General features: G+C 39.8%; 5 protein-coding genes, 1 long non-coding RNA gene and 1 pseudogene across 13 annotated transcripts; 3 read left to right on the top strand and 4 right to left on the bottom strand.

Moving 5' to 3' along the window:
* Positions 1-47,397: 47,397 nt before the first annotated feature.
* Positions 47,398-67,364, top strand: LOC127624419 (synaptotagmin-14-like; annotated as a pseudogene).
* Positions 67,365-69,763: 2,399 nt separating this feature from the next.
* LOC127624420 (potassium channel subfamily K member 5-like) lies at positions 69,764-91,992 on the bottom strand. Its single transcript, XM_052099238.1, has 5 exons — positions 91,735-91,992; positions 81,597-81,708; positions 80,516-80,682; positions 79,956-80,124; positions 69,764-72,733 (listed from the first exon to the last, which is right to left on the bottom strand). Exons 1-5 carry the CDS (start codon positions 91,918-91,920, stop codon positions 72,027-72,029), a joined length of 1,341 nt encoding a protein of 446 aa, XP_051955198.1. The 5' UTR covers positions 91,921-91,992; the 3' UTR covers positions 69,764-72,026.
* Positions 91,993-109,510: 17,518 nt separating this feature from the next.
* Positions 109,511-172,948, top strand: LOC127624166 (YLP motif-containing protein 1-like). Of its 4 annotated transcripts, none has more exons than XM_052098859.1 (21): positions 109,511-110,196; positions 111,640-111,852; positions 113,108-113,305; positions 121,389-121,939; positions 122,018-124,084; positions 124,198-124,324; positions 124,434-124,596; positions 124,672-124,764; positions 124,855-125,014; positions 131,460-131,608; positions 131,716-131,870; positions 131,962-132,024; positions 132,517-132,636; positions 132,713-132,889; positions 133,366-133,449; positions 133,606-133,689; positions 133,853-133,933; positions 142,186-142,237; positions 145,776-145,900; positions 146,161-146,345; positions 148,435-148,775. In XM_052098859.1, exons 1-20 carry the CDS (start codon positions 109,759-109,761, stop codon positions 146,305-146,307), a joined length of 5,247 nt encoding a protein of 1,748 aa, XP_051954819.1. In that variant the 5' UTR covers positions 109,511-109,758; the 3' UTR covers positions 146,308-146,345; positions 148,435-148,775. The 4 variants fall into 4 exon arrangements, with proteins under 4 accessions (XP_051954819.1, XP_051954818.1, XP_051954817.1 ...); XM_052098858.1 differs by having other exon boundaries at positions 109,511-110,259; positions 124,675-124,764; XM_052098857.1 differs by having other exon boundaries at positions 109,511-110,259.
* Positions 172,949-174,812: 1,864 nt separating this feature from the next.
* Positions 174,813-183,390, bottom strand: LOC127624208 (3'(2'),5'-bisphosphate nucleotidase 1-like). The gene is made up of 9 exons (XM_052098925.1): positions 183,317-183,390; positions 182,657-182,781; positions 182,289-182,393; positions 182,075-182,182; positions 180,721-180,769; positions 176,812-176,903; positions 176,526-176,723; positions 176,342-176,447; positions 174,813-175,888 (listed from the first exon to the last, which is right to left on the bottom strand). Exons 2-9 carry the CDS (start codon positions 182,774-182,776, stop codon positions 175,737-175,739), a joined length of 930 nt encoding a protein of 309 aa, XP_051954885.1. The 5' UTR covers positions 182,777-182,781; positions 183,317-183,390; the 3' UTR covers positions 174,813-175,736.
* Positions 183,391-184,733: 1,343 nt separating this feature from the next.
* LOC127624363 (SAYSvFN domain-containing protein 1-like) lies at positions 184,734-185,722 on the bottom strand. The gene is made up of 2 exons (XM_052099157.1): positions 185,419-185,722; positions 184,734-185,274 (listed from the first exon to the last, which is right to left on the bottom strand). The coding sequence occupies exons 1-2, from the start codon at positions 185,596-185,598 to the stop codon at positions 184,951-184,953; spliced, it is 504 nt and encodes a 167-aa protein (XP_051955117.1). The 5' UTR covers positions 185,599-185,722; the 3' UTR covers positions 184,734-184,950.
* Positions 185,723-186,148: 426 nt separating this feature from the next.
* LOC127624317 (protein C10-like) lies at positions 186,149-188,929 on the top strand. The gene is made up of 4 exons (XM_052099095.1): positions 186,149-186,301; positions 187,841-187,943; positions 188,027-188,203; positions 188,301-188,929. The coding sequence occupies exons 2-4, from the start codon at positions 187,892-187,894 to the stop codon at positions 188,438-188,440; spliced, it is 369 nt and encodes a 122-aa protein (XP_051955055.1). The 5' UTR covers positions 186,149-186,301; positions 187,841-187,891; the 3' UTR covers positions 188,441-188,929.
* A 24,881-nt stretch (positions 188,930-213,810) lies between these two features.
* LOC127624407 (uncharacterized) lies at positions 213,811-215,068 on the bottom strand. Of its 5 annotated transcripts, none has more exons than XR_007968155.1 (4): positions 214,828-215,049; positions 214,529-214,565; positions 213,961-214,490; positions 213,811-213,884 (listed from the first exon to the last, which is right to left on the bottom strand). It is a non-coding gene; the product is annotated as an uncharacterized LOC127624407 (long non-coding RNA). The 5 variants fall into 5 exon arrangements; XR_007968156.1 differs by lacking the exon at positions 214,828-215,049 and adding an exon at positions 214,716-214,772; XR_007968154.1 differs by lacking the exon at positions 214,529-214,565 and having other exon boundaries at positions 213,961-214,378; positions 215,013-215,068.
* Positions 215,069-249,943: the final 34,875 nt, after the last annotated feature.

Raw genomic sequence — 249,943 nt, 5'->3', positions numbered from 1 at the left:
ATAGCTGGCATTCATGATTTAGTTATTGCATCTAACTGCTGAAGCTAACCAACCAAACCTTGGTACTAGTAATTGTGTGTCCTCATTTCCTTTCCTTACTTCCTAGCTTCTCCCTCTGTCCTCGGTCCTCACCCCTCGCACCTTAGCATTTAGAACATTTGTACATCCTTCATGATGGCAGACTTTGATCGGTTTGTGGGTCACGGGGTTGAGGACTGAAGAGTGAGGAAACGAGGATGCACAATTTAAGAAACGAGAAGCACGCCCTTGACCATGTGGTTTGGACAAAAAGGTAGTCCCGCCCCTGTCTCATACCATTGGTTGAGTCAAATTGCTATGTGCACCTGCAGGTCAAACAAACAGCAATTTTTTTACGCATCACAAAATATCAGTCTTTACACTCTTTGAAAAATCAACCTTCAAATGACTTACAGTATATTTTCATCTGCATATTAATCTGTGATAGGATTATTTTTACAGGACACATTTTTACAATCGAAAAAAAAGACACATATCAATTTAATATCTAATTACTACTCAAATGTTTCCGAAAACGACACGCTCAGAATTTCACATCACTTCCATTCAAAGAAGTTAGTTCCAGATTCAGCCACTGGGGGCACTTTGCCCTTTCAGAAATAATATATTGAATTTAGCAGACGAAACTTTTCACCTCCTGTTGCCAATTTTTCCATGAGATCAGTCAGATGGCAGGCCTTGATTAATGGATTCAGAAAATTTGGTACTGATATGGTAATTTATGACATGAAGAGTCACCTACTATTATATGTGGGGTGTACCCATTAAACCAGGAAATTGAGTCAATCTTCAGAAATAAAGATCTGGCAAAGACTGGAAATCTCATTTTAAGACAAATGGCAAGAGAGCATTGCAAGTTTAATTTGACAAGCACACACTCTTTTCTCAGGCACATACAGACTTGTCTCTCTGCCCCCTCACTGCCCACCTTTTTTCAAGCAGTTGCTAAGGTGACGGAAATGACTGCATTTTAATCAGATAATAAATTAAGGCAATGATTTTTTTTCTGTTCTACAAATGAATGCTCTGCGAATTTAACAGGTAAACATGTTGAAGATACTTAAAAGTTAAAAGGTTTAAACAGGCAAGACAGATTTGAACATAAAGCAGATGCAGCATAATAAGACCTACAAATTGAGATCCCATGTTTTGAGGTTGAAAAGTGCTCAATCACACCAATTCAGCAAAGCTGAGATGATATAACTGCACATGTTTAGCTATGCTACAATTATGGAAAAACTACATTGATCCAGTCAGATGGCTGACACAGTATCTGATCCATACAGACTAATCAGAAACCTGTCTCCCTCTGCGCTGAATTAGATATTGATCTTATTATTCTTCACGCAAATCGTTTCTTCTGCTTAAAACTGTCAAGAAAAGAGCAGGGACCAACCCTGCCTCTCGTTTACACTTTAATTTACAACTATTGACCATTTTCTAAAATACACTGAGACCATAAGGGAAATAAGTTGAGTTGCAGGAAAGTGTAGCATGAGCGCCTGTGTTTTGGTGTAACATGGATAGTAAAGTGGTGTGGCCCAGTTCTACAGGAGTTCTGGCACGCTCATCATTGCAGAGCTCAGCGTGACTAAATGCTTGATTCAATAGCAATGCTTTCTGATACATTCATGAGTCAGGGACAGACTGCATTGTTTACTACTGCTACTGTTTGTTCTGTATTCTTAAAAACACATCCTACACAGCTACACCTTTATACCTCAAAATTTTCTTCTGAGATAGTTGTTATAAGAAAAAAGCTTTGTATTGCTTAGATGTTGCTCTTTCAAAGCTCATGAGACCCAACTGAGATCTCAGTTATGTTTCATGTAAGTATCAACAACTTGTCTGAGATTTATATCCTATAATATCTTAATTGTAATTGAAAACAAAAGTAAAGAGTGATCAAATTAATGTGGATATCATAGTTAAGATAATTTTGTCTTGGAAGAATGTAATGAGAAGTGTTTGAGTTCGCTTTGAAGTTATTGGTTGTAGACACTGAAATCTTGACAAATCTGAAAACAGTGCGAGACATTGTTGAGATCTCTTCTGAAACTCTAAAGGATATACTTGAGATTACTAGGGTCTTTTTCTCAGGAGAAACTTCTGGGAAGTATGAGACTCAATTTGTCTCCATATGCTCTCTCTTTAATATCTTTGCAGTTTAGGAGAAACAAATGAAAGATTCTTGAAATAAATAAAAAAATTTAATTTATATAGCTTACTATAAGTATGCAATGATTAAAATGCTGAAAAGACCAAAAAATCTACCATGTTGATGTCCCTTGGAAGGGAATCTGATCGGTAAGGGTTTCTCAAGATGGTTTCTTCCAGAAAGACCATTGGGCTGGAGGGTCTCATTCTCTGAATTGAGTCTGGATGACATTCTGAAGGAGTCTTAAGATCTCTTTTTTCTTTGTTCTCAAATATGAAGGCTGGCTCTTTCGTCATCTTAACTTCCTTGATTTCATCCTCCATTCGCACACAGTCGATGTCTGTCTCAAGGTAGGCCTTTCCTATGGCCTCTGGTGCACCTTGTTCTCCGTGCATCCCTTCCACTGAGTTGATGCTCTGCAACCGACCTGAACTCTGTGGAAAATCCATGTCTCCTGGCTGCTGTTGAGGGTCTAGTTTCCTGGAATTGCAAGTACTGTTGCCAGAGATGAAGGAGCTAGTCCTTGAGTTTTCAGTCTGCCTTGAGAACACAAACAGGTTGGTAGGATGAAGAACTTGGCTACTCACTTCATTGAGCAACTGTGAAAACTTCAGTTTGGCTTCGATTTTTAGCTCCAGCTGATGCTGTGATGCCGCTAAATCCAAAATGTACTGACCAGAGGTCACATTGACACCCTTACCGGAGCCCCTCCCTTTCTCCCAAGGGAGCAATGCCGCCCCCTGCTGGCAGCTCTCTGCTTTAGGCCTGACCCAAAGGTCTATATGGGAGCTGTGACCTCTTCGTTGGTCACAATGTTGCTCTTCTTTATGGCATCTGTTGGTGTTAAGCTGTAGGTAGGTGGTTGCCTCTGAACTCATACTATCCCAGCTAGAGGCACGTGGGCTACAGCTGTTACTGGTGCTCCTTCCGCTGGGGCTGGAGGTGAGACTATCTGAGTTCCTGTTGGAGGTGGGTCCAGCTGCAAGATCCCAACCTACAGATTCTCTGGAAAAATACAATATCTGATTGGAGGTGGATGAGTTGGAGGAGGTCGTGGAGCTGCATGATCTTCTCCTGGACTCGAGGTGGTGCTGAAGTTTGTAATCGGGATCCATTTGCCCATGAACATAAATGTGTTCCTGTTGGCCTCAGCAGAAGGTAGGAAATGTCAACTTGTTCTGAAGCCTAGGCAATGAATGAGAACAAAGCCCAGATTTGAAAGTGTTTAGCCCCAATCACTGCCCACTGTCTGCATTAGCAGCAGGGATAATCAATAATTCAATAATTAAGCCACATAATCATTCAATCCCTTACTTACCATGCATGCATAAAGTGCATGCTAATCACATTGATTAGGATTCAGTTCTGTTGTTGAATGTACCTACCAGCAATGCTGACTCAAACGATTATAATCAATGTAGTTATGAATATTGCAAATTTGTAGGGTTTCCTTTCATTTACTCTATAGACTCAAAAATTCAACTTCAATGGGCTTTGTACTTTACAAAAGCAAAAATAGCCTGAAGGCTATTTATGAAAGCTTGTCAACCACATGCAGATCGAATTAGCAAATTTTATAAAGAAAGTAGTTTGCCAGGTCATTAGAGAAATTGCTTTAGAAGTTTGGCCTTAATTAGGACATCTATTGATAGTGCACCAGACTCTGGTTGTTTTTACTCAGTTTTTTTTTACAGGTCAATGCTTTCTACTGATTGATCATAGATAACCAGACAGCACACAGAGACACACTTTTTTTGGTTGGCACAGTTTAGGCTTTTAATAAAAAATGTAAAGCATCTGCCTCACAAGATGCGAGTGTTTGATGTTTACAAGAGTAAATGTAAATTCATCATTGCCTGATAATATTGGCATTGAACAATATTGATTGTTCCTCCTTCCACTCTTTGCAAGACAACTGATGAGTCATTGATGTCTTGTTTTAATTAGGCTGCTTGTGTGGCTAATAAGTGTGCCAAAAGTTCAACACAATGAAAGATGGCCTGCTCTCATGCTACATCTGTGGAATTTATCATGCAAATACACCCCAGATGCAGTCTTTACAAATGATTTGAACAAACCTCCACCACCACTTCAGTGCCTCAGCAACTTTTATTAAAATCACAATACAAATAATTTTTACTGCTATGCCTCTTTACATACAGTAGACATAGACTTAAAGCGTATTAGTGGCCCAAAGTATTAACAAAAACAAAATACACTGTAAGCTAATATTCTCCTCAATCCACAATTTTCCTAAATCCTTGCAGGCGATGTGGGCAGAACTTATGGGTAAGTGTAAATAATCGTGATGTAATGTACTAATGCAGCATTAAATATCACAGAAACGTTAATCACAAATATAAACAGAATATCAGCAAGACCATATTAGTTTCCCCTGCCCTCTGTTATAGATAGCAGGTGTGAGGATGATGGCTAAATATAACACAGAAGCATTTTAGCTACGTTGTTTAGTCTTTGTGTAGTACGTTCCGAAGCCCATCAGTGCTTTCACATCTGTAAGTCTGAAGATCTGCAGATAATTAGGTTTGTTTAAAGCAGACATTGAGTCTAGTCAGAACCTGAAGAGTAAGTTCTACCGAGCTTATGTACTTACTACAAACACAGGGCAGGTCCAGTCAGAAGAATGCTCACACATTGCAGGGCTCAGAATTGATATGCTCATTTTGCTGTTATTGTTAAAATATAAATAAAACACAAATTGATTGCAGGAGCTTTATAATAATATATATATATATATATATATATATATATATATATATATATATATATATTTCTTTATAATGATTCTAGGCTGTCAAGTGTTCGAAGCATGAACAACACTGAAATCAATCCGATACTGTCTGAAGGGTAAACAAGACTGAAATGGATAAGATGGAAAATACTTTTTATGGTCCAGTTTCATTTGCCAAATGGAGGCTTACCTTTAGTTTCACTGCAAGTCCATCAGGCTTGCTTCTGGTGTCCTGCCGGCCATTTAAAACGGGCCGGTCCAACATCCAAACACCTACGCAGATGCGCCCATGATACCAGGAATAAACAAGGTCCCTAATCCTTCTAAGGGGGTGAAAAACTCATGTCCGGTACCTTATGTGGCTCTCTGGTGGGACATTGTGAAGATACTGAACATGAATGCACTGGAGCTGTGGCGGACTTTTCTCTCTCTCTACCAGGAAGCATCTACTGGAACATAGCAGTTTGCTGTTTCACAGCGCAGAATTTTTCCACCACAGACTGGACTGCATCACCGAACAGTCTGAATTTTGACACAGGGGTGTTTATTAGAAAGGCCTCGTCCTTGTCACGAATATCTGTGAGAGTAAGATGGCATTCTGTCGCCACGAGGCCCACCTTATTCTGAACAACAGCACAAGCAATACGTTTGGAAGCTTTTAGCGCCAAATCAGAAGCTCAGCACAGTTCCTTGACAGCCTCAGCATCCAGTCCAGCTCCCTTGTCTAAATCCCACATAAAGTGGGCCTGGTAGGCTTGCAAAACCACCAGCATGTGCAAAGTCGAAACTGCCTGGCCCGAAGCCCGGTAGGACTTGCTCAGCAAGGACAATGTAACTCTGCACAGCTTCAAGGGAAGAGTAGGCCTCGATTTCCATGTGGTCGCAGAAGAAGGATAGAGATGGGTAGCCAATGTCTCTTACATCTCCGGGACCGAAGTATCGAAGCTCGACACACTCGACACAGAAGCTCGACACACATTAGAAAACTCTGAGGCCAATTGATTTGTAATCCTGGCCGAATAAGGTTGATCCCAGGACTTTTAAATATTGCAATTGAGGTCCGGGGAAAAAGGGAGAAGCCTATGAGGTTTAGCTGCATGCTGGCCCACTAAAAAAAACAGGTGTCCAAGATCATTTACGATCCTCCGACTGCGCTTCAACCGGCCAATCCAGGTGCATTTTTACCACTGCATAATAACCTCCAGCAATTCCACGTAAGTTGCAGAAGGTCTGGAAAAACCAACCGCTAGCAGGCAATGCTTCAGCCTGGCTGCAGGTGAGATCCTCTGAATCCGATGCCCCTCATCCTCAGCGCCGAAGCAAAATGGAGTGAGGGCCTCAGGGCTAAGACGCAAATGCCCAGGTGTAAAGTCCACGGGAGAATGTTAAGCCAAATCCATGGAGAGTGACAGAGAGACCCGTAGATCGACCTGCTGCTCAACTCCCATCTCCTCGGCATCCACGCCAGTCTCCCACGAGTCAAATGTCTGTGTGGCACTGGCAGACACGGTCTGCACCAGCACACAGCTTGACCAAATTTCCAAAGGAAGCAAGCCTTTCACACTGTGGGCAATCCGAACCCTCCAATGCGGCCTCTGCATGGCGAAAACCCAGACAGGCAATACACATGTAGTTGGAATCTTCACTGATGATGAACCATGTGCACGTAAGTAAGCACTTCCTAAATTCCATCTTCTGGTGCCACTCAAAAGGGAGAATAATGATCCGTGCTTCTTCGTGAGTCGTTGGTACAACATGGGCCAGACAAGTTTGTGCACTGAAGAACAGAAAATCGGACTCGATGGGATGAAGTGACCACCTTTATGGAGCTTGTGACATAGCTTCCTAGGGGAAGTGCCATCAGCCAATAAATTGCCATGATTGTATAAGGGCTTCATACCACATGACACTTAGTGTGTGTCCCAATGCAATTATGCAGCTCGAGTTCTTATGAAAGGGAGCCCAGCGCGAGAGAGTCGTGGATAAATTACTCTTTTGAACTGGGTCTTTTTCATGAATCACCCAAAAAGAACTGAGGGTTTGAACTCAGGAGGTCAGGTTAGCAGTCTGAATCAGATTCACTTTCTCAGCAAATCAGTGAGCTCACAACTGGGAGCGCAGACATTTCAAAATAAGAATCCCATGTGTATTTCGGGCTTCTTTATAATTAAAAGTCCTGTATTGTGTACTACTTTTTTACACTCTTGTAGTCTCTGTGCCTGGGCCATCAAATAACAGTAAAGAAAGACCAAGGCAATATTTAAAACAAGTTAAAAAAAAACAACAGCGATGGAGTTTCGATTACATATGCTGAGAGTGTGACAGTAAATTTAGCGCCTTCTCCCATCTGTCTTAATCCACCACTCTCTATTTTGTTTTCCTTCTTGAAAGTCATTCAAATGTAATAGTGAAAACAATATTTGCTGTGGTCTCCCATTTACGTCCATGTTTCCAAAACCTGGAGTGTGAAAAAGGTCTATTAAGGGACTTGTACACAACTATTACAGGTGAAAACTTCCACTGATGCTGAAGAAGACAACACACTAATGCATACTATCTGTAATGCAGATTTTGAAGAGCAGTACTTTTTTATCTCATATTTATATACATTATGAAAGGGGTGTGAACATTTATGAGACAAAAGGGAATGCAAATTTGTCTTCTCAACAATATATACTGTTTATTAAACCTCCGATTAATGGGTTATTATGGTTGTTATTAATAAGTCTTACTTTTCTTCAGCTTTCTATCTTGTTTCTAAAAAACAATCTAAATCGAGCAATCCTGTGACTAAAACAGCCATTTGGCTGCTTAATGTTTCAGTTTAGGAGCCAGTGGCTCCTATGTCATATTTTTAGTCTGCAGCCCTGTCCCCGCAGAGTGCCCCATACCTTTCAGCTTTGCCTTTACCCAGGTATTTATTTCACAAGCAAGTGAAATTAAAATCACTTAACAGACAGGCTTTCCTAGATAGTTGAGCTGGGTATCTTTGATCACAGAGGAATGGTGGCCTTATTGGACCAGGCATGATATCTCCATAAATTATGCTGTTTTTGAAAATCATGAAGCGCTGTGACAGATTTAAATATAATTCACAGGAGAACTCACAGAGTGCTGGAAACTAGAGCTGTCAATCATGATTTTATGAATCTTTTAAACGTTTCACTGTAAATGACATGCTGTCATTTTGTTCTACTGACTATTTGTGCTGATTCCTGTTGACCTGGAAATCATTGTGCTCTGGGAGTCCCACAGGCAAGGCGAGGGTTGGTCTGACCTGAATGCATTACATTATGTTACATTACAGAATTATTTTTAGAATAAAAAGTCTAGTCTGCTCAATCTGTGGTTTTGGTTTACAGTGTAAACATACACATGTGCACGTGATTACTGATATAATTCTTATGATTGAGTCACTAAAACTTAAGAACTGTCCCAAAGACATTCTCCTCATCTTAAGTTTACTAACTCCATTTCGTTGAATTGTTGATAATCCAATGGACAAACCTAAAGTGCATAATTTTTTCCATGTTAAAATGCATTCTCTTTTACCATCTTAAAGGATCATGTTGATCCAAACCTGTATATTTTTTTTTATTATTTGTAAGACAAAAGGAGATGTCTTAATGAAAATCACGATCTGTCTTCTAAATTCAATGGCAGTTGATATGGTGCCTCACTTTAAAGCTTAAAAACATCCTCCAAAATAATCCTAAAACATTCTGACTCATGCATCATATTCCTTTTCTTCCCATTTGGAGAGAATAGGAAACTTGGACACCGGGTTCATTCTTGCATATATGTTGGGGACATTTATTTTGACACTGTAATACATGTTAATGATGATAATGGAATCTTGGTCAAATACATGCTATTTACTGTGTTCAAAATGTACAATATCAAATGTTTACTGATATATGTAAATGTATATGAGCAAAGTGATAAAGTAGCTGCGTGTAGAAAAAGGATCATTCACTATAGAAAGTTTACTCACCTCCGCCATGTTGAATGCTTTTCTCCTCCTAACTTAGAACCTTGGGTATCAAATTTATCTCTTGAGTATGCCAGTTGTAATAACAACTATTAGTCGTATTTGAGTTATTGACATGTAATGTTGTCCGAGGTTAAAAAATTTGAAATCTTTTAAAGTCTAGCTTAAAACACACGTCAAGTTGTAATGTAACCTTTGTGTCCAATTTGGTTTTATCCGTTAACATAATACTTTAAAAACGTAATATATGGTCAAACAAAGGAAAAGTTATTAAAGCACTTTACTTGCATCTTGAATAAATGAGTGTACACAAATTGAATTTGAAATTAATACAAAAAAAAAAACATTCCAATCACATTTTTAAGGTAAAAAATAAATAAAATAAAATTACTTTAAACAGACAACTTCAGGATTAAGGTTCATCACAGCTGAGAGACAAAACTGATTTATTACAGAACTCAAGGTGCTTACCTTTTATCTGAGTTTCCACATTGGATACATACTCTTTAAAATGGCAGAGGACATCACTGTTTCTATAGTGAATGACTCTTGCACACTGGTTACCACGAAATAGAGAGGAATATCCCCGCTTGGACATCTATTTTCCACTGAGAAAGCTGACCTTCAGAAAGCTGACAGCATCTCTGCTTCGGTGTGGCAACAGGTGATCGCACAAGCTCTCTCCCTCTCTCTGTCTCTCTCTCTCTCTCTCTCTCTCTCTCTGTCTCACAAACAGACACACAAAAGGAGAACAAGGTAAGTTAGCTAGAAACCAGCTTGCTTCAGCTTGTCATTTTTAAAACTAGGAAGACCACTAATCACAGCACCTAACTTAAGTTAGCTGTAGATAACGTGATGTATCCTCCAAACACCCATTTTCGTCATTAGGAAATAAAAATGACAAGCTGAAGCAAGCTGGTTTCTAGTTAACTTACCTTGTTCTCCTTTTGCCTGACGTCCATGGGCTGAAACATTGCTGTGCTTGATAACGTGGTGGAGCACGTTCTCTCCTGACTGGACCTGCAGTTGACAATGCAACGCTGCTACGCTGGCGGGAAGGGAAGAGCGACGCTAGGTGATCGTCCATCGACGTGTCCACACTTGGAGTTGCAACGGTCGGCTGCTGCCCGATTGTTGTGGCATTTGACAGTGTTCTGATGGTCTCCGCTGAAGCCAATATGGTGTTCAGCAAGCCCGCTAATGTTCTTTGCTGTTGTTGGGAAGACATTGGTGTAGCGCAATTGGTGGGCGAACTAACGGTCAGCAGTCGCTTATGTTGTGGAAGGCGCGGTTTTCTACTATTAGGCGATGGGCCGGACCTCGAAATTATGAATTTAATACTTACCTCACAGCTGTGTAAGTCTTTTTTGCTGAGGTCATGTAATAAAATCGTATAAGTACTACAGACATTGTTTCCAACTTTGTTGTTTGCACATTTGACTCAAAATGTCCTTACAAACTCTTACTTTTTTAAACCGGCAAATAAGCAGGAGTACTAATCATAACGTTAGAAAACCTCCCATTTCCTTGACAACCAATGTAAATAATGAACACAGATGACCAGGAAGCTGCGTTCTTGAAATTACAATTTTGCTGTAAATCATTAAAAATGTAAATTTAGTTCTGTAGTTCAGTAATACTGAGGTAAAAATTAGGTGTTTTATCCATTTAGCCTCAAATGTAAAAAGCCCTGTAACCCCCCTTTCCCAGACAAGTTGGGCAAAGATTGTTCAATGTACAAATTTATGGGTGAACCTGCAAACCACAGAGAGTACAGTAGCTGAAAAAGCCGTTGTAAAGCTTCCCACAAGAAGGAGGACAGGGAACAGGTGTTCAGCAACAGGTAAGCTTTTAATTCTCTTTTTACACTACACAATAGTGATCAAGCGCACTGAGTTGGCTTGTCATCTCCTCCCGACTGGAGGCTGCTTTTTGCTGCTTTTTGCTGCTTTTATCTGCTTTTATGCCGCTCTCCTCGTGCTCACTGGAATTAGAGACAGGTGTTAGGCATAATTTAGCTCAGGTGTAAGCGCCCTTACCGCTTTCCTCTCCCGGACGGGCGCTTGACCACGCCCCCGCTGCCACATACCCCCACCGCCCGACTCAGGCCGGGGCACCATCCGGCCTGCCCACCACTCCCCCCCCATTTCTGGAGAGAAAGTCGGCGACAGCCATCTGCACCCCCGGTCTGTGGACCACCTTGAATTTAAAGGGCTGGAGAGCCAGGTACCAACGGGTGATCCGGGCGTTAGTATCTTTCATGCGGTGGAGCCACTGGAGTGGGGCGTGATCCGAGCAGAGGGTGAAGGCCCGCCCCAGCAGGTAATACCGGAGGGTGAGGACCGCCCACTTGATGGCCAAACACTCCTCCACGGTGCTGTACTTAGTTTCCCTCAAAGAGAGCTTCCGGCTAATGTACAGCACTGGGCGCTCCTCCCCCTCCGCCACCTGTGAGAGTACGGCCCTCAGCCCTCTGTCTGAAGCGTCCGTCTGCAAAATAAAAGGGAGAGAGAAATCAGGTGCATGAAGAAGCGGCCCCCCACAAAGTGCGGCTTTAATCTGCATAAACGCCTGTTGACACTGCTCCGACCATTGAACCGGATCTGGAGCCCCCTTTTAGTGAGGTCAGTCAGCGGGCTGGTGACGTCCGAATAATTAGGCACAAACCTTCTATAATAGCCAGCCAGCCCCAGGAACTGCCTCACCCCCTTTTTGGTCTTAGGTCTAGGGCAAGTCGCAATCGCCGCGGTCTTATCAATTTGGGGACGCACCTGGCCATGACCCAAGTGGAACCCCAGATACCGTACCTCCACACGCCCAATCGCGCATTTCTTAGGGTTTGCCGTGAGCCCCGCCCGCCGCAGCGATCTCAGGACGGCCCTCAGATGTTGCATGTGCCGCTGCCAATCATTGCTATAAATGATAATATCATCTAAATAGGCAGCGGCGTACGCGGTGTGAGGTCTGAGGATCCGATCCATGAGTCGCTGAAACGTGGCCGGCGCCCCAAACAAACCGAAAGGAAGCGTCACAAATTGGTGTAATCCAAACGGCGTTGTGAAGGCTGTTTTCTCACGGGACATTGGTGTCAAGGGATCTGCCAATAACCCTTTGTTAAATCCAAGGTCGAATAAAATCGAGCAGTACCTAACCGATCGAGCAGTTCATCAACACGGGGCATTGGGTACGCGTCAAATTTAGACACCGCGTTGACTTTTCTGTAATCCACACAGAATCGAACAGACCCATCACTCTTGGGAACAAGAACAACCGGGCTGGACCAATCACTGTGGGATTCCTCTATTACGCCCATATCAAGCATCGCATCTAATTCCTCCCGTACTATTTTCTTTTTATGTTCGGGTAAGCGATAGGGGCGGCAACGCACCACCGAGCCCGGCTCGGTCTCGATGTGGTGGTGTATGATGTTTGTACGGCCCGGTAGAGGGGAAAACACATCCGCAAATTCCTTTTGTAATTCGGAAACCTCTGTGAGTTGCCGCGGTGAGAGTTGGTCTCCACAAGTAACCGGAGTGTTAAGATTGTAGTCTTTGTTTACCTCCGGTCCGAGCTCCGCCCTCTCCGGAACTACCATGGCCAACGTCACAGAGGCCGCCTCCTCCCTCCATAATTTCAGGAGGTTGAGGTGATAAATTTGACGTGCGCCCCCTCTATCGGTACGTTTAACTTCATAATCGAGATCCCCTACTCGTCGTGTAACCTCAAAGGGTCCTTGCCACTTGGCGAGTAATTTAGAGCTCGATGTTGGGAGTAATACGAGTACCTTATCTCCCGGTGCAAATTCCCGTAGCCGAGCACCCCTGTCATACAGCCGGCATTGGCGTTCTTGAGCTTGGAGCAAATTCTCCTGTGTTAATCGCCCCAGTGTGTGGAGTTTTGCTCTAAGATCGAGAACGAACTGAATTTCATTTTTGCTATTAGAAGGTCCCTCCTCTCACGCTTCGCGGATGACGTCAAGGACACCACGGGGGCGTCGCCCGTACAGCAGCTCAAACGGGGAGAACCCTGTGGAGGCTTGTGGGACCTCTCGTACTGCAAACAACAGGGGGTCTAGCCACTTATCCCAATTTCTAGCGTCATCGTGTACGAATTTACGAATCATGTTCTTGAGCGTTTTATTAAATCGTTCCACTAGGCCATCAGTCTGCGGATGGTAAACGCTAGTGCGAATCGATTTAATGCCCAAGAGCTCGTAAAGTTCGCGAAGTGTTCCTGACATAAAAGTCGTGCCTTGATCGGTGAGGATTTCTTTCGGAATCCCCACCCGGGAGATTATCTTGAAGAGTGCCCCCGCAACACTACGTGCGGAGATGTTGCTCAGAGGCACTGCTTCCGGATATCGCGTCGCATAATCCACTAGGACTAACACAAAGCGATGTCCGCGTGCTGACCGTTCTAATGGCCCGACGAGGTCCATCCCAATTCTTTCGAAGGGGACCTCGATTAATGGTAGAGGGCGCAATGGCGCTTTTGGGGTGGCCGGTGGGTTTACCAGCTGACATTCACGGCACGCCGCACACCACCTGCGGATGTCACCGCCAATGCCCGGCCAATAAAAACGGGCTATTAGACGGAGAAGTGTTTTCCGTTCCCCTAGGTGACCGGCCATAGGATTATAGTGAGCCGTCTGGAAAACCAATAATTGTGTTACTTCCTCCTTTGTTTCAGCATCCTGCGTCACTCTATATAACCGATCTCTAATCATGGCAAAATATGGGTATGAAATGGCGATGCCCGGCCGGAGCTGTTGACCATCAATTACTCTCACTTGGTCAAGAGCATGCTTAAGGGTTTCGTCCCGCGACTGCTCTAGAGGGAAGTCCCCCTCAGGGAATTCCCTGAGAGGAGGGGCAGCCACCTCGCCCCTTTCCTCGTCATCCTGAGCAGCCGAGGACGGCCCCGGCTCCGCCTCCCCTGCCAAAGCATCGCACACCGCACACCTCTTTATGCAGGACCCATCCACACAAATACCCTCTAAAATATCTTTAAAATTCGGCCAATCGGTACCCAAGATTAGCGGATGGGTGAGGCGGGGACTAACCGCTGCCTCCACACTATGTTTTTTTTCCCTGAATTTAATCACCAAAGTCACCATGGGATACTTGTGAACATCCCCATGCACACACCTCACCCTCACCAGTTTAGCTAAACCCAAAGCCCCGGGTTGAACCAAGCGTTGGTGGATGGTGGTCTGATTGCAGCCGGTATCCAGCAAAGCTTGGTAAATACCCCCTGATCCTTACCAGAATCCGGTATGCTCCAGCCCGATAGGGGCAGCCTGCGGGACGTCGGAGACCCGCACCACCGTCCCCACCTCCATCAGCGGACACTGATCCCGGAAGTGGTCCGGGTCTCCGCACCTCCAACAGGCCGGCCCAGGCGTTGCGGCCGCACTTGTGCTGGCGGGCGCCCCCACCTGAGGAGGAGAGCGGCTGAAAGACGGGGAGTGGGAGGGTACATTCTCCCAAGGCCGGGAAGCTGGTCTCTGGAACCCTCCACGCCTGCGCGGGGCAGGAACGGGCCCTGGGGAGAGAACAGAAGAAGAGACCAAAGGGGAGGGGGCGAGGGCAGTGGCAGACACAAGGGAAGGGGAGAGAGAGACGAAGAAGAGGGCTCGTCCGCCCTCGGGATCGCCGCCAGATGGTCCTCTGCGAGACGAACGGCTTCCTCCAGCGACGCCGGGCGGTGGCACTGGACCCACTCCACCGTACTTGGATGAACAATTCCCGGGTTTCGGCACCAGTGTAACGCTTCCCACAAGAAGGAGGACAGGGAACAGGTGTTCAGCAACAGGTAAGCTTTTAATTCTCTTTTTACACTACACAATAGTGATCAAGCGCACTGAGTTGGCTTGTCATCTCCTCCCGACTGGAGGCTCGGTGTCTGCTTTTATGCCGCTCTCCTCGTGCTCACTGGAATTAGAGACAGGTGTTAGGCATAATTTAGCTCAGGTGTAAGCGCCCTTACCGCTTTCCTCTCCCGGACGGGCGCTTGACCACGCCCCCGCTGCCACAGCCGTATTGGCATTTAACTTAAATTCCAAAGACGTCCAAGATGTGCCGGCTAATGTTGGATTTCACAGAGAATGCTACATGCTCTTCACCAACAAAGAACACATAAGAAGAGCACGTAAGAAGATAGAAAATGCAGCTAACAACAGTGAAGGTTTGTATCAAATGTATAATTTTTATATAAAACGTTTCATTTATATACGTTTAACCCCTTACTAGTCAGCCCCAATTTTGGCAAGTGATGCATTCATGACATCCCCAAAATAAAAAGGTTGCTGCTCAGAAGTCATTCTGAATATACACATAACCAACATATATTTAGAAAGCCAACCCTTGAGAGTTTACATTTCAAGACTCAAAATTAACCAGACTGTTATTAATATTGAGATATATAAGCTCAAACATAGAAACAAAAAAAAAAATATTAAGAATATATTTATAAAATGTATAAAAATATTATGTGAATTTAGGATTGCAACTTATAACCACAACTAAAACATGGGGATTTTTTTAAAGACAATCATCCCGCACATCCTATTCAATATTCTATAATAAAATCAACTAATCGAATATTCGAAAATCGTGACTCATCCCTAATTAATATAGTATTTCAGTGCAAGTGGATGACATGACAAGTAGCAAAAGGCAGTGCAATATGTGTGTAAGTGGGGTCAAATGTTCACAGCAAATTTAAAAATAAAAAAAATAAACCAATGTAGCAGCATCATAGTGTAAACTACCAGTGTATTTGTGCAAGAGTCAATCAGCTGCCCTTAGGTTATTGGAGGGTGGGGGTGGAAGGAAGAGGCTCTCTATGATTCCCCTATAGAAAGTTAAGGGGATGGATTTGTGGGAGATGAGCCTTCCTCAACTGTGGGAGGAAGTGCAGAGGTTTTTGGACTTTCTTGGCCAGGTTCTGTTGGTGGTGTCGATAGATCAAGATGGGTCATCTGTGATGTGGATACTAAGCAACTCCGTGATCTTGACCTGCTCCATTCATGGTGCTGTTGATGTGATGATTGTCAACGATCACCTCTGTAGTCATTTGGGTGTGGAGAGATATGATGTTGTCCTGTCCGTGTCTGTGTGTTAGATAAACAACTGAATTATATTCAGATAAATAAACACAGAAAGCACACATTACTAGATAATTTTAAATCACATAAGCTACCATGCACAGAATTGTGTCATTGTATAAACTGTGACGATCAACCATAAATGGCTTATATAACTCCATGACTACCACTATAAAGTTGATTTGAAATAATTTCTTTGTTTTGCTTTGCACTCTTTTTAGCTGATAATTAGTCTAGCTTACTTGTAGCCTAGGTAGCTTGCTATAAACCAATCCAACCTTGACATACCTGTCAAATTATTTCCTACTGTCTTCCCGTTTAAATATTTACCCGTAATTATCCCGTATTTGAATACTCTTTGCTTAGTTCATTGTGTATGTACCGAATGATTTGGATTAGCCTAAGCAACATACCGTTAGACCTAGCTTTACTGCTCCACTACCAACATTCTTTCGTGGCTACTGTTCTCATCAACGACAACGCATATATTCACGACGAAGTATAGCTTGCAGTCTTAAATACAACTTATATGAAAAGCATTAAGGTATAGGGGTGTATAATCATTGTAAAACAAATCTTACCTTGAAGTTGTCTTGCCGAGACACACCGGTCTCTCCAGGTTGGGTTGTAGACTCATTTGGCTTCAGACTGACGCGAGTCACGCGACGCCGGTTCAACGAATAACGTGATTGGCCAAATCAATTCAACAAGGTAACAACACAAGCGCTGATTGGATCTCACTCCGGCCAACGTTTGTGATCAGCTAGCGAAATTAAATCTATTTTTATACTTTAATGTGCAACAATTGGCGTTGGAAACAATCGGTAATCTTTTTGTGAATTATTCATACAGACAAATAAAAAAAAATGAGCCAGACAGCTGCTGGGTAACTATCAAATCAAAAACTAAACGAGATAGATGGACTCGGCCCACCGCCTATATGCTTTCTTTCAACAGCTTCTAGTTATTCGTCTTGAGGTGCACTACTGCCACCAACTGGAGTGGAGTGGGTACTTTAACCACCTTCCGTTTCAACTGAAATGTGCTTCCGTTTCAACTGAAATGCTTGCATACAACATACTGAAATGCTTGCATACAACATACTGAAATGCTTTTCAGTTGTGTGTGTGAGAGTGTAATCATTTTAGTTGTATGTATGAGAGCATTTCACTTGTGTGTGTGAGAGCGCGTTTCAGTTGTGTGTGTGAGTGCGTTTCAGTTGCGTGTGTGAGAGCATTTCAGTTGCGTGTGTGTGAGCATTTCAGTTGTGTGTGTGAGAGCATTTCAGTTGTGTGTGTGAGAGCATTTCAGTTGTGTGTGAGAGCATTTCAGTTGTGTGTGTGTGTGAGCATTTCAGTTGTGTGTGTGTGTGAGCATTTCAGTTGTGTGTGTGAGAGCATTTCAGTTGTGTGTGAGAGCATTTCAGTTGTGTGTGTGTGTGAGCATTTCAGTTGTGTGTGTGAGAGCATTTCAGTTGTGTGTGTGTGTGAGCATTTCAGTTGTGTGTGTGAGAGCATTTCAGTTGTGTGTGTGAGAGCATTTCAGTTGTGTGTGTGTGTGTGAGCATTTCAGTTGTGTGTGTGAGAGCATTTCAGTTGTGTGTGTGTGTGAGCATTTCAGTTGTGTGTGTGAGCGTAATATTTTCAGTTGTATGTATGAGAGCGTTTCAGTTGTGTTTGTAAAAGCATTTCACTTGTATGTGTGTGAGCATTTCACTATAGTATGTGAATGAATTTGGTTTCATATGTGTATGTGAGAGGAAAAGTACATGTATGTGCATGGTAATTCTGAATAATGTCCCTAGGGGCACCTCATACTCCCAAGCATGACTTTCGAATGCTATTACACCCACACGTGTCGCAGCCACACTTTTCCCAATACACAGCAGGCGCGAACTCGCACAAACACACAGCTCAGCTGCAGAAATATCACCTCTAAATGAAAGGATACCGTAATTCAGCCAGAACTGCGAGTCTATGTTTTCTGTTTTGTCCTTTTTCATGAACACTAATTATAGTGTATGTAAGGTTAAGCTTCTTTTGCGGGTGCATGGGGCACACAGTGACAGTAATCCATTGTCATTCATTATGTCTCAAACATACTGAGCCCACTCACTTCTGGAGTCAGTGCTGAAGTATCCATGGAAACTAGAGGACAGGCAGAGCTCACAAAGAGAGGCAGTCCGTTGCCCAACATCAAGAGAGTGGACAAATGTTTCAAAGAACTATGAAGTGACATTGGCCCCTTGTGGTTCCATTTTGGTCATATTAACTTTTGGGAATAGCTTTTACATTTTGGAATGAAACCGTTTCCAGCGAATCATACGTTTTTTTGTATTAAATGTACTCTTTGAAGAGGGATAGCGTGGTCCATGAGACAAATCAAGACATTTAGAAAAATGGCACAATCACACAGTATGTTAGTCTCGTAGCGCCCTCTTCTGATTATAACATACATTTTATGCAAGCAAAAAGATTTAAAGGAATAGTTCACCAAAAATGAAAATTCTGTCAATACTCACCCTCATTACGTTCCAAACCCATATAAATGTGTTCTTCCTCAGAACACAAAAGGAGATATTTTAAATCATGTTTGCACTGTTTTTTCCTACGTACGATGAATTAGATTTGAGAGCTACGATGGAAGTGAAGATTTTCAACAAACAACAATAAATGTAAAGCTATCGTATGGCTTAAAAAGACAGCGTTTGAGTCATATGGTCTATGGTACTTTATGTACTCTATGCTGCTTTTTTCTGTTTGGTGCTTTACAGCCCCTGATCACTATACCGTATTCATTTGTTGTATGGAAAAGAGAAGAATGATAATTTTTTAATTGTCATTCACATCTGCATTTGTGTTCCTCGAAGCAAAATTGTCCTTTGTGTTTGGAATGATCTTAAAGGGATAGTTAATTAAAACTCCATAATCATTTACTTACCTCATGCCATCCCAGATGTGTATGACTCTCTGTCTTCTGCAGAGCACTAATAAAGATTTTGAGAAGAATATTTTGGTCCATACTATGCAAGTGAGTGGTGTCCAGAACTTTTAAGCTCCGAAAATCACATAAAGGCAGTATAAAATTAATACATAAGACTCCAGTGGTTGAATCTATATTTTCAGAAGTGATATGATAAGTGTGGGTGAGAAACAGATCAAAATCAATATTTTAGTCTTTTTTCACTATAAATCTCCACTTTAACATTCTTTTTTTTTTTTTTTTTTTTTTTTTTTTGGTGATTTGCATTCTTTGTGCATTTTCCATACTGGGCAGGGCTGGTAAAAGTGGAGATTTACAGCAAAGGACTGAAATATTTATAATTTTCATACCCACACTTAACGTCAAATCGCTTCTGAAGATATGGATTTAACATCTGAAGTGGGTTACTTTTATGCTGCCTTTATGTGCTTTATTTATACTTTTAAACAACTCACACAAAAAGTGAGTTGTGTTTTTCATCTAAAAACTGTTATTACTGTTATTACAGTTTTTCTCCATTGGTTTGGCTCATTTCTTGAAACAGAAATGACATTCTCAAAACAACATGGACAAACCTCCAAACCACTTGGCAATTGTTCACAACAGAATTGTTCTCATTAATTTCATCAAATTGCAAATGTCTAAGTACATGTCTCAATGTCTCAGTACATCTTTGCAAATGATTAAGTACAGGTAGCCTACATTTAGCACAAGTCATCACATGCACAATAGTCTGTTCAATTGTCAAAATTAGTCAAGAACATAATACCATGAATACCATATATGAATCCCTTGATAAAGTTATTACAGCAATTGACAGTCAGGTGAAACTAGAACTTGATTAACGAAGGAGGAGTTTCACACATCTCAGATGACCAAGCACTGTAGGCTGCATATCATTTTCATAGTTTTTTGTTTGTGTGTTTATATTACAGTATATTATGCTGTATACATTTTCTTTTTACTCTGATGTATAGAAGTTACTTTATGTGTGTGAATGATAATGGTTACAATTTCCTTGGCAGCATGAGTGAAATGTGTGATGTCAAACCTTAGAGGCTACTCTTACCCTAAAATCCTATTTCTTTTTTTTTTTTCAGTTTTATACACAATTGTATTCTGTTAGCTAGACAAAAAACAGTACAGTAACCATTGTCAATGAAGGACTGGGCTAAGACTGAAAGGTGGACATGAGGGATATTTATATGTTTTGCCATAGTGACAAAACATCTAAACATTTTGACTTGCAGTGCTTACGCAATGCCAAAGGGACAAAGCATTTTGGGGGCACTGACTGTTTAAATGAGAAGGAAATTTAGTTTTGAAGCATGAGTGAACAGTTTTGGGAGAGATATGAGCTTTTGCATGAGCTATAGTGTTGTGCTGAACTGTAAGACTGTTTTGCCAAATGATCTTAGAGGTTTGAGAATGTAATTTCTGTTTCAAGAAATGAGCCAAACCAATGGAGAAAAACTGTAAGCCAAAGTACCACAATGGCCTGGGAAATATTTTTATTGCAATCTTTAAAAAACAAAAACCCTTTACTTATAATGGATAAAAAAAAAAGTGCTGTATGAAAGTCCTTTCATAGTGAAACTGCTTGATCATATCAGTAAACACAAATCAAACAAATGACATTTACAGCAGGGGTGTAAGAGTTTACATAGACAGCACAAAAGATAACACAGAACAGATCAAAAATTACATTAAATGGAATGAAGTGTAACTGTAATACAAATCAATAGTCTTTTTGATCGTATTGCTTTTGATACATACACAAATTGTCATTTGCCTGCAAAATACTAATATATGGAAAGCATAACCCTCAATATCATGGGCAGATAACCAATTGCACAGAAAATTGTAATGTTGATGATGAATGTCTCATTTGAACTTAAACTGGTTTACCCTATAGATCCCCCTCAGCGAAATTAGTGAAAATAAATACAGTACATTCAGAACAGCCCAATAATATCAGTATTCCTTATCATTAGTCTGAGTATGTTGACTGAATTCACATTCTGTAAACATGAAAACATTTCAAAATGACATTTGTACTTTCTAAACTTAAAAAAATTATTTATGCATGTATAAAGTGCATCTTGTTGTTATGCGCACCCACACAAAAAAAGTAAACTGTCTAAAATATTCCATATAAATACAGCATTACAGACAGACAGACAGACAGACAGACATACTGACTGACTGACAGACAAACAGATAGATAGACAGACAGACAGACAGACAGATAGACAGACAGACAGACTGACTGACAGACAAACAGATAGATAGACAGACAGACAGACAGACAGACAGACAGACAGACAGACAGACAGACAGACAGATAGATAGATAGATAGATAGATAGATAGATAGAGAAAAAGCATATTGTGAAACAAGTAATATAGGCTATAAGGCAAGTAAAATATAGTTGGCCTCATCTTAAAATACTTTAAATGCTATTTATATGTATGATAAACTATATAATAAACAGCATTTGTGATTGAGGCTAACCTACAACAGCTAAAGAGAGTAATCTCTTATTTTTCAGCTGCTCAATCAGCTTCCCTTTGTTTTATTTCTGTCCTATTCCATATGGCACATGGGCAGTGCTAGTGCCCATCTCCTTGGCACCCACAAAGTGGAACATCTGGTCATCATAGAAGATGTGTGGGTGTATCTTCTGCAGCAGGGGATCTTTGTGAGCCCCGGCTAGAAACAAAGCCTCATCAATCTCCAGGCCCTAGCTTTTGAGTGTCTTGAGGACACAGGCTCCAGAGCTGGACGCACTTTGGGCCGTCACCAAGAAAGTGCGATTAAGGCAGTGCAGTCGCTCATTCTTGGCATAGCATAACTTCTGGAGCTTTCCTAGAGCTTCAAGAAAGCACTTAAGGGGACCCTGTATAGCAGAGGTGAGCAGTCTGCCAGTCACTAGGACTGATCATTTAAATTTATCTATTATATGCCATTGCTCAAGCAACTACGACAGTTCACTTAAAGTACTAAAGTTAAAGAAGAGCCTAATAAGGAGATAACCATGTGGTGTTGTATAAATAGCAGGTAGCTGTTTTCATTAGCAAAGGCCCTTGCAAGTTATGTGAAGAATCTTCTACATCCCTATATACACCGATAGCCAAAACATTAAAACCACCTGCCTAATATTGTGTAGGTCCCCCTCGTGCCACAAAAACAGCACCAACCCATTATTCTTCTCACCACAAATGTACAGAGAGGTCATCTGAGTTGCTGTAGACTTTATCAGTTTGAACCAGTTCAACAAGGTGTTTCTGTCCACAGAACTGCCGCTCACTTGATGTCTTTTGTTTTTTGCACCATTCTGAGTAAATTCTAGAGACTGTTGTATGTGAAAATTCAATGAGATCAGCAGTTGCAGAAATACTCAAACCAGCCCGTCTGGCACCAACAATCATCAATGTGATGATCTAATTAGCCAATTGTGTGTACAGTGCATAAATTCATGCAGCTACAGGTCAGGAGCTTCAGTTAATGTTCACATCAGCCAACCGAAATCCTCCTTGTAGGCACCAACTCAAATTTGGCAAAAACTGACAGTTTTTCTGTGACTATCGATCAGTCCACTGCTTCTCCTCCTTCACAGGTTAAGAGTCTAGGTGTCATCCATGATAGTACCTTATCCTTTGAAGAGCATGTTAATAACATATCTCGCACTGCATACTTTAATTTACATAATATTAATCATCTTCCTCCCTCTCTCACATTGAACAGCACTGCCATTCTCATTCATGCACTGGTTAAATCACGTATTGAATACTGCAATGCTCTCCTCTCTGGTCTTCCTTCAAAACATCTTCATAAACTTCAGCTGGTCCAGAACTCAGCTGCACGAATAATTTCTAGAACCCCCTCTATTGAACAAATTGAATCTGTTCTTCAACATATTGTGACGTAATGAAGCTAGGAAGCAAGTTGCAAGTTGACAATTAGTTTATTGACAGTCAAATTGAGAAGATAGGGGAAAAGTCCGGGGTGATGGTCTAGTGGCGCAGAGTCTCCAATGGTCAGATGATCGTGGTGAGAAGAGTGAAGAGAAGTGTTGAACAGACACGGCGAATCCGGGTAACAGCAAACAGGACACGAAACAGGGACAACGAGGGAACTGGACTGGAACTCTGAAGAGCGAACAACACCGGACATCACAAACAACGATCTGACAAGGAGATGAGAGAGTGGTGAGAATTTAAAGGGAATGGGAATGAGTAACAGCTGGTGAGAGGAGTGATTGCGGCAGAGCGCTAATCATGGTACAAACAACACGCCCACACATTCACGCACCCACACAACACACACTAAGAACAAGGCACGAGACAAGGAAGAGACATAGGATTAAATACCGTGACAGTACCCCTCCCCCTAGGAACGCCTCCTGGCGTTCCCAGGCTCCCTTACCTGCCGATTGTAGTCATCGATAAGGGAGTGATCCAGAATGTCTCTGGCCGGTACCCAACCTCTCTCCTCCGGACCGTAACCTTCCCAGTCCACCAGGTACTGAAATCCGCGTCCCCTCCGTCTTGAGTCCAGAATACGGTTGACCGAATAAGTAGGTTCCCCGTCTACGAGTCGCGGCGGGGGGGAACCGGAACCGGCGGGTTAATGCGGGAATAAAAGACGGGTTTTATTTTGGATACATGAAATACGGGGTGAATTCTCCTGTACGCTGGAGGAAGGTTGAGGCGGACTGCCACCGGACTAACGATCTTGGTGACAGCGAACGGGCCAATAAATTTAGGTGCAAGTTTATTAGATACGGAACGTAGAGGAATGTTCTTAGTAGAAAGCCACACTTTTTGACCAACGACGTATACGGGAGGCCTAGACCGGTGGCGATCAGCTTTGGCCTTGGTGCGTGACCCCACTTGGAGTAGAGTCTCCCGGGCCCTAGTCCAAGTGCGGTGACACCTCTGGACGAAGGCGTGAGCGGAGGGGACCGCGACTTCGGATTCCAGACTAGGAAAAATAGGTGGCTGGTAACCTACACTACACTCAAACGGAGATAGGCCCGTGGATGATACTGGTAACGTGTTGTGGGCGTACTCAACAAAAGACAGTTGCTGACTCCATGAGGAAGGATTCTTGGATACCAAACATCGTAACGTTCTCTCCAGATCCTGGTTGGCTCGCTCAGATTGACCATTGCTCTGGGGATGAAACCCTGAGGACAGACTAACAGTCGCTCCCAGTAATTTACAAAATTCTCGCCAAAATTTGGACACAAATTGGGGTCCTCTGTCAGAGACCACATCTGTCGGGAGGCCATGTAGCCGAAAGACGTGGTCAATGACAATCACCGCTGTCTCCTTGGCAGAGGGTAATTTGGGCAAGGGAATGAAGTGGGCCGCCTTCGAGAACCGGTCCACCACGGTTAAAACTACCGTGTGTCCCTGTGAGGGTGGGAGGGCGGTGATAAAATCTAGAGCGATATGGGACCAGGGTCTCGATGGCACCGGCAGCGGTTGAAGTAACCCGTCTGGGGGTCGATTGGAACTCTTACCAGTGGCGCAGACTGAGCAAGCCAAAACAAAACTGTGAACGTCACGAACCATCAAAGGCCACCAGAATCGTTGCTTGACTAAAAACTTAGTTCGATTAACTCCTGGATGACAAGCCACATTAGAACAATGTCCCCACTGAATAACGCTGGACCGTAACCCCTCCGGCACAAACAAACGGTTCGGTGGGCACCGAGCCGGGGGCGTTACCCCTTCTAAGGCCGTCTTGACCTTCGATTCGATCTCCCATGTGAGTGTAGAGATGAATAGAGTCTCTGGTAAAATGCACTCGGGAGTAGACGGGCGTTCGGAGTGATCAAAAATACGTGATAAAGAATCGGGTTTGATGTTCTTGGAACCCGGGCGGTACGAGAGAGTAAAATCAAAACGACCGAAAAAAAGAGCCCACCGAGCCTGCCTGGAGTTTAATCTTTTAGCTGTGCGAATATATTCCAAATTCTTGTGATCGGTCCAGACGATAAAAGGTACCCCCGAACCCTCCAACCAGTGGCGCCATTCCTCCAAAGCTAACTTGACTGCCAACAACTCTCTGTTACCAATGTCATAATTACGTTCGGCCGAGGACAAGCGATGAGAAAAAAACGCGCAAGGGTGTATCTTGTCGTCTGAAGGAGAACGCTGGGATAGCACTGCGCCTACCCCCACCTCTGATGCATCGACCTCCACCACGAACTGACGTGATGGATCAGGGGTTATCAGGATGGGGGCTGAAACAAAGCAACCTTTCAGTTTGGCAAACGCAGCCTCAGCTGCGTCTGACCACCTGAACGTTGTTCTGGGGGAGGTCAGGGCGGTCAGAGGTGTGGCTAGTTGACTGAAATTGCGAATGAAACGCCGGTAGAAATTGGCGAACCCCAGGAATCTCAGTAGGGCCTTACGAGACTCTGGACTTGGCCAATCTACCACAGCCTTGATCTTCTCAGGATCCATGCGCATTCCCTCAACCGACACGATGTACCCTAAGAAAGGAACAGACTGTGCATGAAAAGCGCATTTCTCCGCCTTGACAAAAAGCCCATTCTCTAGCAATCTCTGAAGCACTAGCCGGACGTGCTGCACATGTTCCTGGAGAGAAGAAGAAAAAATCAATATGTCATCCAGGTAAACATATATGAACTGATCAACCATGTCTCGCAGCACGTCATTGACGAGTGCCTGGAAGACCGCTGGGGAGTTGGACAAGCCGAACGGCATGACCAAGTATTCAAAGTGCCCCCTGGGGGTGTTAAAAGCGGTTTTCCATTCATCCCCCTCCCTGATGCGGACCAAATGATAAGCATTACGTAAATCCAATTTCGTGAAGATGGATGCTCCCTGCAACCTCTCAAAAGCTGAAGACATCAACGGTAGAGGATAAGTATTCTTTACCGTGATGTTGTTCAGCCCCCGGTAATCAATGCAAGGTCGCAGAGATCCATCCTTCTTCCCCACAAAAAGAATCCCGCCCCCGCTGGAGAAGAGGAAGGGCGGATGAATCCATTAGCTAGAGAATCAGAAATATATTTCTCCATAGCCTCCCTCTCTGGAATCGAGAGTGAATATAACTTGCCCTTAGGCGGAGATGTACCTGGCAATAACTCTATGGCACAGTCATAGGGACGATGTGGAGGGAGAGAAGCCGCCCGAGACTTACTGAACACCTCCTTCAGGTCCAGGTACTCCGCGGGCACGTTAGATAAATCCACCGCCTCTTCCTGAAAAACAGGGACAAAAACAGACGAACAGGCAGAAACAAGACAAGACTTATGACATTGAGTGCTCCACGCTGACACAGACTTAGACTGCCAGTCCACTTTAGGGTTGTGATGGGTGAGCCAGGGATGACCAAGGACGATGGGGGCAAGAGGAGTGTCCAGTATGTAGAAGGAGATGGTCTCGGTGTGATTGCCTGACGTGACGAGAGTGATGTCTTCAGTGGCTAGGGAAATGGTGGGAAGTTTCTGGCCATTGAGGGCGTGAACAGCGATCCGGTGAGTGAGAGACTTGAGGGGGACTTGGTGGTTGAGTGCAAAAGTGTAGTCCATGAAATTTCCTTCGGCCCCAGAATCCAGAAGTGCTCGACAGTCGTGACGGTGATTAGACCATTGAAGACTTACCGGAAGGAGGGTAGATGTGGATGAGGTCTTCTCGGCGGAGATCCCACCCGATAGTAGCCTCATACTTGCTATCGGGCGGATCCTTTTAAAGGACAGTTGTAGGCAAAATGTCCAGCACCACCACAGTACAAACACAGTCCCTGGGATCTCCGCCTTTCCTTCTCCTCCCGGGAAAGCCGGGCTCGACCCACCTGCATGGGCTCGGGATCACAGACGGGGCTGAACGCGTCCCCGCCTCCAGAACATTGACCGCCTAATCCTCTCAAGGGGCGGTTGGTTTGTACTCGCTGTTCCATTCTGGATAACCTTGCGTCCACTCTAAGCGCCAAGGCGATCAAATCGTTTAGCTTGGTGGGGAGATCCATGGCGTATATCTCCTTTTGGACGCGATCAGCCAGCCCATGCAGGAACATGTCCCACTGCGCCTCCTCGTTCCATTGGCTCTCCGCCGCTAGCGTCCGGAACTCGATAGAAAAGTCTGATACAGATCTCTCCCCCTGACGCAAGTCGGCCAGCACTCTGGCTGCCTCTCTACCGGAGACAGCACGGTCGAAAACTCGCTTCATCTCCGCGGAGAGTGCTTGAAAAGAGGTGCAGCATTCATCTTGATTCTCCCACACCGCCGTTCCCCAAAGGGCCGCTCTCCCAGAAAGTAGCGTCAGGACAAAAGCGACCTTGGTTCTTTCATCACAGAATGTTCTGGGTTGTAAAGAAAAATGCATTGAGCATCGTGTTAGAAAAGCTCGGCAAAAATTAGGTTCACCTGAATATAGCTCTGGAACCGGTAGGCGGGGCTCCGACTGGGAGGGGAGCGCTGGTGGTGGTTGAGGAATCAGCGGTGCGGGTGGCGCAGTGGGAGCTCGCAGAAGTTGAATTTGCTGGGTGAGTCCGGACACCTGCGCCACTAGAGCCTGGACAGCGCGAGCCGTGTCATTGAGATTCTTCTCCTGGTTCTCCATACGAAGTCTGCTGTTCATCACGAATTCTTCTAGGCTGTCTGAATTGTTACTCGCTGCTTCCATCTTGTGGTCAGATCGTTCTGTGACGTAATGAAGCTAGGAAGCAAGTTGCAAGTTGACAATTAGTTTATTGACAGTCAAATTGAGAAGATAGGGGAAAAGTCCGGGGTGATGGTCTAGTGGCGCAGAGTCTCCAATGGTCAGATGATCGTGGTGAGAAGAGTGAAGAGAAGTGTTGAACAGACACGGCGAATCCGGGTAACAGCAAACAGGACACGAAACAGGGACAACGAGGGAACTGGACTGGAACTCTGAAGAGCGAACAACACCGGACATCACAAACAACGATCTGACAAGGAGATGAGAGAGTGGTGAGAATTTAAAGGGAATGGGAATGAGTAACAGCTGGTGAGAGGAGTGATTGCGGCAGAGCGCTAATCATAGTACAAACAACACGCCCACACATTCACGCACCCACACAACACACACTAAGAACAAGGCACGAGACAAGGAAGAGACATAGGATTAAATACCGTGACACATATGCATTGGCTTCTGGTTAAGTACCAAATTTATTTAAAAATCTTGCTTCTTACCTACAAGGCCTTAAATAATCTTACTATTTCATACCTCTATGATATTTTTCAAATCTATACACCTACTTATACCCTCAGATCTTCCTAGTCAACTCTTCTAGTTATACCACTTATTCGTCTGAACACTATGGGGTCTTGAGCCTTTAGTTATACTGCCCTCACTTATGGAATTTACCTTCCTCTGGATATTCGTAATAGTGATAGTCTTCATACTTTTAAATCTCGTCTTAAAACTCACCTATTTAAACAGGCCTTTTTATGACATTGTGCATGCATTGAGTTCATAGTTTATATCTTCCAATGTCTTATTTTATATCATAGTATTGTTTGCTTAATGTTGTTCTTGTTGATGATTTCAAGGATGACTTTTTTGTGTTCTGTTTGTAAGGTGACCTTGAGTGCCATGAAAGGCGCCAATAAATAACATTTATTTTTATTATTATTATTATTATTATTATTATTATTATTAAGGTGCAGAGATAGCAACCTATTTCTTGGTTGAGGCATTCCATCTGGCCATTATCTACCACTACCATGATGGTTGTGTTCCCCTGAGACACAGGTAAGTCAGTGAGGAAATCTATGGCAATGTGAGACCAGGGACATTGTGGAACGGGTAAGGGATCGAGGAGTCCTGCTAGATGAAGTCTGGAAGATTTAGCTTAAGCACAGATAGGACAACCCTTTACGTGCTGAGCAACATCTCACGACAAGAAAGGCCACCAGAATTTATTCTGAACCAATTGTGTTGTGCGGTTCTCACCTGGGTGAACGGAGCTCAAGGAGGTATGGAACCACTGCATGGCTTGAGGATGGAGCTTGGTGGGAACGTAGACATGGTCTCTTGGGCAACCGGGCGAGGTCGTTCAGTCAGAGTGGCCAAGATGTTCCACTGGACAGGAGCAGCAATAATTGATTCGGGCAGCATGGTCAGAGTAGACTCAGGAGATTCAGGGGATTAAATCCAAGACAGAGCATCAGCCTTACTGTTTATTGACCCAGGACGATACGTCACAGAGAAGTTGAATCTGGCAAAGAATAAAGCCCATCGAGCTGGTCTTGTTTTAAGGCATTTGGCAGAGCATAAATACTCCAGATTGTGATGGTCAGTGAGGATGGGGAATGGGTGCTGTGAGCCCTCCAAACTATGATGCCATAATGCATTTTTCATGGTCAGAACCTCACGGTTCCCCACATCATAGTTTTGTTCTGCTGAATTGAGTTTGTGAGAGAAAAAAGCACAGGGATACATCTTGGCAGGGTTACCGTGTTGTTGGGAGAGAATGGCTCCGATCCCAATGTTTGAGGTGTCCACCTCCACGATGAAAGACTGGGAAGGATCAGGATGATGAAATACAGGTGCATTGGTGAATCTTACTTTAAGATCCTGGAAGGCCCTTATGGCCAGAGAAGTCCACTGGAGGGTTTTAGGTTTACCTTTGAGGAGAGAAGTGAGAAGGGCTGCAATGGTGCTGAAGTTGCGAATTAATCACCTGTTGAAGTTAGCAAAGCCCAGGAAGCGTTGGAGTTCCTTGGTTGAACCCAGACAAGGCCAGTTCTTGAAGGCATCTACTTTGAGACTGTCAATGTGACCACATAACCCAGAAAGGTTGTGGTGGAGACAGCTTTTCAAAGAGGTGATTTTCCTGGAGGCGTTGGAGAACTTGGCATACGTGCAGGATATAAGCTTCAAGGGAGGGTGAGAAAAGCAGTATGTCGTCGATATAGTCTATGAAGCATCGGTGCCTAAGGTCGCAAAAGATCTCATTCATGAAGGTTTGGAAGATGTAAGGTGAATTGGCAAGGCCATAAGGTATTCGTAGTGACCCGAATGGGTGATGAAGGTGGTCTTCCACTAGTCCCCCTCCTTGATGCAAATGAGGTTTGTAAACATTGCACAAATGGAGTTTGGTAAAGACCTTGGCATCTCGGAGTTGTTCGAGTGCTGCTGGCACAAGAGGAAGAGGTTAAGGAAATTTGATGGTGATGGCGTTCAAGCCTCTATAGTCAATGAAAGGATAGAGTCTGCCATCATTCGTTTCTACAAAAAAGAAGCCAGCTACCTCTGGAGATGTGGAGGGTTGGATGAAACCCATCTGTAGTGCTTCCTCGATGTAATCCTCCATGGCTTGTATTTCCGGAATCGACAGGGGATAGATACGGCTCTTAGGAGGTTGAGTGCCCGGAAGGAGGTCGATAGCACAGGTAATTGAGGTAATTACCTTAGTCTTACTAAACATGGGCAGGAAGTCCTGGTAGACCACGGGGATGGAAGGTTGCACAGAGGCTTCAGCAGGTTTGATATGAGTGGTCTGGAGGGAAACGGGTAGCACGTACTGTAGGCAGGATGTAAAGCAAGAAGTGCCCCACTGAATAATCTCTCTGTCAGTCCTGGAAATTTGAGGGTTGTGTTTAGTGAGCCAAGGGTAACCAAGGATTAAGGGGTTCTTGGGAGTGTTGGTGACAAAAAGCTGTAGCGTTTCATGATGAAGAGCTCCCACCTGCATAGAGATGGGTTGAGTAATACGAAGTTCTGTGCCAGCGTGAAGAGGACAACCATCTAGCACTGCAACAAAGAGAGCGGGCACTCAAGGAGCATTATCCAGAGATAACAGATCACAGACATCAGAGTCAATAAAATTGCCTGCAGCACAACAGTCGCTAAGAGGTTTGACAGAATGAAGAAACTACTTTTTCCCCTCTGTAAATATGTTCAGAAAACAATATATGGATTCAGAATATTTGAACATACTTAAAGAAAGATTCATTCATGTGATGTGTAGTTTTCTGTCACGTGAGAGTACGCTGTGCGGTTTGGCTGCGCTTCTCACGGACAAGTTTGTTTTGTTTCTGTTTTACATTGTTTCTGCTATAGTTCGTTATAGATGTTTAATCTGTCTTTGTTCCTTGACTTGTCTGCTGTTTGACAATATTTGCTACACTTGGATTCTATTGGATGGTACTAGGAATTACCTTATTATCAACCATTAGGATTGGACCTTTACCTAGTACTACCAATTTCACCTGGCTGCTCACCTGGAATCCGATTCGTCATACTAATCGCACTCCACGTGCCCACTTCCCGAAGCAACCCTCACCTCTCATTGTAGCCAGTTAGATAATTTTCACTGTTTACTTGGTTGTGAAGAGTGTTTTTGCTGGCTGGAATTGCCTTCTCTCCTGTCATTAACCTGATGGTGTGTGGCCACAGGGTTTGTCTAACATGGTGCGTTAGGTTGCTTGGTGAATCTTGCTGTTGGCTTGCTGTAACATTTTGCAATCACATGGCTATGTTTGCAGCACTTTGCATATGGCTGGATGTTGGCTTAGTAATCATTTTCGCTCAGGGTTTATTGGCCTATTCCATGACTATCATCATGGCAATTGAGTACTCGGCACCTCAACTACGTCACATGAACTATCATCCCCGTCTAGACTCTGTCGTATATGAAAATTGCAAAGCTCTCTGGATTCTTGCTGCCGTTATATCATCATTCCACAAGACGGTGCTGGGATATACACGGTTCTGTCATTCCAGTTATATGGTCTTTCAAAACGCCCGTCACAATTTTATTCATAACTTTGTGGCATAAACTACAGCTCTCTAAAACATCTTCCCAGGGATAAATTGTACAGTGGGATTGAAACACTGCACACAATATAACAGATATGCTTTACTGAACTCTCACTCGCTGACTAATAAAGGCTTATTACTGAGAGATATCATCAACAATAAATTAGAGATGTTTTTCATCAAACGAAACTTGGCAGACTCATTACGACTTTATGGATTTAAACCTATTGACTCCTCCTGGATATACATTTCTGTCGAAACCCATCTTACAGGGAGGGGTGGAGGACTGTCTGCTGTTTTTCATCTAAACTTGAAAGCTTTCACTGTACATTTTATTGAAGTAACATCTTTTGGCTATCTATCCTTTAAAATCTTTGGCGCCACCCATCTCCTTAACTTGATTGGCTTTTAGGAGGTCATTAGATTAACATATAATGACCTCCTAAAAGCCAATCAAGCTTTCTTTCTGATTTGAGTGAATTACCTTGGCATGTGCTATGCATCCCTTTGTTTTATTGCTCTGTGATTTTAACATTCATGTGGATACCATCTCTCCCTTTGCCATTGATTTTTTGTCTGTTCTTGACTGCTTTAATTTCAATCAATAGGTGAATTTCCCAACACACTCTCGTGGTCATACACTTGATCTTATTTGTTACTCTGGGTTTGGTGACGTCTCTATTTTGGGTTCTGTTGGCAGATTCTTAGACCATATGTTAATTGAATTAATTCTCCTCAAGTAAAATGGAGGAACAAAAGAAAGATATCAAAACCTGAAATCTATTAATCTCATCTATTGCTGACTCTATTTGTACCTCCTCTCTTCCATCCTCTCTTACACTGTCCAGCCCAGATGAAATTCTCTCCATGCACACGCTGGCTGCAGTCCTAGATAAATATGCTCCAGTTAAAACTAGGTGTGTACCATCATCTCTTTCTTCCCCTTGGTTTACTTCGGAACTTTTTCCTTGAAAGCTAACGGTTGGCGTCTTGAGAGACTTAAGAAAACTGTCTTAGTGTGCATTCCTTGGCCCTTGCTGACCATCGCTCACTTTAAAAGGCTGCCCTGAACACTGCTCTTTCTACATGACTTCCATCATCTCTAAATCAATTTGTATGCCTAGAACAATATTTAATTCCATTAAAATTTCACACAGCGTCCAGACAAATTTTTTTTCAGGCTCTGATGCTTTATGAGAATATTTTCTCCAATCTTTAACAATAAAATGTAATCAATCTACCAATTATTTGACTCTAATCAGATCTTTGAATATTCTCCAGCTCACCTAGTCACACCTTTCACAACTTCGACCACCCCCACCACTATTGCTGAGTTGATTAGCAAATCAAATTCTTAGACATGCCAGCTCAATCCTATCCCCAAAACCTTTCTCAGAAGCTGTTTCCATCTTTTCACTTCACCTATTTCTCACCTAATTAATAGCTTTCTTACATCTGTGTTCTGTGCCTGCTGCCTTTAAAGTGGCTGCTGTCAAATCCATACTCAAATAGCCTGGCCTGGATACGTCAGATTTACAAAACTATAGACCCATCTCAAATATTCAGTTTGTGGCCAAAATGTTGGAGAAAGTTGTAGCTGCCCAGTTACAAGCTCACTCTTCCACAGCTCCTGTATCACGTGGTGTTCTTCAGGGTTTAGTGCTTGGTCCGCTCCTTTTTATAATTTACATGATCCCAATGGGGCAAATTATGAGACAACATGGGCTTAGCTTTCACAGCTATGCTGACGACACACAAATTTATATCAGCTATCGTTCCTCATCACATTCTCCACCACCATCACATTCTGCATTTACTGAAGATGTCCGATACTGGTTGGACTCCAACTTTCAGAAACTCAATGCTGAAAAAAAATGAAATATTACTAGTTGGCCCCAAAACCATTATTTCCTCTGAACACAACCTTAGCTTGCACATAGATGGTGTTGCCATTCAGCCCTCTCCCACTGTTTGTAATCTAGAGGTGATATTTGACCCTTCGCTGACTTTTGAAATTCATATGAATTATGTCACAAAAGCACAATTTTTCCAACTACTCAATATTGCCCATCTGCCATCTTCGGCCTCTGTTAAGCAAGAAAGCTGCTGAAACTGTTATTCATGCATTCAAACCCATTAGGCTAGATTATTGTAATACACTTCTTTTTGGTCTTCCTTCTAAAACTCTCAAACGACTTCAAATCTCGGCTGCCAGGGTCCTCACACATATGAAGAAATCTGACCATATCACTTCCATACTACGTCAGCTTCACTGGCTTCCAGTATCCTATTGCATAAATTAAAAATTCGAATTATAACCTAGGACCTTATTTTTATATGGACTTGATCCGCTTTATCTTTCTAAATTACTATCTTCTTACTCACCTACTCTACGGTCCTCTGGAGCTAATCTTCTCACCATCCCTAAGTTCAGGTTGTCTTCTATGGATGGCAGGTCTTTTTCATTAGTTGCCCCTCACCTTCAGAATTCTCTTTCATCTTTCATATATATATATATATATATATATATATATATATATATATATATATATATATATTTGTTTATTTGTTTTTTTTTTATTATTATAGCATGGGTTGCGTTTGTAGGTCTAATTTGCTACAATTCTTGAAACCCCACCCCAGACCTCAAGAATGGGGTGGGGTTAACCCTGGTTATGGCCCTGTTCTTGTCGGTAATTGAGAGGCTCAGGACCCAAGCGCAGAGTTTTAAAAAATAAATAATTTATTAACACAAAAACAAACCAAAACTCCTACAACGGGGAAAAACAAACATAAACTACCCTGTAGGGGAAAAAGGTAATCTAGGTGTAATGAATTAGGGAAGTCAGGGGAAGGTAGACGGGAGGTGAGGATCCAGATGCGGCATTATTCTCAAGTAAATAATAACAATGCAACACAGGAACAAAATAAAAGGTCCACAATGGGAAAAAGGAAACTAAAACACGGGAGAACAGAGAGGGGCAAAAACATCCACAAGGACAAGGAAACCTCGAACGAACAAGAGGATGACAGGAGCAGCGAACATGAACAAAACATCAACATTCAACAACGATCGACAAAGACTTAACAAAGAACCAGGTTTAAATACGGGAGGGAACAAACAAGGGAATGAGGGACACCTGGAGGAAACAATCAGGGAAAGATAAACAATCAGGGGAACACCAATGATACAAAGAAACTACAGAGGACTACAAAAACCAAACAGGAAACAGGAACTAAACTAAACTTCAAAATAACAGTACAAAAACAAAAGACAACAGGGAACATGACAGAATAAAAGAAACTACAAAGGACTACAAAAACCAAAACAGGAAACAGGAACTAAACTAAACTTCAAAATAACAGTACAAAAACAAAAGACAACAGTGAACGAGACACTAGGGCTGGGGCAGAAGGTAGCGGGGAACAGGAACGTCTGGACTGGGTAGAGATGAACAGGACAGGAAACTAGACCGACTGACAGCAATAAACATACAAATGCACAGGATTGACTGGAAAGCATGACTGGAAACAAGAAGAACTGGCACTGGACAGCAAACACAAGGCGACTAAAATAGGGAGAGAAATCAACAGGTTAACAAGACAGGGCGGGTGTGATTAATAAACTAATAATGGACAAGCGGTCATGATGACACCCCATGGCAGACGTCTTTGTTTGCTCCTCTCGGAAACGATCCCTTGATGGAGTTTACAAAATATCAATTTAATTGTGCAAAAAAGCACAGATGACAATAAAGCTCTTGAAACTTGACGCAAGATACACGGCGATACAGAAACAAAACAATGCAAGGCAAACGCTATGCGATGCACGCAACAGGTGATCAAAACGAGACAGGACACCTGTACGAGAGTTCGGCCACTCACAAACCCGAAAACTCAGACCGAAGTGACCGAACCTCAGCACAACGTGAAGACAGCTTGTGACCCATGCATACAGCGCCAGAGGTTTTAGTAACACACTACATTTACTCCATTACATTTACTTGAGTAACATTTTTATTTTATTTTTACTTTTAATGTAGGTTTAAAAGTGGGTATTTTTTACTCACACTCAAGTACATTTTTTTTTTTACTTCTTTACAATGGCCGGCGTTCCTGTCGTTACATTACTGGATTTAATTTTAGTTTCATTTATTGAGAGATTATTGAATGGGACTTTTATAAGTGTGGAAGTTCACACAGCTGTTCAAAGTGAAACACTTTCTTCGAAATATATCAGTTCGCTTTGCCTGCATGTCATGATGTCATGTATTTACCCATTTACTGGAAACTATTGCAGCTACTTCGGGCAGATTAACTGTATAAATCCATGTAAACATCAAACTTAAGTGTAAATGCCTTTTGCACTGCCGGTTGCGTGATCGACAACTGGAGCGCATAAAAACAGCATTTCTGCATGTTCACAGCGAGGGGCATGTGACTCGAGTGAGAGATGTGCTGGCACGAGGCGATCGTATGGCGAAGAGAGTGGCTGTGTCAGAAATCGTTCACTCATTCACTAATTCCTATTTAGTGAATGGCAGTTAGTGCACTACATCTCAGTGTGAGTGAACTAAATATGTGAGAGAATTCAGATGCTGACGTATACACTGATTGTCGAATCTCTGGGGCTGACGCAGAAACAACATCACACATGAACTTTTAAAGTACTTGGGCCTTACATGTTATTCTTATTAATTTATATATTAATACAATAAATCTTCATTCTGTTTGTCATTTTTAATATATCCTGTGTGTTAATATAAAGAGTAATTTAATAAAGAGTACATTTTAAAATGGATCTGTATGTTTTGCCTCTCTATATGTTATTTTAATCAAGTAATGATTTTTCAAAGTTATTTAATACATTCAGCATGAAAGAAAACATTGCAGGAGTAAAGGAAGCAGTAAACTCTCAGCTGGTACGTCTTCCCCGTGGTCAAATGTACACTCGAAATTAGAGTGCATTGTGGGTAACAATGGGTGAACAAAAGTAGGGAACGAGTGGCTCAATTTGAATTCAGACACTCCTACAAAATGGTGGACACCCAAAATAGTGCCCTATATAGTGGATAGGGGGCGGTTTCAGACACAACAAGTGTTCCAGGGGTTGGTGCCCTACACACTAGTCTGCATCCACTGCATTTAGACAGTGGCGGTACTGCTGCACAGAACTAATGATCAAAATTATTTCGACACAGAAAACTGTAACTACACTGACATAAGAATCCACACAGGATTTTAAAAGCTATGAAATAGTGAAAGTAGGCATTCATAAAGCATAATCTTGCTTTGGTTTATATTTCAGCATTATATATAATGTCCTTGTGGGACATTTTCATGTTTTTACTGTAATAATTACTAGAAATGTTTCCAAACCTCTCTTCTTGTATCCCGCACAAGAAGAGACAGTCACAATGTCGAATTCAAACAGCTTTATTCGATCATAAAGCGTGCAAATTACACAAAAAAGGGCAAATCCAGTGAAGAGTAGTCAAAGGGAGTGTGAGGTCGAAGCCGGGGAATCAGTAGATGAAAATGTCGAGACTAGTGGGAGCAAAAGACAGGGGAACAAGGGGAGCTGGCAAGCTAAGAGGAAGACAAGAGGAGTTCAAAACTAGACGAGACTAGCGGGGGGCAAAGACACGGGAAACTAAATACAATAACCAACAGGAGTGAGACGAAGGGGTTGTGATATATATAGGGGCGAGTGCAGGTGTAAACAATGATAGGTGATGAGACGAGTGCAGGTGAATACAATGAACAGGAGTGCAGATGACGCGAGTGCAGGTGTACATAATGTTCTGGCCATTGGGAGCGGGCATGTGAGCCCGAGGGGGGAGATAGTGTACGAGCAAGAGAGCTCGTAGGAGCAAAACGAGCGTGGAAGCTCGAGGGAACAAAACGAGCGTGCGAGCTCGAGGGAGCAAAAACGAGCATGCGAGCGGGTGGTCGGGAGATCTAGGGGGCAGCCATAGGGCAGAGACTGGGTCAGGGGGTCTGGAAGGCGACTGGAGGACAGGGACTGGGTCCGGGGGTCTGGAAGGTGACCACCGGACAGGAATAGGGTCCGGAGGCCAGGGAAGAGGCCACAGGACAGGAAGGGGGTCAGGAAGTCCGGGCTGAGCCGTGAAAGGCGGTGCCATCAGAGGCGGCACTGTAGGCGGCTCTGGAGGTGGGGTTCTGGAAGGCTCTGGAGGTGGAGCCGAAGGAGGCTTTAGGGGCAAAGGCCTGGAAGGCTCTGGAGGTGGAGCCGAAGGAGGCTTTAGGAGCAAAGGCCTGGAAGGCTCTGGAGGTGGAGCCAAGGGAGGCTTTAGTGGGGTAGGTCTGGAAGGCTCTGGAGGTGGAGGCCTGGAAGGCTCTGGAGGTGGAGCCGAAGGAGGCTTTAGGGGTGAAGGCCTGGAAGGCTCAGGAGGTGGAGCCAATGACGGTGGCGCCGTGGGAGGCTCTAGCGAGGTAGGCCTGGAAGGCTCTGGAGGTGGAGCCAAGGGAGGTGGCGCCGTGGGAGGTAACCGAGGTGACGACCTGGCAGGCTCTGTAGTCTCGGGGGGTAGAGCCATAGGAGGCCCGAGAGGCGGAGCCATAGGAGGCTCGAGAGGCGGAGCCATAGAAAGCGCTGGAGTCTTTGGGAGCAGAGCCGTGAGAGGCTCAGGAGGTGGAGCCGTGGGGGGCTCTGGAGGGGGAGCCGTAGGAGGCCCGAGAGGCGGAGCCGTAGGAGGCTCTAGTGGCAGAGTCCTGGAAGGCTCGAGAGGCTTGGGGGGCAGAGCCCTGAGAGGCTCGAGAGGAGGAGGAGCCCTGAGAGACTCGAGAGACGAAGCCGTGAGAGGCTTGAGGGGTCGAGCCATGAAAGACTCGAGGGGCGGAGCCCTGAGAGGCTCGAGGGGAGGAGGAGCCCTGAAAGACTCGAGAGGGGAAGCCCTGAGAGGCTTGAGGGGTGGAGCCCTGAAAGACTCGAGAGGAGAAGCCCTGAGAGGCTTGAGGGGTGGAGCCATGAAAGACTCGAGGGACGGAGCCCTGAGAGGCTCGAGGGTTAGAGCTCTGGGAGGCTTGTGAGACTTGAAAGACAGAACCCTGGGGGACTTGGGAGGTAGAGCTCTGGGAGGCTCGAGAGGAGGAGCCCTGGGAGGCTTGGGAGGAGGAGCCTTGGGAGGCTCGTGAGGCGGAGGCCGCGAGGGCTCTGAGGGGCGAGCAGAGGCTGGCAGAGCCGTGGAAGACTCTGAGGGCAGAGCAGAACCCGGCAGAGTCGTGGAAGACTCTGAGGGCGGAGCAGAACCCGGCAGAGCCGTGGAAGACTCTGAGGGCGGAGCAGAACCCGGCAGAGCCGTGGAAGACTCTGAGGGCAGAGCATTACCCGGCAGAGCCGTGGAAGACTCTGAGGGCGGAGCAGAGGTCGGTAGAGCTGTGGAAGACTCTGAGGGAACCTCTGCGGTCTTGAGCACAAGACGAGACTGGGGAGAAGGGGCCCTCTTCCTTCTCTTACGTCTTCGGCCAACAGGGGACGTGGCCATGGGGACGGTCGAGGCTACAGGCTCTGGCTCGCTGACCGTGGCAGACATGGGCACTGGCTCGCCGGCCGTGGCGGGCATGGGCGCTGGCTCGTTGGCCGTGGCGGGCATGGGCGCTGGCTCGTTGGCCGTGGCAGGCATGGGCGCTGGCTCAAGATGGGGGCCGTGGTAGGTGTCAAGACGGGGGCCATGGTAGGCTTCAAGACAGGGGCCGTGGTAGGCTTCAAGACGGGGGCTGTGGTAGGCTTCAAGACGGGGGCCGTGGTAGGCTTCGAGACGGGGGCCGAGGTGTGGAGCGCTGGTTCAGTGTCTGCCTCCCCCACAGTAAACGAGGAACCAGCGTACAGTAGGGCGAGGTCAATAAACTGAGCCAGGTTGAGAGAGCAGCGACCACCAGGCATGAATGATGAGGCTGGCTCATTCAGTCCATATTGAAAAATGTCTTTTAGAGCCACCTCATCAAAATTCTGGGGGCACAAAAGTCAACCACATAAGCCTCCAAGGGTTGACTCCCCTGATGCAAACCCAAGAGTTGGGCCGCTGGGTCCATAATGTTAAGGGCACGGTTTAAAGTTCTACAACCGCTGCCCTGCATAAACAACCCTTGGCAAGCGCCCGAAGAGCCATCAAACCTCTCAGGAGGTTGAAGGCTTACGGCGCTCAGGGATGTGTTGGGAGCATAACCGGGCTCAGGGACAGACACAGGCAGAACAGGGTGAAACAAATCAAAAATCGCACGTACCTGCTGTCCCTGGGCCGTGAGCGCTCGGTCATGCCTCCAAACCGTAGCTCCTCGCGCTGAATGTGACGTGTACCTCCGCTCTAGTGAGCTGCGTGAATCCTCAGCGCGGGACATTGTGACTGTCTTCGGTAAGGTTGGTTATTCTGTAACCCGCACAAGAAGAGACAGTCACAATGTCGAATTCAAACAGCTTTATTCGATCACAAAGCGTGCAATGTACACAAAAAAGGGCAAATCCAGTGAAGAGTAGTCAAAGGGAGCGTGAGGTCGAAGCCGGGGAATCAGTAGATGAAAATGACGAGACTAGTAGGAGCAAAAGACAGGGGAACAAGGGGAGCTGGCAAGCTAAGAGGAAGACAAGAGGAGTTCAAAACTAGACGAGACTAACGGGGGGCAAAGACACGGGAAACTAAATACAATAACCAACAGGAGTGAGACGAACGGGTTGTGATATATATAGGGGCGAGTGCAGGTGTAAACAATGATAGGTGATGAGACGAGTGCAGGTGAATACAATGAAAAGGAGTGCAGATGACGCGAGTGCAGGTGTACATAATGTTCTGGCCATTGGGAGTGGGCATGTGAGCCCGAGGGGGGAGATAGTGTACGAGCAAGAGAGCTCGTAGGAGCAAAACGAGCGTGGAAGCTCGAGGGAGCAAAACGAGCGTGGAAGCTCGAGGGAGCAAAACGAGCGTGCGAGCTCGAGGGAGCAAAACGAGCGTGTGAGCTCGAGGGGGCAAAACGAGCGTGCAAGCTCGAGGGGGGCGGAACGAGCGAGCGGGGTTCGTGACACTTCTTATTAACAAATTAATCCAGGTCTGACCAGAGCCCTTAAAGGGATAGTTACACCAAACATTTGAATTCTCATTATTTACTCACCCTCATACCAACCAAGATGTGTATGACTTTCTTTCCATCTGTAAGAATTTCTCAGCTCTGTACGTCCATACAATGCAGGTGAATGGGTGGCAACATTTTAAAGCTAAACAAAATCACCCAAGTAAGCATAAAAGTAATCCATAAGACTCTAGTTGTTAAATCAGTGTCTTCAGAAGCGATGTGATATGTGGATGAGAAACATATCACCTTCACATTCTCTGTATATCATCCCCTGCTGGGCAGGGAGAAGAATGTCTACAAAAAAATTATAAATATTGATCTGTTTCTCACCCACACCTATTATATCACTTCTGAAGATATATATTTAACTGCTGGGGTCTTATTGATTACTTTTATGCTGCCTTTATGTGCTTTTGGAGTATCAAAAGTTTGTCCTACAGAGCTGAAATATTCTTCTAAAAATCTTAATTTGTGTTCTGCAGAAGAAAGGAAGTCATGCACATCTTGGATGGCATGAGGATGAGTAAATAATGAGAGCATTATAATTTTTGGGTGAACAATCCCTTTCAAGTGATAGCTCAGCCATATTTTAATATTCTGTCATAATTCCCTTACCCTCATGTTGTTCCAAGCCCATGTGACATTCTGTATTATGTGGAACACAAAATATGTTATACAGAATGCTAGGGACTGACAGTCTTGGTCACCATTCACATTCAAATTAGTTAGTAAAAAAACTGAAAGTAAATGGTGACTCAGGCAAACATTCTGTCTAATATCTCCTTATTGTGTTGCATGGAAGAAAGTCATACGGGTTTGGAACAACATGATGGTGAATGATGACAGAATTTCCATTAATAATAATTATGTAATACATGATAAATATGTATTATGTATTGGAATATAACCGAGTTAACATCTATTATGTAATTTGTGGAAGTAACTTTTAAAAGAGTTACTCACTACTTGAGTTTTAATTGGATACTTTCTCTTACTTAACACCCGGTCCCTTATCAGGCTAATTAAGCCTCCGAGAGGGATAAAGGCCGATGACAGATGGTGGTGCGAGGAGAGAGAGATAGTTTACGGACATGTCCGTCATGTGTGTGTTTGTCTTTTAAGTTTATCATTAAAACTATTATTTATATTGACAAGCCAGTTCTCGCCTCCTCCTTGCCCATCTTAACCCCCTTACATTGGTGCTGAAACCCGGGAAGGAGGAGGGATGCCCGTCGCAGAGTCCTCGACACGGCCTTCCACCCAGGGGAGCGCCGCTGCCATCTGCCGGGTGACGGAGTAGCCCGACCGCCCGGACGCGGGGAACTGCCGCCGTCCGCGGGGCGCGTGGGGACTGGATTCCCCGACCGCCTGGAGCGAGGGAGCCACTGCCGGGGGCGGATGAGTGCCCTGCCGTCCGCAGAGACGTGGAGGGGTCGAGGGAAGACCGCCATTCCCGAGGGGAGGAGGGAAGCAACTCCCCGACCACCTGGAGCAGTAGGGCCACTGCCAGGGGCGGAGGAGTGTCCCCATTTGCTGCCAGAAAAGCGGAGAAGGGTTCTGTCCGCTGGGGGTCGGAGGTTTGACTCCGGTTCGCCCGGAGAGGAGCGGCTGGAGTGTGGAGGAGTGTTCGAGGACCACGAAATGGTACATCAGAGAACCGGTGAGTGAGCTTTTTCTCTCGCTCCTTTCTCTCTCTCTCTTTCGCACCATGTTGGTCTTTTCCCTCGCCTATTTTGTTTTTTTTTGTTGTCGTTTTCCCCTCCTGTCTCCTCCCAGGTCGAGGAAGGCGGGGATGACCTGACGGGGCGCAAAGCACGCCTCTCCCCAGGGAAAGGGGGGGGGGGTGTATGTCATGCATGGGGTGGCACTCCAGCCTGAGGTAACGCCGGGAGGAGTGTGGAGCGGAGGGGGGCGGGGCCGGGCTGGAATGTCGCACGCCCAGTCCCCAATCGGCGCGAGGGATAAAGGCAGTTGGTGACACCAGTTCAAGAGAGAGAGAGAATTACGGGTATGTCCGTCATGTGTGTGTTTATGTTTGTGTGTTTTGGTTTAAGTTTTCATTAAATCATTATTTATATTGACAAGCCGGTTCTCGCCTCCTCCTTGCCCATCTTAACCCCCTTACAGGCTGTTAAACACATCAAAAAGTATAATCGCCAATATGATCATGCTTTCCAAAAACAAAAATTATATCAAATATGAGCATATAGGTTTGCTGAACTTGTATACAGTACTTACAGGACTCAGTTCCTTTGATTTCAAGTTTTCATAGTGTGCTTTAACTGCTGCCCAGTCGATTAAATTCACCGAAGCATCCTTTTCATTCGTTGAGGACACACCTTGTGGTTTTGTTTAGCTCATTGTATATTATTAAAACACCCAATAATGTAACTCTGTGTGCTGAACTTCCTATGTTGAATCAAGGCTGATGTCAGACATCACGGAAATGTGAAGGGGTTGGATGCTTAAAAGGAGGCGTTCCGTTTGACGCTGGACGCTTGTACTTTCACTCACTGTCATTCAAGTGAATCTTGAGTCAGTAGACCATCTTTTCTTTACATGTCCCATTACTTCAAAATTTTGGGTTGATTTCACTAAATATTTTACCTTAAAAACTGGAAAGAAATTTGCTTTAACACTATGTGATGTAACTGTGATTATAACATAGAATATAGCTAATGTTATTGACAAATTATTTTATTCATAAATGCAAATTGTCAGATATACCCACGTTTGAGATTTTTATGAATGGCTTTAACTTGATGTTGGCCTTAAGAATACTGAACATCAAAAATGTGTCAAAACTGTCAAAATGTATGACGAATTATTACAGTAAACACATCTTAATGTGTTTTTTTTTAGAATTATTTCCTTTCTTCGCTGTGTTGAAATTGTGGAGATAAATAAATAAAAAAAATTATTAAAAAAAGTAATTCTGAGACACATGTAATTTTGTCCACTGTAGTGGATGTGTGCATTTAATCATGTGTATGTGGTTTACGAGGACAATTTTTTTAGGTTACAAACTGGTAATTACAAGGGTTTTGTGCTATAAATGTGGTTTATGAGGACATTTCTAGTGTCCCCATAATGTAAATAGCTTAAAAAAAAACAGATTAAACAATGTTTTATTGAAAATGTAAAAATGCAGAAAGTTTTCTGTCAGGGTTAGGTTTAAGTCAAGTCAATTTTATTTGTATAGCGCCTTTCACAACACACATCGTTTCAAAGCAGCTTTACAGAAGATCAGCATTAACAGACGATAAAACGAATGTCTATAATGTCAATGAATCATCATTGTGTAATTAGTTAAAATACGATTGTTTATTGTGTTTAAAAATAAGTAATTCAATAGTAATTGTATTAATAACCCCAGTGAGCATGCTGAAAGTGACTGTGGCAAGGAACACAAAACTCCATAAGATGTTGATTATTGGAGGAAAAATAACCTTGGGAGAAACCAGACTCACTGTGGGAGCCAGTTCCCCTCTGTCTAACATCATGAATATAATGTAAATATTACTTATGTATAGTTAAAGTCATGGTTTAAAACTATTAAACTAAGTAAGTATTAAGGGTCAGTGTTTAAACATCGATTTCGTATGAACTGTAAGATTAATGACCAATGTCTTTGAAGTCCATCCTGGATTAACTTCAGAAGTTCACATAGGTGCAATTGTCCTTGTTAATTGGCTGATGAAGGCTTTTGTTGCCAATTGTTAGTCTATGTACTCCATTTCAAGATCATAGTCCATCAATAGTCCGAGGTGATGCAGGCAGAGATCAGGGATGTGAAACGCAGGTGAGGTTTGGTGTGGTCCATCCTAAATCCAAGGTTCAGACAATGGCATATGAAGTATCCCATGTCTTATGGTTGGAGTTGGCATCAGTTCGTCCTCTGAAGTCCATCATAATAGACTGAAGTGATGTTTGGCTGGCACCGGCTGCATTTATTCTTCATCATTCAGCAACACGTAGCAGTGGAGTCCAACACGAAGCATGAATGGTGCTGGATCCAGCCGTTTCTGGTGACCTCAAGATAGGAGTCCCGAGGTTGAGACAGGGAAACAAATAAAATAATATTAGCATAAATGCTATTGCAGAGTTATAAATTATGATCAAATTTTCTGGTTTCTGGTTCTGGCAGACCTAACTAAAACAGCCTATTTGTGGGTTGGTGGTGTATATTAGGTGTTTGCCTGGCTAAATAGATGAGTCTTTAGTCTAGACTTAAACTGAGGGAGTGTACCTGCATCTCGAACAGTGTTAGGGATACTCTTCCATAGTTTAGGAGCCAAATATGAAAAGGATCTACCTCCTTTTGTTTATTTTGATATTCTAGGAACTATTAACAGGCCAGAATTTTTTGATCATAATGAACGTGATGGAATATAGCATGGTAGAAGGTTGCTTAAGTACTGCGGAGCTAGACCATTCAAAGCTTTGTACGTAGTTAACATAATTTTAAAATTAATACAGAATTTAACAGGTAGCCAATGTAACGATGATAAAATGGGGCTAATTTGATCATATTTCTTGGTTCTCGTTAGCACTCTGGCTGCTGCATTTTGAACCAATTGAAGTTTATTTATTGATCTTGCTGGACATCCTCCCAGTAATGCATTACAATAATCTAGTCTTGAGGTCATGAACGCATGAATTTGTTTTTCGACATCAGTAACAGAGAGCATATGCCTTAATTTAGCAATATTTCTTAGGTGGAAGAATGCTGTTCTACAAACATTGGTAATTTGAATTTCAAAGGACAGATTGGTATCAAATATAACACCTAAGTTCTTCGCTGTTGAAGATGATGTAACAGTATATCCATCGAGAATCAAATTATATTGTAGTGGCTTATTTTTAGAGTTTTTCGGTCCAATAATTAGTACCTCTGTTTTGTCAGAATTGAGTAGAAGGAAATTTCTGGCCATCCAATCTTTTATTTCATTGATACACTTAGCTAATTTCGAGAATTGTGAAATATAAAGTTGTGTATCGTCAAAAAAGCAGTGGAAACTTATTCCACATTTGATAACTGCCATTTAAAAGTTTCTTGGGACATGTCCTAAGCATAGCGAGGAGTTAATAATATTAAGAAGAGGTTCTGAGATGACAGGGGATACCTCTTTTAAGAGCTTAGTTGGTATAGGATCTAACAAACATGTTGTGGCTTTTGATGTTTCGATAGGTTTTGTAAGCTCTTCATGACTTTTGACAGAGAAGGATTGAAGTTGCACGTGAGGAAAATTATTAGACACTGTTTTCTGAGGTGCTATGACAGATGATTGCATAATTCCAATTTTATTTCTGATTATTTCAATTTTATCTGTAAAGAAATTCATGAAGTCATTACTCTTGTTCTGCGACATCATATCTGGTTCTGTTGAGGCTTTATTCCTAACCAATTTAGCCACAGTACCGAATAAACATCTAGGATTGTTGTGGTTATTTTCTATGAGTTTACTAAAATATGCTGACCTGGCAGCTTTTAGTGCCTGTCTGTATCTACAGACACTATCCTTCCATGCACCACGAAATACTTCTAATTTTGCATTTTTCCACATGCGCTCCATTTTCCGAGCTGCTCTCTTGAGAGCATGAGTGTGATCATTGTACCATGGTGCAGGGCTTATTTCTTTCATTTTCTTTAATCGAAGTGGGGCAACAATAGCAAGAGTGCTAAAGAAGACTGCATTTATATTTTTTGTTATTTCATCAAGTTCTTCTGGGCTTTGGGGTTTATTGAGTGGATGAGATAGATCTGGAAGATTATTAGTGAAGCTATCTTTAGTGGTCGAAAGAATAGTTCTACCTGAACGATAGCGTGGTGTAGATAGAGTAACATTAGCTGATTGCAGCATACAAGAGATGAGGTAATGATCCGATATGTCATCGCCCTGCTGCAGAATTTCTATATTATCAACATCGAATGACAGAATTAAATCTAGCGTATGATTATGGCGATGTGTTGGTCCTGTTACATTTTGTCTGACTCCAAGAGAGTTGAGAATATCGATAAATGCTAATCCCAATGTATCATTTTCATTATCTATGTGAATGTTGAAGTCACCAACAAGATCTGATAAAAATTTGCAAATTCACCAAGGAAATCAGAATAAGGCCCTGGTGATCTATATATACTGTAGCAAGGACAAAAGACGACAGAGATTTTTTATTTATATCTGACCGTGTCACATTAAGCATTATTAGTTCAAAAGACTTTCATTTATATCCTGTTCTCTGAGAAACACCAAAAACATCACTGTAAATTGTAGCAACACCTCCTCCTCGACCCTTCAGACATGGCTCATGTTTATAACAATAACCTGGGGGAGTAGATTCACTCTTGTTTGGTTTAGGGGATATAATATACATGTTTATGGAAAGTCCTCATAATAATAGGTAGACCAACGCGCGCGTGTGTGTGTGTGTGTGTTGCACTCTGCAGCGCACCGTCCCAGTACATTCTCCCCTCCCTCTTTCTCACACCATGGAAACAATCTCTCCCACTTATCTCGGTCACTTCCCGCACAGAATCATGGCGTTTGAGGGTGAGTATCATAACTGACCCCACCGAGTACGCCATGATCTTTTATCGCGGGCAAGATCATACACGGTCGATATGGTCGTGCTTCTTCATAGTGTATTAATGTTAAACGTGAGGATTTTTTTTGTAAGTGATTTTTGACGCTGGTTACGTGCCGCTGCATTAATGCGGACGATATGTGTTCCTGAAAAGATATCAACAACATTGAAAACAACAGTGTTTATTTTAAACGCACGTAAAGGTATTGGGGATTGAAACTGAGCAGTAATGGAGACACATTCATTCATAGTATATAGTTCTGGACTGTTTGGTTTATGATAATATTGCGTCACGTAATGTCGCCAGTGTTTCTGTCAACACAATGCAGGTGAGGGACTCGATGCTTCCATCTGTTTCTCAGGGGGTCCCATCTTATGAAAAGTTAGAGTAATACTACAAGGCGTATTCACTTATACATTGTACTCTGTTGCAACTTCAAACACATTTTTTATTTATTTTTTTAACATAGGCTAAACACTTTTGACACTTTTGACGTTTAGGAAACACGCAGATAGCACACATCCCAGAGAGCACGTACATACATCTCTGAGATGTCTTTTTAAGATATTTTCATCTGCTAAACATCATACAAAGATCAGATTTACAAACAATCTACTGTAAATCAGAAGCATCTCAAACACATCTGCTGACATCCGAGAGGAAACGTCATGTACACAGGGTTTCCGCGGGTCTTAAAAATGTTTTAAATCGGAGCAACAAGTCTTAAATTCACAAGGTCATTCATCTTGTTGCATTTAAGTAGGGTGACCAGACACGTTTTAAAGAGGTGTGTCCCGGTGTCCCGGTTTCAGCTGGTAAGCTCACTTATTTTTTATAATTACATTTAATATACAAATGTTCTTTCTCGCTAGTGTCTTTGGTATTGTTTGCAGAGAAGAGAAGAAATTCCGATGCGTCGCATGTTGATTTGACACGGTAGGCCTACTGTCGTCTAGGCAAATCTGTTGAAATGTAACTGGTTACCATGCCAATGAAGTCATGCGCGTGGCGCGCGCTTTTTGTCGTCCTGTCAGTCATGAAAAGTAATTTAATATTTACACATTCAATTTGACTAATGGATAGGATAGGCTACATGGAATTTGTACATTAAAAAAGCTAAAATGTGGTTAAATCTTATAATAATAATAAAAAATATATATATATACATTTTCTCAAAATATATAGCCTACAGATGTTTGCATACCCCTTTCAGATGAATACAAATAGACTATAAGAGATAAAATATGTTTTTTTTATGTAGTACTACCCTTCAAAAACTACATATCACAAAATGTACTCTTATTTACACAAATCATCCTGTTCAAGCGTTTTCACATCTTGTGTTGCCTTCTTGAGCATCAGTAATTGTTTGCAACTTTTGTAATAGTTGTGTCCCAAGTGTCAAAAGCTGGATCTCATTATGTAGCCACTGAAGAACTCAAATGTGCAGAAGATGCAGAGAAACCAAATAATTGCTCAGTAGTTGTGTGTTTTGTTTTTGTTTTTTTTTTTGTTAAGAAAACCGGACATCGTCACTGCTCAGGACAAAGCAGTGACTCTTGAACAATTATTACACAGACAGTCATTGATCATCGAGAAAGCAACACACCATATAAAAACCAATGGGAATGTAAACTTCTGAACAGGATCATGTGTATAAAATCAGTTACTATTTTGTCTTGTGGAATATTTGTGAGGATCTGTTATGTCAAATAGCTTCTTCAGGACAGTACTAAATAAAAACATAATGCAGAGTGAAGAGTAAAGACTAGGCCACAAGGCTAACAACAGATCACTAAAGATTAATTGAACAGTATACCGTATAGGTGGGTATGTGCTGCTTCATCTGTCAGTAAGTGACACTGCAATGTTGTAGAGGAATACAGCTGATACAATGGAACTTATCATAAATTAAAAGTTATTTCCACATTCTGTTGGTTGAGAACAGAGGTATTCAAGCCTTCAGACTTTTTGTCAAATGAGTTCAAAAGTAATGGAGATCTGTTGAAAGTTGCATTTTTAAACTTTGAAGTGTTGCTATAAATATGACTCTTCATGTAATCCGTAGACATTTTTCATTTAGAAACATACTGATGTATTGTGTTCCCTTCAACTGATTCCATATATTTTCTTTAGTTGGTCTTAAAAAGTCTTAATTTTAGCTTTAGCAACCTGTATACAGTAGATGTATCGCAAATGAGCAAACTACCTAAAAAAATATGACTTCCAGACGTAAACACACATCAAATAGACATCTGGGTGACATACGTGTGCTATCAGAGATCAATTTAAGATGTTTAGCAGATGTTAATTAGATTGCAATGCTTTCCAGATGAAATTATCTAAAACAGACTATCTTAGAATATGATAGTCTCTAAAAAAATATTAGGTTGATAAAACACCATTTAAAATTTAGAGCTGAAAACACATACATCTCTCAAATAACTTGAATAGCTTAAGAAACATAAAGTGAGTTTGCTTGTAAGAGGGTATCAAACATGTGTGCTATTGTTTCAACTAAGCAAATGTCATTGTGAAAAAACCCATTGACCATTCCCTTTTGAGCCTGTGACTGGATTAATTGGAAGAAAATGGAAGAGCCAGAGCCAGAATGGTGTTATGCCCCACCAGCCAGACAGTTGCCTGTAGATGAACACTGTGTCCAAAACGATGCTCTATACGAGAAGGCAGTGATTAAGAATGAGCTTGTGTGTGTGTGTGTGTGTGTGTGTGAGAGAGAGAGAGAGAGAGAGAGAGCGAGAGAGAGAGCGAGAGAGAGAGAGAGGGTGTAAGATAGAGGGGTTTTAGGGATGCTTCATTAATCTGAACGTCACTGGCAACATTTTAACAGTTATTTATTGTAAAAGAGTAAAGATGTTCCTGTAGTGTGCATGTAGAATATGAATTGCATTGATCCAATAATATAAACACAAGCTATTATGTAGGTACTCACGTGATACTGTAGCAAGTTCTTTATAAATGCAGTTTTCTGTCTGCAGGTGTGGGGCGGAGCTGTGGTGTTCACGAACTCATCTGTGCTAGAAGAGGTGAGTGCAACTTCCTTTTACAAATGCATCATCCTATTCCTCAATACCATGCATGGATTGTGACTGTAATTTAATGAAAGAACTATAAGCAAATGTTCATACTCTTTCACCTCCCTTGTCCCATCCTCTTATAAATTATGAATGAGATATCAAGTAAGGTGAACAAAAACAAGAGTCATTATTTATAATTGTTTTTGTATTGTCATTAAGGTTTTTTGAGTCTCTTGCATCTGGCTGCATGTGTTTAAGTGTCAAATGTCAAAATTAAGCTGACTTAAAGGGCTAGTTAACCCAAAAGTGAAAATTATGTTATCATGTAGGTTACTAACTTTCTTTCTTCCATGCTTCACAAAAGTAGATATTAAGCTAAAGGTTAGCCTCAGTCCCCATTCACTTTCGTTGTTTGGTTTGAAGCAACATGACAACAACCTGAGGGTGAGTAAATTCTGACAGAATTTTCATTCTTGGGTGAACTATGAGCCGATCAAGGGGATGACCAGGAGACCAAGGGGACCAAAGCAGATCAAGCAGAGGACTAGGAGACCAAGGTGACCTGAGCAGATACGGGGGACGGCCAGGAGACCAAGGGGATGACCTCAAGGTGGGGACTGGGTCAGGAGGCCTGGGAGGCAGACACAGGACAGGGACTGGGTCAGGAGGCCTGGAAGGTGGCCACAGCACAGGTAGTGGGTCAGGAGGCGGCCACAGGACAGGGACTGGGTCAGGCGATGGAGCCGCTGTAGGAGGAGTCACTAGAAAGGCGGATGGAACCGCTGATTGAGGAGGCTCTGGGGGCTTGGGTGGAGCCACGGGAGGAGCAGTCTCTGGGGGAGCGGGTGGAGCCGCGGAGGAAATAGTCTCTGGGGAAGCGGACGGACCCGCTTGAGGAATAGTCTCTGGTGGAGCGGGCGGAGCCGCGGGAGGAATAGTCTCTGGTGGAGCGGGCGGAGCCGTGGAAGGCTCAGGGGGTGGAGGTGTGGAAGGAATAGTCTCTGGGGACGGAGCCATGGAAGGAATAGTCTCTGGGGCGGAGTTGTGGAAGGCAGAGCCATGGAAGGCTCTGTGGGTGGAGCCGTGGAAGGTGGAGCCGTGGTAGACTCTGAGGGCAAAGCCGTGGAAGTCAGAGCCGTGGAAGGCGGAGCCGTGGAAGTCTCTGTGGCGGAGCCGTGGAAGGCTCTGGGGGTGGAGATGTGGAAGGCTCTGGAGACGGAGATGTGGAAGGCGAAGCCATGGAAAACTCTGAGGGCGGAGCCGTGGAAGGCTCTGAGGGCAGAGCCATGGAAGGTGGAGCCGTGGAAGGCTCTGGGGATGGAGCCGTGGGAGAGAGTACTGGTAGAAACTGGGGAACAGAAGCATTTCCTCTTTTCCTCCTCCTCCAAATGGCCAAAATTGGCAACGCTGGCTCTGGGACGGACGAGGCTTGTAACGCTGGCTCTGGGACGAACAAGGCTTCCAGCTCAGTGGCTGTGGCAGGCATGGGCGTTGACTCGTTGGCCGTGGAAAGCGTGGGCATTGACTCTTTAAGAGGATTCCCAGAAGCAAACATCTCTAAAATTAAATCCACGTACTCTTCCCACATGTAGTCACCGGTCTCCGGCAATTCCTTCCATTCATGAGCAAGGAGGCCGATCTGGTACAGGGACTTCAAGTGGGCATCCGCAAATCCAATGCATCTGGCAATGGTGCTGAACAGACGAGAGTATTCAATTATAGGGAGGTTCGCTCGGCTCAGTCGGATGAAGACCGCTGCTAGATCCATCTTTGGTTAGTTCTTCTGTGACGAAGCAGGCAAAGAATGAAGATCTAAGTGCAGCTTTAATGCAAATAAAAGATGAACAAAGTAACACAGAATATAACAAAATGCAGGAAACCGAGCACAGAACATGACAAAACATGCAAGAACTGACAAACTAACCGGGGAAACAAGGGCTTGAATATAGAAGGGAACAAATAAGGGAACGAGGAACACCTGTGGAACCAATCAGGGGATAACCAATCATACAATGAAACTACAAAGGACTACAAAAACTAACAGGAAACAGGAACTAAACAATAATTTCAACATAAAAGCACAAAAACAAAAGACAACAGGGAATATGTGACAATAGTAATGTGCTATAAACCACTTAGAACACCTTAGCAACCAAATAGCAATGCTTTGTCAACCACCATGGCATCATGGCAGTGAGTTTTGGCCAACCTGATCTCATTACCATTACATGACCATTGCAAAATTTTTGCAAAATGAAATTATAGGTTTCATTACACGTTTCGCTGCAGTTTCCCTGTGAAATCTCCAGCGGGGAGTGAAATGGTGTCGTAATCTGATGAGATTATACTTTTTTTTCTTATTCATTACGCGTCATAGTAATTGTTTCGTATCATTACAAAGCAGTTTGTGAATAGTAGTGCGAATAATAAGTGTTTATAATGTCATAATCCTTTGTTCGTGATTTGTGTGCAAGTGAATAAAATGCACAGTTGTTGTTGCGCCTCTAGTGTTAATTTCACCAGAAAACTGCAGCGAAAAGTAGAATGCGGCAGTTTGAACGAATTCAGTTAGAGTAACATTCATTCTATGAGACCAGGTTAGTTTAGGCCAAACACCAATCGTATTTATTTTTTCAATAAATTTCAAAATCTAGATTTTTATTTTATTTTCATGCAAGATTCTATGAACTCTACAATACTTATGCTATGCCTTTTTTAGTCTATATCATGAACGTCTGTCCAAGGAAAAGTTGGCACGAAGGAAATGGTGTGTTTACCCTTTGTATGCTGGTCAATCCAATTTCAAGTTAAGAGTTGGTTACAATGGAAGGTCCAGTTTGTGCACACAAGTGTGGAGGGGCATCCAATTACCTTAGAATAGTAAATTATTCAGAGCTCGGAGAGATAGATTGAGGACGAGTGCTGTAGAGTCACTCACTGCAGGACCTGGAAGGCAAAAACGTTTTAATATCATGGCCCGACTGATTAGGGGAATAAAGAACCTTGACAGAAGAGATATAAAGGTATTGTACTCCACAAACTGACTGAACAAAGAGATCATAGGATCTGAGACATCGATGGACTCCTGTTACCTGCAGATTGTGGTAATATTTGCTGAACTGTTGAGTGCTTATAGAGTTTTTGAGGCTGAATATAGGAGTTATAAACTGTGCCTAATGTCTATTTCAAGGTGATTAAAGATGCAGAGAAAGTATATATATTTTATTTTTTCTAATTGCTTTACTCTTTGCTTTAATGTTCACTAAATTTAAAACCTAAATCTTAGCCTTAGATACCTTGATCCATGAAATATCTACACACAAACATCATATACAGTAAGTGTGAAATTACTGTCTAATGTAGTGTTTCTCAAATTATTGGGTCATGGACAGAAAGGGAAAAAAAGGATACCAAATGCAAATAATAAAATGCAACAATCCATAAAAACTAACCGTGCATATTACAATAGCAAAATAAATAGGCATGTCAACTTTTAAAAGGGAGGTGAAGACACTTCTGATATCTTTTGTTGTTGACGTCAAAGGTTGTGTGTTGTGCATCAAATGCGACCCAAACTACTGTACATTACTGTAAATACAAGTTTAGTTGCTAAGATAATTACAATGTTGGGTGGCCACTTGATGTCCATTTGTAAAATCTGGGTCCCTAAAAAACCAGTTGAGAACCACTGATCTATTGTATTGTTTGATTTCTATTGGAAAGAATGCAGGTAACTAACTGAATTAGTTTAAGTGGTATAACTTACTCTTAATTATCTTCAGTTGTTCTGTTGGTATCTCAACAAATGCAATATATGGAGAACAGAAAATCTGTGATACTTAAGAAATGAAGGTAATAGTATAACAACAGAGTGATTTGTGCCCTATTGACATACTGTTCAAAAATTTTAGGCAGTTCTACAAAATGTTTTTTTATGTACTTTTTTATAATGCCATGAACAATTTATACGTATTTATAAATCAACTTCATAAAAAGCGCAGTAAACATACAAAACTAAAATATTTCTGTGATCACCCTGTACCTTTAAAACAGCACCAATTCTCGTAGGTGCACTTAGGGTTGCCACCCATACCATAAAATACAGGATTGTCCCGTATTTAAAGATGAAATTATGCATCCCATATAGAATCAATACGGGACGCGATTTGTCACATATTTAAGGTGGTCCGATGGCATCATGGCAAAATCGTTGAAAGTGGCAACTCTAGGTGCACTTGTGCACAGTTTTTCATGGTTTTTGGTTGATAAGTTGTTCCAAGCAACTTGGAGTGCTTGCCACAGTTCTATGAATTTAGGCTGTCTCAATTTTTTCTTTTTCTGTAATCCCATGACTCAATGATGTTCATATCCAGGCCATGCCATCAAGGCAGGACACCTTGGTCTACTTCAATTCTATTCTATTTGCAAAAGGCATTTTTGGAAATCTAAAATTGATATTTCCTGCTGATACACTAAAGCAGAAGATATACAGTAAAATAACAATTTTAAGAGAAATGCTTGTTGCAATGCCTGCGGAACTCATTCCCATGTCCATTGCTTGTCTGTTATCTAAGTAGATCATGTTCTCGGCTCTCAACCTTTTAATTTATTCAGCTTTTATCCTACTTTCTCTTTCTCTGTCTCTCTTTCCTCAGTATCTCCTGAACTGCTAGGCATCCTGTCCTCCATTGCTGTCTTCATGGGCATGATCGCTTTCTTTTTTCTTTACCTCAGCAGCAAGCTGTCAGTGGAGAGCCCAAGCAGTGATCTGTATAGTTTTGAAGGTTTTAACAAGGGTTTGCAAGGTAAATATGGGGATTTCATTGAATGTTGTGCAGTATTGATGCAGTAATTAATGTATATGGCTGTGTCTCAAATCCTAGTGAGTCTTCCTTAGAAGGGGCTGACAGCATGCCACTGGTGATTGTTAGACTTATGAATGGTTAGCTTAGCAACATGCTAACATCAGAATCACCTGTGAGCTAGGCAAGTGATTTTTGTGTTTCATGATAATCATTAGTAAAGTGGCTGTTATCAAAGATTCTGCAGATAAAGAACATTTAAAGTCAGTTACTATTAAGCTTTCATTGTAATTAGAATGCTATTTATGTTATGGTTGCCAATTGTAAAGGATGTTTCACCGTCTGACTGGAAGCATCTCATGGTTAATATACTGCCAAAATTTGGGACGTCACAGGCACAGCTAATATTGGAACAGTTGGAAACCCTAGTTTACCCTTACCAAAAATCTAAACTAGCCACAAATTTGCTGCTCATTATTTACAAATGCAAATGAGCTTTTGATTCGGTGCAAAGGTTTGCCAGAATTGTGCAAATCTTTGCCGGTAGTGGTGAGATTCTGGCAAACCTTTGGCAACAATAGACAATTTGCCTAAAGTTTGCCGCAAAGCTTATTTGCATGTGAAAATTATCAGTGGTGAATTTGCAGCAAGTTTGTGGCAAATTTGCCATGAACTCTTGATTTTTGTAAGGGTATGTAGAAATGTAGGTAGTACACACCATGTAAACTAACTAGATTTTGAAGCACAGCCTCTATTTTTTTGCCTGCAGTACGTTTTATAAAAAAATTTGAGAGCGCTAAATCTAAGTGCAATTTTTATGAAGGCGCAACACACAACTGAGGGTGGGTGGGAATGCTTACACCATCTGTGTGTGTATATGTGCAAACTGTAGGCGTATACTGTATATGGGAGGTCAATGAAAATGAAGCATGTGCAACTGATTTGCTCTTTTTGTGAGACATAAGTAATTGCGCTTTAGACGTCTGAGAACCTCAATGCAAAAGTTTAGTCTCAGTGCAAACACTTATTAGCTGTTTGGGGATTACACCAGGTGCTATCAAATTTTCACACTCTAGACTTGCAATGGCACTTAAAATGATATTCCTGACAATCGCTGTAATTACTAGCCATGATTTGTGTGGCAGTAGATCAATTAGATCAATTATACGTACATATGTATCAATAATTTTAAGGAGTCTTTATCCAATTAATCATGACAAGCACCACATTTTTATTGCTTATTTAAGGAGCGTTTCACTGTCAGAGAAATATGCCTGACATTCAACAAGGATGCAGTTAATGCATACAGCCCATTTAAACTTCCAAATTCGTATGAATCGGCTGTCTATATTTATATTTACGTTGCTTGACAGAGAATGGAGTATATAATATGATGCAGACAGTTTAATAACCAGCGAAGGACCTCAGAATTAAGTTGCTCTCAATCAAACCCATTCACAGTTTGTGCACGCTATTTCACCAACCCACTAACACCTTAGACTAAGCACATGATTTTACGAAAGTACCAACATTTCATGTACTTGCCCAATTACTTTGTGCCTATGATGTATCGCATAGTGCAGTGATTAAGATGTAAAGGTCTTAAAATAGTGCCCTATATGTCATTTGTGCAACAGGATATGCTTAACAAAATGTGATAAAAAAAAACTTAATTTTAACGTGAGACCTGACTCTTTAACAGAATTTGCGGTCAGTTAGCCAACACGCCAAAGGCACAAAGCAATGGCGTTCTTCAAGAGCTTCCAACAGAGCCTCCCGTCAGTCAGTTCCCTCCTGGACTCTGTCTCAAACACTGTCTCTACTGCCGTAGATGATTTGTCCACAGCTGTGAGTGACGTCACCTACACAGTTACTGACCAACTAACAGAGCAGGTCAATACAATCATCAACAAAGTGCAGACCGAAGAGGATGATAAATCCAGGAAAGAGGAGACAGAAGGTGATGAAGTCCAAAAAGAGAGGAAAAACAGCAAGCTGAAGCATCAGGAGACAGAAGCGTATGACCAAGGCACTGACAGAGAAGGTCGAAAGAGCCGAAAGACAAAGAAGAACTCTATGTGGACTATGGATATTGATGAAAAGGAATTACAGAAAGAGAAAGAAAGGCAAGAGGAGGCTAGAAGAAGTGAGGAGGAGGAGTGGGAGTGGTGTTATGCCCCCTCAAAAGGTTGGTATCGTAAAAAGAAGGACCCAAACCATCCACAAAGCGCATCTCAGTTGTCAGACAACCAGAAAGGCAATGGTGACCAAGCATCCAAAGAGGCAGAGCTTGTCACTCAGGAAGAGAAGCACAAGAATGAAGGTGACAACCATAATGGAAATGTTAATGGGATGCACCCAAGTAATGGTCAGGAAGTGCAGGACTCTCACAACATTTCTGGTGGTCCAGATACTTCAAAAGCGAAGTGTGAAAAGAATGGAGAGTATATCAGTGCTGATGAAGATGACACCCAAGCTACAGGCAGGAGAAAAAATGGAATCAAAGAAGATGAGGATGAAGCATCATATAAAGAAGGTAAAAGATCAACGTCTTCACCAAAAAAAGACAAAGAAGATGATGGGTGCTCATCAAGAGCCAAACTAAAGAAGAAGAAAGGGAAAGTTGACAGTGATGAAGATCAGGAGGACACTCAGGAAAAGGACTCAAAGTCAAAGTCAAAATCAAAAGCAAAGAAGGGCAAAGAAGGTAAAGGTGAGACTGTGTGCTGGATTTGCTGTGCTGTTCTGAAGGGCTTTCTTTGGTTTCGTTGCTCCTTCAGTTCCACTTTCAATCAAAAATGAAACCTCAGACCACAAATGGACTGTTTCTTCCCATAAATTCCTCCCTCAATAATACTTGCTGTTTTACTCCTGACTGATGTTTTAATTGTTTTAAAGATGAAATGTGTCATTTTCTCAATTGTTAAACTACTTTTCTTGATATCTTTTCCCAGTTTAATGTTCAGAGACAATTAAAAGTGAGTGATTTGTAGGCTGACTTCAAAAAGAATGTAAAATATAAAAAAAAACTATTGCTTTTATTGTTTGTGCAGCCTGACATGTCAATGTCATGAGGTTGTGACAGGACCATCTGTTTGTCCAAAATAATGATAATTTTTTTTTAAATGGCAGTGTTAACAGGGAACTTTTGTTTTTAGGAAACAACTATTATTTTTGCAATTCTATGTTGTGAAATTGGCACACTTCACTTTTAAGATCTACAAACAGTTTGCAGTAGGCCAGTTGCATTTCTGATTAGTTTTTTGGTAACACTTAACATAAGTTTTTTCAACAAAACATAACTGCATTAGTTAACAATGTAAAAATGAATGTGTTTACAGAATTTATGAATATATTGTCAATTGATAGTTCATGATATCTAATGCATTTTCTACGGTTAACTGTAATGAGTCTTACTGTAATGTATTAACATTTTGTTTTTTATTACATTAATCTGCTCTTTCTTTTGTTAGATGATGGTTGTCCACAGAGAGGATCATCTGAGAGTGAGGATGATGCACCAAAAAGACAAAAAGATTCATCCTCCCAACAGCAGAGAAGCGGGTGGAAAAACAGAGATGCTGAGGAGGATTGCAGCAGTGAGGCCTCAGCCGATCAGGGTGAGATAGAAGTACCTTACACACTTTACACATTCTGACAGTCATGGGGTAGGATATATTAGGCAGCAAGTGAACAGTCAGTTCTTCACTTTCATGTGTTGAAAGCAGGAAAAATTAGGAAATGTAAGGATCTGAGTGACTTTGACAAGGGCTTTGTGATGGCTTTACGACTTTGTCAGAGCATCTCCAAATGGCAGGTCTTGTGGGGTGTTCCCAGTATGCAGTGGTTAGTATCTACCAATAGTGGTCCAAGGAAGGACAACCGGTGAACCGGCGATAGTGTCATGGGCGACCAAGTCTCATTGATGCGTGTGGGTAGTGAAGGTAAGCCTGTCTGTTCTGATCCCACAGAAGAGCTTCTGTAGCACAAATTGCTTAAAAATTTAATGCTGGCCATGAAAGAAAGGTGTCAGAACGCACAGTGCATCCAGCTTGATGCTTATGGTGCTGTGTAGCCGCAGACCGATCAGAGTGCCAATGCTGACCTCTGCCCACTGCCGAAATCGCCTACAATTGGCACGTGAGTATCAGACCTGGACCATGGAGCAATGGAAGAAGGTGACCAGGTCTGATGAATCACATTTCTTTTAGATCATATGGACGGCCGGTGTGTAGTTTACCTGGGGAAGAGATGGCAGCAGGATGCACTATAGGAAGAAGGCAGGCTTGCAGAGGCAGTGTGATGCTCTGGGCAATGTGCTGATGGGAAACATATTCATGGCATCAGTATTTCCTGATGGCAGTGGCCTCTTTCAGCTGGATAATGTGCCCTGCCACACTGCAAAAATGGTTCAGAAATAGTTTGAGGAACATGACAGAGTGTTCAAGGTGTTGACTTGGCCTCCAAATTCCCCAGATCTCAATCCGATTGAGTAACTATGGGATGTGCTGGACCAATAAGTCTGATCCATGGAGGCCCCACCTTGCAACTTACAGGACTTAAAAGATCTGCTGCTAACGTCTTGGTGCCAGATACCACAGTACACCATCAGAGGTCTTGTGAAGTCCATGCCTGGATGGGTCAGAACTGTTTTGGCAACACGAGGGGAACCTACATGATATTAGGCAGGTGGTTTTAATGTTGTGGCTGATCGGTGTATAAACTTGAGTATACATAAAAGGTATAACATTTTTATTGTTTCACATGTTCTTATTCAGAAAAACAAGTAGTAAAAGTTTGCTTTTTAGAAAATGCTACTCTGGCAGTGCAGATTCAGAGGGGAAGTACAGTATAATTCAACGTTAGAATTCAGTCAGATGGGCAAAGTAAATTCAATTTGCAATATTCAAGTAGTGTTTTTAACAGTCGAATACCGCGTGCAGAATGAGTACTCGATTAATCAATTACTTGTGCATTTCCCTGGTAAATGTTTGAGTTGAAAATAAAGTAGGAAACAGGTTATTTTCCTATGTAATTGTTGCTGAAGTTTACTCAAGCTCACAGGTGATTGGTCCGTGCTTTCTGTACATCATTTAGAATGTTCACTTCGACATGTCAAGTGTAGACAGCCTCACGCCCGTTGTGTCAACAGATCTGCCTGGTATAGACAGGGTGTTAAAGGAGCCACTTTGCAAAGCCTGCATTAGATTGTGACACATTCACAAAACAATCTGTGCACAAACTATTAAAACTTAACTTTGTTCTTACTTTGGGATCCTTTGGAAAGATATACCTGTCTTTAAATACATGCAAACTGAAATAATCCTATGTTCCTCTTCTGGTGTTTTGTAAAAATTGGATTTCTCCTACTTCATCTTGATTACTTCACTGTGATGAAACTTCTTCAGTTTTTCATGATAAAATATGTTACAAACAGGATGTAATCACATTGCATTTCTCTCACTATTCAGTGAAAAAGAAAAAAGGTTCAAGTTCCCTTAATGAGCTTCAGCCTCCACCATACCAGGACAAAGACGATTTAAAACATGGTTCAGGGAACCGCAGTGACTCGGCAGAGGGCAGTGGCAGCGAGGACAGTGAAGACCCTGAAGACTCAGAGAGTTACCTGAATAAGGACTATGAGGAGGACGCACCCAGTGACAGCACTGCTGTTTTGGGCCCGGAGGTGAGCGCCTCCCCCCGCCGTTTCCCCCGATGTGTTCTTCTGTGAGAATGACGACCCCCTGCACTCAGACGCTTATATTCACCAATGAAGCTAATGAAATCCATGCAAAGTGTTGTTATTTCTCAAGAAGAACTGCTTGTTTCAGGTTGACAACTGTTATTGTGACAAATATTTGCAAATGTTGTAGACATGGAAACAAATATGTTGTTTTTTTTAGTCAAAGTGTGGTTATCATCCAAAGTAATTCTTTCCCATGGCCAAATTGATAATCTAAGACGCATTTGAATTTAAATCATTCAGTTCTCCTTGCTTTTGTTTTGTTTGTTTTTGTCTGTCTTTTTTAAATACACAATCTCCTTTAGACATTTGTTAACTAATATTTTCAGTTGTTTTGAAATATCATTTCATTGTGACATGAATGAGTCATATCACTGATGGTTTGATTATGAGGAGCATGGAGGACAGGTCATGGATTCACAGGCTGGGGTTTGGTCCATTCTGGCCACATTTGGTAAGTTTGCCTTTGAGTTTGCCTGTGAGTGATTGGTGATTTCATAAAACGTTCACCATAATTTCTGCACTAAAGGTTTGCACAGAATTGCAAATATCTTTATGAATACGACCCGTTTACTGTAGATCGAAGAAACAACCACCCCAACTCACACATTTTTTGAGCTAATGTTGTTGTGTAGGGCTAGAAGGGTCATTCAAAATAAACAGAAGAATTTATATAGCGCCATAGGGGCACAGTGTTTACAGTTTTCAAGAAAATTAACCTATGAATGGCTTACTTATAGGTGTCTCTACATATTAAGCTGGGATTGGATAAAGTATTTTTACAGCCAAAAACTTGAAAAGTATTTTAGACTGATTCATTAATAATAATTTGGAATATTTATGCAGAAAAACACTGGAAGGGACTAAAAACGAAATGTTTTTCATTTCGGTTCTGAGCAAAAACTGTATTTTTTCATTCCAGTTCCAGCATTCCGCTGCCTCTATTCAATTAGGTAACCAATTTGAACTATATTAAAGAACGGCTAAAAACGTTATTTTTTTTTAAATGACAGGAGGGTGATATACCAGTTGCAGTGTTACCAGATCTCTAATGAAAAAAGGGACATGGTCAGGAAAATCATGTTCAAAATAAGGGACTTGTCTCAACCAAAATAAGTGATAATAAGCAAAACAAAATGTCCCCATTTGGGTGCATTATCAGCATAGAAGTCAAAACAAGCTAAGTATACAGTAGCCTATATAAAATAATGTCATTTCAGTAAATGTATTCAGAATATTAAATATATCCCCAAATATATTTCAAAAATACTGTACACCTCAAATTAATTAATAGCCAAAATCTCTCTCTCCTTCATGCATGCACACAGACTAAACATCATCATGCGGGCCTAATTATTTTATTTTAATATTTTTTTTAATTACAGATCTGCTTAGAAACCGGCAGCATCAAATCTTTATGAATGCATCATATCTAACAATAATTAGGTGAAGACTTGGAACCAACTGGGAAATGAGCATGTAGGTAGTAATTATATATAGTTGTCTAAAAGGTCTTCAGGATGTCACGGAAGGCTACGGAAGGTAAAGAAATGTGTGATGCAGCAGTTTCCTTCAGAATCAATGCACATGCTGCTTCATTTTTGGTGCAACGGGAAGAAGTGTTATTCCAAACATTTGCAGTAAAAAACTATTTAGACTTTGGTCTCATGAAAACATTATTGGAATAAAATTAAATGGTTACCAACATATTAAGATAACGTATTCACTCTGGAACAATTGAAAGGGACTTGTTTCCCATTTTCAGTTAAGTTCTGCAATATAAGTTGTTCATTTTCGGTTTTCGTTTCTTGGAACATTTTCAGTCCCTGGTTTTAAAAACACTCATTGCACGAGATGCATCGCAACCAGGGCCATCTCGAGTAAAGTTTATATAATGTTTTTCTGTATTCTATAAAAAACTGCCTCTAGTAGTATTTTAATACAGCGTTCTGTCCGCAAAGGCAGAATAATGTGGCCATTCAGCAACCGAACATGCCGAAAATATTTAGTTCTAGTATTTTTGAAAAAAATGGAACCGGTTCTGAAAAGAACTGATACCAGTTCTTGATTCTCAACCCTACTTGTCACCAATACAGGCAACCTCAAGGAATTTCAGCTGTTCATATGTTACATGCCCATCCATAAATTAAAATTTCTGAAAAGCACCACTCTTCTTTTTCTCGCCTGTCCCCATCCTTTTCTCCAACAGGACAGTTTAATCCCACCCCTTGCAGAAACGTATGAACCAGAGGTATTGGGAAAATATGGTACGCTGGATGTGGCATTCGAGTATGACCCTAGTGAACAGCGGCTTGCTGTAATGGTGACCGCCGCCACCGATATTCCAACCCTCAAGAGCACAGGGAACATTTCCTGGCAGGTGCACCTGGTTCTGCTGCCCACCAAGAAGCAGAGGGCTAAGACAGGTGTGCAGAGGGGACCCTGTCCTGTCTTCACAGAAACCTTCCGCTTCTCGTGTATAGAACAGGAGTCCCTGGGCGATTACGCCATCCGATTCCGTCTCTACAGTGTGCGGCGTATGAAGAAGGAGAAGGTTCTAGGGGAGAAGGTGTTCTACCTCACCAAACTGAACCTGCAGGGGAAGCTGGCTCTTCCTATCACACTGGAGCCTGGAACTGGTGTCCCGGTGAGCTGAGTCTGTGTGTGTACGTGTGTGTCTGTGTGTGTGCGGACTAATCAGTGAATTCGGCAACAGTTGGTCGAACCTTCTCCAGCTGAAATCGGTCTGCGCTTATCAAAATACGAACCACTACCACCAGTGGCCGAAGCTGGAAGTGTTGTTGACCCTTATTGGGGGAAATCCACAGGATGAGTTCGACTTTTAGTTGTAAATGGCACTACTCTAACACTGAATTATACCTTTTGGATGTCTACTTTTTCTAACACACCTGATTCTACTAATTAGCTAATTAGTAGTATGCTCCATGAGGGAGACATATAAAATGTGTAGTGTTAGTGTCCTCCAAAGTATTGAGAAGCACTGTGCCTCAGCTTGCTGTACTTGGCTGAATGAAGTGGAACCCGACGTGGACGTCTGCTGTTGTAGCCCATCCACCTCAAGGTTCGACTTGTTGTGCATTCTAAGATGCTTTTCTGTTCACTACAAGGGGTAGTATAGAGGGTTTATCTGAGTCACCGTAGCCTTTCTGTCAGCTCGAACTAGTCTGGCCATTCTCCGTTGACCTCTCTCATCAACAAGACATTTCCGTCCACAGAACTGCCTTTCACTGGATGTTTTTGGCACCATTCTGAGTAAATTCTAGAGACTGTTGTGTGTGAAAATCCCAGGAGATCGGCAGTTACAGAAATACTCAAACCAGCCCATCTGGCACCAACAAGCATGCCACGGTCGAAATTACTGAGAGCAAATGTTTCCCCTTTCTGATGGTTAATGTGAACATTAACTGAAGCTCCTGACATCGTATCTGCTTGATTTTATGCACTGCATTGCTGCCACATGATTGGTTGATTAGATAATCGCATGAATAATTAGGCTTAGAGGTGTACGTATTAAAGTGGTCACTGTGTGTATATGCAGTACGTAAACATATACAATACATACATGTACAAAAGTAATTTAAGCATATACCTTAATCTATAATCTTAAAAATGTGTAATGCTGGTCCTAATTTACTCGCCCTCATGTTACAAACATACTGCACATTGAGTCAGGTATGTCAAAAGTTTTCATTTGTACCATATTAGTAATCAGTAATGTCACTGTTCTGCAGGGCTGTGGGTCAATAGTGAGTGTGTCTCATAGTGCAGGAGCTATATCGTACCACTCCACTGGTGAATCCTCCACACCAGAACTCCTGCTGGGTCTCCTCTACAACTCCACCACAGGCAGACTCTCTGCCGAGGTTATTAAGGGCTCCCATTTTAAAAACTCTGCAACAGATAAACTGCCCAGTAAGAGCTCCACCAGTCCACCTGCAAAATCCTCTACCTTAAAACCTTTTTCATGCATGTGTGTTTTCCTTTTTCTGTGTTCAGCTTGTAATTGAACAGCTCTGTTTTTATCTTCCACTTTATTATATTGCTTTTTCTCTGTGTGTGTCCTGTAGTTGGCCTATTTTGTTGTATAAAACACTTCATTAGTGGGCAACTGTATTTCATGAGAGGTAAGTTTACTGTCATTACATATGTGTAAAACTACCTACTTGAATAGACTTCCTCTTTACCTGCTTTACTTAACCTACTATACATTTTACTTCCATTGTGCTTTATATAATAGGGTCCTATACAGTATTTGTGAGATAAACAGAGATATATTCTGTACAGTGGGATCCAAAAGTCTGAGACCACAAGTGCAAATGCTTCTTTTTTTTCATTTTTATAATTTTATAAAAACTTCAAATTATATTATTATCATAATTTGAGTGAAAAGTGTACATGAATTTCAGAATTTCTTAGTATTTTGTAGTTCCCCCTTTTGATTTAAAGGAATATTCCGGGTTCAATACAAGTTAAGCTCAATCGACAGCATTTGTGTTATAATGTGTTATAAAGGAGTCATGCAATTGAAAAATACATTTTCCTTAATATTTAGATATTTAAGAGGAAACTGTAGTATAAAAACATTGTTAGTTTCATAACTCAGAACTTCCTCCCCAGTCTAAAAAGAGGATTTACAGTTCCCACCTTTCTGAAACATCTCATTTTGAAAACTGTGTTTGTGACGTCACAATACATTGCTCAATTGTATTTACATGCCCTAGAACATGTGTCATTGAACCCTTGGATCCTCCCACTGGTACTCAGTTCGTATCGTAAACAGAGAGGGAGAGAGACAGGCCTAGTGTGACCAACTATTTTTGAACACCAAATGGGACCCATCTGGACAATACTGTTATTTTTATTTGCATACAGTATTCATTAGACAGACGTCTTTGACCGTTGTCATGTTTATCGCGCCACATTTAATAGACGCATAGTTACATCTCGGAAAAGAGATGCCATTCAGTTTCATTCAGCTGCTTTGCTTGCTGTACTTGGGTCCATTTGTGCTATTTTTAATTGTTGGTGTATGTAAACAAGCACTAACTTTTTTTTTTAAAACCTTTAAAAAATCCAAAATCTGGTTTCCAGTGAGGCACTTACAATGGAAGTGAATGGGGCCAATCCGTAAACAGTAAAATACTTACGGTTTCAAAAGTATAGCAAGAAGACGTAAACAATATGTGTTAACATGACTGTAGTTTGATAAAATCACTTTCTAACCTTTTCTATGTAAAGTTACATACAATTTTACAACTTTAAGTAATGTAAAGAAACCTAAAATTACTGTAAAAATGATGCTTTACACAACTTCACAGCTCAAAAAATACACAAGTTCTAACATAAGAATTAATGTAAGTGCTTTTATAAAATTATAAAACTTCACATTTCTGCCTTTAAACCCTCCAAAAATGGCCCCATTCACTTCCAATGTAAGTGCCTCACTGTAACCTCAATTTTAGGGATGAGTCAAAATATTTTTTTGTGGTAATCAACATTATCCCACAAATGCTGTCGATTGAACTTAACTTGAATTAAACCCGGAATATTCCTTTATCGACAGAATGGACAAAATTGGATGATCATGTTAACAGCATAATCGGAGAATGTTCCAATAAACATCTTGTGTGCTTCAGTAGAAGCAATGAAATCTGACCTTTATGCTATGCCAACAAATTAAAACTTAAAAAATGTCCAGGCTGAAATTAAATGTTGAATTCCCGATTTTCATTGTGGTCTTCGACCTTCGGACCCCACTGTGTGCTCTAATCTGGCATACTATATAGTACGGGTAGTATGTAAATTGAGATTCACCCCAAATCTTCATGGCCATGTTTGGAGTGGAATACTTGCTGACTGAATATTAAGCAGTTTAATTAGGTGGTGCTAACTCACTCTTTACTTTCTCTCATTCAATCAGATACCTATGTGAAGTTGACAATGCAGGATTCCAAAGGGAGGAGATGTCCAAGTGTAAAACCTCAGTATGCCGTGGTCAGCCCAACCCTACCTACAAAGAGACGTTTGTCTTCCAGGTAGCACTGTTCCAGCTTTCTGAGGTGACCCTACAGGTGTCAGTGTACAGCCGACGGAGCAGCATGAAAAGGAGAGAACGGGTGGGCTGGGTCACTTTGGGCCTCAACAGCACCGCTGAGGAACAAGTGGAACATTGGACGCAAATGAAAGAATCAGAGGGACAGCAGGTTTGCCAGTGGCACACGCTCCTCGCCTCATGAGTTGGAGCAGTGAGGACTCTGCTAAAAAGATCAGCTTAGACCAGTATGAATTTCCAGGCTGGTTTATGCTGGTTAGTGCTTGTTAGCATTTCAATGGGAAACTGCAGCGAAAGGTGTAATTAAGCACATCCTTTCATTTAGCAAAAATTGTTACCATGGTCACGTAAATTTCAAGAGATCAGGCTGTAATTTATACTGCAGAGGAATCCTTCATGTTGGAGGAGATGGAAAACTCTACGAGATCATTGGATGTTCTTCAGGACAGCAGTAGTGAACCTGCTGCTGTAATTGCAAAGTTAAAAACGAGTTACGGGGAATGAATATGAAAGATGGCTTAGACTGCCATACAGAATATTTAATTGACCTACTGCCACTGGACCAGCCATCAGTACTGTTTGCCCTCATCAAAGCATAATTACAGTGCTTGCAAAGCAGAACTATATTGATATTCTTCAAACATTCTAGTTAGTTTAGCTTTTTCTTTTTAAATCTATAACCCTACTACAAGTGTTAAGCTTAAGCTAGAGTATGTTCAGCCGTGTAGACTTTTTGTAGATACTTTTTAAGAAACGTAAGATTAACTTAATCTACATAAACTACATTGATAGAATGTTGACAACAATGCAATCATCGTTATACTGTATTTGCACACTAGGAATTGCTTTTGGTCTTCTGTTACACCTTTTTGCAAACTGAATTGTGACTGGTCTTGTCGAGTCCTATGCATGTGCAGAATCCTGTAGTATTCCAAAGATTTGTGTTCTACTCATTCCCTGCCACATGCATCTAAATTTGACTCATTTTTTTATGCCATTAGGTCTCATTAAGTACACCAAGTTCCATTTAGCACATTTTATGTGTAAATCCATTTGGCAGATTTTTCCTCTAAAATCAGCGCAGAAAATATATAAAAAAGGGTTACACTTTACATAAATGTGCCCTTTATTAAGGGTTTATAAACATGTTCATTAATGTAATAAGTAATTTACAAATGCATTATAACTCATTAATATGCAGTTATAACAACATTAATAAAACTGGCAATTTTCAGGCAATCCTTGCCAAATAGTGAGCATTTTAACTTAAATGTTATAAATGCTTAGTAAATATGCTTTTTCATACTTATTAATCAAAATACAGCAAAATAGATAAGGGATTGTGTAATTTTGCTACAGTCTGGTTTGTATTTATATATTTATAACTATAATGTCTTGACTGACTTGTGTTGTCACGTTGATGTCAATATTGCTACTCAGAGTGGTGTACCAACTTACCCAGTCCGAGTTACTTAAAGTCCACTACAAAAAATAAAAACTTTCAGGTCTTCATTATCATTCACAGCATATAGAATAAAATAACACCTGATTAACATTGAACTATATTGATATTTATGTGCATATAGTCTACAAATGTTAATAAATAAGTGTTATGAAGCATATATGAAATGTGAGGTAAAATAGATTATTTGGCAAGTATTGCATGAAAGTCACCCTTTTTAAGCATGCTGTTAGATCCACTTATCAATTATTTATAATGTATTTGTAAACATATTATTAGTCATTAATGAACCCCCTTTGTAAACCCTTAACAAAGGAAATGGAAAAATGTCACTGAAAACAGTCAGCGGATTCTATTTTTTCCTTGCTTATATTAAACCATTTATAACTGTGGCACAGTGTTAGTTGTTGTGTACTGCTGACAGAAAACAAAGACGCAATGAGCATCATGACATAAGCAAACGCAGAATTTAATTTACACTGAACCAAAGCCTAAAAACGTAGCTTTAACACTGTTCTGCTGCTGGTTTGCAAGCACTGGTATTTCCTTCAGCAAATGCAAATCAAGTTGCAACTGTATTGCTGTTTGCAGTTGCACGAGTTTTCAGTTAGACAAATATGCACTGCATGGTAACAGCTAAAGCATCAAATTAAACTTACAGAATAAGCTAAATAAGTATAATATAAGTATAGGACCAAGCCCAAGATCACATGCATAATTTTGTTTTATGAAGGAAAATAGTGACTGAATCATACCAGCAATTCTGCAAAATATAATGAATAAGGAATATGTAAAAGAGAAATTAGGGCTGATGCAGGCTGTCATGGGAACAGTGGCCTGGTCTAAATGTAGATTCACAGGATTACTGATGCAAGTAGAAGTTTATGAAGATTAAGTAAACTTGTGATTTTTGTCTTCCATGTTTTAAAGCTAAATTTGCTTCACTATGCATATATGTAAGCTGATCCAGGTTAATTTCTAATCTTTGAAATATTCAAACATTTAAGAAACATACGTGTTTTTAAATATTGTAAATGTATATTTTTCGTGGTAGACAAAATTGTTTTAAAAATTTGTGTAGAAGTGACTCAAAAGAGAGAACTTAAAGAGTGCACAGTTATGTTTAATAAAACCATGTTGTGGTTTGATTCTTAACTTGTTTCAGCAATTCTGCCAACAGACAGGATGTGGTTTATCAACTCAAAAGTTTGGAAACAGCTGATGGAGATGTGGAAAAATACTTTTTAACATCAAGTGGCATTAAAAAAATAGTTATAGAAGTTATAAAAAGGACATCAAATACGATGGCAAAAAATTCTTGAGCAAAAGCATAATCAGTCAGATGGAAAAATTACGTCTCATAACAGAACATCCATAATCAAATCTTCCACAAGGTGGCAATTTTGGGGGAACGTTGAGAAGATGCATCCTCAGTATGCTAAAATGCTTCCCAAATGCACATTGAGCCAACTAAAGGACAGCCTTAAAACTGTCAGCATCTGACCGAAGTATACTTTGGGCTTTAGATAACAGTATTTTGTCCATTTATGTCAAATAACTCAATTCAAATGATTAAACCTCAAACTTTAGAAGTCAAGTATAGAATCTTATGAAATGTATAAAATATTTAAGAAATATTCCATGTTCAAATGAAGTTCAACATTAATATTTGTGGCATAATGTTTATTGCCTCAAAAAATTATTTAATCTCATCCCTATTTTACTTTATATAAATGATTTTGTTAAATAAAAATCGGCACTTGCAATGGAAGTAAAGGGGGACAGTTTTCAGAGGGTTTAAAAGCAGAATTGCAAAGCTTATAATTTTCTAAAAAGCACAAATGAATTATGCAGTAAAAATGTATATTTTGAGCTGTTGTTTAAATTGCCATTTTTATATTCATGAAGGGTGCAGATTTGGCTTGAACATTGCAGTGTGAAGCACTGGGTAGCACTGGTGTTTATATTGATCATGGTATAAATAATGGGGGGGGGTACTTGCATGTTTTCATGGGGTTGGGCAGCGACCTAGGGTTTATTGTGTGGCGTCTTTATTGCAAAAAAGTAGTACTATAGTAGGCTTTAACTTTTCACAGAAAAAGTTAGTAAGTGATTTTATCGCACTAAAATCATTTTAGCACCCATAATGTTTACATCTTGTGGCTGTATTCTCGAACATTAAGTATTTTAATGTTTACGGATTGGCCCCATTCATTTCCATTTTAAGTGCATCACTGTAACCCATGTTTTGTTATTAATAAAAGGAGTGACATGTTTAAATACATTTGTTGTAATCAACATTATACCACAAATGCTGTCGATTGAGCTTAACTTGTATTGAACCTGGAATATTCCTTTAAACCGTGCAACATACTGTAACATTTTACTTTCAAAACGCATTAATTTTGTTATGCTACTCCTCTCATCCCGACTAAAACGGCGTTTTTCCTCCAAATAAAATGGAGCAATTGGAAAATCGAAAACATTTTAAATATCTTGACTATTTGTTTGCCCTGAACGCTGGTTAATTGCTGGCCCTGACCTGGAATACATGGATGCTTACTACATTTGACAAAACGTTCCGTATAAAATATATACAAAGTACACTGTATAGACCAGTGATTTTGTATACCAAAACACACTTCTCTAATGCAATTCACTCTTCTCTGCCTTCAATTCCTATTATGATAGATCTACTAATAGTCATATAAATGATTTGAATGACCAATAAATAATTTTTTACATTGCTCTTATTTGATCTGATCAAAGAAGACATTGTTACACAACAGTAGATTGAAAACGCAATATAATCATATTTACATCAGAGATGAAACCTGGACCATTTCAATGTACATACACTGTAGTGAGGTCATGGGAAAATAATGTAACTTACTAATGTTTTAACACTTCAGTCAACATTTTGTTTCACATACTTGTACGCTAGTATTCCATTCCTAGCATTGGTAGATTTTGTTCAAGCAGACATTTTGGTAACAATAATCCAGAGTAAGAAAAACTTATCAAAAGCACAGCTGAAGTTTCCAATGTCATCTGTGAAGGTCCAGACGTGGCGGGAAATCGGTTTAATTTCCTCTGCCAACCCTCCCACATCCATGTCTCAATAACAGATTCATCGTAATACCCTGTGCGTTACCGTAATTGTTTTTAGTACTGTAACCAGAAATAATCACTTGAGTGTCATAAAACTGCAGCCATATTTGGCATCTTCATTAGGAAGAGCATATACCTGTCAGCATGTCTTCCTTTTAAGAGTTAATCTTCTTAGTTCCTTAAGTGCTACTGATAGCATCAGCTTTATCCTTTTCCGCTCTTCAGCTCATCGTAATCTTCACAATTACCAAATGAATAAAAGCAGAGCATAATAACTTGGATAGGGCCATTTTAGACCGTGTAGATTAATGTAATCTTCAACCAATGCTTTTTCTCTTTCCTAAAAATTTGTCTTCTGATTTTTTGGAAACTGAAAACCTTGATTCACTATTATTGATGGTAATAGTGGGGCTTTGGTCGGGGCTCCGGAATAGTGATGGATAGGATCTTCCAGAGTCCCATGCACTGTGCCCAGGTTTCTCAACAAGCTTCGGTTCCTGAGGATCTCTGTGGTGCTCTTTTAGTAGTGTCTGTCCCTCTTGGCTGTTTGTGAGACATTCTGTTGACTCTCCAGATATGACCAATAGGTTGGTGCTGATGCTGAATCGCCGTTTCAGATGAGGAGAATGTTCAAGTGGGATCACCAGGCCGTGCAGAAGGTCACTGCAGCTCTTAGACCGTGCCAGATCCTCCTCCTGCTGCTTTTTCTGGTGCCTCTTGTCCGTTCCAATGGATCGGATGACGTCGCTGTAGTCCTCAACCTTCTCAGACATGAACTGAAAGATGTCGATGACGCCAGTGAGAGGTGGTGGCTTTGGGGCTTTTTTAATTTCTTTTGTTATTGGTATGTCATCGATAGAGAGCTTGTGACGTCTCAGCCTCCTTTTCTTCAGGACTTTATGGGCTTTGACCACCATATGCACATTCCAGCTGAAGAACAAAGACAACCAGGCCAGACCCAGGCAGATCCACAGCTGCACAAAGAATCTGTAGAGTGATGGGTAGTCTATTTCTGGGTTCACACCTGTACGGAAAACACAATGTTTGTGAAGCTTTTCCACGATTTTATTTCTCAAAACTGTCACATTGTGGTGAAGGCATCATTATTACTATTGTTCATGCTAATGTTTAGGACTTTGTCCTAGCGATGCTACTAACAGTAGTTCAGCTATTTTCACAACAGTATAGCTTCTCCAGTATCAAGTTACATTTTCCAATCGGGTTGTGGATGGTAACCATTTTAAACATTTAGTAACCGTGAGGTTTCACAAGCGGTTAATTGGTTTTTAGTTGAGAAGCAGGAATAAAGTTTATTGCAATATAATTTCCTAAAACACTACGTAAAGTATATAATTCCTGAGCCACTAGTGCCACCAAACAAAATTGCAAAACAAATCAAAATAGCTTCTGAATATGCCCCCCCACACCCTGTCTGCTGTTGGTCAAACAAAGAGTTAGTCCCCCCACCACCTCACACCATTGGTTGAGTCAATGTTAATGTGTTTGTACAGACAGGCAACTCAAAATGAACAGAGGAATTTTAAAGAGTGCTAAGGAGACATAGTGCTTATATCTTTTTTTTTATTATTAACCCAAGAATGACTTACTTGTAGTTGTCTCTGCATAATAAGCTTAGATAGGATATTTTACCAGAGAAAAAGTTCAAGGGTTAGTTCACCGAAAAATTCAAATTCTCTCATCATGTACTCACCCTCATGCCATCCTAGATGTGTATGACTTTCTTTCATTTGCAGAACTCAAACAGAGATTTTTAGAAGAATATCTTAACTCTTTTGGTCCATACACTGCAAGTGAATGGGTGCCAAAATCTTGAAGCTCTAAAATCCACATAAGGGCAAAATAAAAGTACTCCGGACGATTCTAGTGGTTAAATCCATATCTTCTGAAGTGATATGATAGTTGTGAGTGAGAAACAGATTAATATTTAAATAATTTTTCTTTCACTTTTTCCTTCTGTTTTTGGTGATACACATTATCACCCCCTACTGAGCAGGGAGAAGAATGACAAATTGTTTTTTTACTTATATATTGATTTGTTTCTTACCCACACATATCAAATAATGTCTGAACACATGGTTTTATTCACTATAGTCATTACTTTTATGCTTCCTTTATTTGGAGTTTGGAGCTTCTAAATTTTGGCACCCATTCACTTGCATTGTGAGGATCTACAGAGATGAGATATTATTCTAAAATTCTTCATTTGTGTTCTGCAGTAAACAGAAAGTCATACACATCGGGGATGCCAGGAGGGTGAGTAAATCATGAGAGATTTTTCATTTTTGGATGAACTATCCCTTTCAGCTTAAAAACAGAAGCATATAATTTGCACAGTGAGCTATGAGCCTAAATGGAATTTTTTAAATAAAATATCACATTAAAGTCAAAACTACTCAAAACGGTCACCGCTTGTATGTGTTCTACTCATGCAGGTTTACATTTCTGTGAGGCAGCGAACTTCAGTATTGTCATGTGCGTGGAGTCGATTAAACAGATTAAACAGTCTCTTCACGGTTTATCAACTGCTCAAACTTTGCTTGGTGAAAAACAACCTGGAAGCATGTTTAATGGTGTAAAAGTTATCTTTTCAACCTGAACTTCTTCAGAACATAACACAATGAACGAGAAACAGTGCAGGCATTTGTCAAAATTAAAGTTCTTTTTAACTTTACTTGGTGTCTAAAAATCCGGTGATCCAGTGTGAGATGCTGAAAGAAAAATTGTGAGATTCAGAAAGCAGGTAAAGATGTAGGTTGGAGATCTTAAAGTGGGGGCATTATCTCCGAAATAGGGTGTGGTTTCTCCAAAAGGGGGCAGGGTTACATAAAAGGGGGGCGACATTAGGGAAAAGGACTCCCTAGATCTTTGCTGGCGGTTTTGAGCTCCCACCCTTTTTTGGAGCTCTGTCTGCAACTATACTCTTCTCGTTTGATGCACCACTATTCCAATACCAAAATTACTATTTGGTTATACTAAATGTGCAATAGAATTCTTCAACCCGACCACGACGAGTTTTGACAAACCGTTGGGTTTTTGAGTTGGAGTTTTTAAAAGTCTACAGTGCTGTGAAATAGTATTTGCCCCCATCCTGATTTCCTCTGTTAATGTATACACCAATCACCCACAACATTAAAATCACCTGCCTAATATTTTATAGGTCCCCCTCGTGCCGCCAAAACAGCGCCAAACCTATTCTTCTCACCACAACTCTATGGAGCGGTTATCTGTTTTGCCATAGACTTTGTCTGTTCGAACCAGTCTGGCCATTCTCTGTTGACCTCTCTCATCAACAAGGCATTTCCATCCACAGAACTGCCACTCACTAAATGTTTTTGGCACCATTCAGAGTCAATTCTAAAGACTGTTGGGCATGAAAATCCCAGAAGATCAGCAGTTACAGAAATTGTGGAACTGTTTGGAAGACAGGGGTCCCGTTACATATGGTGTAAATCAAACAAGACTTCAGAAAATACATTGTTGACTCATCCTTGGTCTGGTTCATCCTTGGGAGCAATTTCCAAAAGCCTGAAGGCACCACATTCATCTTTACAAACAATAGTATTAAGTATAAACACCATGGAACCGAGCAGCTATCATACCACTCAGGAAGGAGATGCATTCTTTCTCCTAGAGATGAAAGTACTTTGGGGTGAAAAGTGCAAATCAATCCCAGAACAACAGCAAAGGACCTTGAGAAAATGGTGGCGGAAATAAGTAGACGAGTATCAATATCCACAGTAAAACGATTCCAATATCGACATAACCTAAAAGGCTGCTCAGCAAGGAAGAAGCCACTGCTCCAAAAGTGCACGTGGGGACAAAGATCTTACATTTTGGAGAAATGTATTTTGGACTAATGAAACAAAAAAATGTAACATCTTGGCCATAATGACCATTGTTATGCTTGGAGAAAAAAGCGTGAGGCTTGAACGTTGAAGAACACCATCCCAACCAGAAAGCATGGGGGTGGCAGCATCACATTGTGGGGGTGCTTTGCTGCAGGAGGGACTGGTGCACTTCACAAAATAGATGGCATCATGAGGAAGGAATATTATCAAGTCAAGTGGTTTTTATTGGATATGGATATGTTGAAGACATCAGCCAGGAAGTTAAAGCTCATTCGCAAATGGGTCTTCCAAATGGACAATTAACCAAAGCATACCTCCAGAGTTGTGGCAAAATGGCTTAAGGGCAACAAAGTCAAGGTGTGGGAGTGGCCATCACAAAGCTCTGACCTCTATCTGATAGAAAATGTGTGGGCAGAACTGAAAAAGCGTGTACAAGCAAGGAGGCCTACAAACCTGACACAGTTACACCAATTCTGTCTGGAGGAATGGGCCAAAATTCCAGCACCTTATTGTGAGAAACTTGTGGAAGGCTACCCAAAATGTTTGACCGAAGTTAAACAATTTAAAGGCAATCCTACCAAATACTAACAAATTGTATTCAAACACAAGTGATGAAAGAAATAGAAGCTGAAATAAATAATGATCTACTATTATTCTGACATTTCACATTCTTGAAATAAAGTAGTGATCCTAACTGAACTACGACAGGGAAATTAATCCATATATAAATGTCAAGAATAATGAAAAATAGATTTGATATGTATTTGGCTAAGGTGTATGTAAACTTCTGACTTCAACTTTGTGTGTGCAATATATATATATATATATATATATATATATATATATATATATATATATACACACTCACCTAAAGGATTATTAGGAACACCTGTTCAATTTCTCATTAATGCAATTATCTAATCAACCAATCACATGGCAGTTGCTTCAATGCATTTAGGGGTGTGGTCCTGGTCAAGACAATCTCCTGAACTCCAAACTGAATGTCTGAATGGGAAAGAAAGGTGATTTAAGCAATTTTGAGCATGGCATGGTTGTTGGTGCCAGACGGGCCGGTCTGAGTATTTCACAATCTGCTCAGTTACTGGGATTTTCACGCATAACCATTTCTAGGGTTTACAAAGAATGGTGTGAAAAGGGAAAAACATCCAGTATGCGGCAGTCCTGTGGGCGAAAATGCCTTGTTGATGCTAGAGGTCAGAGGAGAATGGGCCGACTGATTCAAGCTGATAGAAGAGCAACTTTGCCTGAAATAACCACTCGTTACAACCGAGGTATGCAGCAAAGCATTTGTGAAGCCACTACACGCACAACCTTGAGGCGGATGGGCTACAACAGCAGAAGACCCCACCGGGTACCACTCATCTCCACTACAAATAGGAAAATGAGGCTACAATTTGCAAGAGTTCACCAAAATTGGACAGTTGAAGACTGGAAAAATGTTGCCTGGTCTGATGAGTCTCGATTTCTGTTGAGACATTCAGATGGTAGAGTCAGAATTTGGCGTAAACAGAATGAGAACATGGATCCATCATGCCTTGTTACCACTGTGCAGGCGGTGGTGGTGGTGTAATGGTGTGGGGGATGTTTTCTTGGCACACTTTAGGCCCCTTACTGCCAATTGGGCATCGTTTAAATGCCACGGCCTACCTGAGCATTGTTTCTGACCATGTCCATCCCTTTATGACCACCATGTACCCATCCTCTGATGGCTACTTCCAGCAGGATAATGCACCATGTCACAAAGCTCGAATCATTTCAAATTGGTTTCTTGAACATGACAATGAGTTCACTGTACTAAAATGGCCCCCACAGTCACCAGATCTCAACCCAATAGAGCATCTTTGGGATGTGGTGGAACGGGAGCTTCGTGCCCTGGATGTGCATCCCACAAATCTCCATCAACTGCAAGATGCTATCCTATCAATATGGGCCAACATTTCTAAAGAATGCTTTCAGCACCTTGTTGAATCAATGCCACGTAGAATTAAGGCAGTTCTGAAGGCGAAAGGGGGTCAAACACAGTATTAGTATGGTGTTCCTAATAATCCTTTAGGTGAGTGTATATTAGGGCTGTCGATTAACGCGTTAATTCAGTGCGATTAATTTTATAAAAAATAACGTGGTAAAAATATTAACACAATTAATCCGAAAGCCCCCGGACCATAATAAGTAAGATTCCTGAGAAATGCAAGCTTGTAGTACCACCTGTTTAGTCCAGAGGGCAGTAATTGAAATTTCAGCTGTATGACAATGCGCAGTTTCTACAGTGAACAAAACAACCTTTCAGCAGGCAGCAGAACACAAACATGCGTTACGTTCTTGCGCTCAAAACACTTGGAGCCCAAATCTGAACTAAGGGATCTCAAGATGTGTTCTAAGTATTAAACTATATTTAACTTAACACAGTGACCTAAACATTTTATGTTTATGATGCAATCTGAGACGCTATACAAGCATTAGTCTGATGCAGGTGTAAATTGATGGGTCCTAAAACAAGCCCTCATAATATATCTCGAACTGATTGAAAAATTCACTTGTGAAATGGATTGCTGTGATCTGTATGCCAATGATTGGCTTATGTTCAATAATATGGTAGTAAACAATACATTTTATATATATATATATATATACACACACACACACACACACACACACACATATATAATTTTTCAATATTTAAAAATAACCATGTATAATTATTTCATCATTATATATTGAATTATTGTTATATGAGGGGCTTTCTCAGCAAATATTTGTATATGCGATTCGGGACACCATGAAATTAAGTTGATTAAAAAGTTTTAATCGATTGACAGCCCTAATATATATATATGCATCAACGTGGGTGGGATTATAGACTGATCGTCATAGTTGTGCTGCCTCATCTTAAACATGACACAAACTGGCCAAAACAATAACACAACCGCTAGCTGTTAGCTACTAGCTCATTGTGCTGCATAAAGCAGTTTTTGCATGGTGATTTTACACAAATGTAACAGTTAAATTGGCCTGGTTGTTTTAGAAGCAAGCTTCCAGTAGCTGGCCAACTAAAAGTGAAACTTTCAAGCAGAGTACAGTTAACGTAACAAAACATATCATCCTCCATCGTGGCTGAGTCCAGGGCGCTCTCCCTCCCATTGGTCACTGGTTTAGATAGCGTCCATTTGGTTGAACTACTTCCACTTTTCCTTGATGTTTCTTTAGTCACTTAAGTTTTTTGTTTTACTTTTTTCCTACACTGTTGGTAGGTCTGTTGCTAGCCGTGTGCAGCCAACAGCGGAGACAATTCTTGAAAGACTTTTTCATTTCGCTCATCGCTAACGAGTGGACCGTCTGCAACTTGTTTATGGACCACGGCGTGGTTTTGCACACAGCCATTTCTTCTTTCACATTTCGAAAGTCGCGTGAACAAATGATACAGCTATCGCTGTTACTAACTTTAAAACTAGTGGGGAAATCAGGAAGCGGCAAATACTTTTTCACAGCACTGTTAGGGACTGTTCAAACATGCTTTTGTGTGCATCTGTGAGTTTTTCTATGCACCGTTAATGTGCTGGATGGACGTCTTTGACTGTTGCGCTGAATCTGAGAAGGGTATAGCTGCCGACAGAGATCCAAAAAGGGGCGGGAGCTCCAAACTGCCAGCAAAGATATAGGAAGTCCCTTACCTAAAAATTTCCATACGATGCATGTGAATGGTAACCAGAACTCAGAAGGTCCAAAAAGGAAAAAGGCAGCATAAAATATTATTCAATACTCTAGTGGTTTAAACCATGTCTTCAGAATGTGTTTGTGAGAAACAGATCAATATTTATGTCCTTTTTTACTGTAAATCTACACTTCCATCTTCTCTTCAACATTCCGTTGTAGAATTAACTTTCACATTCAGCCACCTACTGGTTGGGTCTGGTCAAAGGTAGAAATGTATAGTAAAAAAGGACTTAAAAATGAAATATTGATCTGTTTCTCACCCCCAACCTTCTGAAGACATAGATTAATGGACACCATTTACCATTAGTTTTATTATACCTTAATGTGCTTTTTGGAGCATCAAAATTTTGGCAGCCATTCACTTTGCATTGAATGGCCCTACAGAGCTGAAATATTCTTCTACTAATCTTCATTTAGAAGAAAGAAAGTCATCCACATCTGGGATGGCATATCACTACAACCTACATTTATTTATACTGTAACTATTAGGTGATATTATCCAATTCTGCAATCAGAACCGCTTCAGTGCAGTTTGGGATAGGTTAGGTAACATTGTGACATACATTTTTCATTGGCTAAGACAACTCACACTTTCTTCAGAAAATATTATTATTATTTTGTAATTGCTTGCAATTGAATAGTTACCTGTTACATAGTCTCCAAAACCAACAGTTGTCATGGTGGTAAAGGAGAAGTAGAGGCCTTCTAAGTATGTCCACTTCTCAAAGACCATGAACACAAAGGATGGGATGATGAGGTGAACAAGAAATCCCCATAAAAGGAATACAGCAGTACAGATGAACTGAACTTTTTTCTATAGTGGATGAGAAACAGTGACTTGTAATTGTGTACTCTGCAAATAAAACAACCATACTCAAGATCCAAAATGTACATTTACTCACCCTAATGTCGTTCCAAACCCATATGACTTTCAAAAGGAGATGTTAGGCAGAATGACTTAGTTGCGTTTACACCTTTTTTCCATACAATGAAAGTGAATAGTGATTCAGTCTTTCTGTCTAGCATCTCCTGTCTCAAGGAGGAGGAAAAAATAAAAGTAATTAAGGTTTGAAACAACATGAGGGTGAGTAAACAATGACTGGATTTTCATTTTTGGTATAACTACCCCTTTAACAATATTGATGCAATGCAAACAGCATTGATCAGTGTTTGTTTTAGAAGGGTGAATTCTCTGTTATTCTTACCACAGTGAGACCTTTATGGAGGAGCACCTGACTCAGGCGCTTTGCTCTGCCACCAAAGAACGTACCAAGCTCACTTATCCATGTGAGGCACAGTGGAATACCACAAAGCCCGTACAGGATACAGAACACACGGCCGCCGCCTGTCTTTGGAGCGACATTACCATAACCTAAAATCATTAAAATCATTGTTAATATATTTCCAACTTACATTATATGAAATTACATTATTTTACTGTCATCTACAATGCACTACAATGGTCTATTGAAATTGCTGTAATACTGTATATTTCTGATGTTAGCCATTTTTGTGTATACAGTGTACAGTATATAAATTAAATATTTTCACAGCATACACTGAAAATAATCTACTATGATCCTATGCCTGTAAATACATGAAAATTGACCATTTTCACAGACTGTAATGACACATTTCTGTCTTTTTTTCAATGTTAATCTAGCAAACTTTTCAAATTCAAGCTTGAAGTACCACCTTCATATTTTTGCAAAATATTGACTTCTAAAGTAATTTTTTGTATTGTCTTTTCAATGCTTTCCTGGTATGTCTTGAATAATCAGAATTATTCAAGACATACCAAAATCATTATTTGGTTGCCAATTTCAGCAAATATTTATATATGCAATTACTTCAATTAATTCATCAGCATATAATGCAATTAATTTGATTGCAATTTTCATATTTTAACAGCCCTAGCACATTTATAACATTATTCTTTTTTAATATATTCTGCTTAAAAAAATAGTCACCACTACTGCAATTGGGCTTCAAAAACAGCTGGTGATGGAGTGATGGTAAATTCAGCATCTTTCTCTCTTATGTCTGCCATAATCAATTGTCTTTTTTTCCCTCTTTTAAAAAGGAAACGTAATAGGGGATTTATTCTTTTGCTGTTTTTGTATGAAAAATTGTATTTTAAGGAGGTGATCATGGGAGATCTATTGGGTATGATTTGGATCCTGGATCTTCTAACATTGTGCTGAATATCTACTGCATGAAAGTTTGTAGTCTGACAGTATTTCTTGAAACATTACTTAAACTATATTTATCTCTGTGAATTTCTACCTATGGTAGTGATAACCGTGGCTGCGAAAATAATAGCATTCTCCCATTTCCAATTGTTGAATTCTTTATTTCCTGTGATGGCCACACCTCTTCCAGCCGCTTCAGCCACAACCTGATGGTGAAACATACAACAATGTATTAGCTATACCTGCGACCCTACATAGGATGTGTGTATATAGAGAATAGAGATGGATATAACTATAGATAAACAAAGACTGATGAACTTACCATCAACGGAGAATGAAATGTTTGTTTACATGCACGTTCTTACACCGATTATGCTTAATAAGCCAACAACATAAGTCAAGTCAAGTGGTTTTTATTGTCGTTTCAACCATATACAGTTAGTACAGTACACAGCAAAACGAGACAACGTTCCTCCAGAACCATGAAACCATAAAACAGCTACATAAAAACAACAAAGGACCAACATAGGACCACATGAGACAACACAACGAAATAAAATACCTATATAAAAAACCTATATATACCTATATAAAGTGCACGTGCAAACATGTGCAAAAAGTACAGGACAGTACAACAAATTTCTGACAATGAACAGGACAATAGACAGTGCAGCGCCGACCAGTACTCAGTAGTGCAAAAAGATGACAGTTTCTAAAAATGTAAACATAACATACTATGAGATAGTGTTCTATGCACATAGCAGTTACTGAGGTAGCAGCCAGTTATAAAGTGACAGTAATTAAAGTACAACTCAGGACACGTGTGTGTCAAACCAGTCTCTGAGTATTGAGAAGTCTGATGGCTTGGGGGAAGAAGCTGTTACACAGTCTGGCCGTGAGGGCCCGAATGCTTCGGTACCTCTTGCCAGACGGGAGGAGGGTAAAGAGTTTGTGTGAGGGGTGTGTGGGGTCGTCCACAATGCTGGTTGCTTTGTGGATACAGTGTTTTTTGTAAATGTCTTTGATGGAGGGAAGAGAGACCCCAATGATCTTCTCAGCTGTCCTCACTATCCTCTGCAGGGCTTTGCGGTCCGAAATGGTGCAAGTCCCAAACCAGGCAGTGATGCAGCTGCTCAGGATGCTCTCAATTGGCTAGTTGATTTTACGAACGTTCCATGATTGTCAGACGTCACTGGTGGGCGATGGTATTTCCGGTCTAACGCTACGTTAGGTTCATCGACGACGCCGGTAACTGTCAGGTAAGACTAGGACCAGATAAACATGGCTTTCTACACCAGATCCCTTCAACATCTGCCAAGGATAACGATAAATGACGTACACCGAATAATTCAAGCGTCATCATCGGCTCCCAAGAGCAAGAGGGAAAAGGGTTTCAAGATATACGTCTCTTCATTCATTGACAATTATGAAGGTAAGTTATGCTATGTCTTTAGCTAGCTGTAGCCCTAACGTTAGCGATGATGCTAGGTGACGTTAGGCTAGAAAGTAACCTTTACAAAATACTTATTAAACGACTAATTTTAGTTGTTGGTCACATGTGGTTTATTATATGTTCATTTTACTATCTGACATTGAATAAATGTATGGGCGTTTCTTCAACAAGGGGCACTTTTAGGCTTGTGAAGTTGAATAAAAAAACTTGTTCAAAAGTCACGTAACACAGTCTCATAAGTTTAAATAATTTGTCTAGTTTTAAGGTCTGTAAGAGGACAAACTTAGATTACAAGAGAAGTTATGAGACTGTGTTAGTCTCATAACTAAGAAGTTATGAGTTATTCTGTTTTTAGATAACAGCAGTGAAATGTCATTTCCACCACATCTCAATGCTTTTATTTAAAAACAGAATAACTTATGTCAGTCAAGAATTGTCTAGGATCATTTTTGTAACTAGTTTTATCAGTTTTTCCACAATGTACAATAATTATACATTTGTCAATGAGATAAATTAACTGCCCTAAGGACCAAACGGTGAACAGTACACCTGTCACACTCTGAAATGTAATACTGGTTTGGGCAAGAGCTTATTAGAACATAAATGACTTGCATTTTTATATTAAGTAGAGCATGATCTCGTCAATTGTGGATACATTTTTAATGTGTGATGAGAACTTATTAAATATTTTTTAAAAATGTGGGTGGAGATGGAAATTACAATGAATTAACGTGAATGTAGAGAAACAGTGGAGATGTTTATTAGAAAAACAATTAAACTCATCACACTCAGTAAACTCAATTCACAAAGCCATTAAACATAACCACAACTGTTTTAGTGTAGTGCTGAGTTTGATGTATACAACTGATTTGTCTCACAGATGAACGGTTACAGTGCGTGTAAATAACTGACACAACTTATGGCAAGGCAAAAATATAAGCAATAAATGATGCAACAAAATTGATTTTTAATTCATCTAAATGAAATCAATTAATATAAAAGTATAATTTAGAAATAAAAATAATATTATAATCCAAATATAAAAAGTATTGTAATGTATTATAATATAAAAAGTATTACACAAATCTACTCTTGCAATCCATATCAATTGTACTTTGGTCATATTTTTAAAAAATGACATTTTTGGTTACAAAGTACATAAAGGTGCCCATAGTCTAAGAATCACCCATATACTAATGACTTGTGTTGTTCAGTTACATGTATTGACAGTATTTGGTTATCCCCAGTATCAAGTAAAGACAGACAGGAAGAGTCAGCATCTGTGCTACCTGTCATAGATCTTTGAGGAAACATGAGAAACCTCACACCATCAGAGTAGGATGAAAGACAGTTCAGTTGTTTGTCTGATCCAACCAGTTCTGTTCTGGGGCTTCAATTTGGCAATGATGGGTTAAACTGGCAAACAAATGTATAATTACCTAAACAAGTTGAACATCTTAGACAACTATCTAGCTAGCCAAACGTTTGAAGTAGGTAACACTATGATGACACGTGCCTGCCCTATTAGTGTTCTAGTAGACCTACCATTCCTATATGAAACCCCAGAAGCTGGTTGTTGAGACAGTTGCTTTGCTGTTTATATTGTGTTGTGTTTAACTTACTTACTTTCTTACTAACCCTAAAGTAACCTCATTCTCTAACTCATAGTAGCTAACTTGAAAAATAATGCAAAATGCACTTTTGACTTTGAGATATGATCAGTTTGTGATCTCTGCTGATTATAACACACTTTTTTGTTTTTTAAAAGATTGTCCTAGAAGACTCCACTCCTGTTCAGCTCTATGAGGTTGAGTGCTCCTGTGTGGCTGGCAGAGCCTTAATCATAATGTTGCATTACTGTATCAGACTGTACAAAACATGTGTTTGTGTGAAAATCAATGTAAATAGTTCTCTTTAAGAAATGCACATGTACATAAACAACAAACCTATACAAGGTACCTTTTGTTATTATGAATTCAGTGTTAGTAGTTATTAGATTACATTAAATTTTATTGTCATTTAGCAGAGTACAGGTACAGAGCCAATGAAATGCAGTTGACATCCAACCAGAAGTGCAAAGAAGCATTAAAGTACTGTATTATGTGCAGTTATGTGGACTAGTTATCTACTAACTCATACAAAATGTCAAACGTTGCATCACAATGTTACAATTATAGGAGCCATGTTATTGCTGAGTGTAGTATGACAGCTTGTGTCTTTGTATAATAAATGTCTGAATTAACTCATGTATTTGTGTTCCTCCTGGCAGTGTAAAAGACAATAAATGACATGTAAACATTGTCAATATTTCAGACAATTTTCTGAAAGGTATATCACAAGATACAAAAAAACAAACAGCATAGTAAATTACAAAATATATAAGCAGTATATGGAAGCTCATAGAGAAAAATACAGTCCTTGGCGCTGGTAAACAAAAATTGTTCCACTCAAAAGACATGGCACAGCTCCTTGAACAAGTTTTCAAGGTCCTGTGGTTATGATGAAATCTTCTAGCTTAAAATGTCGACCGCATACCCGGTGTTATCGGTAGGAGTGAAGTTCTTGCGTCTTATCTTGACTAGCCACTGAGCTCGTACCTCAGGCTGATGCGGAAAACGATGAAAACTTCAGAATTATACCTCGATGAAACGGCACATCGAGGAACACAACAATGTAATTTAGAGTTGCCAATTTGATACTGATATGTAAGACGTTTCTTATTTACTGTTAACATTTTATATACGGTACTCACTGATAGCTTGCCACTCACTCTTCCACAACATCTACATCGGAAATACCGGTAGTAACCTAAACCGGAAGTCCCCCCGCCCACCACGCAGATTTCGAACGTTCGTCGCGTCACCTGTGCACATAGCGAATAGTCCCTCTATAGAATGTAGTGAGGATGGGGGTTGGGAGATGTGCTTTCCTCAGCCTTCGAAGAAAGTAGAGACGCTGCTGGGCTTTCTTGGTGATAGAGCTGGTGTTGAGGGACCAGGTGAGGTTCTCCGCCAAGTGAACACCAAGGAATTTGGTGCTTTTGACGATCTCCACAGAGGAGCCGTCGATGTTCAGCGGAGTGTGTTCACCTTGTGCTCTCCTAAAGTCAACAACCATCTCTTTTGTTTTGTCGACATATAGGGACAGGTTGTTGGCTCTACACCAGTTCGTCAGCCGCTGCACCTCCTCTCTGTATGCTGACTCGTCGTTCTTGCTGATGAGACCCACCACGGTCGTGTCATCGGCGAACTTGATGATGTGATTCGAGCTGTGCATTGCTGCACAGTCGTGAGTCAGCAGAGTGAACAGCAGTGGACTGAGCACACAGCCCTGGGGGGCCCCAGTGCTCAGTGTGGTGGTGGTGGAGATGCTGTTCCCGATCCGGAGTGACTGAGGTCTCCCAGTCAGAAAGTCCAGGATCCAGTTGCAGAGGGAGGTGTCCAGGCCCAGCAGGTTCAGCTTTCCAATCAGGTGCTGGGGAATGATTGTGTTGAATGCTGAGCTGAAATCTATGAACAGCATTCGAATGTATGAGTCCTTATTGTCTAGGTGGAAGAGGGCCAGATGGAGGGTTGTGGTGAAGGCATCGTCCGTTGAACGGTTTGAACGATACGCAAACTGCAGTGGGTCTAGTGAGGGGGGCAGCTGGGTCTTAATCTGCCTCATGACGAGCCTCTCGAAGCACTTCATGATGATGGGTGTAAGTGCGACGGGACAGTAGTTGTTGAGGCAGGACACTGAAGACTTCTTTGGCATGGGGATGATGGTGGTGGCCTTGAAGCACGTTGGAACGACGGCGCTGCTCAGAGAGATGTTGAAGATGTCGGTAAGAACATCTGCTAGCTGGTCTGCACATCCTCTGAGCACTCTGCCAGGAATGTTGTCTGGTCCAGCAGCCTTCCGTGGGTTGACTCTACGTAGAGTTTTCCTCACATCTGCCGTGGTAAGACAGAGCACCTGGTCGTTGGGAGGAGGGGTGGACTTCCTCGCCATCACGTCGTTCTGCACTTCAAACCGAGCGTAGAAGTCGTTCAGCGCATCTGGAAGGGAGGCATCTTCCAGATGCCTGGAAGATGTGGTCATGTAAACGCAAATGGCTTTCTTTTATTGGTGTAAGTTCCTAAACGACTTAAGGATGAGTGTGTGTAGTTGAAAATGTAATTTTCATGTGGCTCAGTTGGTAGAGCGGGTTGGCCACTAATCACTGGATTGGTGGTTCGAATCACGGCCCACATGACTCCACATGCCGAAGTGTCTTTGGGCAAGACACTGAACCCCAAGTTGCTCCCAATGGCTGGCTAGCACCTTCAATGGCAGCTCTGCCGCCATTGGTGTATGAATGGGTGAATGTGTCACAGTGTAAAGCGCTTTGAATACCGTTAAGGTTAAAAAGGCACTATATAAGTGCAGACCATTTACCATGGTCAAAAAAACATTTAGGCTACCAAACAGGCACCGTTTGCAGACATCACTCGACACAAGTGCTGTATACTGATAATTTACGCATTACGATTAAAACACTCAAGCCGCATCACAACATCCCTTGTGTCCATTTTAATAGCAAAGTTCCTTCTATATTGATGCAAAACTTCCGAATATTAAATAGCATATATGTGCAGTAGAGTTTGAAATGACTTTTTTGTCGAGGCATGTAGTCCAAAAGTGCAGCTATTAAGTTAAATGTTGATTTATTAATTAGAAAAAGGTTTTTTTAGTTAAAGACCTAGCGAAAAATAACCATTATTTTACCATAGTAACATTGTAGTAACCATGACTGCGGTCACTGGTTTTCTTTGCAGGAATCATGGTTTTGATTCAATTAACCATGGTTTTACAACAGTAATACTCTCAGTATTACACTCTATATTGTGTATATACACATGTATATACTAACCATGTTGATATTGTGGTTGATATGTTTTCACTACAAATACCATAGTTAAACTAAGGTTACTGTAAAACAATTATATTTATTCAAGGCAAACCTTGAGCGTTTGAAAAAAAAAGCGTTTGTTACCAAATAGAGTATTCTTACTTTGGATTTGGCAGTAATATATAAATATATTTTTTCTGTACATTGCAATACTTAACTGTAACAAAACAGTGACCCAAAAACAGTGATACAAACCAAACCGTGAGAAATGTGAATAATTACACCCCTAATGTTTACTGTATATTAATCACCAGGTTCATTGAGGAATAAGGTTTATTATTAATAACAAGATATGAAGTTAGAGACACCATGTTTGTGCTGACGGGGCACGTTTCCAGATAGTCGCATTTTTCTTTTGATGCCTTCAATTAAGAACACAATTAGGACCTATCTAATAAAAATAACAAAATATGCATTGAAGAGAGGATCTGCAGCTATCGGCATAGATTTCGTCCTATAACCGATAGCAACTATCGGCACTGATTAATCGGTAAAACTGACATATCTGTCTGTCTCTAACAAATATGACACAACTTTTTCTCCCCAATTTGGAATTTGTTTCAAAGACAACTGCTGTCCCAAATAACACACATACTGATGTAAGGCTGGCACCAGAATGTCTACGCATAAAAGGCACTATTTCCGAACTATTTCCGAACTTCAGAACTCTGTGAGAACCTACGTCATAGAACTCTCACACAGAAGATCATTTCCACCTGAGGCAACACATCCTTTGATTAAGGACCATAAAATGCATATCTCACTCACATCTGTCCCCTCTTATATACCTCACCTCAAGTCATCAAGTTATGAAAAAGCGGTAAAAGGTTTTCTGATCATACATGTTTGGCATCATTCAAGAGGTCTCAGTGCAACTGGTAAAACAGTCTCATTCCCTTTCAATGAGGTCAAATCACAAGGAAGATTTAAGAACTTAGTAAAATACTATATTCTATCAGGGGCATGACCACTCCCAGATGCTGTATGCAGGTGCATTCTTTGCAAACCTCAAATGACATAATCACAAGTTTCAAAGGTCTACTCACAATTCCCTAAATTGAAAACCACATCAAACATACACATCTGAAATAACAATAGAATAATTTGGTATTTAAGGAAGGATGGCAGAGGAGCTCGGGGAATCTGTATTCAGATCTCCCACACAATTGCCGTGTAGTTTCTCTACCAGGAATGCAAATCTTATTTCTTATGTTTTGATAAAAAAAATTCTAAATGTAACTTATTATTGTCTAATTGGAATTGATGATGTATTATTTTACTATTGTTTAATGTATTGTTTAATCTGATTTAACTACTTTCTTTAGTAGATTACGTTAAATCCATTTTTACACAAATCTATGACCAGGTTCAGTTCTGAGTGGAGCATGGGGCACACCGACTGAAGACTTTAAAGCTCCGACTAACAAATTGGCATTATTTCTAGTGTACTTGTGTGTACAGGCTCGATATGGAATTTCCATTTAGGACAACATGAAGTTGTCAAGCAAACCTAAATAGGGTGAAGTCAAAACCTCTGGTTATTGTAATATTTTCTAGCTAAGTGTTAATAGGAAACAATGGCATGATTATATAAAGTTATTTTAACTTGGGTATTGTTGGTCAATCTTTGTCAATTTAGTGGTCATGACCTCTGGGTAGAAATAATGTTACTCTAAGTGTTACTATCTAAGGGGACTAAACAAAATACTTTGATAAAAGGGCAAGCGTGAGCAGCCATCTAATTAGTATTAAGTCAATTACTGTTTTAAATTACCAATACGGGCGTATTTGTGACCATGAGATCCGCGTACATGGCCGGCGTGAGACTCTCTAACCGACAGGAATCCGAATTAATGAGTACAATATCAAATAATTAATTTTAAGTTAAATATGATGATTAAATGTTAAATCAAATTTAATAATAATAATAATAACTAAGATTAGAAAATTATATATATCCTTGAAATCTTTTATAATTGGAGTTATAATTGAAAATAAACGGGGATCATAAAACGAATTATATAGTTATTTAATTGGAACGAAAAAACTTAAACTGAACGCGCATGATAGGAAAGAAAGCGCAGGAGACCTTCAAATCTGATCTTAAGATGTTTATCAGATGTAAATTAAATTGTATGTAATGCTATGCATGTAATGTAAATAATGCTGAGTTTCCAGATTAAAAGATCTATGAGACATCTTGGAGATCCATGTGTGCTATCTGGGTGGTATGCGAGTCATAACAACAGAAAATCAGTTCTAATGTTTTGTGTTTGTGAAAGTATCAGCACACTTGAAGTTATTCACCCCCTTCTTTGTGTACACTTTCAGCATGGCTGAAGTCAGACTATCTCTAACGACATAGCTTTATAAATGCCTAAATTGTTGGCCAAGTTAACCAAACAAAAACACACCCAACCAGAGTAAACAATCCTACAGTCTTTTCAGTCTTTTCACACAACTAAACTTTTCATACCATTTTGAACAGCAAAAATTCTTCTGTAGAGCTTCTATCAGCTCATTCTAGCAAAAAATATTTGCCTACACGCCCGCAATAACATCTTATGAAATCCTGAAGAACAGGCTTTCTTTGTCACGTGTTAGGGAAGGGCGACACCACTTATTTTCTATTCGATATGATACAAAGTACTTTTTGGCCAGTATCGCGATATCGATACATCTAATAAATGTATTCTTTACTAATTCTTTGGATAGATTTAGTAACTTAAATTATTACTTATTTTATTTATATATAGCCTATATAGGCTATGTATATTTATAGGCCTAAGCAGAAAATAATTAGGCTGCTTTGTTTACCTTTTAAAAATTAGTAAGTAGGCCTATAAGCAACATAAAAAAAAAAAACAAAATTAACCACAGATATTAATATATAGTTACTATTATTAAAAACAAGTTGCAATATTGATACTACATTACTACTGTAGCAAAACCATGGTTTTGGAGTATCAAAGCCTTTGCTAATGCTTAAAAAAATACAAATAAAACCTGAAAGGGTGAGCTGTCTGTATGCTGGTGTATTTCAGCATTTCTGCGCATCAAGATGAGCGGAAGAAAAAATAGTTCCGTTGTCATGCAACAATTCGTTAATATAATTTTTTTTCCACTTCGAAGCTTATGAGATGCATTAATATTCATGTTATCTAAATAATAACATAAGTTAAAAAAAATTTCATAATCAATATTTTTATGTGAGGATCGATATTCTTGATAACACATCAGTTTCGTTAGTATCGATCCGCCCATCCCTGCATCGTGTTGCATTTCGCTCAATTAACACAACTAATGTGGCATTTCAACGTTCGCGTGCTCTGTTGTCAGATTCAATACATAAGCACGTGGACGCACTTTCTCACAGTCAGCAAAGAAATCCTGTCTGCATTCATGTAGAGTGAAATCTACATGGCACAAAATAAACACTGGAAAATACATCCTCATTCCTGAGGATGACTTCGCCACTTTTACTGCTATTAGGGGGGAAAAGTCCACAAACATAGAACAATTGCGTCTCTGATTAACATTTCCCTCGGAGGACCATGAACCTTTTTCGATAAGTTTGAACAAGGTTTCTTTTTGTTTCGCTTGTGTATTTGTGAAAGAGGAAGGTAATCCACGGAAAGCGTCTCGGGTTACAGAAATTATGTTAAAAGTGTTGTTCAAAAATGTAATTTCAGTCAAACTTTTCTCAGTAGTCGATGTTTTGCCTCATGAACACTCAAAACGTAACTTCTGCCACATCAAGAGCTTCTGGAATTCTTTGTAGGCTACAACAAAATTGCGCCAAAGTTTTGTCTACACACAATTTTGACTTCAAATACTATAGCCTACCTCTATGACTTTCTTCAAATCCTCCTCATTTAAACAGGGATATTTCTTTAAAATATTGTCCGTTTGGTTTTTATAATCGTCCAGGGCTGATTTCCAATGCGGCTCCTCGAGGATCTGAAATATCGCGGCTCCGATGGACAAGTAGAAAATGATGACTGAAGTTAGGAGTGGTCCTTTCTCTGCCATAATGCTGGCAACGGTTATCCTGCAGTCACAAACACTGCTGAAGTTTGTAAAAGTTTGTGGAGAAGTGTGCCTTCCGACGTAACGATGACGGCTGTGCGGAGGAGGAAGTGGGATCAGGAGTCACGCCTGTAGGTGTGAACACGAAAAGGAGTTTCTGTAAACCTTCTGAACCGATCGACCTTAAGTTAGTGTTGGAACAAGTCATGATTTTGCTGGACATTTTTTCATCCCTTTTGTGTTGTGTCATTGATGTACATCATTTTTTTGTGCTTTTTAACTTTGAATTTCCAAAGGATGAATGAAGTGTTGATGTGATTGGGCAGTAGTTTGAACAATGAAGTCAGTCTACTGGAAAAACTGGTCTATTCTCATTTTTTTCCTTTACAGTTTAAACATGTTTTGTCAGATCGCTAAACAAGATTATGTGTTAACATAAACAATCTGGTTTTATAAAGGGGTTAAAGTTAGAAATTGCATTTATTCTGATTAAATCAACACTGAAAATAGACTAACAAGACAGCATGTACATCTCAGTCTGTTTTAGATCTTTTCATCTGGAAAGCATCACAATCTAATTAACATCTGAAAAACATCTTTAAAAGAGCATCCTTTTAAATCACAAATATCTCAAAGACATCTGTTGAATGCCTTATTGACATCAGGGAGGAAAGATCTTATAGACGAACTGCAGATTAGCAAACAACTTTATATAAAAATAAATAAACATCTTCCAGATGCACACACATCAAATAGACGTCTGGGTGAAATACATGTGCTATCAGTGTTGTAAGACTTACTTAAGTTTTATTTTGCAAGTTTTTGCACAGTTTTTCCAAGTACTGAATTTAAATGATATAAAAAGTCAAATCTACGGTACTCAACTTCATGACATAATATTGATTCAAATGAGCAAGTACATTTTAAAAATATATATTTTAGTTAATACAGTAGCTTTTACTTACAAATCTGATGTACACAGTACTTAAATGTAAAAAGTTTTTTAAAATAAAATTGTATTTTTTTATTTGATTTGTAGTTTTATTTACCTGTGAAATTGACTTAAATTAGCAAATAAATTTGACAAGGTTTTCTACTTAGGATTGAGACATGATGATGCATTGTAAAGATAACAGACAATCTTTTGTTTTTGTTTACAAAAAGTGTCTTGTCTGGAAAACATCATTTTTCCACTCTTCATGGAACTCCAGTGAACCTGACAAGTTAGGTTACACCAACAAAAGTCATTTTTTCATGTGTTAGATAAAGTAGAAATCAATCTTTGAGGTTACAATTGCAGGTTACACTTAAATGAATAGTTCACCCAAAATATGAAAATTCTGGCATTATTTATTCACCCTCATGTTGTAAGACTTTTTAAGTGGAACATAAAAAGAGGAATTTTGAAAAATGATGATGCTGATGTGGTATACTGAAATTTTTTTTAATTATTGTGCATTCAAAGGTATTTACAGAGGCAAATAATTACATAATATTTGCGAATTATAAAGGTTTTTACAGTTTTCAGAAATAAATGGAGACAGACAAGAGTAATAAAACAAACAATTTATTTGCAGATTAAAATAGAGATACAGTAATTCATGTTATTAGGTTTAAACAGTTTTCTTTGGTAATTCAAATCATAGATATCATTTTGTTTTATTGCATTTATACATACAGAGAGACAAACAAGAAATTTACTACAGTAAAGAAAATTACAGACATATTGAGGAAAAAGAAAATAGAGAATACATAAATAAGTAAATAAGAGAGAACAAAAGGAGAGGTAAACACAAGAGATTGATAAGTACAAATAAAGAACAGCGATATATGTGCAGCAAATAAATAGATATCTTTCAAAAGATAAGAGGGGAAAAAGGTAAGAGAGTAACCGTGAATAAAGATTAATATATATATATATATATATATATATATATATATATATATATATATATATATGTGTGTGTATATGCACGTGTACACACACACACACACACACACACACACATACACATATATATATATATATATATATACACACAAATTGATGACTTGGACCGAATAATTAAGAAAAGCAGCCAATAAGTGCCCAACATAGATGGGAACTCCTTCAATACTGTTTAAAAAGCATCCCAGGGTGATACCTCAAGAAGTTGGTCGAGAAAATGGCAAGTGTACATTTCTGCAAATTCTAGGCAAAGGGTGACTACTTTGAAGATGCTAAAATATAACACAGTTTTGATCTATTTTGGATTTTGTTTAGTCACAAGATAATTCCCATAGTTCCATTTATGTTACACCATAGTTTTGATGACTTTACTATTTTTCTAAAATAATATAAAATAAAACTGCAACCAGTGTGGTCAGCACCATCGCCACCTGGAGAGTTAATTTATATTGTCCAGGTGTTGCAAGGCTTGTGTTTACAGGATGGGAACATAATAATAGGGCAGGTCCACTGTTCTATAATATATATATATATATATATATATATATATATATATATATATATATATATTCAGTGTGGAGGCCATTTACTAATGGCAGATTTAGGTTATTTCAATATTTAAGATTCCACACAATTTCGTGATCAGTAATCAAATAAGCAAATTTGTGACATTAACTGTGTAAAGCCATTTTGTACAAAAGGATTCTTTCATTAAAGCACTTTCACAAGATGCTCTGTGAAAATTCACATGCAGGATCATGATTATTTCATAATCATCAGGTTTTGCACAAATATTTCACTCAAACTGTTATGCTGATAATATAATTTGTAATTAAAAATAAACGATTAAATTAGAAACATTTTTACAAGTGGACTCAAACTCATTGAACAAGTGATGAGACAGAATTAAAAAAATGGACAAAGTTATGTGTGTAAAGGACTTTTGCACAGAACTGTTAAGTATGCCTTCCCTGGCATAAATAAAAACAAAAACAGACCTTCAGTAATCCTATGACAGCTGAGGATCCAAATTAATATCTGGTGAAAACGATGAAAGCACTTGTGAACATACCCAAGCACACAATTGTGCAGATTCAGTGTCAAGTCAAAGTGCCTTACATGAAACAGGACAGTGTTCTTCTGTTTGAGCCGCATGTAAACACACAGTACCCGATGGTCTTGAACCTCTTGAAACCCTCCTGATTCTAAAAAAAGGAAGCCAACCATTGGTCAAGATCAGTGTGTTAAACATCACAGACCATAACATCATGCATGCAGGGAAAACTGAGCTTGACCACATCCAGTATCAGTGAGTTTCCAAAAGTGCTGATGGAAATAGCAGTGAAGATTTGTGGGACCCACATGTTGACGTAAGCCATTTAACACTGCATCAACAATAGAAAGTTTAACTAATTCTGCGGGAGGAGTGTCAATCTTTCTCAAAATCAGACAATGACATTGGATGCAAGGGTCTAGAGCAAAGTATCACTTAGCTATGACTGACAGTACGCCTGTTGTCCGCTTCAGTTCCTAAGCCACTTTATCTTGGAGTACTTGCACAACTTGTTTGCCCAAGGCTGGGTTGACAAATCCCATTCCCATTACTCTTCGCCAATTTTATGTGTCTGTAAGAAAGATGATAACCTTATGTTGTGTATCGACTATAGAGACCTCAATAGGAAGACACTGTCTGACCCCAGAGTACAGGACATTCTGGACAGCCTATGAGGTAACACATGGCTTTCCTTGCTAGATTAGGGAAAGGTGTACGTCAAGGCTTTGTGTACCCATAGAGTAGGCCACTCACAGCATTAAGTACACCGTGGGGCTTATATGAATGGATTTGTATTCCCTTCAGCCTTATGAATGCACCTGCTGCATTTCGGCATTTCATGGAGGAATGCCTGGAAGGACTCTGAGATTACTCCATTCAGTAAGCCAATTGAGTGGACAGAGCATCAAGTAATATTGTCAAAACTGATTGATTACCTGGTTCAGCCTCCAGTGTTGGGATTCCCAGCCTTTTCACAATCGTTTGTGCTCCATACAGATCTGTTCAACCAAGGTCTGGGAGCTGTCTTGAATCAGAACCAGAATGGCAAGCTAAGAGTAATAGCCTATCGCTCAAGAAGCTTGATGGCAGCAGAGAAAAATTACAATCTGCACAGCGGGAAGTTGGAGATTCTAGCCCTAAAATGGGCTATCACAGAAAAGTTTTGAGATTACCTCTATTATGCACCAAACTTAACTGTGTTCAGTGATAACAATCCCCTCACTTACGTGCTGTCCTCTGCAAAGTTTAATGCCACTGGGTGCCGATGGGTATCTGAGCTTGCAGACTTTCAATTTACCATTCAATATCGCCCAGGTAAAGATAAAATGTGCTTAGGAGCTCTCATCAGACTCAGTTGGAGCCACGATACAAGCAGCGGAAGTCGAGAATGACTCAGACTTAACATGGTCCTTTGCTGAAGCTTGTCAGAGTGTACCAGCATGTGTAGAGACCAGCAAAACATCCATCAAACCCTTGTCAAAAGAAAAGATCAGACAAGCTCAGAGGGAGGATAAAGACATAGAGTTGGTAATTAGCTAGGAAGTGGCAGTCAGCGAGTGAAATATCCAAAGGCGAAAATGGGATAATCTGATGCTGGATAAGCATAACATTTTACACAGTAAAAGCATCTCAGAAGATACAGCTTTTATTGGCTGCAAAATGTAAGAAAACTGTTCAAAAGGAACTGCATGACGAGCTTGGACATCAGGGTGTTGACCACACCACAAGCCTGATCAGAGATTGCTTCTTCTGGCCTTACATTTACTGCTCCTGCATTAAACAAAAGAAACCATGCCGAGAGACAAGAGAACCCCTAAAGACCATTACAACAACCTGCCCATTTGAACTTGTGTCAGTCGATTTTATTCACTTGGACAAATGTAAGGGAGGATATGAATATATACGTGTCATCATTGACCACTTCACAAGATTCACCCAGGCCTAGGCAACAATCTCAAAATCTGAAAAAACAGTGGCTGACTGACTCTTCAATGATTTCACACTGAAGTTCGGGTTCCCAACCAGAATACACCATGACCAAGGTGGTGAATTTGAAAATCAACTCTTCATGGAACTCCAAATGTTTGGTGGCATCACCGGTTCAAGGACCACTCCCTACCACCCTCAAGGAAATGGGCAGATGGAAAGATTTAACCGAACATTGTTGCAAATACAGAAAACCCTGACAGAGAAACAGAAATCAAACTGGAAAGAGTCACTGAACAAGATAATATATGCCTATAACTGTACCAAGTGTGAAGTTACCGGTTTCTCAACTTTCCACCTCTTGTAAGACTCTCCATCGTTGCACTCTTTGGGCTCAACTCAAAGTCAAAGTGAATACATGTAAAAGTGGAAAAAAGAATGCAAGAGGCCCAAGATATCGCCAAAGAACATGCAAAAAAGTCCAGTGAAAGAAACAAAAGTAATTATGACAACATGGTAATATGAACTGATCTAAATCCAGGATGCAGAGTCCTTGTAAGAACCTGACCCCAAGAGGAGGACCTGGAAAACTCAGGAATAATTGTGAAGACCAAGTCCACATCGTTGCTGATGATGTTCCAATTTATGAAGTGAAGTCTGAGCAGGGTAAAGGAAGATCAAGAGTGTTGCATCATAACCTTCTCTTACCATGTGATCTCTTACCTCTTATATTTTGATTCCCCCCAAGCAACTAAACCAAAGCAAATGTACCGATAAAGAACACCACGCCATCTGCTGAGAGGGGGGAAGAAAGTGTGTCAGAGAATTACAGTGAGTGTTAAAAATGAATACTATTTCCAAGTAGAGTCCTACCAGTTGAGTATACAGCCAGATGGTCATAACCAGAGTGAAGAGGAAACCCTACCACAACAGTCACCTCCTCTTGAGGATTCATCAGATCCTTCTGAACCCATGCATGAGTGGACAACACTGCCATCTTTTGCTGAATTAGGACAAGATGTACCAGCACCTGTCTATTCTCCTGCAAAAGAAAATATGCCTGACCTTCTTGAAAACAAATGGATAAAAGAACCAGTGAACTTAACAGATGAAGAACAAAACTTACCTATAGAGGAACCATTCCAAGCACTGGAATCAGGTACCAGGACCAAGCAGGGATAGAGAAGCTATTAGTTCTCTGCAATACAACGACAGTCACCAAATAGGTTTACTTATGATAACCTTGGAAGTCCTTCATGCTATAATGTGCAAATAGCAAGTGAAGAGTGCTACCCACACTTTGAACTTACATGGACATCAACTGTGACTTCTTGGGTGTCAATGCAGCTTTACTATCCTCAGCCCTCACCTGTCTGTTATTCACTGTGAACTGAAATCCCAGAAAAACTTCTAAATTAACTGATCACATATGGCGTTGTAAGGACTGTAATTTTATGAATAGCCATCATGCAGAACAATTCAAACATACACCATTTAATTTGTTGATGGCAAAAACTTTTGCTGATACAAAGGACTGTTATTTTAAAAAAAAGTATATGGACTGTTTTTCAAAATGAACATGAACACTAGTCCATTGCACTTGAGCCAAATAATGCTGTTAATCAGCCAACAAGGACTGTCTTTAAAAAGTGAACATAAAGTGTAATTATTTAAAAAGTGTTTGTTTTAGTAATGTGAAATGTGTGATGCAGCCTAGTGTTTGTGACATGTTACTGTTCTACAAATGTAAAGTGAATTTAAAAGGGTTAAGTGATTTAACTAAAGGTAATGGTGATTTATACTAATGTGCCTTGATGTCAGGACGACATATTATTTTGTGGAGGAGAGTGTTGTATACTGAAAATAAATAATTCTTGTGCATTCAAAGGTATTTACCGAGGCAAATAATTAATTAGGAAGCAGTACACTGTCATGAGATGAATGGAGACAGACAAGAGTTATAGAACTATCACTTTATTTGTAGATTAAAATAGAGATACAGTAATTCAAGTTATTGAGTTTATACAGTTTTCTTTGGCAATTCAAATTATAACCATTAGATGCTATAAGTTGTTATATTCATTGTTCATAGGAGTGTATGTTTTACATAATGTTCTGTTATGTGTGCGTAATTTGATGTTCCATTACGCACCTGCATGCTCGTGTCGCTGTGTGTGAGAGAACACTCGTGATGCTTTTCATTTCAGATAAAGCTCCATTGGTGAAGCATTGCATCCAAGTTGTTAATTCTCTCATTATTCTCCTTTTTCAGGAGTACTACACTGCCATGTTGAATAGTGTTTTGTGCTTTTGTCACTATTTGCTTTCATTGTATGGAAAGGGGGGGGACTATTCCTTTAAGATGTAACATAGTTCTTATGTAACATAGTAGATGTGCAAGTAGAGATCCTATTAACTGATTGAGTAACATATCAAATCTGTAAATGTCATTAAAGCGAAATGTGAGTTAACTCCGTGTGAACACAGGATACAATTCTTCCTCCATTACACCTGAAGAATTCTTCACAATATCCTGTGGACTTTAAATAGAAAAAGTAAGGGCCACTGTGAAGTCCCAAAACAGGAACTCATGCACACAGCAGACTGGATATCCTCCTCCTCTTCATGGTTTCCATGCATGCTTGAGCAATGCCACTCCTTTGCAGATGTCAAAACAGCCCAAATTCATTGCATGCTATGTGTTCATTGCATGATGTATCTTGTGATATGTGGATTAAGCTTAAACCTACACCCTCTACACGTACAGAATCCTCAACTGTTTAAATCTTGAAACAAATGTAAATTTCACCTCAATATTGCACCATGTCATTTGTTTATAATGCTTTTGTTTTCAGATTAACATTTTTATTGGTTGATTTTCAAACATCACACATAACAAAGCAAAATATACATGCACAGAGTCAAACATTATCCCCCCTAAACCCTGTTATTTCCCTACCCCTCCCAATCCCCAACCCCACCCTGACCCTCAACAAGTATCCCTGTGGTCAAAGCCTGAGTATACACGCAGAACAAAAAATAAATAAATAGATATATGTATATACATATATAAATAATCACACACATTTATCACAACAGATCTCTCTCCACTGCCCCTTCCTAAGAGCCTTCTAAAAAGGCTAAATAGCTGCCTAATGTTTTATTGAATAAACCCAGGTTGCCTAGCCTTCTATATGACATTTCTTCAAATGCTGTTACCCTCCCATCTCTGTATACCACTCTTGAAATTCCCCTATATTAATGACTGCCCCATTGCCTATAGGCAGTATTTTTCTGTGGCAAAATTAAATTTGAGTGCCCAATATGTCACACACAAACTCTGAACCCTCAACCAAAATTCTTGGATCTTTACACACCACCAAAATATATGGGTTGTGTCCCCATCTTCTGATTGGCATCGCCAGCAGGGGGGTGTGTAGGAGTCCAATAGAATCGCACAAGGTGCACCCTTGCATCTCTAGATGTAGACTTGACGTTTTTTTAAATCCTAGCCCACACTCTCCTTACCCCAGACTCTGAATTAGCAGGGAGTGTTTATAATGTATTTTTAAGTAATACCATTTTAGTTCAAATCCTATGTTCATGGACTATTTGATATATAATCAAGTCCTAATCCTTGATTTTGTAAATGTGCCATAACCAGATGCGAAGAGGATGCGACTCTCAATATTTAGATTAGTGGTCGACCAATTTTTTTTTTTCAATGGATAAAGCATATACCTTTGGTCCCCTCAAAACATATTAACACAGGAAATAGCAAATTGCATCCAAATGTTCATGTTCCCTGAAATCGAACCCATCATACTGAATAAATGATAAGGGACATATTCCATTAGACATTTTTGCATCATTTCAAATATAATGATTGACCTTTCCTTTGAGCACTACTGGTATAGGGTCTGATCCCATGGATGCCAGGAAGTGATTTCATTCAAAACAATGGTGAGCACATTCATCATTCATTGCGAAACACACTCACATCTTTCCTTCTTGATGATTGCGGTGATGGGAGCATGGTTGTGTGTATGTTTGCGGGAGAGAGAGAGTGGTGTGGCTCGTAAAGCTGGTTGACATAATTTCTAACAGCTGATTCTCATTACAGTGATAATGGAGAGAGTGTTTCAACTCCTGCTCCAGGCCCAAGCGGAGGACCAACAGGCCTTCCGGAGCCTGATCAGACGAGGGGGTTGCTGCGGTGGACCCGGAGCTCACCTTGACTGTCCAGCCAGTCAAACTTGTGAAAATAGGGCCGGCCGATGATCCAGAAACCTACCTCAACCTCTTCGAGAAAACGGCCGAGGTGTGGGAATGGCCGCCTTACCAGTGAGTGGCCTGACTGTTGCCTTTACTCTCTGGGGAAGTGCAGCTTGCAGCCCAACAGCTCCCCACAGCCAACCTCCTCGGTTATGCTGATTTGAAATGAGCCATTCTGCAACAGGCTGGCTGGACCCTCGAACAGAGCCAACAGCAATTCCACACCCTGAAGCTGGAAAAACAAGGCCACCTGTTCACCTTCGCACAGCAGCTCCGGGACGCCTGCCAGAAATGGTTGCTGGTGAGGGAACCCCATGGCTCCCAGGACATCATGGACAAGCTGATACTGGAGCAGTTTATCGCCCATTGTGGGTTTCCCAGGTTTCCTCCCTGATTAGGGGGTCTTATTTCTAGTGGATTATGCAATGCGATATCTGGAATCAGTGCCCCTGCACAACATCGCAGATGCACTCTTCAGAATTATCTCTCGAGTGGAGATTCCAAAAGAAATCCTCACTGTTCAAGGCACTACATTTATGTCACAAACACTACGTGAACTATACAAATTATTAGGTATTAAAGGGGTCATGACATGAGAAACCAAATTTGCCTTGATCTTTTGGTATATAAGAGGTCTTTGTATCATTAAAACATCCTGCAAGTTTAATATTTTAAGACGTCCTCCCCATTCTAAACGAATCATTTATTTAATCAAGCTCAAAATACAGCTCGTTCTGGATTCATGGTTAGAAGTGACGTGACGGTTAGAAGTGACGTACCAGCGTTTGCATATGACCGCCTCCAGCACAAGATAACTACGCTTTAAGCGCCAAGACAACTACGCTCATTTCAGTATCGCCGTCGCCTCACAAGTGTTCAGTCGATGGACAGCGAGCTCTGACAGAGACTACTTGTGCACAGGAAAATTACGATGCCACACAGATGTGCTGTTCCTGGCTGTGGTCAAACAAAACCTCTGAATAAGCTGCCGAAAGATCCAGGCGTCAGGGAAAAATGGATGCAGTTTATTTTTTGCGGGCGTCCCAGTCACGGCAGTGTTAACTTAAGCGTTTGTTCTGTACATTTTAAGGATGACTGTTTTGAGAACAAATCTCAATATGATGCTGGCTTTGCCAGAAAACTGTTGCTCAAAGATAAGTCCGTGCCGACTATTCTGGGAACAACGACGGCGCTAAACTGTAAGTGATCTATTTTAAACTTTAAACTACTTTTTAAAGCGCAATTTCATTCATTATGAATAATCACAGTGTTTTTACTTAGTTTACTTGCATATTGTTCTGGCTGGGAGCGTCAATAATTGATACATAGGCACTGACGTTAGCCAATCATAACAGTGAGCGTTAACACTGAAGTCTTAAATGGAAAACGCCCCCAAAACAGACTGTTTGAATCAGAGGATGAGAAACAGGGTGGGAAAAGGTCATAAATCACTAGATTTTAAAAGTTTTTCTTTAAAAAAAATATATTAATATTATAATTGCACCTAAGGGAACATAATAATACAATAAAAAAACCCATGTCATGACCCCTTTAAATCGATTCGCACAAGCGTTTACCACCCACAGACAGATGGGTTGGTGGAACGATTTAATAAAACCCAGAAAAATATGATTCGTAAGTTTGTACATGAGAATGCTAGAAATTGGGATAAGTGTCTTGAACCCCTATTATTTGCAGTTCGAGAGGTCCCACAAGCCTCCACAGGGTTTTCCCTAGTCGAGCTGCTGCATTGGACGTCATATTTGAAGCTTGGGAGGAGGGGCCTTCAAACAGAAAGAATTTAATTCAGTAGGTTCTTGATCTTAGAGAAAAACTCCACACTTTGTGTCAACTCACACGGGAATTTGCTCCAAGCTCAGGAACATTAAAGCCAACTGTATTACAGGGGCACTTGACTACTGGTATTTGCAGATAAAGTTTTTCAAAGATTTAAAAAGATTTAAGAGTGGGTTATTGGTAGATCCCCTTAACTCATATATCCCGAGAGAAAACACTGTTCGGCTTACACCAATTTGTGACTTTTCCGTTTGGTTTGTTCGGGGCCCCTGCCATGTTCTAGCGGCTCATGGATAAAGTTATCAGGCCAAATACGGAATATGCCGCCACCCATTTGGAAGATATCATTATTTATAGTAATGATTGGCAGCAGCAGATGCAACATCTGAGAGCTGTCCTGAGGTTGCTGCAGCGGGTGGGGCTTACGGCCAAACCTGTAAAACTGCACAACTGGGCGGGTTGAAGTTCCGTATCTGGGGTTCCACTTGGGTCATGGGCAAGTGCGTCCCCAAATTAACGAAAATGCAGCAATTGTGGCCTGCCCAAGGCCCAAGACCTAAAAGGAGCTGAGAGAGTTTTTGGGGTGTTCCAGCTGGCTGAGGACCAGGTGGGCTGTGTGTTTGGGAGCCGACAAGTTTTGTTTCTTCTCCTTTCTCTCCTCTATCTCTTTCACTCTCTCTTTCTCTTGCTTCTCTCTCCCCCTCTCCTTCCCCTAGAGCTGTTCCTGTTTCCCGGAGGTGGGGAAAACCATCCGGCGCTGGGTTGGCCGAAAGGGCAGTAGTTCCTCTTCAGAAATGGGGGGGGGGGGGTGTAAGGCACAGGCCGGAGAGCTCCCCAGCCTGACTAAGTTGATGGGTGATGTTGCGAGCAGTGCGGGGCCAAGCGATGATGGTGCGGAGCGAGGCTGGGATGGACACCTGGGGAGAATTATCTCGCCCAGCTGTTGGTGATTGCGGTGTTGGTGGGCGAGTGATAAAGCCTCAAACAGAGCTGCAGTTGGGAGAGACAGAGAGAGAGAGATAGAGAGAGAGAAATGCGCAACTAAGTTGTGTGTGTGTGTGTGTGGTTGAGAGCTGCTGCTGAAAAGCAGAGCGACTGTGTGGTGAGCTGAAAAGCCAATGAATTAACCACGTTTGAGTGGTTAATTCATTTGGCCTGTTTAACCAGAAACTGATCTGAAATGGTTGCTTGCTGGTTATGTCCTTTATCTGTTGTTTTTTTATTATTACATTTTATGCAAATTTGGTATTTAAAACTATTTATAATGGTTAAACAACTTGTATACTGTGTAGCCCAGCTACTTATCTTCATTCAGTTTTTATGTATCATACTCAAACATTAGTGCCTGAGAAAGATGAAGGTTTCCAGCATAGATACCAAGATCCAAAACCTGGCAGATGAAATTTTCTTTCTCTAAATTAACAAACAAACAAGGCACCACCAGTTTTATTTTTGGAGCTTTAAAACACTATTGCTGCAAGGGCAGTCTGTCTAAGCTTGGTTATGCAGTGGTTTTAAAATGACCCCATCCAAAGTGACCTGAGCATGAAAGACACACTGATGGAAGTCCCACTTGTGGAAATGTAACAAAAACTGAAATTCAGGAACATTTTACAGAGGGACTGCAGCCTAGTTAGGAGGGAGAAGTAAACCAAACATAAACAACAACTCTCTTCATCATGCTAAATGAAGCATAAAAATGTTGACTCCATGGAATTTTTTTAAACAGGGGCCTCATCAGTCCATCTGATTGGCCAGATCTCCAGAGGAAAGTTTTTCTAGTAAAGACTGTCTGAGGCAGTGGTATCCAGAACATTTCAGTATTGGCTGACCTCAGAGGCTGGTAAAGTCAAGGATGGTCAATGTGCATGTCAAATTCAGGTATGTCTAGACACTGTGTAAAAGACACTTTCTGTTGGAAGAAACTTTTATGTGACTGTTTGTTCTTGTTTTGATGGCTGCAGTTTGGTTCTTTGGTGCTAGAGATGCTAGTTAGAGACAGAGATGTAGAATACATCAAACAAATCTTTTTTATTATTATTATTTCTCCAGCAGTGAACAAATGGAATATTAATAATGAACAGTACAAATATCTAAAGGCCTGGGGGTTAAGAAAGAAAGAAATGAGAAAAAATAACACATAGCAATAAATGATCAATATCAACTAACAATCTTGAAATAAGCACAAAAACAAGTGATTTTCTAGCTTTTTTTCAGATGCAGGGAGTGTTTTAAAGTACTGTTTAATTAGTTGACAAATGCCATAAACTGTGGTTTGTGATTGGATAATTAACATGAATATGAAACTTTCCCAAAATTAATGAAAGGTTAATAACATAAAACAATTTTCAAGTTTCTTCACAATTATCCAAGCTAAACAACACATAGTAATGAAACTTGAGAATACAAATGAAAAGTACATCATTTTGCCAAAATAATTTGTTAACAAATCACAGTGCCAAAATACATTTACAACAGTCTCGTCTTTCAAAATGCGTCAGTGTCAGATTTCAATTTTTTTTTAGGGAACTTTTTTTTTTAGGATCAGTGGAATAATTCGAAAGACACTTCTCAAAAGATGTCTTTACACAGTCAAGTAAAGCCTGCTTTATAATTGTGTGTAAAGACGCAAAAGCCAGACTAAATATTGCCTGCCCGGACCTACCTCAGCCCCAGTATTAAAGGCATTTCCGATGCTACTTTTGCTGTGTTTCTGTTTAAATTAAATACAGCATCAGAGCAGCCTTAATATTTGTTGTTGTCATGATTGAACATATATATAATGATTTAATTTCATATTTAAAAGCATAATTTCAAATTTTATAAAATGTCATATTTTTATATTCATAATTTTATATTTTAAATATTTTCATAACAGTCATATAGTATATTTAAATATAATCTCCTAACATTATTTATGCATCTGTAGCTGCTGTGGAAATGCATTTATACCTGCTAAGCAACAGGTGCATTCAGTAACTTTTTGCTTGTGTCATATTGGACTTAGTGACATCTAGTGGTGTGGATGCAGCATCATTCATAATCAATGTTTCTGTTACAGATGCCATTGTAGAAATTCACTATTCACAATCAGACATGATTAATTTAATCCAAGAGTGAAAGTGTTACTGAGTGCACCTTTGAGGAGTCTGTGTAATAGGGCTGCAACTAACGATTATTTTGATAATCGATTAATCTAACAATTATTAAAACGACTTCTAGACAATTCTGCGATTATTGCAACGATTAATCACTAGCTTTTAACAGACTATTCAGCTTGTGACCCGACTTAAAAGGTTGTATTAAACATGCTCACTAACAATAAAGAGGAAAAAAACATCTTTTAAAAAGACCTCTAAATGACATTCACTGAATTAAATATATATATATATTTTTTAAGTTTAATTAAGTAAAGAAATTTACTGCAAAATATCCTATTCTTATCAAGTGTTTTTGGCTTGTTTCCATTTAAAATTGTATTTTAAAAGTGTATTTTATTTTGGCGAGTGCAGTAAAGACAAAATATACTTACATTCAAGATATATTCTCGAAAAGCAAGTCTAAATATCTTATATGCAGCTTCTCAGGTGAATGCATATTTTTTTTTAAGGATTTTTTGATATTTTTATTTTATATTCAATATTCTCAGATAAAAAAAAATTCTTCTGCAGTATAGTTTTAGACTAAGGAGTTTAGCTCCTTTAGTTTAAGGAGTTTTAGATATTTATATTGGAAAACAAGACAAATCAAAAACATATATTGTTGCAGTGTATAATGGGGCGAAGACTACCCTCTCTCACTTTTCTGTTCACTTCAATCCATCTTTTACTAAAAAAAAAAAAAAACAATCTCTTATTAATAAAGCTGTGTATTGCCAATTTTTTTCATGATAAGAAACACACAGTGACACAAACATTATGATTCAACAAGTCATGAGCAATCATGATATAATACAGCTGCTTTAAGTGTGCATGCTCGAGGATCAAGCGTCCCCGCAGCCGGGAGCAGTTTCAATCTCTCCCCCTTAGATTGGGACATTCGTGCAACTCATAGAAGAGGCGCTGACCGCACAGAGAAATGCCAGTTTTGGACTTTGCAGTTATTTACATGATCTGCTTCTGTATTATTTGAACTTTAATAAAGCTATAACGCATGTAAGATGTAATGTTGGGGTGTTTACTTTAAAGAGCTCTGACTCCACTTATTCCACAAGAGTGCTTCTGTTTACTTATTTTGTATTTCTGCATTATAATTCCCTCATATTTTGTTTGGAAAGTTTAGAGTGCATCTGGAGTTCATTCTTCCTCTCCTCATTCAGGCGTGCAGTGCTGCTCTCACGTGTGTCATCATTAGAGTTTAATGTGAACTCGTTTTATGTTAAATGAGATCAAATGACTATTCGACAACGAAAATTTTCATCGACTTTGTCGATAACGTCAACTAATCGTTTTAGCCCTTCTGTGTAAATATAACTATTGCAACTTCAGATGCAGTTTCTGTGCCACCTTTGCAGTGTAAAGATCAGAGGTTATATTGGGCCGGATCGCACCGGAGCGCAGCTCCGCCTCCTCAGGTCCACAACACACCCTGACGGAGCTCAGCTCCGTCTCCTTCAGCACCAAATATTGTTATTCCACTTGAATTATTTTTCATCTCCTGACTCCTGGCAAATACATGGCATATGAGACTGAATAATTAGCAAGACTACACAGAGACACCCAGGCTACATGGAATTATCAGACGTCATAAATGCATTAATCGCTGATTCAGCACCCCGCCCACAGCCATCAAGGGAAAACTGTCACAATTCTAAGCGTAACAGCGACGTTACCATGGAAACCCGCTAACGGCTAGAGCGATAGAATATATCCGAATATGCTCCTGTCTGTAACTTTATCTCAGCGCTTCTCAACTGGTTTTGCTTTCAGGACAGATTTTACATTGGAAATCAAGTGTCGACCTGCCATAGATTAAACATAACCTGTGTTTAATGTATCCTGGGTCGCATTTCCTTTTATGTTTCATAGATTTGTTCATGGTTATCCAGTACAAGGACATGCATCAAATGACATTATTTTTGTTGTTGATGTCAAAATCTACAGAAACTGTACTTATATGGGCCCATTATTATCTCATTTATTACATAATATTACATATTTATACACATATTACACAGAAGGAAAGGCTCCTCATTACCATGGTTAGGTCAGTGTGCTAGTCTTAAATAATAGTAATAATAATAATAAATTAATGTATTTATGAAAAATAAATACAAGCTGAAACACATCTTGAAACTTTAAACGGCCACTGTTGATGTCTAATAATAATTCTAATAATTCTACCTTTAGATTATTTCATATGAAACTGAAACATTTTACTTTTACTTGTGTAAAATCCTGAAACAAATGTGTAAAGGTGATGTGTGTAATTATTAATATTTTTAACTATTTTGGTAAAGGGGCCACATCGGGCTTTAAGTAGTGCATGGGGGCACATTGTATTACTTTTGAGATACAATGTTCTGCATTGATTTGGTTTTTGTAACTTTTAAGGCCAGAAATAGTTGTGTATTAAATTTTCTGAAGTGTATCTGTGACTAATGGGACTATTCTGCAATTGCCTAAAGTATTATAGCTATTGCTCTCAAAGATAGATACTTTTCTATCAGGCATTACAAAACTCAATAAAGGCGGAGATTATACATTTATTTTGCCAACTCTACTTCCCTGTTAATTTATTATTCAGTTTTAATAATAATAAAAAAAAATGTATAGAACGACTAACGTTTGTCGCAAAGCGGACGAGTTTACTCTTTTTTTTTTCTTTCTAAAACTTGTCATGATGCGTTTCTCCTCGATGGTTTTTCAACACTCAACAGAATAACACAGGCAGCATGAATATGATAAATAATTACTGCAAGAGTTACATTAACATACAGGTGCGAAGGGACTTCAACGTTTCTAAATTGCACAAATAAAAAATACATTTACATATTCGTCTCTTGCAATATTTTCAAATATGTTCATTTCATAAATTTTCCGAGGGTGAAATCCATTGCCTGCCTGTTAACATTCAAGATAAAAAATTATAATAAAATAAGTGAATTGTAAAGTATTTGTCTTTGTTTGAATAACTATTCGTCTACCTTACACATTAATACTTCAAAAAGAGCTCCTTTGGTGTAAAAACACATTAAGTCATTTTACGGCGGGATTTTGAATGAGGACCATTCACAGTAAATAAGGGCTCCCCCTCCCTACAAAAGCCAATTTAACCACTGGTAAAGATGGCTTCACTTTGATCACAATAAGGTATTTATGAGCAACAACAACCAGACTCTTTTCCAATTTACATCATTTATGAAGCGACTCCAATAAGCAATTGCGTTGAAAGACAACATTTAAATGAAAGACAGCATGAAACTAACAGTTTACGTCTCGAGTGCGAAACTAGACAATGCAGCTTGTAGGCTCCAAACCATTACAACAGGTGTCAGTAACGCGCCACAAACGTTCAACGTCCTTCACGAGGAAGAGGAAAGAAAACGCGCTGACGTAGTACGCGCTACGTAGAAGAGCGTCATCACGCTATAACGCAGGCACAATCAGGCAAATGCACGAATTCGGCGAGGATACGGCATTCAGACAAAGATGAATTTGGATGATCAGTTTCTAGCACATCTGTAAACATCAAATATAGTTTATATATTTATATAATACTTAGAGTCCGTGTAATAATCGTGCCCATATTTGCGCATAGTTGTAGTTATAGACAAAAAGTAACCGGCTTTATGCGATCAGGTGGCTAGGCCTTGCCTGGCCCGCAGTGTCTCGGCACGATCATGCATCCCTCCTGGGGTGGTTACGGAGGAGGACACCAGCCTCCTCCACACTTCGGCCCGCGGCCGCATCAGTTCAGGGGAGCTCAGCCTCCACCAACGGCAGCAGCAGCAGGAGGAGTCGGAGGTTATGGGGGATATGGAGCCCCAACCATTACAGCGTCATCCAATTTCTCTAGTTTGCAAGAGCAGCATTTGCAACAGATGCAACAGTTGCAGCAGCTGCATCAGAAGCAGCTCCAGTCTGTGCTGCACCACTCCGGCGGCAGCGGCGCTGGTGCTGCTCCATACTGGCAGACAGGTAATGCCGCCGCGCAGTCCAACAAATTTCAAGATCCATCAGCCACAAGAGGCCCATCTCAGCCCCCGCCTCCAGAAGTGAAGCCCCCACCCCCCGAGCCTTCATCACCTGCAGCGAAGACCCCCGCTCCAGCTCCAAAGGTTAGCGAAGCCAGTACGTCGGAGGCGCATGAAAAGCCCGACTTTTCGTCGATGTCTCAGCAGGCAAGATTCTGTGGCATGTTTTCATTGTAACGACGTAGATGTCTTCACAACCTAGACGTCATCAAAACCCTCACCAGTGCACATTATGATGATGCATTGATGCTCTTTACAACATAACAATGAAACGCCATAGTACATATATGTATCATTTATACATATTGTTTTAGTATTACCATACTATACAAAGAAAACCATGGCGGCATGTCTAAAAAACATGGTAGAATATTACAATGAATATTATGAGTATTTGCTGGGTTCTCATGGTCACAGAATGTTCCGGATTCTATAAATTGAGCTCAATCGATAGCATTTGTGTCATTGTTAACTACCTCAATTTGAGGCACTTACAATGGAAGCGAATAGGGCCAGTCCGTAAACGTTAAAATGCTCGTTGTTTCAGAAGTAGTGACAAAACATAAACATTATTCATATTAACATGATCTGCCTAATGATAAATCAAGTTTGACAACTTCGTTGTCATGACGACATGATGCAGGCATGCCCTGTAATCTGATAAACGCTGTAACGGCGGTTAATTCCTGATTTATCACCCTAAAGTCATGCTAATATGCATGTCTGTCTTGTGGCTTTGAAATAACGTCTATTTTAGTGTTCATGAACTGGTCTATTCACTTCCATTGTTAGTGTGTAACTGCAACCATGATTTTTGCATCTTTTCTTATAAGCCAGGGTCGAGGTTAAAAGTGCACTCGGTAAGTTTTTGCTCCTGTCATATTGGACTTAGTGACATCTAGTGGTGTGGATGCAGCATAATTCATAATCAATGTTTCTGTTACAGATGCCATTGTAGAAATTCACTATTCACAATCAGCCATGATTAATTTAATACAAGAGTGAAAGTGTCCAATAACAAGATGGTTACTGAGATTAAGCGTGTAGTATTCAGATGGTCATTTGATGCTAAAATGGCAGCCCCCATGAGGGCGCCCCTCCCCCGTGTAGAATAAACCAGCTTTTATAAGGTTACTAATACATCTAGAGTCCTTATCTCATGTGAGTGCTCATGAATTTATACATGTGTTTCAAAATTACAATAAATTTCTTTAGGAGAATAAAAAAATAATGGGGGAAAAAAATTACTGAGTGCACCTTTAAATAATTATTCTGTGTTAATCAACATTATGCCACAAATGTTGTCGATTGAGCTTGACTTGTATTGAACACGGACCATTCTTTTAAGGACATTTTTATTGTGGATGATATTTATTTTCCTAGTTATGCTCAGCTCCTGATTATCTTACTGTATGTTGTACTTTTGTTGTATATTGTGATTTTTTTTTTTTCTTTCATGGCTCCGGTTAGGGGCTGTCAAATGCTGGAAAAAATATTTGTAGTTACAGCTGTAATTACTGTGTTCAGGAGCAGCAGGACTATTGGTACCAGCAGCACCTTCAAAATTTGCAGAAGCTAAAAAATGAAAAGGGGAAGCAGAATCAGATTTCAGATAACTCGTCTAATGGAAACTGCCAGGCTCCTGCTCCACCACCTCCAACTGAGCCCCCCAAGAGCACCCCTCCACCCCCACCTCCCAAAGATGAGCCGCCTCCTCCCCCACCACCTGAGGAAACAAAAGTATGATGCTGTTCATATTATTTGGTTGTACGCTTGCCTTGTGCATTTTTTATGTTGTCCTTTAGATGCGTAGTTGTTTGTAGTGCCATTTCTGTGATGAATTAAGTAATTAACAAAAGCTGAATATTTAAAGAATGTCCTGGCTACTATTTTCCCCATATAATGAACGAGATAGAGACTGAAGCTGTAAACCTTTAAAATGACAAAATGTAATGGAAGTGATCAATATAACTCGAGCGCTACATTCCAAGTCTTTTGATAACATACAGTAGCTATACGTGACACTGAAATGTAAGTCGTTATTCACGTTATTTTGTCATTTTGGAGCTTGTCGCAAGGGAGATTTAATGGAGACAAATTTTGTATAACTTTTTGTTTAAATGGCCAAATGAAACATATAATGCTGTGTTTTATACTCACTGCCACTGTGCGACATTCACTTTGGCCTACATCAGGTATGAGCCACTTCAAAGGGGGCGAACCCATTTACCCCCTTTACTCAAGTTTCCTCATTCTTGAGGGTAATCTATTCACAACTAATGCAGTTCTTTTAAAAATGTTGTTACTTATAATAACATTTTTATTAAACAATATTTATAAAATTGAATATAATTACACATATAGAAATTCATGCTCAATTGGCAAAAATCTTAATATTATCATCAATAACAATACTGGATACAAGAACATAACATTTCAGTGCATTAATACAAAACGCTTCAGCACCACAACGTACACGCACAGGCCAAACATTCCCATGTGTCAGAGAACATTCTCTCTATTCAACAATCAGTCAGGCATCTCAATCGCGCATTTCTTCAAAGTTTCTCCCCCTTATAACAACTTTTTCGTTTTTCACAAGCACGAGCGAAACGGCATTAGATGTCTTTGGTGATTCCCGCACTGTCACTTATTTCGTAAAAACTTTTGATGCCTTTTACCCTTGTAGTTTATTTTCCCTTTACATCTGTGAGGAGAGCAGCGCTGGTGTATGTATCTCTTATACTGTATGCCTCTTATCACTTGATCAAAGTTGAATTAGCTAATCAAATTAAATTCTTTAATGATCACCTGCATATATCAACCGCCAGTTGCCCATCCCTGGCCTACATGAAATAGCCACCTATTACCGCATCAAATGCTTTGTTTCAGATCTCTGTGGAACCTTGGTTCCCTGAGTAAATGCATTTTTGCAGTGTAACCAAATTATAATTTAAGTTGACTTATCAGCATTTTGATTTAATATCCACCACAGCCCAGTAGCATCAGTGATACAGGAGACCCAGCAGAAGCAGCACGTCTTCAACAGCTGCAAGCAGCAGCTGCCCACTGGCAACAGGTGCAGCATCAGAGGGCCAGCTTTCAGTACCAGGCACTGATGCAAGAACATGCTCAACTACAGCAGATCCTGCAACAGTACCAACAAGTTATTCAACAGCCAGCGCATCTCCAGGTATGATCTTGTTTTACTCCTGTTTCTCAGTTTTTTGTTGTTGCTGAGCTGCATCAAATGAAGTAAATTTGATGTAGGCTCTCAATTGGAAAAAAAAAAAAATATATATATATATACAGTATATTATAATGTGTTTAAAACATTTTGACCAGTTGTGTGTGTGTGTGTATACACACACACACACACACACACACACACACACAGTACCTTGCAAAAGTATTCAGACCCTTGACCAATTCTCTCATATTATCAAATACAAATTTTATTCTAATTGATGTATTTTTTTAAAACATTGAAACTCAAAATCAATTATTGTAAGGTTACTGTTTTTTTTGTTGGGAAATATTTTCATGAAAAATAAAAACAAAAATATCTTGCTTGCATAAGTATTCAACCCCACACATGAATATGTGGTTGAGCCGCCTTTTGCTGCAATAACTGCTTTTAAGTCTTTTGGGGTATATATATATGTACCAGCTATGCACAAAGTGACAAAGTGATTTTGGCCCATTCTTCTCAGCAGATTTGCTCCAGGTTGTTCAGGTTGGTTGGGTGATGCTTGTGAACTGCACTTTTCAAATAGTGCCACAGATTCTCAATAGGATTGAGATCAGGACATTGACTGGGCCACTGTAGGACATTTATCTTTTTGTTCTTGAGCCACTTCAATGTTGCATTGGCCTTGTGCTTGGGTTCATTGTCATGCTTAAAGGGGAATTTCCTCCAAGCTTCAGTTTTTTTAGCAGACTGTAGCAGGTTCTCTTGCAGTATTTCCTTATATATTGCTCCTTCCAATCTTCATTAAATTCTAACAAGATGCCCAGTCCCTGCTGATCAGAAGCATCCCCACAGCATGATGGTGCCATCAACATACTTCACTTTAGGGATGGTGTGACTTGAGGCATAGGAAGTGTTAGGTTTGCGCCACACATAGTGCTTTGAGTTTTGGCCAGAAAGCTCTGCCTTTGTCTCATCTGACTACAAAACCTTCTCCCACATCTCAGTTGGGTCACTCACATGCTTTCTGGGAAACTCCAGACGTGCTTTCAGATGGTACTTTTTGAGTAACAGCTTCTTTCTTGCCACCCTCCCATACAGGCCAGCGATATGCAGAGCTCTTGATATGATTGAATGGTGCACCAGTACTCCACTCCCAGCCACTGAATTCTGTAGCTCCTTCAAAGTGACTGTTGGTCTCTCTGTGGCTTCTCTCACAAGTCTCCTTTTTGTTAGAGTGCTGAGTTTTGAGGGATGGCCTTTTCTTGGCAGTGCCTGGGTGGTGTGGTGGAGCTTCCACTTCCTGATTATTGATCAAATTTTGCTCACTGGGATATCCAAACATTTGGATATTATTTTGTACTCTTTCCCTAATCTATGCATTTTTATTACTTTATCTCTAACTTCTGTGGAATGCTCTTTGGTCTACATTTTCTTTCAGATTCACAGCCTGATTAATGATCCTGCAACAATGGGTTTTTTATTCAGAAAATATGATTGCAACTTTAATGATTCACTGGTGGATGCCAATGGCAAAGTAACTGTGTCCTCGTTTGGGCAATTTCTTTCATCTGTGTAACCTGGCAGCTTCCACAGCACAGGGGTTGAATATTATTTATATATATATATATATATAAGAGATTTTTATTTTTATGTTTTTTTATTTTATATTTCCCAACATATACCCAATGTCACCTAACATTTAATTGATCTTGAGTTCCAGTGTTTTAAAATACAACATCAAACAGAATGATATATCATTGCACCTTTTGTATTTCAGTAATATGAATATAAATTGGTCAGGGGTCTAAATAATTTTGCAAGGCACTGTGTGTGTGTATGTGTGTGTGTGTGTGTGTGTGTGTGTGTGTATATATATATATATATATATACACATACATACATACATACAGTCAGGTCCATAAATATTGGGACATTGACACAATTCTAATCTTTTTGGCTCTATACACCACCACAATGGATTTGAAATGAAACAAACAAGATGTGCTTTAACTGCAGACTTTCAGCTTTAATTTGAGGGTATTTACATCCAAATCAGGTGAACGGTGTAGGAATTACAACAGTTTGTATATGTGCCTCCCACTTTTTAAGGGACCAAAAGTAATGGGACAATTGGCTGCTCAGCTGTTCCATGGCCAGGTGTGTGTTATTCCCTCATTATCCCATTTACAAGGAGCAGATAAAAGGTCCAGAGTTCATTTCAAGTGTGCTATTTGCATTTGGAATCTGTTGCTGTCAACTCTCAATATGAGATCCAAAGAGCTGTCACTATCAGTGAAGCAAGCCATCATTAGGCTGAAAAATCAAAACAAACCCATCAGAGAGATAGCAAAAACATTAGGTGTGGCCAAATCAACTGTTTGGAACATTCTTAAAAAGAAAGAACGCACCGGTGAGCTCAGCAACACCAAAAGACCCGGAAGACCACGGAAAACAACTGTGGTGGATGAATAATTATTTCCCTGGTGAAGAAAACACCCTTCACAACAGTTGGCCAGATCAAGAACACTCTCAAGGAGGTAGGTGTATGTGTGTCAAAGTCAACGATCAAGAGAAGACTTCACCAGAGTGAATACAGAGGGTTCACCACAAGATGTAAACCATTGGTGAGCCTCAAAAACAGGAAGGCCAGATTAGAGTTTGTCTAAAAAAGCCTTCACAGTTCTGGAACAACATCCTATGGACAGATGAGACAAAGATCAACTTGTACCAGAGTGATGGGAAGAGAAGAGTATGAAGAAGGAAAGGAACTGCTCATGATCCAAAGCATATCACCTCATCAGTGAAGCATGGTGGTGGTAGTGTCATGGTGTGGGCATGTATGGCTGCCAATGGAACTGGTTCTCTTGTATTTATTGATGATGTGACTGCTGACAAAAGCAGCAGGATGAATTCTGAAGTGTTTCGGGCAATATTGTCTGCTCCTATTCAGCCAAATACTTCAGAACTCATTGGACGGCTCGTCACAGTACAGATGGACAATGACCCAAAACATACTGCGAAAGCAACCAAAGAGTTTTTTTAAGGGAAAGAAGTGGAATGTTATGCAATGGCCAAGTCAATCACCTGACCTGAATCTGATTGAGCATGTATTTCACTTGCTGAAGACAAAACTGAAGGGAAAATGCCCCAAGAACAAGCAGGAACTGAAGACAGTTGCAGTAGAGGCCTGGCAGAGCATCACCAGATGCTGGGTTTCATCCCTGGTGATGTCTATGCGTTCCAGACTTCAGGCTGTAATTGACTGCAAAGGATTTGCAACCAAGTATTAAAAAGTGAAAGTTTGATTTATGATTGTTAATCTGTCCCATTACTTTTGGTCCCTTAAAAAGTGGGAGGCACATATACAAACTGTTGTAATTCCTACACCGTTCACCTGATTTGGATGTACCCTCAATACCCTCAAATTAAAGCTGAAAGTCTGCAGTTAAAGCACATCTTGTTCGTTTCATTTCAAATCCATTGTGGTGGTATAGAGCCAAAAAGATTAGAATTGTGTCGATGTCCCAATATTTATGGACCTGACTAATATATATATATATATATATATATTAGGGATGCACTGATACCACTTTTTCTCTTCCAATATCGGAAATCTCAATATCAGGCGATCCCGATCCAATACCAGTGTTGTTTTTTTCATAATCAGTTTAGATTATCTTTACATTATTTTGTGGAACTAATTGGGTGTACTCTTTAATATGTAAAGAAACACAAACCTGTAACTACACATTATTTCAATATAAATGTACAGCTTATTAAGAAAAACATTATTGTTAACTAGTATACTGGATGATGAAGCAGCAAAATTAACAGTAATTCCAGTATAAGTCATCAGTAGAGAAGACATTTTCTGACATTTTTTGAAACTTGATGACATTTTCATCAAGTTTTTTCAACTGGTATTTGGACTTTTAAAGGATTCAGATCTCTTTATTGTTCAATTTAGTTGTAAGATATCAGCTCACTTTACATTCACACAGTTATTTTTTGGGAACCCATTCAACTTAAATATTATCTTTTGTAAATGAATAATAATACATTATAATATAAATATATCTCAATCATGCACCTTTAACTTTTAAACCCTCACGCTTTTATTTTGACATTCTGAACTCTCCAGGACGTCCTGTCAGTGTGTCTGTTTGTAGGCAAGTTCACAGCAGTTTAATTCGCTTCTTAAAGTTCTGGTAAAAATGCACCTCCGGTGCCATTCTAAATGCATATTATAAGTGAACAGGACTATTGAGCATCTACATCTTAGATGTTGTTCATGAGTAGTGCTTAAATGTGCGCATTGAGTGAATCCTAAAAATAGCCAAGCGTGTGTGTGTGTGTGTGTGTGTGTGTGTGTGAAAACAGAGCAGTGGCATTCAATAATGCACTGGCGCTGCACGTGCATATTATATATTTACTTATAAAACACAGACTTTTGTGATTCACAGAGCTATCGCACATCTTCAAGTGACTTTGAATAAAATGCATGAGTCATATGAACTACTTTAATGGTGTTTTAATGGTTCTTTTATGTAATTGTTTGTGCTTGTCACAGTAACTAAAAAGACTAATACACCGTATCGGATTTGGATCGGGCTCGTCGGACCGAGACCCGATCCGTCCAAAAGCTTCAGTATTGGAGACGATACCGATCCAGGTATCTGATCGCTGCATCCCTAATAAATAAATAAATAAATAAATAAATAAATAAATAAATAAATATGCCTGGATCTCTTGGGAACTTGCAAGTGCCTTGGTGGAATAGTGGGGTAACATCTCACAGCAAGGACTGGCAAATCTGGTGCAGTTTATGAGGAGGAGATGCACTGCTGTACTTAATGGGGCAGTGGTGGCTCAGCGGTTAAGGCTCTGGGTTACTGATCAGAAGGTCGTGGGTTCAAGCCCCAACACCACCAAGACACCACTGTTGGGCCCTTGAGCAAGGCCCTTGAACCTATCTGCTCCAGGGGCGCCGTATCATGGCTGACCCTGCACTCTGACCCCAGCTTAGCTGGGATATGTGAAAAATAAATAATTTCACCATGTATATGCAGAAATGTATGTATAATGTGTGACAATTGGTCAAATTAAATTAAATTATTAAATTAAATTAAATTAAATTAAATGCAGCTGGTGGCCACACCAGATATTGACTGTTTTGATTTTGACCCCCCTTTTGTTCAAGGACATGTTATTCCATTAATATATAACACATTATTCCAACAATATTCTGTTTGTCACATGTCTGTGAAACTTGTTCAGTGTATGTCTTAATTGTTGAATCTTTTTATGTTTATACAAATATTTACACATGTTAATTTCGCTGATTATTTTTTTAACTTGGTCTCAAAGAACTTGCTTTAAATAAATTAATTATTCAGTTTCTTACAGATAATTAAATAATTCAGTTTCTTACAGATAGTTAATGTGTAGACACATTTTTACAGGTATTAATCATGGATACAAGAAAATGTCTACAAGCCATAAACATGCTGCAATTAAATGTCGGGTGCAATAAAATTGGCAGATTCAATTCGGATCAAATTTTATGGACCTAACCACACCTGGAGTCAGAAGTCGAATCCAGGGTGTACTATGTGACTCCAGTCAAGCTTGCTAGGGTGGGTAGAGTCACGTTGGGTTCTCTCTCTCGGTGGGGCTTGTGGTGAGTTGTGTGTGGATGCCACAGAGAGGAGCGTGAGCCTCCACATGTGCCATGTCTCCACGGTAACATGCTCAACAGGCCACATGATAAGATGTGTGGATTGACTGTCTCAGACGCGAAGGCAACTCCACCACCAGTAGTCACTACGCCACCATGACGACCTAGAGCGCATTGGGAATTGGGGCAAAAAGGGGAGAATTTCTTTTTTAATTATGTGTACATTGCCAGTGCTTTATTTGACACTATACATACGGACCCCGTTCACACCTGTTATTAAGATGCGTCTAGGGCGATTCGATCTCCAGGGTTGGGTTGTAATGGAATACATATAACAGCGTTACATATTAACTGTGTATTCAGAATACAGTTACTTTATAACATTTTGGTTGATAACGTATCTCATAATCTCTCCTATATTCTTTAAACAAAAATTATTGTCAATCAAGTGTGAAACTTGATTGTTTTTCTGAATGGCACAAATGCGTATTTTAGCTCTCATCTCCAGATCAGCAGCAGCGTGTAACTGCAGTGTTGCCAGGGTTTCATGCATAATTAGGCTAATTTAAAAACACAATCGCAGGTTAAAATCAAAGAATTACAGGTTGTGTTTTTGGGATACTTTAAAATGGACCATGGTAACCAAAAGGTCTGATAGTAGGCACTAAAGAATAGAAATACAACAAATGTTTCATGTATAATGATTCCTGGATTCAATATGTGGCAACCACACCGGCTCATCTTAACAATTAGAACGCTGTCAGCTGTGCAGCAGTATAACTACAGTCGGCAACGTTATTTCCACAAATATAACATTTGCACGCATGATATGTTGTTTCCACCGTTGTTGCTGTGTAAATACATTTATGCAGCATTCTGTAAATACGGACGGCACATGATAAGCATTTGGAGTCACAACCACATCAGAAACTTACAGAAATGTTGAGAAATTGCAATTATTAATGACAATAATATTATTAGGTAAAATATGGAAGTAGCCTAATGCAAATACTGAAAGAGGGAAACAGACGTGAAGTAGATCTGAGTCCAAGCGTCAAGAGAAAAACCATGTAAATAACTACTGTAAAATGTGTGACTTATAGACATGAGTAAAAGACTCAAAAGCACACAAAATAAAAGTGTTGGTAATAAATAATGGAAATATTAATAAATATGGAAACATGCAAGCAAGCCTAGTTAAAACTAATTAATATACTACTTGTTGTTACATGATGTCACCACTTTATGGCATCCAGTTATCTCGAAAGTAAATACAGTTTATTTGCATTTCTTATCTAATTTTGTGTCAAAAATGTATTATTCTTTGTCAGTCCAATCTAATAATGGGTTAAGAAAGATGGGAAAAGCATGAAAAAATGGTGCAATATTTCTCCCAGATGCAGCTGAAATGTAGCACAAAAGCAACATTTAGAGTACAATTGTCCGTTATTTTAGTGGATTACTTGTTTTAGCCTGAGCTGCAGATGTTTGTGCTTCTCATAAGTGTCCATGCATGTTGATTTCAAACACACTGAAGAAGATCCATTAAGTTGTCATGTTTGTGTTTGTATCAGCATTTTAAAATGTTCCAATCGGACGGTTGTTTCCTTTTAAAGCCGCTCATAACAGGTAGCGCAGCGGTTGATTGACAGGCGAGGGTTGGTGCTTCACTGCTGTCCGAGATGCATTTAGGACAGATTAGCATTACACCTCAAATGCAACAAGGTCACATGTTTATTATTTTTTTTTTTACCACTTTTCTATGTGGTTTTTGTCATCTGATCACAAAACGTTTTTGACCCCGTTTAGACCTGCTATCGGTCTCTCTCTCTCCCGCACGACACCCTGCAGTCGACCTTTATACCTCGGAGGCTTGATTAGCCTAATACGGGACCGGGTGCGTAGGATCACGACCCGGCCCCGCCCTCCGCCCTGCCACACTGTATTTAGCGCTGACCTCATGTAATCAGATCACCAAAAATCACAACTTAATACCAGGTGTAAACGGGATATAATACAAACTGAATTCTTTAAATTGCTAAAGTTTGTAAATTTACTACATTGTGATATAATATTTTGGTCCTATCACCCACCCCTACCGTACAGTAAATCTACTTCTGTGTTTATTATATCTGGGACATGCTTAAACAGTCAACTATTATTCACAGAAATGAACACTATACAATTTCCAGTAATAACATTTTTTATTTTAATAAATAAGATAAACTATTAAAAACTTAACACTGTAATGACGTTCTAACTTTTTATCAAAGTTTCTTTTTAACCACAGTTTATCTAAAGCTTTATCAAAGTTCATCACACACAAAATAATGCAATCAGAAATTACAAAATAGTGTTCTGGTGTTATTTAATTGAATTAAGATTCTTTAATTATATCCCCTGCAGACAATGCCCTTGGACATGCAGTTGCAACACTATGAAATGCAACAACAACGGTTTGCTCCATTGTTCCAAGAATGGGACAAGCACTTTAATTTGTGGTTGGAACAGTTTCAGTCTTACCCACACAAAGACCAGCTACAGGATTATGAAGCCCAGTGGAGGCAATGGCAAGAGCAAATGAATTCAACTTCAACTCATTTGCAAGAGAGAGTCACAACTCTTAGAGCCATGCAGCATCAGTATGGTACTGGCCCTTCTTATGGAGGAATGATGGGACAATATGGGCAGCATAGACTCCATGGACCAGATAGAAACATGCATTTAACCAGTCCAGGGGTTCCATCTATGCCTCCGCCAGTTAACATGAATGCCATATCGGAACCTTCTCCACAAGTTCCTCCACCTTCTGGACCAGGTATTCCACAAAGGCCATCATCTTCAAATGCTGCGGAAACCTACCCAGCTTCTGGTCCAGATTCTGTCTCTGAGAAATGCAAAACTGCTGGACCAACCGGACCAGGAGTTAGACCTTGCGGAAGATTTGATGGCCCAAGGTAACACTTTAAAAATAAGGATTATTCAGGTAACTCATCTCTCTAGAGCTAGATTACTGTATTTATTTATTTTTTCAGGTTTGATGGTCCCAGAGGCCCACGCTTTGAACAGCCACCACAGCAACATTTTAGTGGACCACCTAGATTTGACAATAGCCAACGATTTTGCCGACCTCCCAGAGGTAATCCTCTGCAACCAGGTGCTCCAGCAAGACTTGAGAATCCCCCTTTGCAGAATCCACCCCCATGCTTCGAAAGATCCCCTGCTCCACCACAAAAACCAGGGTTTGGCCCGCAATCCAGTCTTGGCACTGGCAGTCAAACATCTAAACCTGTTGCACCACTGGATCCTCCATCTCAAACAGGTTCAGAAAAAAACAAAATGCCCCAAGATCAAATCAACAAAAAAGACTGTGATTCTACTGCCCACTTACTGACAGATGACATATTGGACTCAGAGGATGGATTTTTTCTTCAGAATGGACCCATTCCTCAAACGAAAGATAAGAAACCTGATAATGCCTCTGCAGAGATTGCTAAGCAGAAGATCACAGCAGATTCAAGTAAAACATCCTTACCTGTGGAAATTCCGAAAAGCACCAACAAAAATTCGCAGAATTCTGTCTCGCAGCCTTCTAAAAGTGGTCAACCGACTAATGGGCCACCACAACAAACAAAGCCTCCTCAGTGTGATCAGTTTAAACCTGATACACCTAAAGAGCTTCCTAGGGGCCCACAGGTGAATCAGATGGGGACGCCGCATGCCACACTAGGGAGGGGAAGAGGCCAAGGGCCAGTGCCTCTCAGAGGCAGGGGGCGTGGACGTGCTCGAGGACAGTTTGGAGGGCCAATGGGCGATCCCACCTGCCAACGAGAAATTATGGAGGATGTTTTCTATGACAAGCCAGCACCAGATGACATTAGTCACGTAGTGGACCACGATTTGGCCTGGAGAGATCCCTCTCTAGATGAGTCTGGAGAAATGGATGACCAGGGAACCCCTGATGAGATGTGGCATCCAGAGGAGCACCACTTCCCAGAAGAGCACTATGAAAAACCTGGAACTCGAAGACCTCCAATGGGTCACAGGGAGCACCCACAGAGTGCCCATCTGGAAGAACACTGGGAAGAACCACAGGATTACTGGGAGGAAGAAGATCCCTACTGGGCAGAGAGACCTCTCATGCACGATAAACCACCTTTTCCTCCAGATGGCCCCAGAAGACCCCCTTTCCATCCTCGATTTATGCCTCATGGTCCAAGACGCCCACCTCCTCCTGGGAGTATGAACCCACATGGTCCTCCACACATGGTTCGTGGGGGTATGGGACCACGATTCAGGCGTGGTGGCCCATGGGGACCACCACCACGTCATGAAATGAGACTCCCACCTCCCCCACACGAAATCTTGGATAGGGAACCAGGCTATGAAGATGAAATGGACAGAGAACCTGAATGGCCACATCACCATGGGAGAGAACTTAGACATCCTCCTTTACCTCCCCATGAAATAACAGAGAGAGAGATAAGAAGACCACCAATGAGGCCACCAATTCCAAGTGACCAGTGTCATAGACCGCCACCCCATGAAGAAGGAATGTATGAAGAGGAATACCCATATGGTCCAGAGGATGATGGATACAGAAGGCCAGCTCATGAATATCATCCAGATTATGAACAAGATGATGAATATTACCATTCTCGCAAAGAATGGGGCAGGGAGCATCCTGATGTAGACTATCCACCACACGCCCCACCAGAGCACATTAGAGCGGATCGTTGGGTTGAGGAAAGAGAAAGATCATTTGTATATGAGGATAGATATAGAGAGGAGCGAAGAGGACCTGGTTACCCTGATAGTCCACCTTATCGAGAACGAGATAGGGAGCCTCCATACCACTCTCGTTCTGATTGGGAAAGGCCACCACCTCCACCCCTACCAGAGAGAGGTTACTCTCATCGAGGTGGTGAAACTGAGTCCCATTATGAAAGGAACCCAGAGTCCTTTCCTGGCCTGGTACCACCTCAAGGACCAGATGCCCCACTTGAGCATTCTTCACCCGATGCGTCTAAAACTGTACTTGCTCTTTCTCAAAGGCAACATGAGATCATCCTCAAAGCTGCCCAGGAGCTGAAAATGATAAGGTAATTGGATTTTCTCAACTGTGTTTAAATGTTATAACATCATGCTGCAGTTGGCTGAGATTTTATAAAATGACACGTAAACATGGATGATATAATGGCATATTTGCTCATAGAGAGTTGCAGGAAAGCAAAAAGGCTTTGGGAGAAGCAGCCATCCCAGAGTCAGCTGGGCTGCCTCCAGAACTTCCCCATGGTATTCTTGGATTGGAAATTCCACCTGAGGTTAAAAGTGCTCTTCAGGTATGCCAACCATGGGTTTATAATTACGATCCTTGAATCAGATGCAGATGTTCAATAGTGCAGTAGAATATTGTGAAAAAGCTATTGACTTCACCATTTCTCCCTAAAGGCTACCAATTTATTGTCAGAAACGGGACAGAGTCTTCCTTCTCAACTTTTGGAAGCTGGTTTGCCCCATTCAAATCAAACTTCAGACTTCCTTCATACGTCCTCAACACCTGCCCCTAAACCCTCATTCATTGCTAAGACAGTGGACTATGGACATGGTCGTGGTAAGTATATTCTGCCTCTCAGGTGACGTTATTAGAAATGTATCTAGTCAGACTACATTTTGTTTTTATATTTAGCAGATGGAGGCACAACAGTGGAAAGGATTTCCTATGGAGAGAGAATAGTGTTGAGGCCTGGACCCGTGCCATCTGAGCGACCTTATGAGAAAGGTTGGTTCTCTTCCATGAAATGAAATAATTTTGTTTTAGTTTATCTATTTTTTTCTTTATGTCTGATGAGCTTCTCTCCTCCTTTGTTAGAGCTGCTTGGCCGAGACCCATACTATGAAAGAAAAAATGACCCATATGCAATACCCAGAGACTATGACAGGGAATGGGAAAGAGATCCATACAGGGAGAAGTCACCCCTGGATTATGAAAGAGAGAGATATGAAAGAGACCGTTACCTTCGAGATGAACGGTATGTACAACTGCTGCTGCACCCATTTGTCACTGTTACTTTAAATGACAGTTAATTTAAATTCACATAATTTCATTAAGTTCATTACTAACAAGAAAGTAGAGCTCGACCGAAAATGGAATTCACTAACATTCAGGGAACATACACCATAACCGTGTGTACACACAATTTTGTGTGTATAATCCTTTTCATGCACAATGTTTGATTTATCAAGTTTGCACTACAATTTATTTCAAATTTGTAATACATTTGAAACCAACAAAAACCACTTGTATGCAAAAAACATTTCAGAAATAATTTCTGTCTTCAGAGTAACAAAAATTAGAATCAGAATCAGAAAAAGCTTTGCCAAGTATGTTTTTTTTTACGCATACAAGGAATTTGTTTTGGTGTTGTAGGCGCGTGTCACACATTCTCTAAATATAAAAACAAGTATTAAAATGTAAGCAATATAAATATGTCCACACAGTATATATTAAAAGTAAGAATAAAAATAAACGAGCAGCAGAGTAAGTACAGTGGCATGTAGAGCCAGAGGTGGAGTGTGGAGAGTGTCAGGGTGGGTACCGGGCCTTGTTGATAAGGCAAGTGGCAGATGGGAAGAAATTGTTCTTGTGGCGTGATGTTTTTGTCCTGATGGACCTCAGCCTTCTGCCAGAGGGGAGTGTCTCAAAGAGATTGTGGCCGGGGTGGGAGAGATCAGCCACAATCTTTCCAGCACGCTTCAGGGTCCTGGAGGCGTACAGGTCCTGGAGCGGCGGCAGATTGCAGCCAATCACCTTCTCTGCAGACCGGATGACACGCTGCAGTCTGCCCTTGTCCTTGGCAGTAGTAGCAGCATACCAGATAGTGATGGAGGATGTGAGGATGACTCGATGATGGCTGTGTAGAAGTAACAAAAATTCTGTGTTTTAGCTCAAGTAGGGATTAGTTCTGTCCATGTGTGCTCCTTGAACAGTGCACAAAAAGCTTAATTCTTCATGGTTTTAGCATGTTGTGCGCTCTCTACGATCCATTGAAAGTCAGCCTCCGATCATATCTGTCAGCTGCAGCGGTGGCAAGCTGGGTGTACCTCTCACACTTACTGTATCAGACCCAAAACTATCCAGGTTTTGCCAACATGGTTTGCCTTGTGACTCATTAGAATGTCTGCCCTACCAAATTTCGAAGATATTTTAGGTGCCAACCATAATGACCACGGGTAGCGGGAATCGGGGTTCAATTATGGAGAGCCTGATAAAGGGCTGCCACATCCAAGGAATGCAGCAGTCATGCTAATAATTTTTTTCTGTACAGATTATTACATCTGTACCTGACGAAGAGGCACTGATAAATGCTACTACACACACAGCACTCCAAGCACACTTTCATTTGATCCATTTATAATTGATTTGCTGTACTGCAGTAGTCATAGGGGACATGAACCCCCAGTTCTGCCATGAATGCCAGTGCTTTGTAGAGATCATCGGTCCTTTCACATCTTCAGAATGATTGTCAGAGAATGGTCTCCTCCTGTGAGTACAACGACCTCTGCAGCGGGAATAACTTCTTCCAGCATAAGTCCATCCATAAGAAGACATGGCGCTCACTGGACGGATGCACTCAACGAGATCGACCACATGTGCATTAGCCGGCAGGGGAGGACGTTCCTGCAGGACGTCAGAGTATTCCGAGTGGACGATGTGGGGTCGGACCACTACCTGGTCCGGATAAACCTTAAGCTCAAGCTGCGGCCCCATGGAAGAAGACCCGAGACCATCCGACCGCTCATGATAAGCTTAAAAACCAGGACATTGCAGCTGCCTTTGCCCTTCAGCTTCGAAACCAGTTCGAGGCCCTGGCTGATACAGCAGAGGTTGAGTCACAATGGTATGGCTTCAAGGAGGGTGACAGCCTGCGCACAGGAAGTGATCGTTTGGCGTGATCAGGCTAAGAACATGTTCTGCGACATGGCAGCGACGGCACGGGTATATGCTGAACTAGAAATGAAAACATTTCTTGTTAAGGTTTGGATTTTGTGTGCCCAGTAAGCAAAATACATGTCCTTTGCCAGTCACATGCCTGTTTAATTGATGAACTGCACTACTTGTGGTTGTTTTCAGAGATGGTAACAGACATTTTATACTTGTGCTACAATTGTGTGGCCTGTGCTACAAAACCTTTCAACCTTTGTAGCACCAGTGCTATGTGCAAAAAAAGTTAAAGTACTGCTCTGTTTTTGGAGAAATATCCTCTGGTCTGATGAAACAAAAATTAATCTGTTTGCAGGAAATCAGGTGAGGCTTGCAAGCTGAATAACACCAGGCCTAAAGACCTGAATCATTTACACCAGTTCTGTCTGGAGGAATGGGCAAAAATTCCAGCAACTTATTGTGAGAAGCTTGTGGAATGCTACCCAAAACATTTGACCCAAGTTAAACAATTTAAATGCAATGCTACCAATTGCAAACAAAGTTCTGAACCACTGGGAATGTGATGAAAGAAATAAAAGCTGGAATAAATAATGATCTCTACTATTATTGTAACTGTCTACAATTAAATGTCAGGAATTGTGAAAAACTGAGTTTAAAGGGGCCCTATTGGGATTTTACATTTCCTTTAGTGTGTAACATAGCTCTTTGTGCATGTAAAAGACTGCAAAGTTACAAAGCACAAAGTCCAAGCAAAAAGGAGTTATTCTCTCCCACAGAAAATGCTGCTCAAGAACTACATGAAACAGCTGGTTTGTAATAATTTCTTCCGTAAAGTATCTACATCAATATGTAACACATTTGCATAATGCCCGCCTAAGGGCTACTTTGGCCGGCCCTCAAACTAACTTGGTTATAGCAGAGACCAGGATGAGTTGGGTTAGTGTTGTCGCCATGTCGAGAAAATGCAGTTTTCACTGCAAAAGCAAAACCTCCAAAGGCAGACGAACTGAAGTATCAGTGGTTAAAATTTATTTTTACCACAATTCCTCAGCAGTACATCCACAACCAATTCCGGATTTTCAAGTCGGTTACCCCTGAATCATGGTGCAGTTCCCACTTTGTTGGGGCAATATGGTGCTTCAGGATCACAACCTGTATGTATGCTTGATTATTTGTGGATTTATCTGCTACCGAGAGTTCAAATGCAGAGTTTGTGTTGTAGTGTACACCCAGTGCACAGCTGTAGGCCTCTGCTAACCTGCTAGCTAATGTTATTGTGTTGAAATAGTTTTACTTATCAGCTGCGGGCCCACTTTTACCTACGATTGTGTAGAATTATGCAGGTTGTCGTCGTTCTTAATATCATGAATGGTGATCAAGTGTGGAGCTGGATTTATTTTTACAAACTGTCATTTTACATCTGCAATCCGCGTTAGTGCTCGGCAAACTTGCAGTGTAATGTTATTGTTTTGGTAAGTGTTAACTATTCAGCTGTGGGCTGGCTTTTACCTAAAACCGTAACAAAATGGTCAACCTCAAGAGTATTATATAATGTATAATTACAGGCTGTAATGTTATGGCCGCTATCGGGTAGTCCACGGCAAACCTGCTCACTAACAGGGAGTAAGCCTCTGTTCTCCGTTCATATCTTGGGCAAAATTGTTTTGGCTACACCCATTCAAGCAAAAGATGACTAAATTAGATGCACTACATGTCTTTTACTTGAAGCTTTGTTAGGTTCACAATAATCAACAGTGTACTTGTAAGAAAGCTACTAAATTAAAACTTACCTCTGTGAAACGTGATATTTGAAGACCAAATTCCGTATGCACCTTATTGATGACGCATACTTTATAAAGGTAGGCAGATGAGCCCATAATCTGAACGCAATGTGCAAAGTTACACACTAAGCATTTTCCCCACATATCAAACTGTCAAAAAGAAAACACTTTCTGTGACTTAATGTACTAAGATTTCGTTCGTATTCTGGGCTTTGTGGGTGTAACAGTTAAAAGATGTGTGGGAACAGGCTGAACAGTAAACGTAAGGTTTAATGATATATACACTGGTGGCCAGAAGTTTGGAATAGTCTACAGATTTTGCTTTTATGGAAAGAAAATGGTGCTTTTATTCACCAAAGTGGCATTCAACTGATCACAATGTATAGTCAGGACATTAATAATGTGAAACATTACTATTACTTGTATTTCAAAGAGTTCTCATGAAAAAAATCCTCCATGTGCAGCAATGAAAACTTGGCAGATTGTTGGAATTCTAGCTGTCAGTTTGTCCAGATACTCGGGCAACATTTCACCCCAGCACTTGCCATTGATGTGGCTGTATTTTCGGGCACTTCTCATGCACCTTACAGTCTAGCTGATCCCACAAAAGCTCAATGGGGTTAAGATCCATAACACTCTTTTCCAATTATCTGTTGTCCAATGTCTGTGTTTCTTTGCCCACTCTAACATTTTCTTTTTGTTTTTCTGTTTCAAAAGTGGCTTTTTCTTCGCAATTCTTCCCATAAGGCCTGCACCCCTGAGTCCTCTCTTTACTGTTGTACATTAAACTGGTGTTCAGTGGATAGAATTCAATGAAGCTGTCAACTGAGGACATGTGAGGTGTTTATTTCTCAAACTAGAGACTCTGATGTACTTGTCCTCTTGTTTAGTTGTACATCTGGCCTTCCACATCTCTTTCTGTTCTTGTTAGAGCCAGTTGTCCTTTGTCTTTGAAGACTGTAGTGTACACTGTTGTATGAAATCTTCATTTCTTTTGGCATTTTCAAGCATTGTACAGCCTGCATTCCTCAAAACAATGATTGACTGATGAGTTTCAGGAGAAAACTGTTTCTTTTTTGCCATTTTTGACATGTAATATTGACCTTAAGACACGTCAGTCTATTGCATACTGTGGCAACTCAAAAACAGACAATATTGCTTCATTTAACAAACCAAATAGCTTTCAACTGTGTTTGATATAATGGCAAGGGATTTTTCTTGTACCAAATTAGCAATTTAGTGTCATTACTCAAGGATATGGAGTGATGGTGTTTTTTTACATCAGTATTGTCCTGACTATACTTTGACCATTTTGTTGAATTAAAGCACCAATTTCCTTCCGAAAGAGCAAAATCTGTACATTTATTCCAAAAATTTGGTCACCAGTGTAACTCAACATAAAACACTGTATCTCTCTCTCTCCCCCGAACTGGCAACTCCAGCTCCCCTTATCTTGCTGATCAGCTGATTCAGTGCTGGCCGTACACCCTATCGGCTCTCCATGCCCCCCTCCTCATCACAGTGAATTTTGGGTTGTGCATATAAGCTGACATACTTTCTGTAACAGCTTTGGCTTTTTTTTTAAGTCTGTGGTTTTGACTGCACCCAGCAGCTAAACAAATTTTCATAAATACATTTGAGCGCATAAGACGCAAAAAAGACGCTGAAAAGCAAACCCTTTGGTTGTGACACTGAAATGTGTTTTATAGTTAATAAAATGTCTGTGTGTTGTCAAGCCGGTCCCACCTTCCTCCTTTCCCATCCTTAAATAGTTAGCAATAGTAGGTTAGTCCGGATGGCGCCCCGGCCTGAATCGGGAGGGGGAGGATTATGACGAGGAGGAGGGTGTGGCCGGGCCGAGTCAACTGATCAACGGGAGAGCGAGATAAATGGGACCAAAAGATGCCAGTTCGAGAGAGAGATACACGTGGCCGCTGTATGTGTCTTATTTTGTATGTTGTTTTAAGCTGAGTTTGTCATTAAAAGTTTTGTTGACTGCTCAGCCAGTTCCCACCTCCTCCTTGCCCATCCCTACCCATTACAAAATGGTTTTGCTGAATGGAAATACATGCCTGATTTTGAATTCATAACATGTATACATTACAAAACAAAGGAAATAGCAATCAAATGTAAGTTATGCGCTGGAGCGAAACAATTCTTAAGCGCATGGAACAGCACAAGCCCTTTTTCAGTGCACCTGATGCAGAAACCGCTTCACTATAAACTGTATGCTTATTTTTATCTTCTTTGAAGTGTTTATTAAGTGCTCTCGTGTGCCGGACATCTTGTCTTTTTCAAACAAGTTATGTAACACTTTCTTACCGGTCTGTAAAGTCACTTACGGACCTTCGTGCTAATATCCAACTAATTGATAATGAAATTCTTTGGTAATATGATAATGAAATCGATTTTTCGTTATCGATAATAATCTATTTTATTGATTAGTTGTTGCTGCACTAGTTAAGAACAAAGTCATATGTGTGTTCACCGTTTGCAAATCTGGTGGAAAATCTTCGTGAGAAGTTTTCCTGTGCGAATAAGTATGGAAAATCGATGAGTTGTCACAACAAGCATCCACAAGGAGTAATTTTTAATTGACCTCTAAAGAGGTCGTGGGTGCACTATTGAACCTTTCAGCATCTTGTATATTCATAAATAAGATGTATAGAATGTATGTGAATTTATGTATATGTTGTTGTATATAATTATTGTTAGTTATCGTTTTAAGTCTTATTTAATGTCTGTTTGCAGCCCTCCAGTTGGGCCTCGTCCAGGATACAGGGATAGAGAAAGAGATCACCCAAGCCGCACAAGCAGGGATCGAGAGATTTACAGCCGACAAGGCTATGATAGGTCTTCATATGAACGGAGTCTTGACCATGGATCCTCAAGCTATGGCAGTATGCAAATTCTAAGAGAATATATTTGTTCACTTTTAAATTGGGCCACATGGTCAATGGTTTTTAAAAAATGTAGACCTGTTTAAAAGACCTCTTATCTTACGCAGGTGATCGTAGAAGCTATCCAGATGAGCGTCCGCCTCCACCTGCATCACTGCCCCCTCCTGCTCCTGTTGCCCCACCACGGGTGGAGAAGAAACCAGAGATAAAGAATGCAGAGGACATCCTCAAACCCCCAGGACGAGCAACTCGACCTGACCGGGTATGCCATCATTTGTTTCTTATTTGGATTTTTATTTTGTTGTTATTATTTTACTGTGCTTTTGAATATTACTGTCTTTTTTCCTCTTCAGATTGTGGTCATTATGCGTGGATTACCCGGAAGTGGCAAAAGTCATGTCGCAAAACTTATTAGGGTAAAACTATTTCTTTTTACCACCACATTTGCATCTGAACTTAACATTTCAACATGTAGTATTTAAGTACTCAGTCTTGAAGTCCTCAAAAGTCAGTAAAAAGGAACCCAAACTCTGGACAAATTTGTTTTAAGCACACATTCCCACTCTTGCATTGCTCTGGTAGAAACAAACCTTAAACCATTAAATAAAATGTGTTATTCAGGTAGCTTGCTTGAAACGTATCAGCTTTAACTGACCGCTAGATTCTCTTCAAACTGTTGCTGCACCATAATTGCAGTTTAATTGAAAGGGAAAACTGACCGTAGAAGACGGTTTATGCTTATGTTCACTGTAGTGCCCCTTGCTGCAATGCTGGGAATGCAACGCATATTGCATTGCATTATTAATTCCAATCTGATACATTTTGGAGCAAAAAGATATTTGCATTCACATACTTTCCACATTTGCTGCTCTGTCTTTTAACAAGTAAATATGCTTTTGCTCCTATAGGATAAAGAGGTTGAAAGTGGTGGTGCACCGCCTAGAGTTCTTGGTCTGGATGATTATTTCATGACTGAAGTGGAAAAAGTCGAGAAGGACCCTGATACTGGGAAGCGCGTCAAGAACAAGGTTTGAACTTGCTCTACCATTTCAAACGAACAACCTCAACTAATTTTCTCCAACTGATTATGCAAATCTTCATCAGGTGCTTGAATATGAATATGAACCTGAGATGGAAGATACATATCGAAGCAGCATGTTGAAAACCTTCAAGAAAACACTGGATGATGGATTTTTCCCATTCATAATCCTGGATGCCATCAATGATAGAGTAAAATACTTTGACCAGTTCTGGAGCGCTGCCAAGACAAAAGGTTTTGAGGTGAGCTGTTTGTTATTTTATTTACATTTAACTTCTATGGTTGCTAGGACACCTTTCAGCCCTGATTTTCCATGCAGCTTATAGCACACTTATTGCACGGCTTGCTAGCACCCTTAAACAACCTCCAGTGTAAAGCGCATTTAAGCCCAAATATATACTTCGCTTTTGGCACGAAAGGTTAGCATCTCCGTATAGTCGAACGCAAGCCTTTCAAAGTATACTCCATTTGACTGTGCGCACATACACGGGTTAAGTGTAATAGCCTTTCTTCGTAAAGTCGCTTGACCAGTAGCCCCATACAGTCACATTTGACACATGCGCACTTCAAATGCTATGTGATTCCTCTTTAGTACAATCAACATCAGACACACACAGATGACACACTTGTACAGGTACGCGAGGCTACAAAAACTGGGCTGCATGTCATAGACTGTTGAGATACACTGGAACTTTTATTTATTTACATTTTTTTTCAGGTGTACTTGGCTGAAATTACTGCTGATCATCAAACATGTGCAAAGAGAAACATACATGGGCGGACACTGAAGGATATTACAAAGGTATAACGTGATCAGTTTTATATTTTTTAAATAAAATGTTTTAGTGTTTTGAGAGCCCGTTATTTTTAGGATTAATCCATATTCAGTTTATCACTTGCAGATATGTATTACCTTGCTCTTCATAAACCTGACAAATAATATTCGGTTTGTCCACAGCTGGCCAATGGCTGGGAGTCTGCGCCACCCCATATGGTCCGGCTAGATATCCGGTCCCTACTGCAGGATGCTGCTATTGAAGATGTAAGTGTCCCGATGAAGACTTGTGTAACTTGTAAATATTTTTTATTCAATGACATGAACATTTTTATCATGCCAAGGAGATGCCATGTGTGACATCAATTTCTGCCCTTTGTTTAAATGAATTGTAAACATGTGTTTTACATCATCTTGATTTTTGTGATAGGTGGAGATGGAAGACTTCAACCCAACTGAGGAAGAACTGAAAGCTGAATTGAAAAGGGAGGAGGAGGATGAGACAGATCTGGTAGGACCTCTCTTTTCATGCATGCTTTCTATATCCAATCATAGAAACTGCGACGTTATAGATACTTTTAACTTGAATTTTGACCCAATGTTTCACCAAAATAAGGTAAGTACTCTTATGTATCATTAGGGATGCTCCGATCAACCATCCATTGATCGGTATCAGCCGATATTCACGTTCTAAGACTCGATCGGTAATTTAGCAGATCACATAAACCGATCACTCATGTTGCTAAAGACACGTGGCTCCTTTAAGACTTCAGCGGTACTGTAATGGCATCACAGGACTCTTGAGTGTGGGAAATACTGGCATAGTTCTGTAAGACAACAAACTTGATTCAGCAGTTAAGAACAATACTGTAGGAGATGTATGGCTAATATGAAAAGTTTGAAAAAAAACATACATTTAAGAACATATATTTAACATATCAATTAACACAAATGAATTAAACGACTAAATGACATTAACAAAAGTAGCACCTGTAGAGTCCAGAAACATGCGCGCTTTCTCCGCTTTCCTTTCATCTCTTGCCCTCATGAGAGAGCTCGTGTTCAAAAGCAGCAAATATTAACTATTAAAATTAACTTTTACTACAATCATCCAATTAAATGAAAAGGTAGGGAAGGTATTTATGAATATAATAATTCTTTATACAATAGTAGTAAAATGTATTAAATATAATACAATAATAAAATAAGGAACAATAAGAATTATATGAAATAATGACAATGAATTAATAACCAAAACAGATCACATTAAGTTTAATTCCACCTACTGTATAAGTTATCTGTATGTCTTCAGTTTGACACCAAGTTTCTTTTATAGGGCTATCTATCTTTAATATAGAGAATATTTTATTACACTACAGGGCTCGACTATAAGGACTGCCCGATGGCCCGAGGCCAGTGTGAGAGAGCTTTGGGCCAGTTGCTAGAACTATAACTTGCCCGTTCGGGCCAGTGCTCTCTCCTAGCACTGTCCTCGCTCTTTTCCAGCTATTACCAATGTGTAGAAAATAGAAGGAAAAAAACCCACTTAATGAATTTCGTAGCGGGATTGTAACGTCTTTGGCAACATTTTAAGTATCATTCCGTGTTCACAATGCATGAAATCCCCACATTTTTACATGTTGGTGAAAATGAGTAATCCACACATTGGAACACAAGAAATCAACAGTTTCTTTCTATAGGACTGAAAATCCATGTCTCTTCATGCATAATGTCTCATTGTCTCCGTGCAGTGTAGACTATTTAACGTGCATGTGCTCACGTAAAGGGACAGAGAGCTAGTTTTATTCTGTAAAAAAAAACACATTTTCTCATTATTTCGCCTTTAGACCTGAAGTGCCAAATTAGACGTAATAAACTTTTGTTAAACCCCAGTTATACATGTGTCTGGAAATCACAAGCTGCTCAATATCCAAAATGTAAGTATACATTTAATTAGGTAATATTTCAATATGTAATCATTAATTTGACATGATAATGGCGTTTGATATGAAAAGCAAGATCACTATGGATATTAGGATATTATTATCAGAGTTGTTCAGCTGCAGAGTGAAGATGAATATTTGAAACCGTCTACTTCATATCATCCTCATAAAACACCCGTTACATTTCTCATTTCTGGACCGTACTGGTGTTTTTGTGCTTTGTGCATCAGGCTGTGTTGGTGTTTATGTTGTCTGATTTCATGTTATATACACATTCTTAATTCACAGATTAGGCCTAATATCTCCCTAATGTATATTACACGTCACAAACGATTTGGAAGTCTCTTCTCAGGGATTCATATGTTTATTTCATTCAGCCAATAATCCCAACTTTAACTCAGTGATTCAATCTTTGATCCTGTGTGTGAAAACGCAACACATGGCCAAAGTTGCATGACTAAACAATGGAGACTAGATTTTATTGCAATTCATTCTTTGTTGCATACATTTTACTCTCAGTCTGGAGCCCTGTATTATAACCTTATTAACCTTATGTTTTTGTTTAGTTTTTTTTCTTCTTTTTTTAATCCAACTTGCAAACATTGTTTGCTTTGATGTTCAAGTGTGTTTGGAACATTCACAATCTTTTACCAGAGTGCATATTTATATCTTACACTTTGCCTTGATTGGTTGCAACACTGAAGTTTGTGTGTTTATGTGTTGGCCGTTTTATGACATAATATTAGATGTTATTGCAGTTATAAAAATGGCTAAAATCACACTGACATTTAGTTCATTCTTCCAGGTTTAAAGCCATAATAATTGATAGGAAAGATCTTTTTTTACTTAAAGCAGCATGTGGTCTATAGTTTATTGTGGTTGAAATTTCTGGTTGTAAAAACTGTTAATAAAGCATTCTATATGACCAATAGAAAATGCATTACATGACAAAATTCTGTAATGTGAAATGTGTACATTAGATTCATTAATTAAATTGATGTAGCTGTAGCACTATAATTTGAAGGCACCCAATTCGGTGAGCATCGTTTTTAGGTCCATGTTTCTCAATCTAAAACATCCAAATATGCAGTGGTGGAGTTCTCCAGGTGCTAAGTGATTCATAAAAAAATAAAGATTTTGTTTTGTAAGTTCTCTTAAATAATCATGTCAAACCAAAAACCATCCCATTTATTTAAGGAGACAATTATAAGCAAACCATTTGCATGAAAAAATAATAATAATGATGGAAAACCCATCATCTGCACAACAGAACTCTTTGCTTAAAAACACGTGTAAATGGCAGGACGGCTGAGGTTAATATGATGTATTTCTGAATTTATATCTGTAAAGTGCTTATATGGGATTTCATAAGGCATAAATCATATCTTACAAATTATAAATGAGATTCAGTTTGGGGGGACATTGGTTTAAAAACATAATATACTGTATGTAAAAAAATGAATGATCTTTGGACACATTTTTAAAGCCATGATGGTAAAAACAGCTATTTATCATTTTTGTTTTGGGGCCAGTGAAAATATTGGCAGAGCCAGTAAAAATCTGTAGCACTGGCCCTACTGGGCCAGTAGAAAAAATAATTAACGTTGAACCCTGTCCTATACTTGTTTTTATGTCTTATTAAAAAAAGCTTTATTAATAAGCTTTTTAAAATTATTATTATTATTATTATTATTTTTTGTCAGCAAAAACAAAGCAAAGTGATATAACTGGGAAGAGGAAAATTCAATTATTAGTGGCAGTGTGCAGAAAGCTTACATATAGCCAGTTATGACCGAGATCCCGAGAAAAGGTGAAATGATCAGGATCGGTATCGGCCGATCAGGCGACAAGAAGATCGGCTGTAAAAATCCTGATCGGAGCATCCCTGTCTATCATGCAAGTTTCAGAATACTTTTCCAATCGAAGTTGACAAAGATGAAAAGAAAAAGAAAATAACAGTTTTCCTGAGGTGGGGGTTTGAGTGTCATGCTCTAGTTAATCTTTGTCATTAATGCACTTTGTACATGTTGGTATTATTGCGAACGTCTTGATTTGCATTATGTTTTACACTCCATTAATATGGATCTTTAAATTATAGAAGCAAATATACTGGCAACAGCAAATGTTACTTAACGTTATCTAACTTATTAGAGTTTACACAATTTTCCTCTGAAATGCTTCATGTGAACAGTATAATTGTGTCTGTACACTGTAAAAAAAAAAAAAAAAGTAAATAAAAAAAACAAATCTGTCAAATGTACAGTACAATACCAGCAGGCAGCTGTGGTTGCCAGAAATGTTCAGTAAAAACTACGATGACCATCTTTCAGGATTTACAGGATGTAATTTTGATGCTTGTATATTTTAATGTCCTCTACAGTATGATATAACTTGATCCTCCATAACCAATTTTAATGTATCCATTTTTTTATTATTATTTATTTTTCTATTCTTATACCGGAACTGTACAGTGTAAGGAAGAATTCTCTCTCTACATTTATTCTACCAAACCATTTCGATTTTATCTCATATGTGGTTCAATAACATTTTAGCTAATTATTAAAATAAGTAATTTAAGAGTAATTTACCATTTAGAAATCTGCATCTCTTTCACAATAGAATTGTTGAAATATGCAGGCTATAATGGTTCAAATTTAAAGGGTATGGACCTCTTTAATCTTAATTTAATTTATACATGATACGTTAAAAAAAAAACTTTTGAGATCTCTGTTTACAATTCAAGCAGCACTATGGCTGCACCTCATTGTAGCTTTCAGTATTTAAGTGAAATAGAAATCAGACAGTAAAATCTGACAGCAGTTTTTGTTCTCTGATTGCATGCAGATGCAACGGTGTCCCTTGCTGTGACTGGCTGATCTTAATCTCACTTTATATATTCTAAATATTAAATGGCCTCACTAATAGTGAGACATTAGTTCGGTCTATTCACATCTAAAGAAACACCTTTACAGTATGTCTTAATTGACAAGTGTGTTTGTTGGATTCCTAATGACTTGTGCAGCACATCAAGGGTTTTGAAGTTCAGACTTGTAATTCAGCATTAATTAATTTAACAGACAATTGTTTCTGTTTTAATCAGACTCTAAATGAGAGCACCTCAGTTTTGTCTTTTAGGAAGTTCTACACTGAACATTTCTGTATATGTGGCTTCAATTAAAATAGGTCTTTGAGCCTTGAGTGTTTGTCGCATGAAGTTTAGCTATGCTACTTAAAAAGTATTTTGAAGACGTGTATTGATCAAAACCAGTTAACGACTGATAATAACTATAAAAATCATTGATGCAGTTTATTTTTTGATGACATTACATACAAGAAGACTTTCTGGCCAAGATGTTTGATATTTCTCTTTAGTCTTAAAGGCATTAAAAATGTTGAACCATGAAAGATTGTGGGGATGAAGAATAGTTGATCTGAACAATGGCCATCCTCATTTTTTTCCATCAGAAAAAATGTGATTTAAAATAGACTTCTCTAAATGTTGTTATTTTGACTCTTTTACACAGCATGCCTCATGAATCAACATATTTGCTTGTAAAAGTGACAGATTCTTTCAGTTTAACATGGTTTGGGCTGACATTGTTTGCACCCAAGCGTTGCAGCAAGAAGTTTACACACACTGGAGGGTTTTCACAATATCAACATTTCAGTAGTCCGTACAAATAAACCAGTGACGTTTTATGATTCTTGAATGCCAATTTTGATACCACAGCAAAACCTTATACTAACAATTTTTTGTTTGTAGTTTGTTAAGTTCTTCCTCAAATTCTTTTACAACACTTTCTTATGCATCATAAAGTTCAACATTTGGTATGATTGAAAAATGAACTAAAGCCAAAGCGCAGAGTAACTTTTTTTTTTTTTGCTGCTGCCAAAGGCTGTCATTCTTGTCATTCCAACTTAAAACAAAGAGTATGTGAATTCAATAGCATTCAATGGAATAATGACAATAATGTTAATTATTAAGCTATCCACTAATAAGTCACTAAGGACATTATAATGTATTCTTCTTCTTGAACAGCCTGTTCAATACCTTTTTGCAAATTATTTCCTCTTTATTGGCATCAGTAGATGTTTTGCAAAGCATTAATGAATGCTTTGTGGAAAAGTGTGTCAGTACCATTTTCACTGCCCCTTGTCTTCCTCAGCTACACTATTTTAATGCATTGTAGAAATTCACAGATATCTAATGAACACCTGGGATGTTAAGACACTTCAGATCTTTGTAAAGCACTAGATCTCTAACAACCTGGAGGTTCATTCACAGACCTCAGTGCACTGACAAAATGCAAAAAAATCTCGAAGAGCAGTATTTTTTTTCTTTTTCAATATTAGCAGCATATATGGTAATGGTATTTTTCTATTTGTTGATGAAATTATATATTTGTTTATATTCAGTTGAGCGATTGATACTATTACAGGGCACCAGACAAAAAAAAAACAATAAAAATGAAAAAATTACAACGGAGACATTGGCCCCTAAAATTAAAAGTGTTTTTAGTTTCTAAATTACAGAATTGCTCATTTGAGTTGTTTAGTATCTAGATAGAAAACCAAAGAAAAAAGACAGCTGATACCAGACAACATTGATATTATTTTATAGATATACTGTATGTTTATGTGAATGTAAAAGTGCTAGTCTTGCTGTGAATTAGACCACCAGCGATCGCAAGTTATGAAGGTTCAGTATTCCAGTATGGCTGATTCACTGTATGAATCACTGAAAAAATTACTGACCAAGTTCAAACTCCATTCATGAATCTTTTTGGCTGATTCGTTCAAAAAGCCATTTGTCTGAATTCGGACATAATGGCTCGTGCTGTATTTGTTGTTGATTGCAGCGAGCTCATATCAACACATAAAAGCCAAAACATACTCTACGAACAGGTACGTGGATGTGAGCGATTTGCCACAGCATTGCCATTGCGTGGTTTGGTTGAACTTGCTTAAAGTGAGTTTTTGGCGTTACCATGGCAGCAACATACTTCAATTCTCAAGGGGGCGACAGAGTTACCTATAAACATCTGTGCCAATGAACTGGATGTTATGCTAGTAAGTTACTATAAATGTATTGACTTAACCATAGAGGCTTGGCAATATTCTCTTCAAACTTTTGCCCCGCTTAAAAGAGAACTCACTTTAGAAGTAGACAGTTCCCACTAATCTCACTATAGCACCCTTTGCAGTAACGCTGAGAATACAAAGCGTTCTTGCGTTTGGGTTATGAATTACGCCTGGACACATTGTAGAATGCAACGATGTGAAATCAAGCTTACGTTGCAAGATGTGTCTGGATTCAGGTACTTGCATAGAATATGTTTCTGCTTTAAGATACACTGATACACACTCTAAAGATATAATTCGATAACTCACAAGATCAAATCTGACAGTGTTCACGACTGTCAACAATGGAGACTAGATTTTATTGCAATTCATTTTTTTTGTTGCATACATTTTACTCTCAGTCTGGAGCCCTGTATTATAACCTTATTAACCTTATGTTTTTGTTTAGTTTTTTTCTTTTTTTTAATCCAACTTGCAAACATTGTTTGCTTTGATGTTCAAGTGTGTTTGGAACATTCACAATCTTTTACCAGAGTGCATATTTATAGCTTACACTTTGCCTTGATTGGTTGCAACACTGAAGTTTGTGTGTTTATGTGTTGGCTGTTTTATGACATAATATTAGACGTTATTGCAGTTATAAAAATGGCTAAAATCACACTGACATTTAGTTCATTCTTCCAGGTTTAAAGCCATAATAATTGATAGGAAAGATCTTTTTTACTTAAAGCAGCATGTGGTCTATAGTTTATTGTGGTTGAAATTTCTGGTTGTAAAACTGTTAATAAAGCATTCTATATGACCAATAGAAAATGCATTACATGACAAAATTCTATAATGTGAAATGTGTACATTAGATTCATTAATTAAACTGATGTAGCTGTAGCACTATAATTTGAAGGCACCCAATTCGGTGAGCATCGTTTTTAGGTCCATGTTTCTCAATCTAAAACATCCAAATATGCAGTGGTGGAGTTCTCCAGGTGCTAAGTGATTCATAAAAAAATAAAGATTTTGTTTTGTAAGTTCTCTTAAATAATCATGTCAAACCAAAAACCATCCCATTTATTTAAGGAGACAATTATAAGCAAACCATTTGCATGAAAAAATGATAATAATTTTATATTTATTCATTCATTTACATTTACGCATTTGGCAGACGCTTTTATCCAAAGCGACTTACAGTGCACTAATTACAGGGACAATCCCCCCGGAGCAACCTGGAGTTAAGTGCCTTGCTCAAGGACACAATGGTGGTGGCTGTGGGGATCGAACCAATATAATATATTTATATTAAAATTGGATTCCTTGTCACATATATCCTGTGTGTTCCATTCTTGGCTTCTTGGTTTTATCTTATAGTAACGTAACAGATCTCTGCATCAACAATATGTTGTGGCTTTGTGATTTATAGTAAAAGGAATGCATAAAGCAGTCAAAAATGTACAAGTTGCTCTCAGTAGGGTATTCAAATCTGCATGCTATGTCATTCTATACCCAAAAGACAGTGTCATGTAGAGGACCGTTTATCAGTCGAGTTTCTGTGAGCTCACTGTTGCCTTGTTGTGATTTATTAATTGTCTCTTTTCAAGCTATTCTCTTATCATCCAAAGCATCATCATTGCTCCCCAGCCCCTATTCTGTACCTGTTCTCTCTCTGTCGCTCTGTCACACTGTCTGTCCCCTCTGTCCCTCATCACCTGAGGATTAACAGCCGGAGTGTCTCTCTGTAATATAGGGATACCTTCCGAAAAGCAAATGGGAGATGGACACTTCAGAAGCAAAACTCGGTAGGTATTTCTTTCTTTTGTTATATTTACTTTACCGTTTATTTGGTTTCATTTTTTTAAGGATACTTTTTCACGAAATATCAACAACATTATCTATTTGACCTGCAAATTTTGTATTGTCTTTATTTTATATACACACAGTGACCAATTTATTAGGTACACCTGTACACCACCTTATTCATGTGATTATCTAATCAGCAAATCTTGTGGCAGCAGTTCAGAGCATAAAATTGTGCAGACACTGGTCAGTTAATGTTCACATCACATGGATCTCAGTGATTTAGACTGTGGCATTATTGTTGGTGCCAGATGGGCTGCTTTGAGTATTTTGTAACCGCTAATCTCCTGGGATTTTCACATGCAACAGTCTATAGAATTTACTCAGAATGTTGCCAAAAACCAATATCATCCTGTGAGTGAAAGGCTACGGTAAATCTGATAACCCCTCTGTACAATTGTAGTGAGCTCAATAGCATCTCAGAATGCACAACATGTCGCACCTTGAGGTGGATGGGCTACAACAGCAGAAGACCATGTCTGTTTCCACTTCTGTCAGCCAGGAACAGAAAGCTGAGGCTGCAGTGAGCCTACTGTCTTTGTACCCCTGCCTGGTTTGATGAATCTCGATGTCTGCTTTGTTTTTCCAGTCTTAATCTACTGTTGTAGCCCATTTGCTCCTGACCTGTATCTGCATAGTTTTATGCATTACACTGCTGCCATACTATTGGCTGATTAGATAATCGCATGAATAAGTAGGTGTGCAAGTGTACCTAATGAAGTGGTAACTGGGTGTACATACTGTTTATAATATATATGTGTGTGTGTGTGTGTGTGTGTATTATATACACTGGTGGCCAAAAGTTTGGAATAATGTACAGATTTTGCTGTTTTGGTAGGAAGTTCTTACTTTAATTCACCAAAGTGTCATTCAACTGATCACAAAGTATAATCAGGACAATACTGATGTAAAAAACATTTAAAAAAAAAAGTAATTTTCAGCCCCATTTCCTGCAGCCATCAATCCAACACCTTATACTTGAGTAATTATGCTAAATTGCTAATTTGGTACTAGAAATAAATCACTTGCCATTATATTAAACACCGTTGAAAGCTATTTGGTTCATTAAATGAAGCTTATCATTGTCTTTGTATTTGTTTTTGAGTTGCCACACTATGTAATAGACTGGCATGTCTTAAGGACAATATAAGGTAAAAAATGACAAAAAAGAAACCGCTTTCTGTCAGTCAATCATTGTTTTGAGGAATGAAGGCTATACAATGCTTGAAATTGTCAGAACAACTGAAGGTTTCATACAAAGGTGTACACTAGTCTTCAAAGACAAAAGACAACTGGCTCTAACAAGGACAGAAAGAGATGTGGAAGGCCAGATGTACAACTAAACAAGAGGATAAGTGCATCAGTGTCACTAGTTTGAGAAATAGATGCCTCACATGACCTCAGCTGACAGCTTCATTGAATTCTACCCGCTCAACACCAGTTTCATGTACAACAGTAAAGAGAAGATTCAGGGGTCCAGGCCTTATGCAAAGAATTGCAAAGAAAAAGCCACTTTTGAAACAGAAAAACAAAAAGAAAATGTTAGAGTGGGCAAAGAAACACAGACATTGGACAACAGATAATTGGAAAAGAGTGTTATGGATCTTAAACCAATTGAGCTTTTGTGGGATCAGCTAGACTGTAAGGTGCGTGAGAAGTGCCCAGAAATACAGCCACATCTATGGCAAGTGCTACAGGAAGTGTGGGGTGAAATGTCACATGAGTATCTGGACAAACCGACAGCTAGAGTGCCAAGGATCTGCAAAGCTGTCATTTTTCAGGTTATTAATGTCCTGACTATACATTGTGATCAGTTAAATGCCACTTTGGTGAATACAAGTAACAATTTATTTCCATAAGAGCAAAATCTGTACATTATTCCAAAGCTTTGGCCACCAGTGTATGTATATATGGAGTATATACACTGCCTGGCCAAAAAAAAGTATGTTTGGATTTAAATAAGTTATTTTCATTGGTCAGATCTAGGCACAGCAGTGTTATGCGGCAAGAAAAGGAAGTCAGTTGAGTACCTGAATGTATTGAATGACCAGGTTATCCCATGAATGGATTTTTTCTTCCCTGACATTACGGGCATTATCCAGGACGACAATGCCAAGATTCATCATGCTCAAGTTGTGAAAGAGTGGTTCAGGGTGCATGAGGAATCATTTTATACACAAACTGGCCACCACAGAGTCCTGGCCTTAACCCAATTGGAAGTCTTTGGGATGTGCCGGAGAAGACTTTACAGAGTGGTTCGACTCTCTCATCTTTAATACTTCGATCTTGGCCTAAAATGAATGCAGCTCTGGTCGGAAATACATTTTGTGACGTTGCATAAGTTTGTCGAAACAATGCAATGACAAATGCGCACTGTAATCAAAGCTAAATGCGGTATTGATGACTGGACAGACGAACCACTCTGTAATGTCTTCACCAGCACATCCCAAAGACTTTCAATGGGGTTAAGGCAAGGACTCTGTGGTTGCCAATTCTTGCTTTAAAATTATTCCTCATGCTCCCTGAACCACTCTTTCGCAATTTGAGCTTTATTAATCTTGGCATTGCCAACCTGGAATATGCCCATTCTGTCAGGGAAGAAAAAATTATTTGGGACAACCTGGTCATTCAGGTAGTCAGCTGACCTCATTTTATTGCTACATGACATTGCTAAGCCTAGACCTGACCAATTAAAGCAATCCCAGATCATGACAATTATTTAAAGCCAAACGGGGGCTTTCTTTTTGTTGATCAGGCAGTGTATATTTGTTTACTGTATAATACTGTGTGTAAACTAGACTTTCACTCAGAAATGAATGTTAGCCAAAAACATATAGATTACAAAATTACTACCTAATGTTGTTTAAATCTCATGCTGTAATTTTTTTTCAGTTTAATACTTGTTTTTGGCTAATCAATGCATAAATACGTTGTTTAAAGTATCTTTTATGTGGCTTTGAAACGGTTGAAAGAAGATGAATTTCATTTGCTCTATGTTAGTAAACTTTTTGTGATACACAGCTCATTGGACACCTATCAATCATAACAATATTAAAGCTGACCAAATATAACCTGTTTTCAAAACAGCTTTCTGAATACGCCCCTCATCTGCTCTTAATCGAACAAACAAAAAGCCCCACCCACAGCTTTTTTTATAATTTTGTTGGGCAGGTCCAAGCGGGTCGCTCTAAACAATTTTTATATCGTTTTTATAGAATTTTTAGTGCCACAGAGACTCATTGTTTACAGTTTTCGAGAAAATTAACCTTGATAGCTTACTTGTCTCTGCATATTGAGCTAGAAGAGGAGAAAGCGTTTTAGAACAGAAAAAGTTCATACTTCAGCTTTAACTACTACCAATGCTTAATCAGACTAGCATGTAGGTTAGCAGGCATGAGCAGATAGTGAGCTACAAATGTTTGTGAACATTCCTCTGATTTGGAATTGGTGATGACTTGAGATGCTGCTTTGTCCTTCCAGACAAACTGGATGGTTTGGCAGGTGGAGGCAAGAGAAAGCGAGGCACTGATGTGTCCGGCATGGAGGACTTTCTTCAGCTGCCTGACGACTATGCCAGTCGCATGTCTGAACCTGGCAAAAAGAGGGTAATGTTCTGCACTGTGCCATATTGTTTGATTTATGTTACTCTAAATTGGATTTCAGATTAGTTGTTCAGTTATCTTTACAATGACCATTGCAGATTGAAGCACCTATTGAAAAGGATTGAATTGTAGGTCTGGTTGGTGACGATCTGTTTTAAGTTATACTTTTGTTTTTTTTCTTGTCTAAGTGCTGGGGGAATGTTATGATTAGTGTGCATACTACAAAGCAAACCCACTCTCATCATAACTCACTGATGTTCTAGGTGCGCTGGGCTGATCTGGAGGAGCAGAAGGACGCAGACAGAAAGCGTGCAATTGGTTTTGTCGTCGGTCAAACCGACTGGGAGAAAATCACAGATGAGAGTGGCCAGATTGCTCAGAGAGCTCTCAACCGCACAAAGTATTTTTAGGAGATTTTGTCGAGACGTTGTTTGTACAGCATTTAAAGGTGAGTTTCCAGTTTCTTAACATTCTGAGTTGCCTAAGTCAGTGAAGACTATTATAGATATTCTTTTTATGGATAGACAGAGAAATTGACAGTGTACTTTCGTACGAGCATTTTTCAAAATTTTAGAACATAAATTGTATCAGCATGCTCCTGTACACAGACCTGAAATAATGCGTTAGATTGAGAACACATTGTGTAGCTTGTGTCATGTTGGGAGCAGAATCTAATAAAAACAGCTATTGCAGTTATTTCTGAAGAAAGAAAAAAAAAAACTGCTTGTTTATGTATTTCAAATTAATGAATTATTTTACAATATTTATTGATCTTCGTTATATTAATGTGGAATTATTATATTTATTGCTAGTTCATGACCTAATGTTAAAAAGTACACTTTTTAAATATTACAAATGTATTAGTATATGTGTATATACACACACACACACACACACACACAGTACCCAGTATAAATGCGTATACCCCAACAGATTTCTCAGAAAATCATGTCACTTTCTATGGGATCCTATAGAATAAAATATTCCAGCAACTCTTGTTTATTGGTTGCAAATGAGATTTGTCAGTACAAAAAAGAAAATTGAATTGACCCTTGTGCAAAAATGAGTACACCGGGGAATTGCACTTTATTGATGGCATCATGAATTCAGAGATGTACTGCAAAATACTGAAAGAGAAGATGCTACCATCTCTCCGCACACTGGGTCGCCGAGCACTCTTTCAACATGATAATGACCCAAAGCATACATCCATGGCCACTGCTACATTTCTGAGGAAGAACAGGGTAAAAGTGATTCAGTGGCCAAGCATGTCACCCGACCTCAACCCAATAGAACATCTGTGGGGAGTTCTGGAAAGACAGGTCGAGCATCATTCTCAATCCAGCATCCAAGCTCTGAAATAGCTCATTCTCCAAGAATGGAGAAAAATGGACGTGGCAGTATGTCGCCAACTTGTTCACTCTATGCTTCGAAGATAGCTGCTGTTCTGAAAAATCATGGAAGCCATACAAAATATTAGATTTGGTGGAATTTGTGTAGGGTGTATTCATTTTTGCAATACCTCATTTGAATTAAATGTATTCTTTTGTTATCCTAAAGGGGTTGATGACCAACCTTTAATGTACATAATAAAACAAAAGTTTAATTAAACTCAGTTTTGTCAAAATTCCGCTAATTGTTCTGGTGTTCACTGAGAATTAGATGATAAAAATCGTAATTTTCAAAGGGGATGTACTCATTAATGCCAAGTATGTGGGTGTGTGTATGTATATGCGTGTGTGTGTATGATAGATATATATATATATATAAACCAAAAACATTTTTTGGATACATTGCCTGGCCAAAAAAAAGTTGCTGTTTGGATTTAAGGCAGTGTTGTGATGTGGAGTTGCTTTAATTTGTCAGGTCTACACTCATCAATGTTATACGGCAATTAAATGAAGTCAGCCGACTACCTGAATGTACTGAATGACCAGGTTAATGACCATCGATGGATTTTTTTTTTTTTTTCTTCCTTGACGGCATGGGCATATTCCAGAATGACAATGCCAAGATTCATCGGGCTCAAATTTTGAAAGAGTGGTTCAGGAAGCATTTTCACACATTAATTGGCCACCAGAGTCCTTGCCTTAACCCTATTGAAAGTCTTTGGGATGTGCTGGAAAAGACTTCATGTAGTGGTTCCACTCTCCCGTCAGCGATACAAGATCTCGGCCAAAAATGAATGCAAATCTGATGGAAATAAATGTTGCAACGTTGCATACAATTGTCCAAACAATGCCACGTCGAATGCGAGCCATAATCAAAGCTAAAGTTGGTCCAACAAAATATTAAATTATGCAACTTTTTTGGGTTCAGGCAGTGTACTATATACATCATACAGTATGCGTGCATGTGTGTATGTATGTATGTATGTGCGTGTGTGTGTGTATGTATATATGTGTATATATATATGTATGTATATATATATATATATATTTCATTTTAGACTATTATACAAGATGTTAAGAGTAAATAATTGTTTAAAAAAAAAAAACTCCTTTCATGTCTTTCAACCAGTCTTTTTCTTGTTGCAGATCACCAGTCCATGAAATTCTTGATGTCTAAATTGTACTGCTTGCCGAAGAAACAGTTTTGCACCTCATGCTCCGATACAGAAGCGTTGTGAAGATCCACTCTATAGTACATGTAATGGCCTTTGTGTAATATCTTGGATAACCCTTTGTTTTATCCACAATCTTATTTTAATAGGTTAAGCAGTCTGTGAAGTTTTGTGACAGTGATACATTTGCTTGTAGATGATTTCCTTCACTTTTTTTATTTTTATTCCATAGATCTGATGTATTCAGCTATAAACTGTAATGTAGTTCACATACACACACACATCTAATAAATGTTACAAAACAGCCTCATAAAAACTTTTATACAATAACTTTTCAGTCTTTATTCATGTTGCTATTACAAAACTCTCTCTTTCTCTTTAATTGTGATACTTCTCAATCGGCTATAATTCAAACGTGATTCAAAAAAGCTGTTGGGATTAATGCCGTATACTTCACCAGTAAGCTTGACTTTCAAAGCGGTTTGCTGACTTCTCATGTGGCTACAAAAGTTGACTGACAGCTCTGCTTCTGCTGTTGTGATATTGGCGTGCTGTCATTTGGTTAGCCACATAGAATGCCAGGAAATATTTACAGGAATTTTGCAAGTACTTGTACAGATTTTGGCTGGGCCAAAACTCTGTATTAGAACCTCCTATAATCGTAATGATTTATAGATTTGTTTATGATTATATTGTAATATGCCACGTATGTAGCCCTGAGAGGTTTCATACTAAATATTGCAATGCTACATTTCAAACAAACTCCCTGCATGGTTTTTAACACAAAGACATAATCTGGCATTGTCACACAAATAGGTTTGCAATAAATGTAGGGTTATTGCTCTGATTAATGTTCGAAGAATAAGCATTGTTGTTAGTACGTTTCTACGGTAACAGTGGTGCTGATTCTCATAGTATTATATTTTGTACTTAATAGAATGTTTCTCACTTTGGCGGAATGTACTTTTAATGTATTTACTTTATTATGATTGGTAGTACTAATATATTTTTGGCTAATCAAATATATGAATGCACACTGGGCATTAGAACACTTGTATTGTCAAGTGGTCCACCCAACAGTGATGTTCATTAAATCCTCTTTATATTAAAACATTTATTTTTTATAAGATAAAAATATCTCCACAGATAAATATTGCAATATAAAAGGGAACAGGATGACACTAAAGGTAAGTGCAAAGAGACAGCTGATCAATCTGTTATAAATGTACATTGTGAATCTAACTTATACCAGTTATTAATGTTTTATCAGTAAATATTGTGTGCATCTATAATTCAATTGGTGTATAACAGTTACATTGCAATTAACTTTTTATTTAGTGCCCTTTTCTTTAAGGCCCTTTTGTGTGTCTGATACGGAGAGCCTTCACTTGTGTTGCTCCCAACTCATATTTATTTATTTTTGTGCAATATGAGGGCCCTAAGCGAAATCCTACTTTGAGGGGGCCCTCTATGACTGTGTAATTGAGCCATAAGAGTCTTAATCGCAGCTTTTAGTATATTTAAAAAATAAAAACTATTCCTTGCTTTGCAGGGTACCCTGGTGACTTAAGTGGCCCTAAGTTGCCACCTCTACCACTCATAGCTTGAAACGGCTAAAACTATGTTTGTAAAAAAAACTTCCTTTTTTGGAGATGACCCTCGTTAGAAAAGAGCAGCCTGGACATTCTGCTCAATATCTCCTTTTGTGTTACATAAAGTATAAAAGCAATGTATAAAATCAGCTATGATGAAGATTTTCAGTTTTGGGTGAACTATTCATTTAATGCACAATGATGGTTCAGTTGCACCCTCTAGAGTCTATAGACGTAACATTTATCCAGTGGGTCCTTACGCTGAAAAGAAATAAAGAGTTAGCCATATAGACTAATATATGCATATATTTCTGGATATGATGAATGGTTGGAGTGCATTTGGTATAATTGTATAGAGTTTTAGCGGGGGAAGTGTTAAGCAATACTTTAAATGTATGTGCATAAACATCTCTTTTCTGAGGAACATTTCTTGTCACATTCAGAACCACTGTTTAGTGAACAACATAAAAACTCACTAACACCAACTCTGTGTACTGTTACTAAAAACCCTGACCTTGACACTTGTGGCAATTGATATTAGTGTCATCATCGAAATGTGACATATGACTCATTACTAAACAAACGTATTAAGAATATACAATAACAAATCAAATACTTAGTTTTATAGGTTTTCTTTGGTAATAAAATGGAGTAATCTTGATTTTCTTATTTGAATTCCACTTTTATTTTGTGGCAATTGAACCTCTTTCCTGAAACTAGTTGGTTAGGTTCACATGTGGACTGTCACCTTAACATATTCTCTTGGTATGATTTTAGCTGTACTAATATATTTTTGTACCAGATACTCATAACTGCTCAGTAGAATAGTAGTTTTGTTTGCTGGCACAAAAACAAAACTTATTCATGTATACTCTGTAATCTATACAGTTTGCTATAATTTATATAAAATTATGTATGTTTTATCTATGACATTTCATATATTGTTAACACTTTACAATAATGTCCCATTTGATAATTGACTAACAACATAAACTAACAATGAACAGTATTTACACTGCCTTGCCAAAAAAAAAAAAAGGTGCATACTCTAATATTTGATTTGACCGGCTATAGCTTTGATTATGGCACACATTCGTTGTGGCATTATTTTGAAAACCTTATGCAAAGTCACAACATTTATTTCCGTCCAGAGTTGCATACATTTTTGGCCGAGATCTTGTATTGATGACGGGAGAGTGGAAGTCTTCTCCGGCACATCCCAAAGACTTTCAGTGGGGTTAAGGTAAGGACTCTGTGGTGGCCAATTCATGTGTGAATATGATTCCTCGTGCACCCTGAACCACTCTTACAAACTTTGAGCTCAATGAATCTTGGCCTTGTTATCCTGGAATATGCCTATGCCGTCAGGGAATTACGTACAGGTAGTCAGCTGATTTCATTTTGCTGCTGCGTAACATTGCTGAGCCTAGACCTTACCAACTGAAGCAACCCCAGATCATAACACTGCCTCCAGAGGCTTGTACAGTGGACAATATGCATGATGAGTGCATCGCTTCATGCACTTCCCTTCTTACCCTGATGCGCCCATCATTTAGGAATAGGGTAAATCTGGCTCATCAGGCCACATTACCTTTTTCCATTGCTCCACAGTCCAATCTTTATGCTCACTAGCAAATTGAAGTTTTATTATTTCCAATTAGCCTCATTAACAAGTGGCTTCCTTGTGGCCACACAGGTGTTTAGTCCCAATCCTGTAAGTTCTCATCACATTGTGCATGTGGAAATGCTTTCACTATTAAACATAGCCGTGAGTTTTACTGTTAATTTTTAAGGATGTGACTTCAAACATTTCAACATCCCCGATCACAATCATTCAAGATTTTTTTCCGCAAAGCTGACGGTTCACCACTATCCTTCCAGTTTTTATTAATATGTTGGACAGTTCTTAACTAAATTCCAGTGATTTCAGCAATCCCCTTAGTTGTTTTATTTGCTTGATGAAGGCCAATATGGCCAATCTGAAACACAGTAACATCTTTTCCACGACTACGGGATACATTTTCCAACATGGTGGTTTGAGTATTTCTGTAACTGCTGATCTTCTGGGATTGTCACACTCTACATTCTCTAGAATTTACTCCGAATGGTGGCAAAAAACATCCAGTGAGTGACATTTCTGTGGATGGAAATGCCTTGTTGATAAGAGGTCAACCAAGAATGGCCAGACTGGTTCAAACTGATAAAGTCTATGGCAACTCGGATGACCACTCTGTACAATTGTGGTGAGAAGAATATCATCTCAGAATGCTATTCTGAGATGCAGGTTGGTGCTGTTTTGGTGGCACGAGGGAGACCTATACAATATTAGGCAGGTGGTTTTAAAGTTGTGGCTGATCGGTGTGTGTGTGTGTGACTATATATATATATATATATATATATATATATGTATATGTGTGTGTGTGTGTGTATATGTATATATATATATATATATATATATATATATATATATATATATATATATATATATATATATATATATATATATATATATACAGTGAGGAAAATAAGTATTTGAACACCCTGCTATTTTGCAAGTTCTCCCACTTAGAAATCATGGAGGGGTCTGAAATTGTCATCGTGAGGTGCATGTCCACTGTGAGAAACATAATCTAAAAAAAAATCCAGAAATCACAATGTATGATTTTTTAACTATTTATTTGTATGATACAGCTGCAAATAAGTATTTGAACACCTGAGAAAATCAGTGTTAATATTTGGTACAGTAGCCTTTGTTTGCAATTACAGAGGTCAAACGTTTCCTGTAGTTTTTCACCAGGTTTGCACACACTGCAGGAGGGATTTTGGCCCACTCCTCCACACAGATCTTCTCTAGATCAGTCAGGTTTCTGGGCTGTCGCTGAGAAACACGGAGTTTGAGCTCCCTCCAAAGATTCTCTATTGGGTTTAGGTCTGGAGACTGGCTAGGCCACGCCAGAACCTTGATATGCTTCATACAGAGCCACTCCTTGGTTATCCTGGCTGTGTGCTTCGGGTCATTGTCATGTTGGAAGACCCAGCCTCGACCCATCTTCAATGCTCTAACTGAGGGAAGGAGGTTGTTCCCCAAAATCTCGCAATACATGGCCCCGGTCATCCTCTCCTTAATACAATGCAGTCAGCCCTGTCCCATGTGCAGAAAAACACCCCCAAAGCATGATGCTACCACCCCCATGCTTCACAGTAGGGATGGTGTTCTTGGGATGGTACTCATCATTCTTCTTCCTCCAAACACGGTTAGTGGAATTATGACCAAAATGTTCTATTTTGGTCTCATCTGACCACATGACTTTCTCCCATGACTCCTCTGGATCATCCAAATGGTCATTGGCAAACTTAAGACGGGCCTTGACATGTGCTGGTTTAAGCAGGGGAACCTTCCGTGCCATGCATGATTTCAAACCATGACGCCTTAGTGTATTACCAACAGTAACCTTGGAAACGGTGGTCCCAGCTCTTTTCAGGTCATTGACCAGCTCCTCCCGTGTAGTTCTGGGCTGATTTCTCACCTTTCTTAGGATCATTGAGACCCCACGAGGTGAGATCTTGCATGGAGCCCCAGTCCGAGGGAGAATGACAGTCATGTTTAGCTTCTTCCATTTTCTAATGATTGCTCCAACAGTGGACCTTTTTTCACCAAGCTGATTGGCAATTTCCCCGTAGCCCTTTCCAGCCTTCTGGAGGTGTACAATTTTGTCTCTAGTGTCTTTGAACAGCTCTTTGGTCTTGGCCATGTTAGTAGTTGGATTCTTACTGATTGTATGGGGTGGACAGGTGTCTTTATGCAGCTAACAACCTCAAACAGGTGCATCTAATTTAGGATAATAAATGGAGTGGAGGTGGACATTTTAAAGGCAGACTAACAGGTCTTTGAGGGTCAGAATTCTAGCTGATAGACAGGTGTTCAAATACTTATTTGCAGCTGTATCATACAAATAAATATTTAAAAAATCATACATTGTGATTTTTGGAGTTTTCTTTTTAGATTATGTCTCTCACAGTGGACATGCACCTACGATGACAATTTCAGACCCCTCCATGATTTCCAAGTGGGAGAACTTGCAAAATAGCAGGGTGTTCAAATACTTATTTTCCTCACTGTATATATATATATATATGTATGTGTGTGTGTGTGTGTATATATATATATGTGTGTGTGTATATACAGTGCATCCGGAAAGTATTCACAGCGCTTCACTTTTTCCACATTTTGTTGTGTTACAGCCTTATTCCAAAATTGATTAAATTAATTATTTTTCTCAAAATTCTACAAACAATACCCCATAATGACATTGTGAAAGTAGTTTGTTTAAAATCAAATATATTAAAAAATGAAAAAAAAATCACAAGTATTCACAGCCTTTGCTCAATACTTTGTTGAAGCACCTTTGGCACCAATTACAGCCTCAAGTCTTTTTGTGTATGATGCTACAAGCTTGGCACACCTTTTTCTGGGCAGTTTCTCCCATTCTTCTTTGCAGGACCTCTCAAGCTTCATCAGGTTGGATGGGGAGCGTCGGTGCACAGCCATTTTCAAATCTCTCTAGAGATGTTCAATCGGGTTCAAGTCTGGGCTCTGGTTGGGCCACTCAAGGACATTCACAGAGTTGTCCCGTAGCCACTCCTTTATTATTTTGGCTGTGTGCTTCGGGTCGTTGTCCTGTTGGAAAATGAACCTTCGCCCCAGTCTGAGGTCCAGAGCACTCTGGAGCAGGTTTTCATCAAGGATGTCTCTGTACATTGCTGCATTCATCTTTCTCTCGATCCTGACTAGTCTCCCAGTTCCTGCCACTGAAAAACATCCCCAGGTAATGAGCGGTGCCTGGTTTCCTCCAGACATGACGTTTGCCATTCAGGCCAAAGAGTTCAATCTTTGTTTCATCAGACCAGAGAATTTTGGAGCTCTGTCAGAGTGACCATCGGGTTCTTGGTCACCTCCCCGACTAAGGCCCTTCTCCACCGTCAGTTTGGCTGTGCGGACAGCTCTAGGAAGTGTCCTGGTGGTTCCAAACATCTTCCATTTACGGATGATGGAGGTCACTGTGCTCATTGGGACCTTCAATGCTGCAGAAATTTTTCTGTACCCTTCCCCAGATCTGTGCCTCGATACAATCCTGTCTCTGAGGTCTACAGACAATTCCTTGGACTTAGTGGCATGGTTTGTGCTCTCACATGCAGTGTTAACTGTGGGACCTTAAATAGACAGGTGTGTGCCTTTCCAAATCATGTCCAATCAACTGAATTTACCACAGTTGAGAACATCTGTTGTAGAAACATCTCAAGGATGATCAGTGGAAACATAATGCACCTGAGCTCAATTTTGAGTGTCATGGCAAAGGCTGTGAATACTTACAATATGTACATGTGATTTTTTTTATTTATTTCTTTCTCTTATTTTTTGCATTTTTTATTTTTAATACATTTGCAATGATTTCAAACAAACTTCTTTCATGTTGTCATTATGGGGTATTGTTTGTAGAATTTTGAGGAAAATAATGAATTTAATCCATTTTGGAAAAAGTGAAGCGCTGTGAATACGTTCCGGATGCACCATCCGCTTAAAGCTTTGACGTGTTCACTACAATTGAACAGAGGGGTTACCTTTCTGTCAGCTCAATCCAATCTGGGTATTCTCTGTTGACCTCTCATCAACATGTAATTCCACATCTAGTGAGTGGCAGTTCTGCAGAACTGCCACTCACTAGATGGATTTTGTTTTTGGTACCATTACTCTAAAGACTGATGTGTGTGAAAATCCCAGGATATCAGCAGCTACAGAAATACTCAAACCAGCCCGTTTGGCACCAAAAATCATGCCACGGTTAATCAAATTTGTTTCCCCATTCTGATGGTTGATGTGAACATTAACTGAAGCTCCTGACCAGTATCTGCATGATACTGCATTGCACAGCCAATATGATTGGCTGATTTGTTAATCGCATGAATAAGTTGGTGTTCAGGTGTTCCCAATAAAGTGCTCAGTGAAAGAATTTTTTTTTTTATATATATATATATCAGCTCGATCAGCCACAACATTAAAGCCACCTGCCTAATATTGTGTAGGTCCCCCTCATGCTGACAAAATAGCTCTGACCCATTGAGGCATGGACTCTGAAGGTGTTCCGTTTTATCTGGCAACAAGACATTGCATCAGATCCTTTAAGTTCTGTAAGTTGCGAGGTGGGGCCTCCATGGATCAGACTTGTTGGTCAAGCACATCCCATAGATCTCAATTGGATTGAGATCTGGGGAATTTGGAGGCCAAGTCAACACCTTGAACTCTGTCATGTTCCTCAAACTATTCCTGAACTTTTTGCAGTGTGGCAGGGCACATTATCCTGCTGAAAGAGGCCACTGCCATCAGGAAATACCGTTGCCATGAAGGGGTGTACGTGGTCTCTTTAAGGTTTTTACAATCTTTTAAGTAGGTTGTTGGTGTCAAAGTAACATCCACATGAATGCCAGAACATAATGTTTCCCAGCAGAACATTGCCCAAAGCATCACTCTGCCTTCGTCCCATGTAAACGACTGTTCTCATGAAAATGTGATTCATCAGACCTGGCCACCTTCCTCCGTTGCTCCATGGTCCAGTTCTGATACTCATGTGCCCATTGTAGGCACTTTCTGCGGTGGACAGGGGTCAAAGTTTTTCTGCAATTTGTGCTACATAGCTCTTCTGTGGGATCCGACCAGACGGGCTTGCCTTCGCTCCCCACATGCATCAATGAGACTTGAGTGCCCATGACCCTGTCACTGGTTCACCGGTTGTCCTTCCTTGGACCACTTTTTTGTAGGTGCTAACCACTGCATACCAGGTACACCCAAGACCTGCCGTTTTGGAGATGCTCTGACCCAGTCATCTGGCCATCACAATTTTGCCCTTGTCAAAGTCACTCAGATACTTAGGCTTGCTCATTTTTCCTGCTTCCAACACATGAACTGACTGTTCATTTGCTGCCTAATATATCCCACCCTTTGACATGTGCCATTGTAATGAGATAATACATGTTATTCACTTCACCTATCAATGGTTTTAATGGTATGGCTGGTCAGTGTAATATAAATATATATATAATACACACACGTTCTTCATAAAAAATTTTTTTTCACATTTTAGAATAATAAAGTCATCAAATCTATGGAATAACATAAATGGAACTATGAGAATTATGTTGTGACTAAATAAAACTGTGTTATATTTTAGCATCTTCAAAGTAGTCACCCTTTGCCTAGAATTTGCAGACACGTACTCTTTACATTTTCTCAAACAACTTCTTGAGGTATCACCCTGGGATGCTTTTCAAATGGTATTGAAGGAGTTCTCATCTATGTTGGGCACTTATTGGCTGCTTTTCTTTATTATTTGGTCCAAGTCATCAATTTAAAAAAACGTTTTTTTTTTAATTACATTTTAGTTTTATAACTAAATAAATTAATATGGTGGCACAATTATATTTTTGTCTACAAAACTAATTTCAAACGTTTAAGCATGCGCCTCCAGATCAAAAGATTAAGATCATGAGAAACATTTCAGTCAAGCGTCACAGTGACCGTGTGTGTGTGTGTAGTCTTTTATAAGTAGTCTTCTTTAAAAGTGACACTTTATGTGCATTATAGCTGGAGCTGGGATAAGTTCTGCCCGTAAATGCTCCATGTAAGAGCACACAAACGGCATACTATGCCACTGGATATGCTTGGATGCAGTTGGTGGAATGTTCCTACACAGCCTGGAAATTGTTTGGCAGATGATTTATGCATGTTGTGTACTACACAATATCGCAATGGAATAGAATGTTTCTTTACCTTTTGGCAGTGCTCGAAGAGTTACATTTCGTGTCACAGTACTGGCAGCGATTCTAACTCTTATAAGGTGCCAGGACAGCTTCGTGTTTGAGAAACGGTCAGGCAAATGGAACTGCCATGAATTTCTTTCCACTTGAGAACTGCCTTATGGACCACACGCTCGGTCTGAACCTGTGTATGATGAAGCACAGATAAATGCTCCTGCACAAGCAGCACTCCAACATACCTTCAGTTGATCCAATGTCTACAGTGGTACATATTATAAAATCATTCTAAATTGTGATGCTGCACCACTCTGTTTTAGTGTGGTGTTTTCTGAACTATACAGGGGCTCTAACACTGAAAACGTATCGGTTACCTAACGTAACCTCGGTTCTCTCTAGATGAGGGAACGAGTATTGCGTAAGCTAGCTTACGCTACGGGAAAGATTCATCTTTTCTGAGATATTGAAGCCAAAAAATTATCCTTAATTTTGTATCCATTGTCAACGCAGTGTGGCAGCTGCAGACCTTGAGCGGGCTAGCTAGCGAGCTCATTGGTTGCTCTGCGGCAACTGCTGCAGCCTATAGACGAGCTTGGGCTGAACTCGCATCCAATGAGAGGCGCCCGCGCTCACTGCATCAAAACCCGCCAAAAAGGGCGTGACTAGAGTGCATATAAGCGTAGTTCGTAGGCTGGAACCCTGGTTTTCATTGACTGAAGCGTAAAAGTCGCCGTGGCGCGAAGCACGCCGGCTACGCAATACTCGTTCCCTCATCTAGAGAGAACCGAGGTTACGTTAGGTAACCGATACGTTCTCTTACGAGAGGTTCTCTCAGTATTATGTAGCTAGCTTACGCTCACGGAACCCATTGTCAACGCCGTCGCGCCAAGCATCCACTGTATGAGCCCCAGGGAATTAAGGGGAACCCGGGAGCCCTTATGAGTGGGGAAATAAGATTTGGCCGGCAAGAATGCGGGTCAGTGTTTGTGTAATATATAAGCACATAGTGGGAAGGGAACGACAGAGCGGCAGTGCTGGTCTGTGTGGAATGTGTCCCATCAGTGCAGCTCACCAGGGGAGCTGTAGCGTATTAAACCGCTAGTAGTTTTGCCTGCAGAGCGGGCACTTCCATATTGTAAAATCTGACAAATGTGGAGGGGGAGGTCCATCCCGCTGCCACACATATGTCGTGAATGGGAATCCCGCTGGACCATGCCCACGAGGATGCCATGCCTCTAGTGGAGTGAGCCCTAATGCCCAACGGGCATGGCAGGTCTTTTGACGCGTATGCAGCAGCAATAGCGTCCACTATCCATCTAGATAGTGTCTGTTTCGAGGCGGCGAGACCTTTGGTGCGCCCTCGAACTAAACGAAAAGCTGCTCAGAGCGTCTGAAAGCGGCGGAGCGCGCGGTATACAATCTCAGTGCTCTGACTGGGCAAAGGAGATTGGCGTCGCGTTCGCTATCGGATGCTGGTAGCGCCGATAGGGAAATGACCTGTGCTCTGAAAGGAGTACCGATCACCTTGGGAACATAGCCGTGTCTAGGTTTTAAAATGACCTTGGAGTCACTTGGTCCAAACTCAAGACACGCAGCGCTGACAGACACGTTTGACTGATGACAGGGCAGTCAGAAAAACGGTTTTGAGTGAAAGGTATTTCAAATCCACGGATTGAAGTGGTTCGAAAGGGGGGGCTTTCATAGTTTCGAGAACTATAGAAAGATCCCAGATAGGAACCGATGGGGGGCGCGGGAGTTTCATCCTTCTAGCTCCCCTAAGGAAGCGGATGACCAGCTCGTTTTTTCCCCATGACTGGCCGTGCAGGGGTTCAGCGAACGCCGCAACGGCTGCCACATACACTTTGAGCGTGGATGGGGATCTGCCCTTATCCAGCAGCTCTTGTAGAAATACGAGCAGCGATCGACACCCCAAATGTCCGCGGGTCCAGGTCTCTGTCGGTGCACCATTTTGAGAACACAGACCATTTTGACGCATAGAGTCTTCTTGTGGAAGGGGCTCTAGCGTGTATAATGGTATTTTACTCCTGGCAGAGCGACGGGTAGTCGTTGATCACCCACGCATGCAGCGCCCAGCGCTCTGGGTGGGGATGCCAGATTGTGCCGCGAGCTTGAGAGAGGAGATCAGCTCTCACTGGGATGGGCCACGGCGCTGTCAGTGACAGCTGCGTAAGCTCCGGGAACCATGTCTGATTCTCCCAACGCGGGGCTATGAGGAGCACAGAGTGACGCGTTTCCCTGATCCTCTGCATTACCTGTGGCAATAGCGAGACGGGGGGAAGGCGTAAAGCGGGCGCCTGGGCCAGTCCTGGGCCAGCTCGTCCTCGCTTTTCGAGAAAAATATCGGGCAGTAAGTTCTCTTCTGATGCAAAGACGTCTATCTCTGCTCTGCCGAATAGGTGCCATAACGTCTGGACTGTTTGAGCGTGCAGGGACCATTCCCCTGGGGGAATATTGTCTCTGGACAGTCTGTCCGGGCCGTCGTTCAGGTGGCCTGGCACGTGCGTCGCCCTCAGCGAGCGCAGGTAGCACTGGGACCAACTCAGTATGCGTTCCGTCAGATGGAAAAGGTTCCTGGATCTGACACCGCCCTGACGGTTTAGGTAGGATACCACAGATCTGTTGTCCGAACGGTCCATCACCTTGATGGACTGGCGGCCTGTGGCCCAAGCCCGGCGAGACGCGCGGGTGCTTAGCCAATGCTGAAGCGGGCGCATGTGCAGTAAACCCAGCTGAAGTACTGCTGCGGCTGAGGCCATGTAACCTAGCACTCTCTGGAATTTCTTCAGAGGCGTGAGGCTGTTCATCTGAAAAGATGCAGCTAGTCGCTGAACACGGCGCCGCTGTGTAGATAAGCTGAGCCGCCATTGCCACGGAGTCTAGTTCTATCCCAAGGAAGGAAATTGTCTGACTGGGCTGTAGTGAGCTCTTGGTCCAATTGACTGCAAGACCCAAACTGTTCAGATGGCTGAGGAGAACTGCTCTGTGAGACAGAAGCTCCATATGTGACTGAGCCATAATCAGCCAGTTGTCCAAATAGTTCAGAATTCGCAAACCCTGACTCACGCAGGGGTGCGAGCCCGCATCCATGCAATTCGTGAAAGTACGGGTGCTAAGGACAGGCCGAACGGAAGGATGGTGTATTGATAAACCTGGCCGTCGAGGCGAATCTCAAGAATGGCCTGTGACGGGATTTATCTGAATCTGAAAGTATGCATCTTTCAGATCGAGAGAAATAAACCAGTCCCCTGGCGCATCATGCGCGAGGAGTTTCCTGATTGTAAGCATTTTGAACGGTCTTTTGCAAGCACCTTGTTCAAAACCCTGAGATCTAATATGGGTCTGAGGCCGCCGTCTTTCTTGGGAACAAGAAAATAACGGCTGTAAAGCCCCGACTCGCTCAGAGAGGGTGGCACTTTCTCTATGGCCCTTTTGCACAGAAGGCTTGCTATTTCTGAACGAAGCATGCACGCTGCTTCCGTGTTCACAGTGGTTTCGAGCCGCGCTCTGAAGCGAGGAGGGCGGCGATCGAACTGTAGCAAATAGCCCTGTTGTATTGTGCTTAACATCCACTTGGATATCCCTGGAATAGCTTCACATGCTTTGAAGCGTAACGCTAGAGGGTGAATGGCCAATTCGGTCTGATTGCCACACACAGAGCGCTGAACAAAATGTGTGAGCGCATTTAGTGTGTTTATGCATGATTGCTCGCAGACAGCATGAACAGGCTGTTTTGTGAGTGACTTCCCGATTGGAATGAATGGGGAAAGAGTCACATCTGTTACGTGATGCGCAAGCATAGTCATGGGCACGGGACTTACACACAGAGGAATGTTTGCTGGCCGTGTAACAGAGCGGGCAGAGAATGGGCGCCGCGACGTATTCGTGGGCGCATTTATTGACTCTAGCGCTCGAGCGGTTCGTGAATCGCTTTATGTGAGCGTGCTCTGGTGGGGACACGAGACATGCAGTGCTTGTGTGCAGAAGTGAACACTGGATTGTGGGCACGCTTTCTACACATAGGGCTGGTCGTGTGACAGAGCTGCCAGAGAATGGGCGCACGACGCATTTGTGGGCGCCTTCATTGACTCTGACACTCGAGCGGTTCAGTAATCGCTTTATGAGAGCATGCTCTGATAGGGGCACGGGATGTGTTATGCTTGTGTGTAGGGGCGAACACAGGGTTGTTGGCACATTTTCTACACATAAGACATGTTTGCTCTTTACAAGATTTATTTGGGTCGCCGTGAAAACGGCGTTTGAGTGCAGGCAAGCGGGCAGTGTCACCGGCTTGTTGGCTGCTAAATTCACCACTGCAGTAGCCTGAGAGAAGGGGACTGACAGGGGCGAAGCTTTGACGGTGGTCCGCCGCGGCGGGACTGAGCCGTCGCTTGTTCAACAAAGCTAGGAGGACTTCGGTTGTTCAGGTTTCAGCGCAATCTTAGGCCGAGGCCCGCGGGGGCGGTGGTCTACGGCGGCTGTCTGAGCGCGATCTGGGGCGGCCGCCCTGTCGGCGCTGGGAAGTCTGGCTTTGTTGAGCTGGGCGCTGTGAAGATGCTCGTGCAGGAGGCTGGTTACATGGGCGGCCTGCGGAGGAGCTAGTGCGGCGAGGCAGGAAGAGATTCATGGCTTGGGTGGCTTTCTGGACTTCGAAAACGGTCAACAATGCCACTTACCGCGGAACCGAAGAGACCGGACAGAGAGAGCGGCGCGTTGAGGAACGTGGAGCGCTCAGTTTCTCCCATGTCGGCTAGCGTTAGCCACAGGTGTCTCTCGGTTACAGTCAGCGAGGCCATGCACTTCCCTATAGCTTGGGCTGCAGCTTTGGTGGCGCGAAGGGTGAGGTCCGTCGCGCTCCTTAGATCTGTAACAGCCTCTGGGTGCCTGCCTCTCTCATCCCACTCCAGGAGAAGGTCCGCTTGGAGGATCTGCAAGACGGCCATGGAATGCAGAGCAGATGTGGCTTGGCCGGTGGCGGAATAGGCGCGGCCAACACAGGCGGAAGTAGTTCTGCAGGCCTTAGACGGGAGCACTGGTTTAGACCGCCATCTCGCGGAGGTCGGGCAAAGGTGTGCTGCTACCGAATCCTCGACCGGGGGGATGGAAGAGTAGCCCTTCTCGGCGGCGCCGTCCACTGAAGCGAGAGCGGTGGAGACGTGGGATCGAAGTCCTGGCCGAGAGGCGCTGCTCCACGATTTAGAGAGCTCGGCGTGGAGTTCCGGCAGGAAGGGAGCGTCCGGCGCATGGCGCCAGCGGTGACAGCTTTGAAGAAAACAGCCGCCGAAGTCTGTTGGGAGCCTGCTCACTGGGCGGTGACCACTCGAGCCCGAGGCAGTCGACGGCCTGTGTGAGGAGGCGTATCAGTTCCCCTTCGACTCCGGCGCGGGTCCTGCTGGATTCCTGGGCCGTTGAGGAGGCTTGTGACCACTCCTCGCTGTCCGAAGCATGATGGAACAGCAGCCTTTGTCCTCCGCCTCGCTCTCCGAGGTGGCAGCAGTGCGGCCGCTCGGCGGCAACTGCGCATCCCGGGGGGGGGCGGGGAGGGTGAACGCGATGCTCGAGGGAGGGGGTCTGGCGAGACAGAAGATCGCTTTTAAAACCGGTTCCGGCAGCCTTTGGGAGCGGCGCTTCTTCCGGTGCGGGCGAAACAGAAGGCGGCGCGGCAGCTCCGGTTTTGCATACTTCGAGTCGAGCCCGCAGGGTCGACATCGGAAGCTCCCGCAGAGGTCGCATCCTCCGTCAGCGAGGGCGAGCTCTGCATGCCCAAGTCCCAGGCAGAGAGCGCAGATGATGTGTCGGTCTCCGGCGCTGAGAGGAGCGCGGCATGAGCCGCAGGAAGTGCGAGGCATCTTTAAAAAGATGCTCGATACTCTTTTGTGAAGTTCGCTGAGGAACTTAGCTTGCTCTAAAAAAGGATATGTCGCCGGATGGCGCAGCTCGCAGGATGGCTGAAGGTGGCGAAGACGGCCGGCTTCTTCGAGCGTTGTCCACGCTTGCTAGATGCCCCTCGAACGGCGACGCGGCTTCCAGTTCAGAGATGCGAAGAGCTTCGCTGAAGAGATGAAAATCAGGGTTCCAGCCTACGAACTACGCTTATATGCACTCTAGTCACGCCTTTTTGGCGGGCTTTGATGCAGTGAGCGCTGGACGCCTTCCATTGGATGCGAGTTCGCCCAAGCTCGTCTATAGGCTGCAGCAGTTGCCGCAGAGCAACCAATGAGCTCGCTAGCTAGCCCGCTCAAGGTCTGCAGCTGCCGCACTGCGTTGACAATGGATACAAAATTAAGGATAATTTTTTGGCTTCAATATCTCAGAAAAGATTAATCTTTCCCGTAGCGTAAGCTAGCTTACGCAATACGAGAGAACCTCTCGTAAGAGAACACTTATATAGAACGTTTTCATTAACATTAGAAGGAGGGTAAGAACAAATTCTTGTGTGGACCCACCTGTTGTAAATCTGATGGAATTTCTATTTAATTTTGAAGTTGTCCTGTGTGTTCAAGTATGCAAAATCCTAGCCATTATTAGTGAATGATACCCATTGAATTTCGGCTTCCCTGTACCCTATACATAATATAAAATTATTTAAACCAACTGTCCTCAAATCAGAAGAAGCTTTCATTTGAGTTAAATTATTAAAGCCTGGAGTCACATGACGTGATGACATGACATGAGTAAAGAAGATGGTGGCAATTTCAGTGAAATGCTTCTAGACTAAGCAAAGGTGTGTCTGGTAAGAAACTTCATTAAGTTTTAACATTAAAATGTTTTATGTTTAAAGAGTAGTGTCTTTGGTTTCAGCTGATATGCCGATTTAAAAATTGATTGTCAGTGATTTGTCAATCACAAATTTGTTAATCACTTTGGCCTCGGATAAGACCCAGTGCAACAAACTATTATGTTTATGTGCAGACTCTCTTTATTTTGTTATAATTTAGCCACAGCCAAATCCCAGAAAAACACTCGGTTACTCAATCATATACACACACTTTTTGTGCTTTGTGTTTGCTGAGAAAATATTGTCTGAATCGGATCTAAACAGGACAAGGGTCTATCAGCTCTTCAGCATGAGAAGCTCACCAGTCAACCACCAAGGCCAAAAGAGTCCAACACACCAATTGTTAGCTATCATTTCGAACATGAATTAAATTTGAGTTAGCAAGGCAAAAACTGCATGAGTTGAGTTTCTGCAGCTGTTAATGGCCACCTGCCGATAGACATGGTCATGCACACAGACTCCCTCTGATTTTCAAATGACCATGTACATGAAGCTTACAACTGAAATGATTCACTTGAGATTGACTTTGTTTGCATAAAGATGCACTGCTTGCACTCGAACAGCTTATGTGGTGGAAGAGAGATGAAGCTGCACACAAACTTTGGTTTTCATATGGATTGTCAACCTGCCAGGTTTGAACATGAATGTTTTAAACTTCTAGGGCAGTCTACGTGTGGCACACACTTTCAGATGATCAATGTTACAAATCACAAATTTGCATTTAAAATACTAAATTACTCAACATGAGGTTTAATAAAAAAATCCTCCACTTGCAGCAATGACAGCTGGGAATTCTAGTATATTTGATTTGTCTTTTCGGCCACTTCTCACAGACCCTACAATCTAACTGTTCAATCAAAAGCTCTCTTTGAACTTAGATTTATTCACCCATAACACACTTCTAATCTAATCTTTTGCTCTTTGTACCCTTTTATATTTATTTGCCATTTTCAGATGTGACTTTTAATTTGTATCTCTTCCTAAAAGGCTTGCTTCTCAGAGTTTGTTGTTGAAGAAACAGCTGATATATGGTGTATACTTGACATCAAAGCTACAGGTTTAGAACCTGTCCCTCACAAGTCATTAACTGTTGGCTCAAGTCTTTTTCCTCAAACTAGATAATCTAATGTTCTTAATCTTTTGTTGTTGTGCGTCTGAGTGGTCTCACTTTGTCCTTGTTTAATACACTTTTTCTTCAAGACTTACTGAAGAAGCTGTTGGCCATGTATAGAGTTCTTGAAAGAACTAGGAGTAAAGGCTGACGATTGTAACAAAGATCTTAGCCCCAATTTGCAGTTGTGCCAAGTTTAGGCTTGTTGGAATGGAAATCCATTGAACATGGCAACGAAGCTCAAGAAATGGAGGTGCTGAACAAGCAAAGTGGAACTTAACTTTTATGCATTTTTAACACACTTGGCCCATTACTCTTGGAACCTAGAAACAGACAGCCAGCTCATGTGCGATACATCCATGTTTTTTACATCTGTCATGTGTCTTCTAGAAAGGTAGGGTGTGTGTTTCATTTGAATTAGTGATTGGACAGTCGGGAATTGTGTGATCCTCAGTCATTTGGAGTGTGATGGCCAGGTTCCTGCCCAGTCTGACAAACCGACATTGGATGAACCAATGGTTTGAGGCGGGATTATGAGTTGTTTGATCAATGGAAGACAGGAGAGTATTGTGAAAAGTGGTTTGAATTATTTTAATTTTTTTTAATGGACTACTTGCACTTCCACTTTTAAATAGTGCGGCCTATTAGTATCCGGTTAAATGTGTTTAAATGTGCCATAGTTGCCTATTCTCGAAACGCCCCTTAAAATGTTCTAAACAAATTTTCAAAAGAGGATTTTAAAGAACGGATCTTTTACCATGTACAGCTTCTTTAAAATTCAGTGGAAGAACAGTTTTCAGAGCTTTAATTCAGCCCGAGCAATCTAAGAAAGCAATGACTGGTATATACTCCAATCCAAGCGCATTTATCCATTGAAATAAAGTCACACGGAGGTTGGTAGCAGACATGGTGTCAGCACCTGCGGTGCTCTTTGAATCAAACAACTACGTGCTTCATTCACTCACTGCTATTTTCCATAAGAGAGAGGGTGAGAGATGCGATAAACTCACCTGTTTTTATTAAATGTATGTTTTTATCATTATTTTGTGTCACTGTTTCACTGATAAGTACTGTATATTGATAACTGTTGAAATGCAAATACATGAGCTGCTAAAGATAATGAGTTATAACATTTGAAATAGATTAAATATACACTGCTGGCCAAAAGTTTGGAATAATGTACAAATTTTGGTCTTATGGAAAGAAATTGGTACTTTTATTCACCAAAGTGGCATTCTACTGATCACAGTGTGTAGTCAGGACATTAATAACGTGGAAAATTACAATTACAATTTGAAAAAAATTCAGAACTTCTTAAACTACTTCAAAGTGTCAAAAATCTAAAAATTCCTCCATGTGCAGCAATGACAGCTTTGCAGATCCTTGTCATTCTAGCTGTCAATTTGTCCAGATACTTGTGTGACATTTCACCCCATACTTCCTGTAGCACTTGCCATAGATGTGGCTGTATTGTCGGGCACTTCTCACGCACCTTACAGTCTAGCTGATCCCACAAAAGCTCGATAAGGTTAAGATCCATAACACTCTTTTCCAATTATCTGTTGTCCAGTGTCTGTTTCTTTGCCCACTCTAACCTTTTTCTTTGCAATTCTTCCCATAAAGCCTGCACCCCTGAGACTTTTTATTTACTGTTGTACTTAACTGGTGTTGAGCAAGTAGAATTCAAAGAAGCTGTCAGCTGAGGACATGTGAGGCATCTATTTCTCAAACTAGTGACTCTGATGTACTTATCCTCTTGTTTAGTTGTACATTTGGCCTTCCACATCTCTTTCTGTCCTTGTTAGAGACAGTTGTCCTTTGTCTTTGAAGACTGTATTGTACACATTTGTATGAAATCTTCAGTTCTTTTTTGGCAATTTCAAGCATTGTATAGCCTTCATTCCTCAAAACAATGATTGACTGATGGGTTTCTAGAGAAAACGGTTTCTTTTTTGCCATTTGTTTACTTAATATTGACCTTAAGACGTGCCGGTCTATTACATACTGTGGCAACTCAAAAACAAACACAAAGACAAAGTTAAGCTTCATTTAATGAACCAAATAGCTTTCAACTGTGTTTGATATGTTGGCAAATTATTTTCTAGTACCAAGTTAGTAATTTAGCATGATTACTCAAGGACAAGGTGTTGGAGTGATGGCTGCTGGAAATGGAGCCTGTCTAGATTTGATCAAAAATTACTTTTTTACTTTGATCAGTTGATACACGGTAGGTCAGTGGTTAGCACTAGGGCTGGGACAATGCGGCGAAATATGCGCGTCGATTCGTCGGACCCAAAACAAAGATGGCGGCGCCAGCGAGTAGTAGCAACACGAGTGGCTCCTCAGACTATCAGAAGTGCAAGGCGGCATGCACGCGTTCCTCTAAAGTATGGGAATTCTTTCATTTAAAAGGAAACAATTCCGTGATATGTCGTCTTTGCAAAATGGAGATGGCCTTCCATTCTAGCACCACGGCAATGCACCAGCATCTGAAGAGCCGCCACCCGGGAGCAGCTGCAGATGACAGAGCACCATAAGTTTTTTTCAACTCCCCACTTTGCACTTGATGTTGGAGTAGGCTATAATACGTTGTCGACACCTAAAGTTTTCATTTATAGCGATTAATAATGCGCGTATAGCTATGAATGTCGTGAAAAATACATAGAGGACACTGACAACGCGCTGACAGACAGGACCAAGCAGGTAACATTTAATAAAGTCTCAACATTCAAATTTGGTCATTCAAAGAAAATTAAACCATAAATAGGCCTACTATTTTGTGGCTCTTTAATGTGTCGTGACAGATTGCCTCCGTTAAAGCTGCTCGTGAACCGATCATCTTTTCCTTGGTTAATTTATAGTATCAAATAGGCTAAACATGAATGTAGCCTACATCAGAAGGACTGTTGTTTTAACCGCGGAAAGATGTCAGTACAGTAGCCTACAATCCATTATTCAAATTCAAATCCACCGACGTGAATCTTCTCTCTCCTGACTACTTTGTCTGACAAAAATGCGTATTATGATTGATTGATCAGATCGCCAGTCAATCAAACTCCCGGCAAATGTTTTTTTTTTTTTTACATTTTATACACCCCCACCCCCGATGAAACCGGTATTACCGGTGTTGTCACAAGTCGATTAATCGAATCGAAATCGAATCGGCCTGAAAAAATTAATCGTTAGATTAATCGATGCATCGGAAAAAATAAATCGCTAGATTAATCGTTTAAAAAATAATCGTTTATCCCAGCCCTAGTTAGCACTGTCGCCTCACAGCAATAAGGTCCCTGGTTCGAGGCCCTGCCTGGGCCTTTCTGTGTGGAGTTTGCATGTTCTCCCTGTGTTTCCTCTGGGTGTTATGATTTTCCCCCACAAGTCCAAAAACATGCAGGTTAAGTGGTGACTCTAAATTGCCCCATAGGTGTGAGTGAGAGTCACCTAGCCACTGGGGTTGCATCAGGAAGGGCATCCAGCGTAAAACCTGTGCCAAGTCAAATATGCAGATCACGGATGGTCCGCTGTGGTGACCCCTAAAGGGAGCAGCCGAAAAAAGAATGAGGTTAAATATATTTTAGCCCAGTTATTTATTTTTTGTTTGATAATACAATGGCTTCATTCTGTTCGGAGTGATTTTAAAGCATGGTCAGAGAAAGATAACCGCTAATGTATTTATAAATAAATAAATAATATAAATATAAACAAATGGGACATTTATCCAAAGAAAAGTTATTTTCAATCGTATAGTGGAATATATAATTTAATCTCAACTGGTATGAAATATCATCAATGAGTGAAACGTGTTTGATAAGATTGCAGTTTTGCAAGTAGTACATTCATTTGGTTACGTTAGTGGCACAGAAATTACACCCTTCATCTTTAAGAGCAGAAGATTTGAGTGCATTTTTTATTTATTCCCTATTCATGGAATAAATAATTTTTTTTTTTATTCCCTATGGATTAAAGTTTGAAAAAAATATCCTTTCCTGGCTGTGAGGTCTCACCTCGTATTCAGGCATCTCATACATAAACAACAATGTACATGTGTGAAATTACTCGCATATCTTTAATGTTTAGCATTATTATCATGTCTGACAACACACCTAATCTTTGTAATTGACTCTCTGGTCACTCCTTTCTCTCGGGTGCTGAGAGTCTAAAAACTGATAAAGGTTGTCTTAACATATTTATATTCAAGAATTTTTTGTTCATACTCCAACTCAACTTTACTGCCAGACACTACATACAACATGTTTCATACTGTAATTCTGTATACTGTCATGTGCCCTGTATGGCGTTATATTTGTGTCTTATACCACGGGCTGTTTAAATACTTGATTCTGATTGGCTGGAAGGTGTGCAGTAAAACCGTTTAATGCACAGGTAGTTCCAGTCAGTTTGATTACAGTTCGAAATTAATCCGCTACTATAATCATTGGTAACCATAGTACCAAAATTACACTTGCAAACAGAGTGAGAGAAACATATGAAAACGTTTATTTAGGTAGGCTAAATGGATGATTTTTGCATATAGTTTAATTTGTATGGTGAATATGGCAATTTTGAGAAATGGGCCCAGGCACAAGACGAAATAGAAGACTTGGAGAAGACGTTGAATGACAAAAAGCGGCACAAAGAATTAACACCGACAGAGCTAGATAAGATCGAAGACGACAAAGATGAGGTCAATACGAAAAAGACAACTAAATGGGCAGTTAACACTTTCAGTGACTTTTTGCGCCAAAGACAGAAAAATTTTGATTTCGAGACCTACTCTGCTTCTCTTTTAAATGAGACATTGCGGGAATTTTATGCCTCTGTTCAGTCTACCGCTGGACGCGAATACAGTGTTGCAAGTTTGATGTGTCTCAGAGCAGGTATAAACCGTCACATTACAAAATACAACATCATAAGTGATAAAGACTTCAAGTCAAGCAATGCCATCTTTAAATCAGTTTTAAAGCGCTACAGGAAAAATGGAAAAGACACCAGCGTTCATCATCCGCGTATTACTGAGTCTGACTTGGAGAAAATTAGAAATGCACCTGCACTCTCCCCTTTCACACCCACAGGACTTGTAAGAAAAGTTTGGTTTGACATACAGCTGTGTTTTGCACGGAGGGGAAGAGAACGAAACCGTAACCTAACAAAAGAGTCTTTCGTTCTCCGGCAAGACGAGAATGGGAAAGAGTACCTGACACTGGCGCATAACCCAGAGACAAAAAACCACAAGGATCCCACCGCATCGGATAGAGAAAATTTACGAGGATTTATGTTTGCGAGCCCCGGCGACCCACTTTGTCCCGTGGACAGCTTTAAAAAATATCTGTCAAAGTGTCCAGAAAATATCGGAGCGCTCTATTTGCATCCGAGACGCATCCCTCTGTGCAAACACGAGAGCACCGAAATGTGGTTCACCAGGGAGCCGATGGGGCTCAACTACCTTGGCAATATGCTAAAAAGTATTTGTGAAGAGGTTGGTAATAGATATTTCGTTTTTGCCCATAAATTTAAACTGTGTTTATATTATTTTCCAAATCTAAATTGTATACTTTAAATTCTTGTTGTTCAGGTGGAAGGTATCTCACAAATGTACACAAACCATAGTTTGCGTAGCACTGCCGTTGGACGACTCTCTGATGCAGGACTAGAAAGTCGCCAGATCATGTCAGTGACAGGCCACCGATGCGAGGCGAGTTTGCGGTCATATTGGGCCCCATCTTTGTCAGAGAGGAGGGAATGGAGTGACATCTAGAACTTCAACAAGCAAAGCGAAACATAATTTCACCTCCAAGCCTAAAACTGAAATAACCCTACCCTTTTCCATGTCTAACTTCACGATAAATGGAAATGTGGAGTTTAACATCAATTAGTATAATGATGAGTAAAACAATCCCCTATCGAAATTTCCAACTGTTTGATTTTTTTGTTTTCATTTAATTTAATGCATTTCAATAAATGTAATGTGTCTTTATATAGTAGCCTAATCGTGGTTAGAGACACCGGTTTTATTTCACACTCTACATAATTCATTTAAATAAATGACATGATTAGTTCAAATAAAGATTGCCTTGTCACTGTCAGTGTTGCCTGTCATTCATAAGTAATTTTAATAAATCCATTAAATAATCATTAAGTTAGATATATGCTTAAGCAACGAGGGGACTCTTTCAGTTCTTTGTCTCTCTCTTTTAATAATGAATTTAAATAAATGTGATAATTCATTCAAATAAAAGCAATCCGATGGCTCTACTTTATTTAAAGTGGACGGAGTGCTAGAACTAACGAGCCGTAACTTAAGAAAATAACCGTCATTTTTACACGTCTGTTAAAAAATTACATTATTATTACAAAATTAACATCAGTTACAGCTTTAACTTATTTTTAACTTGGCAAATATCCGTGGTATAAGCGGGATAATCCACGGCTAGCCATGCATTAAAGGATTTTAATGCACGACGTAGAGGCTTCGCGTCGGGTGGTTCTTCGCCTCTACGTCGTGCATAGTGGTTACCTGAGTTACCGTAGCCTTTCTGTCAGCTCAAACCAATTGAAGCCATTCTCCGTTGACCTCTCTCTTCAAGAATGAGTTTCTGTCCGCAGAACTGCCGCCCGCTCACTGGATGTTTTTTTGTTTTTCGCTCCATATACACTCTAGAGACTGTTGTGTGTGAATATCCCAGGAGATCAGCAGTTACACTAATACAAAAGCAAGCCCATCTGGCACCAGCAATCATGCCATGGTCTAAATTACTGAGATCACATTTTTCCCCATTCTGATGGTTGATATGAACATTAACTGAAGCACCTGACTCGTATCTGCATGATTTTATACATCGCACTGCTGCCACATGATTGGCTAATTAGGTAATCACATGAATAAATAGGTGCACAGGTGTTCTTAATAAAGTAGCTTGTGAGTGTGTATTGCTCCTAATATAATTGTTTTATCTTCTTATTTAAAGGGTAAAGTGATAAGTGAATTAACAGGATGCCAGGGAAGTCCAGATGCAGTGTCTCAAGTTGAAGGAGGTGCATTGTCCTGGCTAAATGCTATATGACTAAAGTAGTGTTTGTGCTTTATCTGACCTGCCGAAAAGATCATCTGTGTTTGTTCTGACAAGGCCCACAAGATGAATCTGTGGATCACAGATGTCAATAACTTTCTGACAGCATAAGACCACAGGTAAGCATTTGTCATATTGTGTACTAATACAATTATATAAATAAAACTTACATTTCATTACAATTTTCAAAGTGTTTTTGGACATTTGTGAAATGAATATGTATAATTTTTATATAAAGATTATTTATAATCTAACTTTTGGTCTTTGTTTTCTATAACACTGAGAATGAATCGATCTAGTGATATTCTTATCTTTTACATAAAATACTGCAACCATAGCATCCCATCTGAAAAGCAGCAACAGTTTGATCAAATAATCATATGGCACCATATACTCTGTGCATTCACATAATGCATACAGTAGAATACAAAAAATATTCTCAGTCCAAACTACAGCTGAGTCCTTGCATCGATAATTCTTTGGTACACATGTACAGTTGAAGACAATATGATTAGCCCGCCTATGAAATTTCAAATCTTTTTCAAATATTTCCCAAGTGATGTTTAACAGAGCAAGGGGATTTTAACATCTTATTATATTTTTCCTCTGGAGAAAGCCTTATTTATTTCAATTTACCTGGAATAAAATAATTATTTAAAAAAAAAATTAACTGCTACGGTCAATATTATAAGCTCCCTTAAGAAATTATCAGTTTGATTGGCTACGGAACCAACCACTGATATCCAATGACTAGCCCAATTAATCCTCCAAGCCATTAATCCCCTGAAGTTGCACTTCAAACTGTATCTTGCAAAACAACTAGTGAAGTAATATAAAAGTGTCATCATTAGTCTTTAGAAAAATAATTGTTAATGCTCTCAAAGCAGGAGAAGGATATACACGTTTATCAAAGCGTTTTCAGGTGTCAAGAACTGCCGTGAGAAGTATTATCAAGAAGTTTGAAGAGACCCACACTGTGGAGAACAAGACTGGCAGAGGCAGGAAGCAAAAGATTTCAAAAACCTTGGAAAGAAAACTGGTGAGAGATTTTTCTAAAGACCCAAGAACAACTGCCAAAACACTAGTGAATGATTCAGCCAAGTCTGGGATTGATGTCTCAATGAAGACAGTCACTAGAGCCCTGCACAGGAATGGACTGCGAGGTTGCAGACCAAGAAAAACTCCACTTCTGAAGAAGAGACACCTCCAAGCTAGACTGAAGTTTGCCAAGGACAACCTAGAGAAAAAGGATGCATACTGGAAATGTGTCCTTTAGTCAGATGAGACAAAACTAGAGCTCTTTGGCCATAGAGATGTTGCCTATGTTTGGAGAAAGAAGGGAGAGGGGCTCAACCGTTCACCGTTCCCACAGTGAAACATGGCGGTGGGAGTATAACGCTGTGGAGATGTTTCAGTGCGTCTGGAACTGGGAATCTCATCAGGGTCAAAGGAATCATGAAAAAGGAAGACCACGAGAAGATTTTGAAAGACAACCTCAGGCAATCTGCAACAAAACTTGGTTTGGGTCGACATTTCGTCTACCAGCATGATAACGACCCAAAGCATACCTCACTTCTGGGGAAGAATTCCTCCAAACGAGCAAAGTGAACGTCCTTGACTGGCCTGCACAAAGCCCAGACTTGAATCTCAAAGAAAATCTGTGGGCTACACTGAAGACTAGAGTCAATGCCATGAGACTAACAAATCTGGAGGAGCTTGAGAGATTTGCTAAGGAGGAATGGGCTGCGGCGACTCAGGGGAAATGCCTAAAACTTGAGAACTACAACAAACGACTAAAGGCTGTTATCAAGCAAAAGGGATACACTTTTGACTATTAACATCAGAGGGCTAATCATTTTGACCTGTAGATTTTTTTATTCTTGGTTATAATTTTGTTTCCATTTGTATTATAAACACTCTTAAGTTGCCTAAATAAACTATTATTTTTAGAAATGCTATGTTGAATAAAATCTTTGCTCCATTAAACAGCACTTGGGAATTATTTGAAAAATAACAAAATATTTCATAGGCGGCTAATAATTTTGTCTTCAACTGTATGTACAGTATATGTCAATTGAGATGCCATCCAACACACCCTATTTTAATATTAATAATCAAGACTGAATGTTGCCATAAAATAGCGCACTAGATGACAGTATTGATATTCATGTCTGCACTGTTACTGTTTTCCCTTCTACTCAAGTGCATTAGAGGGCACATATTCTTTACAAGTCTTTAAAAAAGTATTCTATAATGTGGCTATATCATTAAAGCACCAATTAATACGTCATTTTAACGTTTTGGTTATGGTTTAAGATACAGAACTGTCAAGTAGCATAACAAATACAGGATTTCACAGCACCAGTGCGGGACAGACTTTTCTGAAACGACTTTCAATGCAACGACAACAAATATAATTTTAATCATGATACCTTTTTGTTAGCTTGGTATTTCAAACAACACTGGTGATCTTGGTAATTGTCCAGATTATGGACACCTATTTTAAACTTACATTATTATGTATAATGTCAGGGGGAAACAAACTGCATCCAAAACCATCATACCATCATATAGACGTTAAGATGTGTACAGTATATATAAATATTCAACATGTTGATTATATGCTTTATATATTATATCAAGTAATGGAAACAGAAATGTAAAACATACAGTATATATATATTTGATCCTGTAATGTATATCAAAACATGTTGTAGTTGTAATAATTAAACAAAAAACCCTCTTATTAATTTTAAGTGTGGGAAATGTAAGCAATATTAAAAGAATTACAAAGTTTAGGAATTTATATTTCATCTTTCTTGTTAGATCAATCATCATTTTATGACAAGAACACATTGCATTAAGGCACAAAGTTCACAGTAGAAATCCAAATCCTGGAATTCCTCAATCAGAGGAAAGAGCTTCTCGTACAGCCTGTGGCACTCTGCTTAAATAATACTGATGATCCCTTAGCGTCGCCAGCACCCCAGCAGAATTCATGTGCTTCACATCTGCATTATATCTATATGCATTACCATGCATGTCTGTGAGTTTACCTGTAGGTGAATAAGAACAGCTTTACACTGATACACACTACCAGTTAAATGAATACATACAGCCCATACTATGCACACTTTACAAAACATTTATTTATTTATGTTTTGTTTTTTTAATGGATGAGTTGGACCACTAGTGAAGCAAAAGCAGCCAAAAATTGTCCAGCATAGAACTCCCTCAATACTGTTTAAAAAACATCCCAGGAGAATACTTTATGAAGTTGGTTGTGAGAGTGCCCAAAGTGTTCAGAACTCTAGACAAAGCATGTCTACTTTGAAGAAGCTAAAATAAAAAAGTTTAGATTTTCTTAACAATTCTTTGTTACTTTCACTTGTGTTATTTCTTTACTTTCATTCTAAAACATGGAGAACGTTTGACTTGTAGTGTATTTAGCTTTTACTCATTTTTAGGAACATTTTTAAGAAAGGGGATGTGTTAGAAATGACGGTCACCTCCAACTGCATGCAGAATTGCCTCAGGTGCACATGTGTCCCACTTCTTACAGCCCGGACTGGCGAAGACATAAGCAGAGGCCTTTCCTTCCACCAACTGGATAATCTGCCAGAAAGAGGGTGTGATTGGTTCCATTATTATCACAATATTGACTCATTGAATGAAGGTATATGACTCCCTCACCTTATTCCCAGCTCCTCCCACTCTGATGACATCATGAGGCTCCATAGCTTGGATTGTGTCAGTGACTAGTTTATTGCTATGGGACCGTGTAGTGGTGATGATTCTTTTACCATCTGGGACCTCCTGGAGTTGGAACCCAAATGCGCCCAAACCCAATACTCCCCATAATGTTCTGCCCAAAGAAGCACCAGCCCCCAACTGAGAAAGCACAAAAAAATAGGAGGTTAAACAAACCCAGCCTCTTCCACATACACTGATGCATGTGTGATTGAAAGACAAGATGGACCTGGTAGTTGTAGAAGGGTTGATTGATGACTCCAGCAATGGCTGTCCCACCATAAGCAATGCCTATTAGCACTGTCACATGGTCCAGGAGACCTATGATAAAACACCCATTCAAATTACATACATACATTTTTTTTTTTTTTTTATGTTTATTAGTCAACCCCAACATTAACACATCGACCACGTTTGCATGCATTTATGAAAACTGTTTATTCCAGGGTTTTTGCGGAAAGTGGCTTTCTGAAACATCTTGTAAACGAGAATGCCGATTTCATTATCCTGCTTAAGGGATTAAGAGAGAGCAGTTTCACACACCTGGGTTTCTCCAGGAGAATGCGGCTTATTTTGACCATGTAAACGCATAAGCGCCGTTCTGATGGGTGTTTAAAGCGTGCGCATGCTGTGGAGAAAGCTGAAGGAGCCACGTGTATATGGGAGTAATGAGAAAGCTGCTAGCACAGCTCATGTAAACGCACATACTGATTTCAAACGGCATATTGGTGTTCATGTAAATGTAGTCATAAGCAGCAGTGCAAATTGCATGGCATCATCTTAAATTTATTTTAAAGATAATTGTATAATGTGTCCATTATACAAGGAAAAAGTACATATTCTTTTTATTAAATTGTATTATTATTAAGGTATGTTGCGTAAAAGCAATTTAATCAATCTCATTTGCTATGCGTAGGGCTAGCCCTTCATTTATTTCCCTGCTAAACGTAAATATTTATATGTATACACGTTTAAATTGAACTGCAATTAAACTGTGAAATACTGCATGTTATTGCACCCCTGCTGGTTTTGATGCTCTTTTTTTGTGTGCCTTTTTCTCGTGATATCAGATCATTTCAATTTATTTTTCTAAGTGGGAAAACACTTTGTTTTAAGCCCACCCACAGAACAGACGGCTAGCAGACTGTGAGGAGATATTTGCAGAATTTGACAAAGTGTATTGGATTAGAATTCTTGAGTCCACCTTTAATGTGAACATTACTACACTCATATTAGCTACAATGCAGTTTGCAAAACAGTTTATTGCATCTTATTTAAACTAAGTTATGAGTGTATTCGTTAGAGTAATAATAAAGTATTACCAATTTTCATAGTAGCCTAATAAGAGGAATATTAATGACACCTATTAATTTAAATACATGTTTAACATCAAGTTAACATACCATTGTTCTTAGCAGTGTACTGTACACCATGCCAGCAAGAGACTTACCCTGAAATACATTTTGTAAGTTCATGTGGGACTATAATTACAACAGTATATTTTGTGTATGTACTGTCTCTTCAGACACAACTACACCACTGGTTTTAAAAGCCAATTGTTTTCTAATGTGCTGCTGGTTGGATTAGTTTCAGTGCATAGCTCATCATTTCAGTGAATTGTATGCCATTGCGTTGAGGTGTTGTGTTGTTGATGCATTAGCTTGTATTAGATATCAATGACTGCTAAACATCGGGATTTTGTCATTTTGATTAGTTTTGTTATGCTGTTCATTCAAGTTACTGAGGTAATATGCACACCCTTTGACGATTTGCCTATTTGTGATTTACTTTCACAGTCACTTAAGCTTTTTGACGTGGATGTGCACGTCTTAGTGGTGTTTTGCGCTAAGATTAAATTATTTGGGATGTTTGTGTGCATCATGTTCAGAGGTTGCGCTAGAAAAATGTCTTTATTTGTCACTGTCTGTAAAATATCTGTCATGGTGTATTTTCGTACTTGTTTTCATTTTAGAAGTGCTAGGGTATTGAGGGACGTTGCATCCATTATAATAGCATGTACATGACATCCCTTGTTTGAGTCCGGTGAAATCAATGAGTTCTAGTGTGAAACTTCAACCTGTCAATCAACCTCTGCGCTTATACAAGGTTTTTAAACTTTGCCGGTTTAAGTGCATACACACATGCACAAGTTCACAGAACCTCATAGACCCTGATGTGAACATAACATGTAACATGAGAAGCAAATCTGTGAAGCTCAGTTAATACAGTTACTCCACAAAAATAACGGACAATTCTGCTCTAAACGTGATATTTGAACTTATTAAATGCATGCAGCATTGGCTGAAATGATGCACTGCTTTTTTTGTTTTTTAATTTTTTATTATGCAGTTTGCATTTTATTATCATACATTAACACACTAAAGTAATGACTGCTGTATGCAGTCATGAAATCAGATACCAGGTGTAAATTATGATGGTGCCAGTTAATGTGCATATTTATACCAGGGAATAAACAGTGCACATGTGCAGCAGTAATGTGACGGACAAAGACTGAAATCAAAACTGATGCACTGGGCTAAAATGTTTTTCTTGTTCTGTCAAAATGACAGACAGAAATTTTAATTATTTGTCAATGTTATAATTGATTATTAAGTGATTGTTTTAGCCCCACACTAAATAATGACCCTGAGTCACCACAATAATAATTACAAATAATTTTTAATGCAAAATATTGTATAATAGACAGACTTTGTGTTTTTTCATGGTGTGTGAGCACTTTAACTGAATGTGTATATTAATTTCAACCCACAATCAGAAAGTGCAAGCAATTGTATGACCCGTGGATCATTTTGTAAATACTCGAATGCAGTTAATGGGAAAAAGTTTCCCCACCCCTACCTTAAAAAGCATAACCGGTGGAAGATTGTGCATGAAAATGTGCATGACAACCAACAAAAATGGATGAAAGGGAATTTCATAACATTGGATTACTTATTAAATAGATTCATATAAAAGATTATATCAGAAATATTTATTTAAATGTTTTGCCTTAGCTTGCTTAGATTGCTTGTTGACTGCAAGAGGATGTTTTTTTTTTGATTGACTGCCTAATAAATGACTAACAGAACATGTCCACTGACGCGTGGTGAGCGGAGATGAGCGAGCGTTCTCAGTTCACTCCTATGCAGTGTACTCGCACAATAACATTCGGCAGTTCGTGAGATTTTGCTTAAAAACATAGTAAAGATGTATTAATGTTGTATTCTTAAGTTGTACTTCGTTGAAAAAGAATATTTGGTTTAATAGATTAAAATATAAATTCAAAGAAATATTGATACAAAAATATGTCTTCACATGTATCACACTGGATTTGATGTAGTTAATGTATATTTTGAAATGTCAAATCATTTTAACATTTTATTATTTTTTTTTTAAAAATGGCATATTTCGGCAACTCTCTGGCATGGTGAACGGGGTTGAGTGGATTTTTCCCGCGCCAGTGGACAAGTGCCATTATCTAGTCAAGGTTCTAGGCAAGGCACTCGATATCTCAAACTAGCCTAACATGAAAGACATCAAAACACACATTAACAACATAAAATCACCATACGAGTAGGGGTTCTGTGGAGACGCACTGGCTTCTGTATGTAAACTGGGTGGTACAAAATCCTTGCAACTATAGCAGAGACAGGAGAGGAAAGGAAGTGAGAAAGAGACGGAGACGGAGAGAGCAGATCACTGTATGACAGCACCAGATGTGTTGGGCAAATAGACGTCAGATTGATGAAAGATTTATCATTGTGCTGTTGCGGTGGGCATGCATGAAACACATTGTCCCTAAGGAAGCATGAAAAGTTTCAAGCATCAGGTAATTTGTTCTGTCCTCAATGAAAGTGAAATGCTACGTAAGTGACAAAAATCACAGCCAATCAGAAGCCAGTGTTTACAGGAGAGCTATGTCTAATGTGTATGATTTTGGACTATTGTGATTCCACTATGGGTGGGACTACCTGGTGTGACGTCACGAAAACTGATCAAATGTCACGTGTGAAACCCTTGATGTTTACGGCTGATTAGGACAAAAACTAGGTTAAAGAATCTACATACAAGATTGGAACATTTTTAGGACACGTGATGGGAGAGTAATGGTGATGAGCTGAAAGCTTTGTCTGCTCACCTTCAGTATATTCTTTAGTGCCATCGAGAGGGTCCACCCACACAACCAGCTGAGAAATGAAGATGAAACATTAGTCAAATGCCATATTGAGCTACTTTTATGTTCCTGGTAGGAACTTTAACAAAACACCTTTCCGAAGCACTATCTGTGCAGATCTATTGGGGGGGGGGGGGATGTATGAAAACCTCTACATTGCACATATATTGCACACTTTTTTGTTTTTTTTAATTAGGGCTACCAAAATGAATACTTTTACTGATATTAATTACATTTCCCTAACTAACACATTTTACACATTTACCTTGTTTCACATTAAAAACACTGGTAGGGACAGCAAGAACCTTTGTCTTCTTAATGTCAACTACATATATGACTTTTCTTTAAAAGTGTTTCCATAGCTCAAACGGTAGCACAGTACTAGTAATGTCAAGGTCATTGGTTCAATTTCTAATATATACTGATAAAATATCTTGAATTGCAATAAGTATCTTTGGATGAAGGCATCAGCCAAATGAGTAAAAGTAAAATCATTTGCAGTCTTAGATAAAACTGAATTATGATTGAAGCTCAACAAGTTTGAAATATCACCTATGAGGAAAATACACTGCATGACTGCAACGGCAGGTTAGCTGCAAAATATTTGTTACATCTTATTTTGTTTACTTTGGGTTATTTCTCCAAAAATGTACCACAGAGATATATGCACACAAACCAGAAAACTAAACTTACAAAACATGTCTGAACAGTTTGAAGTCGAAATTGGAGAGGCATTAGTTACTATTTCACTTGAACGCCCCTCACTAGCGGGTGCATCGTAACTGCTGCTCATGAGCGAGCACATGGGAGCAACGTTTGGTCTAGATTTTCACTACATGTTAAATTAGTTTCAGTTTGTTTCTCACCAAACAGTTTGTATGCCTTCAGAACAAGGCATGAGTCACTTATGAGATAATTTATTAGACTTCTGCATTATAATTTTGCATCCTTTTGAAGCTTGCAGAGGTGGTCAACATAAAGCGCCATTGTATGACATCACTGAGCAGAATATTTTTTCGAAATTTCTCAATTTGTGTACCAAAATGGCAAGGAAGTCATATTGGATTATAACAAGATGAGGGTGAGTAAATAATGAATTAATTAAAATGTTTGGGTGAACTATCCCTTTGAGGCTAAAAAGGCACTAAGTTACAAAAGAGGGGAAACATTGCAATTTCAACTATATGCTAAATTGTAAATGAACTAGAAACAAAAAATCATAAAATGTATTGTGATCAATCATTGTAATCTAACAACAGTCCTGCAGCTTTAATATAATTTAAACACATGATTGTTCTATTTCCTGTTCATCTTTTACCTCCTCCTCCTTCAGGCTTGCATACTGATTCGGACAGGACTTTTGTAGGATTACACTGTTCTTCCCGCTCTCTATCAGGTTCTCTTCAACAGCCTCAACCGGTAAATCCTGCCCAAAGAAAAAATGTTATGTTCTGCTGTATGGACGAAGAAAACGAGGCAACATTTTTTTCCACATGAGCGAGTATGATAACAAGAACAAGCTCAAAACTTACCTCTTCTCCAATAATTGTGACTTTAGGGAAGCTTCTCGACAGAGATGCACATATACTCTTCTGAACAAGCCTGTCAGCCAGAGTCTGTAGATCATTGACTCCTGTCTGTTATAAAAGCAGCACACTTAGAAACGTGACTAAACAACGTGACTAAACAACGGCAAATGCAAGCCAGCTTCTTACCAGCTTCCGAAAGTGCAATTCGGAATCACTACATTTAACAACAATAATGTGTTATTCCTGACCACTGCCTCTGAGGTGTCAGATACAAACTGTAAAATTACAACTGAGTAAATGAAATTGGGGGGGGGGGGGGTTCCAGGACCAATAAATGCTGGTCTGGGAACATGTCCTACTACCTTCCTTACCTTCTCCACAATCCCGAGCTCTCCGCTCTGTAGCACATTCCTGACGATAGATCCAGCCTGCTCTGCCACAGCATAGGATGAAGCCACCAGCTGCATCAACACTGCAGAGCTGCTCGCCATCACTGCTGCAGAGGCACAAATCACACTTTGATACAGTGCAAAAATACACACCCTGTGTGTAACTAGGGCACAAGTCAGAGAACAATAGAAATATTGCACAGTCACCATTACCTGTTCAAAATAATATTGAATATAATGACATTATAGCTATATAAGCTTGATTAAAATATTACTTAATTTGAATATAATAATGACATTATAGCCACATAAGCTTGATTCAAATATTACTTAATTTTATACACTTAGGTGTTTGATCACATAACACACTGAGAAGCACCTTGATTCTACTTAAGAATGGACCATAATTACGGGTTACTGATTAATTCTGCCCCAAACTCACAACACTTGTTCTTGTTATCATACTCGCTCAAACTCTCACCCACCCAAAACGTAATGAATTCAAAATTATCTGTGGGATAATAGTCTATATGTGTAAGCACCGCACTTATTAACTATAAATTCCTGAGCGCTATGGTTTTTGAATGCATTGCTGTGGAGCAGACAGAAGTTCTGCAGGAGTTCTGTATTTCAGAACCGTACTCTATTTGCTTTCCGTGCACTGCGTTTCCATGTCCACCGGGCTAGAGTCCAGAGTTTGGGTTCGCACCGGTAGTTTCCTATCGGTCAGACTAAACTATAGGACTAGACAGATAAGATAGATTTAGGATACCGCGGTCTTAGCGCCCGTTGTGTTTCTTTCTTATCTTTCATTTTTTATTTTATTTAAGTCCACAGTTTTCCTGAGCAACCACTGGGCCGCCATTATGATTCTAATTGTTTTCTTTTTCTGGTCTCGAGACGCAATGTAAAAACTAGCAAAACGAGAAATCCAGATGGAGATAAACAACCATCCATTAACAGTTATTTAATAAAAATGAGTTTAGGCTCAAATTGTGAGGCACTGTCAAAAATTTAAGAAATGAGAAGCACCCATGGGTTCCCTTTAAAGGTCTGAAACCCGAACCGGTTTCGGGCCGGGTTCGGGTCAGTTTTACCGAATTTGTTTCGCGCATGCGCACACTCACTCACAGACACGCGCGAACGTTAAGGGCCGTTCACACCGAACGTGTTTTTGCACTTGTCTGTTCGTTTTTCACATTGTTTTCTCATGTAAACACATGCTGGGTGCATGTCTTTACCATTTGTACTGCGTCTCGCTTTTTCTTCAGCGTCTTGCGCTGGACTGGCACATTTTCACCATGTCAAGTTAAAAAATTGTTTGCATGTTGAGAAACCTGTGCTCTGTTTCATACTTTGCGCTGCGTCTAGATTGTTTTTAAACTTCTGAACAAGTACAGACTGTATAGAGTGAACTGTTGCAGTGTTTCATTTTATTCCAAATTGTTCATCAAGTGAATTTTCAGGAAATAAACGATATGGCAATGCTTTTTCTATTGGACCTACAGAGCTGATATATTGTTCTAAAAACCTTTGTGTTCAGCAGAAGGAAAAGTCAAACACATCTGGGATGTTATAAGGGTGAATAAATCATGAGAGAATTTAAATTTTTGGGTGAACTATCCCTTTAATTAGTTATCTTTTCTTAACTTTTGAGAAAAGTTCATTTAATCCGTTAATGCTCCCTAAAAGTGTCTCAATTAGGCCTCACATTGTTATTCCAATTTAATAAACCTATTTGTGTGTTAGTAATAGCAAAATACACATTTGAGCAATTTTCTAATAAATTAATGGATATTATAATGTCAAATTAAGAGCATGAAATACATCACACACAATGTGATGTTTTTGTACTTGAAATGTAAACTTTTTACCCCTTAGAAACTTTTTAGATAAATTAAGTTAAAATGCTGACATCAATATGTCAACCTGCATATCAACCCCACAGCATATAAATGAAAATTAAAACTAATCAAATAAAAATTCATAAATCAATATTTTTCCACTGAATTCATTTTAGATCAAAAAGGTTTTTGAAGACCACGAGAAACAGTCAGCCAAATATGTCGAAGTTTTTGACATATACATCATTTATTATCCAACAACAGCATTCACACTGATTCCCTTACATTTCACTTTAGTAAAGTAACCAAATTGTATAATTTAAGAATAAGCCATTGAAAGACACATTTCGGTTGACCACTAATCCAAATATTGTGGCAGCACTAAGGTATGTCCTGCATTACGGCCTAGCCTTTCATACAGTACATGTTCAGTTATCTGTTGGCCATCGGCCTGAATCCCATCTCTCCCTCCAGCTGTTCGGCAGTCAAAGTTCCCAGGATAGGCTGACAGTCAGGGTTAAACACAGAGTAGGCACTCATTTCACCGGGTTGTCGTGCCTTTGGGCTTCGAAGACCCTCATAGAGCCAGTAGAATAAAGATATGAGGAAAAATGGTAGGCCAAACTCAAGTTCTGAAAAAAGACCCAGCAGTACCAGCCATAGCAGTACTTTAAATAGGGTAAGATGGGTAAGAGCCAAACGCTGAAACCAATGACCAGAAGTCCTGTCCAGCAAGCCGTCACTGGCACTTCCAACCTAAAAGCAGAGCAAAATGTTAGATGAGGTTTATTAGTTACTGTATTAACATGTTTGTATGAATGCATTGTTTAATCTAAAAACAATGTATAGCAACTTAAATAATTCTGCGTACATAAGCATACATAAAGGGTATGTTTACACCTCTGTGTGTGGTGTTTGAGGGCAGGTGATGATGGGCTTCAGCTCTGGTTTGTCATCAGACACAGCTGGAGAATGATCGCCTGTGACTTTCATCTCGCTCTCGATCTCTGAATCGGCAGGTTTCTTCGCTTCAGTCTGGGCTTTCTTTCGGGCTCTGAATTCTGCCAGTTTACTCTCCATATTTCATACCCGAAAATAATAATAATAATTAGAATGAAATTGTAATTAAATCGCCACGTTCACATGTCATGACTTCCGTCTTTGCTTCCCACTGTAACTAAACGCATCCGCCGCCTTTTGAACACAACTGTTGTCCTCTAGGAGGCGCTTGACGGCTCAGAAAGCCGAATCCTCCATTGAGCCGCATACACATTTCTGGGCGTTTTAGGCTCACTGGAAACATTTATAAAAAAAAAAAAAGGATGCTTTTTAAATTTATTAATTAAAAATATTGTTACCTGAAATACAAATTGGACCCCGACCAACGAATCACTTTTATATTATTTTAATAAACTTATTTTACCGTAATCACATTTCTCTGTGATTAGTCCAGCATAGACTGCGATGAGAAATGTAACATGTATCACATGATAAATCCGTTCACGTTCACATAAGCAACGATGTTGATAATAACAATTGATAAACTTTAAAGCCATTGGATTTAACATAGGCTACACAGTGAAGAGTATGAGAAATATTATATTGAACGCAAAGGCCTGCCCATTTTATGACATTTAGGTGATTTGTCATTTATGTGCGCTTATTCTAATTCTATGTTTTTGTTTCTTACGGTCACTTTTATGGCTGCACCGGCCGGAAGTTTTTGTGTGTCACAGGAGAGGCTGTGAATAGGCACTGTCCCGACAGGCACTGGGAAAACGACGTAAGTGCATAAAAAAAAATATTTAGGTGTACAATATATTTGCCTCTTAAGGTTTGAGAGAACGATTAACCGTGTGCGTCACGCTGAACGGAACAAACGTTTCATGAACATGACAGTTAAACCAGCAAAGCTCTTATTGTCATACATACGAATATAATACACATATTCAGTGATGCGCATTGTTTGCGGTTCAATGCAATCAATGAATTCTGGAAGTGCCTAGCTATTTTATTTTATACTCTCCTCTTTGTTTTTTATTTTTCTTATATACGCTTTTTTCTTTACTCTAGAATCAATAACAAAGGTGGTCGCATAAACGTAATGTTTATTTTAAATATCACGAATACACAAGGCCACAGATTATCAACATTTATAAATATTTTGAGGGTTTTGAAAATTCTAATTTACTAACCTTCATGCCATCCCAGATGTGTATTACTTTCTTTAATCTGCAGAACACGAATTAAGATTTTTAGAAGAATATTTCAGCTCTGTAGGTCCATACAATGCATGTGAATAGGGATTATTAAACTATGAATCTTCAAAAAGCACATAATGGCAGCATAAATGTAACCCTTAAGACTCCAGTAGTTTAATATATTTACATGCATTTGGCAGACGCTTTTATCCAAAGCGACTTACAGAGACCTTATTACAGGGACAATCCCCCTGGAGCAACCTGGAGTTAAGTGCCTTGCTCAAGGACACAATGTTGGTGGCTGTGGGGCTCGAACTAGCGTCCTTCTAATTACCAGATTACCAGTTATGTGCTTAGACCACTACACCACCACTCCCACTCCCACTCCATATGTCTTTTGAAGCAGTCCAATTGGTTTTGGGTTAGAAGAGATCAATATGTAACTCTTGCCATTGCAGTCTCTAGACACAATCATGATTTCAAGCTCAATTACTCTTCCTAGTGCTTTACGCATGCGCAGAGCACTAGATGGTGCTAGAAAGTGTAATCGAGCTTCAAATCATTATTGCCAAGGAGACTGCTGATGTCAAGGTTTGTAGTGAAAATGGAGTTACATTTTGGTCTGTTCTCTCCCAAAACTAAATGGATTGCTGCAGAAGACACTGATTAAACCACTGGAGTCGTATGGATTACTTTATGCTGCCTTTATGTGATTTTTGGAGCTTCAAAGTTTTGGTCACTATTCACTTACATTGTATGGACCTACAGAGCTGAAATATTCTTCTAAAAACCTTAATTTGTGTTCTCCTGAAGAAAGAAAGTCATACACATCTGGGATGGCATAAGGGTGAGTAAATGATGAGACACTTTTCATTTTTGGGTGAACTATCCCTTTAATATGTATTGCAAAGTGTTGTTTGGCATTTTTTGGTGGTGACACCAACTCACAAAATTGCAAAGTTGTCTGTTGCCTGGTACCAGTGGTAAACAACTACCAGTAGTTCTCATGTTGGGGATGTTGGGGAATCAAACTCAGGTTGTGGTCTTCGTTGATCAGAGTAGGCCTATCAAGCATAAATCATCCTATAGAATGTCACATCAGCGTTGTTTTTACCCCTCAGAATTGCTATCACAGACATCGGTTGTAAATCTCCACCGTGGCATGAGCAAGCATGGCCTCTGCCCCAGCACAGCAGCCCACTCTCACTGTAGAGCAAGCGCGAGGTGAGATATCCATCCTTACTGTATACGATCAGTGGTCATGGCACAACTTGGACTCATCCAATCCATTTTATCATTCATTGCAGTTGTTCTGAGTGAGGTGATCCAGGCGTTCTCTGTGCCTGAGAATGCAGCCCGCATGGAGGAAGCCAGAGAGAGCGCCTGCAACGACATGGGCAAGATGCTGCAGCTAGTGCTGCCTGTGGCCACCCAAATCCAGCAGGAAGTCATCAAAGCATATGGCTTTAACAATGAGGGAGAGGGTGAGTAGGAATATGCAATCCACCACTGTAATTAATGGCATTTACATTTTTTTTTTTTATAAAATAACCGTTCCAACTGATGTGTTTGGGCTCTCAGGAGTTCTCAGATTTGCCCGAGTAGTGAAGATGTATGAAACTCAGGACCCAGAGATTGCAGCCATGTCAGTGAAACTCAAGAGTCTTCTTCTGCCACCTCTCTCCACTCCTCCCATTGGAAGTGGAATCCCAACTTCATAGAACTAGTTCCAATTTCAAACATTTTCAACCATAATTAGTTCATAGAACAAATACAGTCAGTTATATACAAATATTATCTCTAAGAGTTTAGATCTTGGGAGTCAGTTTTAACACGTTTCCTCTCAAGTGACTTAAACTGAGCTTAATTATACATTGCTTGGGATACAACGTTTCAATAAAAAGTAAACATCTACATTCCCACTCACTTTCAGTTAAATAACTAGAATTCAAAAGATGTATTTTTTTCCCCTCATATTTATTATTTTTCATTTTCATCTCTTATCCAATGTTCAATGTGCATATATTTATCAAGCATAACACTAATTTGTTAAGGCCTTTTGAAGGTCTGGTTTCATTGTAAAGCTTTTTATACATTTTCCATTTATTAATTTCTTACTGGTTGCTCATAATAGTGACACTGTTCTTATGATCATTGCTGTTTGCAAAACTATTATCAGATGTGTTTATCCAATAAAGAGACTTTTTTTTACTGAGTTTAATGACCTTTCCTTTCATGAAATGTCTGTGTCCTTTAGTGAATGTGAATACTGTGAAATATTAAGCAGTATTTCACTTTTAATAATATTACTCAAATTACATATTATCCAAATATTTGTTAAATATTATGATTAGATAGAAATGTTGTTTATTAGAAATAATGAGAAAATTAAAATTTTAATAACTGATTATTATTTCACATCCATTAAATTTCCACAAGATGTAGAAAAATGCAGAATGCACACTGCCTTATCATTATGAATTTCATTGTCTATTTCATTTTTAGAAAGAGTTAGCCAAACATCCAATCATACTCAGAATGCCAAGTACTGGTGTGAAACTCAAGCATTATTATGTCTCACCTTTATTTTCTTCAGCAACAATTGCTGCAAATGGGTATTTTAGCATTTAAATACTCTATACTGCTATGTGAATTTATTTTTTCATGTATGTGTAGACATACATTATTTTAGCTTGTGACAGAGCAGCACTTAATATATACAGTATACTGTATACTTTTATTACAATAACTTGAATAACTAAGTTAAGCACTTGGATTTTCTTACACCCTTCTTGGAAGTGATGCATACTTAGGAGGGCATACTACCATTAGAGGCATGAGTATGCTGCTATTGTTCATTAAATATGGACATCACTGGACCCTTTCTAGATCCCCTTTAATTTGCTTATCGAGCAAACAGGTCTGTGGAGGATGCAGTCAACATGGGATTGCATCCATGTCCTGCAACATCTGGACAGGCCGGGGACATATGCAAGGATCCTTTTTGTGGACTTCAGCTCGGCTTTCAACAGCATCATCCCAGCTATTCTCCGGACTAAGTAAAACCAACTCCCTGTTCCCATGTCTATCTGTCAGTGGATCACCAGCTTTCTGACGGACAGGCAGCAGCTTGTGAGGCAGGGAAAATTCACTTCCACCACCTGTACAATCAGCACTGGTGCCCCCCAGGTATGTGTGCTCTCCCCATTACTCTTCTCCCTCTACACCAATGACTGCACCACCAAGGACCCCTCTGTCAAGCTACTGAAGTTTGCAGACTACACCACTGTCATCGGCCTCATCCGAGATGACGATGAGTCTGCCAATAGAAAGGAGGTTGAACGACTGGCTCACTGGTGCAGTCAAAACAACCTGGAGCTGAACATGCTCAAAACAATGGAGATGATAGTGGACTTTAGGAGGAACACCCCAACATTGTCCCCCCTCATCGTTCTAAACAGCACTGTGGCAGCAGTGGAGTCATTCAGGTTCATGGGCACTACCATCTCACAGGACCTGAAGACTACAGAGGACAGTTCGGACTGCTGAGAGGATTATTATTATAGGTGTGCTCAAGTGAGTGGTGTTGGGCCATTACAGGATTTTACTGATCGCCCCAAAATGACCAAGGTGACACTGGTTCCCATTCAACACTGCGTGCTGCAGTCATGGAAGCCAGCAAACTAACTGGATCAGAGATAACAGGTTCCACCTGACCTAAAAAGCCTCGCCATCCATCTAAAAACCACCATGACAAGAGGTGTAGTAAAACAATTATAAATATTGGAGATGCCTTTGGAAGATGGAGACAGCTTAAAGCCCAGAAATCCTTTAAAACGGATGCGGAGTTGGCTAATTGGGGGCAGGAATTATCCACATGAGCTTCGAGCTTTTTGAGCTTCCCAATATTTTGAATTTGGACTGCAGTACCCATTTGAAACGCTTGTTGTCAATCTTCATATAGCACCTTTAAATGATGAATGTAGTTACACATACTTAGACAATACATAACAGACTGTGCATGTGCGAGAAGATGACGAAAGAGGGATCCCATCTATACATTACCTTGAATTACCAGATTTTAACCACTGATAATTTGGAGGCGAATTTGCAAAGTGAGATATAATGGACTGAATATTAGCTGTTGAATAATAAAAATGAAATGTGTGTTTATATATATGTATATGTATATACACTCACCTAAAGGATTATTAGGAACACCTGTTCAGTTTTTCATTAATGCAATTATCTAATCAACCAATCACATGGCAGTTGCTTCAATGCATTTAGGGGTGTGGTCCTGGTCAAGACAATCTCCTGAACTCCAAACTGAATGTCAGAATGGGAAAGAAAGGTGATGTAAGCAATTTTGAGCGTGGCATGGTTGTTGGTGCCAGACGGGCCGGTCTGAGTATTTCACAATCTGCTCAGTTACTGGGATTTTCACGCACAACCATTTCTAGGGTTTACAAAGAATGGTGTGAAAAGGGAAAAACATCCAGTATGCGGCAGTCCTGTGGGCTGAAAATGCCTTGTTGATGCTAGAGGTCAGAGGAGAATGGGCCGACTGATTCAAGCTGATAGAAGAGCAACTTTGCCTGAAATAACCACTGCTACAACCGAGGTATGCAGCAAAGCATTTGTGAAGCCACAACACGCACAACCTTGAGGCGGATGGGCTACAACAGCAGAAGACCCCACCGGTACCACTCATCTCCACTACAAATAGGAAAAAGAGGCTACAATTTGCAAGAGCTCACCAAACTTGGACAGTTGAAGACTGGAAAAATGTTGCCTGGTCTGATGAGTCTCGATTTCTGTTGAGACATTCAGATGGTAGAGTCAGAATTTGGCGTAAACAGAATGAGAACATGGATCCATCATGCCTTGTTACCACTGTGCAGGCTGGTGGTGGTGGTGTAATGGTGTGGGGGATGTTTTCTTTGCACACTTTAGGCCCCTTAGTGCCAATTGGGCATCGCTTAAATGCCACGGCCTACCTGAGCATTGTTTCTGACCATGTCCATCCCTTTATGGCCACCATGTACCCATCCTCTGATGGCTACTTCCAGCAGGATAATGCACCATGTCACAAAGCTCGAATCATTTCAAATTGGTTTTTGAACATGACAATGAGGTCACTGTACTAAAATGGCCCCCACAGTCACCAGATCTCAACCCAATAGAGCATCTTTGGGATGTGGTGGAACGGGAGCTTCGTGCCCTGGATGTGCATCCCACAAATCTCCATCAACTGCAAGATGCTATCCTATCAATATGGGCCAACATTTCTAAAGAATGCTTTCAGCACCTTGTTGAATCAATGCCACGTAGAATTAAGGCAGTTCTGAAGGCGAAAGGGGGTCAAACACAGTATTAGTATGGTGTTCCTAATAATCCTTTAGGTGAGTGTATATATATATATATATATTTATATATTAGTATTTTTTGGAACTGAATTTGGAAGGTGAATATTTGATGATTTGATGATGATTTTTTTTGTCAAAATATTTTCAATGTTTTTTCTCATCTTAAATATAAAACCATATGAAATTACATCCCCCAAAAATGCAAGAAATGTTAATGCAATGCATTTATTATACAGTTAGTGCAGTTTAGTGTGCTTTTTGTTTTAAACACATTTGTCCTTAATTTACTCATATTTAGATCTATCTATCTATCTATCTATCTATCTATCTATCTATCTATCTATCTATCTATCTATCTATCTATCTATCTATCTATCTATCTATCTATCTATCTATCTATCTGTCCACTGGCTCCCTCTAGTGGACGAAACGCTTTAAAAGTTGTCAAATTATTGGTTGTACTATGCTACTTTATTTGAATGCCTCTGCACCCGCTCATCAAGGTTTCTTTCTTTAAAGCTTAATGTCTTACCCCTAATCATATGAAGAATTTAATTAATATATGCCATAACTCAAGGAGCCCTATAGGCTATGTAATTACTAAAGCTGTGTCTTAAAGCAAGCGGAGCGTCCGGCTGTGCGCATCATACGGCAGGTCTCCTGCGGTTTTGTTGATACGAACGCTCTGCAGCGATGCACATATGTGTACATTAAAACCATGGAATACTAAAACATTTGTCTGACCCTGTGTGCCGCTGACAAACACCATCCTCATTTAGATCAAGGACTGAAGCGATGCGACAAGCCTCTGGAGAATGTCCGCTTTGAAAAAGGTATGGCAGCGGGCGTTGACGGGAATAATAATAATAATAATAATAGTGTTCATTGAGGCATAGTCGTGTTATAATAATCGAATCGAGATAACCAGTCGATTGCACCGGGCCTCTTCATTTTATCATACTGTTTGGAAATGATTCTCGTGTGAGCCAAACGACTAGACGTGTATTCTTATGTCATAAATAGTCATAATGAGATTTTGAACCCACTTGCTGTTGGTAGTACTTAAAGAATGATGACGTCACGTAGTTCACACATCATACATATGAATCCAATAGACTGATAGAGCCTTTATGCTATGTAAAATTGTTAGAATAAGTGTATGCCTTCTTTAAAAAACATACTGAGGGTGTTGTACAGTAAAGCAGTGTTAAAGATCATCGGTCTGTGTAATGCACTGGTGGATTGTGGAGGAGAATTGATCTGATTCAGCTGCTACATGCATCACATGCAATGTCAAATGTTTGATGTGACCATTAACTTCAGTTAGCGTGGTCCCTGTCTCAGTGAAATGGTTTATCTCATCTGTTCATCCTTTTCCCTCCACGCTCACTTATTGTCTCATTCTTTGTTTGTCAAATTTACTCCATTACTATTTCCATCTTCATTTTTCCATCTGCCACAGGTGTTACCATGGATACTGCAGACACATTGCTGCCTTTTCCTTGACAAGAGTTCAGGTAAGAGATAGGATTGGATATTTAGGACTTATTTTCCCCTAATCTCAACTCCAGGCCAAGAGAGTTGCATGTGATTGTGGATTTAAAGGTATATTTCACCCAAAATTATACTTCTATCTTTATTTAATCACCCTCATGATGTTGTTCCAAACCCTTCTTTCATTGAACACAAAAGGAGATGTTAGGCAGAAGGTTAAGGTCTGACATTTTCGAGTGACTTAAAAAAAGGTGAACTGGCCTATTTGATTTTCATTTGGTTTGGGTTAGTTTGAAAAGTTCTTTGAAAAGCCCAAACGAATGATTTACTCAAACCATGATTTAATGTCATTCTGTTCCACTGGTGCATTCTCCATGTCAGTGACATTTTGCTGAATTATTCATTGTACAGTTAAACTGTGATAATTGTCTTGTGTGGGGCAGTGGACGTCTTACCACTGTGTATCGATAAACACGTAAGGTTTTTCTTACATTTGAAGCCGGACTTTTTCTAAAGAAGTAGTTTTTGTACTATTATTCCCTTCTTCACACCTAGTTGATGTACTGTGTGTTCTTTTTTGGATCTCGACCCGAAGTAGTTTTATTTTCGAGCCTGTGATTGTTGCACTATGGCCAAAAGATTGTGGACGCCTGTACACCAACATTCATATGTGCTTGTTGAACACTGAATTTCAAAACCATAGGGATTAATCCCACTCTTTGCTTCTATAACGCCTTCCAATCTTCTGGAAAGGCTTTCTATTTTTTCTTCTCTTTTGTAATTGTTTTTCTATGTAATAATGTAAGACAGAGGTCTTTGACTGTTGCACCGTGTCTTGCTGGATCTCCGCATTATTTAGAATCTAAATAATGAATCTCAAACTTTTTTTGATGAACGCTACTATAGTAAATTCAAGGGTGGTGATGCAGAAGTCTGTGCCGAATTCAAATAGTTTCTGCTTCTAGTGCCTTGCTTCTCACGGATTCTTGCAAAGCTGCAAGTTTAAGAGCTCGAGGTTTAAGAGACTTGCTCTCACACTGCTCTGTCCATGATTGAGCCATATCCATCTACAGAGCTATACAGGTGCATTAGCCAAGGTTGTGTCTCTGCCTATGTATTTGACACTGCTAAACCAGCCGCTAGACTTCAAAATCAGATGAACTGCGGTACAAATGTGTACCAACCCATATAATTGAGATCCAACTGATATAATGTACTCCAAGTCTAGATAAATGTTTTAATGCAAAGAGGAACTTGACAAAAGATTTGATTATTATGACTGATAAATTTGTAACCTAACTCCCTCCTCTCTATTAATTTGCTCTCTGCGCCCCCTGGCAACCTTTGAACGCCCCTGTTGAGAACCCCTGAACTTTAGATGTTGTGTCAAGTTAAAATTAACTTCTTTAATTAACTGTTAAAAGCATGTTTGGAAATACCTGTGATACACCACAAGACACCACTTAAAGCTGCACAAAGTAAGTTTTTGCTTAATAAAAATGTTTTATACATAAAGAAATACGCACAATTGATGAAGACTCCAGTCTTATAATCAGTCACATATCAGAAACCCAATAAAAGCTATTTTATTTTACATGGAGCAGGTCGCCCCCTTATGGGCACCGCTATGTTGACATCACATGACACTGTGTCATGTAATTGGCTGAGGGTTTACCACTAATAATGACTAGTGTACTTTATGTAGTGCTCTCAGCCAATAGTGCTCTCAGCCAATGCTCAAACATACAAGTACATGTAAACAAGACAAGCAGACCAAACAACAAAAACAATATACTACTACAAAAATAACAGAGCCCATGTCAACAGTATAGTCCAGAGTGATGTTATCAGCAGGAGTGTGATCCAACAGACAGTCCAAACAGAATTAGTGCAAGTGAAAATATAAAATGTCCAAACAAGAGGGAGTCATGAAACAAATTGCTACGATCACTAATGAACGGCACAACATCAAATACTCTGTGCGAGCACGCAGTATAGTGTTTAGACGGCAGAGAGCTTATGACTCGCGGCAGCCCGGTCAGGTGCAGCAAGCAAGATCCAGTTAAGGAACACAACCTGAAAAATATTAAAGTTTCTTTGCATTTACATTTATGCATTTGGCAGACGCTTTTATCCAAAACAACTTACAGAGACCTTATTACAGGTACAATCCCCCTGGAGCAACTTCGAGTAAAGTGTCTTGCTCAAGGACACAATGGTGGTGGCTGTGGGGCTCGAACCAGCATCCTTCTGATTACCAGATTACCAGTTATGTGCTTAGACCACTACACCACCACCACTCTCTTTGCATTTCATAGTTTACTGAGACAATCATAACAGCAAACAATGTTACATTTCTTTATTTCTTTATTGGCAATCTCAAAGTTTTTTCCTGACTGTTTACTCTTATAAACAGCTCAGACTTGCTCACCTGCAATGGTTCTTACCAGTGTAATACATCGATTTTTATGATATACACTGGTGGCCAAAAGTTTGGAATAATGTACAGATATTGCTGTTGCAGAAGGAAATTGGTACTTTAATTCACCAAATTGGCATTCAACTAATCGCAAAGTATAATGGTGTAAAAAAACAACACCATCACTATTTGAATAAAGTCATTTTTGATAAAATCTAGACAGGCCCCATTTCCAGCAGCCATCACTACAACACCTTATCCTTGAGTATTCATGCTAAATTGCTAATTTGGTACTAGAAAATCACTTGCCATTATATCAAACAGAGTTGAAAGCTATTTGGTTCATTAAATGAAGCTTAACGTTGTCTTTGTGTTTGTTTTTGAGTTGCCACAGTATGAAATAGACTGGCATGTATTAAGATCAATATTAGGTCAAAAATGGCAAAAAAAAAAGTAACAGCTTTCTCTAGAACTCATCAGTCATTCATTGTTTTGAGGAATGAAGGCTATTCAATGCTTAAAATTGCCATAAAAAAAATCAAGATTTCATACAAAAGTGTACACTACTGTCTTCAAAGACAAAGGACAACTGGCTCTAACAAGGACTGAAAGAGACGTGGAATGCCAGATAAAATGCTAAACAAAAATAGACGTCTCGCATGTCCTCAGCTGACAGCTTCATTGAATTCTACCCGCTCAACACCAGTTTCATATACAACAGTATAGAGAAGACTCAGTGGTTCAGGCCTTATGGGAAGAATTGCAAAGAAAAAGCCACTTTTGAAACAAAGTCAAAAAGCAAATGTTAGAGTGGACAAAGAAACACAGACATTGGAAAACAAATAATTGGAAAAGAGTGTTATGGATCTTAAACCAATTGAGCTTTTGTGGGATCAGCTAGACTGTATGGTGCGTGAGAAGTGCCCGAAAAGACAGCCACATCTATGGCAAGTGCTACAGGAAGTGTGGGGTGAAATGTCACACGAGTATCTGGACAAACTGACAGCTAGAATGCCTTTTTGCATCCCGAAATTATGCCGATGACCACTGCAGTGATAACTAGTGCATTCTTGTGTTTTTACAGCATCTGAATGGCACCAATCAGGTTCAGTATATTTCAACATATCAAAGTAGCTCAAAATATGCTCTACTAAATTGTTGTGAGTTTGAGGATGGCTATACTTCTGCTAGGTCTTGGGACGTCATGTGCTTGTAACCCAACTCTCTCAGTTTGAGTTTTTGACGATGACGTCAGGGTTCATTCTCAAAGTTGCTGATGAACCAACGAATTACATTTTAAATTCCTGAGGCCACGTTTGATTGATTGCAAGCTGCCCAGCAGACAGCGTTTTGATCCACAACGTCCTGCATGTCTGTAGTTTACTTCAGTGTATCAGTGAATATTTTGTGAGAGCCCTACTGCTGTTTCTATGGAGACGAGGGCATTTGTTTTCATTGGAGGTTATTCTGAACATGTACAGATCTGTTTGTTTGAGTCAGTATGTAATGCTGATTATTTATTTAGCAGTATTCTACACAAAACCATCAATATTTGTAAACTACTGTAGATCCAGGAACAATTCTTTTGTCAAAAATATTGTTAAAGCATCCAGATAGATTTCTACCACTGCACTTCACTATTCAGTCATTTTTATGGAAAGTTTTGTTTTTGAATGGTGCTTACTCTTTTCAGTTAATTCAGCTTGACTCAGCATTTTCCCGAGGTCGTGGCAGAGACTGCAAGGTAATACTGTTTTGTCTATAAAGCCATCTTTATGCTGCAAAGTTGCCACAGAAGCTGCGTCATGTAACATTTATTTGTATTTACACAGACTGTTTAATGCTGCTCATAGGTGCATTTACACAGCAGTTACAATTGTATACATAATGTTATGAGATTAATGTTGAAAAAATTAAATAAAATGATGAATATTAATATATATATATATATATATATATATATATATATATATATATATATATATATATATATATATATATATATATTTTATTATTATTTTATTTTTTTAAATAATCTTTTATATAACAACAAAGTTTAAAGGAATATTCTGGGTTTAATACAAGTTAAGCTGAATTGACATTGTTGGCATGATGTCGATTACCACAAATATTAATTTAGACTCGTCCCTCCTTTTCTCTACAAAAAGCAAACTCGAGATTACAGTGAGGCACTTACAATGGAAGTGAATGGGGCCAACTTTTGGAGGGTTTAAAGGCAGAAATGTGAAGCTTATAATTTTATACAAGCACTAGTTTTATTTTTTTTGTAGTAATCAACATAATGTCACAAATGCTGTTGATTGAGCTTAATTTACATTGAACCTGGAATATTCCTTTAAGGCTACTCTGATGCTGCAATTTATTTACACAGAACCAAAGCAGTATCAGAACTGCCTTTAATACTGGAGGTTGAGGTAGGTCACAGCAGGCATCATTAAGTCTGGCTTTTTTGTCTTTACACAGAGTCTTGAGAAGACGCAGAGCAAGCTTAACTTAGCCGTGTAAAGATTTAAAATAGTGATCGACAAATATGTGTTTTTAATGGCCAATGCCATAAAACGGATTTCTGAAGAACAGGTTGGCTGATGCAATGCAATTTTTATATACATATATACACACTGATTGATAAAAACATTATTTTAATGTTAAACAAGAGAGAGATAAATGTCAAGTAATTTTAATTTTTATAGCGCTTTTCACACATTGTTTCAAAGCAGCTTTACACGTTTTGTATCATATAGTGTATATACTGTATATAGTGAGTAAGCTAAAGGCGGCTGTGGCAAGAAACACAAAACTCCATTAGATGTAGTTAATGGAGAAATATAACCTCGGGGGAAACCAGGCTCTCCTAGGGGCCAGTTCCCTCTGGCTAAACAATAGGTCTGTTAGGCTGCCTCCTAACATGAAGGCTGTTCCAAAAGGTATGTATCTTAAAACTGTTGCTTCCTAAGATATCCCGTTTTGGCCAAATGCATCGTATGTATCCTTCCCTCGGTAGATGATCCCAGAATGCACCGTGATGATTTCTGTGCAAAAATGTGGACCTAAGGATACTGAAACATCCAAACGTTTATGGTAGATGTCAGTTGTGTTTTTCTTTTTGTGATTTTGCTTATTCCTGCTGAGTTTTTTTGTCTCATAACCTGGCATAACTCTGGCAGGCACAGTTTTTGATTGTCCCACTAAATAGAGCCATTTTCACAAATTGGGGGTGTTTTACTGCATGTAAGGGTCTATGCAGGGCAAAATGTCATGTTAGTTTGTCATACTATACTTGTTTAGGTTTCATCTCACCTACAGAGGGAGACATGCAACTTTGTCTTTCTTTCACAAAAGTATTGGTGAGGAGGAGGCAGTGCTGGTGCTTTATTTGAGTTTCCTAGTTTATAATTCACTGATATGAATAGAAAAGACTGGCAATTTAGTTAGGAAAATTATTTACTCACCCTTGTGCCATCCCAGATGTGTATGACTTTCTTTCTTCTGCAGAACACAAATTATGATTTTCTCAGCGCTAAAGTTTCTCTTATGCCTGCAGTGGATTTGTTCTTGTACTATTTTACACAATACATTTTTAACTGTTTCTGCCTTGTAAAAGGTGTTGTTTAATGAGCAAGCGCATTATTGGAGCAACAAACAAAAAAAAAGTCCACAGTGCAAGTGCATCAAATATGTTGTCTTTCAAAGGTGTGTTTATATGAGAACCATGACTAGGTTCTCATATAAACACACCTTTGAAAGACAGCATATTTGATGCACTTGCACTGTGGACTTTTTTTTTTGTTTGTTTTCAGGTTGCTTGCTTGCAGAGACACCATTAGCATGTCTAATTAACAGATGATGAGTTGCGGAATGCTGCATGAGAGAGAGATTGCAAGAGGCCATGGTGCTGTTTTACCAGAGCTACAAATGCAGGTTAATGAAGCTGTAGGAATGGAGAAAAGTAGTATCACCATGACAATACTCACAATATTGGCAGTGGCAGCCTTGATCCCACTCTTTGCTGCTAGAACATCTTCCATTCTTTTGGAAAGGGTTTTTCAGAATTGGGTTTGGTACAAGTACTTCAAAATATTGTTACATTTGAAAAGTTGAAGAACAGACAAAACTAAATATTCTTGCAACAATATATGAACATGCTTTAATAAACCAGTATGTTAGTATTTTCCCAGTGTATAGGTATTCAATTACATATTGACTGTCAAGCCAAGACAATAGCTGCGTCCAAAATTGCATCAGAGTATGCAATGTATTGGATGAAAAACGCAATTCTCGGGTTGTAAAAAAAGTATGTTCTTTAGGTATGTAGCTGAATAGTATGAACACATTGCAGACATACTATATCCCTGAACGAGTGCCTTGTCTCATGACCCAAATATGTGATGTAACAACAACTACAAAAATAATCTACCCTGGTTTTGTTAAACAAGCACAATTTAACCAACAGGACATTCTTGGTATATATAGGCCTAGCACTAAGAGTTGAAAAGTGCAGTTCACTCGACGTTGTGTCGATGAAGTGACACTAGGGGTCGCTCTTGGGAGCCTGATTCACCTTCAGATCATTGAGAAAGGCCAATGGGAATTGGTAAGTTGAATTTGCATGCCACTCCTCCCGACATACAGGTATAAAAGGGAGGCCAGCAGGCAAGTTCATTCAGACTTTTTCTTTGGAGCCGAGCGGTTGTATTAACAGCAAGCTGAATACTACTGCCATCCATTTACCTCTCTGAAAGGCATTGCTGTTGGATATATGGCGCATTCCAATGGTTCACTCTCCACTCTGCACTCCGCTGGGCGCATCAACAGTGCTTTAAAGAGCTTTTCCTCTAAAAGTGTGTGTGTTTCCTCTATTAGAGAAGGCACAGTGACACCAACAGCATGAATCCATGGACCCAACCTGCCTTGTATCAACAGTCAAGGCTGGTAGCTGTGGTGTAATGGTGTGGGGAATGTTTTCTTGGTACACTTTAGGCCTGTTAAAACCAATCAATCATCGCTTGAATGCCAAAACCTATTTGAGTATTGTTACTGACCATGTGCATCCCTTCATGGCAACAATTTACCCATCTTCTAATGGCTACTTCCAGCATGATAGTGCACCATGTCACAAATCAAAAGTTGTCTGAAACTGGTTTCATAAACATGACAATGTGTTCACTGTTCTTCAGTGGCCTTCCCTGTCTCCGGATCTGAATCCAACACATTTGGGATGTGGTAGAACGGGAGATTCGCAGCATGAAAGTGCAGCTGACAAATCTGTAGAAATTGTGTGATGCAATCAAGAATATCAAAGGAATGTTTCCAACATCTTGTGGAATCCATGCCACAAAGAATTGATGCTGTTTTGAGTGCAAAGGGAGGTCCTAACCAGTATTAGTATAGTACTCCTAATAAAGGGCTCAGTGAGTGTTTTGCTTAACCACTTTTTTTGTCATCAGGAAAGTTGAGTTGTTTATAGCAGGTTAATGAGGTACACCCTGCTTGGCTAATATTTTGACAGCTCCCATCATCTGCTAATCATGTTAACTAGGGTCTCTTCAGTGATTTGATTTCCTGATTGTCATCCCCCAACAGTGTCAGGTGGCTTCTCACAGTGGCACTTTCTTTCTTGTGACAGCAGTTCAGTGAGGGTAATTAATGGCAGTATCATGCACCAAGTTCCACATGTTTGATTTTAGGTTTAGTCTAATTTCTTTCAGACAAACAGGACCTAGCAATATCTTTGTATAGTGTTTTCTCTATTGTGGCTCTTTCAATTCAAGCATGTAGGACTGCAGACCCTTATCTTCATAAATGAAATACGCAGTGACTCTCATGAAAGCTTCCATACCCACCAAATGTCTGAATGCCTTTGTGAAGCTGACTGAAATAGAATATCCTATCTGTTTATAATTTGGCTGTAAAATAAGCATAGGCTTCTGAAATGGTAGAATGCCTAGGGATGATGTTGCTGGCATAATTAACATTTTAAAACCTTCTCCTTTGTTAATTGGCCTCCTGTCCATTGCTTGTAATGTTATGTAATCAGCAGATTCAAATGTGGTTTTTTTTGTTTTGTTTTTTTGTTTATTGATGATTGCAATGCCTAGTGGGGATGCACTTGTAATAATGGTAACTAGTAAACTAATAAAGTGTAGCCTACCAAACAATAGGTCTAGGATCTTGGGGCTGATTGTCTTCCCTGTCATTTCTTCCCCAGAAGAAATTTCATCATGACTAGGCCTACTCAATGTGGCGTTGAACTCATGACTAGCCGCATGAGAGAACATTAGCGGCACAGGCATTACTGTACTTTATAAATTAATTTTATCCAAAATCGCTAATTTGTTTACTCAATTCACTTTTCACGATTAGGGTTGGGCGATATACTGAATATTCACGATACAATTGTAACGATTTTGCTTCCGATGTAAAATTAATCTATGATTTTAATGTGCTAATATTTGCCCATTAAGTTTCATAAAGATAACATCAGTTGACTGATTTCACGATCCCACAGTGCTGCACAATTAATAAAAAAAACATCAAAATGGCGATTTGGTTATATGTGATTATTAAACTGCAAAAGGCTGCAAATATAGACTGATAAACACGGACTGTATGTGCTTCAGAGTAAATGGGGTGATGCGCTGTTCTTTGCACACGCTGGGTTCATGGGCTTATGTTTTTAGTACTTTTAGGGCAATTGTGAAAGAAAAGTACTGCAGGTTCAAGCATTCGCACAATTACAAACATTAGTATCCGCTATTAGTTATTATATATATCTACAAATTGGCCCAGTATAACAGAAAAAGTGGAGATGACAACGCTTCTCCAGATACGGAACATTGTAAACTACAAACTAAACCCTTTACGGACATGTTGGAGAAAGAGTCGCTATTGGCTAGTCAATTTTTGGTTTTACTCACCAGACTTTTAATGACATGTAAGCGTAACACAACTGGCAAAGATATTAAGCAAAACGAGAGGGGGGCATCTTCACATATACAGTATATAGTATTTACTGTACGTATATGTATAACTTCACATAATATAGTGTGCGAGATTGTACATTTCATATTTTGCTTTTGATCATTTTAATCACATTTTAGCTTCTTACAAATGTACAAATTTCACATTTTTCTTACATTTTTATTATGTCATGAAATTGCATTTTTATTAATGATACAAACTGTTGTCACTGTTGGGAATTTCAGTCACAGTTTTAACAAAACATTCACAAGGTTGGAACCTAATAATGAAAATAGAATAGAAATAGAAAAAATAATTTACTATACTGAAACTACTATATACCACTACTTCCACCAGCAAGTGTTTACGGTTGAATGAGCACAGAAAAATAATTGGATCATTACATGACATATTGACCAAGAACATTCAGTATACAAAGAACTCCAGACAACATGAGTTGTGGAAAATCGGATGTGATCTAGGAGCTTTTAACAGCTTTATACTTTTCATGATGTTGAAGAGATGTTGAAGAGTCTATCCCTGTTGTCATTATCATTAAAAATCAAAGATGGCGCAACCGTGAATAAGGTCTCTTATTTACTCAACTTTCACTGTCAAAATAAAAGCTCACAGTGAAGGTAAAGTAAAATGGACAGAAATATTCCTTATCCTTAAAATAATAATGATAATTCAATAGTTTTTGAACCCCTTGTTCATTTACAATAAATGTCTTAGTAAAAATCTATTAAGGTAAATAATGCTTTTTATTAGGCTGAGCTACTATGTATCATTGTATATAAAAAAATAAATATAAAAGTCTAAATCAATGAAAATTATTCAATCTAATTCTCCCTTGTGTTCATTTTGTGAAAACACTCTGGGGAAACATGCCTTTATTATTTTTAAATAGATATTTATTTGATGCCTTTACAATATTGAGTTTGTCTTGGCTACAATGGCCATTTGGATGAAATAATGGTTCCTCTTATTTAAAAAAATTATCCGTTTTGAGCCATTTCAGAGCAAATACATAATTATTGAGATATTTATTGAATATTGTGAAAAGGCTGAAAAACCTTGAGATATAATTTTTGTAGTCATATCGCCCAGCCTTATTCACTATAGAGCGAATGCCAGTGTTCTGAAGTAACTAACAAAACATTTTCACAGTACATCTTACCATTGAAGTCTTTAAGCACAATTTATATTTTCTTATTTAACTGGCCTAAATACGTTTATTATAGTAATTTGTACTAAAGCTAAATACGTTTAAAAAAAAGTGGCTTGACTGTAGGTTAAAGGTGCACTCAGTAGCTTTTTCCCCATTAGAAAGGTTTTACTCCTAAAGTAAGGAATTATAATTTTGAAACATATGTATAAAATCATGAGCACTCACATGAGATGAGGACTATAGTCATATCAGTAACCTTATAAAAGCTGTTTTATCTTACATGGGGCAGGGGCGCTCTCATGGGGGCTGCCATTTTTGAATCACATGACCAGCTAAATACTACTTGCTTAATCTCAATAACCGTCCTGTTATTGGACACTTTCCCTCTTGGATAAAATGAATCATGGCTGATTGTGAATAGTGAATTTCTACAATGGCATCTGTAACAGAAACATTGATTATGAATTATGCTGCATCCACACCACTAGATGTCACTAAGCAACTCAAACAAAAAGATACTGAGTGAACCAACTACTTAAAGTTATGAATAGCTTGAAGTTTAGGAAACTAGTGAGTGAAAATAAGTGAATTCGGACACTGCTATAGACACTACTGTGTATTATGTAAACATCACATACAGGTCGCTTCCTATGGAGTTTCCTTTGTGTCTTTATTATTCAATCAAACATACTGTGTTTGAGAGTAAAATTAATTATTTTGTAATTAAAAAAAATAAAAGAGTGCAAAAAAGTCTTCTAAATGCTCAAAAATAAACAAGTTGATAACAAAATTATTTGCAGTGCGTGTAATCTTTTGAAAACTTTTTCATCACAAACCCACACATTTTGCTCTCTTTTCTGCTGTCTTTTTTGCGGCTGTAAATATTTTGCTTGCGAGTTGAAAAGTTTTGCTTGCGAGTTGAAAAGTTTTGCTTGCGCGTAAAGCTGTACCTCAGTGGGCGGTCTCTAACAACCAGATGAAAGGCCTTTTTCTATTGGTCACCCTCGATTGAAGTGACCGGTTGGCCACGCCCATTACAGTTTCCCGCTGCTGCTGCCATCATCGTCGCACTTCGGTCAAGCCAGCCGTGGTTTGAAAATACACGGTCAAGCCAGCCCAGTATGGGACGTCCCGTATAAGAACTGACCATTATTTTTTTCTACTTAGAAATGAGGTATTAATGGACCTCTGAAGTCGAATAATGTGACATTTCTCCAAAATGCTGCAGTAAAATGGTTTGATATGAAGTGAGTATACTGTATGGGACGTCCCGTATAAGAACTGACCATTAGTTTTTTTCTACTTATTAGAAATTAGGTCTTTATGGGCCTCAGAAGTCAAATAATGTGACATTTCTCCAAAATGCTACAGTAAAATGGTTTGATATGAGGTGTGTATACTGTATGGGACGTCCCCCACAAGAACTGACCATTATTTTTTTCTACTTATTAGAAATGAGGTATTAATGGGCCTCTGAAGTCAAATAATGTGACATTTCTCCAAAATGCTACAGTAAACTGGTTTGATATGAGGTGAGTATACTGTATGGTATGGGACGTCCCCTACAAGAACTGACCATTAGTTTTTTCTACTTATTACAAATTTGGCCTTTAGAAATAGATAGATAGATAGATAGATAGATAGATAGATAGATAGATAGATAGATAGATAGATAGATAGATAGATAGATAGATAGATAGATAGATAGATAGATAGATAGAAATAAAGAAAAAAGATAGATAGATAGATAGATAGATAGATAGATAGATAGATAGATAGATAGATAGATAGATAGATAGATAGATAGATAGATAGATAGATAGATAGATAAAAAAGACATAGAAAGAAAGAAAAAAGATAGATAGACAGACGGACGGATCGATCTGGGCAAATCAAGTGCTCTGAAAGCGCGTTCTTTCTGTGCTGTTACTGAAATTACCGTATTCATAGTAATAGGCGCACACACTTCTTTTTTTGGCGGCTGGCTTGACCGTGTATTTTCAAACCACGGCTGGCTTGACCGCAGTGCGACACTGATGGCAGCAGCAGCGGCGGGAAACTGTAATGGGCGTGGCCAACCAGTCACTTCAATCGAGGGTGACCAATAGAAAAAGGCCTTTCATCTGGTTGTTAGAGACCGCCCACTGAGGTACAGCTTTACGCGCAAGCAAAACTTTTCAACTCGCAAGCAAAATATTTACAGCTGCAAAAAAGACAGCAGAAAAGACAGCAAAATGTGTGGGTTTGTGATGAAAAGTTTTTGAAGTGCACAAAAAAAAAAAAAGTTTTCAAAAGATTACACGCACTGCAAATAATTTTGTTATCAACTTCTTTATTTTTGAGCATTTAGAAGACTTTTTTGCACTCTTTTATTTTTTTTTAATTACAAAATAATAAATTTTACTCTCAAACACAGTATGTTTGATTGAATAATAAAGACACAAAGGAAACTCCATAGCTTCCCAAATGATAAATAATAAATAAAAAGTGCTTGAAATCTGATCGGTCTTTTTTTTTAGACTCGTTTAAAAATAAAATCAGATTTTAATTGGATTTAAAACCAAATGGAGATGTCTGTTGGAAAGAGGGTTGTTAAAAATCAGATTGCAAGTGTTTTTTGGCTGCTCAGACAAAAACAAAAAACAACATAAATGTGCTATTTTATGCAAAAAAAAAAAGTCTTATTGTTGCTACCTGTCTGAACGAAGCCTAAGTAAATTCTTTGAATGATTCAACAAAAGTGTGCCAAATTCTTTAGCAAAGCATAAATACTCCAATTATTTGCTAGAGGGCAGACTTGATCACTATGTATTTGGTAATACAATTGAAGAGGGCACACAGGGTCAATGCTTAGCCAATGGTGGAAGTGAACATTGTCTCATTGTATCATCAGCAACTATAATCACCTCTGTCCATCTTCAAATTAGGGGGTTCGACAGTTAGAAGTCGTAATTGTTAACATCGCAAAAATTAGCCTCTCTTATGTGTGCTATAGTGCTTCCCACTAAGGGACATTATCGGGTTCCTAATATGGCCATCTCTTATAACATCTTCCTAAATCTGCGATGACAATGATACAGAAATGAGAAAATGAATTGCTTTCAGCCACTCCACTGAAACAGTGACATCATCATTCTCATTAGAAAATGAGGATTCCTTTTTTTAACAGGTTCGATTTTTACCCTCGAATGAGTTTCAGGTTTGCTTGTGACATTTGCATTTAGAGCAGAAACAGATGACAAACGACAAAGATGGAATAAGAGGAATACAAATTGAGAGTGAGTAAGCAGGGTCCGGTGGCGAGCAAGAGAGAATCCTGAATCCAGTGTCTGGTTCCACGTTTTGCTGTGTACCAGAGGAGGCCGTGGAAGATGCCGAGATCGCTGCAGAGGAGCTCTAATCGCACAGCTTAACACCAGCAACGGGGAGATCAGCTCCTCTCCTCTCCACTCCTCTGCTCTTGGGGAAGTGACTGGAAAGAGAGAAAGGAGAGAGGCAGAGAGCGGGGGAAACGGAAAAGCGGGACAAGCGAGAGACAAGCTGTTATCTCCAGGCTGGTTGGATTGGGAGTATCAGCCTGTGTGTGATTTGGTTTTCCTGGCTTTCTCTCTGAAACTGTGCTCTGGTTTTCGGGAATGGTTTGAAGAAGACCTGTGTGGGATGCTTCCAGTACAGAGGTAAGCACACAAGTCTGCATGACTGAAGAACCAGTTGCTCTGGGAATGAATGAAGATGTCTTGAGTTGGAGGTGCAGATGGGATCTAAAGTGTTGGATGTGTTGGATCTTACCTGGAATGTTGTTTTCAGCATGTCTGTATGTAGATTGCTGGTGTTGAATTTCCAATCTGGCCTCTTAATGCATGTGTGTTTCATTTGAAGCTACACTCAGGTAATGGTGTCTGTGACATGCAATGCAATGCCACTACTGTGTGATCTTCTAATTCAATTAAGACGTTAGCATCTGCTCATGGGTGACAAGGACATGTTGTCTCTCTTCCTCTATATGTGAATTGTCTTTGAGGGTCGGAACGTTGCCTAGCAATATTGCAACATTCTCTGTTTGGAGAAATGGGCTTTTCTGCTCTGCTACCTGACGGTCGGGCATCCTTCACACGATGACACACAGCAGCAGCTACGTGGAGCACATTGAGTTCCTGTGTGTATCAGGAAGGAAGCAGACGAGGCTTGCAGCCTCTGTTGCTTCAGTACTAGAAGTCATGTGAAACCCTGGAGCCGGTGTTTGCTAATGAATCTCTCTTGAATGTCTCTCTCTTAGTCTCTCTTACAGTGGCTGCTCTGTTACACAATATGCAAAACGTCTGCTGCATCTGCAGCTCACTCAAAACTCTGTACACTGCAGGGGCCGAGCATCTGACAGGCTTCAGCACTTGCGTGTGTGTGAATGAGACTGTGTGCTAGTTTGAAAGAGATTGTGCCCAGGGCTGGACTAGTAATCTGGCATACTGGGCATTTTCCCGGTGGGCCGATGCACTTTGGGGCCAATCAGGGGCGGACTGGCCATTGGGAGAACCGAGCAGGCTGGTGGGTTGGCTGCGAAACAGGAACGAATTGTCTGTGAGAAGCTAAAACAGTGGTTCTCAACCGGTGGGGCGCGGACACGCTCCCGGGGTGGCACGAGTAGGCTACGATGGAAGGGAAAAAAAAACTGGAAAAAAAAATTTTTGGGGCACATTTTTTTTATCACTAAACTACTGTCATAAAAAGTTCTAGTTTTGTATATACATAACTCCTGAATAAAAATTAAAATGTGTTTGTCTGATTTAAAAAAATCTATTTTGATTGGTTTGACAAACCATTGATCGACAAACCAAATTTGATTGGTTTGTCGATAGTGAGCGCAAATGCAGGTGATAAGCGGTTTCATTAAGCGAGTCAGTGAGTCGTTCATTCAAACGATTCGTTCAAACGGCCGATTCATCAAGAATGAGACAGCTGTTTGTGAATGGGTCATTGAATCTTTGACTCAACCGATTCGTTCACAACACTGAATCATTCAAAACACGATTGAGTATTGCTGTGAGATGCGCTATGGCTATGCTGTGATCTTTGTTTGGATTCATCGGATCTATTTTCGCTGCTAAATAGACCAAAACAGTCATTATTTCGTCTAAAATGTAAGTGACTTAATATTATTAACTTGTTTGTTGAACTGTCATATGAAATCAGTGTCACATCTTCAATCGTGAGGGGATGGTAAATTAAGTGATGGTCAATTGTCAGCTCTCTTGGTCGTCAGGTCGTGTGATGTATGTTGCTGAACTGTATTCAAATGTTATAAATATAAAAACACCACATTTTGAAATTTAACTGCAGTATGTCAATTTAGTTTATTTGTGTGTGCTGCGCTCATAGACTAGAAAATGGCGCTCATTTGTTTGATTTCAACCTGTCTTTGCAAGGCCGCGAAACTCATATTTTGCTCCTTGCAGACAAAGTGCACGCCTTCACACAAAAACTAGACCTCTGGCATGGCCGCATCAGTCGAGGGAACTGCGAAATGTTCCCCAGCCTTGCAGACTTTATCACTGATGCAGGCACGTCACACGATTTCTCCTCCCTATTTCAATTAGCGTCTGAGCACCTGTCAGCAATGAGAAAACAATTTGCGACGTACTTTAAAGAGGATTATCACTCTTTTGCGTGGGTTCGAGATCCGTTTGTGTGCACAGCAAACGAGCTATCAATTGATATGCAGGAACAGCTTATTGAGCTGAAGAGTGACAGTAGACTGAAGGAACTCTTTAGCTCCTGCCCTCTTTCGTCATTCTGGGCAGCAGTGATGCAGGAATACCCTGAACTCTGTGACGTCGCCTTGAAGATTCTCCTTCCTTTTGCGTCGACATATTTGTGTGAGGCAGGATTCTCAAAATGACTGCACTCAAAACGAAATACCGCAATCGTGCACAAATCGAGGATGATTTGAGGCTATGTTTATCAAACATTGAGCCAAGAATTGAGGATCTTTGCAAGGCAAAGCAGGCTCAGGTCTCACATTAACATCACCTACCAGCAAGCTTCTGTAAAAAATGCAGATGATGCCTACTATTAGGCCTAGTAATAATAACAATAATGAAGCATAAATTAATATCAGAGGTCTGGTGCCAATTCCCAATTATAGCAATAGCCTAGTAATGATAATAGGCCTACTGATGATGATAATAATAATAATAATAACAACAATAAAGCATGTAACCTCATATAATTATATAGCAATAGCCTAGTAATGATGATAGGCCTACTACTACTCGTAATAATAATAATAATAATGCCTGCAAGCTCACATTAGAAGTCTGGTGCTACTGCCAATTATAATAATAATAATAATAATAACAACAATAAAGCATGGGGCGGGGCGGGGCGGGGGGCACTGGGGCCCCAACTGCAATGAACCAGCTTTGGGGGGGCCCAGCTTGCAAAAGGTTGAGAACCCCTGAGCTAAAATGAGCTGCCGCGTTTTGCAGAACGGACCACAAAACTGTGCCGCGATATGCAGAAAAAGATCAACAAATTTTGGGCCAGTTGCTATGTAAAATCCCAGGCCAATGTCTTTTCCCAATCCAGCCCTGATTGTGCCCATGTGAGTAACACAGTGTGTGTATGTGTACAGTAAAAATGGCTGCTCTACCTGTGATCTGTTATTGTGTAATTGAGCAGTAGGATGTTGAAAGGGACATTGAGCTTTGTCCTGTGTTTCTCTGTTTTCTGTGATCTTAGAAATCACAGAGCACCTTTTTTAGACCAGCACTCAGTGAGTATTACTTCTGTGGCTCAGCTAACAGACATTCTTTTGAATCTCAAACACAAAGGGGATCATGGCTTAGACCAGCCGGAAATACAACAAGTCTTTCTGCGTGGTACAGGCAAAATCAATCAATGAAATAATCTCAATCAGATATACTACATTGTATTATATATGTTATATATATAAGGGTTAAATTGGAATTTTTGAGGTGGGGGAACCCTAAAATCGTGTGATGTCTCTCAGACCACGGCACGATACAGAAGCGGAATGCATGTCTATATGAGGGGGTGTGTTGTCTCATGCCACTCTAGTATATGCTGCCTCTACCAGAATCCGCAACTGACTAGAGTGAAGCATAATGAACTTGAAATATTTTTGAACAAGTACACTCATTAAATAGAGATGTATTGTGTCAGATGGATCAAACAAAAACTGCATTGGAGAATACAATAAATGGAATGGACTGACAAACAAGCATTTTCTTCTTCATTTTGGAATTGAAGTTGCTGGAACACTGTTCCGGACCATACTGGCCCAGTTTATCGCCTGGTTATATATTATTATTTTTTGGACATGTACCATAGTCAAAGCATATGTTTTGTGTATGTTATATGGTATTACTAAAAGTACCATGTATTACTTTTTTTTTTTGTACCAGGTAATACCATGGTATTCTTTAAAGTACATTATAGTATCGTGGTATACGAAAATGGTAATACATCAGTATCATGATACATTATTAAATACTATGATATTATCAGAATCAGAAAGAGCTTTTTCTGCCTTAAAGAGCCCCTTGGAATCTCTTTCGTCCAAGTTGGGCATTCATTATTATGACATATCATATATTCTATTCGGAAACAAAATATGGAAGAAGACAAACTAAAACAAATACACAATAAATTATGGCAAAACCTATTTTTTTCCTGTTGTATTTGTGAATAAGCATAAGTGAAAATACCTGCATGAACTACATGATTTAATGCATATTATCTGTCCATTTTTATTATTATTTTGCATTAAACAAACTGTGAATGGTGAGTAGCATTTCATTAGTTGACTATAAGATATGTTATGTATAACAAATTAATATTATTGAAAAATCACTGCAATATACATCATTTTGCAAAAGCTTTTCTTTCCGTAATTGTTCATGTCGACACACCCCTTCCAACATCACAACACGGCAACTGAGGTATGATCTAGAATTCCAAGTTTCCCACTAGTAAATATGAATTTGATTGGGCATTCATGTGCTCAACTCATAATAAAAATACTTCCGACTCCACTTAAGGGACGGATTTATTTGCCATGTATTCTCACACCCAAAAAAATTCCGCCATTTCAAAGTCAGTGTGGCTAGAGACAATATAGCTAAGAAGGACAACTTGTATTAAAATGAAATGAAATTGTGGGTGTTGCACTAAAAGGACTGGGAGTATAGTAAGTGGCAGTTCCAGTCAGTAATACTACATTGAAGATGAATAATACCAAGACATTTACCATGTATTACACACATACATGCTTTTTGAGTTATTAATATTTAAAAATGTAGGCTATTTCCTTTCTTTTATGCTCAGAAATTTCCAGACCCATGACTTGTACAAAAATTATTATTTTTATTTCTTCGATTATTTATCTTATTTATGTACTGTATACATCTGTGGGTTTATATGTATTTTAATGTTTTTTTTATTACTTTATTTTAATTATTATTATTTTTTCCTTCACCTGTACTTCTTGTCTTTATGACTCAGTGATTGTATTCATATATTGCTGGATCTGTTTTTTTTTTTGTACATCTTATTGTACATTTATATTGAACCAGTACAGCACAGTCCAATGTGTGGACTTTTCCGACGGTCCCTTACTATACCCTCCACAGTATTAGCCAGTTTCAGCACAATGTGTGGACTTTTCAGATGGTCCCTTACTACACCCTCCACAGTATTAGCCAGTATCAGCACAATGTGTGGACATTTCAGACAACCCCTTACCCACTTATTTTGTCAATGTTAAATTAACGATATGGAATGATTTCACTGTGATGGCATCTGACCAGCTTACGGAACAAATTGCATCCCATATTGATTCAATATCATTCAATTTCCTATTTAAATATAAGGTGATTACGTATTTTATGGGAGGGGTGGAAACCCTACCTGAAAGTCTAATACATTCTCATGAACAAAGTACGGGTGCAGAAAATCGAGAGTTTAACGGGAGAAATTTTCAATTGTGAGTATAGCGGGAGGAGGGGTGGAAAAAGGGGAGAAAATCTGTAAAATCGGGAGTGTTGGCAGGTATAAGCTATGCAGCAATTTTATCGCTTGCCACATCCAGTGTGAAATGACCCAAATCCAAAGAGTATCCACTTGACACTCCAATCCTTTAGCCGACTCTTCCCACAGTCCCTCATTCATATTCTTCAGACAGACACATAGATCCTTTGCTCTAGAATGTGCTTACGCATGGGCTTGACCAACCTGAAAAATACCAGACTGACCTCATTGTGCATTTGGTGACAGTAGGTTGAAAGTTCTTCAGTTCTGTACTTATTAAAACACAAACCACTGCCCCTTGTGTCCGAAGCTGGAAGTGTTGTTGAATGTTCATTATGTGCAACTCCAGTTTCCAGGTAAAATGTCCACAGAGGGGCGCCAATAGCAAGTAGTAAAGCGAGTTTGTAGTTGTAAATGATGTACTACTATAAGGGGCTGTAATTCAAACATTACCTCTCGGATTCACACAAAACAATCTTGCATTCGCTAGAAATGTTTGCAGATACACACAAAACGCTCAAACACCCACAACTTTTACCTCACACATACACATACTCACATATTCACAACTTTTACCTCACACATACAACACTCACACATTCACAACATTTACCTCACACATACACATACTCACACATTCACAACTTTTACCTCACACATACACATACTCACACATTCACAACTTTTACCTCACACATACACATACTCACATATTCACAACTTTTACCTCACACATACACATACTCACACATTCACAACATTTACCTCACACATACACATACTCACACATTCACAACTTTTACCTCACACATACACATACTCACACATTCACAACTTTTACCTCACACATACACATACTCACACATTCACAACTTTTACCTCACACATACACATACTCACACATTCACAACTTTTACCTCACACATACACATACTCACACATTCACAACTTTTACCTCACACATACACATACTCACACATTCACAACTTTTACCTCACACATACACATACTCACACATTCACAACTTTTACCTCACACATACACATACTCACACATTCACAACTTTTACCTCACACATACACATACTCACACATTCACAACTTTTACCTCACACATACACATACTCACACATTCACAACTTTTACCTCACACATACACATACTCACACATTCACAACTTTTACCTCACACATACAACACTCACACATTCACAACATTTACCTCACACATACAACACTCACACATTCACAACTTTTACCTCACACATACACATACTCACACATTCACAACATTTACCTCACACATACACATACTCACACATTCACAACATTTACCTCACACATACAACACTCACACATTCACAACATTTACCTCACACATACAACACTCACACATTCACAACTTTTACCTCACACATACAACACTCACACATTCACAACATTTACCTCACACATACACATACTCACACATTCACAACTTTTACCTCACACATACACATACTCACACATTCACAACTTTTACCTCACACATACAACACTCACACATTCACAACATTTACCTCACACATACAACACTCACACATTCACAACTTTTACCTCACACATACACATACTCACACATTCACAACATTTACCTCACACATACAACACTCACACATTCACAACATTTACCTCACACATACAACACTCACACATTCACAACATTTACCTCACACATACAACACTCACACATTCACAACATTTACCTCACACATACAACACTCACACATTCACAACTTTTACCTCACACATACAACACTCACACATTCACAACATTTACCTCACACATACACATACTCACACATTCACAACTTTTACCTCACACATACACATACTCACACATTCACAACATTTACCTCACACATACACATAAAACATTTAGAACTGACTCAAAAGCTTGATTCGCAGATGCTGTATGTGTGTGTGAGAGGTAAGAGTAGTGAATGTGCGTGTGCTTTATGTGAGAGGCAAACCAGTGTGATCATTATGCATCTTTGCGAGAGGTAAAATAAGTTAATGCAAAAGTGTTTTAGGTGTATTTGCAAGCATTTTGTATATATGCAAGTATTACTTGTGAAGTTGCATGCATTTGAATTCTCCATCTTTGCATTGTAGTGTGGACTAGGAAAACAGAGACATTGGAAAACGATGATGTATTTGTCATGTGATGCAGTCATGGGATCCATTCAACCCCAAAAAAATCAAGATAGCGGCCCATGTTGTAGCAGTGTTGTTGTGCCTGATATCCACTTTTGATAGCGTTGTTAAAGATAAATGTTACTTTGTACAACCTTAACATTGCATTCCTTCAAAGGCGACATGAAGTTTACTCAAATTGGTGTCCAGTGGCGGAACACCAGGATAACTGCGTTCTGAGAAGTGGTTCTGATTACATGGATTTCTAAACCAAGGTTCGGTAGGAGCTTGTCAAGTTACTCCCGTCAATCATAATGCAAGCACATAAAAGCAGCTGCTTCCCTCATTCCTGTGACTTACTGCATCCCTCCACCACCCCTACTCCTTCATTATTAATCCTAACTTACTACAATTAAGTAGTCTGTAGTACGAGATGTAAATTTTTGCAATTACATTTCCTCAAACACTACTCAAAATAGCAAGAAATAAAGTTCACAATGAACTATGAGCCTAAATGGCACAATACATAGGTCTTCAAATGATAAAATCTCACATAAAACTTAAACAAATATAATCAAACTGTCACTGCCTGTATATACACTTTGCCCGGGCAGGTTCACATTTCCATGAGGGAACGAACGCAAGTATTGTCATGTGCGTGGAGTTAACACTGCTGTTGTTAAATAGCCTCTTCGGGGTGCTTTGATCTTTAAATGGTTTAAAATCAAATGACATTGAACTTGGCTAATTAGTGTATGTAAATATGCACACCAGGGAAAAAGGGGGAAAACAAACACTGTCTTACCGTTTATAAAGTGCTGAAACTGTGCTTGGAGAAAAAGAACTTGAAATCATGTTTAATGGTGTAACAGTCAGTTAACAATGCAGTGCAACTTAACAAAATGAATAAAACACATATGTTTCGAGATGCGTTTCTAAAAATGAAAGTTCTTTTTCACTTAACTTGGTGTCTAAAGATTTGGCGATCTTGCGCAAGATGCTTATTTAAGCAATATCACATGAGCAAGAGTGCGATATGGCCCTCCATCAGCACAGCTGCGATGCCATAGGTAATAACAGTAGTGCTGATTTAGGGCCATATAGCACAATTGCAAGTGTGATATTGCTTATAAACAACAGTTCAATGAGCAAGTAAATAAAAAAAATAAAAAAATGAGGAAAAACTGAGTACAGGAAAAAAAGTGCATTTGTGCTTTGATCTATTTTCCTATGTGACGGATCAGAATCTGCTGTTGCAGGTTCAAACCCCATGAACATCCAAGCCTCTCAAAAACGTCACTTTAGAACTAGTATCACGTCTTAGGCTGTTTTTAACAAGTTATTGGAGAAACAATGATGTGTGTGTATTAGAGCCCGAAGCCATTTGTTTTGAGAATAATGGATGGCTGATGAAGTTATTGGCTGGCTAGCCGGCTCAGCCAAATCCTAAATGGCTGCTGCAGCCGCCAAAATTTTCATAGCTGCAAATGGCTGAAGCTGCCAATTCACTACAGATGTCTATGTTATACTGATTTACTAGATCTCAATATTTCCAAGCAATGCATGGCTTACACTATATTTCTACAAAATGCAATACAATGTAATAAAGAAAACACCAGATTTTACTTTCACAACGTATGTACATATATATTTTGTAGACTGTATGCTACTAAACATTTTCAAATATCCTACAATGTGTTGTGTTTAGGCTAAATGTATGAGGGCTAAGTTGTATACAATAACTTGGCATTATCATGGATGAAGCTTATCATATTACACCTTGAAGGAGCAAGTGATGATCGTTTGCCATTGAGCAGTAGGCCAGTGGAACTAAACATGCATTCCACCGGCACACTACCTGCGTGACGGCAGAGATCGCGGAGAAGTATGTTGATTAAGAACGCAAACTTTTGTTGCATTTATGAGAAATCTACAGACGCAAACAGACGAAGTGTAGTAAAATAAAGACCTAAATGTGTATTTCGGACTTTATTTCACCACAAGTCTGAAAGAAGACATGTTATTGAAGACAAATATCCAAAAATCTCAAAATTGACCAGTAAAAAAAAAAACAATGTTTTTGCCTGCCGTGTCTCGCCTTAATATAAACACACACTGTTATCAGTAGCCTATTATTTTGGACAAGGTTTTGCACATTTCACTTCAATGTACACTGAAGCATGCGTCGTGAATTAGCAATGTGGAAATGGTGGTTTGTTACTGCAGTAATATCACGTTCAGTGCTATAAATCTCTCCGTTCCAGAATATTTGGTTCATAACATCAATCTTTGATTCAGATGTTTGTGCAACCGTGCCCTGAAGATTTAACAAAAGTCTGGGTAGGCCTAAGTTAAAAAAAAAAGTAAGTAGGAATTAGGAAAGTATGTGAGAAGTGAGATCAAAATTACCTTGCTTGCTTCTTTCCGCCATTTCACGCTTCTTCTGTACGGAAAACGAGCAATTTTAATTGGTCGTCAATTCACTGTGAGTCTGTGTATCGTAGCAACGAGCACAAGACTGTGCTATTATGAATCCAGTGGGAAAATAGATCTCGTGTATTGTTTATATATGTCGTGTGTGTATGTCTCAATGTGATAGAATTATTATTTGATGCAAATAATTCAAGCCGGCTCAGCCAAACTTTATCAGATGGCGGCTCAATTTGGCTTACGAAATTATTGGCTGGCGGCGGCTGAAATTCTAAATGGCGCAAATGGCGGCGCCTGGCGGCGGCTTCGGGTCTAGTGTGTATGTGTGTAAGAAAGAGAGAAAGAGAGAAAGAGAGGGAGAGAGAGAGATTGACCGTGTGCGATCACCTTTGTCTGTTGTCATTTCCAAGCAGATGCTGTAGTGTGTTTGTCAGCTTTCTGAATATAATTTAATTTTGATAAAATGCATTCTATTTTCTCTGAGGAAACATAGCTGTCTGAGCAGGGGTATTCCTCCTTAATTCACGGTAGCCTGTGCACAAGAGTCTTTCACTATAGAAACTGCAATGTCCTCTGCCATTTGAACAGTATGTCCTCTCTAATGTGGAAACTCTGGTAAGAGGTAAGCGACTTGAGATGTGTAATTAATCAGTCTGTTGTGTCTCTCAGCTGTGATGAGCCTTAATGCTGAAGTTGTTAGTTTAAAGCTGTTTAAAGCTGTCTTTCACAACTTTAGTAGTGTAGTAGTAATCAAAGAGTGCCGATGATTGAATATACGGTCTGGTGAAGCACGCAACCTCAGCTGACTCATTTACACCCAAAAATAGTCTTTTGCTGCCACCTGCTGGCTAAAATATGCAATGTCACAAAAATAAATATAAGAAGACACATCTACCATAATTTCCGGACTATTGAGCGCACCTGAATATAAGCCGCACCCACTGAATTTAAAAAATATATATTATTTTGAACATAAATATGCCGCACCTGTCTATAAGCCGCAGGAGCTTACCGGTACATTGAAACAAATGAACTTTACACAGGCTTTAACGAAACACAGCTTGTAACAAAAATAAATAGGCTTTAATGAAACACGGTGTGGCAGCGGGGCGTGGTCAAGCACCCGTCCGGGAGAGAAAAGCGGTAAGGGCGCTTACATCAAGTACTGAAAACTTTCCCAAGAAGGACACGTGAAGCAGGGCACTTGACGTTCCAGGTAAGGCTTTTAATGGCCACAGCAATGTTTACAATCAATTTTATAAAGTTTCTCAATTCTTGGACTTCTATGCGCCAACACTAGACTGACGTGTGTCTGTCTGTCTGTCTGTCTTTCACTCACTCTCTCTCTCTCTGCTGCCTTTTTATGCTGCTCTCCCCACGCTTACTGACATTAGACACAGGTGTTAGACATTAGCTCAGGTGTAAGTGCCCTTACTGCATTTCTCTCCCGGACGGGCGCTTGACCACGCCCCCGCTGCCACACGCGGCTTGTCAAAAAATAAAAAATTAGCAGTAAACAGTAGCCTAGCAAGAAAGTCATTGGTCACTATCTTCCTCCTCTTGTGCACATGAAACCACTGAAGTCATCTCCTTCGGTGTCGGAGTTGAATAGCCTCAGCTTAGTTGTCTTTTTGCACTGAGTCAATTCATCACGCTGCTGTTTCCAACGTCTCCCGTGCAGCAGCTCTATTTCCTTTTCCAACAGCCAGATCAATCGCCTTCAACTTGAAAGCTGCATCATATGCATTTCTCCGTGTCTTGAGGGTGACAAAATGACTACCGTAATCAGAATGATGGGAAGTTTTAGCGCGCTCGATTTAATCTAAACAGTAAACAAAAAAGTTGTTTGACCTTAACCCGTTCGGCAATTTCATTGGTCTAATGAAAGCTTCACGCTGCCAAAAAACTGAGCACGTCACAGAATGTTTTTTTTTTTTTAAATAAAATTTGAAAGCGGGAAAAATCCATATATTAGCCGCGTCGTTGTGTAAGCCGCGAGGTTCAAAGCGTGGGAAAAAAGTTGCGGCTTATAGTCCGGAAATTACGGTAGCTTTTTACAAGTGCACTGCTCTTACACTTTAGTTTAGAATGGCACAACACAAGCGAAGTGATAAAAACATTGAAGCGTCTGTGTGCTGATGTTCTGAGACAGTGCAGATTTAGGCACTCTGGCTCGTGTGGTATTGTGCAGTACGATTGTGAGTGTGATATTGTAGAAGTACAAAAGAACAGTTTTTCTTATCAATCATCATGTTATCATATTTAGTTCTTTTTAATCTGTTTATCTTCCATGTATCTTTCATTGTTGCTCTCTTTGAAACTTTGGCCTGTCATGTGATCCAGTCTATGTTCAATGGAAATTATTTTTATGTTAGAACAGAAAAAAAAGCAGTGATCTGATGCCAAAATAAGGTGAGTGGCAAAATATCCAATATTGGCCTATATTTTTGGGCCAAGAATTGTCATATTGGTGCATTCCTAAACCAGATGCAGCGCAGCAGTCAAAGATGTATGTCTAACATATACAGTATATGTATATTTCAACCCCCATTACTCACTGAGTACTTAATTACTTTGAGTACTCTAGGAGACAAAATGACTGTACTGATGCTTATTACCATCTGATACAATCACTGTACAATAGTAGTTACAATGTACATTTTTGTAAGCAGTTCAGTTTCTTGGAAACTTCATAACAGCATCTATAAAACTAAGCAGGATTCATATGTTCAAATGGTTTTACTTGAGAACACAGATCGTACATCAGTGCAGGCCACTCATATCTTGGTTATTAGTATTCAGTGCACACCTGAGGGGGTTTCCTGGATCAGAAGAGATGCTGTAGATGTTAGAGCTCTGGTACAGTGCAGTGTTTCCCACAGTTTTAGTTTTTGGGTGTCAAGACAGCATTTGGCTTTGAGTTCTGGTTGGGGATACCAGTCTCTCTCACACACAATTAAATGTGTGGTGGTGATCCTGTCTATATCAACAACCAAGCCTAATTTCATCAAATTTTCCTAAAAAAGTGATTTAACCTTCAATAATTTCAGAGCTTTCTTTCTTTCCCTCCCTCCCTCTCTTTCATTCTCTCTCTCTTTGCATATAGCATGTCTCTTTTTCATTCTTTCTCTGTCTTTCTATTTCTCATCATTTTTAACAGTACACAGAAAAGAGTGGGACTGTCCGATCTCCCACTTGTTTCCATGGAGACCGTGTGTGCGAGTACATGAGTGAGTGTATGTTGTGCGCATGTGTTTCCCTTTTTGTTCAGCGCATTCCTCAGAATGGTGTTTTTAGGATTCAGGGCAGATAACGGAATATGTTTGCTTGTGGAACTGAGGTTTTGCTGTGTGAGTGTGTGGTCACTTTATCTGTCTGTTTGCCATTTGATGGGATTATGACTAACTGCCAATAATTAGGCCTATGCTTATGTGAGTGAGTGTGTATGTGTGTGTGGGTGGGTGGCAGCTAACAGGAGTGGGTGGCGACCAGCTCCTCTACACTCTGAATCCTCTGTAATACAGTAAATCTTCACCAAAATGAAGCGGATGACGCTGGCTGTTCTCTCCCCTGCATGCATTTAGATTTAAAAAAGACTGATGACACATTGGGTCAGAGGATCATGCCATCTGCCATTACTCCAGTGCTTCCAAATGACTCAGCAGATAAGTAGCAAGAAGGGTCAGTGTAGTTGCTGCGATTGTGTCAGATCAAGATGAAAAAGAAAGAAAAAAAGAATATCCTTCAACCACCAAAAGTCAGGTTTTTTTTTTTATGTAGCGCTCTGGAATACTTGATTCTGATTGGTCAATTGCAGCAATCTGCAGTCACATATTTTTGTATTATGACTGATAAATTGTGTAACTGACTGTTGTCCCAAGCAAACAATTTCCGACATATCTCTTCCAGGTTCATGTCTCTCATATCACTCTGTGGTCTCTTCATACAATAAAATAATGGCAGATACAATTTGCACCCCAATTTAAATACTAACATACAGTATATGGTCATCACTGTGGTGTGTTTATTGTGTGTTTTTTTGGGGAGTAGTTTATCGTATTTGGAGTCCCACAGAAATCTTACACCAATAACATGATCTCATGAGAAGTCGGCATATCGTTTCCAAATGTTCCAGTACCCTATGATTTGCCACATTATTCAGCTGTAACTGTGTTTTCTTTGTTTTGTTTAATAAAGGACTCGATGGACAAGGGCTCACACCTTTGGTGGATTTTATTCTGTAGAATACACACACGTTTCCCATCACAACCATTCTCTTGGCTGACGCAAACCTTAACGTAAATTACCTGCAGCTGTGGTTTCCAGAGATTTACTGTGAAAAATTTGGTAACCACATTTCAGGCTTTACGGGATGTAATTTTGGTGCTTGTATAATTTACGGTGCATTACCGTTTATATTATTAAATTATAAACTTGATATATTAACTTTCTGAAATGGTAAAATCCTGCTTTTCACTTTATAATGTATTGTTAATCACCATAGTAATTACAGATGAGCACATGATGACATGAAGTTCAAAAATAGTGACTCTTCCAGGAGCAATGATCAGTAATCATGTAGAGACAGTACTCAGTTTCACTCACACAAACACTAAACATCATCAGGGTAACACGTGTGAAATTAAAATTATGCAATAAACATTAACTAAACTACATCAAATAGAACACAGAACACTCCAAAGTACATAACTAATATTAAAAATAAGAAGAAACATAATTATTCCCATAAAATATAATTAAATGTAATGGTTAACCTGTTAACCTTTGCCAGAGCGCCAGCGCACGGAAGAGTTTTTTCCCCCCACAAGTTTAATGTTTATGAATAGATTTAACGTGAAAGAACATCATTAATCTTGGCAAACTATATATCATTTTAAAGGTGTAAGCCTCAAGCATCGATGATAGAGCTCTGTTTTTCGATGAAAAGCTTATAACGAATGTATTTCTTGCATTTATGTAAGCAGTACAGATCAAAACACACGTAATCAAAAACGGAGTACATACCAGTAGTGTCGTAATAACGAGCCACACACGCATCCACTGCTAAAAGTTCCAGATTGAATGGAAAGGTGAGGGTCCACTGAATAACATCCCATAGAGCATTTTTAGTCCAAAGAAACAATAACGTTGTAACATCGATGGTTATTCCTTTGTTTACATCGAGTTTCTTCAGGGTGAAGTATCATACTTGTCGGTTATGCAATAAAATTATGCATAAAAACAGACTCCGGTAGCCGAACGTTATATGGGTGTGTTGCTTAGAGTGTAATGAACAAATTAAGACCGCACACACACACACAAATACAAAGATAGGCAATATATAGGTCAAAATATCCAAACACTGCGGTCAGTTTTTTGATGTCATGATATGCTGATCCTATTATTTTGTCTTTACAACGAAAGCCAATGAAAGAATTGAAATTATATGACTGATAGAAAATGTAGCCAAGCAGTGCACGATTCCAACGATACCCGGAAGTCTAAATTCCTCGCGAACAAGATGTTTTTTATTTATTTGAATCAGCCACTCTCTATTGAGGAGCTAACCTGCGACGTAGGCTGTGACCACACCCCCGTCATTTGACAACAAACAAGCCATAGTAAAAAGACGGTTCCCCAGTCAACATCTGTTTTCGCGTCTTACTTACTGGACGGATTATCTCATCAAATGGATCGTCAAAAGAAGTTTTTTCTGCTGAAGATGTTTTATTTGCGATCACTCGAAGCAGCGATGACGAAATTGAGGAGAGTGAAGACAGCGTCGAGGGTGATATGCTTGAGGACGGAAAAGATGGTCCAATTTTACATCGGTGAGTTGCTATGTAACATGCACACATTATACGTGTCTAAACGACTGCCCATCAGTTTGATTGTATGGACGACCTTTAGTATGAATGCTGTCTAAACGACTGCCCATCAGTTTGATTGTATGGACGACCTTTAGTATGAATGCTGTCTAAACGACTGCCCATCAGTTTGATTGTTGATTGAATGGCCAGCCACATAAAAACTATACAGAATTATTTACTTGACATGCGGTGCTAATTATCTTTCCATTCTTTCCCATGCAACAGCTGTGTGGATTATTTTATAACTGAAAAAGCATGGAACAGTGTATATGATGACTAAAATAGCTTGCAGTACCCTTCATAACATTTGGTCATTAGGTTGCTTTTTGAGGTATCCAAGGAGGCTTCTTGGTACCTGGACATAGTCTTGGAAAAAATATTGCAGAAATCTCATTTTTCATAATATCTTCCTCAAATGTGAAATATAAACTGATGAGACTTGTGGCTTTCAATCAATTACCTAACTGGATTCCTCCAGGTTTGTTTTCATTTATTTTTTCATAAAATAATGCAATGTTACTTGCAGTACAAATTATCTTCAAGACACTTTAAATTCTATAAATGTTTTTCGGTGTAAGTTTTTTCAACTTTTACATTTGGGTAATAAACTCCAAAGTGTCTTCTTTTTAAATATGTCTAAATTGTGCATGTAGAGCAAATTGTTCAGTAACTACAATTATTTTAGTTTGGGGATGTCATTTCTGGGGATGTGCCTCGGGCAGGGGAGGGAGAAAGGGAACTGACATAGTCTTGGAAAAAAGCTTGCAGGAACCCCATTTTTCATTATATCTTCCTCAAATTTGAAATATAAACTGATGAGACTTGTGGCTTTCAATCCTTTACCTAATTGGATTCCTCCAGGTCTATTTTTATATATTTGTACATGAAATAATAAAACATTTTTTGAAGTTCACATTATTTATGAGGCACTTCAACTTTTATAACTTTTTATTTGTTTGAGCATTATCAACTCTGATTTATTGTTAGTAGAGTGCCAAGTGTCTTCTTTCCAAAGAGACCTTAATTGTGCCTGTGGTACACTGTTCTCAGGAGCTATATTTATTTTAATTCAGGTATGTCATTTTCAGCTGTGAGCCCCTGAGTGGGGGTGCAGGTTAACAGGTTAAGGCAGGGAATTCTGGGAATGCCTGATTATTGTTTTTACCGTAGTTTTAACAAAAATGTACTGTAAAAAGTACATATACTTTTACTGTTAATTATACAAGAAAATCTAATTTATGATCATTTTTATAGCATTTTACTGTAAAATTACATGTATTTTCTTTCTACATATATTATACATTTTTACTGTATATTTCAAGGTAACTAACCATTAACCAATTCATGTTTTTTTTACTATAGCATTTTTACAGTCTTTTACCATTTATGGACATTTTTTACAGTGTACTGTATATGAACAATACATAACAGATATGCAATGATTAAAATATCTATTTTTCCAGGGAGCACTCACCCACCACACATTCACATTCGCCCCTAAAATCTGACCAAAATTTCAGTTCCAGGCTGCAGATTATGTTTGGACCACTCAACATGTTTAGCAGACATAGGTTAATGGTTTTCAGTACTTAGATCCAAAATGTATATTTATTTTATTTTAACATAGTTGGCAGTGGTTGGATAATGCTGCCCATTACTCTAAATCAGAATTAATTATGCAAATTTCTGATTGACAAATTGCTTCAGCACTGGCTTGTTTGTTTGACAGTGCAAAGATAGACAATTTAGATTTTGTTGCTAAAGCAGAAAAAAACGTATTTGACTTTATTTTAGCGGTGGCGGTTACGATGTTCCACGCATACCGATGATGTCATTATAAGAATATGTTATCGCAGATTGAATATTGCATTATGCAACTAATTATTACATGTAGCATTTTTACTCCATATCGTGCTGTCCTAGCAGTGTGGGAGACCCGGGTTTGGATTTTGCATTGAAATCAGGAAGTGATCGCGTTTGCATGATCAGTGACGAGAGCAATTAGGAGTTTGCATTTTTCCCTCTGACATTATCATTTTACACCACTGATGGTTAGGTTTAGATGTAGTGTTAGGGGGAGTACAGTTTATAAAATATGCATTCCTCTTCACTGTATTACAGCCTGTACAGCTGAAAAACAACTCTCTTCTGACACCGCTCCATGGACATTACACCAGAAAAATGGAGCTCACGTGTGCCCATATGCCCAACAACACTTACTGCTTTGGCCACAAGGGGCAGCATTTAGATTTTCGGTAAGCACAGACGAAAATGCATTTTGCCGTGACATTTCCAGATGGTGCCTTACCTCATCCTCCACAGTTTTAGCACAATTTGTGGACTTTTCAGATGGTCCCTTACTACACCCTACACAGTATTAGCTTGTTTTAGCACAATTTGTTCAGGCACCCCCTTCCTACAAATATAAACGTTAAAGCTACACTATGTAAGATTATTTTGTTAGATATTAACAATATTTCATTAATGAGGGAGTACACCAACATCCCATCTTCCAAACCATATTTTTGTCTTACCCCAATTCACTACAGTTTATAATAGAGATTTTTATTTGAGAAGTGTCGAGAAACAGGAAGTGATCGCAACAGCTGTTCAGCAGTGCCGTGAAATCACTCTCCTCATGGGATTTTTTACTTTTTTTAACTGTTTGGTGAAGTTGTTTACATGCTGTAATTTGTGGGTATGTTTTCTGGTAGGGTTTTTATGTTTTAAATAATCAAATGTGTACCGATCGCGATGTGTTTTTAAGTTACATTTTTTACATGTTTACTAATATTCCTGACTTCTGAGAATTTTACAGTATAACATTGCTGCAGTTTCAAGATTCCCAAAGTGTGAGTCTCTGTTTGTGTGTGCTGCTGTTTTCTTAGGCTTTTTTTAAAAAAAAATGTTTTACCTCAGTTACAGAAATGCACAAGTTGAAAGATTATTTTATATATATTTTTTTCATGACGAAGACTGAATAGTCTAAACGTTGCAAGCAAGTGTAAGCCAATAAAGTATTTTTGGAGCAATAAATCAGTTTGCAATAAATCAGGACGCTTGCCATTTTTTTTCCCTTTAAAGAGATTCATGAATGAATGCTCAAGTTGTTTGTAATGTAACGATTTCAAAGCACAGTAGTGTACTTTATATTCATTTGTTTAGTGTGTAACTAATTCTCTTTCTTAACTTCATTCCCAAATAAGCCATTACATGTTTTTTGTTTTTTGTAATTGTGATATTGCATTCTTCTGTGAATTATTTTCGTGTTCAATAAAGTATTTCATCATTATTAAATCCTCATTTTGCGATTTTATATTACAATGTTAATGTTTGCAGTGTACAGACCTACTATTGTATTATTACAGTTTACTCACATTCTCCACTGAGGCTGTAAATTGTAATATAAAAATATAGTGTCTTCAATTTTAACTCATATCAGCCATTTCAAAAGTTTAATCTCTTTAATTAATATTATTAATATTATTGTACAGATGACTGCATAATACTCAATGCTTAATATTCCCCTTCACTGATAATCAGCTCAGAAATGAAAGTAGTTATTACATATTTGTATCTATGTTATAACAACTTGACTTAACATAATCACACAGTTTAAACACAAATGTAAGGATTGATGGGAAATAGGGCTGTCACAATTCTGACTTTTTGCTGACGGATAACTGGCAAACAAATAATTGCGTTTATGACTATTAATTGTCTGTTTTAAGGCTGCATTGATTAATTGTCTCTTTTAGGGCTTTCAGTTGTCATAAATTGTCATATTTCTTAAGGTGCATGTTGCTTCATACATCTTTAGAAGTATTTTTTACCTATTTAACTTCAGATATATAAATCAAATAATAAAACAGGGATATATGATTTCCTTTTTAAGGCTTTAAAAACGTATGAATGCCATAAAAAACTTTTTAAATATCAAAATTCTTCTAAATTCTTAAAATAGTCTAATGGTAATTTACTTAACAATTAGTTTTGCTCTATTTTAAATTTACACAGTTGTTTTTGTAACATATATTTTGTATTATATATTTTTATAAAAAATAAAATATAATTATTTTATATATGATTTTATATTATATTATGCAACAGTAAAATATTCCTGTTGTAATTACATCACTTTCACATGTTATTTTAATGACCTTATTTCTTATGAAGCAAAACCTTTGAGATTTTGATTCATCATTTTATCACTCGACAGAAATAGTGTAAGTGTGCATCTCCTCTGTGTCACTGCATATCATTAACCCTGAGTATGAACCCGCTATGACCAGGAATATTTGCCATTACACTATTGTTTAAAGTGAAGCTGGAGTGCTTTGTGTTCACAATCAAAGTTTATATTTGTCCTTTTGATAACACAAATTTAATGGTCCACAATAACACACTAGTTAAGCATGAATAAGGCAGTAATTAATAATGAATTAAAAGATTAGTATGGCTATCTAAGCCATCATTTACAACTTATTAAATGTTAAAAGACACCACAATAATGTAGTAGTTAAGCATGAATAAGGCGGTAATTAATAATGAATTAAATTAGTATGGCTATCTAAGCCATCATTTACAACTTATTAAATGTTAAAAGACACCACAATAACACACTAGTTAAGCATGAATAAGGCAGTAATTAATAATGAATTAAATGGTTAGTATGGCTATCTAAGCCATCATTTACAACTTATTAAATGTTAAAAGACACCTCAATAACACACTAGTTAAGCATGAATAAGGCAGTAATTAATAATGAATTAAATGGTTAGTATGGCTATCTAAGCCATCATTTACAACTTATTAAATGTTAAAAGACACTTCAATAACACACTAGTTAAGCATGAATAAGGCAGTAATTAATAATGAATTAAATGGTTAGTATGGCTATCTAAGCCATCATTTACAACTTATTAAATGTTAAAAGACACCACAATAACACACTAGTTAAGCATGAATAAGGCAGTAATTAATAATGAATTAAATGGTTAGTATGGCTATCTAAGCCATCATTTACAACTTATTAAATGTTAAAAGACACTTCAATAACACACTAGTTAAGCATGAATAAGGCAGTAATTAATAATGAATTAAATGGTTAGTATGGATATCTAAGCCATCATTTTCAACTTATTAAATGTTAAAAGACACTTCAATAACACACTAGTTAAGCATGAATAAGGCAGTAATTAATAATGAATTAAATAGTTAGTATGGCTATCGAAGCCATCATTTACAACTTATTAAATGTTAAAAGACACCTCAATAACACACTAGTTAAGCATGAATAAGGCAGTAATTAATAATGAATTAAATGGTTAGTATGGATATCTAAGCCATCACTTACAACTTATTAAATGTTAAAAGACACCACAATAACACACTAGTTAAGCATGAATAAGGCAGTAATTAATAATGAATTAAATGGTTAGTATCGATATCTAAGCCATCATTTACAACTTATTAAATGTTAAAAGACACTTCAATAACACACTAGTTAAGCATGAATAAGGCAGTAATTAATAATGTATTAAATGGTTAGTATGGCTATCTAAGCCATCATTTACAACTTATTAAATGTTAAAAGACACCTCAATAACACACTAGTTAAGCATAAATAAGGCAGTAATTAATAATGAATTAAATGGTTAGTATGGCTATCTAAGCCATCATTTACAACTTATTAAATGTTAAAAGACACCACAATAACACACTAGTTAAGCATGAATAAGGCAGTAATTAATAATGAATTAAATGGTTAGTATGGCTATCTAAGCCATCATTTACAACTTATTAAATGTTAAAAGACACCACAATAATGTAGTAGTTAAGCATTAACAAGGCGGTAATTAATAATTAACAGATTGCTTAGTAAGACGATCTAAGCCATCATTTAAAACTTATTAAATATGCTTTTTCTGTATGGAAAGTCTTGTAGTTAGTGCTCTATTTCTGAGATCCATCATATATCAAGATTACTAACAGAGCAAGATGAACTACTTGCATTAAAGGTGCATACAGTCATTTTTTTCCCCATTAAAAAAGTTTTACTCCTAAAGAAATTTATTGTAATTTTTAAACTTATGTAAAAAAAATAATGAGCACTCACAAGAGATGATGACTCAAGTCATATCTGTAAGCTTATAAAAGCTGTTTTATTCTACATGGGGGCTACCATTTTAGAATCACAAGACCAGCTGAATACTACTTGCTTAATCTCAGTAACCATCTTGTTATTGGACACTTTCAGTCTCGGATTTAATTAATCATGTCTGATTGTGAATAGTGAATTTCTATTAAGTAGAAAAGGAATTTCTGCCATGAATGTAAAAGTGCCAATCTCCTTGTAGATACAGACATAGCCTGTCAGTCAGCTTGAGAACGTGCATGCGCATTAGCTGGACAGGTCCAAAAAATAGTAAAATGTTAATGTCGCTAGTGGTGTGAACAGGGACTGACCAGGAAGTGCAAATCATCAATTTATAATTTTGGTATTGAATCATACCTTTAGCTCTGAAACCCAAAATAAATATTCTTTCATCATCTATTCACCCTCATGTTGTTCCAAATCTGTATGAATTTGTTTCTTCGGTGAAACTTAAAAGAAGTGAGTGCCAAGGCGCAAGTAAACCTCTGAACACAGTGAATTTGACACACACATCTGTAACGAGGAGGCTAAACGCTACAGCCTCTAGTGTCAGTTGCTAGTGCGCCTCGAGGCGAAGGGAGTGAGGTTTACACACACTGTACAGCTAACATGACAAAACCTGTTACACATCACCGGCTTTTCTTTTGTCTGTTCTTCCAAATATAATCAAGCGTTCTTCTTCAAGCATGTGTCTAACAGCATTTATTGTCATTTTGAGATGTCTTAAAGGTTGCCCGTCACAGTTGCGGGTAGATGAGAAAAATTACCTAATTTCACATAACCTGCTTAAGATTTGGAATATAGTGCAAGGTGTCATATAGACTACTTTTGTGGTGCTCTTTTTGAAGCTTGAAAGCCATGGTCCTCACTTTCATTACATGACAAAGAACAGCTTGAACATTCTGTTTAAAAAATGTGTTCCACAGAAGAAAGAAGTAGAAAGTTTTACAGATTTGGAATGACATGAGTGTGAGTAAATGATGACAGAATTTTCATTTTTGGGTGAACTATCCCTTTGAAGTCAAGTGTTTCTCAATGGTGCATTATTTAGACACATTTGGACCTAGTGCAAGGTCCCTCAATCGGCATCCGTGACAATTTTGCGAGACGAACCTCCGCCGAAACACACAGAGAGTCCGTGAAAAATGAAAACCAAAAACTATTTCACCCCTGTACAGTAGACGCCGATGTTGCTGTTCTACGAACATTTCCCCAGTCTCCTGCCCTGCCCAGCTGTGAATGCTAGATGAATGCTATTAAGGCTTTAATAAATGTATTTACCTAATTTGGCATAACTGTGTCATTATGTTCTTTCCATGGTGTTGACACATTCTGAGGACTTTTTATGCAAGTGAGATTAAACAAACTCCTGAACCCAACTACTATAATTATAATGTCTGGATTAATGCCTCGATAATATAACACAAAGTACTGTGATACAACTACACAAGCACAATAGTGCTAATTAAAATTAACATGTATAGTACAGTATAAAATATGATGCATAATCCTAATATTAAAAATAAGAAATCACTGGCTCATGGTCTTTACTTTTTTAAATTATTGTAATGCTTTGTTATATTTTCCTCGTAATAAAAATAGCAGTGTGGTTCTGAAGTTCGTTTGTGTACAGTAAAGTATTGCATGTAAAGTGTCCTTTTATGGGATATTTGTACTATGAGCTTAGTGCAAACGAATTGCCGAACCTCGCTGCTATTTTTAATACCAGGAGAATATGATATACTGTACATTAAATAATTGTGGCAGGGCGGAGGGCGGGGCCGGGTCGTGATCCTACACACCCGGTCCCGTATTAGGCTAATTAAGCCTCCGAGAGAGTAAAGGGATCAATGGAAAGGAGGAGGCGAGAACCGGCTTGATAATATAAATAATAGTTTTAATGATAAACTTAAAAGACAAACACACACATGACGGACATGTCCGTTAATGATCTCTCTCTCCCGCACAATCCTCTGCAGTCGACCCTTATCACTCTCGAAGGCTTGATTAGCCTAATATGGGACCGGGTGTGTAGGATCACGACCCGGCCCCGCCCTCTGCCCTGCCACAATAATGTATATGAACACAAAGCACCATGAGCAGGCTTTCCAAAACAGACCAGGTTTATGTTTACAGTACAAAGGGTTAAATTATATAATTTTCGGGGGTACCAGTTGCACCTACATGATAGTGCACCTCTTGATCAGTGTCTCAGTAATTGCTACAGCAGAGTAAAGTCCCAACATCAGAGGTTGCTCCAGCCCATCGCTGTCACTTGAATGGGGAGTATAGTATGTCAATTTATACAGGTACAGTTTGACCCTCATTAACCTAAGGAAGAACAATAACAATATGAATGCTAACAGGTCTTATAATTGAATTTTCAATTAGAAAGTGCAGGGAGACGATCCCGGTTGGAGATGAGCAGGAACGGTTGACTCGCATGGAGGACATGGATTAGTGACTCTTTTAAGAAAGACAATCAAAACAACAATAGTAATAATAATAATAATAATAATAATATTAGCAGCACCACAAACACTTTTTCATAAAATCGAGGGCAGTGGCCTTTGGCTTTATATTGTTGACAGAATATGGCCCTTGGAGAAAACTAATTGGGGAACCTTGACATAGAGCAATGAGAGATTGAGTTTGTATTGATGGAGAGGAAAGACAAGAAAGTTTTATATGTGCTAGAATAGGCCTGTGCTTGTCTGTCCTTTGGCCACTGACTGAAGAGTCCCAACCACTTCCTGTTCTTTTGCCAAGAGCCCTGCCGGTTTTCAATGGGCTGCGTGTCATGTTCACACAGGAAAATAGTTCCACCAGGAATCAGCCATATGAGAGTTGACTGTTAGCGGGACAGTACTGTGAGCAGTCAAATGTCAAGCAGGCAGCAGATGTTTACTCTTTCTTGAGACATATTTAAGATTCTCTTAATTATGAAATCCATTGGTACATACAGTATTAGCCTTTAAACATGTTGAGGAATTAGTCTTTTTTCAACAGAAATTTACTTTTTACGATGGACAATTTGTTCAAGACAGAGATTTACAAGCACAGCAAACTGACTAAAATGAAAGCTAAGAGAAAAAAAAGCAATACTGAACTAAACATTTGCTTCACTATGTGAGAAGTAAAATCGTTGAAAAAAAACAAGTCTCAAGTCTCTTAAGCCTTAATTAAATCTACACTTAACACACTAACAGTTGAATTCACATTGGACATGATGAGTACCACCACTCCCTACACGCACAGTATGCAGTCTGCGTAGTGCACCACCTTTCTAGGGGGGCACCATATTACCCTAGGAGGGCACTGGAAAGTCCACCAGCTGCCCTTCTCTCATGTTATACATTATTCAAGGATCCGAAAGCAGTTGCTGAACACAGACGATCACTTCACGCTCATATCACACGTACCTTTTGCGTAGAGCATCATTTTGGCCAGCGGCGGCCCTGGACATGATGGAAGTAATGATTTAGTGATTGAGCCATTAGACAGTTTCAAAAACAAGACATATTTTAAAAGGGATAGTTCACCCAAAAATGAAAATTCTCTGGTCATTTACTCAACCACATGCCATCCCAGATGTGTATGACTGTTTTTGTTCATCAGAAAACAAATTAAGATTTTTAGAGGAATATTTCAGCTCTGTATGTCCATAAAATGCAAGTGAATGGGTGCAACATTTGTGAAGCTCCAAAAGCACATGAAGCCATCCTAAAAGTAATCAGTTTAACTTCAGAAAACACTGTAAATATGAAATAATTTAACAAATTGGCTCTTGCAGCACCTATGCAAGGGTTTAATAAAATAATTGTTATACTTATAATTCTTTGTTCATTATTTGGTTCCATCCTTGTGCTGTTAAACAATGTGTATGAAATTTCAAATAGTGACAACAGCTTGTATCATTATTGAAAATGCAGTTTCATGACATCATATAAATTGATAGAATGTGAAATTTGTACCTTTAAAAAAAAAAAAAAATCGAACAACGATAACTCACTGCTTAAACATGGAGAAATTAACTAGCTACTCACGACTGTTTCCCGAAACCGTAGTAACTATTTTGCACACTTCACTTAAAAAAATAATTTCACCGTCAAACATTGTATTTCAGAATGATAAAAAAACAGAGCAATTAAGCACCACAGAGTTTACTCATATTAAGATGGTATAGGAGAGTTTTCAGTCTCATTTGTAACTTTTTACTGTAATTCAGGAAAATCTTGATGCATTATCCATAAAGTATTTTTAAGTCAATTCTTTATACTTTTTACACCCCTTCTTTTTGTCATAGTCAATGAGTCACTGGCTGGTTTTAAAGTAATGACATTGTGTTTGAGTTATCCAGTTGCACACCACAGGAGCGACATTAATGTGCTGATGCTAGATTCCAGAGTGTGGGAGCCTGGGATAGCCCCAGCTGGTGTGTGTGTGTGTAATCAATTGTGACTTGACTTGTAAGTGTGTGTGTGTGTACATGTTTATACTACATTGTGGGGACCAACAAGGATAGTAAAACCTGAGATCACATAGCCAGCAGTTCCCACGAGGGAAATGGCTTATGAAACACTCTAAACTATGTTTTTTGGAAAATGTAAAATGCAAAAAGGATTCTGTAAGGGTTAGGTTTAGGGGATATAAATTATCATTAGCTCTGTAAAAAATCCATAAAATGCATGGAAGTCTATGGAGAGTGCCCACAATGAAATAAAAACAAGTTTGTGTGTGTTGAGCAGACAGGTAAGATAATGTCTTCAGTACTACTCAGCAGCTGGTCTGAGAGTGACACTGCTGATAGACACTGAGAGGACACACAAATCTTCTTCGCCCAGCCACAGGACATATGAAACCATGCTGTGCCGAACACAAGTCTCCAGTCCAGCACATCTGTTGAAGAACATCCTGTTGTCAGTATTGAAAACCTTTTTAGTAGTGTTTGATCCAGACTGATCTTACTATGAAATCGGTGACAGTAGGTGGAAAGTTTAACTGCTGAAATCGGTCTTTGCTAACAGAAATTGGAACCACTGGTGATAGTGTGGGCATGCGTTAACTCCAGGTTCCGAGTGAAACGTCCTCAGAGTGGCCCTAAAAGTGAGATGATTGAAAATTATATAAGTTATATAATAACCCTAACCTAATCTCCAACCCTAAACCTAAACGTCAGTGGAGTAAAAATGTGATCTCAGAGGGAAATTGCAATATCTGACAATATCTGCGCTCAGAATTGATTTTGTGAATCAGTATGGTTTTAAAAACCTCTAAAGGCTAATTCGTAATCGAAGAACAAACAGGTGTGAGGTCATTAAGAACAAAATCATACTAATATGAAGGTGTTTTTGAGTTTGTTTTGGTGGTTCGTAACAGCTTATTAATGCAAACTTTTAAAGAAAACTTCATACAGGCTACAAAACATATAGGTTTCTGTTGTAACGTCCATTCCCTGATGGAGGGAACGAGACATTGTGTCGAATGAAGCGACACTAGAGGACTTCTTTGAAGGCCTCGGTTACCTCTGAAATTGAGAAAAGGCCAATGAGAAATTGGCATACAGAATTTGCATGTCCCTCCCCAGATATACGGGTATAAAAGGAGGGAATCATGCCTCTGTCCATTCAGGTTTTGCACTGAGGAGCCGAGAAAATGACTCAGTTCAGTGTCGTGGCCGGGGTGACACAACGTCTCGTTTAGAACTGTCTTGGGAGGCAAAGAGATCTATCTGTGCCATACCGCACCTGTCACAAATCAGATGGGCCGCCTGGAGGTGGAGCCTCCACTCTCTACTGACACAACGCATCCGCTGTCGTGTTGAGGTTGCCCAGTGCTGAAGCGGAGCTGCCTGATGTTTGGAAGCCGCAGGAGGACGCCCTCGGTGAGCAGACGGAGCACAGCCCACACTGGTACGGTGGCGAGGCATTACGTGGGAAATGGCCTCAGTCTGTTTCTTCACTGCTGAGAAGGGGGCGTGGCTGTGAGCGGTGCCCTGACCTGGGGAACCAACCATCTAGCCATGAGGGGTGGGAGGTTCCAGTCCCGTCCCGTGCTCACGGCAGCCCGGGCAAGTATAGCGGACATCTGCACGTCAGGCTCAGACTGGACGAGCAGACCCGAAAGTGGCAGCCCAGTCGAGTCATCAGCATCAGACGCTGCTGTGACGCTCTCCAATGCAGCGCCGAAATCTTCATCCAGCTCGCGGGGTCCGAGGGAGTAAACAGACTAGCCACTCTCACCTCGAGCCAGAACGGAAGCAAACGAGCTTGCTGGGGGGCGGATGGTTCGTGGGGATGTACCCGGCGAAACCGTAGCCCGCCGTACGCCCCAATTCGGCTTCATCGCCAACCGTGCCGCCCCTAATACCATAGGAAGGAGTTGCGGGGGATCGGCTGAAGTGGCTTTCTCTCGGAGGAAAGAAAGCCACAACCGCAACGTTGCCATGGTTATGTTCTCGCACTGAGAACATGAACCATTCATAAAATGCTGCCTGCCTATGATCTCAGCCTAGGCACACGAGGCAGCTGTTATGACCGTCAGAAGCGGAGTGAAATCGACCGCATCCAGGAACTACACAGGGGCGGAAGGGCGTCTTTCTAAACGTCTAGACGTTCAATGCCAGCTGTGTATTTCAGCAACGCTGTTGAAGCACCCAGGGGCAAAGCTACACTACCGTGCAGAGAAGGAGAAAGCCGCTGATATGCGCCATAGATCCAACGGCGTAAGCTCTGCAGAGGTGTGTGGAACAGTAAGTGATCTCAGCTCGCTAATTGCACAACCACTCGGCTCCGAAGAAGAAGTCTGAATGGACAGACGCATGATTCCCTCCTTTTCTCATGTTCAGAGGTAACCAAGGCCTTCAAAGAAGTCCCCTAGTGTCTCTTCATTCGACACAACATCGAAGTGAGCGACAGATGGGGAACACATTATTACTGCTATCGATAGGTGTGACCTGGAGCTTCACCTACTTTCAGACAGACAGCTAATTCTGGTTATGTTGTTCAGTCAGTTACGATTATTCAACATGAACACATTGTTCTGCAGAGTTAGTTGCGAGCTGGTACAAAGACATTTTCATGTAAAGACATTTTCCAAGTAGATTTCGTCTGATTTTTGTTTCCTTTATTTAGTCTACAAAATGAGTCAAATCTATTCAGATACTCTAAGTGCCTATTCACTCTGTTGTTGGACATGCTGCTTCACTCATGTGCCATAAGTCATTCACACATCTGCTCAAAATAAGATATGCCTATCATCATCCTTTTGTCTGTATTCTACCCATTAACACTCTTTTATACACCCATCTTTGCAGTAATATTAGTGTCATCATAAATTACAATAACAGATTGTACCTGATGCATATTATTTATGTGTCTAGCATCTTAAAACATTAGCACCATGAATGCAGAATATAAACATGAGAAATTACACATTATCTACTGCATATATCTTACTATAAAGCATCTATGAGTGGTTCAAACAGCTTGTTTTACTGATCTCTTGTGAATTCAATATAATTAATTAGAAAGTCATTGATTACACATTTTATTGTCACATTAGTTAAGGTTTTACATGTGTATTATACCTCAAATCATGCAGCTTATTAAGGAAAGGTGCATTTTTACTTTTCTAAGAAAGGATATTATAGTTAAGTTCTAGTTTATATTTATAATTTATTTTAATTCCAATGTAGTCTTTGTAAGTTTTACCTCTGTTATTTTTTTTCAGTGCAGAAACACAATTTAAATACATCTCTATTCTCTAATGAGAAAACCTCTTGTGGAGTTGTTGGAGACCTACTGTAAATTGAAGCTACAATGCCACTGGCATACACTACCAAATCCTGTGTGTTGCTTAGCAACCAGTTACAGCTCTTAGAGGAAGGATTCCCATTTCCAAAATAATACAAGGTGTAAGCACTTTGTTGATCTCCCTCTGTGGGTGTTTACATGCTGCATGTATTACACATCCTGATCAAGGCTTCTCTCTTCATCCTCTTACAGTGAGCCTTTCCCATGTGTGGGAGAGGCTGATTCAGGGAACCTGGTGGGACTGAGGGTCACTGAAACAGCTATTAGTAAAGATAAATGGGTTTTTGTAAAAACACAGGGTCTTCTATTTGAAGAGTATATTTAATTTCATATCAAAGAAAAAATTATAATTTAGCTTCTTTAAGGCCCCATGAAATGTCTTGATGCAGTGCAGTTTTGTTTTCTATTAAAATAGTACGTTGGGACAGGACATATCGAAAGGTTCTTTTCCTTTTTAGTTGGGAGTTACGCATCCCGATCTCATGAGAAGTCGTACATATTCGTACAAGTTGGCTAAACTGTATGAAATCGCACATTCGTATGAATTTCATATGAATTCTAGACATGCAAATACCAGGATGACCAAATAATACTCGGAAGTATGCGAATGTTCCATGTGTCAGACGTTGTAAACATGCTTATTAATTTTATTTCCTAACCCAAACCCCATATCTAAACTTCACCTTAAAGTAGGGTCTTTAAGGATGTTTTGAACCATAAGAGTATTTTTATTACAGAAGAAAGTAATTGTCACGTAGAAGGAGATGTGGGAGTCACAGGATTGGCTCTTGCCAAAGTCGTACAAATTAGTCCGACCCATCTCAAACAAATCTCATATGAATCTGAACGAAATTTCGGTGAGAGTGTGTTAGAGCTACATCACAGCTATGAACCATGATTTGCTACTTGCTAATCAGTTACAGGTGGTACTAGAGGGAGGGACATTATTTTTATGATTGGACAGAAATCTTCTTTAGTTCAAGATGTGCCATCATCAAAACCTTTGGTCTGTGTAACAGAACTTCACACACAGGAGGAGGACACATAAATCTTGGGAACTCAAAGGTAAGACTTTTACTTCAAAGCACAGTAGCGCTTACAGCTTCACAATAACTAATAGCTTTTCATCTTCACAGACGAAGTTGTAGCTCCACGATGTCTAGACCCAGACCCTTTCTCCCCACTGGCGCTGGCGTGGTTTCTTTTATGTCACCCTCCCCAAGCTCACTGCAATTAGAAACAGGTGTTAACCATCATCTAACTCAGGTATACGCACCCGTACCACTTTCGTCCACATATCCCTACCGCCTGACCCAACCACTCACCCCTCCCATAAATGGACAGGCAGTCAACGACAGCCATGGTCTGTGGACCACCTTGAAGTTAAATGGCTGAAGAGCCAGATACCAATGGGTGATCCGCACATTGGTATCTTTCATGCTATGGAGCCATTGGTGTGGGCTGTGGTCTGAGCAGAGTACTCTTCAGTACTGGAGAGTGAGGACCGCCCACTTGATTGTGAGACATTCCTTTTCAACAGTGCTATACTTTGTCTCCCTCAGCGATAGCGTGCAACTAATGTACAGCACCAGGCACTCCTCCCCCTTCACCACCTGCAAGAACACGGCCCACAGCCCTCTGTCTGAAGCGTCCCTCTGTAACACAAAATGGAGAGAGAAATTAGGTGAATGCAAAAGTAGCCCTCCGCAAAGCATGGCTTTAACCCTTTTAGAAAGATCAGGCAGCGGACTGGTGACGTCTGAATAGTTAGGCACAAATTTCCTATAATAGCCAGCCCCAGGAACTGTCTCACCCCCTTTTTGGTCTTGGGTCTCAGGCAGGTTGCAATTGCCGCAGTCTTGTCAATATGGGGACGCACCTGCCCGTGGAACAAGTGGAACCCCAGATACCGTACCGCCACCCTCCCAATCGTGCACTACTTGGGATCCCGTCCGTCGCAGCGCCCTCAGACGCTGCCTGTGCCACTGCCAATCATAACTGTAAATGATGATATCATCCAAATAGGCAGTGATGTAAGCCGAATACAGAATTACAATTTGGTCCATGAGGCATAGCCAGGGCCCCCAAAACAAGTGTCGGAAACGGAAGTGTCAAACATTTGTGTAATCGGTGAAAAACAGACTGCAACTGGGTAAAAGGGAAAGGAGGAGGCGAGAACAGGGTTGACAATATAAATAATAATTTAATGATCAACTTAAAGCAAAAGACATACAACATGAATTGATTCACTAAATATGGAACAAGGGAGCACTCTACAGTATAGCTTTCCTATGCTGCCAAGAGCATTAACTCTAAACTTCCAGTCAAAAGATCAATTTCAGGCTCTAGATGATGTTTGAACCACTCAACATGGTTGGCAGACATGAGACAAAGGTAATCAGTGCATAGATTCAGAATTTATGATGTAAAATTGTATTTAACATGTTTGGCAGTTATTGGATGACAATGGCCATTACTTTAAATCAGAATTATTTATGCTAATTATGTAGGTTTAGGTTAGTGTTTTCCTATTATCAAAGTAGGGGAAAATAACATTTGAACATAAAAGTCAAATCACGTATTTTTAATTATATCTTTTTTTTTATTTGTGTTTTTTTGAGCATGTTTATTAAGGTCTAGTCGTTCTCGGGTCTCAGAGGTTAAATTTGGTTTATATTGGATTGTGAGAGAATGCAGGGATATTTTCACAAAAATATTATTCTGCGAAACACTTTACAGTGATATATTTTAAAACATATTTTTTATTGAATGAAAGTGAAAGGAATGCCTGCTACAAATGTTTCACAATTCCAACAAACTGACACCTGTGGAAAGACCCCAAATTACTTTCAAATTTTTTGTGAACTGCACAGAAATGATGATGCATATCATATACTCTCTTCTGAAACTTTGAAATAGCTACTTTGGTTCCTTTGTGATACATTATTGCAAGACTTAGAGAAAGTGATTTTACCAAACAGTTTATTTGGAGTAAGCGAATTCTGAGAAGGTCTGTTGATATTTGAACTCAACAGCCAAACTAACACACCCCTCCCTTCAGTGCTCCTTCAGAAGCTCTGCAAATTCATGCTCACGCAGTAGTGTTATGTGGATCGGTCCGATCCACTTTGTTTATTTTCCCATTTAGAGAGCAGGGGCTATGTACAAACACTGGATTTTGTTTCAGTGCACATAGAGAATGGATTTTAGCGGAATTTTACAAAAGTGTTTTGGATTAAAATGAATTACTCCACCTTTAATATAACTGTAAAAGTTAGTTCATGGTTATTGATGGTAGAATGCTGTTTGCTATTTCTCTGGTGATTCTTAAGCTTGCTGAATCATACCTAAGCAAACATCCGGCTCCTGTGGCTCTATGATTTAAATCTTCTATAATTAGATCAAACTGATAGCACCCCAGCGTCATTCTAAAGCATAGACCCTTGAGGAATTTCTTGTACAGTTTTACACATGCCAGTGTTAGTGGTAATGCTCAAATGTGTGCACACATTTGGCTATTTGTGAGTCAGTTCTGTTGTGCTGTTGTATTTAACTCAGGTGTGATGAGCCTGATCAATTAAAATGGATTGTGCCTCATTGTTGATGCTGTGCTGCTCCTGGGGCATCTCATTAATCGAGATAAATCGCTATCTGACTTGTTTCAATCAATATGTGCTGCACAACACACCCATCCTCTCTCCACTGTCACACTTGTATTCATGATGTGCATGTCTATGGCTCATTGCTGCTCAGCGGATTTCACATTCACTAATTTTGTTTGTTCTTTGTCTCTTGGTTGGGAACAGTCGGCAAGTAAACAATGTTTGATTTGATCTGTTTGAAGATATGAAAATGAGTGAATTAAGTGTGCAATGAAATCTCTTTAACCAGCCCCAAACAGTAGGTGGCTGAATGTGAAAGTGAAAGTAAGTGAAAGATTGGATTCATACTAAAAAAGGACGTATCATATTTCTTCAGAATATATGGATTTAACCACTTTTATGCCTTTATATCCTTTTTGGACCTTATGATTTCTGGTCACCATTCACTTGCATTGTTCAGACCTACAGAGCTGAAATATTAATCTGAAAAACTTTGTTTGTGTTCTGCAGAGGAAAGAAAGATCTGGGATGGCATGAGGGTGGGTATTTTTGGGTGAACTATCCCTTTAAAGTGAATGTATGAAGCCGACCGCTCATAACTCCAAACTCCACAGAATTGTGTTGGCTGTGTGATATTTGAGATGACCGAGCAGAGCACTAATCCACTGTGAAGCGCACAGCACATGCAAATTATACAGTATATTTATATAATTAAATCACAGCATTTGCACTTTAATGATCACACTGGGCTGTGTAGGGAACTGTATATCCAGACTTGTGAAGCTTCTATCAAAAACACATAAAATAAAAAAATCACGTTAAAATAAAAGTGATAGTAAATGTTGTAATTATCATGAACTAAGATGAATAAATGCTGTAAAAGTAATGTTCATTGTTAGTTCATGTTAGCTAATGTTGTTAACCAATGTTCTTAACTAATGTTAGAAAATGGAATCTTATTGTAAAGTGTTACCACATGATTCTCCACTCACTTGTTTCCCTGCAAGATGTGACGCAATCATGTACTGACTTAAATTTACTGTACATTGTTTTTCTTGGCAAATACCTTAAACAAATGATTAAAGAGTTAATTAAAAGGATAGTTTACCTACAAATTAAAATTCTGTCATGATAACTCAATATCATGTTGTCCAAGCCCACAGAAGATAGAAATTCAAATACAACACAAAAGGAGTTGTTAGGCAGAAATGGTAGCCTCAGTCACCATTCACTTTCATTCCTTTTGGTATTCTACATACAATGTAGGTGAATGGTGAATGAGACTAACATTCTGCCTGACATCTGCCTTTGTGGCCCATGGATGAAAGAATGTCATACAGGTTTGTGATACATTAGGTGATTAAGTTATGACAGTATTTTAATTTTGGGTCAACTATCCCTTTAAGAGTTGAAGTCAATGCTCATCAGATTAAAGTTGGCAAAATGCATTGAAAATTAACAGATGGAATCCTGAAAGAGGGGAACTTTCTGCTAAATCTGTTATAATTTTTATGGATTATACTGTATATATACTGTTTACAGCTATGGAAAAAAAATAAGAAACCACTTCAAAATTAACAATTTCTCTGCATTTACTATTTATAGGTATGTGATAATGCAAAGAAAACACAATTATAATGTTTTAACTTAGGAAGAGTTCAGAAATCAATATTTGGTGCAATAAACCTGATTTTCAATCACAGCTATAACGTGTCTTGGAATACTCTCTACCAGTCTTTCACGTTGCTGTTGGGTGACTTTATGCCACTCCTGGAGCAAAATTCAAACCGCTTGGCTTTGTTTGATGGCTTGTGGCCATCCATCTTCCTTTTGATCACATTCTAGAGGTTTTCAATGGGGTTCAGATCTGGAGATTGGGCTGGTCATTACAGGGCCTTGATCCAGTGGTTCTCCATCCACACCTTAATTGATCTGGCTGTGTGGCATTGAGCATTGTCCTGCTGGAAAAAGCAATCCTCAGAGTTGGGAACAGAAGGAAGCAAATTTAAAAAGGATAAACTTGTACGTGGCTTGATTAATCCGTCCTTCACAAAGATGAATCTGCCTGATTCCAGCCTTGGTGAAGCACCCCTAGATCATCACGGATCCTCCACCTGGTCATCTAATGGTTAGACTGAGACCTGGAGAGGCATTCAAGCCACAGTGTCTGGCACCCACTGTGAAATTTCAAGGAGGATCTGTGATGATCTGGGAGTGCTTCAGCAAATATTGGTTTCTGAACTCTTCCTAAGTGAAAACATTAGTATTGTGTTGTTTAAAAATGTATATGAACTTGTTCCCGCTTCTCTCAAAAAAGAGAGTGATTAAAAAAAAAGAGGAAAAGAGTTTATTTCCTAAAAGAGTTTATCTGGTAAAAGAGCAACATACACGAGCGAACGTTGAATGTCCTTTTCAGGATGCATCTTTTTAAAGATGCCCTTCCGCTGCTGTTTATTTCCTGGATGCGGTAGATATATCTCATGTGCCTGGGTCACGATCACACTGAGGCGGCATTTGTGGATGGTTCATGTTCTTATTGCGAGAACATGACCATGACAACTTTGCGGTCGCGGCTTTCGTTCTTAAAGACGAACACCACTCCAGCCGCCCCCAGCATCGCTCCTTCTTCCCACAGGATTGAGAAAGACCCGGCTGGTGATAGAGGCGATTTGGGGATGGCAGCGGCTCGGTTTCTCTGGGCACAGCCCCACGAACCTGCATGCTCATTTGCTTCCGTCCGCGCTCGGCAGTGGCTCGCCTCATGGCAAGTTAGCCTCCTCCATTGAGCCAGGTCTGGATGATGACATCGCCGGTGCATTGGAGAGTGCTCAGGCATCTGATGCTGAAAATTATACTGAGCTGCTGCCCTCGGGCCAGCCCGCCCAGTCTGAGTCTGACGCGCAGATGTCCGACATGCTTTCCCGGGCTTCTATGAGCGTTGGGCTGGACAAGAACCTTCCGTCCTCCCCCCAACACTCGCGGCTTGACGATTGGTCAACCAGGAAGTCAAACGTTATCCCCGGAGCTGGTAGCAAGACCACTCTACTTTCATTCCTGCAGGAGAGCTTGGAGGGGAGGCTGTCCCCCTCCACCTTGAAGGTGTATGTCGCTGCTATCGCAGCCCACCACGACACAGTGGACGGCAAGTCCCTTGGTAAGCACGATCTGATTATCAGGTTCCTTAGAGGCGCCCGGATGTTGAACCCTTCCCGGCCAAGCCTGTTCCCCTCCTGGGATCTCTCAGTGGTCCTCTCAGGCCTTCAGAGACCCCCCTTCGAGCCGCTTGATTCAGTCAAGCTTAAAGTCCTTTCCTTGAAGACGGCCCTCCTGATCGTGCTCGCTTCCATCAAGAGGGTTGGGGACCTGCAAGCGTTCTCTGTCAGTGACACTTGCCTGGAGTTCAGTCTGGCAGATACTCACATCATCCCATGACCACAACCGGGCTATGTGCCCAAGGTCCCTACGACCCACTTCAGGGACCAGGTCATGAACCTGCAAGCGCTGCCCCGGGAGGAAGCAGACACAGCTTCTTCGTTGCTGTGTCCGGTATGTGCTTTGCATATCTATGTGGTCCGCACACAGGGCTTTAGATGCTCTGAGCAGCCCTTTGTCTGCTTTGATGGACGGTGGAAAGGGAACACCATCTCCAAACAGAGGTTGGCTCATTGGGTCGTTGATGCTATCTCCCTAGCCTATCACACCCAGGCCGTACCCGCCCCCTTGCGGGTTCGAGTACACTCTACAAGGAGTGTGGCATCCTCGTGGGCACTGGCACATGGTACCTACCTAGCAGACATCTGCAGAGCAGCTGGCTGGGCAACACCCAATACCTTTGATAGATTCTACAACCTCAGGGTTGATTCGGTCTCGTCCCGTGTTTTGTCAGGTCCGAGCCTTTAGAACTCGGTAATACGGAACAGCTGACTGAGTGTTTCGCTTGCACCTTGTGCCCTTCACCAAGTTGATCTAGTGCACCTTCTCTCCCAGGTTAGCCACTAAGCACTCGCTTCCTCTATGTTCTTCCTCCCTAGCCCTCTGGCCTGCAAATTGTCAGGCAGGATCTACCACTGCACCATGTCCACGTGTGGCTTGACAACCCCTGTGTGTATTGGCCACAAGTTACCTCCCCCAGTCAGGGCAGGTTGTGGTCTCCGCAGAGCCTTTTCCCCCTGAAAGAATAGGAACGGGATAGGACGCCTTCCCCGATGCATCTATAGCGTTAAGATAGCCCCAGCCGGTTTGAACTCTATGATGAGAGACATAGAGAGAGAAAAGGTCGCGGCTGGCTGGCTTGCTCCCATGCCAAGTCATGTTGCCTGTTCCCGTGCAGGTACTGAGAAACTAAGAGCAGTATATGACACCTTTGTTGGGGCGTTGGGGAGGGTTACGTGCGGCCAACACAGCTGCTTCTAGCACGCAATAGCCTGCTTGCACCTGTCTCAGCAGTTCACGTAACACGGTTTAGTGCATGGCGTTTTTAAATGGGACCCCTTGTGTCAATACAATAGACACAATGTCGAGTGAGTGACAGAAGGAGAACGTCATGGTTTAAATCTCAGTGCAGAACCACAGAGCATGGGCTATGTTCAGGGCTGGACTGCTAATCTGGCATACCGGGCATTTTTGATCAGGTGCGGAATGGCCATCAGGAGAACCGAGCGGGCCAGTGGGTCAGCCATGGAACGTGCTGAATGGACCAAGATAACCTAAAATGTGCCGTTGCGTTATTCAGAACGGACCACAAAATGGCGCCACAATATGCAGAAAAGGACAGTGAAACTCATCCTCCGTGTATCCCTCCAGTGATTGGACTCTCCCATCATGTGTCACAAAACCTATTAAGACCAAATGACTGTTGTGAGTTTTCTGATCATCTGATCATTTGTTATCTACCCTGTCTGGAGTTAACTCACCTGCTGTTCATGTCATACCTGTGTTTGTATTACCTCACCTGTTTGTTTAACTTCTCTTCCATTCCCTTGTCAATAAACCCTGCGATTGAGTCCGTCCCTCTGCCTCTGAGAGTTCTAGATAGAGTCCAGTAGAAATTATGCAACATCTTAAACTGAATAAGGCATACCCTTGCATCCCTAGCCATGGTTTTAAAATGTAAAATTCTTTCCTCCAATACAAAGTTAAAATCTCTGTCCCATATAACCTCTTAAGTGCTGTTAAGGCTCCATCACCAAGACTCTGAATCAACAAGGAATAATACACTGATGCTTCATGACCCTTTCTAAAGGCCATGAGCACCATACAGAGAGTGTCTGCCGCTTTAGGGGCCTGTGTACTACCACCAAAAATAGTGCAAAGGAAAAGGGTCAACTGTAAATACCTGAAAAATTGAGACCTAGAAATTGCTGTGTTATGTTTTCAAATGATCTGAAATATCCATTTTCATAATGTGTAGCAACATCCCTTTCAATCCTTTCTTTCCAGTAAAAGAGTGACTTGTTAATACATAATTTGGGATTCAGCCATATACTAGAGGAGACATTTAGGTAACTTTCAATATTTGTCCATACTGATTATAAGTGTGAAATAATAAGATGCATATTTGTTCCTCTAGGCAATATAATAGAAAGACTTTGCAATGGTGAAAACTTCAGTAGATAATTGAATTTGGGGATACAGCTCATTTTTATAACATTGGACTTCCCAGCCATAGATAACTGGAGCCCACCTATCAACATCGCACGAGCACTTTTCATTAATGGGTCAAAATTAACTCTGGAACTGCTGGAAATAAAATGCCTAAATACCTAATACTTTGCTTGGAAAGCAGTGGTGGGTAATATGCTGTCAGAGCAAGAGCTTCTGATTTAGAGCAATTCACCCTGTGTCCTGAAAATTTGAATGGGAGACAAATAATACACCCACATCAACCACAACATTAAAACCACCTGCCTGCTATTGTGTAGGTCCCCCTTGTGCTGCCAAAATAGCACCAACACGCATCTCAGAATAGCATTCTGAGATGCTATACTTCACACCACAATTGTACAGGCCGGTTCTCTGTTGACCTCTCTCATCAACAAGGTGTTTCTGTGACTTCCGCTTCGGCTAACTGGATATTTTTTTTTTACTCCATGCGGAGTAAATTCTAGAGACTCTAAAATCCCAGGAGATCAGCAGTTGCAGAAATACTCAAATCAGTCCTTCTGGCACCAACAACCATCCATGTGATTATCTAATCAGCCAATCCTGTGGCAGCAGTGCAGTGCATAAAATCATGCATATATGGGTCAGGAGCTTCAGTTAATGTTCACATCAACCATCAGAATGGGGAAAAATGTGATCTCAGTGATTAGGACCGTGGCATGATTGTTGGTGCCAGATGGCTGGTTTGACTATTTAAGTTTATGGTTTAAACGCATATGTTTTGCTCCGTAAATTCTAAAGAGCCGGCTTGAGACTTGTTCGATCAGGAATCAAATACACTGGTATAGCTGACTGTCTCTGGAAATGTTACTGTTTATTTAATGACGACATGTCTCTTGTCATGTATTTACCTCTAATTCCCATTTTGCCCACTAGATGTCCCTAGTTCTCTGTTTTTGTGTCCTGTTTTTCCGCCATTTTTAATGTCATTGTTTTCACCTGTGTCTTGTTTGGTACTATGTATTTAAGTTACCTCAGTTCCCTTGTTTGTCACTTGGTTTTTGTATGTGCTAGCCACGAGTCCCTTGTGTTGCTCTCTTAGCCTGCCCTGTAGCTGCGAGTTGTGAGTTCTAAGTTTTTTCCCTTGCTGGACTTAATGAGTTATGTATTGGATATTTCCTTTTCAAGTTTTCTTGATTGGATTCAGAAGATTTGTATTCTAAGTTTTTTCCCTTGTGCCAAGTTGACTCATTAGGAACATTACCTTTTTATTATTAAACCTTTGGACTCATCTTACGTGCTGTGTTTGTCTTCCTTCTGCTCTGTGGCTCAGTGGATAGACAGTACCACTCCCTCACCAGAGACCCGAGTTCGAGACTGGTTCATGACAGTCTCTACAGTGTCTCTGAAGTACAACATTATGGTACAAAACACAGACTGTGTTGTAAAGGGATTAATGTAAAGGAGGAGGCAAGAACCAGCTTGACGATATAAATAATATTGAAATTATAAACTGAACCAAAAATACAAACACACAAAGGTGTCGGACAGCTGTCCGTAAATCTTTCTCTCTCTGTCACACTGCTGTCTTCAGTCAGCCTTTATCCCTCTCGAGGGCTAATTAGCCTGATTAGGGGTGGGGTGTGCGGAATCATGACCCGGCCCTGCCACATGTGTTTTGTAGCCTAATGCTGTACTTTAGGCTTGTGAGATAATTATTTTGGGAATCGAACTATACCGGATGTACAGGTGAAACTCGAAAAATTAGAATATCGTGCAAAAGTTCATTAATTTCAGTAATTCAACTTAAAAGGTAAAACTAATATATTATATAGACTCATTACAAGCAAAGTAAGATATTTCAAGCCTTTATTTGATATAATTTTGATGATTATGGCTTACAGCTTATGAAAACCCCAAATTCAGAATCTCAGAAAATTAGAATATTACATGAAATCAATAAAAAAAAGGATTTTAAATACAGAAATGTCGGCCCTCTGAAAAGTATAATCATGCATATGTACTCAGTACTTGGTTTGGGCCCCTTTTGCATTAATTACTGCCTCAGTGCAGCGTGGCATGGATGCTATCAGCCTGTGGCACTGCTGAGGTGTTATGGAAGACCAAGATGCTTCAATAGCGGCCTTCAGCTCTTCTGCATTGTTTGGTCTCATGTCTCTCATCTTTCTCTTGGCAATGCCCCATAGATTCTCTATGGGGTTCAGGTCAGGCGAGTTTGCTGGCCAATCAAGCACAGTAATGCCATGGTCATTGAACCAGGTTTTGGTACTTTTGGCAGTGTGGGCAGGTGCCAAGTCCTGCTGGAAAATGAAGTCAGCATCTCCATAAAGCTTGTCTGCTGAAGGAAGCATGAAGTGCTCTAAAATGTCCCGGTAGACAGCTGCGTTGACTCTGGACTTAATAAAGCACAGTGGACCAACACCAGCCGATGACATGGCTCCCCAAACCAACACAGACTGTGGAAACTTCACACTGGACTTCAAGCATCTTGGATTGTGTGCCTCTCCATTCTTCCTCCAGACTCTGGGACCTTGGTTTCCAAATGAGATGCAAAATTTGCTCTCATCAGAAAGGAGGACTTTGGACCACTGAGCAACAGACCAGTTCTTTTTTTCTTTAGCCCAGGTAAGACGTTTGACATTTGAAGCCCATGTCCAGGACCCGTCTGTGTGTGGTGGCTCTTGATGCAGTAACTCCAGCCTCAGTCTACTCCTTTTGAAGCTCCCCCACACATTTGAATGGCCTTTTCCTGACAATCCTCTCCAGGCTACGGTCATCCCTGCTGCTTATGCACCTTTTTCTTCCACACTTTTCCCTTCCACTTAACTTTCTATTAATGTGCTTTGATACAGCACTTTGAGAACATCCAACTTCTTTTGCAATTACCTTTTGAGGCTTTCCCTCCTTGTGGAGGGTGTCAATGATGGTTTTCTGCACAACTGTCAGGTCAGCAGTCTTCCCCATGATTGTGAATTCAACTGAACCAGACTGAGAGACCATTTAAAGGCTCAGGAACCCTTTGCAGGTGTTTAGCTGATTAGAGTGTGACACTTTGAGCCTACAATACTGAACCTTTTCAC

The sequence above is a fragment of the Xyrauchen texanus genome, chromosome 30 (assembly GCF_025860055.1).
Source record: "Xyrauchen texanus isolate HMW12.3.18 chromosome 30, RBS_HiC_50CHRs, whole genome shotgun sequence".
Lineage (NCBI taxonomy): Eukaryota > Metazoa > Chordata > Actinopteri > Cypriniformes > Catostomidae > Xyrauchen > Xyrauchen texanus.
This window is presented reverse-complemented; position numbering and strand designations above follow the sequence as displayed.

Excerpts from the sequence above, each read along its gene's own strand:
- LOC127624166 (XM_052098857.1), top strand. The coding sequence starts at position 109,759 with ATGCATCCCTCCTGGGGTGGTTACGGAGGAGGACACCAGCCTCCTCCA. Across the intron at positions 132,890-133,365 it reads CCAAGACAAAAGGTTTTGAG|GTGTACTTGGCTGAAATTAC; the intron begins GTGAGCTGTTTG and ends ATTTTTTTTCAG. Across the intron at positions 133,450-133,605 it reads CACTGAAGGATATTACAAAG|CTGGCCAATGGCTGGGAGTC; the intron begins GTATAACGTGAT and ends GTTTGTCCACAG.
- LOC127624208 (XM_052098925.1), bottom strand. The coding sequence starts at position 182,776 with ATGGCGAGCAGCTCTGCAGTGTTGATGCAGCTGGTGGCTTCATCCTAT. Across the intron at positions 182,183-182,288 it reads TCACAATTATTGGAGAAGAG|GATTTACCGGTTGAGGCTGT; the intron begins GTAAGTTTTGAG and ends TTCTTTGGGCAG. Across the intron at positions 176,724-176,811 it reads AACCCTTCTACAACTACCAG|TTGGGGGCTGGTGCTTCTTT; the intron begins GTCCATCTTGTC and ends GTGCTTTCTCAG.
- LOC127624420 (XM_052099238.1), bottom strand. The coding sequence starts at position 91,920 with ATGGCAGAGAAAGGACCACTCCTAACTTCAGTCATCATTTTCTACTTG. Across the intron at positions 80,683-81,596 it reads CACGGTTATCACTACCATAG|GTTATGGTAATGTCGCTCCA; the intron begins GTAGAAATTCAC and ends TAATGATTTTAG. Across the intron at positions 80,125-80,515 it reads TCCATAAAGGTCTCACTGTG|AAAAAAGTTCAGTTCATCTG; the intron begins GTAAGAATAACA and ends CATCCACTATAG.
- LOC127624317 (XM_052099095.1), top strand. The coding sequence starts at position 187,892 with ATGGCCTCTGCCCCAGCACAGCAGCCCACTCTCACTGTAGAGCAAGCG. Across the intron at positions 187,944-188,026 it reads CACTGTAGAGCAAGCGCGAG|TTGTTCTGAGTGAGGTGATC; the intron begins GTGAGATATCCA and ends CATTCATTGCAG. Across the intron at positions 188,204-188,300 it reads CTTTAACAATGAGGGAGAGG|GAGTTCTCAGATTTGCCCGA; the intron begins GTGAGTAGGAAT and ends TTGGGCTCTCAG.
- LOC127624363 (XM_052099157.1), bottom strand. The coding sequence starts at position 185,598 with ATGGAGAGTAAACTGGCAGAATTCAGAGCCCGAAAGAAAGCCCAGACT. Across the intron at positions 185,275-185,418 it reads CTCAAACACCACACACAGAG|GTTGGAAGTGCCAGTGACGG; the intron begins GTGTAAACATAC and ends CTCTGCTTTTAG.